This window comes from Eulemur rufifrons, chromosome 16, assembly GCF_041146395.1.
Source record: "Eulemur rufifrons isolate Redbay chromosome 16, OSU_ERuf_1, whole genome shotgun sequence".
NCBI classification, from domain to species: Eukaryota; Metazoa; Chordata; class Mammalia; order Primates; family Lemuridae; genus Eulemur; species Eulemur rufifrons.
The window spans coordinates 6,469,554-6,757,911 of NC_090998.1; the positions used below are offsets into that span (position 1 = coordinate 6,469,554).

Here is a 288,358-nt window from a genome sequence, read left to right on the forward strand (position 1 = left end):
CAACCAGGAAGAAATAGAGTACCTGAACAGACCAATATCAAGAACTGAAATCGAAACAGCAATAAAAAGCCTTCCCAAAAAGAAAAGCCCTGGTCCAGATGGGTTGACACCTGAATTTTACCATACATACAAAGAAGAACTGTTGCCCATCCTACATAAACTATTCTCCAATATTGAGAAGGATGGAGTTCTCCCCAACACGTTCTACCAAGCCAATATAACATTAATACCAAAACCTGGAAAGGACACAATAAAAATAGAGAACTACAGACCAATTTCCCTCATGAATATAGATGCAAAAATTTTCAATAAAATACTAGCAAATCGAATCCAAGTACTTATCAAAAAAGTAATCCACCACGACCAAGTGGGCTTCATCCCAGAGATGCAGGGGTGGTTCAACATACGTAAATCTATAAATGTAATTCACCACATAAATAGAAGCAAAAACAAAAACCATATGATACTCTCATTAGATGCAGAAAAAGCATTTGACAAAATTCAACACCCTTTTATGATAAAAACGCTTAACAAAATAGGCATTGATGGAACCTACCTAAAAATGATACGAGCCATATATGACAAACCCACAGCCAACATCATACTGAATGGGGAAAAACTGAAAGCACTCCCACTTAGAACTGGAACCAGACAGGGCTGCCCATTGTCTCCATTACTTTTCAACATAGTATTGGAAGTCCTTGCGAGAGCTATCAGGCAAGAGAGCAGAATCAAGGGAGTCCAAATAGGGAAGGAAGAGATCAAACTCTCACTTTTTGCTGATGATATGATGTTATATCTGGAAAACCCCCAGGATTCAACCATGAGACTCCTGGAATTAATTAACGAATATAGCAAAGTCTCAGGCTACAAAATTAATATACACAAATCAGAGGCATTTATATATGCCAATAACAGTCAATCGGAAAACCAAATTAAAGACTCAATACCCTTCAAAATAGCAACAAAGAAAATAAAATATCTAGGCATATATCTAACTAAAGAGGTAAAGGACCTCTATAAGGAAAACTATGAAACACTGAGAAAAGAAATAGCAGAACTTGCAAATAGATGGAAAAATATACCATGCTCGTGGATCGGAAGAATCAACATTGTTAAAATGTCTATACTACCCAAAGTGATCTACAGATTCAATGCAATCCCTATTAAATTACCAACATCATTCTTTACAGACATAGAGAAAATAATTATACACTTTGTATGGAATCAAAGAAGACCCCGTATAGCAAAAGCAATTTTAAGCAACAAAAACAAAATGGGAGGTATTAATTTGCCAGACCTCAAACTATACTACAAGGCCGTGGTTCTTAAAACAGCCTGGTATTGGCACAAGTGCAGGGACACAGACCAGTGGAACACAACAGAAAATTCAAATATAGAACCATCCTCATATAGTCACCTAATTTTCGACAAAGCGGGAAAGAATATACTCTGGGGACAAGAATCCCTATTCAACAAATGGTGCTGGGAGAATTGGTTAGCCACTTGTAGAAGACTGAAACAGGACCCACAGCTTTCACCTCTCACAAAAATCAAATCACGGTGGATAACAGACTTAAACCTTAGGCGTGATACAATCAGAATTCTAGAAGAAAATGTAGGAAAGACTCTTACAGACATTGGCCTAGGCAAAGAATTTATGAAGAAGACCCCCAAGGCAATCACAGCAGCAACAAAAATAAATGAATGGGACATGATTAAATTAAAAAGCTTCTGCACAGCCAAAGAAACAGTCCAGAGAATAAACAGACCACCTACAGAATGGGAAAAAATTTTTGCATACTACACATCAGATAAAGGACTGATAACAAGAATCTATTTAGAACTCAGGAAAATCAGCAAGAAAAAATCAAGCAACCCTATCAAAAAGTGGGCAAAGGACATGAATAGAAATTTTTCAAAAGAAGATATAAAAATGGCTAACAAACATATGAAAAAGTGTTCAACATCTCTAATCATCAGGGAAATGCAAATCAAAACCACAATGAGATATCACTTAACCCCAGTGAGAATGGCCTTTATCAAAAAAACCCAAAACAACACATGTTGGCGTGGGTGTGGAGAGACAGGAACACTAATACACTGCTGGTGGGACTGCAAACTAGTGCAACCCCTGTGGAAAGCATTATGGAGGTATCTTAAACAGATTCAAGTAGACCTGCCATTTGACCCAGCAATCCCATTACTGGGCATATACTCAAAGGAAAAAAGGTCATTCTGTAACAAAGGCACGTGTACCCAAATGTTTATAGCAGCACAATTCACAATAGCAAAGATGTGGAAACAACCCAAATGCCCATCAATACATGATTGGATTAGTAAACTGTGGTATATGTATACCATGGAATATTACTCAGCTATAAGGAATGATGAAGATACGACATCTCTATGGTTCTCCTGGAGAGAGTTGGAATCCATTATATTAAGTGAAGTATCCCAAGAATGGAAAAACAAGCATCACATGTACTCACCAGAAAATTGGTTTCCCTGATCATCACCTAAATACAAATTTGGAAACGACACCAATTGGACATCAGACTGAGGTGGGGGGTGGGGGAGGGGATGGGGGTATGCCTACACAATGAGTGCATTGCGCACCGTTTGGGGAGTGGTAACACTTGAAGGTGCTGACTCGGGAAAGGGGGGGTGGGGAAAAAAATATGAAACCATTGTTTTTAACTTGCACTGTTCACTTAATAATTTATCATGAATATTTCCCATATTATTTCATATCATTGTACAAGAAATAATGTATACATTATGAGGACATACTGTATCAAAAAAAAAAAAAAAAAAAAGAAAATTAGCCAGGCATGGTGGCACATGCATATAGTCCCGGCTACTCACAAGGCTGAGGCAGGAGGATTGCTTGAGCCCAGGAGTTTGAGGTTGCTGTGAGCTAGGCTGATGCCATGGCTCTCTAGCCTGGGCAACAAAGTGAGACTCTTGTCTCAAAAAAAAAAAATCCCCAATATGATGTTTTGGTATACATATACGTAGTGAAGTGATTACTACAGTCAAGTAAACTAACATATCCATCACCTCACATAATGACCTTTCTTTTCATGTAATAGTACCTAAAATCCACTCTCTTAGCAAATTTCCAGTATACGATACAAGGTTATTAACTATAGTCCTCATGCTGTGCATTAGATCTCTAGACTTATTCATTCCAGATAATTTATCTTTGCACCCTTTGATCTGTACCTATTCATTTCTCCCACCCCATTCCCACCTGTGGTAACCACCTTTCTACTCTCTATTTATATGTATTCAATTTCGTTTTTTTAAATTCTACATAGAAGTGAGATCACGCAGTATTTTTTTCTCTGTCTGGCTTATTCAATTAGCATAATGTCCTCTAGGATCATCCATAATATGGCAAATGGTAGGATCTCCGTGTTTTCTAACACCGAATAATATTTCAGTGTATGTGTGTATATATACATATGCACACACGCATATATATACATGTATATACACACCACAACTTATTTATTCATTCATCCAGCTCAACAATACTTGAATTTGACATAATCAAAGGTCCAGAATTCTATACCACAAAGCAATGAACACCTGGATTGTTTCCATATCTTGGCTATTGTGAATAATGCTGCAATGAACATGGGAGTTCAGGTATCTTTATCAGGTCATGATTTTATTCCTTCAGTATATACCCAGAAGAGGGACAGGTGGGCCACATATTAGTTCTTTTTTTAATTTATCAACCTCCTTACTGTTTTTCATAATGGCTGTACCAATCTACAGTCCCACCAGCAGTGTACAAGGGTTCCCCTTCCTCCAAACCCTTGCCATAGCCATCCTAACAGAGGTGAGATGACATCTCATTGTAGTTTTGATTTGCATTTCCCTGATGATTAGTGATTGCCCTTTTCATATACCTGTTGGCCATTTTTATGTCTTCTTTGGAGAAATATCTATTTTAGGTCATTTGCCCACACTTGTTAATTGGGGTATGTGGTTTTATTGCTATTGAGTTGTATGAGTTCCTTACATACTTTGGATAGTAATCCCTTCTCTGATGCATGGTTCACAAATATTTTCCCCCACCTCATTGGCTGCTTTTTCACTTTGTTGGTTGTTTCCTTTGTCTCTTTTCATGGGTCACTTACTATTTCTTTATATGTCTAGTAAGTGTATGGTACGCTAGACATTGTGAGTGATACATTACCTTCCTATCAAGAGGATAAAAATTTATTTTTATTTGTAGTAGGAAGTTAAATTACGGACTGATCACTTTGAGCTTATTTAGGTTTGACTTGGTTTTTGGGAGGGCTTTTTATTTGTTTTGGTTTGGTTTTTTGGCCAGGGTATTTTATGGAAAATCCAAGGTATTTCCCAAGACTCTCTAATTTGGTAGTATTGAATCTCTAAACTCTGTCTTCCATATTGATCTTTTTAGGGCCTGGTGTTTTTAGGGTCTGTCTACAGTAAGTTTTTCTCTAGTGCATGATTCTTATTCCTAAAACGTCTCAGTTGCATGCCTGGAGTGTTAGGACATGTTAATGAGGACTTGCGACTCCGCCTGGGATGGAACTTCAGCATTTCCCAGCACTGCCTGGTCTCCAGCGTTTCTGTTCTGATCTCAGGGTTGTAGAAGCTTTTCTCTCTGGCAAACTTCCTATGTCTCGCACTGTGCGTGTGAAGCCTCGCTCTTAGCCAAGGACTCAGGAAGGACCCTCAAGGAGACCTCTGGGCACTTCCCTTCACACAGATTCCTCCTCTCCTGTGCTCTGCTCCATAATTTCCAACCATTTTAGCTGCTCCAAACTTTTATCTCTGCCTCCTCAGTTCAGTGGGATCTCTTTCCTCCACTTGGACTCCAGATCCCTGAACCCCAGGCACTAACCTGTACCCACAGAGCTAATCTGTGAGTATCTGCTCTAACAGGGATTGCACTTCTGTGCTGGTGGTGGTTTGGTGCCTGAAAATGATTGACTGACGTATTTTTCCCAGTTTTATACTTTATGGCAGAATGTCTACTCCAGTACCAGTTATTCTACCACTACTGGAAGCAGAAGTTCATGCCAGTCAGGTTTTTAATCAAAAGGTACTTTGTTAGCAAATAGTTTCAGATGTAGATTATTGGCAAGGGCCAAAAATGACAGGAGACTCTTGTATTAATTCAAAAGTTATCCTCATACTTTAGAAAAGAAGGAAATTAGTTTATTTGCTTATTTTTAAAGAGAGCTAAGATCCTAACCTTAATTCTTGTGCTGAGAGATAGGTATACTGTGGGAGTAGCTGCAGCCAAAGCCAAACTTTTCTTTAAAAACAACTTTGTGGGCCGGGCGCGGTGGCTCACGCCTGTAATTCTAGCACTCTGGGAGGCCGAGGCGGGTGGATTGTTTGAGCTCAGGAGTTCGAGACCAGCCCGAGCAAGAGCGAGACCCTGTCTCTACTAAAAAAAATACAAAGAAATTAGCTGGACAACTAAAATATATACAAAAAAAAAAAAATTAGCCGGGCCTGGTGGCGCATGCCTGTAGTCCCAGCTACTCAGGAGGCTGAGGCAGTAGGATTGCTTGAGCCCAGGAGTTTGAGGTTGCTGTGAGCTAGGCTGATGCCACGGCACTCTAGCCTGGGCAACAGAGTGAGACTCTGTCTCAAAAAAAAATAAAAATAAAAATAAAAAATAAAAAAATAATAATAAATAAAAATAAAAACAACTTTGTGTTTGCTCAAGAATACTTGAATTCAACATAATCGAAGCTCCAAAATTCTATACCAGAAAGAATAGAAGAGATGACTTTGCCCAGAAATCTCTCTGTTCCTCTTTTCATCATTTCAATTTTTCATCCACCCATTAATTGAGCACCTATTATGTGTCAGGTTGTGGTAAGGGTCAAAGATGAGTGATATCCAGTTCCTGCTTTTCAGTATCTCTCCTCACCTGTGGCATGCAAAAGTGTGAAAGGATTGTTAAATCTGTCAGGTTGGAAGAAATTTGGGACAGGCTGTTAAGCAGGGCTTTGAAGTACGGGTATTTGACATGGATAGAATTCTCAGTGGACTGAGTTATTGCACTTGCCTGTAGAGTTATTTATTATTATCCACACTGATAGTGAAGAATACTGTATGAGTTAGCGTAATGCTCTGCTAGCCGATGTAACAAATAGACTAAAAAATAAATAATGAGTAAGACGTAACAACAGTTCACTTCTTGCTAGAGTAATAGTTCTCTGGGTGGATAAACAAGTCAGTGTGGTGGCTCTTATCCACGTAGTGTTTCAGGAACCCAGGGTGACAGAGGCTCTGCCAACTTCAACCAAGACTTCCAAGGTGGCCCTGAGAGTTGCCATTTCTGCTATCTCAAGGGGGAAAGAGCACAGAGAAGCAGGCACAAAAGCTTTCCAAGGGCCAGGGTCAGAAGTAGCACAGCACTCTGTTCAGATTCCTCTGGCTAGAATTCAGTCTCATGGCCATAACCAATTGCAAGGGAGGCTAGGAAATAACTGTGTGTTCAGGAAGAAAAAGAGAACAGGGATTTTTGGTAAGCAGCCAGTAGTCTCTGTCATTAGGAGCCTACCAAAAATGGTAAGTTTGGTGTGGCATAGTCACACTTACTATACTGTATTAAAGTTACGGATCTACACACTTGTCTCCCCAAGTAGGCTCTGAGAGCTTCAAATTTCAGCATCCAGGATAAGGCAGGGTGTGTGGTAAATGTTTATCAAATGGTTTTTGAACGAATGAATGAACGGTGAGCTAGCGTGACAGTAGTTGACCAACACATTCAGTTGCCTTTTGAGGCTCCTCCTGGAATGTCACTTATCTATATTGTCAAGCGAGAGGAAGATGCATGCCTTCCTGTTTGTTACAGCAGGTGAGCATGTCTCCAATACATCCATAAACTGTATCAAATCATTGTAGCCACAAGTTAACTACATTTAGTGGCATTTAGCATTTGAATTTACTTGGGTTGTGTAGACTCATTCCTACCCCCTCTGATTCTTAAGCTGGTATTATGATCAATGCTCTAAAGTATGTTTTAGAAGTCAGGGAGCCAAACAGAAGGCATGCAAGTGGAGGGTCCCGCCCCTGGCTGAGGCACACACCGCTTCTATAGCCAGGGGGCCAAAGCACGCACATGGGCTACCAGGCATAGTAGCTTTTCCGTCTTCTCCAGTGACAAGCTTCTCTTGCTCCTGTGTTCATTCAAAACCACACTAACATATTACTTAACACCCATGAGGATGACTATTATAAAAAAAAGAGGAATAATAAGTATTGGTGAGTTTATGGATAAATTGGAACAATCATAAATTGTTAGCGGGACTGCAACTGGTACAGCCACTTTGGAAAATAGTCTGCCAGTTTCTAAAACAGCTTAACATATTACCCAGCAATTCCTCTCTTAGGTATGTACCCAAGAGAAATAAAAAACATATACACACAGAAACTTACACATGAAAGTTCACATCATTTGTGGTAGCCAAAAAGAGAACACCCAAATGTCTGCCAGCTGACAAACGGATAAACACAATGTAGTATATCCACACAAGGGGATACCATTCAGCCACAAAAAGGAATGAAGTACTGATACAGGTAGCAGTGTGGCTGAACAGTGAAGGCACTATGCCAAGTGACAGAACCCAGGGACAAAATGCCACATATTGTATGATTCCACTTCTATATTAATCAAATGTTTAGAATAGGCAAATCCATAAAGACAGAAAGTAGATTAGTCACTGCCAGAGGCTGGGGGCAGGGAGGAAAGGAGAGTGACTGCATTAAATATGAAGTTTCTTTTTAGGACAATGCAAATGTTCTAAAATTAGACTGTGGCAATGGTTGCACAACTTTCAATATACTAAAAACCACTGAAGTGTACACTTTTAAAGGGTGAATTTTACGATATGTGAGTTCTCTCTCAATAAAGCTGTTTTTAATGGAATTTCTAGAACTGAAAACCACAATTACTAAAAAAAAAATAAAAATAAAAAAAAAATAATGCATTGGATGGGCTGACCAGCAAACTGGAGAAGGTAGAGAAAGGATCAGTGAAGTTAAAGACAGATCAATAGAAAGTATATAATCTAGAGAACAGAGAACTAAAGACTAGAAAAAATTTAACCACACCTCAGGAACTGTGGGGCAATACCAAACAATCTAACATACATGTCATTGGAGTTCCAGAAAAAGAAGAGAATGAAAATAGATTTAAAAAAATGGTTAAAGAAATAGTAGTTAACACTCATATACACTGCTGATGGGACTGAAAACTAGTGTAACCTCTGTGGAAAGCAATATGGAGATACCTTAAACAAATACAAGTAGACCTACCATTTGATCCAGCAATCCCATTATTGGGCATCTACCCAAAAGAACACAAAAGATATTCTATAATAAAGACATCTGCACTCGAATGTTTATAGCAGCACAATTCACAATTGCGAAGATGTGGAAAGAACCCAAGTGCCCATCAATACATGAGTGGATTAATAAAATGTGGTCTATGTATACCATGGAGTACTACTCAGCTATAAGAAACAATGGTGATCTAGCACCTCTTGTATTTTCCTGGATAGAGCTGGAACCCATTCTACTAAGTGAAGTATCCCAAGAATGGAAAAATAAGCACCACATGTACTCACCATCAAACTAGTTTCACTGATCATCACCTAAGAGCACATTTAGGAATAACATTAATCGGGTGTCGGGCAGATGTGGTGGGGGAAGGGGATGGGTGTATACATACATAATGAGTGCGATGCGCACTGTCTAGGGGATGGACACGCTTGAAGCTCTGATTTGGGGGGGGGGCAAGGGCAATATATGTAACCTAAACTTTTGTACCCCTATAATATGCTGAAATTAAAAAAAAAGAAGAAGAAGAAAAAATTGCAGATAATTTTTTTTAAAAAGTCAATGGAAGGCTGGGCGTGGTGGCTCATGTCTGTAATCCTAACACTCTGGGAGGCCGAGGCGGGAGGATAGTTTGAGCTCAGGAGTTCGAGACCAGCCTGAGCAAGAGCGAGACCCCCGTCTCTACTATAAATAGAAAGAAATTAGCAAAAAAAAAGAAAGAAAGAAAGAAAGAAATAGTGGTTGGGCCTGCACAGTGGCTCACGCCTGTAATCCCAGCACTCTGGGGGGCCGAGGCAGGAGGATCGCTGGAGGTCAGGAGTTTGAGAGGAGCATGAGCAAGACTTACATCCCATCCCTACTAAAAAAATAGAAAGAAATTAGCTGGGCAACGAAAAATATATAGAAAATATTAGCCGGGCATGGTGGCACATGCCTGTAGTCCCAGCTACTCGGGAGGCTGAGGCAGGAGGATCGCTTGAGCCCAGGAGTTTGAGGTTGCTGTGAGCTAGGCTGACGTCACGGCACTCTAGCCAGGGCAACAAAGCAAGACTCTGTCTCAAAAAAAAAAAAAAGAAAAGAAAGAAATGGTGGTTGAAATCATGTCAAAATTTCATAAAATACAATAACTTTGAGATTTAAGAATTCCAACAAACTCAAGTAAAAAAAAAAAAAATACAAAGAAAACCATACCTAGCTATATCACAGTCAAAGTACGGAAAACTAAAACTGAAAATAGAATTTTGAATGCTACCAGATTAAAAAGAGATTATACATGAATAAAATAATGAATAGAATAACAATATGGAAAGGCTAGCTTCTCATGAAAACAATGGAAAGACACCCCAGGTGCTGGGGAAAGAAAAAAAACCTGTCAAATCATTACATCCAACGAAATATCCTTCAAATATGAGAGTGAAATAAAGACATTTTTCTGGAAAGCACAAAATAAGAAGAGGACGTCACCACCAGCAGAACCGTACCTCAAGAAACGCTAAAGGATGTTCTCCAGTCTGAAGGGAGATGACAAGGGACAGAAACCTGATTAAGACCTGCTGCTGATGGAAGTGTCGTGTCCCCTTCTCTCATAAAGGGGAGGAAAAGGAGACCGAGAGCCGCTGCTCCAAATGGACTATTAGTCATGGAGTTTTCTATGTGCCATAAGCCACGACTTTTCGAATTAGAGGTTTAACCCACTGTTGGTTATAATATAAATCTCACTGCTTGCAAATAGCATTTTTTAAAATGTAATATGGCAGAATGTGCCAGAAAAGAATAAAACAGAAACATCCCTTTTTAAAATTAGAAACAATACGATGAATAATACACATTTTAAAAACCTACTAATGAAACCACAGCTCATTATGTTGGGCAATGTCTTACGTAAATATCACCATGACGTTCTTCTTAAAGCTTAAGGTTGACGAACTGGTCTCCTTTCATTAGGCAATGAGAGCCATGTAACTTATTGTTTCCTTCCTGACCTGGCTGTCAGGAAGATGATAAATAAGTTTTTTGCTCAATTAGAGCAGCTATTCTTTGTCCAGGTTTTCTGATATAACAGTATATTCCCAAGCCTTCCTGGGCTTGATCCCACTAAATAAACTAACCATGATGATTCCGGGTGGAAATAGTGTCAAAGCCCAGCCTTACCTGGAATACGACCACAGCATTTACCTAACAGCCTTGCAAAATCACTATCTCCCTTAAATCCTTGGTTCCGCCCACATGTCCCAGCCCCAATCGCTGGCATCTATACTCCCTTCTATAACTTCTTATAAATGAACCAAAGCAACAATTGAGGTAGTGGGGGCAAATATGAGCTCGAGAGTGGGACGCACGTTTGAATTCTGGATTCATCCTTAAGTGATCATTCAGTGGTTAACACGCTGTAACAGGGATGTTTCCTAACCTATCCGAACCTCAGGTTTTCTTCTTTGAAAGGTGCTTAATACTGACTCCCAAAGTTGTTGTGAGGCAAAACACTTAGCACAGTGTCTGGTGCAGAAGCTTGATAAATGTTAGTTACCTTTCCCTTTGAATGCCAAGAACACATGGTCTGAGCCTCAAGGCCCTGCGAAATCTGGCTGGCTCTGTCCCCTCTCCCTGCACCGGTCACTCTGATCCTGCCACTTGGCCTCTTCACTATTTCTCGATCGCCCAAGCACTTCCCTGCCATGCACTCTTTCGCCTATGCTTTCTTTGCTAGATAATTTTCCGGATACCTGCATGGCTTATTCCTTCATTTAATGCAATCTCTGCTCAAACTCATCTCCTTAGAGAGGCCTTCCCTAACCACCTGCTTACAAACAGAGGTGGACTCCATTGTGTGCTAGGGGCAAGATCAGCATCTCTACCAGTCAATTTTCTGTTCTCCATGTGCTCTAGCAACAACAGGCACAGGGTGTGACAGGCTTCTCTCAGCCAGCAGAAAGGGCTCACAGCATGGGCGCATCTCCAGAAAATCAAGTCCTCATTAGAGAAAATGATAGACATGCCTCACCTTAGGTCCCTGGGCCTCTCACACTCTAGCCTTGCCCTACAATGGAAGATGAAGAGAAAGCACTCATAGGAACTGGACTAGAACCCAAGGTCTGTGTTTAGAACCCACCCCTACCCTTCACACAGCCTCCATAATCAGTAAAGTGGCCCTGGTACCCACGTAGAAGCAATTCAGAGAGCAGAAGAGGTTGCTGGAAAGGACTTTATCGGGCCCTCGGCTCCAAAATGACAGGTGCACAGCAAGACACATTGAGAAGAGCAAAGGCCCAGTAGCTGGGCTAGAGTGACAGAAAGTCTGGGCAAGGGCTCTGATGTCAGGACCCAAAGATAAAATCCAGGCAGGTGGATGGGGCCTCTGGAAGAGCCCTCACCTTGTCTAAGATCCTCCCTCTACTTGCTACTTGCCTTTGGGTTGAGATTTGACCTTGCCCGATGGGACCCTCTGCCCCAGACCAGGGTCCACATGGTCCCTGGGTGCATCTCTCCACATCTGCTCACAAAGCCTCAGGACTATGGCTGACACCTCCCTTGCAGTGGCTTCAGCTCATTGCTCTTGCCAAAGGAGTGGGCCCCTCCCCACCTCATGCCTCCCTCAAGAACTACTAGAAACAAGACATCCACCAAAGTCCCTGTCAACCCTGCCGAAACACAGTAGAATAATGTCCTCCTCCCCCAAACTCCACCTCAACTTGCTTTTCTTCTAAGAGAAGGCCTGGGGAAGGCGTACCTGTGTGTCCCTGCACCCGTTCAGTCATTTACCCCTGAACGTGGTTTGGGGTAAAGACTGGAAGGGACTTTCCGAAAGTGTGAGGCCAGTCCGGGGATGCCAAAGTCAAATTTGCTCTGTCCTCAGCAGGCTGTTACTGAATTAAACCCGGCTAGTTGTTTACTTACCCTCAGATACTCCAAGCTGAACATCCCAAAGACTTTTTACAAGAGGCAAAATCGCAGCAGCGGTAGGAATTGGTCCCCAAGCACCACCAAGAAGCCACCGCACCAATCCTCTGCCTCTTGTCCTCCCTTTCTGAGACAAGTGTCTCAGAAATTGCCCGGGCGTCCCTCGGCTTCCCTACCCTGGGAAAAGGGGTCAGCCTCTCGCACCACCCTGTCCAGGTTCACTTGGGGTCACCGGTCCCGAAGGGCAGGAGTTAGGCTGCCTTCCCCTTCACCCCTCCCTCCTACGACCTGCGGGACGCCGAGGACCAGGGTCGGCAGGGCAGACTCACCGCGCAGCGCGGGGGCAGCCATGGCGCGGGCGCACGGGACGCGAAACCCTGGCGGCCGCGCGGCCGCGCGCGCTTCTGGACAGGCTTACGCCGCCGCGGGCTAATTCCATGGCGGCTCAGCTCCTCTGGGCGCGCCCGCCCCTGCCTGCTGCCGCCGCCTCCTCCCCCCGCTGTCCCCGCCGCCCGGCCCGCGCCGCCGGGCAGAGCCCGCGCTCTCCCTCCGTGCCCCGGGCGCACCCGCGCCGGAGCTGCGCGTCGGGGAAGGAGCGCGGTCCGCGGCCGGTGAGTCCAGGATACGCGCGGGTCCGCGGAGCTGGGGGCGGGACAGTCAGTGCCGCCTGCTCCCCTCGGCCCGGGAGGCCCCTCACAACCTGGTTCCAGCGTAAAAATTCAGCCGGATTATCTCATGAACCGTCTGGCTGATTAGTTTCCAATCCTGCCAGCAAAGCCTCCTTCCCGCCGCCCCACAGGGTCACCCTCTGTCTAGGGGACAGCCCAGCTGCTAGCCTCTGGACAGACCCCCTCGCACCTGCCTGCACTCTACCTCGCCACCAGTTGTCCTCACCTTGCCCTAGATTAAGAGGGACAAGAAGGAGCAGGACTCGGGGAATAGGTGCGTGAGGCACAGTAGGACGAGAAGAGGGGCTGGAGAGGCAGGAGAAGGGGCAGGTTTCATGAGAGCGTCCCCATGACACGCCAGGACAGGGTAAGGAGGGCTGCGGAGGTAGACTACGGAAGCTCCATCCCCAGAGAACAAGGAGCGCCTCTCCTGGGATGGTCTAGGTACCTGGCCACAGGCAGGAGGGTGGAAGAGAACACAAGCAAAGGGCCATTTTAGATGATGATATCCACAACGCCAAGATGCCCCGAAGCAAAACAAAGTCACTATTGCCAAGGCCCCCGGAATGAACAAGTGTTGCGTTAAGGTCCAGCACACTATGGCGATCGCCCACCGTTAGGTGTGAAGACTTTTCTCCCCAACACTGATGTAAGCTGGTGGTCACTGCTCCGCATTCTACAGACGAGGAAGCTGAGGCAGTGAGGGGAGTGGGTGTACAGTCAAGGGCAGAATAGAAGGAAAACCAGAAAGTATGATGCCCCAACCTAGGGCTTTATTTTGGCATTGCAAGTAACAATGGCTAACGTTTCCACTGGACTTCCTCTTTGTCAGATACCCTTCTCAGCGCTTTACCTATGGTATTATTTTACTCCTAACAATAATTCTATGAGGTGATTACTGCATTGTACCCATTTTACAGACGAGGAGACTGAAGTGCTAAAGTCAAGTAACTCACCTCTAGGAGGATCCCAGGATCCCAAAGCAGGCAGCCCGCCCTATTATTATGTATTACTAATGTAATATAATACTTAGTAATAGGATGTAATACTAATGAAGTATTAGGACAGGCAGTATGTCATAATACTTTGCTATTCAGCTGCTTTCCCTAACAACACCCTTCTCCTCGTTCACTTCTAGGGATGCTTCTCCATGTCTTTTCCATCTCAAAGGATTGAGAACACTTTCCCATTGCGCCTTCATCCACACCCTTTCTCCTCTCCCTCCGGCACTTTCTTCCTGCCTGTGTACTCCTTCCATGAGACTCCCCTAAAACACTCACTTAGGGGGATTCTGCCTCATCTAGTGTGAGGGTGAGCAAATGAGAGGGTCCCTGAGGTCAGGTGCAGACCCTGCCTTTGGAGTATCTGTAACTAAAGGAAGACTGTTGAGACACTTCGTGCACAGAAACGCTACTTCCACCAGTTTCTCTTTCTGCGTCCTTTTTACCCAGCTCCCTAACATTGTTTTTATTTTTCTTAATCAAAACGTGCAGTTTTCCTGAGTCAGCTTTTTTATGGATGGTAAAATGTCATATCAGCAAGTATGAGAGGTGCAGGCTGTCAAGGCACAGGCCGTAGGAAAACTGACAACTTATGCAGAAGAGGCAGCCTCCCTGCTGAGTTTCTCTGTGGCTGATGCCTCCAATAGCACCTTGTCCCCAGCTAGAGTGTTAGGTGATCAGTCAGAAGAGTGACAATTAATTCCCTGTCCCTGGATCTGGTTTCCCACGAAGAGAGACCTTAGAGGCTACTCAAAGTTGGGGGTGGGGTGATAGATGCAGAGATGACAACCTTTGAATTATTGAGTAGTTATACAAAACTTCTATCCATTCTTTCTTCCCTCTATCCCACCAATCTCCCCCCTAAACCTACTCAACATAATCTATGCCATTTTCCTGTGATGCAGCTTCTTTTGAGGTTAATCCTAGACGATAACGGAAGTGGTGGAGACTTAGAAATGCAGTGGCCACTGGTTGCCATTGTGGCAAGGAAAGAAGCTGTAAACAGCAGACCCTGTGGCTCTGGTAGAGTGGCCTGGGGGTTCTTGTCTAGGTGTCAAAGCACCTGGGTTCTGAAGCTGGCCCTACCACTCAGCATCCATGTGACTTTCAGCAAGTCACTTGAGTTGTCTGAGCTGCTTTCAACATTTGTAAAGGGATGGGGCAGGGACAGTGGATTAGATGATGTCTAAACCCTGCCCAGCTCCATCGACCAGTATTTTCAATGAGTGAGTCTCTCCCGTGTCATAAGAGAATCAATTCTCCATTGAATTCCTAGCACATCTAGGACATCTCCTTCATTCTCGTGGCTGTTCTCTCCCCAACTAGAGTCTCTACCTTCTTGCCAGTGTGCATGTAAATTTTTTTCGTAAATTTTAAGGAAGGGCAATCTCTGAGAGTGACAATACTGGTTAGTGATGTGGGGACCAAGTGATGTTTGGTGTTATCTACACCTCTCCCTCTTCTTCTTCCTCTTCCACTGAAAGACGTCAGGAGCAGGTGGGGCCTTGACATCCAAAAGGAACTCAGCCCTTTCGGCCCTCAGGATGAAAGGAATCCTCGATGCTCTGCCGTCGGCATCAGAGTCACATTCCCCACTTGAGCCTTGATTTCCCCTTTTCTATTCTTGTCACTTCTGACAGTATTATAGAACAATTTTACAGTTACGTAAGCACTTGCAGGCTTTATTTTAGACTGAAGTTCTTTATCCTTAGCATGTCATGAGTGAGACTAACATTCCTGTTTTCAAGGAAAACTGAGTCTGAAAACCATGAAGGGGCTTATCTGAGGCCATGCGGTTGAGCAAGGGCCACAGGTGGAGCCCGCGTCTGCCTCCAAGCCTGGGGCCCACCCCGACGGCCGAGCCAGGGATGGAACCACGCTGCCGCACCCCCCAGCACCTGTTTCCAGGTCCCCCTCAGTCCTCAGCACCTCTCCACCTCTCCCTCCCACAGAGGCCACTGAGGGGACAGGGGATATTGTCAGCTATGGGCTCAGAGAAATCCCTGCACACCTGGTCAAACGGCTTCTCCACACTGTCAGCCGCACTGACAACCGCCATATCTACCTCAGCAGGACCCTGGCCCCCGGGCCCAACCTCTGCTATGGTCAAAGCTCCTTAATTTGCAGCTTGGAGAACCCAATGTTCCTGAGCAAATCCCTTTCACTTGGGGCCACTGGGCTGAGTTTCTGAAGAAGCCTGCCCCGTGCTATGCCCTCCCCACCCCGTGGGTGCAAAGACACCACTCTTTCCCCAAGGGCTGGCGGGCCCTCCCACAGACACTGGGGCTGGAGTGCGTTCGGATGGGGCCTCAGAACCAGTCTCAGGACTCAGCCGCAGCCCACGGTTCCTGTCTTAGCCTAAAGACACAGAGCACCAGCAGCCTTTTGCGAGAGGAGCGCTTGGCCTTTATTGCGGGCCAGGCGGGCACTAGAGCAGAACATGCAGAGGATGACTCCGGCTGGTGGGGTGAGGTGGGCGGCAGCTGCAGCGGCCTCACTTGCTGCACTTTCTGGGGGAGCACCTGCACCCCATGGCGTTGAGGACCTCGTGGTACACCACGGAGCCGTTGGTACAGCGCAGGGGCACTCGCAGGGGCTCCGTGCGCGTCGGGGAGCAGCAGGAGCACTGGTCCTGCACGTCGTTGGTGTCGATGGAGTACAAGGCTTTGCTGGCACATTTGCCCTGCAAGGGGGCAGAGGGGCAGGGCAGCGTGCTGGTGAGTAACCCTGGGTGGGCGGGACTCTGGGGCAGCCCGCCTCCTCCCCCACCCCTCCAAGCAAGGCAGGCCTCGCCTCACCCACAGACACCCAGGACAGCTAGGCAATTTGTAAAGGCAGATCTCAGGGAAGTCTGACATTTCCTCTATTCTGGGGTAATATCACACCCAGATCCCTCTAGCTGCGATTCTTACGCGTGTTTGATTGATCTACAGGAAACGCAGCCCCCATCATCCATAAATAACTCTCCATCCTCATTAAGGACTCATTGAGTCTTTCCTCAGTATTTTTTTCCTCCTGGGATCAAAAGTTCCCAGTTATTTCAATAAAACATTTACTTAGGAAAAAACACTTCCAGTTTCTTTCCCTTCTCCTCTCTGTGAATTTTCCACTTCTTTCTAGAATGTAATTAAAGAGATGTGTCCAAACAAAGAGACTCAGCCCTCCCCACTCAGGCCTTAGGGAAGGCAGAGACCCTTACCTGGCAGTAGTGAATGTCCACTGCCTCTTCAGACCGACAGCTTCCCACCGTGACAGACTGCAACCTGGCAGTGACGTCCCTGCATTCGGGCTCCTCACCTGCAGGACAGGTGAGAGGTGGAACTTGGGGACTGGCTGGGGTTCTACAGAACACCCTTCAGCCCCAGTGCCCTCACTGTGCTGGAAACAGGTCCATTTCACAATAAACAAATGACAAAATCCAGCCATAGGGAGGGAATTAAGTTATCCTGGTTCATCATGGCTGCTTCTAGCCCTTCGAAGTCAGAGATGTCGTTACTGCTGGATTTAACTCACTTAATGGTACAGTTTTAATTGCAGGAAGAGCCTAGATTCACTGCGCTTTGGTGATGTCAATGAATGCGACTTGCGTTTATATAACTGTAGACTCTAAAAGCCATAACGGCTGGAACAAGCCTCTGTACTTATAACTATATCCAGAAGATAACAGGCAACGAAGTAGCTAATGAATGTAATTATTATCCATCTCACCCTGCCTTGGGATAAGAGGAAAGGCCAATGTCATGACCACAGAGAGGCACTTGCTGTCTCTACTGGGGCCGAGAAGATCCCTAAGAGCCTCCAAAGTCCCCTTTTTGGGTACTGCTGTCTCTAGGTCTCTGGCATGGGTTTCTTTATGTACAGGAGCTAGTGACATTCAGATCTAAATCTCCACCTGGCCCACTGAGAATTCAAAGATTTAATTCCAGCTCAGCATTCCCATCTGAACACTCAGAGTCTTCCATTCTTGGATGGCTCCAAATCTAAATCAACCCTAATGACATATTTAGTCTGCCTCTCAATTTCCCAATAATTTCATTTTAAAGGTAAAGCCTGCCAACTACTACATTTACAGGATGAATAAGAAAAGCATATTTAGGCCAACATACTATATTATTTTGCTGTAGATTTAAATCCCTGGGCCTGGCTTATTTTCCCTATTCAGAGTCTCAAAGGCCCCTTACTGGTGCTTTTGTAGATAACAGTCTCTCAACCAAATTCCACGTGCAGTGTGCCGAGAGAGAATCCATCTTCTCTGACGGCTTCCTGACTTCACATTCTTAAACCATTCAGATGGGAATCATAGAAAGAAATGTTTTCAGAGTGTTTCCTCAATCTGTGATTTGGTTACAACAATTACAGAGGCTGTCAGAGTAAGCCATCAAGAAAAGAACGAATTACCAAGCAATGAACTCACTAAGAAAGGGAAGGGAAGGAGAGGAGAAGGGAGGGGAGGGGAGTGGAGGGGGGAAGAAAGGAAGAAAAGAATGAATGATTGAACACTGAAGATATTCATGTGTTCACTCTTCCTTTTTCTACCTGAAAATAAGCATGGGACTGTAAACCCAACGTCAAAATTTAAAACACACGCACACATACAAACAAAAAAATATTAGTCCAGACAAGTAATTCTGTTTTCAGAAAATACAGCATTAGCATTGGGATCCTGAAAGTCACTTGTGTTCACGAACACAAGGATGTGTGGGAAGAGAACTGTCTGATGGGTAGACTGGTGAGCCCGTCACCAAAGCTACTGCTGAGTGATTAGAACCAACTGCCATGATATAATCACAAGGTCAAAGGCTCTGAGAGTGAAGACGGGGAGGTAATAAACCCAGACCACCCTTATGAAGCCTTGAGAGGGCATTCTGTCTTCCTTGCAGCCCCCACAGCACACATCGTTGGCCAGCTGGTGTCTTCCCTTTGTCTTCAAGATAGCTGGACCACGTTCATAAACAGGCACGTATTGAGTACCTGCTCTGTCAAGATCATGGATCAAGGGTCCCTGTCTTCAAGGAGCCCTGGTTGGAGAGGGAAGATATTCTCCCATAATAGGGCTATGAGCAACCAAAGACTCTGTAGTTTTGGTGAAAGGCACATAAGAGTCTCGAGGCAGTCAGGAGCTTGAAGAAACAGGGGAAAGAGACTGTCCCATAGGCATTTAAGAGGGGATTTGAGCAGAGGGCAGTCTAGAGACATCCAGGAGGGGAGGCTGTTCCCTGCAAGATTAAATATAGTGAATGGCCAGTGATCAAGAAATATGGCTGATCTAACGGGCTTCAAGGGATAAGATATTAGTAATATACTCACATGTGTCACAACAGGTGCCTGGAATTTTCATAACTTTCCCCTAAAAAACAGCAAAGGCTCAGGTTAGGCACAAATAGTACACAGTGGACACCTTCCAGGTTACTCCAGGCCTATTTCTAGTTCTGAACTCACAGCCCTGAGCATAAGTCCCAGCTGTAAACCATGCCCTCCCGTCACAAGTGTGAGCAGAAGGGCCACCCCACCTGACCAGGCTGAAACAATTGTGACCATTCTGAATTCCCTTCTGATGGCGTCATCGGGACCATCATTCCCAGGCAGACCGGAAATCAGTTTGGTCTCTCACCTTCCTATTCAAGGATCACAGAGGCAGCCTCCCTGGACAGAAAGGTTTTCATAAAGCATCCTTATGCTGTAGAGAACTTTGTCTCTCCAATAGGCTTTGATCTCGTCAATTCATCAGTTCTTAAAACTAGTCAGAGATCTGCCTTGGACACTGGGAATCACGTCCGAGAGTGGACCCCACTCTCAGAGTCAAGGACGGAGACAGTCAAAAGGAAAGCAGAGTCCAAGCTCGGCTACTCACTCCCTGAGCCAGACAAGTGTGTTCATCAAAGGGTGGGCAGCTGGTGATGCTCTTCTCCCAGATGTACTCTCCCCTCTCGTTGACCTTGCAGAAGTGACTATCGCAGCCATCCTGCAGCGTCTCATCACGCTGGAAGGAAAGGGAGGAGTGAGCAGAGCAAACTCACAGACAGGGTTTGGGTTACAAAGACACTGCAAACCATGGCCTCGGGGTTGCTGAAGCAACGTGGAGAACTATGGAACAACGAGACAGTGCACAAAGTCCCCACGCCCAGAACACAAAAGTGGGTTTCCAGCTTTATGACTTCTTTACTGTGTAAATGCAGAGAATCCTCCGACTATGGTATCCACTTAGATGCTTAGAGGATTGAGACACAGCAATGGTGAACTGGCTGATCGAGAACCAAACTAGAGATGAACCAGGGGCTCCACCTCCCAGTCCCCCCAGCTAGCTCTGGCCGTCGGAGATCAGAGTTTGTTTCACGCTGGTGTCCTGTCCGGTCTCACAGAATCTCAAAGCTAGAGAAAACCTTACAGGTCAACCAAGTCTAAATCACAAGACCATACACCAAGTACACTCCTGTCAACCAGAGCAACAAAATAACTAAATTAAAGAGAAAATTCCGTGCCTTCCATGAGTCATCCATCTTTTCTTTACAAAATCAGAAAGAGGTGGAAAAAGAAGCCAACATCGAACCAAACTTAGTCCCTCTTTCTTGAAGAGAAGATTTCAAAACAGGACACAAGACGGTGCCACGAGAAGGAACCCTGAGCCCAGCTTGCTCCTACCTTCAGCGTCATGATCTGTCCTCCTCTTAGCTGAATGGTGCAGGCCACAGGCAAACACCTCCCACAGCATTCACCTGGATTCTTCTCTTCCTTATAACCCTAAATAAGGGTGGGGGGAAACAGTAGTTAGTTAACTTCTCCAGAACATCCCAACTCTAGGTAGGCTTACCTTGAGGGTCTCTCATCTTTCCTATCTAGCAGTTTCACCTGGAATTTGGAAAGTCAACATCTAGCTCTAACTAGCTTTTGTCAGTTCTTAGTCCCCTAGACAGCATTCCTGCCCTCCACATACGTGCATTTGACTCCAGTTGGAACAGCCAGATCTATTAAATCAGACCTCTCTCCTGAGTTCCAGACTTAAAAATTCAATTGTTTACTATGCAATTATTTCCTTTATGGTCATCTTGAGACTTATATCCAAAATGAAGCTTGATTTTTACCCCAAATCTCATCCTTCTCCAGTCTTCCCTATTTGGTAAATGGTATCATCAACTAGTTGCTCAAACTGGAAATCTGAGGGTTATCTCTGACTCCTCCCTTTTTCTCGTCAACCCCCATCACCAAATCTTGCTGAGAATGTATCTCGAACTCATCACTGCTTATCATAATCAGCACCCTCTGTCATCATCTAGTCTAAGCAATCATGTACCATGGACTCTGCTAATAATCTTGTTTTGTTTTCTGACTTCCATTCTTTCCCCCATACTATAGGTTACTACACATCTGCCAGAATGACCTTCTTAAAACAGAAGCCTAGACATGCCTCTTCTCTGCCTAAAAACCTGTGATGAAGTTCTGGTTCTAGTAATTGCACAGTGGCCTGTACTGGACTAATCCCCATGCAGACAACAATCACAAACTAGTGACAAAATATCCAAAACATTATTTAAAGGCATTGGACGGTGACCCAAATCAAGGATAAACTGTAGGTTCTTTGATCCTTGAAAGAAAGAGGCACAGTGGACAAGACTCATGTTTAAACAGCATTTCTTGTGAAGGCAGTCTGCAGGGCACTGGACATCTGGAACTCTGGCAGAAAATTGAGGTTGTATTTGCCTGAGGACTCAGACAGAGTTTGGAACTGCCAGAATAGCTGGAAACTACATGGAAAACCCTCAGAAAGGAGGAAGTCAGAAAATCTCCATATAAACTCAAATCTTTGGTTGATCTCTTAATTATATACGCACAGGGGAGTCTACAAGGAGCCCAGGGACCAAACAACAGCTGCACGGCTAAAAGACCTGAGGAGAAATCTCAGGTGCCACACACCACAGGGGAGACTGAGTTTGGAGTTTGAATCCTATCAAGTTGAAGGCATGAAACACCGCAGGTTTCCATTGAAATTTGCACAGGAGTAAAGACTATGTCTCAGGACCGAAATATTCAACCTACGGCTAAGAGAAATGCTGAAATAACCTGCCCTGATGCAGTTTTAAAATTAAGCCTCCTTTAGTTCAAAGTGAACCACCAATAATCTAGCCACCTGCTAGAACCAAACTTAACCTTTATTACAGAAAAAAAAAAAAGAGTCTCTTCAACATATCTTTCACCAATGTCTAATATATAGTAAAAAAAAGTTCATGCAAAGAAACAGAAAAATTTGATCCACACCAAGAGAATAACCTTTCAATAGAAATAAACACACAAATGATCTTGACATTGCAACTAGCAGGCAGGAATTTTAAAATAACTATGATAAATATGTTAAAAAGTGTAGAGGGAATGATAAATATAATGGGAAAAGAGATGGGGAATTTCAGGAACAAACTGGAAACTTTAAGAAAAACAATCAATTGGAAATCCTAGAAGTAGAAAATACAATACTCTAAATCAAAAATCCACTGGGTTGGATTAACTGCAGATAGGACACAAGAAAAGAAAGGATCAGAGAATTTTAAGACTGACCTGTGCTATCCAAACTGAAACACAGAGAGGAAACAAAAATAGGAAAAAATATACAGAGCCCCAGTGACCAGTGGAATAGTGGGGCTGGAGTGGTTGACTGTGCAGTCATGAGCTATTTAACAATGTTTTGGTCAACAACAGACCATATATATAACTGCAGTCCCGTACGATTATACTGGAGCTGAAAAATTCCTGTCACCCTAGTGATGTCATGGAACAACATGTTACTCACATGCGTGGGGTGATATCAGTGTAAACAAAGCTACTGTGTCAGAACAGCATTATTATGTACAGTACATAATACTTGATAATGATAATAAACAACTATGTCACTGGTTTATGTATTTTACTATGCTATGCCTTTTCTGTTATTTTACAGGTACTCCTTCTACCTATTAAACCAAAAGTTAATTATAAAACAGCCTGAGGCAGGTCCTTCAGGAGATGTTACAGAAGAAGGCATTTTTATCATAGGAGATGACAGCTCCCCACATTATTGTCCCTGAAGACCTTCAGGTGGGACAAGATATGAAGGTGAAAGACAGTGATATTGATGATCTTGACCCTGTGTAGACCTAGTGTGTGTGTTTTGTGTCTTAATTTTTTAATTAAAAAAAATTTCTTAAGGTAAAAAAAAATAAAATTTTTTAAAATAGAAAGAGTTTAAGAATAGGAAGAAAGAAAATATTTTCTACAGTTGTACAATGGTGTTTGTGTTTTAAGCTCAGAGTTATTACAGGAATCAAAAGGTTTTAAACTTTTTTTAAGTTTACAAAGTACCAGCCTGAGCAAGAGCGAGACCCCACCTCTACTAAAAATAGAAAGAAATTATATGGACAGCTAAAAATATATATAGAAAAAATTAGCCGGGCATGGTGGCGCATGCCTGTAGTCCCAGCTACTCGGGAGGCTGAGACAGGAGGATCGCTTGAGCTCAGGAGTTTGAGGTTGCTGTGAGCTAGGCTGACGCCACGGCACTCACTCTAGCCTGGGCAACAGAGTGAGACTCTGTCTCAAAAAAAAAATAAAAAATAAATAAAAAATAAAAAAAAAAAAAAGTTTACAAAGTAAAAAAGTTACAGTAAAGTAAGGTTATTTTATTATCAAAGAAAGAAAACTATGAGTTTAGTATAGTGTTTATAAAGTCTACAGTAGGGTACAGTAATGTCCTAGGTCTTCACATTCACTCACCACTCACCTACTGACTCACACAGATCAACTACAGTCCTGAAAGCTCCGTTCATGGTAAGTGTGCTATACAGGTCTATCTTTTTTATGTTTTATACTATATTTATATTGTACCTTTTCTGTTCTTAGACATGTTTAGATACATAGTAGCTATCATTATGTTACAATGCCTACAGTATTCAGTGCAGTCACATGCTGTACAGGTTTGTAGCCTCGGAGGGTCGTAGGCTATACTATCAAGGTTTATGTAAGTACACTCTATCGTGTTCACACAATGACAAAATCACCTAACGATGCATTTCTCAGAACATATCCCCATCATTAAACAACACATAACTGTATGCATAATTAGAGTTTTAGAAAAACAGGGGAGACAAAATGGAGCAGAAAAAAATTAAAGAAATAATAACTGAAAAATTTCCCAATTTAATTAAAAATCAACTCTCAGATGCAGGAAGCTCTCTGAATCCAAAGTAGGAAAAGTATAAAGAAAACTACTCATAAGCATAGACTTAAACTTCTGAAAGCCAAAGGTAAAGAAAAATGGTTAAAGGCAGCCAATGGAGGAGAGAAAATGCATACAGGAGGATAACAAAAATGACAGCTGACTTGTTATCAGAAACAATACAAGCCAGAAGACAATGGAAATACTGAAAGTGATGAAATAAAACTGTGAACTTAAAATTATATATTCAGTAAATGAAGATAAAATAAAGACATTTTCAGATAAATTAAGTCTGAGTAACATGTTGCCATTTGGCCCATGCTAAAAGTTCTTCTTTAGGACGAAGGGAAATATATAACATGGAAATTCAGATATACAGGAAGGAAGAGCTCTGGAAATTATAAATATATAGATAAATATAAAATACTGTATTAAGTTCTCTTTTTCAATTCTACATATAAGACAATTGACTATTCAAAGTAAAAATGATAATGGTGCTTTGTGGAATTTATCTCTTATATAGAAGTAAGCTATATGACAATAAAAACACAGAGTATAGGAAAAACAGTACATATTGGTAAATCCAGGTAGACTGTGGTAAGTCAAGGATGTATACTGCAATCTCTAGAGTAACGACTAAAATAGCTATATGAAGAAATAGAGCTAAAAAGGCTAATAGAGTAGATAATACTAAAAAAAAAAAAAAAAAAACTCAGTTAACCAAAAAAGGACAGAAGAGAATTAACAATAGAGCAAGTAACAGAGAAGACAGTAGATAAAATAAATAACAAAATGGCAGTTTTAAATCCAATCATATCAATATTACATTAAATAAAGATTGTCAGACTTGGATAAAAAAGCAAAGTCCAATTAGTATATTATTCACAAGAACTGCACTTTTAATTTAAATAGATAGAAAGGTTGAAAATAAAAGTAAGAATAAAGATATACCAGGCCAATTACTAAGAATAAGAAAGCTGAGATGTGTGTATTAATACCAAACAAAGTGGACTGTAAGATGAAGTACATTACCAAAAATAAAGCAGGTTACTGCATAGTGATAAAAGAATAGATTCATCAAGACATAAGAATCCTAAATATGTATGTATCTAATAGCAGAGCTTCACAACATAGCAAACTTGACAGAACTAAAAGGAAAAATAAGCTAATTCACAATCTTAGTCAGTGATTTTAATGTTCTCTCAGTAACTGATAGAACAAGTAGGAAAAAATCAAAAAAGATATAGAGTATTTGGAAAACTATATCAACCAACATGATCTAATTGAAAATAATAGACTATACACCCAAAAACTGCAGAGTACATATTCTTCTCAAATGCACATGGAACTTTCACCAAGATAGAAGAAATTCTGGGCCATAAAAAACATAAATATATGTCAAAATTTTAAAATCAGAGAGACTGTGTTCTATTACCACAATTAAATTAAATTTAAATTAGTACCAATAAGATATTTAGAAACCTTCCCCAAATACTTGAAAATTAAATAAAATACTTTTAAATAATCCATGAATCAAAGAATAAATCACAAGTGAAAAGAGAAAATATTTTGAACCAGAGATAATATAAAATGTATATATTAAAATCTAAGGTGTACAGCAAAAGCAATCCTTGCAGAGAAATTTATTTTTAAAATGCTTATATTAGAAAGTCATGATCTAAGCTTCCACCTTAAGAAGGTAGTAAAAGAAAGTAAACCCAAAATCATTAGAAGACAGGAAATAACAAAAAAATAAGAGCAGAAATCAATAAAATAGAAAAGGAACATATAAAAGGAAAATAGAAAGGTAAACATTGGCTCTTTGAAAAATTAATAAACATGACACATCTCTAGCTAGACTAATCAAGAAAATTAAAAAAACACAAATTATGAATATCAGGAATGACAGAAGGCACACAGCTACAGATCCTGCAAATATTAAAAATATAGTAAGAAAATGTTAAAAAAATTTATGTAAATAAATATAACAACTTAGATGACATGGAAAAAATTTCATGAAAAATCAATTTACCAAAACTAATTCAAGAAGAACAGAAAACCTAGGAAGCCCTTTTCTATTTAAAAAGTTAAATTTTATTTATAAAACTTTCCCACTTAAAAACTTCAGGTCTGGAAAGCTTCATTGGTGAAGTCTACCAAAAATTTTGTGAAGAAATAATATGAATTTTACACAAACTCTCTTAGAAAATGGAGAGGAAAAAAACACTGCCCACTATATTTTATTGGATCCAGCATAACCCTGATATCAAAACCTTAAAAAAGCATTATAAGTGAAGAAAATTTAGACACCTGTCACTCTTGATCATAGACATAAAAATCTTTAACAAAATATTAGCAAATGGATCTAGCAGTAGATATAAAACAGGTTAACATATCACAGTCAAATGGGAGTTATCAAAAGGATGAAAGGTTGGCTCACCATTTGAAACCACTCAGTGCAATTCGTCATGTTAATAGAATTAAGGGGAAAACCGTATGGTCACCTTAATACATACAGTAAAACTACCTGACAAAATTCAAAAACCACTCATGATAAAAACTCTTGGCACAAAAAGAATAGAAGGGAACCTCTTCAATCTGATAAAGGACATACAACTATATTATACTTAATGAATTGATTCCCTCTAAGGTCAGAAACACAATATTCTTATCACTTCTATTCATTCTTCTGCTGGAGGGATAGCCAGCAGGATAAGCCAGAAAAATAAATCAAAGGCATAAAGATTGCAAAAGAAGAAGTAAAAACTCTCTGTATTTGAAGGTGTCATAATTGCTTATGTAGAATATCCTTAGAAATCTGCCCCCTCAGAGAAAAAAAAAAAAAAAAAAAACACTACTACAACTAATAAGTGAATTTAGCAAAACTGCAGAATACAAGAGCAACATATAAAAATTAATTGTATAAAAGCAACAATTAAAACATAAAATTTTTTAGAATTTCCATTTACAATATCATCAAAAAACTTAAAATACTAGGGAATAAGTATAATAAAATATGTGTAACACATATACATTAAAAACCACAAATCATTGCAGAGAACAATTAAAGAAGATTGCTATGGTTTGAATGTACATGTCCCTCCAAAATTTATATGTTAGAATTTAAACCCTAAGGTGATGATATTAAGAGGCGAGGCCTTTTGGGAAATGACCAAGTCATGAATAAATTGTACTCTCTTATTAAGAGGTTGAAGGGCAGGCCCTACCACCTTCTGTCCTGCGAGGACGCCCTAAGAAAGTGCTGTCTATGAGGGACGGGCCTTCACCAGACACCAAATCTGCTGGCACTTTAATCTTGGACTTCCCAGGCTCCCGAACTGTGAAAAAATAAATTTCTGCTCTTTGTAAATTATGCAGTCTTGGATATCTTGTTATAGTAGCACAAAAAGACTGAGACAAAGACCTAAATAAATAGACACACTATGTTCATGGGTTGAAAATACTGTCAAGATATTATCAAGATGTCCATCCTCTTCAGATTAACCTATGGATTCCATACAATCCAGCACACTTTAAACATTTTTTTATAAAAATTAATAAGTTGACCCTAAATTTATATGGAAATTGTGAGGACATAAAATAGCCAAAATCATCTTAACAAAGCACAAAGTTGAAGGATTTGTACTAATTTCAAGACTTAACCACAAAGCTACGGTAATCAAGTCAGTGGTGTGACCAGAAGGATGGACAAATTAATCAAAGGATCAGGAAAAAAGAGTCCAGCAATAGATCCACACACATACAGGCCATTTGTCTTTTACAAAAGCACCAACATAATTCAATGAGGGAAAAGACATTCTTTCAACAAATGGTCCTAGAACCACTGGGTACCCACATAGGAGAAAAAAAATGATCCTCAACCCCTACTTTAAACCATATATAAAAATTCCTGCTGTATCATAGACATAATTATAAAACTAAACTATAAATCTTCTAAAAGAACACACAGAAGAGTATCTTCATTACCTTGAAACAAAGATTTCTTTAACAAGATTCAAAAAGCACTAACCATACAAGTAAACATTGATAAACTAGACTTTATCAAAATTTAAACTTCTGATCTTCAAAATACACAATTAAGAAAAATAAAGCCAAGCCACTAAGAGAAAATATTGCAATAGATTTCTAAAGGACTAGCATCTACCATATAGAAAAAAACTCATAACTCAATAATAAAAGGGCAAACAACCTGATTTCAAAATGGCAAAAATCTCAAACAACACTTCACAAAAGAAGATATGGCCAATAAGTACATAAGATGTTCTACATCATTAGCCAACAGAGAAATGCAAATGGAAAATATTAGAAGATATCACTTCACAATGGCTAAAATTAAAAAGCCTGACAATACCAAGGGCTGGTGAGGAAGAAACTGGAACTCCCATACAATGCTGGAGAAAGCTTCTCCCTGTTCTCCACTGCACGCCAACACCTGGCACTTAGCGGGCCCTCCCACAATAACTAGGGAAATGAGTCAGCTGGCAGCTTGGGTCCTTCCTGCACATCTGCGCTGGAAAAAAGTAGCAGCTTCCAGCAGCAGGATTTCAATAATTTGCAAAAATGCCCCCAAATCTGGGAGACGATATAAGATTGCAAACTTTTTATTTTGTAAAGTAAGAGTATTATAAAGAATTTTAGCAAAATAAAAACTAAAAAGCTATCATCTGCTGTCTCACCATTGCATAAAAATTAAAGCTCTTTTAACTCTTCCCAACTCCCTCCCTAAAAAAGAGAGAAAGAATCACAAAATTTGTTAAAGAATTAACTTAGTAATGTGAGAAACCAGCTCTGTTGTCATTCTTTCTCTCATTTTGCCACATTTAGCAGTCATTACTTAGAGATTCACTCATTGGGGTCCTTAGGTTTTTCTAATATGAATCTCTAACAGGTCAGTTTGGAGCAACCAGACAGAAGACCTGCCCCAAGACCAAGAGTAGAAGTCAGTTAGCTTGCTCAGAAGGGAACTTAAACAATTTGCTACTCACAAGTCAAGCTATGAACTTGATGTGTCTCAGGGAGTCGGCGCAGAGAAGCTAGTGAGGACGGAACGCAGGGAGACTGCGCCCGGCCAGAAACACCACCTTGAAAGGCCCGCTGCTGGCCTTTGAGGGCCACAGGCAGCGTGGCAGTTGGGAGCTTTAAACTGTGTTTTTAAAAATGCACAATTCCGGCGAGGTGCGTGACCGAGGTCAGTGGAAGAGAAGGAGAAGAGATGGGGAAACGCCGTGAGCCAGAGAGAGGGCAAATAAATGGGGCTTACACCAGGCAGGCTTTCCCAGGAGGCTGGACAGTGGCAGCTTCTATCGAGTGTCAGGAATGCCCCCCCTTGGCAGGCCGGAGGACAGGAAAATGGACAGACGGAGGAGGGGGCTGCAGAGGGGGGACAAAACGCACACAGGGGCGAGGCAGAGGGCAAAGCTAAGCCAGACATAACTGGAGGGCAGTTATGGGAAAAGGATCAGGAAGAAAAGGGAAACGGTGGAAAGTTAGGAGGGGGCCACGGTTCCCAGGGTGCAGCAGGGCCTTGGGGCCAGGAAGGGAGGCAGGAGGGGGCCCAGAAGTGAGCAGAGGAAACGGCCCCTCCCTGCAGCATGTTGGCTGCCCTGCAAGGCCAGGGGCAGCTGCACATGACACAAGAATGTGTCGGGCGCTGCAGACTTCTCCACGGCGGCGGCGACAGAGGCTGTGTCCAATGCTGCGTACACAGAGAGGGGAGTGCGCAGCTCCCACCAGAACTTGGTTCACCGCAGGAAACATCCTCAGGAACAGCCTCTTCCTGAGCCGAGCTCCCAGCCGGCCCCCGCTGAGCAGCCAGTGGTCCTGCCTTCCCTGCACAGTCGTCCCCCGAAGCTCTGCAGTGGGAGCCCCTCACCGCCCCTTTCCCTGCCCTGCTTCCCTTTCTAACCCGCTCCTGACTGCCAGCTGTCCGCCTGGAGAGTCCTCCACTCAACATCCAGCCCATCGCTCCAGGGGACGCCTTCTCCATGTTCCACGATGGGGTCACCTCTCTGCCTCACACCTCCCCGGCATGCTCAGCTGCCAAGCCGCATGTCCACCACTCATCAGCACAAACCACCATCTGCCGGTCTCCCTTAGCTGTGAGCGTTGCCTCCCCTGGGGGGTAATGAAGGACTCACATCTCCGTGGGCAGCTCAAGCAGACCTGCCTAGACTGAGCTCTCCCGCTCCCTGCGCCCAGGAGGCCCCCAGCCCCTTCTGACCAGTAGAGGGTGCCAAGCTAGCACAGGCCAACTGAGGCAGGCCTGAGCAAGGCTGAGGGACGCACACAGGGCGGGCCAAGCTAAGGGCTGCCCTGTCCTGGGAGATACTGGAATTTTGGAAGAAAAGAGGAAGAATACACAGACCAAAAGTGGCCATGGATTTTAAACATTTAGAAACCTACATCTAAGACTAGGTTCTAAAGCTGGATTTCTCCAGACACAGAGGAAGTCACCGTGGCTCCCTGGGAACAGCAGAGGACACTGCTGGAGAGTTAGCAGGCTCACCCCTAGAGTGCAAGCCACGGCCTCCCCTCCTATGGAGCAGCACCAGGGTGGCCTCTTGCTGTCTCTGCTGCCTTGGCTGCACTGCAATGGACGGTCGAGGTAAAAGGGATGCCACGTGATTGCAGGCGACATTATTTCATTCCACATCAAAGCCCAGATGTATTCTAGACGGGTTGTTACACACACACACACACACAAATGAGCCCCAAATCCTAAAGCATCAGCTGCGATTTTAAAAAAGCAAAAACATATACCTAGCTTCTTTTTAATCGAGGCAGGACTGTTCACTCTGAGCCAATCTATCAGAAATGGCTGTCTCCTGTGGACCATGCCCTCACTGTGGGCATGGCACTGTGCTGAGTGCCATGGAGAACGCAGGTGCTGGACACTTGCCCCCGGCCCTCAAGGGCGCAGGAAGCATCTGCACCACCTCCTGGCTCCCACCTGCTCCTCCGCTCGGGCCACTGCTGCCCAGCCTGTAAGTGGCCTCCTCCCGGCCTCGCTGCAGCCCTGCCTACGGCCTCACAGAGCAGAGGCAGAGTTTGTGCATCTAGCTCACAAGAAACTCATCTGACCAATGGTGTTTTCTAGAACAGCAAAAGCCCCAAACACAGAAGGGAGCTTGAGTGAGAAGCCAAGGCCTCCTCCTGACCCTCAGGTCCTGCCCTGCAACATGGACTCAAAGAATCCCAGGGAGGTGGCACTAAGAGTCCTAATTGAAACCATGAAATGCCAGTTTTCACCTATCGAACTAGAAATAATGATTCCACTTCTCAGAATCCACCTTCAGGAAGTATTCAGAACAAACACAGCATGATCTGGTAAAAACAGGGTGAAATATTTTAAACCACCTAAATGTCCAATAATAAAATTTGACCGCACGTGTTGAGGCCCATCCATTCAAAGGAAGAGTGTGTAGAGCCTTGCACGTGGTAACTGTCTAATAAATATCTGTTAACCAAATAGCGTTTTCAAAGAATAACGGTGATGTGTCTTACAATGTTGTGTAAAAAGGATGCAGAACTGTAAATACAGTATTATAAGGCTTGTAAATGTTGTGTTTATTTTAAAAACACAAGAAGAAAATGTTTAAAATTTACAAAACTAAAATTATAATTATTTCTGAGAGACACAATTTAGGTGACTTTTAGTCTCCTCTTCACAGTTGTCAAATATCGTCCATGATCAGAAAATAGTGAAAGATTTGTTTAAAGAGTCCAGTGAGGTCCCAGTGCCCGGCCCCCACAAGTGTCCAGTCCCTCCCTCCCCTCGGTCCCCATCGCCCCCTCTTACCACGGGGCAGGCCTTACAGGTGTTCCTCCTGCACTCCAGCGCGAACCCAGAGCTGGCCCCCGCCTGCACGCCGCAGCGGCACGTTGTACACACGTTGACCATCACACTCTTCCCGGGCTGGAACCAGAGGCACAGGGTCAGGCCTCCCTGACCCTCAGACCCCCGCCTCTCCCACTCACCCAGTCCCCATGAGCCATCACCGGCCCACCCACAGCTCCCACGAGCCATCACTCCGATGCTCCTCCTGTCTCAGGTGCTCCACTACCTCCCTGTCCTCCCGCCCCAGCTGGAGATGGTAAGAGAGAGAACTTTCATGCCAAAGAGGCAGCTGGGGCTGTGGGAGAGGGGACAGACTGGACGTGCACAACGCATACCACAACTGCAGAGCGCAGAAGCACTGGGTGTGCAGAAGAAATGCCCACGGGCCCAGGGAGGGGCCGAGCGGTGAGTGCAATGGGGCCGGGCCCTGGAGAGCTGGGCTGCAGGATGCCGGGAACTCCTGCAGCCGGGGTAGGTCTCCCTCGTTCCTCTCATTTCTGCTTTAGAAGGGCTTGGCTGCTACCCTTCCCAAGATGCCCCCTTCCCTGTCCCCACCACCTGCTCTGGAGAAGACGGCAGCAGCTCACCCCAATGATGGTGCCGTTGAGCATGCAGGCCTGCACGGGCTCTGGGGAGAGAGAAGGGCACGGTGAGAGGGGTAGACACACCCTGGCAAAACAGGTGCGAGCTGTTCCCTTTGGGCCTTCTCCACCTGTCCGGCCTCCCTCCCCCATCTGCTGGTCCTCCACCACCCTAGCCCACCCCCAGGGCACCCAGGGTCCTACTGCCAGAGCCCACGGCAGTCTCCCTTCCCCCAGACCGGACTCCTCCCACCCAGCAAGAAGAGCCCCATGTGTTCTCAGGGGGACAGCGCCTGTTTAAGTGAATTTACATTTAAGGAATGAGTGCGAGGATGTTTGGGTTTGTCAAAGAATGAAACTCTGTTCTTGAAACTTTGAGTCCAGAGAGAAAGTCGTGCAAAGAATTCAGAGCAGCGTGGTGGAGTGAACTGTTGTTCACGTGTTGTTGTTGGCCTTTGTTTGTCAGCAGGGTCGGGGTGGCAAGCTGGAATGCTGTCCCCTGGGTGAGGCATTGCAGCCTATAATTAGAAAGGTGATCTCTCTCCAGAATCAGAGAAGCCCAGCGTTGAACCCCCGTTTACCACTCACTGACACTGTGTGAGCAACAGAGGTGGCAATAGTGCCACCTCTCGCTGCCGTGAGGATCGCATGAGACAATGGTAAAAGCCGTCACGGAGCACGGTGCTGGGCACATAGGGACCTTCAGAAAGTGCTATGTTTCTCATTTTATTTGCTTTCTCACATAAGCATTAGGACAGACGGGAAGATTTGATCTACCTATTGCCCTGAGTTGCTAAAAAGCCAAAGAATCAGGAGCCAGAAGCGAGAGGAAGGCCTGAAGCGGGGGCCTTACCACAGCGACAGCTGGGGCAGCAGCCCGAGGCACCACAGCTCAGCTGGAAGCCCAGGGGGCAGACGGGGACGTCCAGCTGGGGGCAGGAGATGTTCCTGGTCTGCACGAAGACCTCCTCCTTCACCCGGACACACTCGTGGATGAGGCAGGGGTTCTTGGGGGACGCCCAGTGGGAGCCGACCTGCAGAGCACCCGCCTTAGTCCCGTGTGCTGGGCCAGGTTGGGCCCAGGGCCCCAGGGGAGGGCGCCGTTCCCATGGGGAGTTGGTCTGGGCCCTGGGGTGAGCCCCGGCTTAACGTCTAAGTCCCACCACAGGGCAGGGCCCGCAGCGGGAGTGGCAGGGCGCACGCAGAGAGTCTGGGCCAAAGTTGCCCTGCCCAGGATCCTAGCTCAGAGCCACGTGTTCTCCTACAGCCCCGTCTTCAGGTACCTGAGTAAGCAACTTGGGGAACCAGGGGACACACCTTCCATCCTCAGCACTGGCGTGAGCTGAGCCCAGACAGTCCGGGTGCTCTGTCCGGGAAGCAGCAGTGTGGGCTTCGGGGTGGGGTGCTTTGCGGGGGAGGGGTGCAAAGGGGAAACTCAACCCACTCCCAGCCTGGCGCTGCTGCCCACCCACGGGGAGACAGCAGGACACTGGGAAGGCAGGCCTTGGACCCCTACAGCCCCAATATCTGTCCCTGAAGCATCTGGGGCTGTGCACGGGTGGCTGGGCCTCCGGGGTTGGCTCCACAGGCAAAGGCCACTGAAAGGGCCCAAGACCCCAGTTCAGGAAAGTCACCAGGAGGACCCGCCCGGAGGATGTACAGGTGTGCCATCTGTGTGGCCAGCACCAGGTGCACAACCAGGTGCTTTCTGCCACCCATCTCAGGCCCCGACCACGTCTCCCAGCACCTGCTCACTTTCTTCCCCTTCCAGATGAGGAGCAGAAAGTGCCAGACACTTATACTGGGAGCTCTCCACCTCCCAGTGCCGGCTCGTGACAACCAAACCTTCCCACTGCAGGCCTCACTCCAACCCCTGGGCCCTCTCTCCTCTTAGTGGCTGAGCCCTGGCCACGGGCTCCAGTAAGAGGACCCACTGCCACCCGCCCACTGGCCCCTGGCGTGTTTCCAGCAGCAACACCATTGCTGGCACCCAAGTCTTTAGGTAAGACGGAGACGGGCGGGAGGAGAGAAGCCCCGCTCACCTACACTCTGCAAACACTGACAGGGGCCGGGCTAAGTGCGCCATCAAGGGAGATAAGAGATGGGGAGAGCGGCGAGGACACTGAGCCCCCAAGGAACTCTGGCTTTCAGCCCCACCAGGACGGGGTGGCCTCTGATCTGAGCTGGCCCCTGGCCCTGGGGAAGAGGGATAAGAGTTCAGGAGGGACAGGAGCAGAGGCATGAAAAGGTGAGGCGGGCACGGGGAAGGGACCCCCAAAGGCCACTCAGACTCTGAGGGGGAGGTGGAGAGCCATGTAGAGAAGCCCCGGGAGTCACTCTGCTGTCACTGCGGAGAGGAAGGGCAATGGGCTGGGGAGGAGATGGGCACGTTCAGGGGCCGTCGACCCTTCGCCTCTCTCTAAACAAAGTACATTTGGTTCTACAGGGAGGAGACAGAAGGAAGGCCCTTAGGGGCACCTCACATCCTTCCGGCACCTGCTCCCAAGGCTGCCAGGGCTCGGCACTGCCCGCTTCATCCTTCCATCAGAGTGCAGGACCGTGATTACCCTAGCATCTGGACCAAATTCCCTAGGAGGCCGCATCTGTGTTTAGGAAAATGGCTTGATAAGCATCAGAGCCAAAGAGCATGCCTGAGGGCCACAGCAGAGACAGCTCAGCTGCTCTGCGTTACAACAAGGGACATGGCGGGCTACGGGCAGGAGAGGAAAGGAGTGGGGAGATGGGGGCTGGCAACGTGGCGAGACGCTGCGGCTGGACCTGCAGAAGTGGCTGAGGGACAGTGGTAAGAGGAATACTGTTCACTTCTCTGGGTTGTAAATCTCTCCACCCCACAAAACCATCAGAGAGGTTTGAATGGAGATCAGTGAAAGGATTTGAGGACCCTGCCGGGGTCAAAGTGGTCTAGAACAGCACTTGCAGCTGTGTCGCTCTGGAGTGGTGGCAAGGCCACCCCCAAAGCAGCCACCCAGATTCGCAGGTGAACAGGAGAGCATGAATCCCCCTGGAAGGTCAGAGAACTCTCAGGGCGGGTGTTGGGCTTCTCCCCAAATCCCAAATGGGAAGTCTCAAGCAGCCCTAACTAGTTTCTAAGGGACGAGGTAATCCCAGCTGACACTTGGATAATCCTAACAGTTGGGTTAAACTCTCTGTGGGGAGAGCAAAGGGCAGGGAATGAGACGAAGCCGAGGTCTCCGCAGCCCATGGAATGGACTCCCAGGCTGGTAAGTCACTGCCCCTCCCCTCCCTCCCTGGGGCCCAGACCTACACTCCTCCAGGAAGACTGGGAGTCGCCCCGGGGTGAGCCAGTCACCACCTCACAGGCAGACGGCAGGCACCTCCCGCAGCACTCGCCTTCGCGCAGGACATAGCTGAAGCCCTGGGAGACGAGAAAGAGCGGAGAGTGAGGCCAGGCCAGCGGCAAGTACACAGGTGTTCTTACCTCCTCCCCACGGTTCTGAGTCCTGGGGTTCTCAGAGAGACAGCTGAACTGGACCTTTCACCTTTCTTAGCCAACCTCAGGACCATACCAGGAAGTGATTAGGAAGCATCCAGACTAGTGACCACTGAGTCTCACACCAGCTGCACAGACACAACCCTGCCCCCTGAAAGGTTCTTCCATGATACCAAGATCCAGTTCATGGGAATGCTGAAGACAGTCCAGAGCTCACTGAGCAGCAGCCAACTAACCTGACCTTTATCATGGCCAAATCCAGGCACTGGTTGACGGGGAGAACAATCAGGACGCCTGGGATCTGGCCTCCACCCTGACAGCGCTAGCCACCTGCACAAGATGCAAACGCCGATCCCAGCACCTCACACCAGCGTGCAGAGCTGGGCTTCCCCAGGTGGTTACGTGGCATTTGCCTAGTAGTTTATGGGCTACGGTATTCTTTGCAAAGGAAAGGTGAGCTGAGAGAGCAACAGAGAAAAACCTTCCCCAGAAAGCCTGCCAGGGAGACAGCATCCTGGGAGTCTGACAGCTCACCTTGCCTCTGTAAGGTCCCCCAACCTGGCCAGAGCACAAAACTTGGACTGAAACCCACCTCTGAAAAGTCTGAAGCCATGTACAAAGAATAGCAAAACAATGCCGGTGTGGTTTAAGAATGGAACTAAGAAGGTCTAACATCCACCCAACCTGAAGACACGAGCCACCGAAAAAACAAATCCCTAATTTATTTAGCAACATGACCCTTCAAGCACAATTGCTATCACTAAATGGAGGTGGGAGACATGAGCTCTGTCCCTTGTCCCCTGCTGTGACCTGAGGAGCACATTTTGAAGCCCTGGTCCCTGGGTCAAACTGGCCCTTACACACTGGAGCTGCCAGTTGTCCTAGCCTGACAAAACAAGTCCCAGGCTCGGAGTCAGGACGTTCTGAGCTGGAGAGCTCAGACCCGCTCCATTCCCGGCAGCAGTGTAAGCAGGAAGAACGGCGTCCCTCCTCTTCCCCCGAGTGTCGCAAGGCTGAACGGAACGGACCAGACTGCTCTCGGTTCCTCAGAACACAGTGCCCAAAGCCTGAGTCTGGTTCTGGGGTTGAGGGTGAGGAGTCAGGCGGCCTAGTCTTCAAAGAAAGACTCCTCAAAGGCGTCGAGGAGGTGCAGAATTCCTCTTGCCATGCACGTGGAAGCAAGGCCTGGGCACACAGGTACTTCTAGAACACTCTGGGGAGCCGGCAACGCCCTCTCCCGGTGACATCACATTTCTGACGAGAAGAACAGAGACCTAGAAAGGGGCTCGGGGACAGTGTATTTCTGCAGCCTGGTGTCCTTCTTTTTTTCCTGCCACAGCCTAGACAACAACCAGACTTGTGTGAGTGAGCTTGAACGTCTCCGAGGTCAGACCAGCGCTAGTGCGGTGCTGCCCCTTTGAAGAATGAAGTCTGAGACAGTCCGGAACTTACACAGCGCAGAGCAAGCCCGACCTCCTTCAGCCCCTCAGCTGCAGCCACAAGGCCTCCTCCTGCTCCCCGGAAGAGGTGGGCACTCAACCTCTAAAACAGGGCATGCGAGTCCCTGCAAGCACAGGGTCAAAAGTTCCAGAACTGCTTCCTCCTCCGCTCATCCCCTGGCCTCTGCACACAGCTTTCTGGAATTGCCCCCAGCACCACAGCCTCTGGACAGCGTGTGTCCAGGGCCTGCACCCTGCCTAGCAGTCAACCGGACCAGAGCAGGAACTGGACAGAGGACCCCTGGCCGAGCTGAGCCTGTCGACTCTCTCCTTAAGAAGTTAATCCACAAAACACAAAGATTGACTAAGTCAGAATGGACAGGGATGAGCTCTGTGCCTGAAAAACCCTGTGGTCTCGAAGCCAGATTCGATAAAGCTGTGTGCAAATGAAATGTATGAGAAAACAAAACTTTAGCATCGAGGACGCTGGCCTGCAGGGGGGCTGGAGTAGATGGACGGGGGGAAGATACAGGGTCTCCCGGGACAAACGGAGAGAAACGCTACAGGACCACAGCGTCCACCTACATATCCTGCACGTCATGTCTGGGAGATTCCCTGTATCTTTTCTATAAACTCCCTTTTTATTTCAGCTAGCTTGAGTGGACTCTAGTCTTTGCAATCAAAATTCCCCACTAAAACACAAAATATATTGGGTGCCAATTGTCTAAAACTGCCCTCTAAACAGCACTCGCTTTACTTGATATCATGTTATTTCCATGGCCTCCCATGGCTTGTGGGAGAAGATGAAGACCAAAGGGTTTCCGCAGCTCGATGTTCCCCAAAGGAACACCTGGATACCATGGCATCAACCTCTCCCAAAGGTCCCTAGCAATTCGGCTCATTCTCTGTACCAGCAACCCAGGCAGAACAGCAGAAGAGCAAAATGGACTCTCTCGTTTTCAGATTTGCTCTCATGCCCTCTCTGTCATCAAGCCATTTGCCTCTAAAATACCATCAGGAACGTTGTCTTCACTGCTGTTGGCATTTACAAAGCAACCACGAGATGTATGCACTTGCCTGCCCGGGAGCTCTTCTGTTCACAAAACTATCTACTGATAATGACGGGGCAATAATAATAGCATTAAACCAGCAAGCAGAATTGGACCCCCAGTTCTCCCTGCAGACCATTTCTCCCTTTTTCTAGGGTCTGATCAGTCTTTAATTTGCAAGAATAGGCTGCCCCAGAACACACAGGAGGCTCAGGGGCAAGGCCACCGGAAACTGAATTTGGGGAACAGGGATCGTGTTTTCCCTACCTCAAATTATAAACATGGCCTGAAAATCAACAATCTATGTGGAAACACTAAGTACATTGAAACCAGGACAATCCCAGAAATTTCAGAACATACGAGGTCTGTCCAGAAAGTCTGCAGCCATTATTAATACAATGAGAATGGTTACATGGCTGGGTACTTTCTGGACAGACCTCGTATGTCCGTTCCAGAGACAGGCCAAGGTGATATCTGACGGTGGAAGAAAGAGGAAAATGTCAAGTCCTCTTTTCTAGGCATTTAATCCTCTCTGTGACTCTGCTCAAACCAACTCCCCCTGGCGCCTCTGGACTTACCACCTTAGAACAGACCCGACTGCTAGCCGAGGACAGCGTCACAGAAGGATGACACGATGACACGGCCATCCTTTTCTCACACTCTTTTCTTTTTATCCAGCCCTATCCTCCTCCTTCCTCCTCACTCTGGCCTTGAGCCAGAGGTTACTAGGGGCCTTTCTTGCCCCTTCCAGAGGTGGCCTCCTCTGCTCCTCCCCCCTGACGGTTCCACACAGCGACCGGCCCTCCGCCCCACTCACCGGCCGACAGCTGTCCTCGCAGGGCTTCTGGGAGCACTGGGTCACGCGCAGGCCCATCACAGCATCCTCCATGTCCGTGCAGGTGCACACGTCGCAGCCCTCCTCCCAGAACTGGCCCACGGGGTAGACGGTGCCCCGGTGGACACACACCTGCAGACACGGGTTTCCATGAGTGGGCTCGTTCGGTCCCCTGATACAGGCGGTCAGTAAGCACCTGCTCTGCAGAAGCTGCTACGGGTGCTGAGAATGCGGCCACCGATAAAACCAGTGTGTCTCTGCCACACGTAGGGATGCTCATGAAGTAGACTTCGTCCTCTTCCCTTCCCTGCCCACCAGTCCTAGAAAAGCCAGCTCCAGTCTGCCCTGGCGTGGCCCTTTGTGAGGTCCACAGACCTGGATATGATACACTGGCCGCCTTGGTCTGGTTTCATCGCTGCCTTAACTGCATTCACCTCCTTTCCATGTCACACAGAGGCTGTACCCAAGTTCCCAAACACATTAATGTCCTTGGACTTGGAGCCCGTCCACAGCTAGCCCTTTGGTCCCTTAGGAGCAGACAGAAGGTGAAGGACGATTGAGCAGGGGCTATGACTATGTGTCCCCTCGAGGCCCACAAATGACAAGGAACATACAAGCAAAGACTCTAGGGTGCAGAGTATGGGACATGTTTAAAAGACAAGAGTCCTATTTGAAAGAACCCCAGCCTACAGCAGGAATGTGGGAAATGAGATTGCAAAGGATGGTTGAAATGGGAACATGGCCCACCTGGGCTGCAAGCCACATGCAATGCTCAGACACTGTTCCGCAGGAATGAGGTGCCAAGGAAGCTGTTTGATCAGGGCACTGAACGGCAGTTTTGAAATTAATCCCCAGCATGCCCTCCAAAGCTACACAAAACAAGTCTCCACCCTCCACCCACAAAACAGCAGTACAAATATTTTTAAAGATTATCATATATCTTCTCAGTCTTTCAGCTTCTGTATGATGAGCTTATTGAATGAGGCCTCTGGTTCCTCTAAGCAGACTGCTAGAAAAGTGTCATCATCCCTATGGAGAAGAACTTAGCAATATCTTGCAAGATCATGTGTATTTACCACGTGACCCAGAATCTCACTTCTAGGAATCTATCCCAAAGCACACTGGCACAAACACGAAATGTCAGAGGCACAAAGCTATTTGTTATGGAATTATCAGTAACAGCAAAAGACTGAAGCAACTCAAATGTCCCTCAGCAGTGGATGTGTTGAAAAGCTAAGGTGCACCCATGCAATGGGGGACTATGCGGCTACAAAATGCAGTGAGGCAGCTCTCTGCATACTGATATAGAATGATCACCACCATGTGTTGTTAAATGAAAAACGGAAAATTTAAATAGAATTTATAATATGGTACTTTTTGTGAGAAGTGGGAAGAAATATGAATATGTAAAATTTAGTTGTATTTTCAAAAATAAAAACTAATAAAAGTTATAAATTATTGGGGGGAGGAAGGAACAAGGTAAAGGAAACATGAATAGAAGTGAGACTCCTGGGAGTATGTCTTGATTTATAACTTGGGCTTTAAAATCATGTAAGTGCTTTATATCACAGTAGTATTAAATTTAAAAGGAAATAAAAAGCAACCCCTAAAAATGGAAAACAAATTGAAATATCTGATTACCTGGATATCAAGTCAGTGACAATCACACAGGGGAAATAATGACTTCAAAGGACATTAAAACCTAATTATTTTGACTATATATCACCAAAGAGTTTTTGTTTTAGGACAAGAACTGCAAAGAAATCTTAAACCACCTCCAGTAGTCATAAATTATTAGTAGTAATATTAGCACTGTTATGTTTGAAACTATTACAGATATATTATAGATGTATTATAAGATAAAGCAAATAAGTAATTATTTTAATTATGTTAGGAAACCAGAATTTTGGATTTAGAGGAGAAGTGACACAAGTATCAAATCAAAGAAGTTGAGTAAAACCCTATAATTAAATCTGAATCAGAAATACCACTATGAAATTATAAGCTTTTATCTTCTTTTAAAATATGTGTTTCTAATCTCTTTTCACCAAAAGGGTCTATAGGCAATGTTGACCCAGGAGCAATAAACATTCCTGGCACCCAGACTGTAGTGTCCAACTGCCACCTTCACTAACAGGTACAAGGACTTTTGGGGGCAATGGCTGACCCAAGGACCAGGCGGGAAACGCCAGGATGAGCCTGGCAGACCTCGCTGTCTCAGAAAGCAGGAAAGCTACAAAAGACAGACGAGGCCACATCAAGGGTTCCAGAGCCAACCTGGAGGGGTTCCTGTTTACCCCAGGCAGGACAACTTGGGCATCAAATGAGAATAAAGACTAAAATCAAAATGTTAACACATCAAATACATAAGCATCCATGAGTTCGTAATGATACTAAAAACAACAAACAGAAAATCTCTTTGGTCATCCATGATGGTCGCTGGGGCATCCACTCACGACACTGAAAACTGGTACAGGAAAAAAATCAGGCATTTATCCTGCTTTTCCTGGAGTAATTTCATTTCAGGGAAACCAAAAGGAGTTGGGGGAAAATTCTTTCTCATGGAAGAATTCTAGCTAATAAACACATAAGAATGATAGAAGTAGAGAAAAGTCACAGTTTTGCAACTCCTAAAGATACACTGAATCTTAGGCAACAAACACCAATGAATATCAAAACTTAAGGTAAAATGTTTATGGGGTGAACTTCATGACGCAGAAACAGGCTGACACCACCTGAACCCAGGATTCTGTCTAATGTTTAAAAGCGGGGCACTGGGCATTACGTGCCTCACGGTCTGCTGCAACAGGAAGCACACGGCATCCTCTAGTGTGCATTCTTGCCTCCCCCAAAACTGTACTTGAACGTAATTAATCCCCTGGGTCTAACTTCTAGTTTACTGGAAATGCAGGGGATGGAGGAACACTCTATGCAGCTCCATGAGGTAGCTGTTAGCCAAATCCAGAATTCATGACATTCTATAGGACAGATCACCCAGCTCCCCCAACACATCCAAGGCATAAAAGATGGGAATGGGGTTGCTATAGTTACAAAGACATAAGAAACATTAATAGAAGATGGGCAAGGTAGGAGGGGTGGGTGGGAAGAGGAAAAAGAACAGAGACACAGGAAGCAGCAGCAATCACAGCCTCCTAGACTTGCTCTGGCTTTTCTAGAAGCTACGTGCTTAGAAACCCTGAGCTAGAATCGCATCCAGAGGGGAACAGAGGTCTAGAGCATTCCAGGCAAATAATGGTCTGTTCTAGCCCTAACAGGCTCCAGGGAAGACAACTGTGGCTTCTGTGTCACTCATGTCAGAACTCCCCTCAATCCAGCAGCTGCGGCTACGCTCAGGTCTTGCTGCTGCAGTTCCAGTTCATCTCAAGCCCATTCTAACATTTCCCCACCCTGCACCCACCATCACTCCCACCCCACCAATTAAATCTCTCATGATAGCTCATCTTGGTAGCCCTCTCCCCTATAAGACTGCCATTGGCATTTAATATCATTTAGTACCATCTGTTGACACTTTCTTACATTCACTTTATATGCTATTGTCGTACATACTAACAAGACCGTTAGTAGGGACAGCCTCTTGCATTTCTTCCAAAGCACCTCACACAGCACCAATTCTGTTATAGCACAGAAGTTGTTCAGTAAATACTGGATGGCTGAATGAATGAACTGATAGCCATTAACCAAGGAATAAACTATTAACTGATCTCTAAATAATCCATGCAATCACATTACTTCCTTAGCTAATCTACACATAGACTCTATAAACAGGGACAATGTCTCATTCATTGTTTGTAACCTCAGCACCCAGCCATGCGTAGTACACAGTAGGTTCACTATAGGTATTGGTAGCTCAGTGGTAGAGCATGTGCTTTGCATAGTAGGTTCACTATAAATACCTCCAGAGTTAACTAAATCTCCCCTTGGGCTGAGGTGAAATGCTGACTGCTGTCCCATCAGGCCTTGCAGCGCTTGGTTTGGGCAGGAGGGAAGGTTGGGTAGGTGCAGAGCTTCCGTGAGGAGCAGGTGTTTGGCCACTGTCCCAGCCAGAGCTGAGCAGCCCCTACCTTGTCAGGAAGGCAGGTGGTTGTGGTGCAGCCACAGTCGTTGGTGGTGGCTGAGGCCAGGTACCCGAGGGGACAGCTCACCGTGGAGTTGACACAGTTGCAAGCACACTCATACTCATCACAGCACTGGGTCTCCCGAAGGGTGGGCGTCCGGTGCGGGAGGCAGGAGGGTGGGGACTCCCTTTTGCACTCCTCCTTCCTGCAGGCTGAGGGGCAGCGCAAGGTGAGCCCTGCACTCTGCCGGGGCCGCAAGCATTCGGCTATGCCGTAGGGTCCCAGGGAACTCTAGACTCAGAATACTACATCAGAAATGCACGTGAGCCCAGCTCAGGGCTGGGGACTACTCACACCAAAAAGCAGTTTGTCTACAGAAAAATAGCAACATTAGTCTAAAGGAAAAACGTGAAGCTCAGAACGCTAATGCAGGAGAAGTGAAGGCTGCTCGATCCTGCCCTATCACGTTGCCATACAAGGGCCAGGGCCCTCCCAAGAACTGACTCTCGGAGGGAACAGAGGCAGAACCTCTAAGACCCAGCTGGGCCTGGGTGCACCAGGTCCTGGAAAGCTCTCTTACATGCTGCTGGCTTTTGTGATTCTACCCCCGCCTCGGGACCTAGAAACACACCCTACAGTCTTAGGCCCTCCAACAATGTGGAATGAAAGACTGCAGCAATCTCATCAAATCCACAACGTCCTTTCATAAACGCCAGATCCCACCCCTGTGTCCTTTGCCTATTCCCAACTTCCTTCAAATACAGTGTGCCCTCCTCCACCCTTCAGACCTCACATCTAGGAAGCCAAGTGAGATTCCAAAGCAACAGGACAAGAACTCCACTTGACCTGCAGTGGTGTTCTCAGTAGCTGAACACAGAATTCGGTTTCTTGCCATGTCTTACCTTAGTCCAACCCTGTGCTTACATGATAGTACTTAGTGATTAAATATATGCACCCACAGAGGGAAGAAAACCTATAAATTTGTTTGGGAGTAAGATCCAGTGATAAGGACAAGCCAAGGGGACATTCCCTCCCCTCGGTGGCACATGGGAGGGTGGCGGTAAATAAAGATCAGACCTGGGGCTTCCACATCTCAGCCCCAACCGCTTCTGAACATGACCCAGGAAGGAAGTGCCTGTAGCTGTGCCCACACCTGGCACACCCTCGGCAGTATGCGGCTGGAAGGATTCTTTCTGCTCAGGTGTGACCTTAACCCCTCTGTTCCAGATGTGCCAAACCCAGATTCAACTAACTAGAAAGCAGGAAATGACATGATCTTGGAACAGGTCCCTAAGAAAGAGGACAGCCTCCCCAGGCCAGGAGAAGAGGCCAAACATCCACAGAAAGCTTACCGCAGGTGAAGTTGGGTCTGCACTCGCCAGGATTGGTCAGCGTTGGCTGGAGGCCACCTTCGCAGTGAGGCACTGGGGGCGGGTCACAGCTCACCAGGTCACACACTGAGGGCCAGGAAAGAGAGACATCCACACAGAATTCAGAGAGGTTACCCTTATATCACCTGTGAGTGTGACCCTACATTCCTATTCATGCAAACTTCTGCTGTAGGTAGATGGTGATACAGAGATGTAGATCGAGCCAGAGATAGAGTTAAAGGGGGAATAACAGGTGAGAGAGAGAGGAGAGAGAGACTAGACAGATACAGGATGACAGACAGATAAATATGGAATGATAGCTAGACAGACAGACAGACAGACAGATCCAAGACACACACTGAGTATTTTTATCATCTTCCCAGATCTCAGACAACTCACTTGAATCTTCTAGACCTCAGTTTCCTCTCCTGCAAGGTGGGAACTCTACCTTATCGAGTTAGGCTGAGGATTTCATGAAATAAATAAGGCAAAGTGCCTGGCATATTGTGGGAATTGAACAATATCTGTAAAACAAGGGGCTTGAACTAAATGATCCTCCGGCTCTCTCCACTGCTACCATTCTAAGACCTACTTGACACGAATTATTCTCAACTCAGATCTCCCTCCCCTACGGGACTTCCATTTATTGCTGATAAATTTCATCAGCAAAAGCAAATTTCTCGGATTATTTAATTCTCTTTCAGATCCTTGGAATATCCCTTGATCGATATGCTCTCCCTGGAAGATCTGCACCACTACAAATTTTGCAAGCCTGTGCTTTATGTCTTCATCTGAACAATTAATAAACACATCGGACAGGACAGGGACAAGGACACTAGTGATTTCCTGCCATGCCGACCATAATTCCATCAGCTCTGAATTCATTGAATTATCATCATTCAGACCATTATTCACCTTGTAGTTTGCAAGCCTATCATGGAAGCCTCTGACAAATCACCCTCTGAACTCAAAGTGCCCCGTGCGTGGCCTTCTCTACAGCCAGTGGCCTCAAAATCTTACTGAAAAGGACGATGTGCTCCTTTGGCATGCCTCTGTCTTCAGTGAATCTCTGTTGCCCCCGGTGACCACGTCACTATTTTATTAATGCTCTCAACCCTTGCATTTAAAAATGTATGGTAGGATTTTTCTAGGAGCCTAATCCTATTCTCCAGGGATAACTCTTCCCATTTATTCGGAAAACCTAGTCAGCCTTACCACCTCCTTTTGCACACCTGTGCCTGAGAACACATCCACCTTCAGCACCAGGGCACGGTTCACCTGGGGCTGGCGCTGGGGCCTGGAGAAACCTGCGGGGGGGTGGGGGACATACCGCACTCATAGTCGGGGCAGCACTGCTCTGCGTCCTGGCGGAGACGGGCCACCTCACACGGGCCACACGTGGGAGCTGGAGGACAACGGCCACAAAAGTCAGAGAAGTGAGTAACGTGCAGCCGGAGAAGGACCGAAAGTGTTGGATTTGGAACACGCTCTCGTGCGCTGACACCCAGTACAGGCTCTGCACGGTCGTCCCCCAAAGATCCAGGCCCTGGGACCTCTGACAAATGAGCCTCCCGCCGTGTCCTGATGACATCTCACATTTCCCTCCCAGGGGACCCTGAGTCTGAGCGCCAAGGTCAGACAGGCGGGCAGGGTTCACTCTGAGAGTGGCGGTGCCCAGCGCCCCAAGAGGGGAATGCAGGCCAGGCTGGTCGGGGAATCAGCGCTCGGTGCCGGCGCTTGGATCTGCTCTGCCAGGCCTGACGACGGGCGCTGGGGGCCTCCAGGGGGCCGTCTCCCTCCCAGAGCACAGGGAGGGGTGGACTCGCTCACCTCTGGCGGTGGGGCAGGGCGGTGATGTGCAGTTGACCTTGCGCCCGCTGAGGCAGGTGCAGAGCTGGCAGGGCTGGTGGTCCGGGACCCAGGCTTCCAGGAACTGCGGGGAAGGCAGGCTCAGCAAGGGCACAGGGCGCTGGGCCCAAAGGCCCGGAGCTCGCGGAAGCCAGCTCTCCCCCACCTGTGGCGCGGCCGCCTCTCGCCAGGGCCAGTACCATGGCCCTCCCTCCACGAGGGCCTCACAGGTGAACAAAGGCACGTTGAGAAGAGGCTGTAAGGTTCTGAGAGGGAAGAGGCGGCACCATGCCCGGGGCCTTGTATCACACTGCTAGTCATTGCTCAGGCCAAAGGAAAAATTAAGATGTAGCTTGGGGGAAAGAAATTTCACTTGTTTCTGGACTTAAGACAGTAGGGTAGGAAGAGCTGGGGGACAGCAAAGCTCCTCGAATGGCCGCACCGTTGATGCCGGAAGTGATGTTAGACGCCCAGGGCAGTTCTCTGGCTTTTCAGATGAGGGGCCACCCGGGATATAAAGCAACTTCCTCAACGTCGCACACAGCCCCACGGCACAGGCTTTGAAGTCAGGAACACCTGAAGCCCAATATGGGGTTCCTCCATGCCTCAGTTTCCTCACCTGGAAAATGGGGTACTCAGGCCTGCCTCACAGGAGGGCTGTGGGCAGCAGGAACCCGGGCCCGGCACACAGCAAGAGGGGTGCAGAGCTGGGACTCCGTCTCCCTCCACACTCAGCCACCAGATTAAATTTAAACAAAATCAGATTCAGGTTAAATTGCCCCTGAATAAATACGTCTTTATCCAGTAGCTCAAAGGCCTCTAAAAAGTTCCCAGGTCAAGAAGGTCTTGCTTATTCCCTCTCCCTCAGCAATCAGTCTGCCAAGAGGGAAGATCAAAGATGCCCAAGTAAACCCCGTGCACAGCAGCAGCCAGCACCTCAGTAGCACTGCTGTGCGCCGCTGTGTTAGGGGCTGTATGTAAACGACTCGTGCAGTCCCCACTGCAATCCCACGGTGGGGACGTGTCTGTTCTTCATCCCACCTTTCAGACGAGACGCGGAGGCACTGGCTCGGGCTGCACCGTCATCGTCATCGCAACAGAGCTAGGATTGGACCCAGGACCCGTGTTTTTAACCCCTAGGCTCGGCTGCCTCTCAGTGGTAACTAACATTAAATACGTTCAAGGTAGTTTTCTAAGGGCTTTACGTTTGTTTACTTTATTTCCCTTATAACAACCCCATCTGGTAAGTTCTATTATTATCTGTATTTACAAACGATGAAACTGAGGTGCCAAGAAGTCAAGTAATGTGACCAGCTGGCACATCCAGGACTTGAGCCAGCATTCGGCTTGGCCTCTGTGCCACGACTGCCCCTCGTCAGTGGGCACGGTGCCCACACGGGCAGGCCCGAATATACTGTCCCCGCCCTCCATGGGCTGATGGTCAGGCTGGGAAAATAAGACTCACCCACGAAAATCTGAATGAGATAAATCGAGACACATGCTTACCACGGAACGCTACTCAGCAATAAAAAGGAACAAACCACCAAAACAGGCAGCACGGACGAACCTCAAAGGCATCATGCGGAGCGAAGGAAGCCCGGCAAAACAGGGGTGCCGACCGCGCGATTCCATTTATACGAAATCCCAGAAGGACCCACAGTGACAGAAAGCAACCCAGTGGCTGTCGGGATCAGGGGACAGATTAGAAAGGGGCACAAGTAAACTTGGGAGCGACTGAAATTCACTATCAATGACGGTTTTATGTGTATATGTAGGCCCAAAACTCACCAAACTGTACACTTTAAATATGTACTGTTTGTTGCATATAAATCATACCTCAATAAAGCTTTTTTTAAAAATGAAAAATAAAGGAGCCACAGGAGTGCAAAGAAGAAGTCACTAGGGCCGTGTGCTCCAGAGATGTCTAAGGACACCACCCCATGACGCAGGAGAAGGACTTGGGCAAAGGGGAAGGCGGAGGAATCCCAGGTGGGAACGGAGGGAACGAAGGCACAGAGGAAGGAATATTCCTGTGGGCAGGTGGGGACGGGGTGACCTGGGCACCGTGGGGCCAGGCAGGCAGGTTGGAGGCCGCGGTGGAGGCCGTGGTGTCCCCTTTAGGAGTTTGCCTCCACCCGGCAGACAAGCTGCAGCCCTGACAGTCTGCGAGCAGGAGCCGCCTCCGAGAGCAGAGGCTAACAGAGACAACCTGGTAACAGCGCGCAGGGTGGGGAAGGGAAGGACCAGGAATAGAGAACCAAAAAAGAGGCTGTAGCAGTGCCATTCCGGGGTCTCTCCAGGGACTGGGAGACCCGGGGAGGAACACAGGGCACTGGCCTCAAGGGCTGGGGCAGGTGGAAGTGGTGAAATAAGAGTGGAGAGGGTTATGTTTTGTATACGTTTTGGGTTTTTTTTTTTCCTCTCTCTTTTTAAATGTGGACCTCAGACATCTAAACTCAATAATAAATCAGGCTGGGTGCAGTGGGCCACACCTGTAATCCTAGCAGTCTGGGAGGTGGAGGTGGGAGGATTGCTTGAGCTCAGGAGTTCAAGACCAGCCTGAGCAAGAGTGAGACCTCATCTCTACTAAAAATAGAAAAATTAGCTGGGCGTTGTGGTGCGTGCCTGTAGTCCCAGCTACTCAGGAGGCTGAGGCAGGAGGATTGCTTGAGCCCAGGAGTCTGAGGTTGCTGTGAACTATGAGGATGCCACTGTACTCTAGCTGGGGGGACAGGGTGAGACTCTGTCTCAAAAAAAAAAATGAATAAATCATACAACCTTCCAACTATCCTGAAAGTGGGCAACACCACCAGAGATGACCAAAAGCAGGCATTCAACCTGCTTCTCCAGGGATTTTCATTTTCCCAGGAAGCTTAAACGAGGCCCGCCCAAGGCAGGGGACAGAATCAACGACCCCGAAAAAGCGAAGGCTGAGCTTCCAGAAGCTATGGTGGCGGCTCTCTAGGCCTGGCCAGGCTATGCAGCAAAGTGGCCAGCAGGTGGCACTCCCGCACAGGCGCAGGCCAACTGCAGGCAGGCCTGTGGCACCTGCCAGGTTCCAGGGCCGGGGCGTGACTGCCACTGGGACAAAACAGGTATGAGAGCCAGCAGAAGTCAAAGATTAAATAAAGGCGACAAAAGAACGGCCTACGGAGAATATGGTGGGGGGGAAAACTGAAGTCTTCAAAGCCCAAGGTCAGAGAAGGGCCACAAGCGAGTCATCATGCACCACCCACCGGCAGCCAGGGGACTTCATGGAGGATGAAAATGAACTGCAAGCCCTGAGCCCGGCTACGCAGGGGCTGAGGGAGGGGGAGGCGGCTCCAGGCTCCTGGGCGGTGGACACAGTTCTGGCTGAGCTTGTGCCTGTCGGTACAGCCCCAGCAGCAGCAGCACGGAGCAAGGGACAGCCTGTGCGTGGCTCTGGGTCCCTTCTGAGCCTGCTACAAAGGCTCACATCTTTACACTCCATTTTGTCAAATAAGCAAAAGCTATGGAAACTAGTAAATATTTTGCCCTTCTGAAGTTACTACAATAGATTTATACCCTGGTTTATTTCCCTGAAGAAAGGTTTTCTGGGCTTTATTTTTCAGTTTTAAAAAAAGTTCATTTAATGGAAATGATCTTCATATTGGATTTTTATTCTTTTTCTGCTTTAAAAGTAAAAGCTGGAAAGGCAGGTGGCTGGATATTTGTCTTCATCCATTGAATCTATATTTTCTGAAACAACTAAAACTGGCTGTGTTCCCAAAATTGGTTTTTTATTGACTGATTTTATGTTACTTGATTGTTAAAAAGATATTTATAAGACAGTTTCTGTGTCAAATATTTCACCATTCGGAAGGATTCTTGACTCAACTCAAGTGCGTACTCTGAGTGCTGGACCGAAGGTGAGGGGAGCAGCGAGGGGAGGTGGCATCAGAGGAGCGTGCAGGGAAAGGGGCCAGAGACACCAAGATGACACCCACGAGCTTCCTGCTCTCGGGACCCTGCAGGCGTCTGACACTCATGGAGACAGAGCCACAGCACCCTGGAGCTTACTTCTCATCACAGAATGCCAGGGAACAGGGTGGAGGCCACTCTGCCTCCCTCGGAGACCAAGCACTTTGCCACTCCCAGGAACCCCAGTCTGAAATTGCCACTGGGCGCTGGCCCCACATGTACATGGCACCCATCATTCGAGCCCCCTGGGAGCCCAGGAGCTATGCACATCAGGGAGAGGAATGTAAGGTGTTGCCAGCTCATTTGGGGAACACCATAGAACAGGCAACTACTTAACTCGGCAGGTTGACGTGTGGTGACAGAGCAGGACTGGGCCTCTCTCCTAGCTCGTCTATTCTACAGTGAGAACAAATTGGATCCACTAGGATCCACTGGAGCAGATGAGACCCATCCAAGCAACATCCCTGATGGGAGCCCACGCTCACGTGGACACCAGCTAGCTCAGAGTTCTCGTGAGATCAATGGCAGGGCTAGGACACCATGGGGTGACAAGTGAACAGGAATCCCAGCTTTATGGCCCCATGTCATCTGAGCCTCAGGCTACTCAGCCATTCCATAGGACTTGTGATAATGACCCTACAGAGATTTGGGAGGAATCAAATAAAATGGTCCATTTTCCAGCTTGCAATATCAGAGACAAAATAGTGTTGTTATTGGAATACCATTTTCATCACTGTCCAGGCTGGTTAGCTATCTCTACCATGAATTCCCCTAGCTGTGATTAAATAGAGTGGTAAGTCACCCAGCTGGTCCACTTAGTGATGATGGTCCTCCTTGGTGATGATGAAGGTGTTAGTCTTGAATAATATAGAACACATTCTCCTTTGTTAGCGGCCAGATATGCTCCTGCCTCTACCACGCTCTGTAGTTGCACTGTCACAGATGAAGGATGGGGACATTGCACACATTCACATGTGCACAGACACACAGATCCTACAAATATTGCTGGTGTCAACTTTGAAGAGATATGACTGCCATTTTAGGCCAAGATGTGGGAATTTGGTAAATATCCTTTCAAAATGCACTCAATTACTCCTAAGGAGCTAAAGGAATTGATATCTCAATGTCTACCAAGCAAATCAGTCCAAAAAAGATGTAGCAAAAGGGTAATTTCATACAGTGGGAAGAGCCACATCTTTAGAGTCCAACTCCCAACTCCATCACTTACAAACTGTGTCCATGGGCAAGTTATTAAGCTCCTTAAGTCTTAGTTTTCGCATAGGCTTTTTGTGAGTATTTAGGAGTAACGGAGGATATCCGATCGCATGGAGCCCTAGTCCAAAGGGATGTTACACACACACACACACACACACACACGTGCATGCACACACACACCGACACACTCCACCACACACAGACAAGCGCTATGGTCAAATTAGTCTGAGACGCAAGAACTCTCTTAAATATCTGCAGTGTACAACAGTACATTAAAAGCTCTAAAGTGTCCTGAAAAAAGGAAGCCTGTTTAACTATGTTTAGCTAGATTTCTTTAAGCTGGGCACGGTGGCTCATACTTGTAATCCCAGCACTTTGGGAGGCCAAGGTGGGAGGATCACTTGAGCCCAGGAGTTTGAGACCAGCCGGGCAACAAAGTGAGACCTCATCTTTATAAAAAGGCTTTTTTTTTTTAATTTTAAACAAATAAATAATAGAGTTCTTTAAACTCACTTGACCACAAGAAACTGTTAACACCCTGCAAAACACACCTTTGAAAAACATTGAGATAATGAATATATAGTGTTTGGCACAATCAAGGTACACAACGTTTCTTAATAATGGCAGACATTACCACATAAAGTATTCTTTTCCCTTTCCCTCCTGGGTTTCTATATTGTTCTACTTACATGAATATAATAATACAAATGATAATAATAATGTGGTAACAACACTGCAGTGTTTGGTCCCACAGATAATACATGACAGACCCAGGATTTGAACCCAGTCTATCTGAGTTCAAAGCCGTTATGCAATACTGCCTCCCTATTGCTCAGTGATCCCCTTAAGGGCCACAGTTGGAAGGGGACAGTCCCTGGTGAGCACTGCTCCCGCCCCACCCCAGAGGGACGAGGCCCCACGGTGAGAGGCCAGGGCTCCTACCTGGCGCCGTACTCCGTCCTCACCGACACACTGCGTGCAGGCCTCCTCGGGGACACAGCTGCCTTCCAGCAGGACTTGGCCCGGGGGGCAGAAGCAGCCTTCTGAGGGATGGTCCCCACAGGAGCTCGTGTTGCCATCACAGTGCCGGGGACAGCCGCGCTCGCAGTGGCTGTACACCAGGGACGGTGGGCAGGACATAGCTGCAGACGGAGGAGGAGGAGGTCAGTCCCAAAGGCCCACGCCAGCCAGAGGGCAACAGAGGCACAGCTGACCAGACATGCTCAATCACCCAACAAACCGCTGGGGCAGAGAAGGCTGCTTTCCACCCATTTCCATCCTCATCTTCCGTAGAAACAGAACTTTTACCTGGACACATAACCATCCAGAGTAAGGACTGCATTTCCCAGCCCCACCTGCAACTAAGGGTGACCAGGTGCTGCCAGTGAACTGAAAGAGGAAGTGCAGTATCGTATGGCAGCTCCCAGGAACCTTAAAAAAGACAGCTGTGCATGTTCTTTGTGGCTTTCCCCTCCTGCTAACCATCCTGCTGCGTGGAACGTGAGTGCGGAGCTAGAGCTCCGTCAGAAAAAGACCACACCCAGGTGAGGGCCGAGCAAACAGCCTGGATCCAACCTGAGCCCAGAATCAGCAGAGCCCCCTGCCTCTGACCAGCAGTATGACAGAGAACTCTATTCCCCTGCTTCTTGCCGCCAAATCTAATCCTAACCATGTGAACCTGTGTGTTCTTAGGAGGTTTTGTGGTTCTTTTTTTAAATACAGATGTATCTGATACTTCAAAATCTTCTTAAAATTAAATAAGGAGAACACAGCTATGAAGAGCTGCCTTAGGAAAGAAGCCACCAGGTGATTCACTTCTCCCGTTCTGACCTACTCAATGACTTTCTCACATGCTCATGATGCCACGGCCCAGGTGGTGAAGGTCACCAAGGATTTGGAGTGCCAAGTGTTTTTCTCTGTATGCACAGCAAGTAGCCGGGAAGTACACAAGGAAATCAGTAGGCACAGGTGCTTCTGGTAACTTAGAAGCTAACATTTGCCCCTGATCTGCAGGCAGGTTGAGAGGAGGCAGTATCATCCACATAGACTCCGAAAATCAGACCTCAAAGGAACCTAGGGGTTGCCCAGTCCAACTGTCTCATCCTAAGACGCAGAAGCTCAGGTCCAGAAAGACTAAGAGAACAGCCAATGGCCAGGTGAGCTGGGACTAGGATGCCCCAGGTTAGAGCTGCTGACAGCTCTGTGATGGGAAAGCCCGAGACTCCAACATGCTTGTAGTAGTGATTTCCCTCAAAAAACAGTCAGGAACCATGTGTGATAATTGAGGATTTCAAGTTCATTGTTCTTTTCACTCCAGCACCCCTGGAGGGCAGGATCCATATCTGATTCATTTTGGTATCCCCTACATTTTAAATAATAAATAAATGCCAAGTGCAAGTCCAGAAGCTGGCCTTAGGGGGAAGACATCTGTACTAGTAATCCTGTGGCATTTGCAATTAAGAAGGTTTTTGGTCACCAAATGGCAAGATTCTACTCAAACTTCAAAATCCTGCTCATAAAAGGCATTATATCTAACCAAAAGGTTTGTACCCCCATAATATTCTGAAATTACAAAAAAATCCTGCTCATAGTGGTCTACGCTGTGAGCATTTGCTAAAGCTCGGTGGAATTTCAAATTCAATGTGACTGGTTATGCAGTTCTTTGCTGATGCCTGAATGTGTCTTATACATTAAAATCATATTTGAACTATAGAAATATTAATGGAAAGGATCATTCTTTAATTTACGTACAAGGTCTACATTCAGAGTACTTATATATCTACCATCTTGTTGGATCCCAATCGGATCCTAGGTAATAGGAAATGCAGCGATTTTCGTCTTTATTAGCCAGATAAAGAACCAGGGGCCCAGTTCGTTGGTCTCAGGGTTTTCAGAGGTGCACAGGGAGACCCACCACAGAAATCAGTTGTCCTCCAGTCGACACAGACCCCACTGGTCCGACAGAGGTGGGCGTAAGAGGAGATCACGTCACACACTCGCTCCTGGTGGCAACTGTCCTGCTGGCAGATGGCATAGAACGTGGCTGGAGCCAGAACCGTGTGGCACTCAGCGAACAGGGCTGAGAGCAGGACCTGGCAGTGGGAGCTGTCGAGGACAGGACACTGCTCCTCGGGAACGGGCTGGCACGTCTGCCCCGGCCGCTGCACGGTCCACTCCTGGACAAGTGCTTTCCAGTCTGAGGTGACCGTGCCATCCCTCAGCATGAAGTCATTGGCCCCATTCTCATCACAGATCCCTAGAGAAACAAGAAAAGATGAAGCTGGCGGCCCTGGGTACCAAATCCCTGATGCCAGAAACTGGCCATTCTCCATCCCCACCAGGGTCTGACCCTTGCTTCTGGGGCCTTGACAATGGACCCAGAAATAATAGCATCCAAGAGCCTTCTGAGTACAGCAAGTGAGGTTTGGGTGCTACGAAAATGTTCTTACCACAGAGACCGTACATCTTTGAAGCAAAGGTCTTGGGGCTGAGCTGCAGCTGAAACTCATTGTTTTGCGGAGTGAATGTGAGGATGTGGCCGAGGCGGCTGAATCTGAGCTCGTGCATGACGGCACCGTAGATGCTGACTTCCATGTTCCCGCCCACGTAAGGGACAGAGACCAGTCTCCCATCCACCGTCACCTGCCCAAAAAAGAAAAGGCTCATTGGTAGTCCTAGCAAAGTCCCCCCTGGCTTCTCGCTGCGGTTACTGAAAGTCACGGCACGGTCATCACACTGAGCTGCAGCGTTGGCCACAAACGCTGACGGTGCCAGCAGGGCTACTGAGATAAGGGGCTTTACAGAGTCCACCAGCGAACCGGCTGTTATTAATGTCATACCGTACAGACAGCCGTGCCCCTGGAACCCGAAAGCCCAGGGACTGAAGTCTATGTGACTCAACAGGGAAGCGTGACCCCTTCAAGATGGGCTGGGAAAGTTGCCATTTTGCCAACTCGGCGGGGCAGTGTCTCCAGGAGCATCCACGGGGACGACTTTAAGTCTTTACTGTGTGTAAGTATGTCACCAGGAGTTCTTCCTTTGGTGGCCCCACCATATATCATAACAAACATATTAAACTGTACTCATGTCCTGTGATGAATATAGTTTCTGCTGTAAAAATTTTGGAAGGGTTTTCTTTTAAATCATTTTGACTTTAGAATTTTGGGCTATGAATTACTCACTTAATATATGACTAGCTATGATTTTTCAGCAATCATTGTTCCTACTCAGCAATTCTTACAAAATGAGACAATCTAGCCTACAAATTGTTTCCACACAATGAAATATTTATGATTTCTACAGGCACAAGCAAAGAGGTTGGCATAATGTAACCTTTTATAAACATTTTATCAAACATTTATTTATAGCAGTTTTGCAGTTTTCTTTTCAAATTGTGGAGCCATACATTTTGTTTAGGCCTGAAATATTTTCAAAGGCCCTAATTCAGGCCCTAAATATCTCCCTTTGGAAAGCACACAGGGCTCAGGCACTGGGCTCCTAACGCACCCTGGGTAAGCAGTCCTGGTACCAATCCCAATTCTCTACCAGTGCCAGAAACTGGCACTAATGTCACAATCTCACACTATCTGAAACTGATTCTCTCTTCCAAATCTGTGCCCAGAACACCCTGAAATCACGCCAAGACACAGGAGATGGCAATAAACCCCTCATAAGAAGATGGTGTTCCTCTAGTTAAGTAGAAGGCTGAGTCCCCAACAAGGGCTCCAGCTAAAGCAAACTGCACCGGGTCCAGGCAGCTTCCCTGCGGTTCAGCTGCTGCCTTGCCAGGGGGCCCACAGAAAGCACCGCTCACCTCCATGTCGCCATGGAGCTCGACGGAGAGGCCGCTGTGCTTCACCTCAATGGACTTCATGCAGCTCTGCCCCTCCCCAGGGCCGCAGGCACCTTTATGGAGAATCACCTCCAGATCCTGCTCCTTGTTTTGAAATAGGACGTACGAACAGCTGCCAGTCAGCTTGAAATTCTGCCCATCAAAGGTCACAATGTGCCGAGTGGAGCTGCCTGTGCACACACCTGGACAGAGGAGAGCCGAGGGCGGGTGTGACATAGCCAAACCCCACACCTGCTACATACAGAGAGGCAGGGGTGACCACGCTGCACACACATAAATACAGTTGAGAGCTGAACAGGCCTTTTGAGGTCATGCAGACCAATTACCTCCTTTTACAGGTGGGGAAACTGAAGCTCTGAGAGGTAGGGAGGCTTAGGTAAGTAACACTCGGCCATTAAATATGTTCCTGGAGAACATTTGGAAGGACAAATATTACATAAAGACATGGCAAATTATGGAACCACACTTCTAAAAAACTGTAAATGTGCAATGTGAATGATCCACTCTGCAGGGAGGGACACCCTGGCCCAGGAAACAAAGTTAAGTTCCAGGGGTGTTATGACTCGTTGAAATCAAGAGAAGTTAAGCAAGCTATGAGCTCATGATCTCATTGTAAAGAAAATTCACCTAAAGATACACGTGTCCTTTCAGCTGCCAAGTGACTAATGGTACAAGTGGCCGTGTTGACTTAATTCCTTCAGAGATCATGCAGGAGAAATATTTCCACAGCCAAAACAAATGAGTGGGTCTCAGAGCTCCCTCATTTGACCCTGATTCATTCACATAATCAGCAAATTCTCAAGGTTCCCATTAAGATACCATTTGTGAATATTAATCACTTTGCATCTACATAAGATAATTGGGTAAAAATCCCCACATTGAAGGCACCACTACCATAAATAATTCAAAAGCTGATCTTGGACCTAAATGAAGTTGGAGATGAGCTTTCCAAACAAACCATGACCACATCTACAGTGGAGAATGAATAAAAGTCAAGAACTGAGAGGCAGATTCCGTGGAGTGGTGAGGCCTCACTAATGTCCCTCACTCACAGCCAGGCCCAAGGACTCCCCACCTGCGTGGGGGACTGTCACGCAGAACATCTACTGATAAACGGTGGGTCTGGATGTGCCATCTGCCAGAGCCGAGCAGCCTCCCAGAAGTTCTTCCACTCAGAATCCCCCAAGCCCTCGAGCAGCCCGTCATTTCCAAGTGGCCGCACTGAACCCTCTTGGCCTGCGAGCATCCAAGCTCCAAGTGACCCCAAACGCCAGCTGTTACTATCGTCATGCCAAGGAGCCGGCCCCACTGCCATGAGAACGTAATGGATCGCAAGGCAAAGAAATGGCTTTGGCTCACACGTGGCAACCCAGTGAGAGTGGCCCTCCCCCCACGAGATGACGTGACAGTGGAATAGGCACTTCAGGGCCGGAGGAACTCGGGCTGAATCCCGTCCTACCACTCGCTTGCACGGTGATCTCGGGTAAGAGAACGAAAAGGAGTTAATGAAGGAAGTAAAAAGGTCACAGAGAAAGTCATGAGTATGTAAGACAAGAAAAAATGGAGTCTTGAAAGAGAAAAATAAAACAATGGAACAGAACTAATATTTAAAGACTATAACCCATGAAAAGATTCTGGAAATCAAAAAAGAACCAAATCGATATACTGAAAGCATGTGCCAGATGTCTGGAAAAATTAAGCCAGAACAGTCAACTCTGAGACATATTACAGTAAAACTACTAGACTTCAAGATAAAGGAAAAATTTTCCAGGCCTTGAGTCAAAAAAGATCAAATAATTTATAAGGGCAAAAGAATGACATTGGTATCAGAATTCTCAATAACAGCATACAAAGCAAGGCAGCAATGGAGCAGCATTTCAGAAATTCAATGAAAGAAAGTGTGAATCACGAATTTTATATTTAGCCAGGGTGCCCTGCCAGCATCAATGCTACAGAAAAACAGTTCTAAATATATAAGAACTTGTGGAATTCTTTACTCACATCCCTTCTTGAGAAATCGGCTAGAAAACAAGCTTCCTCCAACTAAGAGATGACTAGGAAATGTTATCAAAACAACTGAAATGACTGTTTTTATCTATGTAATCATCTTTGCAACTATCTATGAAGCAAAAACTACAGGAGAGGCAAGGAGACATTGATAGACAAACTAATAGTAGTCTATCAGTTATACTGATAGACTACTATTAGTAGTCTCAGTATAAGATAAATAAATGGGCAAAAGATATCCAAGTCCTAAACAACAAAATCTTATGAGAGAGAGAAGGGGAGAGAGAAAGAGAGAGAAGGATCTCTACACCCTGATAATAAAGAATACACCTTCACAAAAATTGATCATGTATTAGGTCTTGTAGAAAATAACAGTAACTTCCATAAAGTAGAACTATTACAAACACCACTCTGATCAGAGTGTGATAAAATTAGAGATAATATCCTTATATTTTTAAAGACCTTATACTTGGAAATTTTTTAATTTATTATGTAAATCTAGGGAGAAAGGGGAAATACAAACTGACATTATAGAATTTCTAAAATAAATAATGATAATGAAAATACTATATGTCAGACTCACGGAGATTCATTTAAAGTGATGATAAGAAAATTAATAGCACCAAACACTTCCATCAATAAAAATGAAAGAATGAAAATAAATGAAATTCCCAATTCCAACAAAATAGAAAAGCACAAAAATAGTAAACGAAAAGAAAATTCAAGGGAAAAAATAATAAAAGAATAAAGATAAAAGCAAAAAATAATGAGGTAAAAGAAACAGAAAACATAATTAATAAATTGAAATCCTGATTTTTTAAAAAAATTCACAAAGACAAACTATGAGTTAACTTGATCAAGAAAAAAGATAACATGCATATATTTATAAATTAAGAAATGACCAAGGAAAATTACTACTGAAAGAGAATTTTTCAAAATATTATAAAAGACTACTTTAAAGACCTCTATACAATAAATTTGAAAATCTAGATGAAATGGATAAATTTCTAGGAAGATAAAGATTACTGAAATTAACTCTAATAGATAAAAAGAAAGGCTCAAGTATGCCAATTTTCACAAAAATGTTATTAGAACTAATAAATTCAGCAAAGTTGCAGGATACAAAATCAACTGTATTTCTATACACTAACAACGACATGCACGTGCAGAAGAATGAAACCGGACCCTTATACTATACACCAAAATCAACCCCAAATCAAACTTAAACACTTAAATGTAAGACCAAAAACTATAAAACTTTAAAAAGAAAACACAGGAGGAAAACTTCATTGGTCTTGGTGATGATTTCTTATATACGACACCAAAAGCAAGGCAAGAAAAGCAAACATACACAAATGGGACTGTAACAAACTAACAAGCTCTGTGCAGTAAAAGAGATAATCAACACAGTGAGAAGACAACCTGTGGAATGGGAAGAAATATTTCCAAACCATACATTTGATACGGGATTAATATCCATAATAGATAAGCTTCTCCTGCAACTCAGCAAAGAAAATAAATAAATAAATAAAATACAAATAACCCAACTTTAAAGGGGGCAAAGGACTTGAATAGACATTTCTCCAAAAAGACACACAAAAAGCCAACAAGTATATGAAAAAACATCCAATGTCACTGATCATCAGGGAAATGCAAATCAAAACCACAATGAAGTATCACCTCACACATGTGAGGACAGCCATTATGAACACACACACACACACACACACACACACACTCCAAAGCAGGAAATACCAAGGGTTAATGGCAATGTGGAGAAACTGGAACCCTTGTGCATGATTGGTGGGAATGTAAAATGGTGTAGCCACTACGGAAAACACTAAAAAGGTTTCTTAAAAAAATGAAAAGTAGTACTACCATATGATCCAGCAATCCCACCTGTGGGTATGTATCCGAAAGCACTGAAATCGGGATCCCAGAGAGAGATCCGCCCTTCCATGTTCTCTGCAGCGTTATTCACAATAGCCAAGAGGTGGGAACAACCTCAGTGTGTGTTGGACAAACGGATAGGGAAACCACAGGATACACACACACTGGAAGATTCTTCAGTCTTTAAAAAGAAGGAAATCCTTACATATGCTACAACACAGATAAACTTTGAGGACGTTATACTAAGCGAAATAAGCCAGTCACAGAAGGACAAACACTCCATTTATATGAGGTATGTAAAATCGTCAAACTCATAGAAGGAAAGAGTAGAACGGTGGCTGGAGGGGCCGGAGTGGGTTAACACGGGGAGTTGCTGTTCAGTGGGTGCAGAGTCTCACTCACAGAAGATGAAAAAGCTCTAGAGATCTGCTGTACAACAGTGTGCAAATAGCTAACAATACTATATTGTATACTTGAAAATTTATTGAATAGATGTCATGTTATGTGTTTTTGCCATAATTTTTAAATGGGAAAATGGGGAGGAAACATGAATAGATATTTCACAAAAATAGATATAAAATGGCATTGAAACATATGAAAAGATGTTTAACCTCACTCGTCATTAGAGAAATGAGTTTCAAGTACATTGAGATACCATTTCTTACCTGAAGAGTAAGAAACTGGCAAAAAAATAAACACTTTTGCCGACTCTGTTGGCAAAGCTGGGGGAAAACACACGCTCTCATGCATTGCTGACAGAAAAGCAAACTGGTAGAAATTCCAGTTTTGCACAACCAAGTCTTCCCTTTTGGAGAAGAATCTGTCAATATCTTAAAAATAACTTCATAAGCACTTATATTTTGACCCATGAACCTCACTCCTAGGAATCTACCCTGAAGACATACCACCAACTATTTGAAAATTCATACACTCAAGATTATTCATTGCAACATTGTTTGTAATTGCAAAATATTGGAAATAACCTAAATGTACATACATAGAACAGTTGAGTAAACTGTGGTACCCGATAGGGTATTAGGGAGCTTTCTTTGAACTGGTATTGGATGATTTCCAGGATACACTTTTAATCAAAAAAGGCAAAGCCCATTTGTACAGGAAGGATAAACCCGAAACGAATGGGACTGGACACCTCCAGAGAGCGCATGGGCTTGGCTGGAGGATGGAAAGGGAAGGAGAGAGGGACACCCGGTGCCCCTTCCTGCAGGGTGCTGACCTTCAGAACCACGGCAACGCTTCACATGACAGAAACAAGTGAGTATGTAAGTAAAGTCACAGGCTGGGGATGAGGGGAGCCCAAAACGGAACACAAACAGAAATTAAACTTACAATATTAGTAACATGACTACACGGAAGGGGTCGAGGGGAACTAACCGAAATAACTTTGGAAAACAAAATTTTACTCTAAGACTAAAGACAAAAAGAATTGTACCCAAATATTGTACTCTGGCTAGTAGATTTGTTTTCATAAAGGAATAGGTTAGCAATCCGGAAACTACTTTACATGTATTTTGGGATTAAGCAAATATATAAACACATTGTGGAAGAGAGCACAGCTTCTTACTGTCTGAGAAAGGAAGGGATGTGGACATGTCAAAAGGACAAAAGAGCCAAAATCAAAAAGACTCCCAATGGCCAAATCTGGGATCCTTTGAACAAGAAAACAATTAATGCCATAATCGATTATGCCACATAGAATAAATAAAAATCCATGAGCTCTTACTGATACAAATAATTGAATAAACAAATTAATAAATGAGAGAGAAGAAAGAGCTCTTCTTTTCACAGAATTCCAACTAAGAAATTTGGCAGGGATGATGAAAATCAAAAATCCCTATTTGGCAAACACCACGGTAAAAATCGTTTTAGCCAAGAAGCATCAATGAATTGCTAAGCTTGGTGGGTGAAAGTACATTTCCACAGTTTCAAAGTATCTCTGCACATGACAATTATTAAATGCAAAGAGGAAAATTGTAACTCTACAGTGGAAAATCCTGCTGAACATCACCTAAACCAAGTGATCAAACTTACACGGGGCAAACTGATATCACCTGCCTCTTTATACAATGCAGTGACGAAGGGCACAGTATGTCTTCTGTGGTATTGTCGACCAAAGCTCTAATCTGCATTTAATACAAAATGACAGATGTTTTAAAAAATTACCGGCCAGTACTCTTCAACAACATCAAGGTCACAATCAAAGACTAAGCTATTGTTCCAGATTTAAGGAGATTAAAGAGACATGACAACTAAATGTAATATGTGACCTGGATTGACTCCTAGACCAGAAGAAAGGACATTAACAGGACAGTTGGCAAAATTTGAATAAGATAACAGTTTTCATGGATGTTGATTTCTGATTTTGATCACTATACTGTGATTATGTCCCAATCTAGGTGAAGGTATGTAGGAATTCCTTGCACTATTTTTGAAATTTTTTAAGTCTGAAATTATTCAAGATAAAAACTTCTAACAAATTTTTTATTTTAAGATGTTTTTGAAAATAGTATCCACAATCTGGTTTTATCACTCCTGAAAGGCCTTCATGCATTTTAAGTGTATAAAAAGACTTAAGAAGGGTGTTGATGAACTGGACTTAAAAAGAGATTTCTTTGCAAAGAGCAGCTACAGTGTTGTGAGTCCCACATCCTCACTTGCCCCCAGAGGGACACGAGGGAGGCCCAAGCCCAGTGAGCGGGACTTTCAGGAGGCCACTCCAAGAGATGGGTTTGTGATCCATGCAGTTATGGGGGCACTGGAGCAGTGCCGCACACACGTCCTAAGAATCTAAAGGAGAGAAGCTGTGGCTATTGGCCAGAGGTGGCCAGCCAACAGGAGAGAGATCTGCTGCTGTTTTGGGAAACAAGTACATCCCCCTCCAATGGTAGGACAAAGGCGCATAAATCCTAGGGACCATACACAGGACCTACAGAAGGAATGATGGCCTGGGATTGTTTTAAATGTGATCCTGGTCAGGCACGATGGCTCACACCTATAATCCTAGCACTCTGGGAGGCTGAGGCAGGAGGATTGCCTGAGCTCAGGAGTTCAAGACCAGCCTGAGCAAGAGTGAGAACCTGTCTCTACCAAAAAATAGAAAAATTAGCCAGGCCTGGTGGTGCATGCCTATAGTCCCAGCTACTCAGGAGGCTGAGGCAGGAGGATGGCTTGAGCCCAAGAGTTTGAGGTTGCTGTGAGCTATAATGATGCCACTGCACTCTACCCAGGGCAAAAGAGTGAGACTCTGTCTCCAAAAAAAAAAATAAGTGATCATGTCTAAGAGAACTTCTGCTATAGAGTAAGGAGGACCACAAAAGAAAGACAGTCTATGAAGAGTTGAATGCAGAAAAACCAGAAGCTGAGCAGGAGAAGCAGCAGTCAGGCCAAGGATATAGGCTGCTGCTTGCCACCTAGGATCGAGTATTGGAGGAGCACAGTAAGGAAATCCTCAAGAGATCTGGCAAGAGAAAGGCTGCCACAAACACCTGCCAGGCCAGAGCACAGCTGCGTTGGCCACATGGAACCTTCTGGTCCACTGTTCAACTTCCTACTCTCCATGCTCCAGGCTGGGAGAGAAGCTGACCACACTCCCTTTTCCAGGGGCAGGAAGCCCAGACTAGGACTGGGGAGGTGTTTTAACTCTAATCAAGTTCAAAGTTTTAATTATTACACAACAGTGGGTATCCAATTAACAATTGAGACTGTTATAGGACTTCAGGTGACCACTGAATTCTTCATGAATGAACAGAAATAATATGAGGTCTGGTAGAGCTTTCATCTAGGCCAGGAGGGAAATTCGTCCCACTAAATAAAATTCCAAAGGAAGACTGAGATATAAAATCCAACTTTGATTGCGTCCCATAAGCTACATGAGTCCAACGTTATGGTTAAGCCACTACTGAGTAGGGGGCAACGTGGGCAGCCGTGTCTCCCAGACACAGGCAGAGGGCTGTGCCACCCCCATGGCTGAACGCTCTCCATGTTTACACGAGACAGACTTAAACCAGGCTGCTCACCGCCAGACCCCCACTGCTGTACCCCAAATGTTAACACGTAGATTCCTAAAGCTTGACTTGCCAACAGCCAAGCTGAGCACTGATCTCGGAAAAGCAATTCTTCCTTCTGGTGATAGGTGATCTGGGGAAATGCCTTCCAAAGACAGAGGAAGAGAGCGGTGATCCCTGAGACTGGACGAAAACTCGTCCAGGCACCATGTGAGGGAGGGAACCAGGCACAGGTGGCACTGTGCACACAGTGGGGAGGGAAGGGCTGCTCCAGGCTGGCTTCTGCTCCGCCTTTCTGCACAGCGAGCTAAAAGCCCTGCCCTTGACACTGTCAAGGCTGGTGACAAGAAAGACTCACAGGGGCAGGTCCAGCGGCAGCCACACGTCTCTTCCACCCGAACAGGGGACTGGCTGTTGGGACATGAAGGCCTCGGCCCCCGGTCACAGTTGACCCGATGACTCTGCAGCAAGGTCTGGCCATCTGGCTGGCAAGTCACAGTGTGGCACTGATCTGGCAGGGTCCAGACGTCCCCAGGCTGCAGAAGAAAACACCAGGTTCGGGCAGGGAGTAGGATGAGGTATTCCAACTCTGACCCCAGCTACCAGGCAACCGACCACTGGAACTGGACACAGGCCTACACGGCAAGGAGCTTACTAATGAGACAGGAAGCAGAACACGAGGGGTACAGGTAGATCTGCAAAACTAGGATCACGGTAAGAGGGAAAACTGGACTAAGATCGAAGGAGGAAAAATTAACCATTGGGAACAAGGGCCCCAAACCTACCTTTCTGATCTTTCTTTCAAAGCCAACAGAAAGGAACTTACCCTCTTTTCATTTCCATCCTCATCCATGCAAATTCTTACAAACCCTGAAACAGACACAGGCGAGACCTCAGTTCCCAGGTATCACCCAGGAATTCTAAACAATTCACAATGTCTGCTTGGGTGACCTGGGCTAGTCTTTGAAGTCAACTCAACTCTGAAAAGAATCAGAACAATTTCACAGCAGGGACACAGGCTAGGAGGTGGTCATCCTGGGCTTCCGCAGACAGCTTTGTGGTTGTTAATAATTATGATGACAACAACAATAATGACAATATGGCAAGAACTACAGCTCTGAAGCCTTCTCAGTCATCCCGTCGTGATCGCCTTCCATGTGCAGATCGCTGCCAGGGATGGGGAGGGCAGGAAGATGAAGCAGGGCCCTGGAAACTTGAAAGAGATCTACTTGAAGATTCCTTCCAGGGGAGGTATCATCTAGCAGGAAAGGCAACAACTCTGCAGCAGGTTTGGACTTACAGCTAATAACACTAGGAAAATATTCAAAACCAAGCAAAAAAAAAAATCATTTTTTTTTTTAAGTTTCTAACCTAAAATCAACTTAAACTATGGTACTGGCCAGACGCGGTGGCTCACACCTATAATCCTAGCACTCTGGGAGGCCAAGGTGGGAGGGTCGCTCGAGGTCAGGAGTTCAAGACCAGCCTGAGCAAGAGTGAGACCCTGTCTCTACTAAAAATAGAAAGAAATTAGCTGGACAACTAAAAATACATAGAAAAAATTAGCCAGGCATGGTGGCGCATGCCTGTAGTCCCAGCTACTCTGGAGGCTGAGGCAGGAGGATCCCTTGAGCCCAGGAGTTTGAGGTTGCTGTGAGCTAGGCTGATGCCACGGCACTCTAGCCCGGGGAACAGAGTGAGACTCTGTCTCAAAAAAAAAAAGAAAGAAACTATGGTACTTTGATGTGAGATTCCATGTTATCTTATTGCTAAGGCCCTTTTTACCCATGCTAACGATGAATATGGGCCCTGGGGACGATGCAGCTGACCTATCTTTTGATATTTTTGTCCAAGATCCCTCTGCATGAATAAGCACAGGCTTTTTCTGCTCAAGTTCAGATGGGCAGCAGAGTGGAAAGACAACCATACACAGAAAACTCTCTGCTGCCCCTTGGACATGTGTAGTGAGTGTACACCTTCCAGGAGCATAAACTTAAAGGTCCTGGTCCATATGACAATCTTCATTCAACACCAAATCTTATGCATCAACACCCTTGGGTCTCTAGAATGGTATTTTCATTGTCATGGTTTTTTGTGGGTTTTTTTCCTAGGAAAGGAGTAAGAAAATATTATAAGACCCACCAGAGCACAGTTTGTGGAAGAAGGAATTGCCCAAGGTGACCATGGTGGGGAGGTCTTCGATCCGCTGGAGCTTCACCACGTTGGAGCTGGCCCCTGGGCCTGCCAAGACCCTCAGCTGGGCTGCATCGTAGCGATCTCCAATACCAATGGGGAACACTGTCACTCCTAGAGTGAGCAAAGGAACAAGAAATGGTCTGTGGGCAGGTGGGCTCCAAATGGACTGGCCTGATGCTATAGCCAGCATCTGTATAAAGACTCGTGTTTCCTGGACTGGTCACATACACCAACCCTGTGAGGACAATATTCAGTCAGCCAGCACGCATTAATGAACGCCAACTGTGTGTCAGGTACTGTTCTAAGCAGTGGGGATACAGCAGTAAGCCAAGCAGATAAATTCCCCATCCCTGTTCTCAGGGAGCTTCCACTGGGGAAAGACAGAAAAGAAACACACAAAAAAGTAAATGCATAGTATTTCAGATGTGGACAAGTGCTTAGGAAAAAACAAAATGGGATCGGGAGGATGGGACGGGCAGAGACCTGAGTAAGGATGGAAGGAGCCAAGGGACATCTGCGGGAGGAACACCCCACGCAGAGAGAACAGGGAGTGCAAAAGCCCCCCCGAGCAGAAGTCCGGCTGCATGGTCCAGGGGGGCTGCAGCCAAACAAGCCAGACAGGGAGCGGGCACAGACCCTGCAAAGCCCCGCCAGCCACAGTGGCTATGGAGCAGACCACTGCAGCCGCCATGCTGAGAATGAGCTGCAGGGGATGGGGGTGGGGGCGGGGAAGCTGGGCTTCCCACTGGCAAGCTACGTCAATAATCCAGAGAGGTGATGGGGCTTGGACAGGGTGACTTGGGTGCAGGTGTCGTGCAGTGCTGCAACTCTCAGCATATCCTGTTGATGGATTGCATAGAGGTGTGAGAGAAAGAGGAATCAAGGATGCTGAGTTTTTTGACCTGAACAAGTGGAAGGTCAGAATGGCCATTTTCTAAGATGAAAAAGACTGCAGGAGGAGATTTGGGTGTGAAAGTCAGGAGTTCAGCTTATACTGAATTGCCTTAGAACATCATCTAGGCTTGAGTTGAGATGAGAGGTCAAGGCTGGAGATGAGAATTTCCAAGACAGTGGTGTACAAATGTATTTAGACCCACAGCACTGAACGAGACCACCAAAGGGGGTGTGCGGAAGAGAAGAGAAAGTACCGCGGGGCTGAGCCGGGGGTGCGTGCATGCCCACCTGCAGGTGAGACACAGGCTTTGAATGATTAAATGACTTTCCCTGGATCGTGTCTCTTTCCTCTAGACCACAGCTGCTTCCTTTCCTGATGAAAGTCCTTCTTTGGAGTCTTAATAATAAAGGAGAAAAATCTCCACCCTGAAATTCCCCAATTCACTTCTCCAGAACGTTCTAGGTATTTGCAATTTGCCTACGGTTAGAGTTGATTTTCTACTAGCAACTTTTCAGCTCTTGAAAGCTCATTGTGCCATCCAAATACATATCCTTTACCTTTTAGCATTCTTTTCTTAAAATATTATAATAGATTTCATAAACATGTTGCATTCATTCAACAAACATTGAATTGTACCCTATTTTATGCATCATACACAGATGATGCAAAAATAAGCAAGATTTTTCCCTTGCCTTCAAAGAACTCCCAGTTTGTGCAAGAAACAGATATGTAACAAACAACACAATATGATTCGCACACTTTGAGCAGGTTGCTGTGGTACAGAGAGCAGAGTGAATACCTCAGCAGAGGAAAGACAACTCCCAGACAGGGGATTGAAAGATGAACGGTGCTCCAGGTGGCCATTAGAGACTTAATGTCCACTTCCAGACCTCCCTCAGCTAGGAGATCGTCCCTCAGACCACACCTCCTGTCCTGGCTCACATTCTGTTGCTACTCGCAGCACAAGTTCTCATGGGGCACCAAGGCGGGGTCCCATCTGCATCCTTCCCCTCCTAAAGCATCATCTTTGTCTCCTCTGCACCCAGCCCCACAAGCCCACCAGCCTGGTACTGGGAAAGGGCTCTGAATACATGAAGGTCCTGGGTGGTTCTCAAGGCCCTACAATAAGTCACTCTGGCCTCAGGGCATTTGGGTGAGAGACCAAGGATACTACTCTATAAAGGAAAGGTATAGAGGTGTGATCATTCCTGGACACAAAGGGAAAATGTAGAGAAATTAAAGGTTACAATCTAAAGCATGCAGTCAGGTATAAGATCAACACACATTCATTACTGTTTGATTTCCAGATAACACAATAACTGGACAATTTCCTGCTGTTTAAAACCAGGCCACATGCGGGTATTGAGCATATGTAACACCAACCAGAATATCCAAAAGTAACCCCACCCACTTCCAGTCCTCTGTCATTTCAGAAGAGTCTTAGGATTGATCGTACACCGGCCACTTACGGTTGGATCTGGCAGCGTCAGCTGCTGCGTGCACTGGATCCGTGGAGACCCCCATGACCAGGATGACGACAGCCTTAGAGACTCCGGGCCTGGCACCATGGACTTCTGAAGTGATGTAGCGCACAGCAACGTCCAAACCATTCCCTGAGAATGGAGGAGCACACCGTGCCCAGTCAGTACTGGCTGCCAGGGCACCCTCTCTCATCATGGGTCCTTAAATTGTTCAAAAGTTGTTCAGGGACTCAGAGGAACACATAACTAAGATCTGGAAGAGACCTGGAAGAGCATCTAGCCCCTCACTCTACAGGAAAGGCATCTAGGACCAAGAAGCAAAGTGAGTGGCCAAGGTCACTCAGTCACTTATGCCAAGAACTAGGACCAGAACACAGGTTCTGCACCCAGCCTGTGGCACCAACGTTACCGATTTGGCTGTGGCCTCCCAGCGGCTGCATGATGTCCACGAGGCTCAGTAGATGGGCTTTGTCCTGGGCCACATTCCACGGCACGTCAGGGGTAGCGATGTTTCCGTACTGGAGCACGGCCACCTGAGTGAGATGAGGCCCTAACAGGAAGAACAGAATGGGAATCATTCCGAGTCAAGCAGAGCCCCAGCAGGAGCCCCTTCCTCACCTGCTGCTCCAGGTGCATCACTCACCTATATTGGCTTTTGAAATGAAAGCCTTGGCAAAACTCTTCATCTCATCAAAGTAGGAAGCTGGAAAGCCAGAGGAGCCATCCAGGAGAAGGACCACATCCAGGGGCTGGCTGCAGTCTGCAAAGGGGACCGGGGGTGAGCACACAGGCGCCGGCAGGGAGACCACAGCCTGACACCACATCCAACAGGCTCTGCAGGGCATGCAGACCACGCAGCACCACCAAGGGAAGGGGATCTCATTAGTGTGAGGGCCACGTGGGCCAGGGAAGAGGGGAACGAGGAGAAGGAGTTCCTGAGCCCGTGAGGACCTCAAGTCTGGGGACATTGAGGAGACTCCAGCTCCATCCAAAGGAAGTTTAAATCCCCACAAATGAAAGCAGCAGGCGCCCCCTCCCTCAGTAACAGGAGGCTGCCACGCTTCTAGAACTGAGTGGGAGAAGGAGACAGAGCAGCATCTCCCTGGAAAATGAGCTGGTGCGTGCTCAAGTCCTGCAGGGTTGGGGAAGGTACTCTGGGTGTTAAGGTCTCCACAGATGAGGAGGCTGTTGTACGAAGAGGTTAGGTACTTGCCCAAAATGACCCAGCTAGCAAATGGAAGAGGTGAGACCGAAACCAGGGCAGTCGCTGCAGAATCTGAGGACCTTCCCTGCCTCCTGTCACTTGACTTCCTGGCCTTGCCCCAAAGAATGTCAGGTACTTAGAATAATTCCACCCACCCAGTGCAGTCAAAGGGGAGCTTATAGTCGCCAAATTTAACAGAGGTCACCTTAAGGCAGAGAGTGGGCCTAGGTGGGATGGGGCTGAGGGATAAAGTAAGACTTGCACTTTTTACTCCATAGCCTTGGTGTCATTTAGATTTTAACAACAGGCTTGTAGTACCTTTGAATTTGCAAACACACACAATAAGAAAAGATCCTCCCCCCAAAACAGGGTCACAAGGTCTCTCCCTGCCTGGGCGGGAGGGAGCACAGGCACTCCGCAAGCAGGGGCCTGGCCACGGGCACAGAGCGGGGAAGCCAGGCTGAGAGCCCAGGAGTCACGCAGTGCCGAGGCACCCACAGCCCTCACCCAGCCCTCCCGCCTGCACACAGCGCCAGCATACCGGAGACAGGGGACAGGGTGGGGAGCTGCAGCCCCTCTCCGGAGCAGCAGCCCTGCAGGACCAGCTCAGGAGCCTCTCGGGGAAGCAACTCAAAGTCCCGGATGAGGATGGGGGCGTTGGGCCAGCTGATCCTCTCCAGCTCCTGCACGTTGGCATGAGGGCCCACTCCGATGGGCACCACCTGGATGTCTCCCGGCAAGCGCCGGATCTCGTCAGAGGCAGGATTTCCCGTGACCATGTAGACCAGGTTGGGCGCCTGCTCCCGGTCCCCCTGGCTGGCAGAGAAGCTGTGCTCGGAGAGGTACTGCAGGGCCAGCCCCGTGTTGGTCCTGTTGCCGCCCTGGTAGCGGATCTCTCGCACCCGCTGCAGGACGTCCCCCTTGGACTGCGCCTCGCTGAACGGGTACTCCACGGTCACCATGTACGAGTACTGCAACACCGCCACGTGGATGCCATCCTGGCCCACGTCCATCCGCTGAATCACCTCCTCCATGAACTCCTTGCTCCTGTTGAAGTCAGCCTCTCCGATTTTGTCCGAGCCTTCCAGGACGAATGCCACATCCAGAACCATGGAGTTTCTCTTGGGTCCCAATGGCGAAGGACCCACGGTGACTTTTGCCATGTCAGGGGGCTTGGTGGGGGGGGAGGCTGCAGGGGCAAGGTCGCAGAGGTAGCTGATAATCTCGTCCCTCCACTGCTCCAGCTCGTCCACGCTGCTGAGCACAAACGCCTTGTTCTCGGGGGCCTGCTTCTCGATGAGGTGGATCTGCTTGAGGCTGGCGTGGGGCCCAATGCCCACGGGGATCACGATGACCTTCTTCTTCTTCAGGCCCTGGACGTAGCGGACCAAGTTCCGGGCCATCCGTGGGGGCTCCTGGCTGGCCGTGAGGAGCAGGATGATGCGGGAGGCTTCTGGGCGGTCGATCTTGCTAAAGATTTGGAATAGCGTGAACTTCAGGACCTCGCTGGTGGAGGCCACCTGGCTGCCCGCGTACTTCACCTGGCTGGCGATGCGCCGCAGTTCCGATGGCCGCTTCCGGTCCGTGAGCCCAATGTAGGAGTGGGAGCCGTCATGGTATTCCACCACGGCCACGCGGACCCGCTTCTGGGAGATGTGCAGCCGCTCCATCATGCCCACCACGAAGGCCTTCAGCACTCCAAACTCAGCCTCGGACAGCTTGGAAGAGCCGTCCAGCAGGAAGACCAGATCCAGCAGCTTGCTGCAGTAGAAGTCGTGCAGGGGCGGCTCCGGGGTGTCCTCCACATACGGGGTGGTGGCGCTCACAGGGGCTTCCGTTGGGGGCACGTCCAGGCCTCCCGGTTCCTGGCAGGCTTCGCAGGTGAGGTTGACACCATCACAGTGGCTGTGGCAGAGGGAAGAAACCGAAATGGTTCAGGAATAACCTAAGGGCACTTCTCAGCCCTGCAGTATAGGACCACGACACAAACTCCCACAGATGGCCCACCTGGCCCACCTGAACCTGAGATCCCACAGACTATTCTCCACCCAAGCGAGATGTCATTGTTTCACATCTGTCCCCAAATAGCACCCACTCACCCACACACACACACATATAGCACAGGCTTCCCTTGATTCTAGAACCCAAGCTTTAGCCCGTCCTAGGACAGGCAAAAGAATCTTTGTTGTTCTAGGCCATCCACACAGCCATTCAAAGTTTATTTCTTTTCAGCCGAGATCTCTAGCAACATAAATAGTTCATCATAATCCAAGCCTTCCTACAAGTATCTCCAAGAACAAATGCTGCACTAAAACGTTGACACTGACCTATGCTTGTAAATGCTCTGCTGAAGATAAATGCTTTACAGTGTTTGTTTATTATAATAGAACTTAAATTGTATGAATTTGAAACATGTTTAATATGTTAGGCTTAAGGAAGATAAAAAACAGAACTGGAGTAAAAACATTTTGGAAAGACAAATAAAGATTCAGAAAGCCCCAGGTTCATCTAGCAGAACAAACTATCTGGGAGTCACAGATGGGGGTCTCCAGGTCTCAGGCTTGGGGAAAGACAGCAGCTCATCCGTTCTTCCCCCAACAGACATGGGGCGAGCACCTACTCCGTGCCAGGAACTGGCTCAGCCCCGTGCCCAGGCCCAGGTACACACCCTAAGTGCACAGCAGAGCAGTGGCCCCACGCACAAATCCTACACTGCCACGCCGAGTTTCCAGGCTCTCTGGTCACATCACCCTTTGCCAGCATCCCAGAAAGTGGCAAGGCATGCCCCAGTACAGGTGAAATCCGGTGGCCCTCTGGTGGAGACCGATACGGCCTCGGACCTTCTCCTCTTTGTCCCCTCAGCCTTTGAGGCAACCTGCCTTCAGCACACCCAGTACAGCCGAGAAGGCAGCAGTGCCCTGAGCCCTTGGGAGTGCCCGCTTGGGTGCCAGGCGATGTCACCAGCCCGCTGTGGGATGCTTGTGCATACCCCGTCCGAAGGCTCAGCGTGCACACGGCCGCTGCAGCGAAGGTGGGGAGGGCTCTAAGCTCTCCTGCCCTCTGGGCTCAGAACCCCAAGCCAGCGCCAGTCTCGCCACATCCTTCATTCCTCACAGTCCCGTTTCAGGACGGGGCAGACGGGCAGGCCGGTCTCACCGGGAAGTTAACTCCTACTTCCTCGTAATCCACACGATTTATTGCTTCAATCCTTGGTTAACGGTGCGTGAGCGACATACTCTCTGGTTTCCTGTGTTTGCTAGAAAACTCACCCCAGGCAGTGTTCACTCTTGTTTGCACAGATGGTGGCGGCACGTTCTGACTCTGGCAGCTGTGGCCACAGCCCCCTCCCCAGCGAATGTAAGTTCTCAAGTTTAAGTTCCCAGAAGGCTTGATTGGTGTCAGGGAGCGGTGTTGAACAGATCAACATTTTAATGAATGTTCCCTACTTAGGAGCAGGGCTTCGGAAAGCTCAGCGCTCACCCTGAGGCCTCCCCACCTCCCCAGCGGCCAGTTTCCCAGAGGCAGTTCCAGTGACAGCCCAGGTGACAGCTTGTCTCCTCTCCGCATTACGAAAGCTGCGCCCTGGACCTCGACTGTGGCCCCCAAGATGGCCATGTTCTACTTTGGGGCAGGGGGCTCCATCTCACTTTCCTCCCTGCACCCCCCCCTAATAAAAAAGAAACCTGGCTTTCATAGACTCCTGTCCTCGGACTAGCCGAGACTGACAGGGACAATAAGAGATCATACCCTGCCTTCAGTGAGAAGGATAAAAACCTCTTAATAGATGGAAACCTCTTAGGAGGTGTGCCTGAGCTTTGTCTGGAAAGAGGAAAAAAGGAAAACCTCTTAGGAGGTAAAAACCTCTTTAGAAATATTTTTGGGGGGAAGCAATCTCTGTCCTTAAAGAATAAAGAAGCAAACTCTAGAAAGAAACTGAACAATAAACTGCACTAAATCATCCCTTTATTCATTAATAAACTAAACAAATAAATGAACTCGATCTCTCAACTCACGCAGCGAGGAAGCTGTGCCCAAAGCCTAGTCTCTGCGCAGGCCCTCAGGGACGGCAGTGAGACTCTGTCTTACCAAATCTGGCAGTGCTCAGGGTCACCGGGACTCAACGTGACTGTTTTCCCTGAGGCTAAGCGCCGACCAGCCACCTCGCACACTGGGCAGTCTTCGGGGTTGATGCAGGTCTGTAGAAGCTCGTCCAGGACCTTCCCTGCAGGACAAAGCTCTCGCTAGGAGCTGAAACCCTCCCCTCTCCCAGAAGGAAGACGCAGCTTTAACTGAAGGGGCCTGTCTCTCCGCCTGTCCCCCACCCCCCCAGGGTAGCCCACCACTCAGGGAGCTGCCTTCCTCCTTTGTGCCTGGATTTGTCCCTCTGCAAAACTGGGAGAGAGACTCCTTCACCCTGCTCACCTCCCCCAAGCCTCAGGATGCACGAAATCTCACCTCCAAGGACCCGCTCACTCTCCCAAACGATGTACCCAGTAACTCTACAGCTGTGCTGTGCAGTATAACAGCCATGAACCACTGTGGCTATTCAAGTTTAAATTAAGTAAAATTCAATAAAATTCAATTCCTTAGACACGCTAGCCACCACTGCATTCAATCGAACATTGCCACCAGTGCAGAAAGTTCTAGCAGAAAGTGCTGCTCTAGATGATAAAACTGTAAACAGGCACACGAAAGCATTTTATCGGAGTTCAACCTGACAAAAAGCACAGCTGGCCTGGCTGTGGGAAAGGACCCACGAAACAGAACCTGGCATGGGGTGGCACCGGGCAGAGGCTGAGATGCAGGACAGAGAAGCGCCTTTCCGCCCACCCCTGTCCCCACCCCGGGACGGGGGCCTCACCTGGAGGGCAGTGTGCGTGGCAGCCCTCCACACACTGCACGGGGCACGCCAGCGGCTCGGGGTGCTGGCACGTGACGGGACAGGCGGGCGCGCAGCTGTTGTAGCGCCACTCGCACTCATACCCGTTCTCCCGGAGATTCCTCTCCTCGCAGCTCTGGGCTGTGTGGACAGGAGACAAGGCCACGTGACCACGGAAGCCACAAGCGGTCAGTCCTCTGCAACCCGAGACGCCGGGACTGCCCACCCGACCCACGTGGTGATGGCCCGGGGGGAGCTGGAGATCGTGTGGGAAACGAACGGCTCCCAGAATCACCAATGTTAGAGACTCTGGATTACTCAGGCAGCTTTACCAGGAATCTAGTGGTTCTGAATCAGTTTTCTATATAGAAAAATTAAGTCACTTACACCCAAGGAAGGAAGACTCCACACAAATGTGTAAGTCCCTCACTCACGTTGGCAAATATGATAGTGTCTAGCCAAGGACGTATATTGACTTCCTTCTCTTCAACAATGGTCCCTCTCGTTCTTCCAGAATGTCTCCAGAAAGGCAGTCTCCACGTATCCATGTCTTGAATCCACAGCCCTCCTCACTGAGCCGGTGTCCTAACTCTCTGCCCGCTGCCCCATGGCCGTCCACCCGCTACGCGCGCTCTCCCCGCTCTCTCCTGAGTGTCCTCCTGCACCCAGCAGGGTCTCAAGGTCTAGACACACGTGGAGGGCGGGGAGGGTGTCTGAGACCACGAGGAACACCAGGACTCACGGCACAACGTGGCCGTCCTCCAGGTCACCACCTTGCCGTGCTGGGCACACACGTGGGCGTAGGCAGCAATGGTGTCGCAGAAGCAGGCACAGTCCCCGATGGACTCACAGGAGCAGGTGTCGTAAATGCAGACATCCAGGTACGGCTCGGGGTCCACCTGCAAAGCGAGCCTCAGTGGCCTAGGCCTAGGGCCGGGAGTCAGGAGCTCTGGCTCTTGGTCTGGGTGGGAATGTTCTGGAGGTCAGTTTAAGGTCAAGGGGGCGCCAGGGTAGAAGGGGAAATGTAGGTCAATGGTCCCAAAGAGGGAATGGGCACAAAGGCAAGATTCCTTGTTTCCAATCCAGACTCCAGCAAAAACCGAGGAATCAAGCAGTGCCGCTGCCTTTCACAGAATAAGATATGCTGAAGGACTTTTCAAAAGAACAGTCCCTCTGCCCATCGGCCCACCCCCTGCTCGGCCATCTGCCCACCCCCACAGCCCACTGCTAGCCTCGTGGGTGTCTGGCTGTTTCGCATGAACACAAACACACAGCCGTGCAGCTCTCTTTCCTTGCCTCAGTGCACCAAAGAAAATGGGAAACACACCAGGGACCCACAGCAGCCCCCCGCCACGGCGCCACGGAGCAACTATGCTGAACGGTAGAACCACCTAGATCCTGACCCCAAGTCCACCATCCACGTTCAACCACACTAACCACTTCCCACTCTCCTTGCTCCCAAAACATGCTACTACACACACTGGCCTTTTTCGGGGTGGTTGTGATGGAAATGAATTCAGACACTAAGCGAGTCGTCATTTCTGAGACATTCAACAGTCCTGATGCCCCTGACTCCCGTCCCTGCCTTCCCTCGTCCCACTGGAATGCCCAGCCTTTCCACAAACCAGGAATCCTGAGTAGCCACTGGAGCCCCCAAACTGGGACTCATCGGACAGACAGTGAGATGTACGTGTTCCCCCCATGTCCCCCACGCTGGTGGCGCCACATAGCAGCGTGGATGCATGCACGGCTGTGCGTGTACACCTGCACATGTACACATGTCCACCCACGTGCACGCCCACATCCACGTGTGTGTACACACACACACACACACACACACAGAGAACTACACTGAATGTCGGAGAATTCCTCACCGCTATTTAAGATCAAGATACAAAATGGGGTCATAAAATGAGGACTCAAAACCACTGGAGTTAAGGCCAGAGAAGAGTTTCTGTGAGACAAGAAGTGGGCACCAAAGGGTTTTGGGCGGAGGCTGGGGACGGTTCACAGGTCGGGAGACCCAGGGCAACGGCAGGCTCTGGTGCTGGTGACACGACACTGCATTGGGGAATGAACCCTAAGACCGGGCCAGGAGAGAAGCGCTGGCACACGTCAAGAGAAGGTACTTGTGCGTAGAAGGAAAAGGTTCTGCCAGGCATTGCTTCCCTGGAAACTGCCGGTTTTCCTTTTTGTTCCCCAGCCCAAACCCAAGAAAAGACTGCGTGGTGTCCTGATGCCAGTCATTTCAAGATGCCAGGGGAGCGTCCGCCTTGGGAGGTCATGCCCCAGTGTCCACGCCACGGGGCCAAGCCTCAGAACCACTCTGCCCCCGTTACCCTGGCGGCCCTCACCAGCTTGTTGCAGTCCCGGAAAACGTCACTGGTAAGGATTCTACAGGAGGAATCCACCATTGTCTGCTTCATGAGGTTGTTGTGGCAGGTGGCAAGGGACAAGTCCAGCGGCACCTGGGCACAGGGCGAGAGTGCACAGAGAGACCAACTGTCAGCCAGTCAGACAGGGTTACTCAACCCAGAAGGATCCAGGGACCCTCCCACCCAGCCCTGCTGCAGTTCACACCCCCCACCCCCCACCTTCCAACCCCCACGAGAATGGGGACAGGGCACAGGCCTGCCGGGAAGCAGGCCCTCCGGCTCCATCCACACAGAGACCCCAGACGCACCTTCCCGGTGTCAGCACACTGCGCGCTCACTTTCCAGGAATTCCCGAAGTCCACGGGGTCTTCCTCCACTTGGAGGCTGCTGCTGGTGAGGTCATTGTTCTGGATGCCATCAAAGTTCCCACACAGGCCACACACCTGCTCCTTGATAGACAGATTGGGAGGATGGGCAGCTGAACCTCGGGGCGCTCTCCGGTGCAGGGGAGGAGGAAGTTCCAGGGAGCAGAGGAAGATCAGCAGACCCTGCCCCTGCCACGGCCTTTTCCTGGGCTTCCTCGCTGACCCCACTTTAAAGTTAAGGAAACAAAGAGAGGCAGCCTGCCCTTGTCACACAGCCAGCCAAAGGCGGAGGCGGGAATCAGGCGGCCTCGGCCCTGGCCTCCCTACAGGGAGCCATCACCCTGCGCGATAAGGGTGCGGGCAGAGAGGGGCTGCTTCGCTCGCTGCATCGGCGCGAGTGCAGGCGTCTGAGGAGGGGGCGTTACGGTCCCCCTCCTGTGGGCAGGTGAGTCCCCTTACCTGGAGAACTGCAGCCTGCCCAGAGCAGGCTGGTCAGACTCTGCTGTGTGAGAAACGTGACCAGGGAAGGTGTATCTTACCCGCCCCCACGTCGGCCTACCCTGGCACACAACACGCAGCAAGTCCCGAGTAAGTAGCTACTGGAGTGAAAACCAGCAAGTGAAAACTACAGGAAGCGGAGGCGTGAGTTCTAGCGTCCTGCAGCACTGCAGGGTGACGTAATTAACTACGATTTATCGTGTATCTTCAGATAGACAGAAGGGCGGATTTCGAATGTTCCCAGCACAAAGAAATGATAAACGTTTGAGGTGACGGATACGCTAATGGCCCTGATTCGATCACCACACGTTGTATGCATGTATCAAAACGTCACAGTGTACGCCATAAATATGTACAATTACGTGTCAACAAAAAATAATACAAGCAAAAACCAAACTGTGGAAGGAAATGGAGATATTTGGGGAAGAAAAGGTGCTATACTTTCACAACATAGAACTCTGTCTTGGGACAAAAAGCAACGGTCTATTCTATTTTGCTTCAGTGAGCAGGATTTGGCCTGGTACAACGGGTGTTACTGGGAAACATAAAAGAAGAATGTTCTCACAGTTGGGTAAAAAGCCAACTTTGCGTAGCCTAACAGCCCCCACGGCACAGCCACCACCCTCCCTGCCCTCGTGCACCTCCATTCACCCAGGTCCCTCCTCTGCAGCCAGGCCGGCCCCCGTGTGGAAACGCTCCACACCCCGGCCACCCGCCTAAACTCTCCCCCACCCAGATGCTTGTGTGGCTCATCCCTCCTTCCCTGAGACTCTGCTCGGACGCCCCCTCTTCAACAGGTCTCATCAGCCCAGCCCAGCTGGGAGAATATCCCCATAGAACATGAGCCCCACCAGCGTTTGGGAAGGCAAAACAGCGAACACCTGAAAGATGTCCACATCCTAATCCCCAGGACGGGGAATATGTTGCCTTACATGGCAAAAGGAACTCTTTGACATGATCAGGTTAAGACCTTGAGGTGGGGACATTGTCCGGATTATCTGGTGGGCCCAGTGTCATCGCGGTCTTCTAAGAGTGCGGCAGGAGGGTCAGAGTGTGAAAGGAGACGTGACAGGTAGAAGCAACGAGAAGGACTGAAAGGTGCTATGCTGCTGGCTGTGAACACAAGGATGGGGCCACAAGCCAAGGAATGCAGGTGGCCTCCGGAATCTGGAAGAGGCTAGGACAGGGATCCTCTCTCAGAGCCTCTGGGAGGAACGAAGCTCTGCCACTGGCTTTAGGGTTCTAACCGCCAGAACTGTAAGATGATAACTTTGTGTTCTTGTGTGAGCCACTAAATTTGTGACAATTTGTTACAGCAGCCACAGAAAACTAACACAAGGGGCAAGGGAGGCATGTATGTACGTACACACACAGGCATATATATGTCTGACTTCCCCTCTGCTGTATCCACAGTGGCTAGCACAGTGCTCGGCACATAATAGGAACTTGGTAAGTATTTGCTGAAGAAACGAATGAGTGAATCGTTAATGCTTTCCAGAAATGCAGTGGGCTGCCACAGAGAAGTGAGGGCGCACCCCTTGCTGGCATTCCCCACCTGCAAATGATGGCCCTGTCAGGCCATTCCTGCCAAGACTAAGTCAGCCACCACAGTGGACAGAGCCGCTGGTCACATACACGCCACTTAGCGAAATCATTAAAGTCCCAGCAAACTGGATATCAAAACGTGCTGGGCTATGGCTCCACGGCAAAGAAACACCCCAGAACACCTCGCAGTATCATAATAATACTGTACATGATTAGCTCACCTCTTTAGATTAAGAAACCTAAAGAAAGCTAGTACTGCCTGCTCTTTTACTTCCCTCTTTTGTGGAAACAAGCTGTGTGCCTCGCAAGGCCAGTCACTCCTTCCCACACGCAGGCCGCTCAGGTCTCCAGGCTAACTCTCAGCCTTGAGTTGCGGCTCTACGTGCAGGGGGGAGGCTGGACCAAAGGACTGACTTCCCCCGAGACAGCAGGGAGAGGCCACAGGGTGCTACTCGGGGAGCTGAAGAAGGTCCAAACAAGTCCCAGGCAAGAGGAAGCAGAGGCAGGAAAGCCACCGACCTGGTATGTCTGCTTCAGGACCACAGAGATGGCCCGGTGGCGGTCCCAGACCACGGAGAGTGCTTTGCCCAGCAGCAGAATGACGTACCGGCCGGACTCCACCACCTCAAAGTGAGCCTCGTCCTTCATGGGCCTCTTCACGTTCACCTGCAGGGAGACAGAGCAGCAAGGCGGGTGCTGAAGGACGGACTCGACCACCAGAGTGTCCCCACGCCACACCTGCCCGCCTGTCTCCATGGCCCACAAGTGCAGGCGCCGCCCCTCCGACGGCTTGCGCCATTGCCTCTGCAGGGCCAGCGCCACATCTGGACATTTCTGTGTCCACCTCCCCTTCTGCACTCTGGGAACACGTGACCAAGGGATGATAAGAGAGGCAGCAGTGAAATTGCAACTATGAGATTAAAATACAACCATGCCAATAAGCAGAAAACCAGCCCTCACTTCACAAAAAGTGTTTTGACACTCGGTCATTAAATACAGTGGTCCCCTAGACAGGTGTTCAACGTGGCAATGATTTTGAGCATCTCCAGGCCACTGTTTCTCAAATCTATTCCTTTACAGAAACGAGTACTAGACTCTCCCTCCCCTGCGTCCCGCCGCCTCCCCACCCCACGCTGCTGCCACAGGAGTCCGGCTGAAGGGAACAGAGACAGGAGTGGGGCGCCAGACGCAGCAGGCACGAGTTTCGGCTCAGCAGGACTGACTGTGACCTGAGCCCTGATCGGCCAGTCACTGCCTGTGCTGCGCCCTCCAGGCCCATCTCGGTGCTCAGCTGACTCTAATTTGTCACACTGAGGCTGAGGCTAAGAACCGCTGTCACCTCTTTGCAGAGGTCCTTCTGTTAGCAACACGCCACATGCAGCACGAGTCACACGTGCGAACCTATCGCTCCCCATCTGCACACCTCCAGCTCAACGCCGCCACTGTCCTCTGCCTTGAGCACAGCTGTCCTCTGACGTGGAGCTGACACCGCTGGCTCACAGTCGACAGGCCACCCTTGCTAACAGTTCTCTTCCACCGTGGTGAGGGCTTCGCCCTCCGTGCCCGGACGTCAGCGGTGGGTGTGTGCGAGAAGGCAGGGGTGCAGGCCCAGGCGCGGGAGAAAATGAAGACGCCAGGGCAGGTGTCAGCCACACGCTGGGTCCCCCTAGCACTATGCGTAGACAGAGCAGCTGAGCCCACACTGCGGCCTAGGGATGACCTGCCGCTTCCAATGCAGCTTCCCGGGCCCCACCCAGACCTACTGAGTCAGAATCTCAGGGCGGAGCCCTGGATCAGCATTCTGAATCCTAGAAGAGTCTCGCGGACCCCTCTGAGAACCACTTCCTAAGCTCTCGGTGCACAAGGACTGAATCTGTTCACTCCTCTTTTGAGCTCCTTTAGAAATATCTCTCCAAAAACAACTGAAAAAACATAAAGAAGGTAAAAATCTCCCATAACACCATCACTTCAACACATATGTACGTCCTGCCCTCCCCTCCTGGCCAGCTCCAGAGGTCAGCGCCGAGACCCCCGACATGCATGCAGACACGTGTGCACACCCTTCTCCACGCACCCTCTACACCTTCACTAAGGGGGGCTGGTCGTCCCTATGGCTCTGCCACTTGTTCTCATACAATGGCACGTCCAGGTCATTCTCTAATGTCTGCACAGCATCCCGTCCACACGAGCTCTAAATAGGCGCCTGATGAACACTCCTAGTAAGCAGGCACAAGCACAGGGGACAGGAGGGCAGAGGGTGAGGCTGGCACTTACCTCCCCATCGAACAGCTCGATCTCTCCTCCCTCCACCAGGACGGTGACCCGCTTCTTGCATTTCACTGAGGGGGAGCCACACCCCTCATTCCCCACCAGGATCCGAAAGGTCCCAGGGTTACTGCCGCAGTAATCCTGGAGAAAGAGGGGTGCCGAGACAAAAATATCACCCCTGCTGCCTCACCCGACCAGAAGATCGGCATCTCGTCATCACAGGCCTTTGAATATGTGTTACAGGATGTTGCCATGTGCATGGGTGTGTAGGTGTGCCTGCGTGTGTGGGGGGGGCGGAGAAGGAGGGACACGCCCAGGTGAACGCCCTCAGGTGTGTCGTCCTGGGCCATGACCCGTGAACCAGGTGCCCACAGTGAGTGGGGCAGGGTGGTAATGAGCACAAGGCGGGGAGCAGGAGAGGGCCAGGGAGAGAGAGAGTGACATGTGGCCTGCTTGGACGGACACATCAGGCCCAGAGTCCCTGCCTAGAGCCCATTAGTTCCTGGTCCCACCCAGGTAACCAGTCTGACCAGGACACACAGCATCTTGTGGCTCTAAATTCTAGCTGAATCCCCCTGGACTGCTGGCCCAGAAATATAACCAAAGATGGTTGGACACAGCTCCGCGAGTCCTGAGCTACCAGCTCAAGCTGAGCAGAAAGGATAAGGGAACTCTGGTCCTTGCTCGTCAATTGCATAGAAAATTAAGCAAAAGCGGACACTTCCTGGCAAATACCGCCCCCATGGTGGCTATCACTGTGGTATCGTGGGAAAACATGCAACCGGGTGTGAATCTTGCTTCTGCCACTTACTGGGTAACTTTGAGTAAATCACTTACCTTTCTGATGCACACACACCCCCATACACACACCCATATACACACACCCATACACACCCACACACACCCATACACACCCACCCACACCCCCACACACACCCACACACCCATACACACACCTACACACACACAGACCCCCCCCATACACACACACACCCACACACACCCACACACACGTACACCCACACACACCTATACACATATACACACACACCCACACACCCCCACACACACCCATACACACACCCATACACACACCCATACTCATACATCCACACACACCCATATACACACCCATACACATACACCCCCCACACACACACACCCATACACACCCACCTCCACACACATCCATACCCATACACACACCCACACACCTATACACACACAGCCACACACACCCACACACACCCATACACACCCACCTCCACACACATTCATACCCATATACACACCCACACACACCTATACATACACCCACACACACCCATACCCACACACACCCATATACACATACCCATACACACACACAACCATCCACACACACCCATACACACAGAGATACACATACTCCCACACACCCATACACATAAACCCATACACACACACCCATACACATGCACACCCATATACACACACACCCATACACACACCCACATACACACACCCACACACACCTATAAACACACACACAACCACACACACCCACACACACACCCATACATTCACACACCCATACACACACCCACACACTCCCATACACACACCCATACACACACACCCATACCCATACACACACACATACACCCATACAAACACACCTATACACACACCCACACACACCCATACACATGCACACCCATAAACACACACACACACCCACACACACCTCCCCCCCACACACACTCATACACACACACACCCATACACACACACACACATACACACACCCACACCCCCATACACACACACATACACACAGAGATACACACCCATGCACATACAGAGATACACACACATACACACCCCAGCACACTCCGCAGGGTGGCCCAAAGGCACCTGCACCACCTCACTGACTCTGTGGCTAGGCCCGGGGCTGAGGCTGCTCTGGTCCTCCCTTCAGGCCACACCAAGCCCCCCGCCCCGCTGCTGCCCTCGGGAATGGAGACAGAAAGACCACATTTGTTTAAAGCTTCTCAGGGCACAGCGCCTCGTCTCTGGTGAGGAAAGCACTCCTGCGTCCTTGCTTACCCATTTGCTGTCAACCGGAAACAGAAGTTTCCAGGAAGCTGGGCAGCAGGGGCGGGAAGCAGAGGGCTAGCGCCCCCACAGTGGCCAGGACGTCCTGGGTTCTTTCACATCATGCCTGGCAGGTTTGTGCCCCCTCCTTGGCCCTCCCCATTCTGAATTGTACCAGGATAGAAATGAGAGCGGTGGAGAATCCAAGAGGACGCAGGCTCAGGCGGGACGCACACTCCAGGGCCACTTCAACCCTGCCCGGAGCAAGGCCGCTGTAGGAGCCTGCAGACTGTTCACTGCACAGGTGCTAGCGGGGAAGGTGAGCGGGGGCTCCCTAGCCCAGCCCCCTCCCCACGCCGTGCAGCCTGACTGCGCTGTGTCCACCAAAAGGAGCAAATGCCTGTTTCTAATTCCAGGTCGGTGCTAACTGGGACTGATGGTGGCTTTTCTCCCTGAACAAGCCTAAGCAAAAACGAGCTTCTGTCTCGTTCCCACAAGTCTCCAGGTGAGCAGAAGGAAAACAGACAACCACTTTGAGTTCGGAAGCCCCTCCCTCTTTAGGCATTTCTATGAGGGGCGGAAAATTACTCCAGGAGAAACCAGACCCCAGGGTCCTTTCTGCAGACATAATGGCAGAATCCAACCTGGAAACCACCAACTACAGTCAGCCCCTCCCACGCCCTCCAGACAGACACACCCTCCCCAGCCTCCTCCATGCTCACCTGAGCCAGAACGTACTGGCACTCCCCGGGGAACATGTATTTGAGCCCGTCGAAGGTGAGGTAGTGGGCCATGCCAATGGCGGAGCACGTGCCGTCACACACGTGGTCTGTGCAGTTCCACTTCCGGTCCCGACAGACACTGGGAACAGCAATGGCAAGGATGACTGGCTGTGCGCCTTGGGTCTGAGGGGCTTGTCTGGGCAGTGGAGACAATGAAGGAACACAGAATGCTCTGGGTGCCTCCCAACCCTCCAGGGAGCCTCAAGAAGTTGAGGATTTGCAGCCTCAGGAGCACGGACCTCACAGGCCCAGCACAGAGCCCAGCAGGACAGAGAGGAGCCACGGTGCTCTCCAGTTACAAGGGGGAAACTGAGGCAAGGAAGGGACGGGGTTGTCCAAAGTGATCCAGGCAGCCAGGGAGGAGGCCCAGATCCTTGTAAAGCTCAGCCTCACCCTGGAAGCCACGAGTCTACCTGAGACAGGCCACGGAGTCTCTAGGAAACAGGCACACTGAGGTTGAACCCCCCAAGGCTAACAGGAAAAACAAGACAGAACAGCAGGAAAATTCTGTGTCTGGAAAACAGTGGCAAACCATGAACTTCTGCCAGGAGAGGTTTTGTGTGCCACAACATGTTTAAATCTACAGTGATTTCCCAACTGCCACAGGCCTGTCCCCCACCACCACCCGGGGCCAGAGCTGACATCAGGAAGCCCACGTGTGCGTCAGAGGTGGTGAGCTCAGACCTCAGGCCCACGAGACAGCCCTCCTGCCACTGTCCCTGGGCCCCTGTCCAAGGCTGTGCACAGCCCAGAAGTCACAGGCAGGCTGAGTGGGCAGGCGGAGGGTGATGTGAAGGGTGGCAGGGAGAAGGGAGAGGGGAACCAGCCACCCCCACCAAGCCCCTCCTCGAACCTCGCCACCACGGCACACGCCAGCGTGCACGGCCTGTAAGGAAAGGACCTCCAGACCCACGCCCACTGGCAGCTTGGTGACATATGCAATGACTGACATGGGGCGAGGTCCTTACCTTCCCCAGGGCCTATCTCCCTGAACAGAAATACCAGATGAGTATTCCTAATCCAAAAATCCAAAATCTGAAACTTTTTAAGCACCAACATAATGCCACATGCATGGCTGAGACAGTGACACCTTTGCTTTCTAACGGCTGAACATACACAAACTTTGTCTCATGCACAAAATTATTAAAAATATTGTATAAAATTATCTTCAGGCTATGAGTACAAGGTATATACGAAATACAAATAAATTTCATGTTTAGACTTGAGTCCCATCCCCCAGATAATGCATTATGGATATACAAATATTCCACAATACAAAAAAATTCAAAACTTGAAATACTTGTGGTCCCAAGCATTCCGGATAAGGGATGCTCCACCTTACTAACCTTCAGGATAGTGTCTACACAGGATGAGCACAGATGATGATAAAGATTCTCCCCATTTTACAGATAGAGAAACAAAGGCGCAGAGGAAATGAAAACAGTAATCAGGTTCCCACAGGGTGCCGGGGGCAAGCAGGGAAGGTTCTGTGCCACGTCTGCCCCTCGCTCCTCCCACAGGGAAGCCCCTGGCGGAGCCTCACCAGGTGTTGCAGTCGATCTTCACCGTTTCTCCCGGGGCGTACTCTTTGCCCTGATGGAAGCAGGGACACCTTTCCAGGGCCACACACCTATTTTCATGCCGGACCTAAGAGAAAAGAATCCACAGGTCTTGAGGGCCCCCCTGGGGAAGCCACCTGGGGCTGGAGCCTCCCAGCAATCCCTGCACAGGACCTAGTAGGGGGCAGGTTCTGCCACAAGCCAGGCCGGGACAGGGAGCCCATGCCCAGGCCAGGGCTTGGCAGACACGAACACCCGTCTACGCAGCTCCTGCCTGTCAGCGGAGGACACTGCTGCCCTCTGCCTCTCGCACCCCTCTGGGGCCCTGAAATGTGCATATCCTTAAATCCAGCCATTTCTCACAAAGGATATCTCCAAAGGAAATAGAGTTATGGACAAAGATTAATGGAGAGTTTTTTATCATCGCAAAAAGAAAGAATGGAAATAATCAAGTGCTCAACGATGAGAAAATGATCCAACCCACCAAGGAATCCCCAGTTGCCACTGTCCCATGGTGCGGTTAGAGTGGCCCTTCGTAAGTATCCTAAATGATGTGGGAAATAATTATGCTGTTAGTTTTTAAAATAAGAAAGAAAACTATATATAATATGGTTCCAAATTTGTATATATTTCAAAAGAGACTAGAAGGAAACACACAACTTGCCTCCAGGTGGTGGGCTGGGAGAGGGGAGTGGGAGGATTTTATTTTCTTTTTTGATTTTTAAATGTTTTTCCAAATGTTCCTTAGTGAGCATGTATTATGGTTATAATTAAACAAAATGGACACTATATTGAATAAAATTAATATGCACTTACTGCTCTGGAGGAGGGAGCTGAGTGCTGGACATAAGTAGAGTCTGGGGGCTTGTCCGAGCCACACGAGCCCCTCCTCCCCAGTCCCCTGGTATTCTGATACACTCTCCCTGGGGTATGCTCTACTTCCCTGTCCTCCAGCCCTCAGGAAGTCACATATGTGAGCACATCACACTCCTCAGGTCTGCTGGGACCAGGGGGAAGGAAAGAACTAGGAGCCACTGGCCACAGTTAGCCAAACCACTGTGAGAACTCAGGGGTGGCCTTGGGTGTCTGTTCTGGCATGGCCCAGCCTCGGGTGTTCTCAAAGAGGCCTGGGTCACCCCCAGGTGACACGATCATGGCACTCTGGTTCCAGAGCTACCTGAGGGGTGAGAAGCCCCTGGTCTGGATGGCTTAGGCTCCATGTGACGTAGCCACTCCCACATAAGCCTGAGCTCCCAGGGCTTGGAGCCAGACAGAGCAAAACCTGGGAACAGGGCAATCCTCGGGCTTTCGGGCCAAGGACCCAGGCTAAAATTGTGTGTGAGCATGCGTGTGCATGTGTGTGTGTGCATGAGTGTGTGTTTATGCGTGCGTGTGCATGTGTTGCGGGGGGTGGGGGGGGAGAAGCCTCCACTACTTAACCTAACACCACCTCAAAGCCAGGGCAGAAGGAGCGTGCAGAGCAAGGCAGATGCAGCCAGCCACATTCTTGGTAGCGCTTTCCTCCTAGAACTGCTATTCTTAGAAGACAATGAGCTTAGCCACCCAGTAGGGGAGGTGGCAGCTCGGTAGGAGCAGGAAAGGGCTGGAAACCTCTCCCTGCTGGAACCTTCAAGAAGGCTCTGTCACCCTTGGGGTCCATCCCCACATTCCCCCAGCCCCCACCATCAGCTCTGAGGTCCCAGGCCTGCCACCTAGTGGCTGCTATAGGAATGACAGACACATCGCCTGGGGAGCACTGTTCTGCCATCCAAGCTCACCCTACAGTGGACAGAGACCAGATGAGAAGCCTCGTTACCGAAAAGTTACGGGAGACAGAAGTGAGGCAGGATGATAGGGTGGAATCCAGGAAACAGAGTCCGGCTCGCCTCACCTCAGCAGAACACACCCGAGCTGCCCCTCACCTGCAGGCAGGCTGGCTTGAGGGCTCCGGGCCTGTTGGTCTTCAAGCTGCATGTTTTTACCTCTTCAACTTATTGACAAAAATCTCCCACACCTCGGTGGCGCAAGGAGTCCCTCCCTCCGCCCAGGTGTGGGTCTACAGAAACCTCTTCCAAGGGACACGACGCTCAGATCCCAGCTGGGCCGTGGGAGAACACTGCCGCCATCGCAGCCGCGCCTTCCCGGGCACTCACGGGCAAACCACACGGCTGCTCTCTGCCCGGACTGGCGCTAGCAAAAGGAGACTGTTCATTGATGGTTTACAATATTAAAATAGGACCTGGATATTAAATGAGGGCTGCTATGAAGACAGCAGTGGCGCAGGGTTAGATCCGTAAGTTAGAACTGGAAAGGAGACAACAGACAACCTCAGAGGAGAGGAAAGTGTTTCCAGGCCACAGCGTGAGCTGACTGGGGAGAAGACCAAGTAACAACAGCCCAGCTAAAAACACCCAGGGAACCCCAAAGCATTAAAGAAATTCGCAGAGACAGAAATACATGGGGGTGAAGGCAGATGTGGGCGCGAACCGGCTGCAGACGAGGGCGGCCCAGGTCGGTGGGGCAGGCCAGCTCAGCAGCCCCTAGGAGGAAGTTGCGCCAAGCCCCTGAAACCTCATGGTAAAAAGGAAGAGAACCATCTCCGCCTAGTGTCTGTCCCTTGGACACCAGAAGGATACTACGATAAAGTTCATGAATGTGCTTTGAAGACTTCGGAAGAAAACGTGGCAGAAATAGCCATCAAGTTGTTCATCAACTCAAGACACCTTGAGCAAGAAAGGCTCCAGCCCAGAACAGGGTGCCCGGTCTTGGTCAGCTCCAAGAAAAATTACAAAGTAGAAAAAAGTTGCTTTTGTTACCCTTCTCTGAAGAGGCCCCATCCTCCCCCTGCCCCACGCATGGACACCAAACTCATTCTCCAAACCTTTCTGCCTTCCGACTGCCCCTGTTTATTCTCCTGCTCCACTAACACTCCCAGCCCAACACAGCTGATTCCAACCAGAGGTTTGCGGGGAGGAAAGCAGTCTGAGCAAGCAACTCACACGAAGGTGCAAATGACTCTTCCTGTGAGCATTGATGAGGTTGGAAGGCTTTTGTAAGCTCTTGCTCCTTAACCAAAGTGAATCTACGCTTGTTATAGTTCAGTAAGCCTGATTAGGTGACAAGTTCTGGAACCTGTAGGAGATAGTTCTGAGACAGGAGGGCTTCCTTGGGCCTTTTAAAATGACATCTCACGGGATTTATGATGCCCACGCGTGAGGCCCTGCAGGCTGGGCCCAGAACCCAGGCCCTGGGTTTCAAGGAGCAGTGCCGAAGTCGTTCAGTCTTCATATGGGGCATGAGAAACCCAGGCACCCAAGGACCAGGGACCTGAACACATCTCTCAGCGGCCAAGAGGTTCCTGATGCCAGCAGAGCCGGGAGCCAGTTTAGGAAGTACAGGTTTCAGAGGCCAAGTCAGCATCCCCCAGACAGGGACCTCACTTTCATCAGAGGCCTGGCTGTGAGTACCCAGTGGCCTGGCCTCCCAGAGGCTGCCCTGGTCTGGGAGTCAGGGGACCAGAATTTCCACTACACAACTTCATAGCCTTGAACTGGTTGTGTCTCGGTCACCCGTGAGAGAGAAGGGGTTGAAACAGTGCGTCCCAAGGGTCTGCAGGGCCCCTTCTCCTCCGCCGGGCTTCGGCGCCTGGGAGTTGGGCAGGGCGGCCAGCTGTGCTTTTCTGCCACCCAGTGGTGGAAGCCGGTAATATTCTCACTTAAAGGAGTGGATGCTTCAGGCAGAAAGTTCACTCAAGAATTTCCAAACTAGAGAAAAAGACTTAGGAAGTCTTCCAGTGCAACTCCCTCATTTTATTGGTCCCATGGGTCTCAGAATGTGAATGCTGGGCTCTCACAAGTGTCTCCCAGGCGGTGCTAACTATTCCCTGCAGTGTCTCTGTTCATGCTAGGATTCACGGGTTCCCTCCATGAACTATTATAACAGTGGTCATTAAACCGCCACTTACTGAGCACCTCCCAATCTCCAGTCTTCCCAACAGCCCTTCTAACCCAATTTTACAGGTGAGAAAATTAAGACATCAAGATTTTAAGTGACTTGCCACTCAGTTAAGTAGCTGTCAGGAGCCAGGATTCACACCCGAAAGTGTGGGATTCCAACACTATGCCTTTTTCCCATGGCTTCTCCACCAACAATGTCCCATGGTGTTGACCACTTAGCAAAAGGACCCCTCCCCTCCTTGTTCCCGTGCCAGGAGACCTTTGCACAGTGGCCGGAACAGAGTCTGCAGCTTGTGGAATGGACCAGAAAACCTCTGCTGTAAGCAGGCGCCAGGCCTGGGACAAGTCAGAAACAGAGGGGCTCCTTCCCTGTCCCCCAACATTTTCAAACAGGTACTTCTGGACATGCAGCGGACTCTGAGGGACACCTTAAAGGAGGAGAGGCGATCTTCAGCTGAGGGCACAGCTCCTCAAAGAACAGTCCCCAGGCCAGGGCCAGTCTGTGATGACGTAAGTACAGAAACTGAGAGAACGTGTTTAGAAAATCTCACGGCAATCTGACAAATACGGTCATGTCTGTTGCACGTAATAAAAATGGGGCGGGGCTCATATTTTGATCGCATTGCTTTTTTGTTTCATTTCTCTGATAATTCGTAGTTATTGTATTTACAAAAGAATTGGTTTACAATAGATTAGAAATGTAAGAAAAAGGGTCCTTTTAGCACCTCTCCTGCGGACAGGAGGAGCTGACAGTGCAGCCTCTGAGACAGCCTCAGTTATTACAAAGCAACAATTAAGGCTATTCCTACAATTCTACAGCACCCTCTGGTTTTAAAAGGCATTCATGGCTGGGCGCGGTGGCTCACGCCTGTAATCCTAGCACTCTGGGAGGCCGAGGTGGGTGGATCGTTTGAGCTCAGGAGTTCGAGACCAGCCTGAGCAAGAGCGAGACCCCACCTCTACTAAAAATAGAAAGAAATTATATGGACAGCTAAAAATATATATAGAAAAAATTAGCCGGGCATGGTGGCGCATGCCTGTAGTCCCAGCTACTCGGGAGGCTGAGACAGGAGGATCGCTTGAGCTCAGGAGTTTGAGGTTGCTGTGAGCTAGGCTGACGCCATGGCACTCACTCTAGCCTGGGCAACAGAGTGAGACTCTGTCTCAAAAAAAAAAAAAAAAAAAAGGCATTCACATACATCTCCTCTGAGCCCACGGCCAACGCGTCACGAAGGCAGAACAGGAAGTCAGTGTCCACGCAGCGGCCGAGGCAGCTGAGCTCCAGACAAGGTGGACAATGGTGCCCGCGGAGCCAGGAGGCGGCGAAGCCTGGCCTGGCAGCCCTCTGCCCGGAGCCCTGCCCCTGCTCGGCACTCGCTGCCCTCGGTAGGTCTGCCCCAGGAGAAAGCTACTTCCCTCTCCCCTCTCAAGTCCTCAGAATGCAGAATCCGTGACCCTCTTCCCAAACCCCTGGTGACAGCCCACAACCCTACCATCTCCCACAAGGGATAGGGCGGACAGAGAAACACCCCTGGGGGCAATGTCTGCCCCATCAGATGGGCCCAAGCACAGTGTTTCCAGCCCCATTTTCTTTGCGTTGTGGCCAAGAGCACATGTCCCGTCACGCAGCCAGCACCCTGCGCACACTTAATAAATCACACACACTCCTCTGCTCTCCGGAATCTGGCCTCAGCAGTTTGCACATCTGTCAGCGTCGTAACGAAGCAGTTGTGAAAATAACCTAAACTCTTTTGAGTTTATAATCCCTGGCAGCTGAGGTGACAGGTATCCAAATGCTGTCCTCAGCATGCGTGCCAGATGCTTTGGGATGGCAAGTAAGCTCCCAGTGGTACGTCCACGTCCTACGCATGAGTCCTCACTCTCCACTGGGCATTTGGGATCATAATGAAATTATTGTGCTTATTAATATTTATGAATATCTGTATTGTTTCCTACATGACCAAAAAAATGCATTTAAAAGAGTTCCTGAAGCTGACATAATCCTGAGTGAGGTCCCTTTTCTTGCTGAGACTTCGCTGACATCAGGAGAATTTCTCCTCCAGGCATGATGAAGAGACAATGATCTATGTCCCCCTCCAAAGCTCTGAGACACTCAAAATAAAAGTCCCTAGGGATAAAAGGAGCGATAAGGAAGATTCCCCTGCCCTCCCCTATTCTATGCCCCTACCCAGGTCTGAGGTTCCCCCCATAGACCCTCCACGAACATCCAATAACACCTTCCAGTTTGAAGGTGCTCACTGGCCAATCTCTAGTTCCCACATCTGGAAAAGATGGTTCCAGAATCTTCAGAGGCGAAGACAGAGGCGAACAAAGAGGGGAGAATTAATAAGAGCTGGTCACTCTGTTTGGGAGAAGAAAGGGTTGGAGGGTCAGTAGAAAAGCACACTCTGATCCCAGCCTTCCTGAGGAACACTGGGGATGGGCCTGGGTTCCCTCGACAGAACCCTGGCAGCTCCCACGGTCCAGGCCACTGGCCCTCAGTCGGGGTCCGGGCATCACTAATGCCCCTCCACGGCCATAGGAGAGCCGTCCTGCCTCTCCCATCCTGGTTCCACAGCCCCACAGACCCCTCACCACTCACTTTGGGTATGAGGAATTGGAGTCAGGGAAGGAAGAAGACAGGATGTATTTGAAAGAGAAAAATCCAGAAGCTGCATCCTTCAGGATGGCAAAAGTAATACACATATAATCTATTTACTACGCCAAATCTATTTACTGGCCAAAGATAGACTTGGGAGTGAGGTCAGAGGCCTGGGCACGCTCAGGTCACCTCCACCAGCAGGAGCTCTGGAAGATGCGCTCGGGAGCCGGGCAGGCGCAAAGCGGCACAGCCTCGGGCCACACGTGGCCTCCGTGCACGACGGCAGCCCCCGCGCCAGGATCCCGGAATGTGAGGAGCTGGCCAAGACCTCAGACTCACTTTACAGATGAAGAAGACAAGCTTCAGTGCTGGGCGCAGGGCTTGCTGGTGGCGTGACAGGGCATCAGTGTCCTCTCTTGAAATGGAAAGTTACACGCACAGATGCAAATCATATGCAGATACATGTGTCCCTGCATCTCATACCATGGAATGTGGCCCTAGGGAAAATTCTAGTGGAAATGCCTGTTTTCACTTGTAAGTATTTTTTGGAAATACCTTCTTTGCTTCCTATGGCACTCCTGTGAGCTAAGTTCTATTTTTCTCAGATCCCATCAGGGTCAACCCCAAACATTTTCCCACCAACTCCCTCCCTGACTTTGGGGCTGACCTGGCCACTGTCTCCCCCACCCCTGTTCCCAATTCCACCACCCCCATCACCACCCCCGTCTAGCATTGCTCTCACCGGCTGCACAGCCCCTCACTCAACCCTGCCCGCGGGAAGACGGGAGGGAAGGCGCCAGCCCTGTGCGGCGGGGCTCACCATGCCCGGGGGGCAGAGGCAGCCAGACACGCAGCCCATGCTCATGCACTCCAGGTCGTAGTTCTGGCACGTCTTGGCACACTCCAGCCCTTCAGCCCGGGGGTTGTCGGCGGGGCACACCAGCTTGACCATGGGGGGCCGACAGGACAGGCTCCTTTTGCCTTGAAGGTAGGAAAATCAAAGGGGGGATTAGTGAAGGAGTGAATGGATCTACCTTCTGCACCATCCTTTGGTCCCTAGGTGCTTTCACTCAATTCAAGAAACTCAGAGCTGCCCACTCCCTGGGACTAGATGCTGCCCAGCCTCTGAGCCAGCTTCCCACTGCGGGACTGGGAGGGCAGCCTCACCTGCCCATCTGAGCTCCTGACCGCCGGCCTACAGTGGCGGTGGCTCTCCCATCCTGCACTCACCTGAGGGCCCACACCTCCCAGCACCTTCAGTCCTGCTGTGGCAGGCTGCATGGAATCAGGATGCACTGCAGAAACTTCCAGACTCAGGCTTTAAAAGACTTGGGTTTGGGTGCTAAAAAAGGAGCTTCAGTGGGGCCCAACAGAACCATTCCTGAAGGGTGACAACTAACGTAGGAAGGGAAGGTCGTTCAACCACAAAGACTTTAAGGGGGCCTTTGCTGAAATGCCAGCCCCTGCCCAGCCACTCTGTTTAAATTTGTGACACTCCGTCCCTGACGCTCCCCCTCTCCTCCCTGCCTCGTTGATCTCCATCTGTATCCTGCATACGCCCTTCTCACCATGTGACATACTACATACACATGTCACAGACCGGCCGACGCCTGCGCACTGGGCCCACTAGAATGCATGCTCCGTGAAGGCAGGGACTGCCGTCCACTCTGCTCATGGACAGCTCCTAGTTCCTGACAATTAGTAGGTATCAACGGCTGATTGGATAATGATGACAGCAGATAACTGATACAGCATCTTTCTTTCCAAAGTCCCAGGGCACTTTGGCATTTGTCACTGACTGTCTCCTGTGGGCAATAAAGCCAGAATTTCCAGCCTTGTTTTTATATGGAAGCTTTTGCTAGGAAACAGAAACTCCACAAGGTTAAATGGCTTTTCCCAATCTGCACAGAATTCTAGGAGCTTTCTGACTTTGAAAGAGGTAATACCTTCCAGGGACTAGCCTAGAAGGCTCTGAGCAAGAGGAGCATTAAGGACAGGTCAAAGAGGCAGGAGGCAGCAGAAGGGGTGGGAGTGTGGGGAATGCTGAGAGTGAGAGAAAGAAACAGGCAGAAAGATTGAGGGACCTTGAGGTCACAAGTTCTGATTTCAACTTTTGAGCCATCCGCGCTCTGGGGATCTTGCCCCAGCTCTAGGCTGAGAGACGCTGCCCAGCCAGTCCCGCAGGGAGTCAGACCTGTCACCCAGGGCAGCCGGGACGCCAGCGGCCTGGCACAGAACCGGGCACCTGGGGAATAGGGGTCTATGGAAAGTGAGAGGCAGAGACAGAAGTGGTCGCTCGCCTCTCTCCCTCCCCCGGAAGCATCCTTCCTAAGCAAGCATGATCCTTATGGAAGCAAATAAGGCCCCTGTGACCCACAAACGTGAATGTGGCCCCAGCAGTATCAGGCCAGCCCCTTCTCCCTTCTTTGCTTGGTCCTTTTACGGCACAGCAACTATCCAGACCTCCAAACTGAGAGCAACTGGCCCCAACCTGCCTCTTTCAAACCCATCTGAGAAGCTTTCTAAACAAAGAGGTGTCCTCGTCAGCATGTCCATGGGGGGCCACCAAAGAAGAGTGATTGTCACCACAATCAAGGCAACCAACTCACTCAGCTCTTTTCTCAGCTAAGGTCACTGCGGGCAGAACACAGGTCTCACTGAACCCATCTTGCAGGTAATTCAGTTTTCCCCTTCTACACAACAAAATAGTCCTGCCTCGGTGATTTGGATTTACACATGCAAAGGCATGTCACAACCTGAAAGTCACTCACACAGACCCAGAAATCGTGGCAATCCTGGGCAAAGCCAGGGCCGTGCCCGAATGCACGGGACAGAGCCACCCAGCTCTCCCGACCCCACGCGTGAGCATCTGGGCAAAAGGGAGGTGAGAGGCCCCCCAGGGGCACGGTACTCACTGCGGCGAGACAGGGGACCGCGGAGCACGGCGTCGGGCAGCAGGCCTCCCGGGGCTCCACTCATGGTGCAGCGCATGACGCCGTCCTCGCAGTAGCTGCGGAGAGAGGGAGCCACGCCCAGCTTTCTCAGCAGGGTCTGCACCTGCCGCCAGCGTGGCACCGCCTCCGCTCACCCTCTGCCCCTCCAACCGGGCTCTCAGTCCCCAATTCCCCTGAAGCACAGCTTGCTAAGGTCACCAGTGACCTCTGTGTCACTGGACCCCATGGAATTTTTTTAGTTCTTTTGTTACATGATCCCCTTCAACATGATTCATCACTGTTGACGAGTCCAATCTTCTAAGGGGGAAAAAAATCTGTCCTGGTTCTTCGCCTGCTTCCCTGGTTGCCCCTCCTCAGCCTCAGCAGTCGCTCACCCCCGCCCGCTGTCCCCCGCCTGGCCTGCACTGTCGGCCTTCCCCAGGCTCTGCGCTCTCTCCTGACACTGTGCTGTCATCCACGGCACCCGCTGCAATCATAGGTGACTCACAAACTGACATCAGCAGCTCGGACCGCTCCTCTGAAGCCCATATGCTCAAGTGTCTACACGGTAGCTCCCTTGCGTGTCTCTGGGCACTTCGAACTCAGCGTGTCCAAAACGAAATGATCGGCCCCCCAAAGCCAGTCCTCTTCCAGGGCTGATTCACCGAATGGTACCACCATCCATCGGGTTTCACAACCAGAAACCCAGGATCGCCCCTAACACGGCCTCCCGCCTCATCCTCTGTCTGATCCACCACCAGGCCCTTGGACGTGGCCTCCCACATATCACTGGAATTCATATCCTCTTCCTTATCCCCACCGCCATGAGATGAGAGATCCTTCTTGCCCGGCTATGCGAAAACCCCCTGACTGGCTGTCAAGCACATTTCTATGAGTTGTGTGTGACTGTTTTGCAGGTATGTATGTTTCATTCACACAAACAGTATTAGACATCACACTGCGTTTTGCTTTTTCCACTGAGCCAGTGTTCGTCAGATGCATCCCTGTTAATCCATGTACTCCACGTCTGTTGCTCCTAACTGCGGCACGACACCCTGCAATGTGCACCCGCTGCCTGTCACCCACTCGGTCTCCCAGTCCCAGACACAGGTTGTCACCTGCTCCTCGCCACTACCAACAAAGCTGTGATGAGCATCTCCAGACACGCGCCCTTATGAGCCTGTGTGAGGATCTCGTTAGTAAACCTGCCCAGGAGCACACGTGTGGGGACAGCAGTGTAGACACCCAATTTGCACGTGCTGTGCCAAGCGCCCTCCTACATGGCCACACCCGGCTGTGCCCCACAGTAGCAGGTGAGGGGCCCATGCCCACTGGTCGTTATCCAGACTTCTAACTTTTCCAGTATAGTATGAAGTCATAGTCATTGTTTTAATTTACATTTCTCTAATGGTAATAATTTTAAATACTTTTAATGTGGCTGCTGATCAATAAATATTCACTGACTGAACAAGAGAATCAGCCCTTCCCTCTCGTGGCACACGGAGAAACTGTGCCTTCTAGTTTTTAACTAATACGTAGTTAAAAAAGAAAAAAAAAAATCCTCCCTCAAATGTCAAGCTCTGACATTTGGACATGACCCAAAAGGTTAATTTTATCAAAATCTTTGCAGATAGGTTAAAAATCAACTCCTGGCCCCAAGCCTGGCCTCAGCTGTGCTGCTGCTGAGATCCAAGCACGTGCTGAAGCCCCTCCTGGCCACCTGCGCTGCGCCTGCCTACACGGCCGCGGTCAGCACTCATGCGCCAGTGTGTTCTCTACAGAATAAACATAAACAGCCATGGACAAGCCCTGAGTTCCTTCTGGCACACCTTCTCCATGAAATCCAATTTTCTAAGTGAAGCGAAGACAGGATGCCCAGGAGCTTTCAGCCCTGGTGCCGGAAGGGGAGACACAGGAAGAGAAAGCAGTCTCGGAGACGTCACTGATGCCAAACCCTGAAAAGAGCCAGTCCCCAGCCCTGTTCACCCAGGGGCTGCTGTACACCATCTCCCACCTTCCCTATCACGGTGAGACAGCAGGCCACAGTCGCTGACCTCCAAGTCATCCCAGCGTCCTGTAGTCTGGCCTTTTTCTTCACCGTACTACTGAAACATGGGGGCCACCATGACCTTCTGATCACCAAATTCAACAGCCTATTCTCAGTGTAATATGAAGAGTTCAAGAGTACCTGGGTTCTAGTTACCTGTTGGATGATTTGGGAAAGTGATGTTCTCTCCAAGCCTCAAATTCTTTACTAAAAATGCAAGCTCTGCCTGCCCTACAATGGTGTTTTAAGGTCACAGAGAGAAACGTCTTGAAAACTATAGCCAGGCAACTGTAGTAAAACAGCCACCGGGCTAAGGCCAAGATCAAACCAACAGAGGATTTTACCAGTCCCTTCTGCCCTCATCTCCATGATATGGCGCCATTCTGGTTCTACCCTTTCGCTGGCCTGTCATCCTTGGCCTCTCTCAGGCAATCCTCCTTTTCCTCCTCTTGCCCTCTGCACCTTCCCCCAAGTTCTGACTCAGCCTCTTCTCTGCCCCTTGGCCCGCTCCCCCTGGTGAGCCTCTCAACCCTCCTGGCTACAACTGTCACCTCCACACAAGCCTTTCTCTCACTCACATTCCAAACCCATAATTCAAGCTCAACAGCATTCCATTCATTCACCAAGGTGTCCTCTTGCTAACTCAAAGTCATTAAGTCCAAAACTGAACTCACTACCTGCCCTCCACCTCCAGAGAGTCCTTTGCTGTTCTCACTGGTACTTTCCTCCCAGGGGTTCAAGTTCAGGACCCTGGGGCCAACTTCCACAGCACCTCCTCCTCCCAGACATCCTAGGAGCCCCCCGGCTTCCCTGGCATCTCTGGCTTCCAGCCTCACTCTTCCCTTCCACTGCGATCCCTGGGTCCAGGGCCTTACTGCCCCTCCAGCAGTCTGTGTCAACATGTCCCTGCCTGCAAACCTCATGTAGCTTCTAGAACCCACACCCGAAAAGCTACTCTTGATCCTATTTTCTCCCTGTTCAGAACTTCCCGGGGGCCTACTGCTTACTGCTCAAGCCTCAGTCTTCTCCTACCTTCCAAAGACCCCTGAACCTCCAGTCTCATATGTCCTTCACATAACATCTGTTCCTAGCAGAGGACCTGCCTTGGGGATTGTGGAATATTCCTTGTGCGCTTTAGTCCCTAGACCTCTGCCCCACCAAAAACAACCCCCTCCCATCATTGCAGCCCAACCTGTGCTGTTGGAATCCTCCTCGAGCTCAAAATCTACTTGTGGCATGGAATTTTCCCTAATGCCTCCCAAATGAAAATTATCCTTCCCCTTCCTGAATGAGTAGGGCTTTTCATGTCTCTCCTATGGCCAGCCTACCAAATGTTACAGTTATTTCACCTCAGTAAATACTTATGGTGTACCTACTTTGTGGATCAGGGCCTATGATACGGTCTCTACTCTTTGGGCAGTCATAGCCTACGGGAAGATGCAACACGTTTTACTGAAATCCAAGCCCAATAGCAATAATTGTTTTAACAGAAGTATAAACAACCTGCTTTGCATACATGAGGTTAGAGGGGCTGTAAATTATCTCACTGGAGTAGTGAAAAAAAAGCTTCATGCCAAATGCAGTGTGCAGACCTTGTTTGGATCTTGCTTTGAACAAACCAATTATAAAAAGACATTTTTAGACAATCGGGAAACATAGGTTGACTACTGGATGTTATTAAGGAATTATGGTTAATGTTTAGGTCAATAATGGTATTATGGTTACGTTTTTAAGTGCTTATCTATTTGGAAATATATGCTGAAGTTATTTGTAGGTGACGTGATATATCTGAAGTTTTCTTTTTTTTTTTTTTTTTTTTTTTTTTTGAGACAGAGTCTCACTTTGTTGCCCAGGCTAGAGTGAGTGCCGTGGCGTCAGCTTAGCTCACAGCAACCTCAGACTCCTGGGCTTAAGCGATCCTACTGCCTCAGCCTCCCGAGTAGCTGGGACTACAGGCATGCGCCACTATGCCCGGCTAATTTTTTCTATATAGATTTTTAGTTGTCCATATAATTTCTTTCTATTTTTAGTAGAGACGGGGTCTCGCTCTTGCTCAGGCTGGTCTCGAACTCCTGACCTTGAGCGATCCACCCGCCTCGGCCTCCCAGAGTGCTAGGATTACAGGCGTGAGCCACCACGCCCGGCCCCTGAAGTTTTCTTTAAACTATTTCAGCCAAAAAGGGGAGTAGTCAATAGATAAAATAAGAGTGGCAAAGAGCTGGGAATGGACACATTAGGGCTCCTTATACTATTTTCTCTATTTTTATGTCTGTCTGAAATTTTCCATAATCAGGACATTTTAACTGGACTCCCTAGTAGACTGTCAGCTCTTTGGGGACCACACTGTGTCTGGTTTATCTTGAGATCACCAGTTCTTTGCCAGAACCTGAGACAGAACAGGTGACAGGTAAGTGTTTGCCCAGCAAATGTTCTGTTGCAAATTTCTCCTGAGGTGATGGCAGCCCTGTTGAAACCAACCATCACAGGGGCCTGGGCAAGGAGCTGCAAGACGCAAGTATAATTCAGGGTTGAGAAATGGGGCCCAACTCGTGACAGCTGGCAATAAAGCTCAGGAACTCCTACTGCCAATCTGGAGTTCTATTTCCCTGCACGGTAGGGAAGTCAGAAGACCTGGGCCAAATGCCAGCTGCGCTTGTGATGTGCTACACAATTCTGGGCAAGCTGCGTCCTTTCTTGGGGCTCAGTTTACCCATCCATGAAGTGAAGGACTTGAAAGACCATCTTCCTCTCCAGCTCTGCCATTCCAAAGGACCCTGGCCCTGCTGCCTGCGCTTACCACGTGGTGTGATGGTCTGAGAAGATGTCTTCGGGCTGGAAGATCTCGCCATCGTAGTAACAGGGGCACTCAGCCTTGGGCACGCAGTCTCCCCTCTCATCCAGGTAGAGCCCTGGGGGGCAGAAGCAGCCCTCCAGGCAGACCTCGTTGCACTCCTCATCCGGGTAAGAGAGGGAGCGGCAGGTCAGGTTGCAGGGAGTCCCACACTGCAGGTACACCTGGCCCTGCGGGCAGCTCAGCGCTAGAGAGAGGGCAGAGGGAGGAAGGCCTCAGTGGAAACACCGGACAACAAGGACTGTGCTTCTAGGACTTGGGGTGCCATCCTTGCTGCTAGGACCCCAGCTGCATCCGTACGGCCATCACCTTCATTCCCTACTCTGAGCAAAGGTGCATTTCTCAGCACACAAATGTATATTCTAATTATGGAGGCACACTCTCCTCCCCTCAGCCAGGGATCATGCTCTAGTCACCTCTGAATAGGACATAAGAGAAATCCCCGTGGGTTCTGAAGCTATGAATATTAAAAAGAACTGGGAATGACAGGCAAGGGTATCCCCATGATGATAATGACAATGGCTACCATTTATTGAGCACCTACTGAATGCCCTGCTCTTCACACGAGCTTCACGCCTCACCCAGTGAGTGAGCTCCCCTCGTACCCTTCCTACCAGTAAGAAAACTGAAACTTAAGCTGAGTGACTTGTCAGTGGCATGCCTCTCAGGAAGAAGCAGAGGCAGGATTTGAACCCAGCTCTCTGTGACCCTAAATCTCATGCTCATAACCATTATACTCTAAAAAGAAAACAGTCCCTTGGGGGACATGCTAGTCACAAAGATCAGGGACACTCTTGTACCTGATGTGGGCAGCGCCCACCTACCCACAACCCTCACCCTCCCTGGCTCCCACAGGGAAATCCCACAGGAGACCAAAGCCAGGAGGAAGTGTAGCAGTGCACTAAGCAGCTAAGAGAATGGGCTCTGTATCCCAGATACCTGGGTTCAAGCCCCAGGTCCACCATTAGCCAGCCATGTGACCCTAAGCAGCATCCTCACTGGGAAGTACCCATAATATCCACCTGGGTCCCTGTGGAGGTTAAATGGGCAGGCACGCTTAGAGGATGCCTGGCATGTGATAACGCTCACTGCTCTTATTGTCATTACCAATGCCGGGGAAACACAGCCCCAGCCCCGGCCCCAGTGCAGCAGCCCACGATGGAACGGGCATTCCAGAGAAAGGTCTAGGTCCCAGGAGGCCTGGCATTCTGATGGTGACATTCTTTCCTGGTAGGGGAGGAAGGACAGGGAGGTGTGGGGAGCCACCGCACCCTTTCAAAACGCTTTCCCACTGCTGACCAGCAGTGCTATCTAAGAAGTGAGAACTTTGCTCTGGGCACGCTCCTCCTGCAACCATTAGGGTCCTTCCCTCTCTGACACAATCGTTTCCACAGCAGAAACCCCCGCAAAGCACTTCCCAGGCACTGCAAAAGTAGCTCTGGCCATGAACCTCACTGTGGGGGCAGAACCTCTGGAGCACCCTGCAGCCTCCCCCGCCTGCAACCACCTTGGACGTGGTGTTCGAAGGCAGCTGGGAAGAGAGGGGGCTCTCCAGTCATAGTGGACATTGATTTTTCTCTGAAAAAGTGGAGAGGTTGGGTCACTGGATGAATATTGAGAGGGAGGGTAAGTTAAGATGGGGCGTGTTGGGCAATACAGATGGAGATCCCTTTCAACACTCTGAGTCTACGATGACAGGGGCACATTTCGTCCATTAAAGAGCTGCTAGACTGGAGAGCTTCTTTTGTTCTGGTAGACTATCTCCAGCTTGGAGCTTCATTAAATTTCTCCTTTAGCCTTCTTCCCCAGAAGAAATAATGCAAGTGTCAGTTTCATTTATTGTGTGTCACCAGGTGCCACAGGCTCCGTGTGCTAGGCCCAGGAGAACAGAGACGACACCGTGGCTCCTTGCTTTCAAGACAGGACACAGGCAAGAACCCAGGAGTCCTGTGCAGCCTCTCTGGGCTCACAGGGAGAGCCCAAGGCCAACCGTCAGCCTTGTCTCTTGTCCCATAAACCCACAGAGACAGATCCCTCTTGTCCCCAGCCCGGCACTGCCTGCCCTATCACACAGCCTCAGGAGTCAGGACATTCTTTGATGGAGTCTCAGTCCCTCCACAGTGTCGCCCGTTTCCCTTGTTCTGTTCAGTGGAGGCTACGAACAGCTGCTCGTGAGAGATTAAAGAATATTTTGGTGGGCCCTTAGCAGCCCAGGAGAATGTCCTAAATTAGGAAACCCACCGGATGCTGCAGCATCTAATACTGGTGGACAACCAAACGATGTTCGTTAACAGCACTTCATTCACTCCTCATCACTTTCTCCAGTTTCTACACAGCAAACACGAGGAAACCGAAGTTCAGAGGGGTCAGCTGCAGGGCTCAAGGTCACATAGCTAGTAGTCACAGGCAGGCTGCCAGCGAGGACCCAGACTCTGCTGTCCCAGCCACTAGCCCGTCACTCCCTGAGACATCCCAGAGCCAGAGGGACAGGGAAGGCACAACCCCTGCATTTACGCACTTGTCCCCTTTCATTCTTATTCTTGCCTCTGTTCCTCTTTTGTATGAGATCGCTTTGACTCAAAAGATGAGCTGGCACATTAGACCTAAACTTCTCCTCAGATACACATTGTTAACTCCTTTCCCCATTTCTCACAGCTCCTCTTCTGCTGCTTCCATCAGCACCAGCTATGTTTTAATAGGAATGCACCTACTTCATCCTAAAAGTCAAAATATCCACTATCTTATCCTTCCGGCACATTCTCCTCACTTCTATGCCTAACTACTGCTACTCTACCGTTGGAAACAACTCTTCTCTGCCAAGACAGCAGCATTTTAAAACCATGGTCAAGTACACCTCCTCCAGAAAGCCTTCCTTGGTTGTCCCCGGCCTTACTCTAATCATCCTTTTACTCAGCATGATAGGTGCCTAGTAGGGGGACAGTTTCCATTTGTGCCTCAAAAAGGAAGCTTGGACTTCTACATCATCATTATTGCCTGACACGCTGGGCACTCAGCAAACGTCCCCAGAGCAAAACCAACAACAGAAAAGTGAGCACAATCTAGCCACTCAAGGGACCAGAGTGTAGGAGCAGACACCAACTCTGGTGGCAGGAATCTAACGGTGCAGAGTGAGAATCTAAAGTCAGCTGGGGACAGTGATGTAATTGAGCTTCATGTAACTTTATATAAATACAATGCCAGAGACTTAGGTGAGGGATCCCCCGATGGCTTACCCGGAGCTATAAACAAAGGATGTGCATGCGCACGTCCCCGTTGCCTTCGTCAGACTCAAGGGACGCCAGGACCCACTGGGATCTGGGACCCTCTCACTCTACAACCTGACCGTGCATGTATCAGACACTAGGTGGCAGCAGCCACAGGACTTCTCTGCTTCCAGGGACCCCCAAGGTTCCAAGCCCCCAGGCGGGGGGTTCCACCACGTGCCCCTGGAGCAGGCCCGTGTTGTGGGAGAGCCAGGCCCCACCGCAGCGTCCCGCCGCGAGGTGAAGGGGGAAAATGGGCGCAAATGAGCCGTCCCCACAAGCCCTGCTTGTCAAAATGCCCCGGGGCCCCTTTCCAAAGAAACAATGCAAGGAAATTAGTTGAAAAGGACACGCGGAGCCGGCAGGGCGCCCCGGCGATGGGGTGGCAGCCCGAGGGGCGGCGGCGCGCAGGACACGCACCACAGAAACCCGGCTCCCGCCAGGCGACGCGCACGCCCCTCCGGGCGCAGGCCGCGGCGTAGCTGGCCACAGCGTCGCACAGGCATTCCCTGCCGTCGGAGCAGGCGCACACGTCGTAGCGGCAGTTGCGCAGGTAGGGCAGCGGGCCGACGGCGCGGTGGCAGGCGGCGAACGCGGGGGACGTCAGCACGGCGCACGCCTCCTCGGCGAATTTGGCTGCGGGGAGAGGAGCGAGTGGGCGTGGGCGGCCTGGGGGGGAGGCTGCAGCAGGGGACGGGCTGCAGCAGGGGACGGGCTGCCGCGGGGGAGGGGGCGCTGCCGGGGCGGGGGCGCCCTCCGCGGGGGCCACGCCTTTCCTGGGGCCGCCTGGGAACGCCCACACGTGCTACCGCGGACTGGACGTTCCCAGCGGAGCACCCGCAGCCCGCCCAGCCCGCGAAGCTTTCGGTATCGTAACTGAGGTGGCGCGGCTGCTGCAGTCCAGTGACAGCGCCCAAGGGCGGGGACTGCGCGCTATTCTTTCCTTCCCGGGCTTTGGCCCTCAGTAGAAGGACTTTGAAGAGCAACTGACCCAGATGCAGACTGTCAAATGTTGATAGTAAACCAAAGGCCCACCCAAAGTCCCTCGCACCCCGCCCCCCCACCCACGGTGGGTGCACTGTCCCGTGGAACGCGCTGGGACGTGGGGACCTCCGGCCCCGCGGAGTCCCCGTCTTGCCCCCGGCTCACGCACTCAGGCGCGGGTTGAGGGCACAGGGGTCGCTGTGCTGCTTCTGCAGGTCCTGGCAGTCCCCGTGCAGTTTCCAGGCGTTCCCGAAGTCCTCCACCAGGGGCTCTGCCAGGCCCGCGGGCGTGCGGAAGTCGTCGCCCTGGTCGCCGTTGTAATTCCCGCACAGGCCGCAGGTCTTCCCGGCGTAGACTGGGGACAGCTGCGGGAGAAGACAGACCACCTTGGAGCCGCTGCCGCCAAAGCAGCCATACTGTCGTTTCGCTAACGAGGTGGTTTTAATCAAAAGAGTTCCCCGGGTGAAAAATAAATATTAACTTAATAAAAGGCAGCTAAACCCGGGTCTGCAGAAGAAAAACGTAAAAAGCTGAATGCAGTGTGCGCTCACCAGCTCCATCCCTGCTCCTAAATGTTAGTGACCTGTCCTGCTGGAAGGGATTTCAGAGATTAGTCATTGAAAGATGGAGAACCTGAGGCCCGGAGAGGAAAAGTGACTTGCCGAAGGTCACAGAGGCAGTGGCGGGGCCGGGAAGGGTAGGCAGGCTGAGCCCAGTCGGGCCCTCTGCTCTCCCTGCCTGTCTGGAGAGTGGCTAAGTCAGTGGGCCTGTCACCCACGGAGTCACGTGCAAACTCAGCCCCCTCTAAAGAACACTCGTGCTGGTCACACATGTGGACTCCACACGCAGGTGGAGTCGGTGTGGTCTGAGCCTCTCAGAGCTCACATTTGATGACAAGGAACACCACCTTCCTCCTAACCTCCTCATTTAACTCCACTGAGCATCACTGAAGAGAAAAGGCCACACCCAAAGAGGCCTCTGGGGGCTTTGATCCCAGGAAACCCGAGTCAGCGAGGACTCTGGGGCAGACTGCTGTGGGGTGAGCAAGAGGGGTCCAGGGTTCAAACTCCAGGCCATCGGCATGCGGCTCATTGTCCGTGCCCAGTGCAAAGTGCACATTCAGGGGCCTCTAGCGGGTGGAACGTGCCTTTCACTCAAGGCAGCTGGGAGCCCAACACGGCTGGGAGCACCTGCTGGTTTCTATTGCGAGGACCCCAATTCAGAGATGAAGCAGGGCTGGGACCCAGGAGCCCTGACTCCTGCTCTGCACAGCATTACGGAGGCCGGCTGACCTGCCCATGTTCTGAAACTCTCAGGGGCTAGGCCTGGGCCCCCTAGGGTCATCTCCTGGAGCCCCTTTCAGCTTCCAGCTCTGACTTAGGAAGATGCCAGGTGAACAATCTAGTGGAAAGTTCCAGACCCATATAAAATGCAACCAAGTGAATACTGTTAATAAGAAAGGGAACAGAGTAATGTTTCCTTATGAGCTCTACCAATTTCAACTGTTGTCACATTAGGCACCAAGGCACTCCCTGACCTCCCTGACTAACATTGAATCCCCCAATCCTGGCACTTCCTGCCCCCTTCTCTGCTTTAGTCTTCTGCCCAGGATTTATCACCTTCCAATATATAATATAATTTACTTGTTTGCTTTGTTTTTTGTCTGTCTCCCCCCATTAGAATTTAAACTAAATGAGACAAGGATTTGTCTGTTTTGTTTCACTGCTGTAACCTCAGCATCTAGAATGGTGCCTGTCTTGGTCCATTCAGGCTGCTGTAACAAAATACCACAGACTGGGCAGCTTATAAACAACAGAAACTTATTTCTTATAGTTCTGGAATCTGAGAAGTCCAGGATCAAGGCACCAGCAGATTCGGTGTCTGGTTCATAGATGGCGCCTTCTAGCTGTATCCTCCCACGGTGGAAGGGGCCACCTAGCTCTCTGGGGTCTTTTATGAGGGCACAAATCCCATTCTTAGTCACCTCCTAAAGGCCCCACCTCCTAATACCACGCCTTGGGGGTTAGGATTTCAACATGTGAATTTGGGGAGGACACAAACATCCAGACCACAGCAGTGCCAGTAAGCACTCGTAAATACTTGCTGAATGAATGAACCATTGAACAAATGAATGAACCAATAGATTCTCCTCCTGACACTGGCTGGAGTGCAGTGCCAGCAGTCAGGGCCGCCTGGGCAAAGTGGCACGACTGGTGAAGAGCCCTCCTCCCCGCCCCCCCCATGGCTCAGTATCTCCCTCTCCTCTTTCTCAGACACTCATGCTCCCCAGAGGCCCTCTTGTTCACCCCCACTTTCTAAAACTATATCTTCTTCGCCCGCTCAGCTTGTCTCAGAGGTCAGCGTGGCCGGGGTCAGAAGAGTGGGTGTGTCCACGGACGCCAGGCTGTGGCTGGCAAGAGCCCTGCAGAGTCTGAGATGGGGATGCTTAGAGGAGACACTTGCTGTTTGAAATAAGCCTCTGCCCAGCGACAGTTCTCACAAAGTAAAGACTGCCAGGGTCTTTCCACAGCATGTTGGCTAAGGCTGAGCTGGGCCCTGCATGTGGCTGGTTGAGCGCCCGGCCCGCCAGCCCCAAGGGAACAGAGCACACCCAGGAGGGCACAATCAGAGGGCCCCTGGCAACACCTCTTCTGGCGACCCCTCTCCCCCAGCCGGCCTGCCTCCAGCTATCTCCCCCACACCACAGCCCCCCCAAACCCAAGATTAGCATTCTGAGGCACCCCCGCCCCATCTCTGAGACCCCCTTTCCTGCCTCATACCCAAACCCACAGGACAGCCCCACAGGCCACGGGGGCCTCTCATCCTGTCCTGGATCTTGACCAAGGACATCTTCTTCTTGTTAGCTAAACTGACCAAAACCCAGCCCCAGAAATAATCCTACATCCCTTCCCACAGAAAGAAGTCGGCCTCCTGCTCCCTCAGGGGAGAAGAAGGCAGGTGCCAGGATGAGAAGCCATGGCCCTGGGGACTGAGGGCAGAATTGCGTGGAGGGAGAGCAGCTCTCCGTGGCCGGGAGGGTGCGGAGAAAGTGCTGTGACTGCCGTGGAGCCCTGCCTTGAAGACCCAGGTGCAGGAGGAAAGACTGGGCAGGGGCCAGGAGACCCCAGTTCTGATCCTCACCCTGTCGCCAAACAACCATGAGAACCAGGAAAGTTTCTCTTGCTAGAAATGATGGCTCTTATTTCCAGCTGGAAAAGAGGAGTGGACAAGAGGATCTCCCACCTTCCTACTGTGTGCTCTGTGGTCAGAGGTGTATGTTTTATAAAGGAAAAAGAAGGAGGGTGGGGGAGTTGGTCTGGAGCTCCCTCGGGGGCTCAAGACAAGAGAAGCAGCACGGCCTCACGGGAAGGGAGAAAGCGGGATCTCGCCGCGATGCTGGCGCCCTCCCCGGACTCTCCAACGACTCTGAGGAGCGCGGAGGCCCAGCGTGCAGGGGACTCCCCAGGGACCCTGGGACTATCGAGGACAGCTGCTCTCAAGTGTGGTCTTGGGGCTCATGGAGGTCCCTGATACCCTTTCAAGGGGTCTGTGAGGCCAAAAGTATTTTCATAATAATATGAAGACATTATTTGCCTTCTCCTTTCTCATTCTTTTACAAGCCTACAGTGGAATTTTCCAGAGGCTACATGACACGAAATATTGCAAAAGATTGAACGCAGAAGGAGATACGAGAATCCAGCTGTCTTCTATTACGCCAGCCATTAAAGAGATTGGCTGAGATGTACAACAGTGGTATTATTCCCATTACTTATTTTTGTTTTGGAAAACAGTTATTTTTCAAGAAAAAAAAGTGCTTATATTAATGTGTAGTGGGTTTACTGTCATTTTTTGAATGAGTTAATAAATACATATTTTAAATGTCTCTGATTTAATTTCTAATGTGGCCCAAATATCAGTATATATAATCCTCACAAAAGATCTTGGTTCCTCAATAATTTCTAAGAGTGTAGAGGCATCCTGAGCCCAAAAAGCCCACGGGTCTGGCGGGAAAGGCAAAGCGCAGAGAGCTAATCCTCGCCCTGCCACGCCTGGGTGGCAGTGGGGGTCAGAGCAGGAGATCGGACCGGAGGATTAGATTCAGGCCATGAAAGTTTGGGAGTGCGGGACTTCCCTGTGCCTTGGTTGCCTCGATTATAAAATGGCAGTAACAGCACCCACGCTGCCTACCTGCCAGGGACAGTTCATGAGAAACCACGTGGAGGGAAGCCTGGCGAAGGTGTGGATTGCTAGCCGTGTGGTTCGAGGGCCACAGAGAGCAAGAGGACGCTGCCCACCAGTGCAGAGTCCTGGTGTCCAGGGGAGGAACTTGGTAGCTCCCTGTGCAACCTCTCCCAGGCAGAGGGGCGGCTTCCTCCTGGCTGTGGGTTCCAGTGGGGCTCTTCCTGTCCCACCCACAGCAGGCACCCAGGGAGACGGCCCTGCTTCCAGGCCCCGTTACAGTGGGAGACTGGACAGCAAACCTGCCCCTGCCCCGCAAGAGCCCGCCCCCGTCTGGGAGCCCTTGGCATACCCGAGCCCCAGAGGGGAGAATCCCCAGGGCGCCCAGAAAACAAACACCAGCTTCTCATACACAAGAGAGGCCTGTTCCCCGCCTGGGGGTGTAGGGCAGAGGAGAAAGGAATTCTTCTCCCACCACACAAAGCCGCTCTGCCCAGAGCACAAGGGGTACTTTGTAAGGGTCGGGCTGTGGGGAGGCTGTGCCTCTGGAGGGGACCCACCTTGACCAGCAGCCTCCCACGGCCGTCCCAGTCCATCTCCAGGTCCTCCCCATAGCTGAGGCGCACGGAGGCCATCACCGTGTGCTGGATGCGGAGGTCACCTGGAACCCAGCAGGACAGGATTTAGGCCGAGGTGGGGGGAGGACAGGACAGGGCAATGGCAGGCAGACGTATTGTAGGAGGAGATGGGATGTCTCAAAAGGACGGTAGCAAAGAACAGCAATGAGTTAGCGGCAGATGGGCTGTCCATGAGGCTTACAAGGGTCTCGGGAAGGGTGATCGATCGGGTGTTGGAGGGCAAATAGGGTTCCCCCAAAAGGAGCCTCTGTGCCCTGGCTGTAACCTGCCATTGCCCCTGCTGCCACTGGAGGGCGGCAGAGGTTCCTGCAGAGCTTCAGGCTCTGCGTACCCTTGAACCCATGAGGCTGAGCGTGCCTGAGACCCTGGCCGTTGCACACTGTCCAGGCGGAGTTAGTCCTCATGGCTGAGTGATGCTGTGTGCAAGGCTGAATGCAGCAGTTCTCGCTGCTGCGGGGAGGGAGAGACAGATGGGAGCATAGCCTTGCCCTGGAGGAACAAACATACCATGTGTACCCACTAGCCCACGTTCCTCCACTGTGTGCAACGCTAGGATACTGGGCCACAGGGTGGCCAGTGGTCACGGAGAAGGAGAAGGAGTCTGAGAGCCCTTTGAGGGTGAAGCTTGGGGGTTACGCTGTGCAAAGCAGTTTTGCTGCGACAGGCACAGTGCAACCTGGACCAGACACTGGACAGGCAGGTTTTTCCCACAGGACAGAGGGTCACCTGGCCTTGCCCCAAGTGGCATCCTCTGGTGTGACATCACCAGCCACCCCTGCCCTCTCGGCATCAGCCTCTGCTCCCGTCCCACCTCAAAGCAAAACCACAACCACCTGCACGAGACTCAACTCGCCCCTTTGGCCCAAGTCAAGTGAGAATCCTCTTGGCTCCTTTTCCCATCTGCACTCTCTCCCCGGCCTGGAGCAGCCTCCTCATCTACAGGTGTTCAGCCAGCTTCCTCCTCTAGGCGCCTCCTCCAGGAAGCCTTCCTTTCGTGCAGAGATGCATCCCCACCCTGCCCTCCATAGGTGACTCCATCACACTCCCAGGAAGAGGTGTCCATGGGCGATGGCCCATGTTGAGAAGAAGGGGCACTCTGGGGCAAGCCTGGCCAGCCCCAGGCCTGGTGGAGCAGGAGGAAGCCCACCTTGCAGGAGAGGGACCTGGACGTCCTGGCCATCCATGGCGACTCCTCCCCCGTGCTTCAGCTTCACGAGGCTGTTGTGCAGGGCCGGCAGCCGGACAGTGACCGAGCGGGTGCAGACGGCATCAGGGTCATCAGCACACTGCCAAGAGGGGATGTGGGGTGATCCCACTGTACCCCTCGCCAGTCCAGCACCCCAGCCCAGGACCCACTGAGTCAGAGAAAGACCGCAGCCCCAGAGAGCCTCTGGCCTTCTTTCTCACAGGACACCTGTGTGGACGGGGCCCCCAGAGTGGTACAAGGTGCCCAACCTCTCCCACACCAGTTGCCATCCTGGCTTGGTCTTTCTAGAGAACCGTGGGCCTCTGCCTCAGCTTGTTCCTTGGGCCTGTGGTTCCAAAGAGAATCAGGGGCTTCAGCGCTCTTATTTGTCCTCATCTCTGATTCATTCTCTAGAGAAAATAAGTCTACACAGGGACCATAGCAGCTCAGAATGGGAGACAGGCCCTCCTTGCCCCCACCTGTCACCCCAGCTTCGCACAGCAGAGACTGGCCGTGGAGGCAACAGGCAGGACCAGCAGCACCCGCTGAAGCCGCTCCTGGAGCTGGGCCGGCCCTGAGTACCGTGGTCAGCAGGGCCTTCTCCCTACCTCTAGGGGCAGAGAGATGGGCTGGGTTTCCGGAAGAATGAGGGGCTAACTGAAGCCCAGAAGAAGGGTCCTCCATCCTGCACAGAAAACAATTGCTCACCCTTCCCAGGGGGCTGCCCTGCTGGCCGAGCAGCTATGCAGCCACCTTGAGCAGCCTTCCCGCAAGCTCACCTGCACGGTCTCAATGACAATGGAGAAGGAGTGGTCCTCACAGTCCCGGGCCAGCAGGTACTGGCAGATCCCACTGAAGGTGAAGTGCCTGTTGTCAAAGCTCTTAAAGTGGGATTGACCTGTGACGAGACACTCTCCTGGAGGGACACAGGAGGGGAAGAATGGCAGGTGAGGGGAGGTGTCCTCGGGGCAGAGGTAGAACGCTTGTGCAAGCAGGGTGCCCTCTCCCTAAAGCTCCACAGACATCCTTTCCCCACGCCAGGCTAAAAATGAGTTTTTCAAGGGGACTCTAAGTCAGTCGTGCTCTTAAAACCGTAAGATGTCAGAGCCGGGCCATTCAGTTTCAGGCCTCACTTTACAGACGGGGCCACTGGGAAGGTGGCGAGCCTGGCCAGAACCCACGCTCCTGACTGCCCGCTCCTGCCACCTCCACTCCTCCCTCACCCGCTGCCCAGGGCCCCGTGCTTCCCCGGCTCAGGGCCAGCCTCAGAGAGCAGCGTGGGAGCCCGCAGAGCGCCTGGCCAGAGGGAGGCTGTCCGGCAGCATGGCTGGCTCTGAACTGGCATGTGGGGGCCCCAGGACACAGCCTCGCCCTAGGAGAGTCCCCGGAAGCCAGCGGGCAGAGCTGGCAGCGCAGCGGCAGGGTGAGGTGGGAGGGCAAGACAGGGACAGTCTCAGAGCTCAGCAGTAGAAAGTCAGGGACTCCCTCCTCCGCCCCAGCTGAGGGGCGGCTCTAGGGCCTCCTCAGAGGCAAGTTTCTGCTGTGACTCCCTTTGGGGCCAATGGGGGACCGGGAGGCCATCTGCCCATGATCTCACCACCGCCTGGGCAGCGCTGAGCACTGCAGGGCCAGCTCCTCAGACCAGGCTGGCACGTCTGTGTGTGGGGACCAGGGGACCACGACTCCCCTTTGTCACCTGCAACTCAGAGCCCACAACTTGCCCCTACCCAGACACCACTCCGCCTCCCCCAGGCTGCAGCCCAGGTCCCATACTTCTGGCCCAGTGCGCTTCCAGCTGGAGATGACACATGCTGGAAGGTGTCGGCGCCGAGAGGCCTCCATCAACGTCTCCAGAGACTCCCCTTTGACCCTTCCAGCCTGGGGCAACCCCATCTTCAGGGCCTACAATGGACCCATCGAAGCTGACATGGGCATCTGGGTCTCCTCCCAAGCTCCCCTTGCGTGTTCCTCTATCTCTTCTCATCTTTGCCATCTGCTCTGCAGAAAAAGGCATGTGTGCACATGCCACGGCCGTTCCACAAAGGAGGCCTCCCTCCCACCCTGCCTCCCCGACCTCCAAACCACAGAGGCGGCCCAAACCTGGAGTTCCCCCTAGGAGTGTCCTACAACCAATACCCCCACCTGGTCCCTCTCCAGGGACTGAGGCTGGGCCCTGTCACATAGCCAGGGGTCCCCAGAGGCCACAGTAAGAGTCCAGCGGCCCATCTGCCAAGGACAAACTGCGCAGGTGCCCCCTGCCTGTCACCTCATGCCCATGTGTGCACAGACAGGCGCGGCAGGACCAGGCGAGGCTGCACAGCTGGACCCTGGTGTGGTCCTGCTCTTGGTGTGTGTTTGAAGGCAGGGATGGGGGTGAGTAGCCCCAGGCGACCGGTGCATGTCCCTCTGCCTGGTCCCAGGGCAGCTGGCCCTTTCCGGGATGGCATGGGCCAGGAGGGCACATCCAGCCCAGATGAAATTAGGTTCTCAGCAGCATCACCCTCCCCTCCACTGCCCCTCCAGGAGGGCAGGGGTGAGGGCGCCTGTGCATGGAAGTCCGAGCAGAACAGGCAGTGAGAGGGGGCCAGGGTCACCCCAGCTCACGGTGCACGTACTGGAATGTCAGAGCCAGCGAGGCCACAGGAAAGCCTTTTTAAACTATTTTTCAGAAATCGCCATCATTCTACTACACACAGAGCAATGCGGTCCTTTGTGTCAAATGTCGTGACCCTGTTGCAGCAAAATGGGTGGGGATGCTTCCCCCAACCTTTCTCTGTTTTCTCAAGAGCGCTCTTACCAGAGTAAGTCATTGGACCTCTATTATCTTTGACAATTCCCAGGAAAAGAGGGGTCAGCGAGAAAACATGCAAATATCCGAAAGCAAAACTTTCAGGGCTAGAATCTAATCCTCTGATCTGATTTCCTGCTCTGACCCACACTGACTTGTGTTCCCGAGTTTCTCGGGAATCAGAAGTCTAAATATTATACTTAGCTTATCTCCTTGGTACAATTGAGGGACGGAGCTGCAAACACAGGAAACCCGGGAAAACGGATGGGTGAGCTGCCGGGTAGCGGTTAGGCACAGGCGCTGGAACACCCAACAGGCCACGTGGCCGGGCCCACCCGCCCCCTGCCCAGGACCGGACATCTAGAATATTCCCCGTCAGTCAGTCAGTCCACAACAGGCAGCCCCCTACAAACAGCGGGCCCACCACCAGGCAGACAGGTGGGTGCTAAACGTTTGGTGAATGAAATAAAAGGCGAGTGATTCTTAAAGTAGCATAAAAATTAGAACATCCAGAAGCCAGAGCAGATCCACTCCTACAGGAATAAAGATCCTCCCTTATGGAAAAACAAAAAGAAATCTCTCATCTGCTGGAGGCACATTACCTCTGCTAAACAAACCCCCTGGTCTGCAGTGAGGGAGCCCTGGACGGGGCTGCTCTGCTGGGGACATCTGCACCCCCTCCCCCCCACCGCCACAGCCTGCCCCAAAGAAACGCCAGCCCGCAGGCCCTTAGCAAAGCCACTCAGACTTCCTCCAGACACAAATGTTCGCCAAGCCCGCCTCTAAGTCACAATAATATAATCTCGACCAAAAGTGCAAGATGCATTTCTAAGTGCGTGGTGGGACCTCCTCATTTATTGCTCCTGTGAAGTAGTCATCATTATTGGCAGTTTACAGGTGAGGAAACTAAACACAGAGAAGTGAAACTCGCCCAGGGTCCCACAGTGGTCAAACGGGTTTGCATACGGGCAGTCTGGCCAGCTCCTGCGCCCGCAGCACTCGGCACCACCCAGTACTGCCCCATGCGCTGGCTCCCGCAGTTTCTCATGAGCCCGATTTCCTTAGGGCCAAGCCTGATGTCCTGCTGACCCTGGGCACAAGTGAGCACGTGTATGGGACGTAGGGACAGCTGGGTCTGAATACAGAGACTGGGTGGAGGGAGGCCTGGGCTATGAAACACAGTACATCAGCCTGGCCTGAAGCAGGTCTGACCCCAGAGACCCAGGACAGGCTGGGACAGTAAGCCGGGGCCTTCCTGTGAACTCAGAGTCAGAAACCCCAGGCAGGCCCAGGCACCTAGGAACACATCCCCCTGTGCGAGAGGCATCTGCCCTGGTTTACTCGTCACTGTCTCTGTTAGCCAACAACGTGGGGTTTATCTTCCTTCACGGAGACTTCATAACAGACTGACCTTGAATCCCAAGGTCAGATTATAGGGCCATGTTAGAATCCGTCAGGAGTTCCCATGAACCAAGTAACAGGTTACACCAAGGCCTCCCCTCCTGACCCGGCAGGTCCCACCCTCCTGTGCCACCTGCCCCAGCCATACCCCCCACACCACCCTCCCCATGCCGGGCCCCTGGGTCTCAGTCCTTCTCTGACCCTGCTTAATGAAACAGCTGCCTCTGCGCTCTCTGAAGATGAAGACAGCTCACGTTTATTGAGTGTTTGCTGTGTGTTGAGTGGTAACAGCCTCACATGAGCCATGGGATGAAGATGCTGTTATTATCCCTGTTTTACAGATCAGGAAACTAAGGCTGCAAATCATTGAGCAGCTTTCCAAAAGCCACCCAGCTAGGATGTGGTGGGGCTGGAATTCCAACCAGGCTGCCTGAGTCCAGAGCCCGTGCTCCCAGCCCTCATTCTCCACCACCTTGACAGGCTCATGGGATTTGGGACACAAATGAAAAGCCTTCCACTCACCCCTTCCCACCTCTAGAAAAGAACCTTCTGCATGCTTCCACTAGGAGACTCTATAACAAGAGCTTTATTCATCTGAGGACTAGGCTCTATTAACAGGCATGCTGCCTTTGACACTATCTAACCAAATATTTATAGTTCAATGGGAACTACACTGGCAGGGCTTCCCTGGGTAAAGCGTCTTGCAGAGGAAGAGAAGAGAAGCTCAAGGTTACAGAAAGGAAAGTCCTGCAGGCTGTGGGGAAGCCACAGTTTTGCCCCAGGCTGCCCTAACTCTTATCCAGTAGGTAGAGATGGGCAGGGAGCAATGAAGGCCTAGGAGTGTCACAGGAAGCCCAGCCCCGCCCAGTACAGACCACTGCTCTTCTGGGCTCTTTCTCCCCCTGCCACTGCCCATACACAGCATTCTGTGCTAGGACTCCAAGACGGCCCCCAGGGTCCCCACCTCCTGTATTTGTGTCTTTGTGTGACCACTCACCCCTTGAGAGTAGACTGGGCATGTTGACTTATTTCTAGGGAATATAAGACAGCAGAAGTGGGGGGATGTCACTCCAGAGATTGGCCGAGCTCTTACTCACTCTGCAGTCACTCACCCCAGGAAAGCCAGCTGTCATGTCACAAGGCAGCCCCAGGGAGAGGTCCACATGGTGAGGCAGCAATGCCTGCCACCAGCACATGAGTGAGCTCCAGAGCCATCCCCTGTACTCACCCAGCAAGCCTTCAGATGAGATCACAGCCCCAGGCAATAGCTTGACCGCAACTTCACGAGAGCTCCTGGGCCAGAGGCACCCAGCTAAGCCATACCCTAATTCTTGATGTACAGAGCCCATGAGACAATGTTTGCTGTTTTAAGCTGCTTGGTTTGGGGAATTGCGACCTAGCCATAAATTACTAATACACTCTCACCTGATTCCAGAGACTCAAAACCCACTACTCTATTTCTGAGATTCACAACATCCACTCCTCTGGGGTCTGCAGAGAAGCCCCAGCCTGCTCTTTGCTTTACAAGCAGAACCAAACATATCCTCTTCCAGAACCTTCCTCTACCTGCAATCACCACACTGGGAGCACAAGACAGCCCCACTGCCTGCTGAGTCAGGAGGCAAGGGGTAGAAATATGCCGTATGCCCTGGATGGGAACGTACCAGGAGGCAACGATCAACTAAACTGCCGGACTAGAGAAAGAAGGCCGGTGCTGGGACTTGGAAAGTGCAGAGGAGAGCTTAGTGGTTTGTTTGCAAAAGATCAAACCACTCGGGAGACAGAATTACAACTGGTTATCTTCCATCACGGTGTCAAGAGAACATCATGCATCCCCAACAAAGTTATCTTCTAGATTTTGAATTAAAGGCCAGGGAATTGTCCTATATGCCCCAGACCAAGCAGTCCGTCCTGTACACAGTGGATGCTCAACTAGTGTCGGAAGAATGGATGGTTGGAACTTCCTAATCTGACAGTCAATCTGAAAAAACACAATAAACTGAATTCTTAATTCCATCCACTGTGGCTCACAGATCTTATACAATAAACGCTTATTATTTTGATATTAAAAGTTTTTTCACATGTTAATTGCAACAACTCATATGTCTTTCACACGGTGTGATTATGTTAAAATGCAGCATAGACATCACTTTCACAAACAATCTTTTGTCCTTCTTGCTTTCCTCGAGAATTGCACAAAAGATAACCTGGCTAGTTGGCCATCCCGGGGCGAGAGTAATTGACCTCTCTGTAGTGCCCACTTTCCACCTAGTTCCAGAATTTTCCCAGTGCAAGGGGCACTGGATAAGGTGCCAAGTGACCCTAAAGCCTTTAAACCACAGACCTTCAATCTAATCCTGGGTATCCAAGCTCAACCCTCTCCCAGCCCACCAAAGGCTAGGACTAGAAAGGAGAGAAAAGGGAAGGGAAAAGGTAGAAATTCAGCAGTTGTGGGTTTGAGCCCTGGCTCTGCCTCATAGCAGCTGTGCGACTTTAGGCAAGTGATTTAACCTCTCTGGGTGTGTTTCCTCTTTTGTAAAATGAGAATAAATTATACGTGCGTCATAGGTCGTAACAGTGAGGTAACACGTGTAAACTGCTCGGCGCAGTGCCCAGCACAGAGAAAACATCATGTGAGTGACCACAGAGGGAAAGGTATAGGGTCACTGGGGGGTGAGGCAGAGGGAGCTTTGAATGGGCACAGTTTGCAGTAAACAGAGCAGAGTTGGGGCCAAACAGAGAGGAAAGCAAAGAGCAGAGATTGTAGAACAACTTTTCCTAAACAGATTTTCCAAGGCAGAGTCATTCGGTGACCTGGTTCTCCTAGCTCTCGGACCTCGCCACAATCTTCATATCAAGCATTCCAGAAAATTCCATTAAAACTCTCCCTTCAAGCCTAAAGAATTACCAAGCCAGCCCTTCTTCCTCTTATTTTTCCAAAGAACTCGTATCTCTTTGTTTAGTCGGTCATGACTGTGCAGGTCGTACTTAATCCTTTCAACAAACAGGTGATGAGAAAAAGGTAATAACCCTGAGCCCAGGTGCACCGTGCCCTCTCAGCCGCAGCAGGGCTCTCCGCCTCCGGCCCACGGGTGTGTTAGCACAGCTGGTATCTGAAACCAGAGCAGTGGTCAGGGGGTTGTGTCCAACCTGGGCAGAGGGGGCAGCTTCCTGCTGCCTTGAGGTGTGGCCTCCCGGTCTGGTAAGAGAGGAGAAGCCTCTTCACTCAGAGAGGGGAGGAAGAGCAGGAGCAGGAGGTCACCTACCCGGGCATTCTTCATTGCTGCAGATCCACTGGCTATTTCGGCAAATGCTGTTGGGGGAAGAAGCACAGGTCATGGGTAGCTCTGCAAACACACAGGACACGGAGGGATTTAGGGCTCACCACGGTTATCGCAGCTGCCAAAGGAAGGGATCTGGGAGAAGAAAGGAGCTGATGGAGAGGAATCTTTATGAGGTTAAAGTTGTACAGGACAGGGCTTTGGCCACAAAGGAATCTTGGAGGCACTGCCAAGGGGAAGAAACCCTGACAGAGAAAAGGAAGAAAGAAAAACTAGAGTATCTGACGTCCCTGAAAATTTACTCAGGTGCCAGGAAATCAAATTCCTGCCCGCAGACACAGATGGTGGCAGAGAGCAAGACGGTGCCATCGAAAGGGCAATTCCCAGCCCATGACATGTCCAACAGCTGACTGAGACCCCGGGGGCTCAGCCAGCGCCAAAGGCTGCCACACAGGGAAAGACAGCAAAGTGGTGGGGGCTGGAGACCAAAGGGGAGTCATTGCTTCTGCTGTGCAGGGGACAGGCAAAGCCAGCCAGAGGTGACACCCAGAGGAGCTCCCCGAGATGACTTGAGCTAAGGAGAGCCAGGAGACAGGCTGGGCCTGGCCGACTGCAGGGAGCCACGGACGAGTTCCCACAGGGCACTGCCGCTTCCTACCACCTAGTAGGTAAGAGATGGAAGGAGACAAGGACCTGTGCGCTGCTTGCTGATGGTTATACAGTCCCTCTTCAGGGAGACAGGGTCATTTATCAAAGCACAGTCTGCAGGGACAGCTAGAGATGTGTGCGTGTACAGGACCCTGCCCTCCCTGAACCCCCCTCTTCCAGGCTTATCTGTCATGTAATCCTTGGCCCCCTCGGTCCCTGCCCCATGCATCCCCCATCCCCACCCCGACCCCAACCTCGGTCTCTTCTCCCTCGGCCCAGGCTAGACGCTGTGCCACCTGCTGCGGCCCTGCGGCCCCAGCTCCACTCACCCACCCCGGGGCAGCTCCCCCCACCCGCACAATGTGGCCCAATTACCAGGTGTTGCAGTCTCTCGAGAGGGAGGCGCCGGGAGGGTAATGCTTCCCGGAATGCGCGCAGGAGCACTCCGCACTCTCCACGCAGCGGCCTTCATCCAGGAGCTTCCCCTCTGGGTGCAAAGACAGCAAAGCAGAGACCTCAACATTGTCATCATCATTCATCACCTCACCCCTATAGACTCGCCGTGGCTGATCATCAGCTTCAGGCTTCCTCCAGCGAGCTCAAAGCACCTGTCCTGCGATGTTTACCTTTCACACTGAGAGCGCAACTGAAGCGCTGTGATCACTAGTCTCCATTCTCCAGGTGAAGAAATGGAGTCAAGAGATTTGCTCAGGGTCTTCTAGTGCAGCAGTTATGAGTCAAGACACACAGAACTCACTCCCAATAACTAAACAGTTTTTTACCCGAGCTCACAAAGTCTGCCTTGAGAAAGACTTTCTAGTGCAAAGCCCTTTTTCAGCTGAGCTCACGTGGCAAATCCAGGGAACTTTTTTTTTTTTTTTTTTGAGGCAGAGTCCTGCTCTGTCACCCTGGCTAGAGTGCCTAGCTCACAGCAACTTCAAACTTCTGGGCTCAAGCAATCCTTCTGCCTCAGCCTCCTGAGTAGCTGGGACTACAGGCATGTGCCACCATGCCCGGCTGATTTTTTCTATATATTTTTAGTTGTCCAGCTAATTTCTTTCTATTTTTTTTAGCAGAGACGGGGTCTTGCTCTTGCTCAGGCTAGTTTCGAACTCCTGAGCTCAAACGATCCACCCGCCTCAGCCTGCCAAGTGCTAGGATTACAGGCGTGAGCCACCGTGCCCAGCCTCCAGGGAACTTTTTAAAGATCTTTCTCCCAGACCAGTGCCCTGACACCTAACTGAGAAAACCAAACTGCAGTTCAGATCAGGCCACGAGCTCCCAAACAAAGTCACTGTTGGGGCCCAGACCCTCCTCCTGTTTCTCTGGACACAAGTGCTTTCATGGATACAGTACAACAGGAAAACATAAATTAAAAATAACGACCAGCTCAATCCTGATCACATTGTACAAAGACTTTTAAAAACTAAATAAAAGGCCTCTCATTTCAGCAATGGGGAACAAACACAAGTGGCCTTCATCTGGCTTCCCAAAGCCAAGGGCACTGGCAGGGTCTGGGATTTGTAAATAAAGTGGGAAGTTTATTACCAGGGCAGCTGCAGCCATCCACGCATTGCTCCTGACACACTTCATTGATGTGCAGGCTCTGGCAGGTCCTGGTGCAAGGGGACACGCACTCCTTATACTCCATGCCAGCAGGGCATGCCGGGCCTGAAAGGGAAAACCAAAGGCGTCTCCCAGAGCGGTTCCCCACCAGGGCGGCATCCTACAAGCCACGCCATACTCACAGCCTCCTTTGCCCCTCTGCCTGCCCCCCCCCACCCCCCGTCTTCAGGGTTCCAGGGGCCATCTCAGCCCCAGCGTCCCATGTGCTCCTCCAAGACCCCTCCCCAGAAGGAACTTCTTCTGTCTCGTGAGGCCCTTATGATCCATCGGGGCACCTGGACCACCACCACTTCCCCTCCGTCACCTGTTCTGATTCTTTTGCACCCTTTCACCTAAAAGCCTTTCAGGGTGACGCTAAATTCCCCTAGGCTGAAAAGGGATGACCTCCTGGGACCAAGCAAGGAGTCAATGATGTCCTCCCACACATCCCTCCTCTGAAGGCTCCTCCTGCCCTTGAAATTGGCCCCAGTCAAATGCCCCGCCCAGCACAAGGCACTCTCGGTTCGTGCCCCACCCCCCGCCCCCCCAGCCTGCGTGGCGATGCTCTCGTTTACTCCCCCTGCTGCAGGGCTCTCTTCACAGCCTCACACCCTGAGACTTCCCCATGCTCCCACCAGACCCAGCTCCTCCGGGCAAGGACTGGCCCTCCTCCTCTCTCTCTCTCTCTCTCTCTCTCTCTCTGCCCTGGGGCTAGCTGACACACAGGCAGACTAAAGGACCAGGACATACAGCACACTTTTCTGGGCTTCCCGTCACCAAACAGTTGCCCCAAACCCCTTCTCCAAGGTACGTCAGGTATCTGCCCCACCCCACCTTCAAAGACTAAAAACACAGCCTTCGCCTTACAGAGGAGAGACAGCTGCTGACACCCTCCTTCCTCACACCCCACGGCAAGGCGGAAAGTGGGGACCGAGAAGCTGTCTGCCACACACTGAAACACACGTGCGGGCAAAGGTGTCGGCAGCTGCTCTGTCCCTACCCGTCTGCGTGATCTGCGTGATTGTCACAGGCCCTCTGCACGGCTTTCACTCACGGGGAGGTCTGGGGAGAGAGGAGGCTTCTTGCGAGGTGACTGGAGAAACCTCTACTAATCACGGTAATCTGGGGACAGTGACAATGACTTAGGAACCCAAGGAGATTAGAAGGTGAAATACATGGCCCACGAGGCAAGGCAGAAAGGATGGTGAGCCTCGAGCCTGGGGAGAGGAGGCTGATTGAATAAGAGGGAGGAACTTAATAAAAGCCTTCTGGTCCCTCAGAGATGGCCGCCTGCGCAGCCGGGCCAACTCCCTGCTCTTCGTCAGTTCAGACAGGCAGGCAGTGAAGACAGAAGCTGAAACAGCAACTGCGGAGACTGGAGTCGGCAGCGGAGAACATCCTGTGAGCCCAGGAGATGGGGGATGGATTTCCCCAAGGGAGCCCGGGCGCCGAGGGAGGTGCGGCGTGAGGACAGAGGCAGGACACGGGGCCTTGAGGCCTGTTCAGGGAGGAGACTCCTAGGACCAGGTGGCCGGGGACAGAAGCCACTCCGGAAGTGGGCCCAGGGACCTGGCGGCTTTGCGGCACTGCTGCGGTGCAGTAAAGGTGCATGCTCGTGACACAGCCCCACAGCACCCTGAGCGACACCACGCAGACACTGCTCGTCCCCAGCGTGGAGGTGACTTACGGCACGCGCTGTGGTCAGTCCAGCCGTACAGCACCATCCCCTCCTGGGCACAGGCCCGGGCGTACTCCAGGAAGGCGGGGCACACACACTCCGGCCCCTGAGAACACGTGCACAGAGTCTTCTCACACAGGGCCACGAAGGGCTCGGGGTCCACCACAGGGTGGCAGCGGGCAAACGCCGAGGTGCTCTTCAGGAGCTGGCACTGCTCCCACAGGCCCTGCAGGGAAAGGGGCTGCCTCAGTGGGGGCTGCAGGAGGGGGGCCTGGGCCCTGCGGTGCGTCCCTGGAGGGTCTCCCTGAGACTGGTGCTGAGGAGGCTCAGCCCTGCTGGGGAAACCAAGGAAGCTCCCTCAGGACCTGGGACAGTGCCTAGCACCTAGTAGGTGCTTATCAGCATGTGTTAAAGTCATCAATCCATCCAGCAAAGGGAAGGCCCTGGACTCACGCTGTGTGACGTAGGCCAAGGCTAAGGGTACATTCGCGACCGAGCCCTGGAAACGCAGTCTCAGGCCTTGGACCCGCTGTCGCGGGCAGCGCACCATGAAAGCAAGAGGACAGAGAGGAGCAGAAAGACCTTGGTGTCGGCCTGGTGGCTGCAGGGTCCAATAATGCTGGTCAGCAACAGTGTTTGCCCTGACGTGGTCACCTCCCCTCCGTGACCCGGGTCTTCCTCGCTAGAAATGAGGAGGGGCAGGGTGCTGGGTTCTATAAAGTATGGGCTCCTGGACCCGACCCCCAGAGATCTGAACTCAGTAGGCCGGGGAAGGGGTTCAGCATGGCATTTTCTCGAACAGTCCCCGACGTGGTTGCTGGGACCAGACCTGTCCCCGTCAGCGACAACATGCTAGGATTCTATGAATATCCCATGCAGGGACTGTTCTTGGGTTTTGCCACTTTGTTGATACCCTCAACCTAACAGCACAAGACAGGTTTGGAATTATCGTCACTTATTACTTCTGCGACCTCATTAATATAAACACTCTTCCATGTTTTACTTATAAACAGCTCCACATTCTGACTGTTAATGAGTCTAAACGCACAATTTTCACAGTTTAATATCCCTGAAGTTGGGGTGCATATTTCAATTGGCAGCTTTTTCTTTCTAAGCAATACAAGGAACATTGGTGTTTCCTAGAATCAATGACGTCTCAGCTTGGACACAATATGGCATTGTCGATATAAACCATCCCCACAATTTCATTCACACGTAACTTCTTTCACGCACATGCATGCTGTCCGCTGAAAGCTGGTAGTTGGTGAAAGGACTTATAATCTTCCACTAAAGAGAGCAAAGGACAAGAGTACCTAAATGGAAAGGCTGAGTCCTAAAGGATAAGCTGGAGCCGGTGTTTGGAAAGGGGACAGTAAAAAAGAGGAAAGAAGTTACCCATTTTGAGGAGAGACAAATGGAATCTGCTCAAATTGTACAAAGAAACGCCAGAGCACGCCATGTAAACCAACAGCCAGGAGCTGGGAGCCAGGCCCGTGGCTGCGTCTTTTGTGGCACCATGGAAAACCCAAAGGAATAGAAATCTGACCCTATCTGCTCACTGTCCTCAGGATCCAGCCTGGCAGCATCAGGGACGTGTGTGGCCCTGGGGAAATCAGGGTCCTGCCCCCGCCCCCCCCCCATGCTGGGCTCTGCCCCCAACCTGGCCTGCAGAGCCAGGCAAGCAGAGCAGTGTCACAGCCAGCCGCACCCTGGTCACAGAGCCCCTGGGGTGCCCAGTGGGGAGGTCCAGGGCCCAGCTGGCCCAAACAGAGCTGGGCGTGGCCGGTTCTCTTTGCACCTTAGAAAAGCAGCCGCCCACAAGGGCTGCCACCCTGCGGAGCCACAGCAGGCAGCCTCGTGGGGAGGGTCACCAGCCCCTCTGCATCAGGGGGCCACGGCCCACAGCAGCCCCCACACGGCCCCGCTTGCCGAATTCCCTCCCGTCAGGCCCCACGGGGTGGCTGTGGAAAGCCCAGGCCTAAAGCCCAGCTCTGCCACTGACTGGTGGGGACTTGGGCAAGTCAGCTCACCTGGTCAGAGAAGGGTGTCCTCGCGTAAAACGGGAAGGACAGCGACCTCACACTACCTCGTGGGGCCGGTGCGAAGACACCACGGTGCCGGCACCGAGTGGGCTGCCAGTGAATGAAGACGGGTCTGGGACCACTTACGTCTCGGGCGGTTACGAATGGCCTTTCATTGGCCACCCTGAGCATTTAACACAAGGGGAAACTGAGGCTTCTGAAGACGAAGAGCAGGAGGAGCAGCAGGGGTGGGCAGGCCTGCCTTGGCCTCATTAGGACAGTCTAGCCTCTTCCGCGCGCCAGCTGTGTGAGCTCGGGCTGTTTCCTCCGCCCTCCTCCTCCGTAGGACAGCGAGAACAATCACAGCCGCATCCGGTAGGACCGCAGTAAGACTGAATAGATTAATGCCTGTAAAGGGTTTATCCTAATAAATGGTGACCCCATACCATCATCACCATCCATCTCCTGGCCACCAGAGATCCCTGCCACCATCCCTCCTGCCACAAGGCTTCCTCACCAGAATGGTAAGCAGGCCCCAGCAGGATGGAAGACACTCTGTCCCTTTCCCCTGGTCTCTGTCTCCCTGGGCTGTACCAGGACGAACGGTGGCTGGGGCGACATTATCACTTCCCTAGCATTCTTGGGCGGCACTTGGGGGAGAGAGGGGCTGCTTTTGTGACTCTTTTATTTGGGAGGCTCACGCTCCTCCAGAACAAAGTGGGTTTCTTTCTAGTAGTGGGAAGGGAAACTCTCTTCTTCGTAACAGGTAAGTCTAAGAACTTCCACCTTTACTGGCAAGTGGAGGCTCAGGGAAGTAGGCTGAGGCCTGTGTCTATTTCTGTCATTTAGCCACCCCACCTACCCCACCAGAAATGCTACTCAGGAAAGGGAGTCGCTGACCTCTTGGAGGGCAGCTGAGGGTGTCCCAGCCAGGGCCAGATGCCCAGGCCCCTGTCTGCCTCTTTCCCCACCCACAATTTGAAACTAGAGAAAAACTCAAAGAGACGACTCCCTGGGGTTTTTCTGGTGACTGCTGTCATCACCTGGGCTGCAGGACGGTGGCTCTGAGCAGTCCCTGCTGCCCAGGACCAGCTCCTGCAGGCACGGGGCCCAAGAACTAGGGATTCTCACTAGGCAGGACACAGCACCCGCCAGGAGGAAGGAGAGACCCAGGAGTGCAGGCACCCTTCCCATTCGGAGCCACGGTGAGATGCAGCCCAGCGTGGCCCGTCTCCCGTGGGCCACAGCAGACTTTTCCCTGCCCAAAGGAAAAATAAGAATGGTACCCCAGCTCATTTCCTGGGAGCTCCCTTAGGGTATTAAATGGTTTATAGAAAGCCTTAGCCAGCGTGTTTTCTGATATTTGCCTGCGGGAGGGGAGTGGATTCTGCCGAAACAGCCACCTCCCTTCTTAGAACAATTCCTTTGGCCTCCGCCATACACACCTGAAATCTGGCTCGAGTTTCTTCCTCAGAAGAAACAAAAGGAAAAATCTGTCCTCCTATCTTGTCCTTCAGTCCTCCTGTGGTCAGCCCTGACATGAAGTTGGTCTACTAGAGTGACCACAGTCTGGGAGCTGGGCGAGACTTCTGCACATCCACCCGGCACCCACAGCCGGACCCACCCTCACCCGCAGCTGTACCAGAGTGGTATGTTCAGCGTGCTGTCCCTGCTGCTCCCAGCTTCTCTGTTCCACCACAGCTAGCCCTGCCATGCCAGGGCAGGCCCTGAGACAGGACACAGAAATATGTCCAAGATGGAGTTGACATCTCGTATTCTCAGACTCATGGCAGAGACATTGGCAGGCAGGTGGTGACCAAAACTCTCACTAACGAGCACTGGCTGTGTGGCCTGTCGGTCTCCAGCAGGGTGTCCTAGTCCATATAAAATGCACATCTGACTATGGATGTCCCAGCCCTGCTTACAAGGCAATGTCCTAGCTCCTTGGGAAGGCAGCGAGGCCAGGCCCTCCACGATCTGACCCCAGCCTACATCTCGAGTCTCATCCCTCCCTGCTCCCCATCTCACGCACTATCAATGGTTTCCTGAACATAGTTTGTATGTTGATGTTCTGTTCCATTTGCTGCACGCTACTATGTCTAGGCGCTGTGCCAGGCATGAGGAATACGATAAAAAGCAAACCCGCTCCCAGCCCTCATGAACCTAACAGGGGAACCTGCCCCACCCCATCCCCTCTTCTGGCCCTGCTGCCTCCTGCTCCACACCTCAGCTCAGGAGCCACCTTTTCCAGGAAGGCTTCTCTGACCAGCTCCCTTCTCCCCACTCTGCAGGGTTAGGAGCTCCCATAGCCCTCCGGGAGCCTCTACTCTTGTACTGAAATTATCCGTTTCTGTGGCCTCCTCCTCCATTTCCCTGCAAGCTTTTCAAAGACAGGAGCTGTATTCCCAGGGTGCACATAGCAGGCAGTGAGGCTGGACCAAACCCAACAGTAACGCACACAACCATGAGTCAGTCATACTCTCCAGTTCCAAAGTGGCATCCAGCCCACCTGAACCAGGTGTTTCCATGGGAATGTTTACATTGCAGCCTGAAGACTCGGTCCCCATTTACAGGGGACTTCCCAATGGAACAGCCAGTGGCAGCTGGAAGAAACCTGCAGCTGCAATGCCAGGAAACACTTTCCGAAAGGGGGCAGTCTGAACCGGGCCCTGCACGCTGTGTGGGACTTAGGTTGCAGGACAGGAGGGAGGCCACACTAGGTAAAGCTGATGGCATAAGCCCAGGTAGGAGGAGAAAGAGAGTCATTATGGCGGGGCCAGACCCTAAGACTCCAGCCCAGTGCTGCCAACAGACGCCCCAGGAAAGCCACAGCTGCCCTCTGGGACCTTGTTCTACTAGGTTGGTGGCCTCAGCTTCTCTTAGCAGGTAGGTACGGCCCCCGTCAAACCTAACTAAGCTCTGCTTGAATAAGTTCCTGTTTTCTGCCTGAGCCCTCAGACCCTTCCTTGGGTGAAATTCCCCTTCCTCCCACTCCTCCCACTCCTCCCGGGTCACTCTGTCCACTGCAGGAGCTGGCGAGTGGAACTGGGCACAGCCATGTGCAGCAGTGGCCGGGGAGACAGCAGGAGACGGGCCTCTCACGGCCCACCAGTCGCGTGAGGCTGCTGGCGCGCAGGACCCCAGAAGGCCCTTTACGGATTCCCGCCCCGCTCCCGGCTCCAAGGAAAGGCTGACACCAGCCCCGCCTCCTTGTCCACAGTGGCCCTCTTTCCCGCCCCACCTAAATAAAGAGACCACCTCGGCGCTCACTACCACAGACTGGCCCTTCGAGGTCTGAAGACACCTTCAAAGAACACAAATATCCTCAGAGAAAGGCTACATAAATACAGCCTTTCAGATTTGGAAATTGAGGCATGGAGAAAGAATTTACCAGGACAGCAGTTCTCAAAGTGTAGTCTAGGGATTCCCTAGGATGCCCAAGATCCTTTCAGGGGTCCTTGACAACAAAAGTGTTTCCTAACAACACTAACATGTTGTTTGCACTTTTTTCTCTCATTCTTTCACGAGTGTGCAGTGGAGTTTTCCAGAAGCTACCTGGCATGTGATGTCACAAGAGACTGAACGCAGAAGCAGAGACAGGAGTCCCTGAAACCAGACATCGAAGGGATTTGCAAAACCGTGAAACAATGTCCTTCTTCTCTCTAAATTTTTTGCTTGAAATTTATAGTTATTTTTATTTTAAAAATATGTTATTTGCAAAAAAAAAAAAAATATAATGGGTTTATTATTTTTAAACGAATTAATAAATGTTTTAAGTATCTTAGTTTTAATATCTAATATGGTAAGTATCAAGAGATATAACCCACATAAACAAAATCATATAAAGTCATTAATATGCATTTACAAGTGCAAAGGGGTCCCTGAGACTGAACAGTTTGAGAACCACTGTCTTAGTGATGGAGTGACCAAGCAGGGCCACACACCCCGAGTCCACGCCAAACCACAAATTACACGGCTTCCTGCTCCACCTTCCTCACCCCGTTCCCTAACGATGGGATTAGAAGGCAGTGTATGTAGCGGATATCACTCCAGTTTTTAGATGCATGATTGGGCTAGAATCCCAACCTATTGCTTCCAAAGTGTGTGACTTTAAGGAAACCATCTCAGCCGGGCACGGTGACTCACACCTGTAATCCTAGCACTCTGGGAGGCCGAGGTGAGAGGATCACTTGAGCTGCAATGACACCACGGCACTCTACTCAGGGTGACAGAGTGAGACTCTGCCTCAACAACAACAAAAAGTAAAGAAACTGCACACCCCTCTTCACGATCCCCTCCTCCAAAAAAGAAAATTATCTCTTCTCTCTACAAACAAGCTTCCTCGCCTGTGCAAAGGGATAGTGCAGGAGAGACTGAAAGTTGTTCAGTGTCTATTCTTCCCTTCTTTCTTGGTGACAGAACCTCAGTGTTCAGCTTTCACCCGCTCACATAGCCACTGGGAATAAGATTCCATTTCTCAGTCTCCCTTGCAGCTAGGAGCAGTCATGTGACTCAGCATTGGCTATAAGCAGAAGGGTCTTGTGCAACATCCAGGAAGTGTCCTGAAGAGGCGGGGCTGCTTCTTCCTTAGTCCCTTCTCTTTCTACTGCAGGAACATGGTTGTGCTGCCTGAAGCTTGAGATGCCCTCTTGGAGCATATGTGGGAATCCACACAGAGGAACCTGGATCCCAACATCATGAGATCCTGCACAGACCCGGGACATCCTACCCCGAGCTTCTTTACACGAGAGAGGAAAATAAACTTCCACGTTGTGTAAGCCGTTGTTACTTTAGGTGTCCCGCCTCTCACAGCTGCACCTACTCGATCTAACACAGACAGTAGTACCCGGACTACCCTGGCCGCTGCTGCACAGTAAAACTGAACAAGATGATGCCAGGAAGGCAATTAAGTGCTTGTAACCACCATCATTTGCCTGCTGTCCATACTGACTCCTCCTTGGCTCTCTGCTAAGCCATTCTGGCAGGGGCACAGATGAATGCCAGCTAATTTGCACACTTCCAGCATCTCCTTGGCTCCAGGGCCCGGCATCAACTACTTCTGTCTTCTTTCAACTCCTGTCGGCGCTGCCAGAGCTGGCGAGAGAGCAGCAGCCCCAGCCCCGGCACCCATGACCTCACCATGCCGGGGTGGCTGTGCAGACCCAGTGGCAGCCCATCTTAATCACATTTTCAGTTCATTAAGGAGGACCAGGCCTCTTCCCCGGAGACACAAGGCCGGTGCAAGGGAGGGGAGAGAAAACAAGCACATCTCCCCAGTGGCAGCAGGGGGAGGAGAGAGCAGCAGCCAGAGGTCTGAGCTCAGCCATTGTGTTTGCTCCCAGGCAGCTGACAAAGGAGAAGGGAGGGGCACTCCTAGGACCCAAGTGAACAAAGAGAGGAGAGTCCCCTGTATGAAGTGCAAGATTGTTCAGCAGGCCCTGATCTTTCCAGCCCTGGGGTGGGTGCCCTACGGCAGCCCCTGGAGGAGGTGTGGAGGCGCCTGGAGCCTGAACTGCTCCAAAGTAGTGGGTTCAAGAATTCACCCCTGTGGCAAGAAAGGGTTCCCATTGGTCAGCCTGCAAGGTCGGATGGGGAGAGTTGCTGCTTCTATTTATAACTTCTGGCTGGCCTGAGATTCCCACCCACATTCCAAGATTCTGACTCACAAAGACCCCGTGAAACTGGTTGATAGATTGCCACCAGACGACTGGCTTTTGCAGAGTTGGGCATTCCTCTCTGTAAGAGAGTTGGGGTACAGCACTCATGAGAAGCACCGTAAGTAGATATGTCACCGCAGCGTTGGCCAAGGAGCTTTCCAAAGGCCCCTCCTCACCCCTGCCTCGGGCTCCTGGGAGGCCTCTGAGCAGGCTCTGCTAGCTGGAAGGACAAGGGCCCGGAGTCACTCCCTGGCTCCCAGTGTGGGGCGTGCCAAGCTCTGGGGATGAGAAACAGTCCAGTCTGAAGCGCCCCACCCACCCTGCTCCCAGCAAGGAAAGACAGCTCTGAGACAGGCGCTGAGTCCCCTGAGCTTCCTATCACTTAGCTTTCATTTGGTGATTTGTCACTTACTGGCCTTAGACAGATCCATGCTGTTCTCTTTCATGGTTTAATTGATCTTACGCAATGATGGGCGCCATCAGGATCTTGCTGGTGCTGGTCCTCACCAGGGAGAAAGAAAACGGAAAGAAACCACCTAAGAGATATTTGTTAGGGATTTTGAGCTTGTTATGTCAGGGAGGCATTTGAACTGACAGCTTGGGTACTAGGACCTCATCCAACCCTCCTCAACAGTCTGTCAAATAAGTGACCTAAAAGGCCAAGTTCTCCTTAACTCAAGGGCAGCCTGTGAGGCCCCATGGCAGTCGCTGATGTCTGCCACTAGGCTAGACCCCCAAAGGAGCAGTGGCTGAGTCACTGCGCTTCCACCAAGCAGCTCCCTGCCCCTGCTCCTGCCTTGTCCTCGGGTGAGCAAATTTGCTGTAAAGGAGAAGGGTACATACCCATGTGGGTGTTCGGCAGAGCTCTGTTTACCTTAGAGAGAGAAGACTGAGATACAAGGCAGGAAAGGAACTTACACAAGGACACGCAGAGAATTGAGCCAAACCAGGAACTGCCGCCTGGATTCCTGAACCTCAGGAAAGCACGTGGAGTAAGTCCTCATTCCTCAGCCTATCCATGGCTCAGGAAAGAGACACTCGAGAGACAGTTCTCACTCTGCGAAAGGGAAAAAGCTACGTGTGTGCTTGTGTTCAAACCCCAGCTCTGAGGCGAGCATTCCCCAGGCATTGTGGTGGGCGCTCTGCCCGTAAAACCAGGTCGCGGTGCCACATCGATAACCAGCTCCTCTGGGATCCTACACTACGAGGGTCTTTTCTTGAGATTTACTGACCTCCCCTGGGCCAGACTCTCCCCCGACAACTGGTCTCTATGAATCACTATTCTACCAAGCAATGAGTGTAACAAAATTCTTCCCAATCGCCAAGAAAAGTCTATTCCAGGCCAAATCTGCCAATGCAGTGAATAGAGAGGCAGGAAGAAGCAGGGATGGTACCAATGGGCCCGGACAGCTAGCCCCAGCTTGGCCAGTGCACTCAGCACCTGGGCCAGGCCATCTGAGCTTAACTGTCCCCTCCAGGCCTGTGACCTCCCCTTCCAGCAAGACCGTGAGCAGAAATAGCAGAAAGGGCTTTGCAAATAAAAGGCTTGGGCAATATTTAATGAGGACATGAAGAGTGAATTGCTTTGTTTCCAACAGCACGGGTGTTTTATGTGCCTCTTTGGGCTCTTGAAGAGACATGTTATGATTATTCAAAGTCAATGCAACTGTTTGCAAATGTTAGCTCGTGAGGGACAGGAGATCTCCTGGGAGGAAGAGGAGTCATAGGTGAACAGCATGCTGTTTCAGAGGACGTGGGAGAGTTCTGCAGGATAACTGGGGAGATGAGAAAATGTGAAGACATGTAGAGCAAAAGAAAATAAGGATTGTGTTCACCTAATAAACACCAAATTCAGAGACCTGTGGAAAGTAGAAAATCTGGGGCAGCTTAGCGACCAATGGGAGGACAACTGGATGTGAGCTCCTGACTCAGACCTGGAGAAACTAGGCAGAAAGGACGCTGTTTCTCCAGTATTCAGGGACACCAAGGGATAGGGCTTCAGCTTCAAATGGGCAAGAAAAGAAAGGAGGGATTTACCAGGGAGCCAAGGAGGGCAGCCTAGGGCTTAGCTCCACAAGGTGGCCGGAAAGATCCAGCAAGGGTGTCTCAAAGACTTGACTCTTAAAGTCAAGGTCACTGCATAACCTGTCTGTCTGGGCATTGTGTATGGAAACATTCATGCTGTGGGTAGGGGTTGGAACTAGATACCTACTAGAGTCTCATCCAACTCTGAGCTTTTATGAGCCTAAGATCCCTAACATGGACGAAAAGAAATTTCTTCTGCTCCAGAGACCTGAGGCCGATGCTGCTGATGGCTGATTTGCCGCGGGTGGAGTGATAGCTGGACACTCAGCTTTCTCAGTAAAGACTGGTCACCTTGGGGATCAAATCTGAGGAGGCATCTGGAGAGAACTCTTGGGGCCAGAAGCAAGGAGGTGAGCCGACATTCTCACAGCAGCAGCGAAAGCAGGAATCAGGCCCCCTACTCCGGGGGAGGTGGTGCTGAGGACGGTGATCATGGTGCAGCAACCGTATCTCCCAGAGGGAGCCAGGCCAAAGCCATCGCATGTCATGCTGGAGGCCACACAGCAACACGCCAAGTGACTCCCATGCACACGGTAGACAGCATACATGTGTATAAATGTCCATTACATGTACTGCTATAATGTCTATCCCAGCAGGTGGTGGGGAAGTGCTTGGAGGAAGAGGTGCCTTTTTCTAATTGGCTGCAGCCCAGTCCAGCCTCCTGGAGCCTCGGGCTTCACGTTGAAGACAGGACCGCAGGGCAAAGCCAAGAGCCCTTTACAAGGTACAGCCCTTGCAGACATTCCCCAAACTGGCCAGATTTTTCTTTAAGTGACCTAAGGATCTTTCTTTCTAAAATGTATTTTGTGTAGCAGAATTTCCTGCAAACAGACATCAATTATTTGAGTATTCATGGCATGGGGCTCCAGACTCCAGCAGTCCTGCCCTTGGTTTAAAAAGCTGGAAAAACTGCAGATTTGCATGCAATCAAACAAGCCATTATCAGTCCCAGTAGAGAGAGGCATTGGGTTTTGTTGGCATAACAAGGAAACATTCATCCCCGAGGTATAAGTAATAAGTAATATGACCTAGCTCTCAGAATGAGCTGACTCCTTGCTACGCCTTAAAAAGATGGAAAGCACCAGAGAAGTGGGGAAATAAATAGATTCTGGCTGGTATCAAGGAAAGTTCTGAGGTCCATGTGGTCCCCTCCACAGAACACTCTGCCACTCCAAATGTGCCCTTGGAGCCACAGTGGCAAACACTTGTAACCAATGCCCCATTTACCAGACCTGACTTCTGAACCTGGGGGCCCAGTGGGACTCCACAGGCTGTGAACAATCCCAAGGACCACATTAATCACCTCCCTGGAGATGAGTCATTGTCCTTTCCGGCCAATGAGGGCGCTCCAGGCTGGGGCAAACACAATCCGATTGGCTGAGGACAAAGCCGGCCTCTCTTCTCAGGTAAACAACCCGACACCAGGAGTTCTGGGCTGGAAGGAGCTTGTGCCTCTGGGAGGTGTGGGGGGTTGGGGGCCTCAGCCCAACACTAAGAAACTGGTACCCGATCTCTTAAGCTGCTCCCAGGACACTGGTTAGTAAGGCCTTCAATGCACCCAGGAGACAAAGAGAGTGGCAAGCGCACAGCCCGAGCCTCAGAAAGGTGCCCGGGAGGCAAACAAGGCATCTCTTGGACTCCCCCCCCCTCCCTCCCCCTGTCTCTCTCCTCCCCCACCTCCGTATCAGGTTCTCCACTTGAGAACCCTGTCTTCACCTCCCACTACGTGTGGGTAAATGAGCTTGTTCCTTTGTACTCTGAGGGAGGGGGAACACTTGTCAAGTATTTACTCTGCACTGAAATATGTCTGCAAAATAAAGTAAGCTCTCAAGGATGTGTTTCAGTATTGGAGGTGCAACCATGGCCACCCCCACCCCACCTCCCCAGCTGAGGCGCCCACCCCCTTAATCTCACCGCTGCCCGGAGAACACTGAAGCGCAGCAGAGAGGGAACCACCAGCCAACAACAGAGCTGTATGTTTGGAAATAAAGGACAGAAAGGAATCGTGACAATCCTTCCTGCTTACTGCACACCATACGGCGAGTGCACTTCGTCTGAAATTCATCTGGGCTAATAAGCAGCTCTAGAAGAAAAGCTGGCTCCTGTCACTCACCCACTTGGATGTGTGGATATGTCTGGGCACCTGACCTTCTTTCTAACCTCACGCTGTGCTCAGCTACTCAAAGGAACGGGTTATAGTTGGGAGAAGGGGAAGAGAAAAAAATGAATTTTGGAACTTATGCTTAAATTACAGAGCTTGGCCTGCTTCTCCCTGCCCCCACTCTCAGGCATGAGCACCGTGGGGAACACAGGACGGCAGGAGAATGCCGGGGTCAGCTAATAATAGTGATAATACTAAGGGCAATAATAATGGCTCATAGAGCTGAGCTCCTCTGGGCTAAACTCTCTACACGTGTTCTCTCTCTCTCACCCTCTCAACGGCCCCAGCAGCTACTATTCCCAGGCCTGTTTTACATATGTGGAAACTGAGGCATGGAGAAGGGGCACGTCTTGCCCAGAGTTGCAAAGGCAGGAATGGCCTGCCCCAAAGCCACACCCTTAGCACAATGCCAAGGCCCAGGGGTGAGAGAAAGTCAAGGGCTATCAAGGGCAGCCTTCAGACATTTCAAACTTTTACTGGAAAGAAGAGGAAACTCCTCCCTTCCCCACGACAGCACCGGTGTCGTGGTGCTAGAGCTCCACGCCTTTGTCAGTGCTCGTCCTGGGCTACGATCCAGGTGACACAGATGTGCACAGACCAGCCAGAGGAACCAGCGCCACTGAAACCCTGGAAACCCAGGGAAAAAAGGCTTTTGGAATGTGCTTGTTTATAAGGTGGAAATTGTCTGTGTTCACAATTTAGGCAGCTGGATTTAGCATCAACCCAGAATATTTTCCTGGGCCTGACATGCTCCTTGGTCAGAGGTCAAATTGTTCCATGAAAATGAAGACGGCTCATTGAATTCGTAACTAGCTAATAATGAAGCTTTCTCATGCTAAGGTAGGGAGGTTTTATTTTGTTTCTGGAATAGGAGAGGGCTGGATTTCTCTATTTATGTGCACATTTGGTAAATCATATTTCTGCAAGTGAAGGAACCTGAATTATTATTGCAGAGGTCACAATCCCTAGATAAATAACGCCACCCAACTTGCATTCATCCGCCCATCAAATATTTACTGAGACCTATTGTATACTGTCTGCCTAGCCCAATCCACAGACACACACAATAAAAGGTTTTAGAACTGAAAGAAACCTTAAGAGTCTATGGGGCCCAACTCCTGAAGAGGAGCGTGTTTAGAAATACCCCGCATGGCCTGCGGCAGTGCGGCCAGAACACCCGGGGGAGGGCCTGACTCTGCAACCCACCGGCTAATGACGCTGAGTAGCTCCATAACCTCTTGCGGCTCTGGTTTCCTCACCAGACGGACAAAATCATGGACGGATGTCTGCCCTGCCACCCACTGATGGCTGCGCCTTCAGGTGCCTGCTGCTTCTGCCTGTGCCCCGCAGAGCTGTGCCTGCCCAGACAAAGGTGACTGCAGCCTGTCAAGCCTGGTCCTGGGAGTGGTCCTAGGAGTAGCCAGGGGCCACCCTCTTCATGTGTGGTTGTGGGTTTTAAGAAACAAAAATCCTAAGCCCCGCAAACAACTAGACGAACCCCTCTTAGCTAAAGAGACTCCAAAGAAACCTTAAAGACTGAGCTCCCGGCCGTGACCAGACGAAAGGCTGAACATGCCTCGTTATACCCCATCCTTCACCAACCACCACTAGGCTTTCTTTCCTAAGAGTTAAACAGAAACCAGCCCAGCAGGACTCCTCTCCCTTTTTGTGGTTTTGACACAGTAACGGACCAGCATTCCTTCCTGATAAGAGACCACCAGCCATGGCTGGTTCTGGCCGGTTTATAGAGGCTACACAGGATGCCTCTGTGTCCTGCTGGTTCACCTTTTGACACATAGAGCCTAAGTTTAATGCATTTAAATGTTAAGTTCCCACCCCAAAGTGAACACAGGATGTATGTAACACGCATGTTTGCTTACTACACTTGCACGCGTCCCCCACTTTGTGACTATTCATAGTTCCTCCTGTAAAGTGTTAAATACGTATACTTAGCCAACCCATTTGGCATAAATTCTTGTCCCACCCTTCCCCCTCTAAGTGTCTGCTTCCAGTTTCTACCAAAGGCTACGGTCCCCAGCCTGTGGGGCGACCAGTCTGCAGGCTGCAACCCTTCCTAGGAACTAAAGCTCTCCTCTCCAAATTTATGAACCTCAGGATTCCTCAGTTGACAGTTTCAATGGTGTGGTTGCTCACTGGATGGGGACAGGGAGGTGGTACTGTCAAGCAGAGCTACTGTGCAAGGACGTCCTGGTGCAGTGTAGGTTCCCATTCAGAGCCGAGGACTCATCCACCAGCTGCCAGGAGTGTTGGCTGCGAGGGCTCACAGCTGAGTCACTCCCCAGGCACGGGAAGGAGTCTCCCCTCCTCGCCCAAGGCAGCCCACATCCAATGACCTGCTGGTCGCTGTGGGCCCTTGCCCCAGCTCTCAGAGCTCCCTGAAGGATCAGCTGAGGCCCCCCTGGAACCATCAACTCTGTTGCACACAGTCCAGCTTGTCCCACTGCGCAACCCTGCTCCTCTCACTGCCCTGCAGAGCTGCCCTTGAGAGCCTCCCCGGTAAGCCCTGTGCACACGCCTCCCTCCCAGGGAACCTGACTCCAGCACCTGCAAGGAACCTTCTCCCCAGACAGTGAGTCTCTGAGCACAGTCTCAAAAGGGCGATGCCTGTGCCCGCCAGGGTCCAACTCCATCTGAACCATGCTGCTCCCTCCCCCTTCAGCCCAGGACAGCCTGACTCTGAGGGGGAGCGGGAATGTCCACTGAGGGAGGTCTTTGCCCACCTGAAGTGTCATTGCTCCCAACACCCACACGGAGAGGCACAAGGGCCATCTTTACCTGCAACAGCAGGAGGCAGAGTGCAGTCCCCCCCGCTTCCCACACCCGCCCCCTCTCTCCAAGCGGAGGTCCCGGTAGGTGAGCAGCCGAGGCAGCTCTGCAGGGGAAAGAGCTGCTCCCAGAACTGCCTTTAAGTAGCAAGAGGGCCGCGTGGAGGGAGCGGGGAATCTTCCCAGCCGCGCCAGGGTCAGCGGGCAGTAGCACACACAGGAGAGGAGGAGGCCACGTGACACACAGGCAGAGACTGGAGCTATGTGACCACAAGCCACGGCATGCTGGCTGCCACCTGAACCCGTGAGAAGCAAGGAACGGATTTCCCCTAGAGCCTCTGGGGGCAGCACAGCCCTGCCCACCCCTCCATCTCGGCCAGGGAAACTGAATTTGGACCCCCGGCCTCCAGAACCGGGAGAAAATAAACGTCTGCTGTTTTAAGCCACCAAGTTTGAGGTAATTTAGTACAGCAGCCCCGGGATGCCATCATGACATCCATGCGCGTCACCTCAGGCACAGACTCAGGCCCGGACTCCACTCACTTTTCTCAACTGCAGAGTAACCTCCCTTCCTGCTGAAACGATAGGGTGGGGTAGGACAGGATAGGACAGGGCAGGATAGAAGGCTTTGCCCTCCTATTTCTAATTTACAACAGCCACTTTAAGAAAAAAGAAGTGGTTTTCTATTGGTAGAATTTCAAACACCTGGCAGGTGATGATGGAGGTATTTGGGGACGAGAGAGGACACTGGAGCCAAAACAGAAAAGTGCAGTTACTCGCCGCTGTGGTTTGAATGCTTGTGTTCCTCCACAATCCGTATGTTGGAACTTAAACGCCGAGTTGGTGGTGGTGTTAGGAGGCAGAGCCTCTGGGGATGTGATTAGGTCCCGAGGGCTGTGCCTCACCACCCCTACACTCGAGTCCAGACCCGTTCTTAGAGTTCCAGGCCCAGAGAAGTATCACCATGGGAGTTGACTCCAGCCACGGTTGGTTTTCAGGGGGAGAGGCGCTGGGGGACCCACGGAGGTAGGTCCGTTCCTCCCCAGATGGAAGGCCTGAGACTGAGACCTTCTGCTTCTTAGACCCAGAAGTCACTCGCCACCCAGACCACACCCGGCCAGGCCAGACCCACCTGCTGCATCTCCCCAGAGGACACGTTGCACAGGCTGCTGGGAGGGGGCGCCCGTTTGCACCGCTGTTCCCCATTGCTCAGGGCCCACGAGTTGGCAAAGTCATAGGGGTCCGAGGTCAAGGTCCCTGTGGAGCAAAATTTCAGGAAAATGACTCTTCAGTGACCCCTGTCCCAGGACTTCTGAGTGAAAACTCTAGGTCTGTTGTTATGCAAATGAAACCTCTATTAGATTAGACAATTGGCATTTGGGGTTGTGAGTACCTTTTGTGCAGTGCTCAGCCTAACACACAGGGCACAGCATCGGAGTCAGCATGGTTTCAAGCGAGAGGGCGGATGCAGGGAGGGAGGTTACAGTGAGGGAGATGAGGTGAAAGATGATGAGGAGATACCCCCCTCGCACCCCTCCATGCCTGTGCTGCCCTCCTCCTCCTGTGTGGAACGTGCTCCCCCACCCCCTCTCTCTACTCATTCCTCAAGGTGCAGCTCAGGAACCACGGCCCCCGGGAGCCTTTCTGACCCAGCCGCTCCTCACCTAGCCTGGTTGGGTGTGCCCCTTCCCTGTGCCCGCAGCACCTTGGGCATCCTGCTCCCAGAACTCTTATCACCTCTGGGTTAGTATTCCTTTTGCTTCTATTCATCTCGCATTCAACCGTGAGTTCCCTAATTAAGGATATGGGCTGTGCCTCCTACCTCTACATCCTTATCTGATGGATTGTAGATACCGAAAATATTTTTGCACAATGAAGGTGAGGACGTGATGTGGAACCTAAGCCCCCTGGTCACTGCACCCTCCAGGTTCTCACAGCGTCTATGCTGTAGTGCTTACAGCCTGCAATAGTCTGTGAGGGGACAACTGGCCCAGTGCAAAGTAATTGCCTGATGACACTGCTGAATCTTTGCCATGAAGGCAGTGTGGGACTGCCACCTTCACAGTAGTGGGGTGAGCGGTTCTTTGCATACCCAGGCCTGGAAGAGTGAAGCATGTTTCAAGGTCAAGTAATGCACTTGGGAATGAGAAATAAACTATCCCTGGGGAAAGAAAACAAAAGTGAAGACTTAGAATATGGTCATTTGGCATCTAGCATTTGACAGGCAGAAAAGAAAATGCTCCCCCAAAGATACATTCACTTCTTCATCCCTGGAACCTGTAAATATTATCTTATATGGCAAAAGGTGTGCTAAGTTAAGAATCTTGGGAGGAAATGCTTCTCTTGGGTTACCTGGGTGGGCCCTAAATGCAATCACATGTATCCTTATAAGAGATAGGTAGAGGGAAATCAGACAAAGACACGTGCAGAAGAGGAGCTGGAGGCAGAGACTAGAATGATGCAGCCACAGCCAAGGCAAACTTGCAGAAGCTGGACGACACTGGGAACAGATTCTCCCCTAGAGCATCTGGAGGGCGCACGGCTCTGCCAGCACCTCGATTCAGACTCCTGACCTCCAGAACCATGAGAGAATACATTTCCACTGTATCAAGCCACCAAGTTGGTGGTAATTTGATGGCAACCATAAGAAACTGATACAGGAGAGAAGCCAAAGGGAAGAGAGTTTAAATTTGTGGGGTGTCTACTGTGTGCGAGGCATTGTGATAGGTGGTCTCTGGGCACTCAGTCACTCTGTACCATACAGGCTTGGACACTTTCTAATAGGCCATGTTAAGGAAGAGGCAGAGAAGAGACTTCGTGTTTCCTGGGGAAAGCTCCTACTATGACCCTGGTATCTGAGCTGATCCCATCATTCCAATGAGCCCAATTCCTCATGTGTAAATAAGGGATCAGACTAGATGGCTTCTTTTCAGCACTGACCTTCTTTGAAGTGAAATTTTATGGGCTAAATCTGGAATGATGCATAAGGCTGTCCAATATCTAGAATTACAAATATTCTTGTTTAGAGAAAACTCTGAGACCCAGAGTTAAAGCCAAGCTGGGAAGACTCCCAGAAGTCAGGAAGCAAGGTTATCTGTTTAGTGACAAATATTGTTGAGTCTTTAACAACAAAAGGGAACTAAACTCCCAGTCCTCCGAGGATGATTTCCAAAATATCACCAGAGTCCTGACTTCTTGCCAAAAAACACCATCTTCTTTCTCATAGCATAGATCCCATTTTTAGTTTTTAAACCTTAGAGCCTGGAATAAGAAAGAAAGATATTCTAGGACTGAGATTTCCATTCTAGCAATATGGCAGATTAGAGAAACCTGAAAACTGTGCCACTACAATGGACAAATGTTCTATGGGATCCATGGCTAATCTCACAAAAAAAAAAAAAAAAAGTAGAGGGAATTTCAAGAGAAAAAAAGAAGGAAGAGAAAAAGGACAAGAAGAAAAAATTGAAAAACAGAACCGGCAAGTGTGATGATGTTCTGGTTACAGAGTAACCAGAGTGAAGGTGGCAATCTTGCCAACCAAGGGGTTTGGGATTAACAGCTCCATGGAGATGGAAATGAGTCTTGGATCTGCATGTTGTAGGGAGGTGGACCTGAGATCCCATTGTGAAGCTGGGACCCTTGAAGGACTACAACACCCTCCATGAGAAAGCTGACAAAAAAATAAATCCACTCTGAGAAATAGGGATACAAAGAAGTTTGTTACCTTGGTCTGGGCTCTGCATAGAAGTGGAAAAACAGTCTTCCCTGAAAATTTGTAGTTGTGGGAAATCCCTCATATAGATTTGAATTCCAGTTTATACTTCTCATAAGATTTAGTAAGTTCATATTGAAAAATTAACATAAAACCCTTCAAAGATGAGCTCACAATCCAAAATTATGAAACATAGGAAGCAATTCACTACAAGCAAGAGTCAACAGACATAAAAATAGCAGGATTAGCACTACAAAAACTTCAGATAATAAAATTTTTATATAGAGGTTATAAAACAAATATTTTTAAAATTATTGTTATAAAGAAGAAATTTAACTTTTACCAAGAATAAGAAAAATAAGAGAATAGAAAAAAAGCCATATTTAGCTTCTACAATTACAAATATAGTCAATGAAATAAGAATTCTCAGTTGACAGGTTAGACATCATCTGCAGGTTAGACAGAGTTGAGAATTAGTGAACTAGAAGATAGATCCAAGTAGTGATGTGCTGATAAGTCAGCTCTCCAGGAAAAAAAAAAGTTCTGATTTGTAGCATTTGCTGATTTCCATGGTGTAAATATTCCTACCATGAGCAATTTCAAGCCACCAACATGACACTGCTAAATGTGGAGCTGGGAAGAGATGCACACAACTGGTTCTCAGCAACCAGCACGAGCACACCACTTAATCTAAGCAAACCACCGGGAAAGCAACACAGCAGGATAAAAAGACAGAAAAATGGAAGTAAGGTAAAGGGGAAAAAAAAGATGAAATAAAAATATCCAACATAAATCAAATAGTTCCTGAAGGAGAAAAACAAAAGCTGAAATTTTTCTAAATCTGATGAAGGATATCACAATAAGTCCCAAGCTAGACAGTAAAAATAAAACTCACACTTAGACACATTCCAAAGTACCAAAAACAAAGAGATTACTTATACACAGAGATAAAAGACGTAATATCTGCAGAAAAATAACAATTAGACTGACGGCATACTTCTCAACAGCAACAATGGAATTCCTCAAAGTACTGTGAGGAATAACTGTGACTCCAGAGTTCTGAACCCAGCTAAAGTGTCACACAAGAATGAGGGAGTATTGCTTCCCATGTTCACTGCCAAGCCCTGAATGAAGGAACTACTAAAGGATGTTTTTTTAGGAAAATAAGAATTGAACACAGATGAAAGGAGAAATTATGAGCAAAGAATCTGTTAAACATGAAGGCATATCTAAACAAGCACTGATGGTGTAAAACTATAATAATGATGCCAAATTTAATAATAATAATGCCAATAAGCTCGGGGAAGGAGTGAGGGTAGTAGGGAAAGAAGTAGATAGAAAAAGTAGTAACAGTAGAAAGCACAAAATAAGGTAGTAAATATAAATCTAAATGTATTAATATAAACAGTATATTTAATATAAAATGAATGAAAAGAGACAAAACTTCACAATAAGAAGACAGAAAAGATTATGTTACATTAAAATAATAATAATGAGATATCACTATGCATTTATCAAAATTGCTAAAATAAGAAAATAAGCTGACAATACCAGATGCCGGCAAGGATTCAGAGCAACTGGAACTCATGCATTGCTGGTAGAAATGCAAATGGCATAGCTACTATAGCTACTTTGGAAACAGTTTGGCAGTTTCTTATGAAGTTAAACATATACTTGTCATACCAACTCCTAGATATTTACCTGGAGAAATTTAAAACATATGTTTACACAAAAACCTATATATGAATATCATCTCACACCTGTTAGGACAGCAACTATTAATATTAAAAAAATAAAACAGAAAAGTGTAGGCAAGGGTATAGAAAAATTGGAACCCTTTGTGCACTACTAGGAATGTAAAACGATACAGCTGCTATGGAAAACAATAGGGTGGTTCCTCAAAAAATTAAAAATAGAATCGCCTTATGATTCAGCAATTCCATCTCTGGGTGTACACTCAAAAGAATTGAAAGCAGGGTCTTGAAGAGATATTTGTGCACCCACGTTCATAACAGCATTATTCACTACAGCTAAAATATGGAAGCAACCTAAGTGTCCATTGATGGATAAATGGATAAGCAAAGTGTGGTACATACATACAAAATATTATTCAGCCTTTTAAAAAGAAGGAAATTCTGACATATGTTACAATGTAAATGAACATAATGCAAAGTGAAATCAACCAATCACAAAAAGACAAATACTGTATAATTGCACTTCTACGATGTCCTTAGAGTAGTCAAAGTTGTAGAGACAGAAAGTAGAATGGTGGTTTCCAGGGGCTATGAGGAGAGGATGGGGAGTTATTGTTTACTGAGCATACAGTTTCAGTTTTGCAAGATGAAAAGGGTTCTAGAGGTGGATGGTAGTGATGGTTGCACATCATAAATGTACTTACTACTACTGAACTATATACATAAAAATGGTTAAGCTAGTGAAGTTTATGTTGTGTGTATTATAGCACAATTAAAATGGGGGGGCAGGAGGGGGAAATCTATACATGAATGTTTACAGTGGGTTTATTCATAATTTCCCAAAACTGGAAACAACAAAGTTTCCTTCAGCTGGTGAATGGATGACAAATTATGGCACTACTCAGCAATAAACAGGCACAAATTATTGATACCTGCAACGACATGGATGAATCTCTAATATGTTACGTTAAATGAAAGAAGCTGGACTTAGAAGACTCTACTCTATGGTTATATTTATATGAGTTTTGGAAAAATCAAAATTATATAAACAGAGAAAAAAATCACTGGCTACCAGGGGCTAGGAATTAAGGGAGAGTTTGACTACAAAGGGGCATGAGGAATTTGGAGGGTGTTGAAACTGTTCTGTAGTTTGATTGTGGTGGTTATATCACACTACACTTTCATGAAAACTCATAGAACTGTACATGAAAGTATGAATTTTACTGTATGTAAGTTATACCTCAATAAATATGACTTTTAAAAGAACAATAATAAAATCCAGCTATCTGCTCCTTTCCTGAGACACATCTAAAAATCACTCAGAAAGGTTGAAAGAATGAAAAAGATATATCAAGCAAATACTAACCAAAAGAAAGGTAGAGTACCTGTATTAATATCAGACAGATTTTAAGGCAAAAGGCATTGTTAAAAATGATGAAAGTCATTACATAAAAGAAACAATTCACTAGAAAAATTCAACACTTCTAAAAACTAATAACAAAAATGTCTCAAAATATACAAAGCAAAACTTGACGAATTACATGAAGAAACTGACAAATTCACCACCATCATAGAAAAAGTTAACATAGCTCTCTTAGTATGGGGTAAATGAAGCAGATAAAAAGTAGTAAACATAGAGAAGATTTTAATAACACAATTAACAAACTTAATTCAAGTATATATAGAATCCTGGGCCAATCAGAAAATATATTCTTTTTGAACATACATAGAACAATTGCAAAAAAAAAAAAAATTATGTACTAGGCTACAAACGAATCTCCAAAATTTTTTAACTTAATTTAGAAATAAATTTAGTTACAAAGAGGTAACTTTAAAATCAAACAACCTTATCAAAAAGTGGGCAAACAAATATATGAAAAAATGCTTAATATCTCTAATCATCAGGAAAATGCAAATCAAAACCACAAGGAGATATCACTTATCTCCAGTGAGAATGGCCTTTATCAAAAAGTCCCAAAACAATAAATGTTGGTGTGGATGCAGAGAGATAGGAACACTCCTACACTACTGGTGGGACTGCAAACTAGTGCAACCTCTGTGGAAAGCAATATGGAGATACCTCAAAGAGATACAAGTAGAACTACCATTTGATTCAGCAATCCCATTACTGGGCATCTACCCAAAAGAACAAAAGACATCTGCACTCGAATGTTTATAGCAGCACAATTCACAATTGCAAAGATGTGAAAACAACCAAAGTGCCCATCAATACATGAGTGGATTAATAAAATGTGGTATGTGTATGCCATGGAGTTCTACTCAGCCACAAAACACAATGGTAATATAGCACTTCTTATATTATCCTGGATAGAGCTGGAACCCATTCTACTAACTGAAGTATCACAAGAATGGAAAAACAAGCACCACATGTACTCACCATCAAATTGGTATTAATTGATCAACACTTAAGTGTATATATGTAATAACATTCATCGAGTTTCGGGCACATGGGAGGGGGAGGAGGGGATAGGTATATACACATGTAATGGGTGCAGTACGCACCATCTGGGGGATGGACATACTTGAGGCTCTGACTCTGGTGGGACAAAGGAAATATATGTAACCTACACATTTGTACCCCCAGAATATGCTGAAATTTAAAAAATTTTTTAAAAATTCTAAACATTTGGAAATTTTAAAAACACTAGACATTATAAAAGAACTTAAAATGGAAATTAGAAAATTCATAGAACTAAATGAAAATATGCTACATATCCAAATTGGTATGGTGCTGCTAAAGGGGCATTTAGAGGAAAATTTATAGCCCTAAGTGTACATATTAGATAATAAAATATTGAGAAATCAGCATTGGAGAAGACAAAAACAAATGATCTTACTATCTTACAATATGGTGCAGCACAATGAAAGGAACAATCGACTGTTTCTCTGTACCTCTTAATTAGAGGGCAGTTAGCTGGGTCATAAAGAAGAAAGATAACTTATATACAAATATTCAGCTTTTGCAAGGGAACATCACTAACTGGATGTTTATGTAATTGAAATTATCAAAGAAAGATTTAATATTAGTAGTGGTTTTCACATTATCCGTATTACCTTCTATTGCTTGTGAACCCACACATGCACACACGTATAAACTGGTCTTTTTGGACAGTGTGGCGGACCCTCTTTGTAGATTTTATCCACTCCACTGGAGTGGGCTCAGGAGGATGTACTCAAACCATCCAGCGTTTGCCAGCCAACTACCATGTGTAAGTTGCTATGGAGAATTCAAAGATGAACAAAGTCAGGTTTGAGGAGCTCCAAGATCTGGTTTGACTGGAGGTCTAGGCATGGAGGGGAATGCTTAGAGATAAGACTGGCAAGATAAATTGAGGTGTGGTCATGGTGATTCTTTAATGCCAGGGCAGGTGTGTTAGGGAAGGTTTGCGAGCAGGGAAATAAAACGCATGACCACCGTTTAGGGAAGTGGTATCCCAGAAAAATCTTACCTTCTTGGGTCCTAAAGTCATCTTCAGCGAAGATGTTAAAGTTGCCACACAGCCCACAGGTCTTGTTGAAGTATCTATCCGACAGCAGGACTTGAAAGTTCCCGCTGCCATCGATCCTGGCCACAAAGCCATGGGCCTCACTGGACAGCTTGTAGTATCCAGCCTCCTTCTCCAGATACAGCCCTTTGGAGGCATAGGGCATGGCGACACTGGAGGACAAAGGATGGGTTCGGAAGTGGGCTTCCCACGCATGTTCCGATGTCCTCCCACCTTCCAGCCCCAACCCCACGTCACAAGGTCAAGGCCGTGGTGCAAAGCAGCTGAGGGCCTGGCCCGGCCGTCGGGAGACCTGACTCTCACCCAGCCCTGCTACTCACTTCCCCTGGGCACATTTCCTTCGTCTCTCTGTACCCCAGCTTCTTCATTTGAACAATGAGGGGGTGTGCAAGGGGATCCCCAGGGTCCTTTCTGACTTGGGCATTCGGGGCTCCTGACTTACCTTTGGTCCCCCTGCATCACGGTACCATTGACAAACAAACGGATGTCAAAAAATTCCCCAAGATACACAGAGAGGCCCACTCTCTTGCCGTTTTGGAAGTCCCCTGAAAGAGAAAAGAGTCCATAGTGTGATTTTTACCCCCCAAAAAGTTAATAATCTTTATAGTCTTATCTCAGTGGAAAACTCCCCAAAAAGACTTAACAGAGGGGCAAGAAAAATCCCCCTAAAAATCTCATCGGCTCACTCGTTTTTCCATTCATCTAAAAATATTTATTGAGTGCCTTCTCTTCTGTTTCACAAAAGAAAACTGTAAAGGCATGATCTCTTGCTTCCATACAATCTTACAATCTAGCTACGAAGGCAAGCAGGCAGCGTTTGAACGTGCCGTGGGGCAGCAAGCGAAAGCAACGGTGTCGAGCTGTGGCACTGTAGGTTAGTGGGCTTTAGAACGGTATCTGCAGACTGCCCGCATCAGAATATCTGCGCTATTTGTTTAAAATGAACGTCCATGAATCTCCCCTCAGTTTAGTGAATTGGATTCTCTGGGAGTTTAGAGACTTAAGTCAAGTGTCTCACACAGCACTTGGAACTTAATGAGGACACAATAAATGGTATTGCCACTGGAGATGTTTGAATGGCCAAACGCACGATGAAGTCGTCTCTGCCAGCTGCTGACTGAGGGCTGAACAGGGAGGCGGGCTGATGGCACTCGGCCTGAAAGAGGGAACACAGGCGGGAGGCAATTTCCACAGCATTATCGAAGTTTCCCGAGCCACAGCCAGCCTCTGAGGACGGCTGCTTGTGCTGGCCCTTGCTATTCAAAGATAACTGATCAGCCATAGAAGACGAAGGAACCAGAAGGGACAATACAGAGTCTGGTCTTGAGCCTTGGAGATGGAGAAACTGATGGAAACAGGGAAGACAGAGAGCTCACATGCGGCACAGGGCCTTGGGGCCCTGAAGGACGGGGCGTGGGACCCAGGTGGAAAGGTTAGCCTTGACAACGAGCAGATACATCCTCTCCTAAGAGGCGTGGGAGACTGCGGGCTCCAGGTTCTCGGCAAAAGAGGAGGCAAAGATGTCTGTGGAACCAGGAAACCTTGGCAAGCTCTGCTGACTCGAGGTGTTGCTATGCGGCCAGGGCCTCGGGTGCAGGGCAGTAAGGAAGGGGCCTTCTCACTGCCAACGGGGAGAGGAGGAGCCCCCCAGCAGGGGTCTGGGCTGGACCAAGGCTGCAGGAGGACCATGACCTCCTGGTACACACACACACACACACACACACATAATCACAAACAAACCAGAATGAGCCAGAAAATAGACTTGTTCCTGGTGAGATTTCAGTGAGGGCTGCCCCAGTAAATAAACGAGCCCATTCTAAGAATAGAGTCCTAAATGATATGCCATTAGCGGGTCAGTGCCACCAGCAAGAGCCCACAGACCTCCCACAGTCCACAAACCACACTCTGCAGCTCCAGACCAACGCTGCTGGGAGACAAAGGAGGCGCCCACCCCCAAAGTTGAAGGGGTTCTGTCCTGTTTGAGCCAAGGGGCCTTGCCCACCATACATTTGCACTTAGAACAGTTTTGGCAACAAGCAAAACTTTAGAAGTCGCAACAAACTTTCTGATAGCAGGAAATTAACCAAAGAAAAACAAACAGAACCGAAGAACAAAGAGTAAACAGAGTAATTATTTTTCATTTTAATTTATTTATCAGTAATGGTAGACTCTAAGTGATGGGTTTATGGATGTCATATTCTTTCAACTTTTCTGTGTTTGAAAATTTCCATAATAGAATGTTGAAAAAGCAAACAAATAGGGCAGCCTGGCAACGACCTCTGATTTGCAGTCCCTCCCAGGGGCCTTCCGGGACCCCGAGTCATCTGCAGTGGGCCCAAGGCCAAGTCCCTCCCTCGGCGGCTTCTGGGGCTGACACTGGGAACACTGCACAGCCGCTGCGGTGGGATGCGACAGGGCCCGTTGGCACCTCCTCACTGCGACCTGCAGAGCAGGAGACCGTCTGCTGGGGGTGGGCAAAGGAGCCCACGAGGCCTGGGGCTCTGTGTTATTAGGACCACTGAGACTGTCTCCCGGTCAGTAGAATCCTCCCCACTCCCGCCTCACAGGGCAGATAGACAGGGAGTTCTGCCCCTGCTTCGTGGTCACTCGGCCAGTGTGTCACCACTGAGCGAGGAAGGATCCCTGTGCACCTCTCCTTGCGGGCTCTCCTCGTGGGGACGCAGAAAGGGTGGATGGAAACACGCTGGCCAGGGACTCTGCGGCTGGAGGAGGGGCAGGGAACGCTTCGGAGGTGACCAGGCAGCTTGGGGTGCGGCCTGGCCCCACAGCTGCTGAGCCTGTGCTGCAGGAAAGCCCGGAGGTCACCACCGCCGTACGATTGAAAAGTAGGGCCTGCGAGGCTGAACAAGCCGGGAATTCCTCGGGAGCAAACAGTCAAATAAGACCCAGGAGAAGTGTGTGGGAGGGTGTGGGAGCCCCAGCCCTTCTCAAGTCACTGGCGGAGCAAGCCTGCCCGCACCGGCTGCCAAGCGGGGGTAACACGCCCGTGACCACAGAGCTAGTAAGTGATGACAGGGCTGGGACTCCGACCGGGGGCTGTTGGAAGGGGGCTGTTGAAGGGCTTGCTCCTTGAGGCCCCAGGACAGATCAGCGTTAGGAAGGCCAGGAGGCAGCGGGAGCGGAGCTCAGGGCTAAGCACTGGGGGCAGCACCGTGGACAAAGAGAGGGGGGATTGGCCACCCCAGGACCTTCACCTGCTGCAGGAATTTTACAGGACAATAAAAGGATTTGCTCTGTAAAGTTTGGACTCAGTCAAAAGGCCACATTTAAGGACCTAGAAGGCCACATGTGGCTTAAGGCCACAGGTTCCCCACCCCTGGCCCCCACACACCCACCCAGAGACAAACCCAAAATAGTCTAGGGCGGGTGGGGCTGGCGTTCAGGCCTTCAGTGAGGACCACACTGCATGGAGCCCGTGCACTCCCGGCCCCGGACGGCCCAGGGGCTGGAAGAGCAGTCAGCCCACACCTGAGCTGGCAGGGGATTTTTGAAGTGTGACCTGGAGGAGCCTACAATTCAGAGAAACATACTGTGGCAGAGGAAAGATCTTGGACATCATCTAAACAAGTGGTTCTTAAACTCTTTTGCCCAGAAAGCATAGTAAAAACAATTCACTTCGTGACCCAGTACACACAAACACACAGACACACACACTTACCCTTACCATGTATCACGTGCTTTGATATTTTCTGACATTTTCTATTTTACTCTATTTAATCTTTTTAAATCCCAGTTACAACCACTAAATTAATTTTAGGACCCATAGCTCGTGACTCAGTTTGTAAAACACTGGTCTAGACTTACTCCAATTTGCAGATGTAGAAACGGAGGCCTAAGTTTACAACAGGATTTCTCCCCCTCACCACCACGGAATTCGGGGCCAGATACTTCTTTGTGGCAGGGCCCATCCCGTGCATGGCGGGACAATTGGCAGCATCCTGGCCTCTACCCACTAGATGCCAGTAGCACCCACCCCTGAGTTGTGACAACCGAAAATGTCTCCAGAAGCCGCCAGGTGGTCCTCTAGGGGAAACGTCACCCCGACTGAGAACTGGTTCACGCTGTCAGCATGGAGCAGAGCCCACACCCCGGCTCTCTGACTCCAAGTCCAAATCTCCGTTTGCAGCACAAAGCTGCCTAACAGGGCATCCGCGCTGGGGATCCAGCTCACCACTACCAGGGGAGAACTCCACATCGGCTTTGTCCCCTCGCTAAAGAACCCAGCATCAGATGACATGCAGCCATTAGGAAAATGAGCCATGAGAAATGGGCACACCCCGCAGACCTCCAGGTTAGTACTTCCTGTGACTGCTAGGAAGAGGGGCTGGATGTCACCCACCCCAAGAGACAAGACAAACCAGCGAAGCTCTCCCCAGGCTCCCACCGGGCTGCGGGACTCAGCGACTGAGGCAGTGAGCGAGGGACTAAGCCCCTGCCCCCATGTTGGGCGAGGACATGGGACCTTCGGGAAGCTGGCGGGTAGCTGGAGCCAGAGTCAGACACCAGGCGCTAGTGCGGAGCTCACTGATCTGCATTTGCAAGGAACACCCTCCTCTGGCCTGCGACTTTGATGGTGGTGACCCTCTCTGTCCAAACTCTGAGGAGCCAGATCTGGTCTGACCAGCCATTTACTGGCTCAGAAACAAAGGCTCCACTGGGGAAGTGACTCAGCAGACTGTGGGTTGTTTGTGTCTCTCACTTGGCTGGTTTGGGAGCGAGACCTGCAGCAGCGGCCTTGGGAGCGCAGTCTCTACTAAGTGGGAGCAACCAGGCCCCCCGAGGTCTCTCTCTGGCCCCCATGCTGACTGCAGGAGCCGTGCAGCTTGGCCTCGGAGCCTGGAGCCTGCCTGGGGCTAGGGTCAAGGCAAAGGGCCTCCCCTTGCACCAGGTGGTCCTTCATGTACAGACATAAACACTTTGCCCAGGATGTGAACACCGTCCACAGGCACTCGAGAGGAATGTGAATTTGCAATTTAGGATCAAGGAAACAGGATGTCATTGGAGAACAATGGAACAGAGGGTGTCCTTCGGCGTGTACACGGCATGCACACTAAAGCCCAGGGTCCCAGGTCTGGGCTCCCTTCCCTGACCCCGGAGCCCCAGCTCCTCTGAAGCACCAGTGCCAGCCCTCAAATCATTCCTCTCCTCCCGCACACCCCACCACCACCACCGCCACCCACAGGAAAAGTAGCCACCCATTCTCTATGATTTAGCAACATGCTTTTCAGTGGAAATGAGTTCAATCTATTAAATAAATTAAAGTATGTTTGAACCGTAGCCTGATTTAGGCCAACAACCTCCCGGAAAATTGACGCTTAAGAAGAGCAAATTATTTATAAGAAAAAAATAATGACCCAGTGCGGAAAACCGCTGAGATGTTTTCAAGTAGAGAGTCCTTCCACAGCCCTTCGAACTCCCCCTGGGCCACCGAAACCCCCTTGTCTCTGCGAAGTGCACGTCCAGCAAACAAGGGAACATCCTGTGTTATTTGGCTGCTTTCAATAACCCAGGTTTGGGTAACACGCGATGCTTTCGAATAACTTGTCTCACTTGATCCTCACCATTTCAAATGGTATCTCCATTGCAAAGATGAGAAAACGGAGGCTGAGACTACGCAACTGCTCTGAGGACGCCCCGTGGGGAGGGAAAGCGCAGGCGAGACACAGGTTGTCCCCTCCATGCTGTTTCCCGCTGGGGGCAGAGCCACCAGCCCTGCCAGGTTGGAAACCAACCGGTGAGCACAGCTTCATGCGCCCAGTGCTGGACAGGAATGGTCCAGGGCTTCCTGGAGGAGGTGACAGTGACAGCCACGAGGCACCAGCAGAGGCTGCACTTCCCTGACTGTGAGGGTCACCCTGAAGCCGGGAGGGGTCTGGAATTGGGCTTCAATAGGGGGCTTTTCCAACATGCTGGCTTGGCTCCCTGCGCCCAGAGTATGAACTCTGCCTGGGACTAAGATATCGCCATGTATTCTTTACAAACCTGTCTCCAGGGCAGGGAGTCCCAGCCAGAGTGTATTAAAGCAGACCATGGAGTCAAGACATGTAGAGTCAAGCCACTACAGTGCTGCCACGGGGTCCCCCTCCCTGGAACCTCCACTGAAGCCCAAAGCCATAGAGTGCAGAGCGTGTTGCTATTTCTTCTTTCAGAATCTTCCTCCCGTCACTTCTAACCCTCCAGCCCACTGACACCCCAGAGCCACCTCAGGCAGGGCATCTGTATCATCCACTGTGATTGTTAAGATGGAGAACTTAACTTAAACATTGGGGCCACCTGCGGGAGGAGGGCCTCAGTCCTCAGCTTCCTGGGGAGAAGGAGGGTTCTCCCCAGCTGCAAGGTGGGACCCCCACAGACGCCCTGGGGTGTCTCTGGCTTTTTTCACCTCCTGCTTGGTTACTACGGCCAAGGCCACCCTGCTTCTGCCTCCCTCCTTCTTAGGACCACCTTGGCAAAGCACCAGCTCCCTCCCGACCCTTCTCTGCAGCACAAGACTCTACACGAGCTCCTCACAGCCTGCGGAACCGGGACAAACTCCGTCAGCCCTCACGGCCCTGAGCACAGCCTCCCAGATGGCCCAGCCTTTCCCCCCTCTGTGCTCCGGTCCTGGGCTTCTCAAAGTTTGGTCCCCAGTCTACGAGCAGCAGCAGCTGGGAAATTATTAGAAACGAACATTTTGGGCCCCCTTCCAGATCTACTGAGTCAGAACCCTGGGGTGGGGCCCGCCCCCTGTCTGTAACAGCCCTGCAGGCGGTCCTGATGCGTGCTGGGGTTTGGGGACCACTGCTCCAGCCACGCTGACCTCCCTACTTGCTCCCTGCCAGGAGCACACCTGCCCCCCAGCCTCCTCCCCTTGCTCGTGCCGTCCCCACCTCGTGGGACACCCTCCCCCGTCTCTCTGCCCAACCACGGCCCGCTCACCCCGGGCTCCTTCAGTACAACAGAGATCGCCGTGCTTCGGGCTCCCTGTCCCATTCAGTGTTGACAGAGACCCCAGGGAGCTAAGGGCCAGGAAACTGAGATGAACCAGACATAGCCCTTGCCCTTGAGAAGTGCACAGAGGAGTGCGGAGAATGGCAGCTCCCAAAGTCACCCTGTGAGAGGTTTTCCGACAGAGTCCAGGCAGGGGGCAAAGACAGCCTAGGGTAGGGGCCAAGGGGCAGGGCAAGCTGTGGCCAACCGTCAGTTCACAGGGCTCCCACCCAGAGCCGAGCCCGGTGCTGGGCACAGAGGGCACTCTGCGTGCACCCTGTTGGCTGACGGAGCAACAAGCCCAGAGCCCCACGGCCTGTACCCCTGCAAATGTCTGGGTGTGGCCAGAGACGCCCTGCTTGACCCAGCTTGATCCAGGCTCCTCTGAGCCCTCCTCTAGACTATGAACTGGCCTTGGCCTGTGTAGTTGAGTTTTTGCAAGAATCCCACTGGGTCAGCTTAGGAAAGACCACCCACCCTCAACATCTGCCCACCTGGCCTGCCTTCAGCAAGAATCCCGTCAGCGTGGTTTAACCAGAATGCCCTGGCCCCTGATGTTGCCTCTTAATAATTTTCCACCACTGACCCCCACCCTGCCGTTTGCTCTAAATCCCCACTTTTCCTTGTGCACTCGGAGTTGAGCCCTATCTCTCTTCCCCGACCGCAAAACCCCCTTTGCAGCAGTCCCTCTTGAATAAGGTCTGCCGCTTTAACAGGTGTCACGAAAATTTCTTTAACGGTGTGAGTCTGCTCATTGCTGTCCCTGCTCCCCCAGGCTGAGGCCCCACCTTGTTTAGGTTTCGTAGCACCCCCACGTCACACACATCTGTCAAATTCTTAGTGTGCAGAGGTCACCAGAGCATAATGCTCCATCACTGCCTCCAGCCCCGCCCCCAGCCTTGGCAGCTGCCCTCTGTCCTTAGGGCACAGGAAGGTTCCTCCGACTCGAGAGGCTGGGACCAAAACCCCGCTCCTCCACACATTATCTGTCAGGCCTCGGAAGGACACCCAACCTCCTTGGGCCGTGGCTCTTCATTTATAAGAGAGCGGTAACCACATCTCCATCCCAGAGCTGTTGTGAGGATGCAGAGACACACAGGGACAGTGCCAGCACTGTCATAGGAACACAAAAAATGCTCAACACAAGCAAGGTATTCTGAATTCCAAAGGCCACCAAGAAAACAGCGACAAGTCTTCCCTTTCGTGAGAAGCTTTACACGTTCTACAGCACCTTGTAGCTCATCGTTTCCCTTGATGCGTGGGAGCCCCCAGAGCCTTGCCTGGAGCCAGAGCAATGGCGACAGCCACTGGGGCAGCACAGAGACGCGCTCCGTCCCACCAGGCTCCCGTGGGGAGAGGCCCGGGAAAAGCCAAGGGAAGCCACCTATCACGGCAGGGCCATTCCCCCCACGTTCCTAGCAGCAACCTTCCAGCTTGAGCACTGACCTGAGAGTAGGAGTCCTCCCCCCACTCCTGGCTGAGCTCAGCGACCTCCCCCCCCCCCCCCCCCGGCTGATTCCTCCCTGCAGTGCCCGGGACTCACCAAGAAGTGAGAAGGAGTGTTCCTCGCAGTCCCCTGCCAGGAAGTAACTGCAGTGTCCCGCAAAGCTGTACATGTTCCCATCAAAGGTGTTGATGAAGTCATCTCCGAAGAGGCTGCACCGGGCCATCGACGACTTGCCACGAGTCCCTCCCGCACAAAGGGTCCCTAGAGCAGAGGTTATGGGTGAGCACAGCTGAGACCACCTGCCCAAACCTCTCTGGCCTCACAGAAACAAGGCTGCCTCTGACAGCAATCGGGCTACGGGAAGGTACTTCACATCCTAAATGAGACTAAAGCTGTTGCTTTCAGCCCCGAGATAGGACCCAGGATTCACAGCAATAACAAAGGAACAGTTTTTCAGGAAATCTACTGATTTTAATGATATTTAGTTACTGATTTAAAATGTAATCATGCTCATAAAAAACTTGCAGGATACAGAAAAAACATGAAGAAGAAGTTAAAATCATCTGTAACACATCACTGAGTGATAACTAGAGTCAATATTTCAGTGTTTTTTTTAATTATTATTTCAGCATATTGTGGGGGTACAAAAGTTTAGGTTACGTATGTTGCCCTTGCCCCCCCTCAATATTTCAATGTTTTACAGCATATGTACAGTTGTAGAGTTTTTACAAATTTGTGACCATCCTGTGTAAACTATTTGTAACCTCCGGTTTTTTCTCGGTACGTCGTAAAGAATTTGTCATGCCATTGTGTATGCTTACAATACGTGATTTTTAGTCGCTGTGCTATATTTTGCATCCAAATGTATGTAGTATAACCCCCTATTATTTCTAAGTTTTTATTTGTTTGTTGGTTTATTTATTTATTTATTGAGAGAGGGTCTCACTCTGTTGCCAGGTCTAGAGTGCAGTGGCGCCATCATATCCCTCTCTAGCCTTGAACTCTTGGCCTCAAACGATCCTCCTGCCTCAGCCTCCCAAATAGCTAGGACTATAGGCATACACTACCATGCCTGGCTAACTTTAAAAAAAAATTGTCATAGAGAAGGGGTCTCAATAGGTTGTCCAGGCTGATTTCAAACCTCTGGCCTCAAGCAATCCTCCCACCTCGGCCTTTCAAGGTGCTGGGATTACAGGCATGAACCACCCCACCTGGCCCAAATTTTTTAATATTATAAGTAGATTGCAATGAGCATCTTTGTACATAAATCTACTAGTATATTTTGAGAGGATTAAATTTTAAACAGATCAGACTGTGTGCCTGCTATATAGAATCCATGAAGGGTTGACTCTTCCAGGGTCATGTGCTAACTCCCTCTGCAACTATGTGCGTGCATCCGTGTGTGTGTGTGTGTGTGTGTGTGTGTGGTCAGGTGGGGAACCACAGCGGTAAATCTCTAAGTGTTCTGGGTTCCCTGGCACAAGACCCACCTGGTAGGAAGACGCAGAGAGTGTGACAAATGTATACTTCTTCCCAGACTAACCTGTGAGCAGCAGGCTGAGTGCTGTTGACCTACTGGGTCTAAATGGAGACAGTTCAAGGTCAAAAGGCCCCTTCTGCTATGCACAGACTCAGAATCTCAGTGAGGGAAGGAAGGCAGTACAGTGCGGGGCAGTGGAAAGAGTGCTGGTCTGGGCCCGAGGAGAACTGAGCTCCGATCTTGGCTCTGTGAGAATTTGGAGCAGTCATTTCTCCTCCTTGACCCTCAGTCTCTTCATTTGTACCATGGTAGGTTCAACTAGATGACCTCTACAATCCTTCCTAAAACTAATAATCTATCCAGGTCTTGGATTCCTTCTTCCCCACCTGTGTCCCCATCATATAGGACAATTCTTTGCCACTCTTGTGCTTCTTAATTTCCCAATAGAGGAAGGCTTTTGCAGGCACCTGCTTTCTGGGAACACAAGTCAGGGGCAGGGGGCTCTGCAGACCCTTCACAGGAGGCAGCCAGCATGAGCCTAGCATGGGGCTGGGCACACAGGCGACTCCAGACACACCTGCTCATTCCTGGAATGGGGTTACTCCCATTGGCCCTGGGGCAGGAGGAAGGAATGGAAGCCCTTTGGCACCTACCTGGCAAAGTGAGCGCCAGAGCAAGCAGCACCCTCGCAAGCCTGGCAGGAACCATCTGCAGAGAAGCCAGAGAGATGATGGTTATCACCACGCAGGGAGATGGCCGCTGGTATGTGCCACCGTCAGTGCATGAAGTGGGGGGAAACTCGCCTTTAAAGCAGGAGAAAAGATGGATCTTCACTGACCCCCATCTCCCCTTTGAACATGGGCTTCTAGCCACCCCCCAAAAAAATCCCTGGCCGGTGCCAGGCCCAAGAGTAACAATGGCTGTGAGCCAGGAGCCCGGGGCATCCTTCCCCAGAGCACAGCCCCAGGCCAGGATGGAGGAGGAAAGCCCTGCCTTCTCCTGCTGCTCCTCTCTCAGGTCCCTGCCCTCCTGCAGCCCCTGCCCTCCTGCAGCGGCGTTCCTTCCTGCCCCCGCATCCTTCCACATTTGGCAGCGACCGGGTGAGTAGAAACTGTCTTTCACTTGTGTTCCTTCCACGGGCACCCAGACTTATAGAATGCTCAGGAACCCCCGACCGACTATTTGCTTCTTGGTCCGCTGCCCTGTACCCTGAGAGCCCCCAGATCGGGGGTCTCTACCTCATCTCTATCCCCAGCCCCTGACACAGTGCCCAGCACCCAGGAGATGCCCAGTAAATGTTTGCTGAGTTGACCTGCTAAATGGACAGGAGCCCAGCACCCTGGGGCCCTGGCAAGATTCCCCACTGTGCACCCACCTCCCAGAGAAGAACAATTGATCCCGGCTGCAGAGAACACTCCAAGTCCCTTAGAGCCCCTGCCACAGCCCCTCTCTTCTGGAAAAGTTTGTTAAATGAAGTGCTTAATCTGTCACCTGAGATTCACTGGGGGTGACTTCTTTCCTACCTAATGCCCCATCCAGCCAAACAAAGGAGAGATACACGCAATCTATTATATATGTGTGGAAGTAACACTTCGCTATCACCTATGGCCAAGTCTCAGTCTCAGAGCAGGTGTCCCTCTCCCACTCCCAACACACAGGTGCTTTAGGTGCTCCCAGAAGTTTCCCAGCGGTGACGGCAAAGTTCGTTCCAACTCCCTGGCATCAAGCACTACCACGCAGTACAACCCCCTGCATGAAGAAAAGCAGTCACAGGACCCCAGGTGCAAGTGGAGGAGGGGGCAGTAGGATTGTCCCTGGCTGAGTAGAGTCACCCCTCCAAACAAAGCCCTTCTGGTCCAGGGATGGAGAAGCCCAGCTCCCCAGGGGAGGGATCAGTCCTGCATCGTCCTCCCACGAGTGAGCCAGCTCTCTTTCCAAATCACCGTACCTTCCCCTGCAAATGGGGCTGCAGGTATCTCCAAGGTCCCTTAGGAAACTCAGCCACTGCCCGAGGTGTGGCCACACCTAGGCCATGCTCCCAGCAGCTGCCGAGGCTGAATCAGGCCTGCTACAGCTCCGGACTGGCCTGCTGTAAGTGGCCCAGGGGCTGCAGAGTCCCCACAGCTGGGGGAGATAAAGCCCAAGTCGTGACGTCCATCAACCTCCCTCCCTTCCCCACCACAATAGCCGTGAGCTGCCATTGGCCTTCCCCTAATTACCAAAAGGAAACAATGAAAGGAAATGCTATTGGGAATACCTCCAAGCTGATAAGGCTTTGAACAGTTTGGAGGGAGACCTCCTGGCAGCTGCCTTAATGAACGGCCTTGCCCTCCGCCAAACACCCCGCTCTCCTGCATCCTCACACTGGGTCCCTGGTCCTCCCCGAGTGCCCCACACAGACAGGGGATGACCAGGAATGCTGGCTGTCCCAGGGAAAGCTGATCCAGGCCAGGCACGAATCAGACTGGATCAACAGAGCTTCCTGATCTGGCTTCCAGGGCTGGACTCCAGGAACTTTGGGAAAAACACCTCAGCCTGAGCCAATTTAGCTGCCACGTTTGGAGGCAAGAGAGCACTGACGCTGCCTATGCACCCTGGTATGAGCGATCCGGTCGTGGCCCCTGACAAAAACAATCAGTCTGGGTCCTGGCCACAGTTTAACGGACAGGTTAAAGATGAAGGTCCTAGCCACACGTGCAGGCCTTTGTAAAACGATGAGGGGGGCGGGTTTGATTCCAGTACTTCTATTATTATTAGATTCTGATAATTCGAATTCTCAAAGACCCTCCCACCCCATTTCTGGTACCCTAAGTCCTCCCCTAACCTTACACACACACACACACACACACACACACACACACACCACAATCCTTCTTCCCAGCCTCCCATTCCCAAAGCCTAATTCTCAACATTATCTGCTAAACTAATTCCTGCTAAAAGGGGTGGCTGAGGAAATGGGCGGGGTGGGGGAAGTGGCTCTCTCATGGTGGGATTCCGGGCACTAGGACAAGCAGCCTGAGCCATCCTGAGGTGTGGAATCCCACCTCCCCCTCCTCCATGACACCACCTGCCCTCAGACTTCGAGAAACCACGATGTCCCCAACCTCTGCCCTACACACATACCTCACAGCCACCACTCCCTGTGCCACCCCAGGAGGGGAAGATGAACACTCCCGAGGAAGAAAAAAGGCACGAGGCAGAATTAGTATGATATAGTAGAAGAGGCACTAAAGGATTCCCATTTTCAGCTTTTTTAAAAATTAAAGAACCTGAAAATCTTACTGTTACAAAATATCTTGAAATGTTGTGTTAAATATAATAAATGTTCTTTAAAGGCACAGCTGAGCCTCAGACTATCTCCAAGGGTCCACGAGGAAGAAGAACCAAATGAGCACGAGGTGGTGCAGGCCCGTGGGGTCAGCCAGCCGGGCACCCTCCAGGCTTAAGGCCCAACGTGGCCAGGACAGGACAGCAGGCTGTGCCCTGACCCGGGAGGGTGCCAGAACTGAGCCCTGCATAAAGCTGAAGCCTTGAAGGGAAACATCTTCCAATCACCAACATAGAAGATACAGAAGCTTGTCTGTCTCCATCTATTTTGGAGGTGGGAAAATTAAGTCTTTCTTTAGAATGTGTAGCCCTGGGCCTGCACTCATGCAAGTCTGAGGTTCAAATTTACATCACCACATGGTCCAAGAGCTCCCAAGCTAAGAAACTGACACAGGTATTAGTCTCAGTAGCTGGGGTTTCTGGCAGAAACAAGCACAAATCTACCAAAAACGTCATGTGTGATCTTCTTCCAGGGCAGATATGAAACTCACAAATAAAGCTTTCTTGAGGAGGAATTCAAAGTTGTAAATTTTAAAACACTCGAGGAAACAATCTACCATGAGCAAGAATAAGCAGTCACAACCAAAAGCAGCATTAGATTCCTAAGAACTTCATCTCATACAATGATCAGAGAGAGATGAAAAATAAATGAGTGTTGAAAACTATAATAGACTAAAAAGTAGAAATTGGAAACATTTTTAAAAGAGCATAATGAGAAAAGAATTGAAAAAGAACTTTTAGAAATGAAAATATATACTAAATTAATTGAAAAATTCAAATAAAAACACCAGATATTTCCAAAGCAAATTTTGCTGGAAAATAAATCTGAGGAAATTACCCAAAGAAATAGAGATGAAAACGTGAGGGAAGTGCTAAGAAACACGATAGAATTAGAAGATACAAAGACAAGTGCTGGGAGAAAACGTGCACCAGGGCAGAATCCCACACACAATGTCTCAGTTTGATGTCCCCAGAAGCCGACCGAGTGCTTTAGCGCAGATAATGTATTTGGGAGGGCAGGAAACACCGGCAGGGAAGTGGGAATGTGATATGGGGAAGAGAAACAGCCAATGAAAGATGTTTGTTAAGCCAGCCACCAAGTGGGCAACTGAAGCTCAGTCCTGTGAGGAAAGTCTGGGGAAAGTGAATTCTCCCGCTGTGGGCCAGAGAGCGGGCCTGTTCCTGCACCTACTCCTTCCCTCAGTTATTGTCAGGCTGCTCCTGGGAGCATTAACTCCTCAACATGTCTGGCCCTTGGGCACAGAGGAGCAGACACTGGCAGTCTAGAAGAAACACGTGAGGAGTTGAGGTCAGAGGCCTGTGGGAGGGGGACTGTGGCATCTGGTCTACCTAGTTAAAACATCATTCAGAGTTAGGAGAACACAGAGATATTTTTCCCTCAGAAAAACAAACAGTGGGTTTAACACTGACAGTCCTTTCTGAAAGAACTACTAAAGAAGGTGCTTCAGGAAGAAGGAAGTTAAACCCCAAAAAAAGATGCTAGAAGAAAAGGTAAACAAAGAAATTGGTAAATATGGGAGGAAATATTAGCAGGCAGTGCTATATAAAACAAAAACAATAATAATCATAAATTGGAGAGTTAAAAAAATAAGATGGAACCAAAATACCAGACAGCAACAGCACTAAGATGGGACCAAAGGTGTAATAAGGCCGTCACATTGCTCAGAAGAAAGAAAGAGGTAATCATGACTTTAGACTCGCTAAGGCTAGTCTGCATAGTGAAATTTTAAGGAGGGCTACTAAAAGAGTAGAATTGAATGTATGTTTTCCAAACCCCTGGGGAAGAAAAACAGGAAATAAAGAAAACTAGACTGATCTAGAAGAAAAACAGAAAAAGTGGGACAAGCAATATAAAATAGGACAGTACAAAAAAATCTAAATAGATCAATAATCAACAGTAAAAAGACATATTACGAAATTGGATTTTGATAAAAAAGACACACAATTCAGCAATGTTCAAGAGCCAGGCCTAAAATATAAAGACTGCAAGGCAAAGAAAGGAAACCGCAAATGATGACCAAGGGAAAACTTATCGTATCACTGTCAGACAAAACGGACTTATGGTAAAAGTCATCATTAGCAATAAAGAGGATAAAAAGTAATGTGATCAATGTACTAGGAAGATATAATTATAGATTTATGTGCATTTAATAATATAAGCTTAAAATTTATAAAGAAAAAATGATTGAATTATAAAGCAAAGCAGAAAAGTTTTCGGTTTTATAAAAGTCAACAACATGCATTTAGGGAAAACAATTAAACAAAAACACCTTAGTAACCTACATAAACAAGGGATCGTCCTTAGCCTGCGAAACAGAGCACACTTCACACTTATAGTAAAATGCAAGCCACTTTCCCTTTAGAAACCAGAACAAGACAAGGATGCCGATATCGTCACTGCTGGTCAACATTGGATCAGAAGCCCAGGCCAGCACAATAAGAGAAGAGGAAATATAAGATACATGACTTGGAAAGGGAAAAGCAAATAGTTACTATTTGAAGATATGAATGTTTGCATAGAAAAATTCAAGAGAATCTACATAAGAGAACCTAGTTAAAAGTTTAGCAGTTTGCTACAACAAGGTTCTTTCAAAAATCCATTATGTTCATATATAATCATAAAATGTAATCTTTAAAGAGATACTATTAGTAAAACAACAATAGTGGAGGCACTTAAGAATAAAGTCTATACAATAATATTATGCAGAAAATTATAAATTTTGTTGCAAGATACAAAAGAAAACCCACTGATGAGACACACTATGTTCATCCTTACTAAGTCACAGTATTATAAAAATGCCAAATATTCTCAAATCAATTCATAAATGAAATGCAATTCCAATCAAAATCTAATCGTGTTTTCATGAACTTAGACAAGCTATTCCTAAAATCCGTATGGAAAGCAAAAGATCAAGAATAGTTAAGGCAATTTCAAATTTAGAATTGTCTATAGCAAATGGGCAAACAACCCAGTGGCAACAGATAGTGATATAGAAAGGTATTTCACAGAGAAGAAAGAAACCAAATTGGCCAGCAAACACATGAAAAACCACCCAACCCCACAGGTCATCAAGGAAATCTAAAGTAAAACCACAATTAGTTATCCACTCTCCCAAATGGCAAGGATATGGGGCTCCTGTAATTCCTATGCGCTGCTGTTAGGAGGATGAATGGTTATTACTTTGGAGAAAATGTAGAAACATCTACAGGTGTTCCAAAAGTCTCCATACAAAGCAGAAATTTTGTAATGAATATTTTATAAATAAAGTTACATTTAGCTACAATTTCCCATTTTCCCTACGTATGGCAACGTTTGGGACACCCTGCATTAAATTTGCAGATGCTCATCCGCATACCCTCCAACTGCATCCTGGGCAAATTCCCTAGAGAAACCTTCATGTACGTGCACAAACCAACATGCACAGAATGTTTACCGCAGTGGTATCTGTGGTCACGAAGATGTGAAAACAACCGACCTAAATATACTTCAGCAGAAGGATAAATAAATCATTGTACATTCATCCTACGAAATACCAGACAGCAGTAAAAAGTAATTTAGGCTAAGTGTACCAACATGAAGAAAATCCCCAAAATAATGGTAAGCAAAAAATAAAAGCAAGTATCAGAGGATACGTACAGCATGATACCATTTATGTAAAGTTAAAGACCATGTAAAATAAAATGATGTATTATTGCTTATAAATATATTAATTGCAGTAAAAGTAAATATGCATGGTGTGATAACCACTATATTCGGGACACTGGTTACCTCTTGGAAGGAAGAAAGAAGATAGGCTCCGGAGCGTGGTACCTAAGGGATTGTATCTCTCTGTATGTATGTTATTTATTTAATCATTTCAAAAGTACAAAGCAGATAGGGCAAAATGTTAAGATGGGACCACACTGGCTGGAACAAGGGTATTTTTATATCATCCTCTCTAGTTTTCTATGTGGTTGAGATTTTAATTTCAAAGATAAAACCTTGACGCCAAGCGACCTGGGAGTGCTGGCTTTGCCTTACAAATAGCTGGGCGACCAACATCCTGTGCATAAAGCTTCACACGCACAGCCGATTTCCTTAAAGCAAATTCCTAGAAGTAAAAGAAATGACTGGGTCAAAGGGCACAACAATTGCTAAGACTTTTATACGTTCTTCCAAGAATTATACCAATTTGCCCTTCCATGGCATTTCATTATTTTTTATTCCATATTTGGTAATGTAACTGGCAAAAAGTGTTGTGAGACTATTGTTTTAACATTCATCCCTTTGATTGTCAGGGCAACGCTTTCTAATATTGTCCACGTGCATTTCTTCTTTTGTGAATTTCTTGTTCATATCTTTAGCTCGTTTCCAAATGAGATGTTTACCTCTTCCTATTGGTTTGTAAAAGCTCTTTAAAGATGAGGAAGATTATTCTTTTCTCTCTCTCTTTTTTTTTTTTTTTTTTTTTTTTTGAGACAGAGTCTCGCTCTGTTGCCCGGGCTACAGTGCCATGGCATCAGCCTAGCTCACAGCAACCTCAAACTCCTGGGTTCAAGCAATCCTCCTGCCTCAGCCTCCCAAGTCACTGGGACTACAGGCATGTGCTACCATGCCCAACTAATTTTTTTCTATATATTTTTAGTTGTCCAGCTAATTTAGTTCTATTTTTTTAGTAGAGACAGGGTCTCACTCTTGCTCAGGCTGGTCGGGAACTCCTGAGCTCAAACAATCCACCCACCTCAGCCTCCCAGAGTGCTAGGATTACAGGCGTGAGCCACCGCGCCCGGCCCTCTTTTTTCTGTTATTAACATGTGAATGTTTTTCTGAGTTTTTCATTAGCCTTTAATATTTGTTTATGAGGGGTCTTGTTTTTCTTTGTTTTTTGTTGTGTAGGAGTTTGGAGAATTGTTTAATGTTCTTTTTTTAGGGAACTAGGTAACACAGGTGCAAGGTAAAAGCACAAAACACAAGGTGTGCAAAAATACACACAGCGAAATTCAACTGTCCCTTCTCCCGGTTGGATAATCCACCGTCCCAGTTTGCCCTGGACCAAGGGAGTTCGTGACTACAACTGGGACAGTTCTCGGCACGGTGGGACAGTAGTCACCCTACTGGCTAGTTCCCTTCTCAGAGGCAGCACTGTCACCACCTTCTTGGATAGCCTTCCGAAGATATTACAGAAGTTTTAAACATTTATCGTCAAATCTCTTGTGGGGAATATGAATCTCAGTCCACAAACTTGCATTCGCAAGATACGTCTATCACTTCATTTTCTTTAAGTCAATTAAATCGAACCTTCTTCATAGTCAGGTTGATACAAGAATCCAGGAATTACTGGGTGCCCAGTGCACAAGGTCAAGGACCTCAGATCTTCACTCTACCCACTTGCTGCTTCCTCCTTCCCGAGCCCATGTGACTCCTTTCCAGACCAACAGTCTGGCGACTTCCCTCCTGGCATGGCCTCTGGGTCCTGCAGCCTCTGGCTCCCTAGGCCACAGCTTCCGCTCTGCCAGGAGCACCAAGGAAGTGGAGGCCAAGCAGGAGCCACCAGAAGTGCAGAGACACTGCGGGAGGAAGCCTCGGGGAGAGGCGGGAAGCCCCTCCAGCCTGCCTCCTTCCCTTGCTGTGGGGCTCTCCTTCCTCCGGGCCTGCCTGTCAGTCAAGGCACTTAACTTCCTCCTGCGCCCCGTGTGCACATCCCCCACCCCCCACCGCACACCCCAGAATGTCTGCTTGTGGCCCAGACACCGCCTGTGCTCAGCTCGCTATGTTCCACCATCCAGAATGTCCTGCCTCTGCCCCTACTCCTCTCTCCTATTTGTCCCCCATCCCCCTCTCCTGTAGAGAAAGGGCTTGTCATTTGGTGAACACAACAAGGACCAGGCACTCTGCTAGCTGCTTCCTATGCATCACTTCACTTAACCCTCCTGCATGCGTTTCCCAGGGTACCGTAACAACCACAAACGGAGTAGCCTACAAGGACACAACTTTAGTGTCTCACAGTTTTGAAGAAAAGGAGTCTGAAATCAAGGTGTCGGCAGGGCCATGCTCCTGCCAAAGGCTCTAGGGGGGAGAATTGCCTTGCCTCTCCCAGCTTCCGTGGCTCCAGACATTCCTTGGCTTGTGGCTGCGTCGCTCCAATCTCTGCCTCCGTCTTCACTTGGATTTCTCCTCTTGTCCCTGTGTGTCTCTCCTCTGTGCCTCCTCTCTGTGTGTCTCTTAGAAGGACATTGTTATTGAAGCGCAGTAACCTAGAATGAGCTGGTAATCTAGGATGCCAGGTTCCGGGGGGTTAGGACTCGGACATATGTTCTGGGCATCACCATTTGATGTACTTACACCTTCTAACAACCACTGGAGGTAAATAGAGCATCTCTCTCCCTTTACAGGTGAGGACACTGAGGCTCAGACTGGCTGAGTTCCTTATATAGGGTCACACTGCTAACAGAAAGGCAGCCAGAGTCTGAATCCACTTGTCTGATTGCAAAGTCCATGTTTTTGCAACTGCACCAGCCTTTCCTCCTTCCCCCTTCCCTTCATCCCCCACTTTCCCGCCTTTGAACCACCTCTGGATGCCTCTAGCAAGGCTCCCATCTTTTCTTGTATTTTCCTGTTTAAGTCTTCTCTCCTCTCGCCTGAGCTCTCCTAGAACAAGGGCCGTGCCTTACTCGTCTCTGTGTCTTCCAAAGTGGAAGCACGGGGCGTGGCACATGGTAAGTGCTCCATCAACGCCTGCTGAACGCTCTGCTAATATAACAATAGCATGGATTCATGAGCATATAATACTAAAATGTAGCAGCAGGGCTGACACTCCAGAGAAAGAATTGCTCAACACCCGAGGAAGCTGTCAGCTGCTCCCCAGTTCATCAGCACAGACGTAAAGAGAGCACTTGTCACTGTGGTCAGGGAAATTGCAGAGGGCAAGTCACAGGATGGCCCTGCCGGGGGCAGGACCGTCAGACGGAGGTCACATTCCCAAGTGGCCTTCTGTGGCTGTAACTGGTATGACACTCTGGCACTAAGTTACACTTGAATTTCTATTTTAGCAGAGTATAGCACACTTGGCTGGAATATTAAGATTATTTTCCCTACATACAGGGGAACAGAGATGAATACAGCTAGGATCCTGTCCTCCAAGGACTCCTGATCGGCTAGGAAGAGAGCTGCATACACTCACCCTGGCTGTGCAGTGGGCAGCCGCTGCGGGGAGGCACAGAGGGGACAGGCGCTGGTGACGGGCTCTCCAGCCCCTCACGCCACTCAGCATGCCCAGAATCATGCTGTCGTCACCAGTACCGTTTTCTTAGGGAAGTGGGAGGTCAGAGGCCAAGCCATCAAGTTGTACGTTTGACAGTTTAAGCCTGGTGATTTTACGTTATACAGTTGATCGATTAGTAAATATGAAAATCACCCAGAGAGACTTCTCTGAGAATATTTCCATGGAAGTTGCTGGTTTCCCTGGGATTACATAAAGTTTTTTATATATAAAAGTTTGCTATTTGAAATGAAAGCTAGAGCCATCAGCCGACAGCGCTGAGCTACGTGAGACCATCTGAGCTCCATTTGTGTATAGTCTAGAAGCCCGAACTCTGCCCGATGCTCCAAGTGCCCAGAGCACATCAACTCTCCTGTGACCCGTGGTGACCTCTTCCCTCCTCTGACCTCATACCACTCATTTGGCGAGGACTCACAAGATATCTTTTGGCAATTTTTGTATGTTTTTATAAACATGGCATGTGCTGATGTCTTATCTCTCTAATCAGACCACCAGTTCTGTGAGAACAGGAATGGAATTTCGAAAGCACACTGCTTCCCCAGACTGCGCCCTCACCAGACTCAGACACAGGACCCATAGCAAAAGGGAACCTCCACATCAGCACGCCTGGCTCCAAGCTGGAACCCTGGCAGACCCTCACTCAGCCACTGGTCACCCTGCCCGGCACTCCAGCTTCCTAGTGCAGGGGTGGTGTGGGACGGAGTGCTCACACTCTGGTGAGCGTCCCTGGGGCAGAGGGGAGCCCTGGGCCCTTACACCACAGAGGTAGAGCCCTACGCCTAGCAGTCTACTAATAACAACATAGGAGGTGCATCAAGACCTGGCCAAACAGTGCTAGAAGGTTAGAGGAGAGTGAACTCAATTCATCCAGGATGGTGGATAGGGAAGGCTTCAGGAAGGGGAACATTTGATTTGGCCTGGGTAGGGTGGCTAGAATTTTTTTTTTAATAATCTTAGTTACTTTTCATTATTATAAAAGTAATGAGATTATTGCAAGAAAACAGAAAGTATGCACAAATAAAAATAAGAAAATAAAAATCACCCAAAATCCCACTACACAGAGACAACCACCAACAGTTAAGCATATTACTTTTCGTTTTAAAAAAATGTATATGCATTATAAATTTTAAATAAAATCTTCCTTTCCAGAGGGTTTTGTAATCTTTTTTATTTTCAAACATATCATAAATATCTTTCAATTCATTTATACTTTTTTATTTTGTTGCTTTTGTCCACTGTATAATAGTTCATTTATGGATATTCCACAATTTATGTAAGCAGTTCCATATTACGGGATATTTATTCAGGTTGGTTCTACTATTTCTTTTTATTAACAATGCCACAACGAACATCTTTGAAGCTGTACCAATGCACAACCCACAGGATTATTTCTATAGCATGGAATTCCGACGTGGAGTTTTGGGGTCGGCTGTCATCCACATTTTAAGGCCTTTGATGATAAGGCCAAGTAGCCCTCCCAAAAAATTATAATGGTCTACACTTTTACTATGCATTTGCTGAGTAGGATTTTGACAGGTGGAAATGATGGCAAAGGGCATGTCGGCTGAAAGGAAAGGCGTAAAAGCTTAGAAGCAGGAATGTTAAATCAACAAGTAAATAAACGAGCCAGTCGCTACAGCCCAGACAGGAGACTCACTGGAGAGAAGACAAGAGAGAGCGGAAAGACGCGAGTCCTCAAGGACCCGACCAAGGTGGGGCTTGTGCGCATCCTGTGGACGCCGGGCGAGACACTGGCAGCAGCTCCAGGGCTGTAGAGAGGTCAGACAGAGAAAGAGAAAGCCACCAGTCAGTGGCTGAAGGACCCCTCCGGGAGAGGGACATCAAGTCCTGGAGGGGGCCGGGGCCTTGAAAAGAGAAGACAGACACAGCCGGCCACATAATGAACGCCTTTGTGGTATAGAATAATGGCCAACGGTGTCTGCGTTCCATCCCCAAACCTGTGACTGCTGCCTTACGTGGCAGAAAGGACTTCGCAGATGTGGCCGGGTTAAGGGTGTTGAGATGGGGGATGATCTTGGATTACCCCGGTGGCCCCACCGAAGTCACAAGCGTCTTTATGAGGGGAGCAGGAAGGCCAGAGCCAGGGAAGGAGATGTGACAACACGAGCAGAGGTCGCGGTGTGGGGCCACGAGCCAAGGGATGCCGGCAGCCTCTGCAAGCTGGAAAGGGCAAGGAGCGGATTCTCCCCTAGAACCTGCGGAAGGAGCTCAGCTTTGCCGACACCTCAATTTTGAGCCATTTTGAACGTCTGATGCCGAGGGCTGTAAGACAAGTTTGTGTTGTTTTAGGGCATGAAGTTGGTGGTAATCTGTTACCGCAGCAACAGCAGACATATACAGGCAGAGACCGCCAGCCATGCAGCCTTGCTCTCGTGGAGGGTGCCCCAAGGCGGCTTTGCTAAGTTGTTGTTGAGGGGACAGTAGGTGCTTTGAGGCTCAAGGAAGAGGGGTCCCTGGGGGCCATGGATGAGGCCTTTAGGACTCTAGATCGGAGGATGCAAACAGGAAAGGACGTGTGACTGTCGGGCGCCCTTGGGGCAACGCGGCACAGAGACAGGGGAATGAACGAGTTGACCTCTGCCTGTTTGAGGAGTGAGTTCTCCAAGGAGCAACTACTACGAAAGCAAGAGAACCTTGGGGAAGAAAAGATTTTCAAGAAGGACCCATGTTTGCCTTTTCCTTACGTATTTGTAGCATCTCTTCTCCTGTGTAAACTTCTCAGGGAAGAGAACTTTCTTAGCAGTTCACCCCAAGTAAATAAACACACCAGTATTCCTCAGGCCAGACTACCGGCTCCCAGCGAGTAACACCAGCCCCTTAGCTGAGGGGAAGCTGTCCTGCTCCGCATCCACTCTCCTAGAGACACAGACATCTTGGTCAAAAATAGCCTGCTTGCTTCCTTCCTTGACAACCGCCAACACGGTGACGGCGTCCCGCAGCGCAGTGTCGAAAGAGTGACACAACTTCAGACTAATCTTCTCATGTTCCGGGTAACTACGACACCACATTATTGCTGCCATAGGCAGAGAGGGCTCGGCCCGAACGACGGTGGAGTTTCTGGTCCTAGCAGCGCAGTGCGATTCCTGGCCCACGACCACCCTCGCAGGACCTGGGGTTCTAATTTTACGGACAAAAAGCCTAACAATCCACATTTGTATGCACCTTACAAAATAGCTTCAAAATCTATAAATCAACACTGGACTTCAACGTCTTTCTCAATTATCCATAGGTCAAGCAGATAAAAATCAGTAAATGTAGATACTTTAAAAACAATTGTTAAACCCTGTCATTGTACTTTTGGGCATTTATCGCAGAGAAATGGAAACTTAGGTTCACACTAAATCCCGTACAGCTTTATTTGTAATAGCAAGAACTAGAAGCAACGCAAATGTCCTTTATTGTGCGAAGAGTTAAACAGCTGTTACAGCCATGCCATGAAACGCCACTCATCAATAAAAAAAAAAAAAAAAAACTACTGAGACATACAGCTTGGATGAATCCCCAGGGAATGATGCTGAGTGAAAAAAAGCCAATCCCCAAAGGCCATGTACCGTATGAGCCCCGGTATATAACATTCTTGAAATGACGAAACTATAGAAATGGGGAACATAGTAGTAGTTGCCAGGGTGAGGATGGGGAGGGACTAGGAGGGGGATGTGGTCATGGTTATCAGTGGGCAACAGGATGGTCTTGTCGGGACGGCCGTATCTTGACTGTGGTTGTGGATACACAAACCTACACCTGCAATAAAGTACACACACAAACACACACACACACACACAAATGTGTACAAGTAAAACTGGTGACATCTACATTTCCTGGTTATGATATTCTACTATAGTTTTGCAAGATGTTACCATTGGGAGAAACTGTATAAAGGATCTAATGGATCTCTCTATATTGTTTTTTACAATTGCATGTGAGTCTATAGTTTTCTCCAAGTAAAAATTTTACTCTAAAATTGTTTTTTTTAAAAACAATAAATGATGGCCAGTCACGGTGGCTCATGCCTGCAATCCTAGCACTCTGGGAGGCCGAGGCAGGAGGATTGCTCGAGGTCAGGAGTTCAAGACCAGCCTGAGCAAGAGCGAGACCCCGTCTCCACTAAAAATAGAAAGAAATTATATGGACAACTAAAAATATATATAGAAAAAATTAGCCGGGCATGGTGGTACATGCCTGTAGTCCCAGCTACTCGGGAGGCTGAGGCAGAAGGATCGCTTAAGCCCAGGAGCTTGAGGTTGCTGTGAGCTAGGCTGACGCCACAGCACTCTAGACGGGGCAACAGAGCGAGACTCTGTCTCAGAAACAAAAAACAAAAAACAAAAAAAACCAATAAATTAGCTTGATCTCATGTGTGTATTTAGAACTCTTTACTCAACAATCAGAGAATCCACATTATGTTTAGGTGCACATAAGGTAACCAACTCATCCCAGTCTGCCCAGAACTTTCCTGACTTTAGTACTTTTAGTCCTTCATCAAAACCTTCTGTGCCTAACAAACTGGGATGCTTATTTGCCCCTAACATTTACAAAAATTGATTATGCACATTTCCCAACATAAAACAATTCTCAACACATTTCAAAGAATAGGTAACATACACACCATAATCTCTCATCATAATACAATTAAATTGAAAAGCCAATTTAAAAGATTAAAAAAATCCCCACACATTTGGAAACTTTAAAAGTCATGTCTAAATAACTCATGGGTTATTTATTAAAAATAAATCATAAGAGAAATTTTTAGATACCTCAAACCAAGCAATATGAAGATGCTCCATATTAAACAATATTCAAAGTGTGTGAAGAGGCAGTGAAATGCGTTCTCCCACTAGCTCGGTTCTGAAAGCTGAAGGAAGTATAAAAACAGCACCTTTTTGTAAAGCGACTTGGCAGCATGTAATGGCCTACACTCCTTTAAAGCATGCACACTCTCGAGCCAGTAAATTCCACCTCTAGGAATCTATCTTAAGGAAATCGTCCTTCAAGTAGGACAAAGACCTACACACAAGACAGAGATTGCAGCATTGTTTCTAACTGTCGAAACAAAAGCGTAAGCATCTTAAATGTGCCCGTTTAAGAGATTAGTGAAATAACTTTTGGCACACACGGGACGGATTAGCACGTAGCCGTGAAAAACAACGTTGCAGAACAGCTCTTAGCGACATGAGGAAATTGCTGTTATATGATCTTAAGTGAAAAGAGATGTGAATGTGTCTACACAGCACGATCTCAACTGTGTAAAATACATCTAGAAGAAAACCCTGGAAAGACAGATGCTAACATATTTGCACTGTCATCTCTACAGGGCAGGAGACTGTCGTGTTCTCATTTAAATTTCTTGTATATTCCAATTTTTTCACAATGTGCTTGTAAGAGTACTTAATGTAGTTAAATGTTTACTTTTTTAATGTACAGACAAAGAGTCGGGGGGGGGGGAATTAAAACTGAAAGTTTTCCAGAACTCGGCTCTACAAGGGAAGGTCACAGGTGAGAGAAGGAGGGAGAGGCTGCTTGTGAATTCTAAGGAAAAAAGATGGGCTCTTTCTAGACCCAGCTGGCTTCTAGCTTCCCTGGGAAAAAAATCTTAAACAACAAAAGAAAGAAAGGAAAAAAAGCTTGATTTACTTTTTAATACCTCTTTAAGATAAACCAAATTTAGTGGTGCTTCTAATGGCAATAACCAAAACCTGGGAACCACCCAAATGTCCTTCAACAGTAGAATGGGTAAATAAATCGTAGTATGTTCACCATTAGCTTATTGCATGGCACTGAGGGTGAGGTGTTGCTCTCCACATGCAACAGTATGAATAAATCTCACCTGTAACGTCAAGTGGAAAAAGCCAGACTCGAGAAAGGTGTTTACTGTGTCACTGCATTTACAGAGAACACTGGAACCGGCAGAACTGACCCGTGCTGTTCGAAGTCAGGAGAGCGGTTCCGCCTGGGGGGTGGCGGTGGGAAGGGGGCGTGAGGGGAGTTCTGGGTGCTGCAACGCACCGTCTCTTAGCCTGCATGCTGGCAACGCCAGGGGTGTTCAGCTTGTGGAAATGTTCTGAACCGCACGCTCATGGGCTGTGTACTTTCCCTATGAATATTATATTATACATCCATATAAAGTTTTCAAAAAGAAAAAAATTAATAGTGTTTGAAAGCACACTTGGAATTTATTTTCCCTTAATGGGATAAAGGTTCCTGAAAAGCTGATGGGTTTCCTAGAATTTTTATTAATAATTCAAGTCTCCCAAGCTACGTTCCAGACAGAGCAGCATCTACCAACACATCACTTGCACCTTGCTCCGACGCCCGCTTTGCTCTCTGGCTGCTGGTCTCCAGGCCCGGAGCCATTTGCCTCTCCCGACGGACGGGGAGGCATCCCCGCTTGCCACTAAGAATTAGCGGCTGTAACTGGAGATACACCATATATACAGGCATCAGCACGGCATCACACAGTGCGGCACAGCTTGTCTTAAAGGGAGGAAAAGAAAAGGTGCAAACATTGAGCTAATTCAGAGAGGAGACCTGTCTCACTGGATTTCCTAGTTCTGAGGACCCTAACCCAGCCCCTGAATTCAGAATCCCTGCCACCTAACTCCTGGACCTACTCTGCAATTGCTAGTATTTATTTGTTGTCAGGGCTAGGCTCTGGGGAGAAAAATGTGAGTAAAAACGCATCATTATCTGCCCACATGGAGCTTACTGTCTGTTGATGAGGACTGACATAAATCCAAACAATTGTGACTGCGGACAGTGGTGAGAGTAAGATACATGGTGCTAGGGGAGCGTGCGTGTCGCAGAGGATCCCGACCTAAACTGAGGGGTGGGGGGCTGTGGTCAGAGAAGGTCTCCCTAAGAGGTGCAGCTGAACTGAGTTCCACGTGATGAGGAAGAGTAAAACCAAGTAAAGGATGGAGGAGCCCTTCAGGCTATGGGAATAGCACGTGCAAAGGCCCAGTGGCAGAAGGGAGCCACCCACCAACAAACTGATAGACAGTCTATGTGGCTGGAACACGGAAGAAACACAGGCGGAAGCACAGGGACAATAGGACTGGAGAGGCAGGGAGGTGTCAGACGAAATGTGACTCCTTTCCGCGGTGCTTTTCAGTTTTCAAGGCAATCTCCCAGGCGTGACGCCATCAGAGCCTTACACCACCACCATGAGATAGCAAGAGCAGGTGGTACTGTTCCCTAATTTGCAGATGAAGAAGGAAATGCTCAGTAAAGTGACTCACCAGGGGCCACCCAGCCGGGGAGTCCTCTGACTCCTGGCCCAGTGCTCTCTGCTACCACTGCCCCCCAATCCAGTCCAAGCTGAGTCTTCCTATGGCTCAGCCCAAAGTGGAGGCCTCAGGTCTCACAGCGGGAGGGACTTTAGGGAAGGACACCTCCTCTAGGGCTCTCCCAATCTGCGTCTTGGCAGAACTGGAGGCCCCAGAAACTCTGGCCGAGCGCGTCCTGGTTTACTCTGAAACACAGCAGAATCCTTTTAGCTCAGACTGCGTTGGTGGGGAAAGGCTTTGGGGTGATGTGAGTTGGACCAAGCAATCCCTACTTTTAATTCAGTCAGTCCACAGTCGCATGCATCTGTTTTGAAATGCAGAAAGTGCCTCTGTAGACCGGGCTACATCCCCCATAGGAGACTTTTGCCTGAACATTCAAGAACCATGAGAACTTTTCCTTATCTCTGTGCCTTCCTGAAACACAAAGATTGTTATCTATTTAAAATGGCCTCTCCCATACTACAAATTGTTCATTGATTTAGGAAAAGAAAACACTTATCTTGTTCTTCTTCCGCCAATACTCCAGGACAAATTCTTCTGTTGTCCTAAATATTTGGTCTCTCTGTGCAGAACTGAATTATCTGCTGTAACTTGCACAGAAAACAGAATGCGTTCTCAGCTACGGGCCTCGGGCAAGCTTACACCCTCAGGTCATTCACCAAGGACGGAGCCTCTTGCTTGAAGAAGAAAGCCACAGACATTTAAGATACTGCCCTTGTACCAAGCAAACAGTGGGATGTAACTGCACGCTTGATTTGAATTACCAGCTGTATATACTTCATGATACAATCTCAGACATGAAGGAAGCCTCTGCATCAGAGTCCTGAAGGTCAGAAACTCTCCCTGGAGGAAGTGACTAAAATGCTCTGGCTGCCTCTTCTTCAAAGTAGCCAGATGTGCGTGCTTGTGTGGTGTGTGCGTGTGTGTTTAATTTTTGTCTATCTTTTTAAATTTGAGCCAATATTAAAAACTCAGGATCTTATACATTAAAGAGTAGATTTTTTGGCTTTGCTTGGAAGCCCGCCAGATCCTACATCACCGGGCCCCATCCCCAAGAGTAAACAATCAGGTGGAGATGAGGGTCTGCCCCCGCCCCCCGGATGGGCACGTTCCCTCCAACTTGCTAGTCCTTTACACACCCCAGTGTGTCTCCAACAGTGAGGTCCAAACCGGTTACCGTTTATGACCCCACTTACTTTGTCATTTTTTTAGAGTATGGAAGCATTTCTTTGTAGCCACTTCTCTATCAAATTGGAAAAATAAGACACAGCAAGAGAGCTGCAAGTTTCAAGAAAAATGCGAGATCATATTTCTTTGCAGAAACTGAAAAATAATCCTCTGCATTTGATTAGCTTCCCTCAGTGGTTCAAGTTCAGGGTCCCTCCCAGGTTAGCTGGGGCCCCAGTTGTCTGAAGGCCTAGCATGACTCGGGCTGGAGGACCCACCTCCAGTCGGTGCTGTTTGTTGGCAGGAGGCCTCAGTTCCTTGCTGCGTGGACCTCCCCATAGTGCTGCTTGAATGTCCGCATGACCTGCCAACTGGCTCCCCCCAGAGCAAGTGATGCAAGAGGGAGCAAAACGAGAGACACAGCGCCTTTTATGACCTGGCTTCAGGAATCCAACCGTTATTCCCGCAGTATCCCATTGGCTACACAGGTCGGCCCTATTCAGCGTCAGACTACACAAGGGTGTGAATGCTGGGAGACAAGACTCACTGGAGAGCTTTCTTGGAAGTTGGATACCACATAATTCCACCATGTTTGCAAGAGATATACCTAAAATACAAGGACATGGAAATGTTTGAAGCAAAGCTGGGGTAGCTGTTACTAACAGACAAAATAGACTTTAGGAAAAAACATTATTATGGCTGGAGAATGAGATTAAATACTGATAAGTTTAATTTACTAAGAAGATTTCATTATTATAAATCCAATAAATTAAACTTAATAAAAATAGGTTCAAAATATATAAACCATATGAATTAATAGAACTCAGGGAAAAATTGACACCATTACAGTGGGAGATGTCAACACACCTCTCTCTATTATTGTTAGATCAAGGAGACAAAAAAAAAAGAAAAGACAAAAAATTTGAACAATACAATTAACCAGCTTGAGTTACTGGGCATACATAGAATTCTCTACCCAATGGTTAGTGATGACACATTTGGAACATATAATATAAAAATTGACCAAGTACTAAGCCACAAAGCAAGTCTCAACAGATTTCAAAGAATCAATATTAATGTGTTTCCCCACTTAATGCAATTAATTAGAAGTAAATAACAAAATGTACTCATTTTTTAATTTCCACATGCTTGGAAAAATTTACACTACCAATCCATGGGTCAAAGAAAAATCGCTACAGAAAATGTAAAATTCAGTCTATTCTGCTGTAATGCATGTAGAATTCAGAATATTATCAGTTTAATATGAAGGTCTCATTGGTTCATATGCTTAGGAGCAAGCTTTCTTATAACTGAGGAAGTCTTTAAATATCTTTTGACTTCCCTTCTTTCATGCAAATAGGGGCTGGTTTAGTGACCTCATGAACTGCCCCCCTTTTCATTATGTTAAGGTATCTAGAGAAGCTTCAAATATAGATCAGGAAGCAATGGATTCAAAAGGATCAATCTCTACTGAAAAGAAAAATTTAAAATATTTAAAAAATAAAATTTTTAAAAGGAAGCAATGAAGATATTTCTCCAAACTTACCTCAATGTATGAAAAAGATTAAGAAATCTATATACTGGATCATATTTTTAGTTTTAATGAAACTAGGCACTATTAGAAACAAATGCCCTCAAGGACCTACTTCTCAAAGCCGGAATCAGAAACCTCAGGCTCCAAAGCTACAGAGAACTGACTGACCACGGTGCTGACTATGATACCAGCCAAAACTCAGCCCCACGTCACAGCCACCTGTGAGAGAGGCTGGGAAATACAATCCTCAGCTTTGTATCCAGCTAAAAACTGGATTCTGTTGTTAAAGTTAGGCGGCCAGAATAACTATTGGAGAAACACCAGCAGAATCTGCCACAAAGAACATGATCTCTGATTCACACTATGAATCCAGTATAACTTTGACTCCAAAACCAGATGTGAACAGTGTGAAACAAACAAAAAAAATCCCTGGCAAGACATACTCTTAAACATAGGTGCAAAAATCCTAAACAAAATATTAGCAACTGAATCCAACAAAATATAAAAAAGAGAGTGCATTATTACCAAGTTTTATTTATTCCATAAATGTAAGGGTGGTTTGACATTTAAAAATTTATCAGCTGGGCACAGTGGCTCACGCCTGTAATACTAGCACCCTGGGAGGCCGAGGCAGGAGGATCACTTGAGGTCAGGTGTTCAAAACCAGCCTGAGCAAGAGCAAGACCCCGTCTCTACTAAAAATAGAAAAAATTAGCCAGGTGTGGTGGTGCATGCCTATAGTCCCAGCTACTGGGGAGGCTGAGGCAGGAGAATTTCTTGAGCCCAGGAGTTTGAGATTGCTGTGAGCTAGGTTGACCCCACAGCACTCTAGCCTGGGCAACAGAGCAAGACTCTATCTCACCTAAAAAAAAAAAAAAAATTGTCATTATCACATGCCACATTAACAAATTAAAGGATAAAAATATGTGTCTCAGTAGATGCAGAAAGAGCATTAGACAAATTTACTCATTCGCCATAAAAACTCTTAGCAAACTGGGAATAAAAGAAAATATTTTAATCTAATTAAGATTAACTAACAAAAATCTACAGGACACATCATTCAATGAGGCAATGTAAGAAATGGAAGATCAGTTCTCTTAAAAATAAAAACCAAGACAAGGATGCCTTCTCTTACCACTTCTGTTCAAATTACATTGGAATTATTCTAAGTGAAGTAGCTTAGGAACAGAAAAGGGAGTGCTCATATTCTCACTTATGAGTGGGAGCTAAACCATGGCTACTCAAGGGAACAGAGTGGTATAATGGATATTGGAGACTCATAAGGGGGAAGGTGGGGGGAAGGGACAAAAATTACCTATGAGGTACAAGGTACGCTACTCAGGTGATGGGACACCAAAAGCCTTCACCATTATACAATATATACATGTAACAGAATTCAAATTGTACCCCCTAAATCTATTAAAATTAAAATTAAAATTAACAAACTACATTGGAAATCCTGGCCAATGCAACAAGACAAGAAAAATAAAAGTCATAAAGATCAGAAATAAATAAACAAACCTCTCATTAATCACATACAATATGATTGCCTCAAAAGAATCTACAGACAAAATATTGGAAAGCTATAGAAATTTTGGCAAGGTCAAATATAAGATTGACATTTGAAAATCTGCTACATTTGTATACACCAGCAACAGTTAGAAAATATAAATGTAAAAAAAGAAACTCATTTAACATGACTCAAAACTACAAGGTACATAGTAATAGCTCTAACAAAATATGCGCAGACATGTAAGGAAAAAATAATAAATTATTATTAGAAGGAATTAACTAAAACCTAATTTGAGAGTTAGATCATGGATATTTACACTCAATATCATAACAATGTCAGTATTCCCCAAATTGAGATATATTAATAGACTCAATACAGTGTCAATCAAAATCCCAACAAGCTTTTGAAGACTTTAGCAAGCTTATCCTGCTATGTAAAAGCAATGGGCCAAAATTAGCCAATATATACTCCTCAAGAAAAAGAATGAGCTGAGAGGACTTACCCTACAAGATATCAAGACTTATTATAAATCTATAGCATTTTAGACTGAATGGTATTGGTGTAGGTATACACAAATTGATCATTAGACTTGGATAAAAAGCCAAAAATCAGAACCACAGATACACAGAAATTTTATATATGACAGAGGTGATATTGTAGATCAATTGGTAAAAGTTGGACTGTTCAATGAATGATGGGGGAATAATCAGTTATGCATATGGGGAAGAAAATGAAATTGGATTCCTACCTCTCATCATACTTGAAAATCAATTCCCAATGGATTCAGAAGTTAGGCCAGGTGTGGTGACTAAGGCCTATAATCCCAGCACTTTGGAAGGCCTCGGCAGGAGGATCACTTGAGGCCAGGAGTTTGAGACCAGCATGAGCAACATAGCAAGATCTCATCCCTACAGAAAATTAAAAAATTAGCCAGGTAGCGTGTGCCTGTAATCCAGCTACTCAGGAGGCTGAGGCATGAGGATCGCTTGAGCCCAGGAGTTTGAGGTTACAATGAGCCATGATGACAACACTATATTCTAACCTGGGCAACAGAGCAACACCCTATCTCAAAAAATATAGATATAGATATATGAAAGGCAAAACTTTAAAACTTTTACAATAAAATATCTTTGTGACCTCAGAATAAATTAGTTAAATAACTCTAAAAATACTAATCATAAGATGATTGCTGTATTTAACTACATTAAAATTTAAAAATCTTGTTTATCAAAAAACAATATACAAACTGGAAGATATCTGTAAAATACCCCTATAGAACCAGTATCTGGAATATATAAATAGCTTCTATAGATCATTAAGAATAAGGCAAAAAGCCCACTTGGAAACTGGCCAAAGATAAAAATAGGTGTTTTAGAGAAAAGAAAACTCAACTGATGAATAAACATATGACAAGATATACAACCCTATTAATAATTAGGAAAATGAACTAAGTCTGCAATAAGATGCCATCTTACACTAACTAGTTTGGCAAAGATTTTAAAATCTGCTATCACCAAGTGTTATCCATGTGCACTCACATACTGCTGGTGGACTTGGCACGATAACTTGTGAACTTGCACATTTACATGGCCTACGACCCACCAGTTCCACCCTTCCCTAGGAGAAAGTCTGGTACGTGGGCCCGGAGATGTACCCAAGAACGCTCACTGCATCATTGTTTATACTAACATAATACTACACACAGTATGACCCCATTTTATAAGCTCAAAAACAAGCAAAAATAAAGAAGCGAAGTTTGTGGATATACACATATGTGACGAAGCTACCTTTTTAAAGCAAGGAAACAATAAACACGAAATTGAGGATAATGGCTATCTGCTCAGGAGAGGCAGGCGTATGGAACAGGGAAGGGCCCGTGGGCACGTGCAACCGTGTGGATAACGTTCTGGTTCTTAGATGGAGCAGTGTATTCACAGACGCTCATTTTGTTAGTATGTTTCATAATATATATTTTGCATTTCTTCTTTTAAAAGTCCAATGTGCTATCCATGGTGCCACAGAGCCTGCATTTGTTGTTTTATACATAAAATTTTAAAAGCAAAAAAATCTACCTCAAAGAAAACAGCCCCCACTTAGCAACACTTAGGAACCGTAAGTCCTTAGTTACAGAAGGTGAGAGACTCAGCTACTGAAGCAGCGATTTCCAGCCAAATGGGACCTGAGGTGCCAGACTCGGCTGGAGGTGTGGGCTGGCAAGATGTGCACGTGAATCAGGCCAAAGGGTGGAAGGTCACTCTGCACCCTGGGAAGCAGAGAAGGCCAGCGCCCTGCCCAGCGCCACACGGCTCACGGACGGAGAAGCAGGGTTTGTGGACCGACCCGCCACACGCGAGGAGCCGGAAGAGGCGACGTGAGGGGTGACGTGTCGCACGGAGGCCAGGCGGGTGAGGCGCTGGGCTGCAGCCAGCCCTGGAATGCATCCCAGCACTGATCGCAATCACAGTCCCACCGGGGCAGAGGAGCAGGGACCAGCCAGAGTCTCCCAGGCCCAGCCTGCAGCCTCGGCAGGAGCCAGGCAGAACTGCTATACTCCACAACAATCAGGGTTCCTAGAGATGAGGGAGCCGGAGGCTAGGGCAGGAGGAAAAAAAGATGGAGGAAAAAATCTCACTTTAGGGTTGTTGTGAAGGAAAGGGTCCCTGCTCCACCAAGTAGAAAGATTCCCTGGCCTCCAGGGCTCTCTTCTGATCCTGCCCACACCTCCACCAGCCACGTGCCTCAGGCTGACAGTGTTACCCTAACCTGCGTCACATCACGTGTGGTCTGAGGCCAGCGGTCAAGCCGGCACCTCCCCCTTGCCCGTTAGTGCGTCCCACACCACAGGTAGCTCCCACTTGCTTAGTTACGGTTTTGCTCCCCTCCCTTCGCCTATATTCTTACAACACTAAAGCTGCACCTAACTGTCCTGCATCTATATGTTCTGCCTCATTTTATGATTATTTGTCCACAGAGCGCATTCCCTTTGGGGGCTATCTGCATTTTAAGGTCGGGCTTACATCCAACTTCTTTATATTCCCTCTCAGCTTCCACAGAAATCTATGCAAAAATACCTTAATAAATATTAATAAAATCTAAGCTTTTTAAATTTGGAGAAGAAGGAAGACGCTGTAAAACTATTATTGTCAGTCATTAACCCTTTAGTATAAACTAGTTTTCAGAAGTTTTTTAACGGTAGATTTTGATAAGGGAGGTAAGAAAACGTTTAAGGAAACTGTTTTCTAATTATGAGGTTTCCTGAAGTAAAAGGAGAAAATAATATGTGTCCATTCAGAGACACTGAGTTTTTTAAAAATCATGGTTTACTTGTGCCCTAAAATACTATGGAGACGTTTAAAATAACTAGATCTCTATAGGCTGGCATGGAAAGATATCAGACATATTATTAAGTTAAAAACAAAACAAACCTTGCAAAACATTTACAGTGTGACCTTATTTTTGTTAAAAACAAAATTTAAAAATATGTTTGTGTTGTGGAAAGTTCTAAAAGAATATAAGCAAAATCATTAACAGTAATTACGTCTAGGGCCATGCTTCTTAAACCGTAATGTATAATGTATATGAATTACCCAAAGGTATTGTTAAAGTGTTACAATTCAGATTCTGACTCAGTAGGTCTGGTGGGGCCTAAGAGTCTGCATTCCTGACAAGCTCCCAGGCAGTGATGAGCTAGAGTCAGCTCATCCTAGCTCGCAAGAGCTAATTGTTATATTTTCAGGAATTTTGTGAGTCTTTTGTTAAATATTTTCATTATTAAATATTAAAGTATGTATACTCACAATTAAATAAGTTATACTTAAAACAGGGGTAATAAGTACTCAAAACTTATTACTTCCTAATTATTTTACATTGTACTATTATCTATACTTTTGAGGTTATACAAACACACACCTGTATCTGTATGATGGAAATAACATATAATAGTGTGCTACTGTGAAACTCTTCCCAATTTTGCATTCAGTGACCTCATGATGGTAGCATGAAATCTGCCAAGGTGGAGTATTTACACCACAGAAATTGGCAAACATTACAGATCAGGGCTTTTGTCCCAGAGAGAGCCACTTGTTAAACATTTACCAGCACACCACTGCTCCCAGCCATATAGCACTGGTTTAGGGCATTGGATTGACGTGAGGAAACGTTTTGGGGAGGTTTTTTATAATTTTATTTTTAGTTGACACTCAATAATTGTCCATATTTATGGGGTTCAAAGTGATATTTTGATACACACATACAATATGTAATGATCAAATCAGGATAATTAGCATATCCATCACCTCGAATACCCACCATTTCTTTGTACTATGAATACTCAAAATCCTACCTTCTAGCTTTTTAAAAATACACATCAAATTATTTGAAAATATACACCAAATCATTGTTAACAGTGTTCACCCTACAGCAGTGCAGAACACTAGAACTCATTCCTCCCATCCACCTGTAACTTTGTATTCCTTAGCCCACCTCTCCCTAATGTAGGGGGAGGTTTTAAGAGTGGAAGGGGGGAAGGGCGCAGAAAGGGAGGTTGTGAACGTTGACTACGAGTTTTGCCACATTAAGTTCGTCTGTATTCCTAGCTCTTTGGTGGCTTGTCGTACTTAACAAATATTTGCCAACTGTGTGATTGAAGGTATGCCATGAAGAACCAAGAAGAGTTTCCATGGGAAAGCATGGGCAGGCCACGTGCTCCCCCCACTGCGCCCCGGGAGCTGGGAACAAGGAAAGAGCTGGGCGCACTCCTGGGCCCCTGACAGGGAAGCCCAGGACTGGCTCTCTCACCATCTCCCACCCCATACCTGGGAACCAGTATTTTTAGCTCCCCCTCTGGAGTTCTGCAAAAGCTATTCAGCAAGCAAAGCCCAGGGCTGCCAGAACCACTGGCCAAGTAAACAAACAGCCCGGCCTAGGAGCGCACAGCAGAGGCCCCAGCAGACTCTGGGACTGCAGCAGCAGCCACAAAGTCTGGACAAGACCGGGCCGGAACACACACTCCCACCCCTTCCCTCCCCACCCCCAACCCTGCCACCAGAATCTCCTCTAATTCTGTCTCTGCCTCTAACCCTCTGACCTCTGACCTCCCTGGGCAAAGTTCCATGATTGATGGACCCATCCATGGCTCCAGCTCCTGCCTTCCTGCTCCCTGGCCATCGATCCGAGCTCTCCAGACCTGAGGTCAGGGCGCTGGCCTGGCTGGCGTGGTGGCCCTCTGAGCAGACCCAGCCACACACTCCCTCCCTGACACCCTCCGAGTCTCAGGTCCAGCCGTCCCTCCTCTGAACCGCAGGCAGCTGTGCTCCCGACTCTGCCCAGCAGTCCGCCCAGCACTGCCCACTCAGCATCCTGCAGACGCCCCCAGAGCCCGCTGCACGCACACGGCGCCACTGCAGGAATGCAGGTCCGGGCCGCCAGGCCATCCACCCGAAGAGCTCACACTCGGTGGAGGGAGAAAGTCAACAAGCAAGAGAGCAACTGTAGGTCAGGTGGGGACAAGTGCTAGGAGAGTGAAGTCAGTCAAAGAGCGGCGGTGTCTGCAGGGGTAGCCGGGCAGGGTCTCTCTGAGAAGGCCACCCCTGAGAAGAGACCTGACGTGAGGGACAGGCCACACAGTCACAGAGCCACGCAGGCAGAGGGCTGCGCACAAACGCCGAGGCAGGAGGCGGGGTGCTGTGCTCAAGGCACCCCCAAGTGAAGTGCGGGGGGCTTGCGGCCAGCGAAAGGAATTTGGAATCCATTCTGAAGAGCAGGGGAACCACTGGAAAGTTCTGAGCAGAGAAGTGCCGGTCTGGTTCACGTTTTAAGGGGACCATTCGGGGTGCTGTGCTGAGAGCAGACCATGGGCTGGCTGGGGTGGTGAGGGTGGGAGCGTGGAGACCAGTTAGGGGGCAAAAGCGAGAGTTTAGGCAAGAGGTGACGGTGGCTTGGGCAGGACAGAAGGGGTGGAAAGGGGCATCCTGATTATGTTTCAAAGCAGCTCTGACGGTGTGTGACGGGGTGTGCTGATGAATTCTCCGGGGTCGGGGGAGAGAGAAGGGTCAAGGGTGACTCCGAGGCGCGGACCTGAGTGGCGCAGGCCATGTGGCAGTGTGCCTTCAAGGCAGGATTGGTCTCGTCCTTCGGTGCCGTATCCCCAGTGGGTACGGGTCCTGGCCGAGGGTCATGAGAGAGGAAGGGACAAGACGGAGACGTGGGGAACGGGCAGGTGGAAGAAGGAACACGTAGGCCACGGGTGTTCCTGAAGTCCTGCCTCCCCCACGAAGTCTCTGCCACTGACCGGCGAGGCCTGGTGCCTTGCCTGGCCTTCTCAAGGTATTCTCGTGCCCACTGCCCTCCCCACGTCCCAGCTGCAGCTCGCATCCTTGAACGGAAGCAGCGCGTCAGTAGCCAGCCCGTGGAGAAGTGGTTTCCCGCCTTTGGTTCACCTCGGGTTCACCCTCACGTGCTTAGGCTACAGACGTGGCTGCCGCAACAGGCCCCGAGAACCTTGACGAAACGAGAGAGGACGCATTTCTCCCTCATGGAATTCTCTGGACTGGGCAGCCCAGGGCCGCTGCAGCAGCTCCACGTGGCAGAGCCGCGGCCCGTCTGTTCCGCCCTGCCACCCCTGGGGGGCTGGCGCATCGCAGGGGCTCAGACAGCCTGTCACCACGTCTGCGCCCTGGCTGGCCAGAAGGAGGATGGAGGGGGTCGCGGGAGGAGGGAGGAGGCCCTTGCCCTTCAAGGACACGCCCAGAATGGCCCCACCGCTTCTGCTTGCATCCACTGGCCAGAGCTTGGCTTGTGGCCACCCTGACTATAGAGAAGCCTGGGAAATAGGGACTTTATTCTGGGCAGTCATGTCCCCAGAAAATTCAATGACTACAGAAGAAGGGAACGAGAATTTGCAGAGGCAGCTAGCAGCTCTGCCCAGGGGGATCCAACGCAACCCGTCTGACCTGACTGTCACGTCCTGGTCCCGGTGTGAGCCCCTGGGGACAGGGCCCAGCGTAACCCCCTTCAGTTTACGCAGAGTTTTCGCATACGAAGCATGTTCACCCCATAATTGTACTTGGTCTTCGCAATGCCCCATGAGGTATGGAGTTGAATCAGATTTTACCTGTGAGAAAACCAGGGCTTCGCAAGGTGGGAGGAGTGGTGCAGGGACAGGCTGACACACTCAGATCCTCTCCGAAGATCCTTTGCTCTCGCCCCTCACTAGCAGGCCACGTGACGGAGGATTATTGTGCTGTGCAGGCGAGGTGACCCCTACCACTTATACCACCCCCAGGTGCTTTCAGGAAAGACAGCAGCAAAAGACAGATGTGACTTAATAGAGCACAGACAATCCCATCATTCCTGTTGGGTACAAAGGCCACCCCACCCCTGCACGTCAGCATGTGGGACATGGAGGCAGGGGAGGCGGGACCAGGCCTGGCTCAGCCACACCCCAGGTCTCACAGCCTCCCGGCTTGCAGCAGCGCCTGTGGCGATGGGTTTGTGACTGTGCCACACGGCTGTTAAATATTTTTAATATCATCCCTCGTGAGATCTGTTCTGGGTCGGTCCCAAAGTGCCCTGTCATCTTGAGAAAGCTCCCTGAGCTTCAGTTCCACATCTACAAAAAAGAACAAGCCAATCCTTCCCCTCCAGCCACCCCAGCTGGTGAGGACACAGCTCCAAGCACGTTGGCACAACCAAGAGAGCCAAGTTCTTCCATGAGCTTCTCCTGGACACTCCCTGAGCCCTTGGCATCCTCCACCCCAACAGCCTCTGTCCCATACCCACAGCTCATCCATCGAGTTTCACACCCTCCCGGCCCGCAGACCCAGCCCACTCCGACATGCTGAGCGGGCTTGGAAGAGCAGCAGAACTCACAGGGCCTTAGAATATCCAAGAGACCATCCAATCCCATGGCCACAGGGACCCTGCATGGCAAAGCCTACCTGAGTGCTCACAATGGGCCAAGGGCCACCCTAAGGTCTTCTGCACATGGCTCTCTCTAATCTGACAGCAGCATGGCGCTAAGGAAGCCCTTGGAGGCCCCACTGCCTGGCTTTGGTCCCAGCTCTGCTGCCTGGAGCTTACAGCCTCAGACAATAAGGCAGCCTCTCTGTGTCCCAGTGTCCCCATCAGTGAAATGCAGACAGGGAGAGCAGAACACCTGCCTCGTTTGGTTGTTGTGATGATAAAATGAGCTAATACAGTTGATTCTCATTATTTACAGTGTTTGTGTTCTATCGAGTGGGTGCAAACACTGCATTAGTGAATACTGAACAATTGCTCCTAGGGGAAACACAAAGTTAGGTTCCTGCAAGCCGCTGGTCATAACGTTTTCATTGACTAATCAATACGTAACCTTGTTTTCTGTGTGCTTCTGTTTAAAGGCACCTTATTTAATATATGCTGTTGATTCAGTCATATCGAACCCACAGCCAGTAGCACCGTAACTCATGCTTGCTTGCGAGAAGCGGATCTAACACATATTTTCTCCGGAAGGCACATCACAGCTTTGTTAGGCTTAGGAATTCTAGACAGCACTTCAGCACTATGCTTGGGGCCATTTTAAACAGCAAAATCACCAAGAAAAAGCACAAAAATGCAAGACACGTGGTACCAAATAGACCTTGAAAAGGACACTTGCTCACAGTATGAGCTGAAACGAGAAGGCAGAGCATCCCCTTGTTGGGCCTTGGTGGGAAATGCATGCGTCCCGCAACTCAAATTGTTCTCTGCTCTGCACGTGTTCATGGACGATCGTGAAAGCACTGTGTTGATCTGAGCATTACAGGTAAGTTTTATCGAGTAGGCAGATTTGCACATACAGAACCCATGAATACTAAGGATCAACCGTGCATAGAAAGCCCTAAGAACAGTACCTGGTGTGTGGAAAGCATTGAGAAATAGTGCTACTTTGTAAGCTTTACGACAGCCTGCTGAGATAGATACTGCTATTCCCATTCTATAGCTGAGGAGAGTAGGTGTTACAGAGGTTACACACCTGGACCCAGGTCCCATGGCTGGTCAGGGGTGATGTTGGGACTTGATCCCAGGTTCAGGCCTGGCTAAACTCATTTTTACATTGCCTAGAACCCGGGTCCCTGCGCCTTCCACGCTGCCTCTGCAGGGGAGCACAGGCGCGGGCTGTATGTGACATGCACAGGCAGACCCCACACACAGGCAGAATCCCAGTGTTTACCAAGAGCTTCCTCTCCCAAACCTCCCGAACTCTCGGGCACCTTCAGAACAAAGGGGTTTCCCAGCCTCGGGCCCAGGCGGCGGAAGTCCCCCCCTGGCTGCAGAGCTCCCATCCCTCCTGCCGCCTGCCTCCGCACCCCTCCCCACTCAGGCCACGCGGCCTGGCCCCGAGGAGCTGACCGTGGGTCCTCTCGGCTTCCTCGCTGCTCAGCCAGGGCAAGTGAGGCCAGGACGGCGAGGGGTGGAGAAGCTGAGTCCCCAGAGGACACCCACAGAGGTGGGCGCAGAGGGCGGCTGTGAGGGGCAGTGACTCCCTGGGAACAGTGCTGAGAGGCCGGGGGCACCCACATACCATGAGGTCCTCGGTATAACCAGCATCCACCCGGAACACACCTGCCACCCTGCGGTGCGTTGAGTTTTAGATCCCCTCTGAGATCGGGGGAGGTACGCCAGCCTGCAGCCATTTGAATTTTTTGTTTTGTTCACCTATTGCCAGGAGTCGGTAAACCCTGGTCTGAAGGCCACTCCAGCCAGCAGCCTGCTCTGGACAGCACTAGCTAAGAATGGCTTTTACATTTTTAAAGGGTTAAAGAACAAAAGGAGGAGGCAGAAGTAAATAGGGAGGAGGAGGTAGAGGAGGAGGGGGGGCAGGAAGGGAGACAATATGTGACCCACAGAGCCTAAAATATTAACCTTTTGCAGAAAAAGTTGCCAACCCCTGCCCCAGATGGATCTAGCAGGGAAAGCCCTGGCCAACCAAGTATGGGGCGGAGTAGCCCGCATCCGTCCACCCGGCGTGTGGCAGCAGGCGTGGTGTTTAACCTCTGCGAGGCTCAGTTTGCCCATCGGCGAAGTAGAGGCAACAACAGCACCTGCCACCCAGGCCGTGAGAATGACATTAGGTGTGATCCACGTCAGGCCTTCAGCCCAGAGCTGCCAGGGCTACGGCATGTGGGTGGCGTGTGGGTAGCATGTGGGGGCTAGTGACAGAGGTGGTGGCAGTGGAAAAGCACAGAGATGAGGGGAAGGGTCCCTTCCTGAACGGCAGACAGTCACACCATCTCTCCATGTCACAGAGAAACGGGGAAACTGAATCATGACGGGTGACTCATCTGAGGTCCCTGGCTATAAATAGGATGTCACCAAAACAGCCTTCCGTGACAGCTCACGAGCACGTCCCTGCACCCTCCGTTCCGCTGCCCCTTTCAGTGTCCACCCCCCACACAGCTGTCCCCAGACTTCTGTCGTGGGCCCCTGCTCTTTCCAAGAAGCCGCTGGTTGACCCCTGCTATTGTGTCAGTCACCAATAGCCAAAGTTGTTTCCTATCCCAGGAGTATTTTCATTGTAACAGGTAACCCCTAGACCCCCAAATACTCACAGATACTTATTTGATTGTTTGTTCTGTTTTGTTTTTTTGAGACAGGGTCTCGCTCTGTTGCCAGGGCTAGAGTGCAGCGGCATCAGTGTAGCTCACAGCAACCGCAAACTCCCGAGCTCAAGCGACCCTCCCGCCTCGGCCTCCCAGAGTGCTGGGATTACAGGTGTGAGCCACCGTGCCTGGCCCAGATATTTATTTCTAAGTATGTGTCAGGCTCAGTGACAGGAGATAGGAGCTGCACTGAACAGCACAGGTGCCACTTCAAACCAAAGTGTCCCTTGATTGTCCCAACATTGGGACCAAAGTCTGGCCCTGGCCAGAGCCTCTCCTCTCAAATCAACCATCCAAATTCTCACAGTCTCACATGTTCGGTTAGTTCACACTCTGGAACAGACAGACATAATACAAGCACAGGGCTGGGCCAGGGGTTGGATTCAGCTCTGATCCAGTTTCTAGGCCCCCGTCCTCACCTCTCACCAGCCTCTTGGTGCTTGGAGAGGCAGGTCCCTCAGAGGGGATGCAAGGGGGCCCAGGCCACTTCCATTCTTTGAGACTACCTGCTCATACATTTTTATAAAATAAATGTCAAATAGGGTTGCAGGAGTTGAAATGGCCACATTGCAAAGTTAACACTTGAACCCCATGGCATAATGCAATCTAATGGTGCCAATTCACAAAATTATTTCAGGATGCTTCACAAACATTCATTTCTCCTGAACTCTTAGGCAAAGTCGTGCAGTAGCGAGATGGGCGTTTAAAGCTGAACAGCCTGCGTCTTCCTCCGTTCTGCTGGGGTGCTTCTGCGTCTGATCACGGCATCGCGTTAGTGGGAGATGAAGTCCTTGAAAACGAGACCTGAGCAGAGAGGCGATGCTCCTCCTGCGGGGGCTCTCCGGGCATACCTAGACGGCCCCCACGCACACACACCCTGCTGGGGCTCAGGTGCCTCACAGGCCACCAGCTTCTCTCCCTCGTCAGATGCAAGTTCTTTTTCTGTCCCAGGACACCTGCCACATGCTGCTCTGCCCTCTCTCCCCTCTCCCTCCTTCCAGGAGAGTGGCCAGTTCCTTCTCTCAGTGCTCAAAAAGTAATTCTTGAGTACAACAAGGAAAGGGGGAAGAAAAGAGTGACTTTACAGTGGAGAAACCTCAGCGGCGGATGAAGTCAACATCAGCACAGTCACGTGGACAGCATGTGCCCTGGTCATGTGACGAGAAGGGCACTTCGCCCCTGTGGTCTCCCTCCCCAAGACACATTACCCCAGTCTAATCGGGACGAAAACATCAGACCCCTCCCAGCTGAAGGACATTCTACAAAATTCCTAACCAGGATTCCTCAAAATTGTCAAGGTCACCAAAAACAAGGAAAGTCTGAGAAACAGTCACAACCAGGAGGAGCCTACGGGGACGACGAAATGCATCACAGTGTCCTGGAGGGGGTCCTGGAACAGAAAAGGGACATTAGGTAAAAAAAAAAAAGAAAGAAAGAAAGAAAGAAATCTCAATAAAGTATGGAACTCAGTTAATAATGTTGGTTCATTAATAGTCACATATGTACCACACTAACGTAAGACGTCAACAGTAGGGGAAACTGGGCATGGGGTATTACAAGAATTCTCTGGGCCATCTCTGTACTATAATTCTATAAATCTAAATTTTTTTCTAAGATAAGAAAGTTATTATTTACAACAAAAAAAGACTCTCGAACGGAAGACTCTGTTCCATCCTTACCCAGCACCAAAGCACAAAGCGCCAGGCTGCCGCGGGCGGTGTGGCCGAGCGGTTAAGAACACAGACTCCAGCCTCAGCGGCATGAGGGCTGAGACTCGGCTCTGCCACTCACTGCTGCTGTGTCCTCGGGTGGGTCCCTGGAGCCCTCTAACCTCCAGTTTCCTTTATACTAATGGGGAGGGGGTGGAAGCAATAGCATCTGTGTCATGGAACTATCGAGAAAATAAGTATGTAAAGCTCTTACTGCTGTGCCTAAGTCAGAAAATATTAGTCATGGGGAGAGATGTGTGGTCAGAGGCCTTCCCACCCGCCACGCGTCGCGCCGTGGAGATGGCCGGCTCCGCGGAAGAGGATGCAGCGGGAGGAGCGGGAGGAAAGGGCGTCTGGGAGGCCTCCTTGGAAAGCCGGGGAAGTACAGGGTGTCGCTGTGATGACCGCGAGGGCATCCCGGTCTCTGTGTTCATGACCGGGGCACGCTGGTGTGCACAATGCCCGGAAGAGCCACGCACGGGCGTGTCTGCCCGCCTCCCCTCGCCGCTCCCACCAAATCTTGCTGAAGCGTCCCCACCTCCGCCAGGAACGCTGGCAAACCACCCCCCAAATAAAGTGCTGGGTAACCCGGCCTCCAGCGCCCCCACCAGCCAGGCGGCAGCAAGGCCATCCCAGAGTGGCCCTGGGACAACCGGCTTGCTCAGAGCCCGTGCCCTCATCATTTGTGGAGCCGCCGCTGTGAGCAGGTCCCTGGGGGGCAGCTTGCTCTCCTGAAAGGGGGAGCGGAGCCTGTGAGGGGCCTAAACTGGAAGTCATAAAACTGGGTGTGAGATCTGCCCCAGTGTCTAATGAGCTGATGGCTTTGAGCAAGTCACTGGGCTTCTCAAGGCCTCAGCTTCCTCCTCTGTCACCGGGAGAAATAGCATCGTCTGAAAGGTCTCCTGGCCTGGGGAAATGAAAGCAACCCACACGGATGAAGGCGTCTGGTGAGCCCTAAAGCACCACAGCTTATTCCTCCCCCAGTGCCCCCCAAGCAGGACCTGCAAGGCAGCCCGAGGCTTTGCCTCTGTGATGCAGCGAGTGCTCTCGTAAGGCAGGTTGTACTCTTCAAATTCCCTGTGCATGGAACCCCCGACACTTACCTGGAGAGGACCAACCCAATGTCAAGGAGGAGGAAACTGATGCCTGGGCCCAGAGGGCTGAGTGATTTGCCTGAAGCCGCCCAGCAGGTGAGCGACAAAGCTGGCCGGGGACCAGCTCTCCTCTCACCTTTCAGCCTCACAGAGGGAGAGCTTAACTGCTGGGTTGAGGCTGGGGATGGGATCCCTGAGTTTGCCCTGGCCAGTGGCTCCATTTCTTCCCCTGGAGTGTGGGAGGGTGTGCATGAAAAGCATTCAGCTTGGTTCAGACTGAAGTGCTATTAACACAGGCTTCACCGAGCAGTTGCTTTGTGTGAGACGCCTTAGCGGTCTCTGGGGTACACACACACAAAACCAAAAAATCCCACAGTCTCTGCCCTCAAGGAGCATAAAATATAATAATAATAACGAAAATCTGAAGAGGGTTTTGGTTCTCCTTTCCTTCTCTCAACCAATATCACAGAGAATGGGTCATTGTCCCCAACATTAAAGGACTTACAAAAATAGAGAAAAGAACCAACAACCCTATAGAAAAATGGGCTGGCAAAATGAACAATTTACAGAAAAAGAAACACAAATTGTTCCCAATTTTATGAAAAAAAATGCTCAACCTTGCTCATAATAGGAGAAATACAAATTAAAACTACACTAAAATAACTTTTAGCTCGTCAAAAATCCAGAAGTTTAACAACTCTTTCAGCTACAGGGAAATGGGCCCTCCCATACACTGCTAAAGGAAATACAAGAAAGCACAGGAATTTGGCAGTGTTTAGCAAAATGACATATGCATTTAACCTTTGACCCAAATTTTACCTAGGATTTATCTCACAGATACTGCGTACAAAAAAAAATAGAAAAACATACACACAAGGCAGAACAATTTGCTTGTAACAACAAACGAAAGGAAAGAAGACAAAGATTCATTGGTGGAGGACTGACTGAATAAAGTAAGCAATAGATCCTATGCTACTGAATAAAGAAATGAGGGCCATCTTTATAAACTAGGTAGGAAACGCAAGACGGAGAAGAGCATGCACAGAATGTTTCATTTATCTAAGAAAAGGGGGATAAAAAGGATGTGGACACTTTATGTTTAGTAAAACAGATAATAAAATAATAAACCATGAAATAAATTTACTGGTGACCTATAAGGGGATGGAGGAACTAAGGTGGAGGGACACCAAGATAGAAGCTATTATTTCAACAAGTGTATCCTTGCTTTATTTGGTAGATGTGACTTTGGAAACATTAAATATCTGATATCATTATGAGATAGTTTTTGTTTAATCAGAAGCTCTGAAAATTGAAAATAAAGTAAAACGAACGAACCTGTGTATCCAGTCGGTGGCATGATCCCCCAGAGAAGAGCTACTCCCAGCGATTGTCAAGTACAAAATTCGACGGCACATCTCCAGCGGGGGGTTATCGTTTTTGTTCTTGTTTCTTCTCCGCAGTAAGATGGGTCCCTCCTAGGGAACAAAAGACATGGGGAGAATTTGAAATGTGTTCAGCAGTCGTATCCTTGCAGATAATGGCGGCAGTGCCATCCTGGAACCACCCTGCGTGGCCCGCGGGGCGGAGCAGACGAGGACGTGTGCTCTAATTCTGTCATCCCCAGCGTACTTGAGATTGCAATTCGTGACATGGGGACATGGATGTTAAGTAAAATTTCATAGTCCTGAAGCGGAACTGGAAATAGTGGATTTTATGGCTTGTTATGAAGAGTTACGGACCAATCCTGCCTGTCTTCCAAGCAGGGCACTGTGGGGTTCATCTTCCCTCCTGCTCGCCTCCCCATCTACCCACCAAGTCACCAAAGCTCGACGGCTCTCAGAACTGCCTCCCAGCTCTGGCCTCTCTCCATCCCAGTTGCCTCGGCCTTGACTAGGCCTGTCATCCCGTGGCTTCTACCAGAACAGTGACCTAACAGCATCGCTGCCTCTGTTCCTCCCCCACGCCAGTCTACACCGTCACTGGGATTGTCTCCCCCACAGATGCTGACCAAGCCACACCCTACTGCATCAAGCAGGATTCCAGAGAGAAACAGAGGGAACACCTTTCAAAAGAGAGTTTAACTCGGCATGATTGACAGGGCCGAGTGAACTCAAGGGGCGAGGAAGCTGGAAGCCTCCACCACCTAGGCCTGCTGGTGGTATTACCAGAACCAAAGTGAGCTGGAGCCACGGGAGAGGGTGCCCGGCAGGAGCTGTGGCCACAGAGGAAGGCAGCTGAGGCCACAAATTGTATCGAGTGCCCCAAAGTGCCAAGGACTGAGGACGCAGGGGTGAATGAGCCCAGCAGGTCTCTGGCCCTGGACGGACGGTGTGGTGGGGGAGACAGATGTTGAACAAGTGATAACGAGCGCAGTGAGACAGGAGGGCAGAGGGGAGGGCACGGGGCCAGGGAGGAGGGAAGCCCAGAGCAGAAAGAGCCATCACAAGCCAGCTCCTCCTCACTCTCCCTGCTCTCCCCAAGCCACAGGGCCTGGACAGGAAGCGCTCCCGAGCACAGTGGGGTGCTGCGTCAGTTTTCTGGGGCCTCAGAAGCAGCAGGCCACAGGCTGGGGGTTACACGGCACAAAGGTGTTGTCCCACAGCTGTGGAGGCCAGAAGGCTCCAGACTTGGCTCCTTCGGAGGGGCATGGGGGGCTCAGTGGCGTCACAGATGTTCACAGTGTTTCTCACCATTATCTCCGGAACGTCTGCATCTCAGCTGAGTGTCTGCGTCCAGCACTGTCTCCCTGCTACCGCCCTGCCCCAGCCCTGGTAACCTCTGTTCTACTCTCCGTCTCCGTGAATGTCGCCATCCCAGGCACCCCGCGCAGGACCCTGCAGTATCCGTCCTACGCGACTGGCTTACTCCACTTGGCACCACGCCTCTGCTTTGCATCCGCACTCACACGGCATCCCTGCCGCCGGGGACACCAGCCCTGTGGGCTCAGGGGCACCTACTCCAGGAGAGCCTTCTTTTAACTCAACTAACTGCATCGGCAGCAGCCCTGTTTCCAGTTGAGTTCATGTGCTGAGAACGCCGGGGTCAGGACCTCAGCACAGGAATTTGGACCAGGACAGAGACGGGAGAAACAGCAAAGGCCGCTGTGACAAGCAGAGCGGAAGGGTGGATGAGGGAGCTCTTGTTGTGCTGACCCTTGACCCCCTGTACTCCCCGGCCACTTCCCCAGCCGGGCTGACTCACTGGGCGGGAAGGCAAGGGAAGGAACCGCTGCCCCACGATCCTGGGACCCTGGACTGGGGAGCCCCACACGCCGGCCCTCCAGGCAACCCCTGGGGCAGCCTCAGCCCTCAGAGGGACACCGAGTGGGCCCCGCGCCCCCCTGACAATGCTCTGATCCAGGCCCCGCTGTCCTGGCTGGGAGGCTTCTGCTGCTAGTCACTCACCCCCCCACACGGACAGGCACTCACACCCACGCCCCTCGCCCCCAAGTACGTGTTCACATACGCTATGGTGCAGGTCAGTTCTAGGCCCTGCAGATCCCGCAGCAAACAAAAGGAGAGCCCTGCCCCGCGGAGTGTATATTCAAGTGGAAGGAGACAGACAAAAGACCAAAAAAATCACATGTGCCCTGTGCCGGGTGGTGAAAGGGGCTGGGGGATCACAGAAGGGAAGGGGATCAGGAGGCAGGTGGCTGGGCTGTGTCAGCCTCTCTGACGAGGGCACCGTGGCCCAGAGGGAGGGGCCTGCCGTGTGGCTCCCGGGGAAGGGGATCCAGGCTGAGGGAGCGGCAGGCCCAGGCCACGCAGGGAGTGAGCCTGTCGTTTTCAAGGAGCATCCAAGAGCCCAGGGTGTGTGTGCTGGGGACCGGGGAGGGGAAGATGTGCCACGTGGTGGAGGCCCTGGTCTGCTGGTCTGTGGGTTTCACCCCGAGAAAACGAGTAAGAATGAAATGTCCCGTGCCCTCAAGGAACTTCCAGTCCGGGATTAGAAGCGGAGAAATCCCTGGAATGAGCTCTCCTGACAGCGGAATTCATGCCGATGACACGTGGAACCCAGCTGGCCCCGAGACAGCCGCGTTCATCCATGTTCATATGGCATTGTTTTCCTAAGGACACCAATTATGTGGGATTGGTCGCAGTTTAAAAACCTGGTTTTCTGTGTCCGTTTTGGTTTAGGACTCTTTGTCCCAAAAGGGATTGCTTGTTTGCTTGTTCATCTGAGGTTTAAATTGAGAGGGAAACTGCAGTAATCTCTGGATTAACCACTTTTGCCTCAGAAAGTAGGCTGACCCTGCCGTGGCCACCCCGTGCCGTGAAAGGCAGCACACGGAGGGTGTTGGGGGCAGCACGCACACGCCTTCCCCGGCTCTCCCACCCAGGCCCAGGTAACGTCTCCTCCACTCCCTTCCCTTGTCCCGCTCAGCTTGGTCTTCCTGGGACACTTCCTCTCTGCTGGAGGGAGGGATGGGGTGGGGTACAGGAGATGGGGGAGCAGTTGGGGAGACACTTCGGAGTGTTTGCGGCAGGAACAGTTGTGCAGAGGCTGGTCACTCGAGTCACAGGGGCAGCAGGGTGACTCGGGGAGAAGCAGAGAAATGGAGAGCTCTGAGCGCATTCCTGTGGCTCTGAGGACTTGCTTGGGAAAACAACTTGCAGATCTGGACAAGTTTGTGCGCAGAGGGGTGCAGCATGGTGGACCAGAGCCAGAGCTAAAAATAAGGCGGTGCTTCTGTGCCCAGCAAGGGCACTCTCGTCTGTGGGGTTTGGGCCAGAGAAGCAGGCGGAGAAGGCCAGGCTTGTGGGGGAGGCCTGGGGTGGGGCAGGAAAGGACTGAGGGCGGAGGCTGTCCTGCAGCAGAAGAGATTCCAGGCCCTGGACAGGCTGTGCAAGGCTGGGCTGGGCCTGTGTCCTGCATTTCTGAAGCCACAGAGAGGTGGCGGGCAGCTCCAAACCTCCTCCCCAAGGAGCAGTTAAGGGAGCCAGCCTAGGGAGTGGCCTTGGGCAGGCCAGGGAAGCAGCCGCTGCAGCTGCAGGGCACTCACTGAGTGTGGGGTGCTTTCCCCGGGGTCCCACAGTGATCCTAGAGGGTAGGTGTTTTCTTTCCTTTCTTAGAGCTTACGAAAACAGGGTTCAAAAAAGACTCTGGTAACCCTGGGGCCACCCAGCCAGGACGTGGCAGAGTTGGGACAGGCCCCTGCATCTCTGCCTCCCAAGTCTATCCCTCTCCTGCCACCCCACACTCATCTAGAAGGCAGAAGACTCTTGCCATGTGTCCCTGGAGGGCAGGACTTGGATGGGTTTTAAGGGAGGGATTCTACCCAACAGTAGAGGGACCTGCCTCAGGCAGGGGGAGCCCACACTAAAGCGGGCTGCTGGGGACATTGGGAGGGGCCCTGAAGGTCTCCTCCACTCTGAGTCTAGGCCCGTGTGAGAGCCTGGCAGGGTCCAGCTGTGCCCATGACATGCCCTTAGAGTGGGAAGGAGGGAAGCTCAACCTCGGAAAGAGTGAGAGCACAGTCACATCCCGGCCTCCAGCCCTCCCAGAAGGTGCCTATTAATAGAGCAATCCCTCAGGCCTGCACGCAAAGGAAATCGAGCTCACAGGACAGGAGGGGCGTTTGCTGCAGAACCAAAGGCTGGTCTGGGCGCCGCCTCCTAGGTCTACAAGGAGTCAGAAGAGAGGACGAAGAGAACTGGAGAACTCAGGGAAAGCTCCTTATTATAATAATTACAATCTCACTAATAATATTATTAACAGCTACCCTTGTTTGAGCCTTTCCCAAGTGCCAGGCACAGTGCTAAATGTTTTGTATGCATGATATGATGTGATCCTCAGAGCAACCCTGTGAAGCAGGAACTCTTACCATTCCCCTTTTACAGATGAGGAGACAGGCTCAGAGGCATGATATAACTTGCCCGAAATTGCACAATCAGTGTGTGGCAGAGCCTGGACTCAAGCCCAGATCTGTCAGACTGCAAACCGCATGTAGAACCATGAGGAACTATTGCTTCTGCAATCTCCGTACCGATATGGAAAATATCTCCAAGATATAATGTAGTAGTTTTCTATTGTTGCTGTAACAAAGTACCGCAAAGTCAACACCCATATTTATTATATTATGACTACACTTCTGTGGGTCAGCAGTCTGACACCTGGGTCTCGCGGGGCTAAAATCAAGATGTCCGCAGGGCCGTGTTGCCTCCTGGAGACTCCAGGGGAGACCCCCTCTCCTTGCATTTCCGAGCTTCTCGAGGCTGCGCACGTTCCTTGGCTGGTGGCCCCCCCTCCATCTGCAAAGCCAGCAGTGTCGTATCTTTCTGGCCCTTTGGCACATCTCCCTCTGCCCATAGCCAGGAAAGATCATCTGATTTCAAGGACCCAGGGGCTTAGACTATCCAGGACAATCCAGGATCATCTCCCACCTCAAGGTCCTCAACCTTACCCGCATCTGCAAAGTCCTTTTGCCATGAAAGTGGTTTATGCACAGGTTGCAGGGACTAGGGTGTGGACACCTTTGGGGAGGGCATTATTCTGCCCACCATATGTAATGAAGAGGGGAAAGCAAGGTGCAAAACAGCAGCAAGATGCTTCTTCTGGGGTTAAAAAAAAAAGTGGGTACAGGGGATAAATAATATATATTATTAATAGTATTTGCTTGTATTTGCATAAAGAAGGGTACATAAAAACAGTGTTGGTTATGGGGGAAGGGCTAGACTGATAGGGGACAAGGTTGGATGGAGATTTATTTTTGTTATTATGGAAGTGTTCAAACACACACGAAAGTAAAGAGAACAGTATAATGAACCCCACAGGCCCATCACACAGCATCCTCGATTTTGCCATCCTTAACTCATTTTATCTCCCTGCCTTTTAGGAACAGGGCTGAAAAGTGTAGAGCAAACCCCAAACATCGTATCATTCTACCCGAAAAAACTTCTGTGTGTATCTCTAAAAGATGGGGTTTTTCTCAAAAACGTAACCACAATGCCATCATACATAAGAAGATTAATAATATTTCTTTAACATCTAGTGCTTAGCCCATATTCAAATTTCCCTAATTACCTGCAAACTTTTTTTTTAATAATTGGTCTGTCTGAGTCAGGATTCAGATTAGGCCCACACATTGGATTTGGTGGATATAACTACTAAATCTCGCTCATAGATTGACAGTTTCCAGGAGGAATGCATTTCCCTCTGCTCTTATATCTTTATTTTTTCATAGATTGTAAATGAGCAATCTATTTTAAAATTAAATTTAATGTCCCCAAAGGTGGTGGGTGAGGGAGGCTTCAGTGGGAACTCGGGGGCAGGGCAGAAGGCCCCAGCAAAGCCCCAGGTGGGCACAGTCAGGGAGCCCAGGGGTCTGGCATTCTGGTTTCCTGCCCTGCTCGGCAGAGGTGGGTGAGGAAGTGGCGGGAATGCCAGCAACACAATCTAGCTGGGAGCCGCCTAAGGAAAGTCCCCAAGGCCAAGGATGCTGCAATTGTTCTAAATGTGTAGGGTGGGGAGAAACCACAGGAAACCCACCGCCTACCAGACTGAGCTGTACACACTCCTAGATCCAGGTGTTAAAACAAAGCACAGCCAGACTGGACAACAGAGGACACTGGAGACAGGCACAGCATGCAGGACAGAGGGTGAGGACTAAACTGGAAGTCAGGAGGCCTAAGTCCTGCTTCTAGCTCTGCCACCACCGCCTGCTAGGGCCTGTTAGAGCCCTATAAACACACTCTCCAAGTAACCACGGCTGGGACGGCGGATCGAGGAATCATACATATTAGTATTTGCTTGTGTTTGCATAAAGAAGGGTACGTAGAAACCAAATGAGAGTCAAACGAGATCCTGGGTGTGGAAGAGGTGTCCATTGATACTGCTAACTGCCAGATCCCAAAACCCAAACCCTACTAAGTTCCCAACAGCATCTCTGTTCTAAGAGAGGGGTTTCTGCAGAATGAGTAGGAGTTTTCTGGAAACAGAAAAGTTATTGCAGACATAGAGAATGGCAGGATCAAAGGCAGAGAGACAGGAAATGAGCCCAGTGAGTTCAGAGAATTAAAAGGGATGCAAAATACTAAGTGCAATGTGGAAACCTGGATTGGCCTCTGGAACAGAAAAAGGACATTAGCGGACAAACTGGTGAAATCTGAATGAAGTCTGCGGTCTAGTTAATAGCATTGTACCAATGTGAATTTCTCGGTTTTGACAAATACGCCATGCTTATGTAAGATGTTAACATTAGGGGAAAGCAGTACTATCTTTGCAACTTTTCTGTAAACCTGAAATTATTCCAAAATAAAAAGTTTATTAAGAAAGAGGTGGGGTGGGAGGGGGAGCCATTAATGGCCAGAGTGGGGGACTCAGGTGACAGACACCAGCAGAGGCTGGATTCCAGGGGCATGTGCCACACAATGAGGTTCAGACTTTGTCTTCAGCAATAACTCCACAGCAATAATCCTCCCTCTCTTTGAACCCTTCCCAGGGGCCCCGGGTGGACTAGTGACAGCTTCTTATCGTCAAGTTCATCTTAACTATATTTCACTGCCACCATCTGCCTGAACCCACGCTCTAAGGTCCCAGGTCTCATGCACACACGCACGCTGCCCCCCTAGTAGGAGCCTGTGTCCAGCCCACCCCAGACACGGATCGGGGAGACAGAGGCCCTGCCTCAAGCAACATCAGGCAAATGTCACATGAGGCATAAAGAAGTCATCAGCAGGCCGGGCGCGGTGGCTCACGCCTGTAATCCCAGCACTCTGGGAGGCCAAGGCAGGAGGATCGCTTGAGGTCAGGAGTTCGAGACCAGCCTGAGCAAGACCGAGACCCCGTCTCTACTAAAAATAGAAAGAAATTAGCTGGACAACTAAAAAAAACATATACAAAAAATTAGCCGGGCATGGTGGTGCATGCCTGTAGTCCCAGCTACTCGGGAGGCTGAGGCAGGAGGATCCCTTGAGCCCAGGAGTTTGAGGTTGCTGTGAGCTAGGCTGACGCCACAGCACTCTAGCCTGGGCAACAGAGTGAGACTCTGTCTCAAAAAAAAAAAAAAAAAGAAGTCATCAGCAGGACAGATGTAGTGACCTCACTTGCCCTCTGATAGAACCTTCTCAGGGCCAGCTCGGCTAAGCTGTGTGGAAATGGGAAGTAGGAAAAGGGCTGAACTCGACGGCCGCCAGCACTGCCCCATCCCCACCCTGTGGCCGCTGCTCTGAGGTCAGCCCCACTGTGTGCTCTCAGGTCCCTGGACCCCTGCAGCCCTCCACTCCCCAGTTCTTCCCTCCCTATTCCGCAGTCCAGTGGCTGGCGCCCACAGTGTCACACACCCCCGGTTAGGAGGTGCGCTCCTGGCAAGCAGGGCCAGGTTCCGCCTTAGCCCGGGACCCCCAGGGCCCAGCACTCAGTAGGTGTTGAGTAAATGTGTGAACAGGACCCAACACGCTGGGCAAACATGCTCAGAAAACCAAGAACTGGCTCTTCAAAGAGCAAAAAATGCTCATCTTGCCAAAATTCTCCAAGACTCCGCGACTTGGGGCCACGTGGCATTTTATAACCATCCAGCTCACTGACCTATTCTCTGAGATTAAAAAAAAATCAAGTTTGTAAGCATGCTTACAGTTTGCAAAGCACTTCCACATCCAGAATCTCATTTGACTCCCTTACAACAGGGAGGTACAGGTCTGTATTAAGCCCATTTTATGGGTAAGGAAATGGAGTCTCAGCAAAGCAGAGACTTACCTGGGTTGTCATGGCTCCCAGGTGAGTATGCGTTAGGGCTTGGCCTGTGACTCCTAGTTTCAAGCCCCTTGCTGTTTTCCTATAGCTTCTCTGCCCTCCTACGCAGGAAGCACCACACACAAACACACACACACACACACACACAGAGTCCCTGATTCTCCTCCTGAATCCAGAACCACCACCCAGAACAGAAGTCAGCCTCCACGGAGTGGAGAGAAGCTGCAGCTGCCACAGAGCCAAGGGCAGGCGGGCCAGCGCACGCACCCGCCGATCCCCACCCCGCATGGTGGAGAGAGAGCAATAATCCCCCGTACTCCACAGCTTGGAAAGGGAGGCTCACAAGGGACAGACAGACCCTAGCAGAGGAAGCACTGAAGTGCAAACTCCCCACCTGCCATCAGCCCCTAAGACTCAGAGGGCCAGCTTGCTGGGAGACACCTTCAAGATGGCACAATGGGGTTGGGAGGGGGTCCCCTAAAGCCCCTTCACTCACCTCTATAATCGAAGGGCAAAAAATGGCAAAGAGTGGTGCCAATCCACATCCACTTACCACGTGAAGAGGCGGTTTAGCACCTGGGCTCTGGAGCCAGACCACCTGGGTTCGAATCCTGGCTCTGCTGCTTCCTATCAAGTTAATGAACTGCCTTGTGACTCAGTTCCCCCACTTGTAAAAGGGAAATAAGACTATCAGCCTCACACAGTCATTTGAGGATTAAATGAGTTTATACATAGCAGTTACAACAGCACCTGGCACATCACCTGTGCCCACGCAAATGTTAGTTCTTTGGACTTACTGTTTCACTAAGTGTCTAGAAGGTGCTACTCGGGGCACAACCAGAGCTGGTCATCTAGCTGGGGAGAATTTTTTTAAGATGTGTAAAACATGAAACTACCACCCAGGACAAATCTTATTAGAATCTAGCAGATGATTCAGAAAGAAATCACGACAGGAGTGAGCTGAGTGGGAGGATCAGAGCAAACTGGGGCAGCTGAGGATGCGGAAGAGGCTGAGCCGGCCTCAGAGACCGGCAGGCTGCGCACAGCGGGGAAGAGAGGAGGAAGGGCCGGGAGCTGGGGCTGAGGACTGGGGAAGCGGAACCCGGTGCAGACGTGGGAATGCATGTGGTTCATCCCGAAAGAGTGAACAGGATTGCAAATAGAGGTTGAGAAAGAGAGCAGAGGGCCTGCATGATGATCTTAGAATCGAGACATGAGCTTTTCATACAGTCAATAAATTGCGCACCGACTGTGTGCCTTGGGATACACCAGAGAACAAAACCATCCCTCAGCGTTTACTTACGTTCTAGCTGGAGGGGCAGGTAAATTAACAACGCACATACTAAGAAAACACTCCACTCCATGAGAAAATCGTTCAGAAGTAGAACTGGGTAAAGGGGAGCTGCGAGGTCTTTGAGCAGGAACAATGAGCAGGAAGAGAAAAGATGGTATTAAATACAGGTTACTTACAACTGCTCCCAGGCCACCCCGTACCCACAATCTTCTAAGGAGGACGGATCCGAGAGCCATGACTTGTCTTGCTGAGTAGGGCGTGTTGGGGATACAAACTGGAAATGCCAAGCCAGAGCTAAACTGCTCCACATGGACGTGTGCAGAAGACATCCTCAGGGACCCGGAGTGCACTGGCCAAGGCTGGGCTGGGGGCAGGGGACAAGGGGTGGCCACCACAGATTGGAAGTTTGAGGAAAGAGATATCCAAAAAAGATTTTTAGAATAGTGTCCTCTGGCACGCGAGATGGAACCCCTCACCTATCCATGAAACCTTCACAAAAGATTTCAAGAGGGTCGGTCCAATGGCGTGTTCACACTGGACAGGTGAACAGCAGGGAGACAGCAGGGAGGGGAGGGCAGTTGTTTAGGCCGTGAATGAGCTTCCAGGATGTGCCCCCATTGTGGGTGGTGGCAGGAGGAATGAAAGATGAGGCACCAAGGCCAGGCTGAAATCAGAAGACCCGACTCTGCCACTAAGTCATCGTATCCTGCCTCAGCCCTGGTTTCTTATCTTTAAAGGGGACAGCATCCCAGCAAGGACATGAGAGCCACTAGCAAACATGAATACTTTCACCAAGCAGGTGTGAGGTGAGGAGGAGGAGGAGGCCCCAGGTGACGTGAAGTTTGGATGTGACTGGCAGGAGAGGAGCAGGGCTGAAGACAAGCTTTGCACGTAGGAAGCCTGCAAAGATTATGAATTCTGAGCTTGATGTTTATTTCCAGATTACTACATTCATTTTCTATTGTTTCAGTAACTCAAAATCACACACATTTATTATTTTGCAGTTCTAGAGGTCAGAAGGCTGCAATGAGTCTGGCAGCAATAGGGAGAATTCGCTTCTTCGACTTTTCCAGCTTCTGGAGGCTGCCCTGGCTCTGCACGTGGCCTCGCTCCTGTCCTCACGTCTCCTTCTCCGGCTCTGACCCTCCTGCCGCTTTCCTGTAGGAATCCTTCTGATGACATGGGGCCCGCCAGGACAGCCCAGGGTAATCTCCCACCTCAAGATCCTTTAACTCATCACATCTGCAGAGTCCCTCACGCCATGTGAAGTAACACATCCATGGGCTTCAGGGACTGGGACATGGGAAGTGCCTGAAGGATCTCCGATGCCAGGACTGGAATTTCTGGAGAGGGGAGCTAAACGGAGAAAACGGTGGGAGGCGCCAGAGGGAAGAGTGCTCAAGGAGAGAGCTGAGAGACAAGGGCAGAGCCCTGAGGATGAAGGCAGAGGAAGACCACGCCCTGCAGTTATTCCACAGATGTTTGCAGAGGGCCTGCCCCGGGCCAGCAAGCGGCTGGGAGCTGTGGAGAACACGGACATTAATCAAATGCCGGTGTGCGTCGGAGGAGCTCACCACCAAAACATGTGCACATAAAAGAAGATGATGACAGTCAATGAGTTATCCATGAGGGCGATTCAAGCACATGGAAGAAAAGACAGGCATCATGAGGGGGTGCGGTTAAACGTAGCAAGAGGAATAGCACAGAAGCTTCTAGAGTGGAGGAGGCGAAAGAACCAAGACAGACACTGGTAGGGTGGCTGGGAGGGCCCTGGTGGCCCGTGAGAGTAGGGGGACTGCCCGTTGCCTCACAAAGCCATTGCCTCACAAAGCCATTGTCAGCAGCTGGAAGGATGAGGAAGGCGGGCGTGACCGACCCTCCGCTCGCCCCGCCCCTGCGTGTTCAAATCCCACCAGCAGGGGGAGCACCAGAGTCGAAGTGGACCCTGAGCCCCAGCCAGGGTTTTTTTCCCTGAAACAGGATTCCCTGAGGGAAGGGAGGAAAAGTTTTCCCACTGGAGCGCCACAAAGCTTGGAAGGCTGGCTGCCTCTGTGTGATCTCTGACTCAGGGGTTTACCCAGACTTTCCTCTTCCAGTTAAAGCAAACCACATTTTTTTCCATCTCTTCCTTTCCTGCTTGCCTGTAGCACTAACTGCCCCTAACAACAACACACTTTGACCCAGAGGCTGATTGCGCCATAGAATGTCAGAGCGAAGGGGACTTGGACATCTAACCCAAAATGCTCTTTGTACAGGTGAGGAGACTCAGGCCCGTGTCCAAAATAAACCAACAGGTGGGAACCAAGAACAGAATTCAGACGTCGTCAGGCCAGAGCCAAGGCTCTTGCCACATTGCGAGGACCCCCGATAATAGGTGACGTGGCACTTAACACTTAGGCTGCCCGTTTCTTGAGTGTAAATAAAATAATAATAACAATAGGAACAGTAGGCAACATTTCTCGAGCACTTCTGTGGCTGGCACTATTCTAAAGCCTCCACGTGAATTAGCTCATTCCGTATTCACTATTCCCCTAAAAAGTAGTTTCTATTATAAGCTTAAATATTTACTGAACTCCTCCCACCAGCCCTTGTTAACTCGGGGGAGGGGGGAGATACAAAGAGACAAAATCTTTCTTTTCCTTAGACCTGTTCTCCCAACGTGGATGGACCCAGGCCGAGAGCAGCACAACCGGACATTGTCTGTGTCTCTACCTCCCCCCTCACGCCCCACGGTGCTTCACACCCTGCCATGCGGAACCATCCTCCAGGGACACGGTCAGGAGGAGTAGCTGGAGTACAGCGTTACCAAAATTCCTCTGCTGGCCCCTCTGGCATCAGGCTCAGTTCAGGCTCTGCTTCTCCATCCTCTTCCTCCCCCATCTCGCCCACTCCTGGTAGTTTCCAGCACTGCCAAGTGCCTGTGGTTTCCTGTTTCTGTGACTTTGCACATATAGTTCCCTCTGCGTGGAATTCTCTCCTCCACCCTGGCTATTGACCCCTCCTTCCAAAGTCAGCTGCTGCGGGGGTCCCCTGCTCTGGGAAGCCTCCCACACTCAGGCTTACTTGGGGACACGCCCTGTGCCCCTGCCGGGTTTCTAGGCCACTTTTCCTCCTAGCAAAGATTCTATGTGCTTGCAATTATCTGTTAATGGGTCTCTTTGCCCTGCACTGAGATTCTAACATGCTATGTATCCATGGATAGAGGTTGTTTCACCTCAGTACCCTCAGCATCCAGGAAGCTCTCAAGAAAAGTTAGAACAAATGAATACAGCCCTCCATAAATTGGCTTCTGCTGCTCTTGCCTCCGATCTCTCCTCCCCTTCCCAACCCATCCCCTCCTGGGGTTTTGCCTGCCCTCTCCGGCCTCCACTCCATTGCCCGGTCATCATTCACTTTTCTTGTCTCTCACCTGAACTAGTCAACAGCCTCCTAACAGATCTGCACCTGGTCCTCAGCTCACCTTTCATGTCTCACTGCTCCCCTCACATCACTCAACTGCACCTCCTCAAATACATCTCAATTTTCCATCCAATTCCCTTAAGCCTCTCTCTATAACTCCAAATGTCACCCTCATCCCATTGTCTGGCTGCCTGTCTCCCCCTTGCACTGGACTCTCAGCTCCTGGAGGGCAGAAGTGGGGTCTAATCATTTTTGTTCAGCTCTTGTCCTTATTAAAATACCCTCATAAAGTAGATACTGAAAAATGTTTTTGAATGGATCAATCAATCAACGAGACAAGTCTAATGGTAACAACGCAAAATAATAGTTACAATGTGCTAACAGTGGCTGTTCCTGGTGGGTGAAATTTCGAGTTATGTTGTTTATGCTTATTGGTATTTGTTGTTTCTGTAATGACTATGTTTTGCTTTCCTAATAAAGAACACTAAAGGAAACTTCGTTTGGAAAAAAAGACAAAGGGGTTTGGGAGCTTCAAAGGAGGGGGAATCTCCTCATCCAGTTGAGAGAATCTCTAAGGAGCGTTTAAGGAGCCACGGAATTCCTACACGTGAAGGGGGAAGGGCTGGCCACCAGCCAGCAGGGGCACACACCGTGTGCAGAGCTGGGCATTGTGACCATGGCATAGGGGTGGGATGCCAGGTCGGGCAGAAGGTCCAATGAGTGTTCCCTATAGGGCCTCGAAAGCAAGATGAGGAATTTTAACTTAGGTCATTGAATGTGGGGAGCTCCAGAAAGTTCTTGAGCTGAGGAGAAACACTCAGACATTCCAGAGGCACAGGAATGAGGGTGGCGTGGAGGAGTAGAAGCCTGGGCTACAAACCCCAAGTCCAGGAAGCGCTTAGGGACTGTCCAACCCTCAGTCATATTACGGATTCGGTGATCAGTATTTGATAATTACTTTCAAAAGCCTTCGATCTGTTTTCCCACGCAGACTGCAAGCTTCCCCCTACTCCACACCATGTGCCAACTGAGAGTGTTCAATGAGTCAAGGTCCGCCAGGAGACGCCCACGGGAGAAATAAAGCCAGGCAGCTTCCCTTCGAATCCGGGTCAAGGCAGAAGGAGCCCCCATTCTGGCAGCTGGCCTTGGGTGAGGGGCCTTTAGCCTGACGACCCGGGGAGGGTCTCCCAAACTGAAGGGCCTGGGCCGGACGCCCAGATTCAACAAGGGAGAACCGGAAGGTAAAAGTGGCAAGAGGTGAGGCCTGGAAAGCCCCCAGGACGGCTGGAGAGAAAAAGGGAGGAAGGAGGAGGATGGCGGTTAGGGGGTAGGGGCAACTCGGTGGGGACTGGGCTGAGCGGGAGGAAGGAGGGGACAGAAGCAGGAGAGGCTCCGCGGGGCGCCTGCGGCCGGAGGCGCTCGGAACCTGGGCGGGGGCGGGGCAGGTGGGGCCGGGAGGCGTGGTCGGCGGGGGTCGGCTTTTCTCGGCACATGCGCACCGCGGCCGGCCGCGCACCGTAAGGAGTGGCACTTTTAAAAGTGCAGCCGGAGGCCAGCCCGCAGCCACCAGCACGTCTGTCCTGCGCCGGGTCCCGCCCGTCCCAGCCGCGCGCCCCGGTCCTGCACCAGTCCGGCCCAGGCCAGTCTAGCCCGCACCATGCCGGTCAAAGGAGGCACCAAGTGCATCAAATACTTGCTCTTTGGATTTAACTTCATCTTCTGGGTGAGTGAGCGCGCGACTCCCACGCGCTCTTCTCCGGGGCCACCTGTTCCCAGACCCCAGCGGCTGTCCGCGGCCCAGGGTGCCACGGCGCCCCGGGGGTGCCGGCAGCTGGCACTGCCCGCACCGGGCAGGCTCTGGGCGGGAAGAGAAAGGGCGCTGCGGCTGCCAGCTGGCTCCTCGGCTGGGTCCGGAGTCGGGCGGGACAGGCACATTCGGGTGGAGACTCATCCGAAGCCAAGCCAGCGGGGGAGGCGGGGCCCTAGTGAATTTGGGCATACAGACTGGTCCCCGCCCGCTCCCTCCCTGAGGATTCGAGGTGGGCTTTGTGTCTGCTCCCACCCCATGCCGCTCCGAGTGCCAGAGGGGCAGGCAACAGGGAGAAGTGGAGCACCCCTCTTCTGGGAACGCAAGGCCCCGGCCAGGGAGGATCGTGGCAGGCAACGCAGTTCGTGACGGGGGGGGGGGGGTCTCCCAAGTGGTAGGGGGCGTTATGGGGGAGGATGCGGGTGCTCTAAAGGACTCGGTGGCTCAGGGAGAGCCCAGCCAAGAGCCGTTCTCAGTTTTAAACTGGAGAGGAAGGGGTGCGCAGCCGGCCAGCGTGGGCCCCGGGAACCCAGTCCCTGAGTGAGAGTGGGGGACCCCTCCACCCTGGAGGAGGAACCTTGCAGGCCCCCATAGCCTCAGACTTTGATTCTGAGCCACTGTGAGAAAATGTGAGCTCCCTCAAAGCTACCTGAAAGACTAGCTTGTCTTGATTTTTTTCCAAAGGGCGATAAATATCTCACTGGAGAGAACTCTGGGAGAGCTGGGGAGGGAAGGAGGGGCAGATGCCTATCTGTGCCTCTCGTGGGATGGGTACTGTGTTGTGCACTTCCGGGAGAGATTAGGTGCGGGGCGGGCCCAGGAGGGCCTCCAGCATTGCTCCCTCCCTGCCAGGCCCCCCAACTGCAAGCAAGGTGGGGCGCAGAGAGTGGACACTAACCTGGAGAGATCAGTAGGTCCCAGAGCACCAGGGACACCTGCTGCTGGCCACACTTAGCCTCTCTTCCAATGGGAAGGCCCATTGCCAGAGAGGCAACAGAAAGGCAGTGTCCACTCTACACCTTCCCTTGAGGGATTAAGGGACCACCCAGGGGCAGAAGCAAGGAATAAGGGACCTTTATGTCCTGGTTCTAAGGGCCACATTCCCTGCACACAGATGACAATATTTGCCCCTCTGCAGACAGGAAAGGGTTTGGAAAGGCAGTCCCTGTGCCACTCTCAAGAGAGATGGCAGTATAAACAGCTGTGTGCCACCAGGGGCTTGTAACCAAAAAATGCATTTATTCCCTTGGAGCTGGTCACTGAGGTCCCTGTGAACCTTGGGGCAAATCTGAGATTTACTACTCTCCCTGGAGCTGAAGGGGTGGTAGAACAGTTCTTGCAGCCTACAGAGACTGACCTGCCCTTGCATGAGTCATCGTACCCAGCACACACCCTAGTGAGGACAGCACAAGATGTGCCCCTGCCCAACCCTTGATCTGCTTTAGGAAGACCCTGCCTGCAGTGGGCACCCCCTCCTCCTGCTGTGCCCACCAACCCCAACAGCCTGCCAGCTGCCAGGCTGAGCTTCCTCCTCTCTCCAATCCCTGGCACCAGAAAGGAATGTTGGAAGGCAGCTGGCCCCGCCCCACCCCACCCTTGTCCTTTGGGGAGTTCTCCTCTCCCGTCTCTAGCACACTCTCTCTCCTGCCAGTCTGTTGGTTAGTCTTCAGCTGTCTGCTAGAGTGCGTCAAGGTTTGGGGCTGGAGTTAACCGCAGACTGCCACAGTGTGCCCCCATCTGTCCTGTGGCATATGCAGGAGGGTAATGGGAGGCTCCCAGAGTCTCCCAGTATCTCCTCAGTCTCTTGCCTGCTGGCCTGCAATCTGTCCACACTATCTTCAGCCTGCTGCCCCACTGGGATTCAGAGCTCCCGTGCCTGGGTTAGGTGCTGCTGGTTAGCTCTGTGGTCTGAAATAGAAATCACTTACTCTGGAAGTGTTTGGGTTGGAGTTGGACATGACTTTAGAGATCACGCAGTCCAGCCCTCTTATTCACAGGCAGCAGAGAAGTGGACAGGGGGTGATTGGCCCAGGATCACAGAGACCGAGCCAATACTATAACCAGTGGATCCCTTACTTTTCATTGTGTCCTCGTCCATCTCTATGACGGGCAGTAGCTATGTTTTCCTGAACTAATAATTACTGTTCATCTGTCCTGTGTTGGGGTCCCTGTGGAGACGAAGCTCTCATCCCCTCGGAGATGATGTAATGGAGGAATATTGCGGTCGGTCCGTCGTGCAGTCTGCAGAGCCCTTTCTTTTCCAACTCCCATCATACAGTCAGGAGGAAGCATTGTCCCCGCTTTACTGATGGTCGGGAAGCTTGTCCCCAGAGAGGTTAAGTGACTTACCCAGGGCTGTGGGGCAGGGTAGTCTCAGAAGTAAGTTACCCAGGTGGGTTTGGCTGGCCGGGTGGGAATGGAAGATGGCTGGGATGAAGCTCCTAAAAACACTCTCTCAAGGGGACTGCTTGGATTATGTTGTCACCACTTTCCTTTCTGTCTCGAGGCCAGGAGTTTATAAACTTGGCATTTGGGACCTGATGTGGGGCTTGTAAAGCAGGAGCTGTGAGGCCAGGGCCGCCAGCGCCTCGTGTACACAGGGTGCTGAGAGGGGGCGTGTGGCAGGGATCCAGAGAGGCCAGCCTCAGTGGCAGTGGGACAGCTGTGGGGGACAGGGAGGGGCTGTGCCTCCTGCTTGGCCTGCTCCCATCCCTGTGGGACACGTGTGACAACTGAGCCTGCGCGGCCTGCCCTTCCCAAGTCGGGCGTCCAATGCCACAGCCAAACCAGCAATCAGTCTGTTCTTCCAACGCCCCCGGAACCAAACCTCCCAGCTCTATTTCGGTTGTTTCTGCATTTCCTTCAGACCTCCCTGCCCACCCATCACCCAAAAAACTACTGAGAGGGAAAACATCTTCCGGGATGTCAGGGTGGCAAACAACACAAGTATTTCCAGCTGTAACGTGGGGAACCAAGGCTAGGGCCAGGTCAGGAATGTAACTTTCCCATCCGATCTTCCCAAATCCTAAGCCTGCCTGTAGGGGCTTTCTGCCCTCTTCACGGTCAGACAAGGGGACGAGCTCCTCAGGGCAAAGGGAGGAGAAATTCGGCTCTACTGAGAGAGCCCAGCCACCACCGCCCCTCCCTCGGCCCCTTGCTCGCTGCCTGTCACCCCATACCCTCCCACGCTGATGGAAATAGCAGGGGATTTCTCTGTCCCAAGAAACAGTGTTGCCTGGACCTAAGGGTGACTGCTGGGAAGCATGGACAGGGACGTGGACTGGAATTTAGAGACCTGTGAGTCCAGGTCTGTCCCCAACTGACTTTGAAGCCTTAGGCCAGGTCACTTTTGTGCTCCAGACCTCAGTTTCCTCATCTGTAGAACCAGTGGGTTGGAGCAAATGGACTCGAGGCGTCCTTTCAAGCTGAGTCTATGAAAACAACCCCACTCCACCTCCTATAGCAGTAGGACCTGCCCACACAGCCCAGAACAGGACTCAGGGATTGGAAATGTGTGGCGGATTCCAAGGCCTGTCCTCAGAGCCTGGCTTCTCTTAACCGTTACCTCTGGAGCAAGAACCTGGTTCTCTTTCCTGTCACCTCCATGTTCCCTCTGCTCACCCTGGGTGGAATCTCTCTGCCTGGGGTTCCGTTTTCATTGCCCCTGTACCTTGGCTCTTCGTGGTGGTACAGCTTAGTGGTCAGAGCGCCAGCTCTGGATTCGGTGCCCCCATCACCAGGTGGGCCCGGTGACTACCCCGAGGGGTTGCAGTGAGAGTTCAATGACAGTGCTCTTGGCATAGTAGATGGCACTAGCCGCATTGTTATTCACTAGCGGAAAGTAGATTGAGGCTGTGGGGAGGGTGGGTGCAATTCCCCGAGAAGTGTGGCAGTTTAAACGGATTGGCCGGAGCACACCCCAATCCGCACGTCTGCCTCCCTCCTTTCCACCTCCTCCGTGCCAGTGCCGGCCTCACTCTGCATCAAGACAGTGCCTCCATTGCATGGGTTGCTCCTCGTTAGACTGTAGGGAGGCCCCACTTCTGAAAATAAAACTGCATAGCAGACAAACCCTAAGACATCAGGATTCCGGGTCTGGGCAGGGCGTGTACAAGTTAAATGGCTCCACATCTGGTGCCCAGACTGCAAGTTTGGGGAGAGGTGAGTTGAGGCCAGGTGTCTGCATCTGCTAAGGAAAATGGGATATCACCCAGAATCTTCCTAGTCTCTCCCCAACCCCTCAAGGGTTGTCAGCAACAAAGACCCGACTCCTGATCACACACAAACACTCTGCCTCTTTCTTCTGCTCTTTTGTGCTCAAAGGAAGCTGGGGCTGTTTCAGGCCCGAATTTGGCAGTGTTTTGATAAGCAGCCGTATCGAGGGCCGGCCTGGCCAGAGCGCTGCGTCTAAGTGAGCCTTCTGCGGCCTTGGCTCAGAAACTAGCCTCTCGCACCTACTTTTGGGAGGAGTGGTGGGTAGGCTTCTCCCCTCCCCCCCACACAGCTGTGTGTCCTGGGTTTGTTTTGTCTGTCTGGTCTCCTGTTCTGTTCAATTTGACGAGGAGGCATGGCTTTTGGAATTGGTCGCACGGTTTGGATTGGAACTTAATAATACCTTGGAGTTACAAAAGCACCTTTTTGTCTAAAGAATACGAACCTGGATGGTTCCCGCCTGGGCACGTCTGGCTGTGAGGGCAGGGCCCGAGCTCTCCAGGTTGCCGCGGCTTTGGCTTCTGTAGTCCTGTCGCTGCCTCGCGGGCAGCGTGTGCAAGTGGACCTGCGTAGTGTTGCGTGGGGAAAGGAGAGCGAGAAGGAGCTGCGTGTGTGTGTTCTGTGTTCCTCCCTCCCCCAGGCTGGGGTCAGGGGACCACAGCCTGGCAGACACGGGCTTTACCTCTTACATACGGACCAGCAGTGACTTCGTTGTACCAGGTTGGAGATCTGGGTAAGGGCCGGTCAGACCCAGGCCCTCAACTAGCAGGAGAAATGTTTTGCAACTAGGAAATTCAGGAGACAAAAAGAGCTAATTTTTATACTTTTCTTAAATTTATGTTTTCGAGGTCTGACTGCAGATCACTTGCCTGTTTTATTCCATGGAAAAAGTCATGCTGGTCCAAGGGACATTTTCATTTTCCATCAAGCGATGGCATGCAGCTGTAGAAAGCAACATCCTGTCCCCAGATGAGATAATTTTATAATAATTACATCCATCTGGTAATTCCCTCCCACCACCGCCAAATTATACTTAGTTATGGATAGTTTTTAAGTACCGTATGTTGTCATCCTTGACTAGTAGATCTTAACGTTTTTAGGGAATTCCATGAAATCAGTGGGACCTGCCTCCAGAGAAACACTATGTCTGTTTTTTGGCTTTTCCTCTGGAGGTCCATAGACCTTAGGTTATGAGTGCCCATATGGGTTTTTCTCCCTCAGCGTCTAGGCACCCCATGCCCTGTCCTGAGCCCCGTGCTCCTGCCGTAAGAAACAGGTTGACTCACTGCTTTCCAGGAGTTGCGTGGAGGAATCACGGGGACTTTGCGAAAGACGTTAGAAACCCTGAGTTCCCGTGATGACCATGTGCAGCCCAGGCTGGAGAGCTGGCCTCCCTCCCATCCCCACTCTGACTCCCGGCTTAATCATTGCCCAAGGAGTGGTTTTGAGTCTCAATTAATTTAATAAGTGTTCTGTATTTCTAGTCCACATAAAAGATTCAACCTTATGAGCTTCCAGCCGAGTTTGGCCTCCTGGGCTAGGGCTCCCATAGCTTGGGTGATCTTTGTTGAGGAAGAGCAGAGCTCTTTCTTCTTCTCCTTCTTCCCACCAAGTAGAGGCCAGAAGGCTCAGCCCAGCCTTCTCTCATCTTGCCTCTGAAGACTTTCAGAAAGGAGGACCGTCTCCTGAGGGATCGTTTGGGGGTCTGGGCTCCTGAAGAGGGAATAAGCAGCCTGGTTAAATAACAGGCGAAGACAAAGCAGTCCGACTTGGAAAGAGGCCCAGCTTAATTTGATTCCAGAAAAGGGCCCTGAGTAGAGAGGTCTGGGGACTACTGACTTGGAGGAACATCAGAAACCTGGGTTTTAAGAGACCTTCTTGTCGAATCCTCTTGCCACACACGGTGCAGGAGAGCAGACGTGGTGGCTCTTGCCGGCTGTGTTAGGAAGTAACCCTTCTGCTTACCCAGTGCACATCCAAGGTTCCGGGGAACACCTCTGGGACCTGGGCAGGCCTGTGGCCCGTGACTCCTGCCAAGCACCCACTCCACACTGAGCTGCCAGCCTCAGGAAGCGGTCCCTTGCTTGCACTCCCAGTCTAAGCTGCCCGTTAACGTCCGAATGCAGAAACCACACAACACAGGGATCACAGGAGAAAATCCTTGACTGGGGTTTAAAATACCATAAAGTTAACTGGACAGTTTTATTAAATTCAAAACAGATTTCTATAACATTTTTGTTTTAATTTCCTTTAAACCTACATTGATTGAATCTATAGCATGATAATACAGTGTTTTTTGTTTTTTTGGTTTTTTTTTTTTTGAGACAGAGTCTTGCTCTGTTGCCCGGGCTAGAGTGCTGTGGCATCAGCCTAGCTCACAGCAACCTCAAACTCCTGGGCTTAAGCAATCCTTCTGCCTCAGCCTCCCGAGTAGCTGGGACTACAGGCATGCACCACCATGCCTGGCTAATTTTTTCTATATATTTTTAGTTGTCCAGATAATTTCTTTCTATTTTTTAGTAGAGACGGGGTCTCACTCTTGCTCAGGCTGGTGTCAAACTCCTGACCTCGAGCGATCCTCCCGCCTCGGCCTCCTAGAGTGCTAGAATTACAGGCGTGAGCCACCGTGCCCAGCCGATAATACAGTGTTATTAAAACTCTAAAAGATCAGCAAAATCATGCTTATTTGTGAGCTCATTATTGCTTTTCAAGTCAATAAAAGTTTGGTCGTTGAATCCACATCACCTCTCCCCGTCCAGGTGAGCAGGTGCATTGTGCCAGTTTGCGTGCATACCTCAGATCCACCCCCCAGCGCTGCTGAGCGTTTGTGGGAGCCATCCGCACCTTCCTCAGTGGCCCCAGTCCAGAGGCATGTGCACCCCAGAGACAGGAGGCCCTTCCCACTAAGACGTGTTCCCCCCGCTCTCCCTGGTGCAGTGTGAACACCTTCTGTCTTGTGACGTGGGGCTGTAGATTTAAATCTATCACTATTAAGCTCAAATGTTTTAAAGCTTCCTTTCTACAAGCCTGGGAAAATCTCTCCATACTCTACTTTCCTCTGCTCAAATCAGATTGTAGTCCTGACTTCCTAAGACAGACAACCCTTTACAGACCAAGAAAACTCACTTCAAATAAAAATTAGATTCTCCTCCGGTGCTGGGGAGGGGCACGCAGGCCTTCGTTGTAGCAGGAAGCTGGCGTCATCCTCACAGTGCAGGTGCCCCCAGGAACCCAGGGTGTGTCTCGAGAGCTCGTGCCCAGGGCTGTAACCCAGAGGCCTGTGCCGATGCCGCCTTGTTCCCCCTGCCCGTGCTGACAGGATGGCGCCGTGGGGAAAGGGCAGAGGCTCCGAGTCTCACTCTGGGGCCCTTTCTGTAGGGGATGCAAGGACAATGGCCACTTGATGGGCTGCAGACGCAGTGGCCAGTGGGCAGCTGCGGTGGTAGCTAAGCCCGAGTGAGAAGAGAGCCTGCTAAGTGGCCCTGGAGGGCCTGCTTGCCACCTTCCTTCCCCTGCGGGTGGGCTCTGCTGGGGACTTTGAGGATAGAAGATACCACTTTGGAAATGGGATCAGCTATGTCTAGGAGGGAGCAAGGGCAAAAGGGAGAAATTCGGGCTCTGAAATAAAAGAAACGATCGAAAAGACAAGCAATTTAACAAAATGATTGAGAATTTGGGCTTTGCAGTCAGATGGGTCTGGGTTCCAGTTCTAGCCCTGCCACTTATTTGCTGTGTGGTCTCAGACACGCAACTTAACTTCTGTGCCCTAGTTTTCTCATCTAAAAAATGGAAGATAATATGACTTACCTGCCGGGCCTACTGTGAAAATTAAATACGGGTGAAGTGCTTGGCATGGGCTTTGGGGCATAGATAGCAAATATTTGAGTGCTTGCTTCTAATACTTAAGGGACCTAAAATGAAGGCAGAGATCCTGGCAGAGGGGTAGGACAGGTGACAGGTTAGATGCAGGAGTTTAGGGACCTTGGCCCCCCACCCCTTTCTGGCTTGGGGCTCGGAATGTCCCATGCTAGGGGAGGAAGGCCACCAAGCCGCCAATGCTGGGAGTGCCTTTTTCCAGCGCTGCCAGTCCACATTCCACATGGCATTGCTTAAACTCTGTAAAAGAAGGGGCATCTCCCACCACCCAGGGCCATGCCACACGTGGTAACCAGCTGCACAGATGGGAGAGAGCCAGCTGGTCCAAGTGGCTAAAGTGTGTAAGCAGGAGTTGTGTGCATCGTCGCCAGACATCTCAGTGAGGCAAACACAATGGAAAACAAATGGGTGGTAGTCTGGAATTTAAAGCAAAACATCCCCAAAACAATCCCCCACATCAGATGATTTTGGTTAAGATCAGAATGCCTGCTTTCAGCGGAAAAGGGATTTATGGGCTGGCTGGTGTACGCTCCGCGTCTGGCAAGCAGGCAGTGGAAACTTGAAATGAGATTTCTTGTTTAGAAAGAGGTTACCTCGGGCAGGGGCCCTCCCTCCCAGTCAGCCCCGACGTCCTAACAGCAGCACACCATGGTAGCTGAAGCGTTTCTCCTAAGGCAGAGCAAGGGCTCTGGGTTTTAAAGGATGCTGACTTGTCCTTGGGTGGGAGGGTTGCACAACTCCTGAACTTGTCCAGACCGGGTAGCCACCTAATTTCTGTAAAGGTATGCTGACAAAAAGCCTACGTGGCCCTTCATTGGCTGCCACACCCCAGAGAGGAAACCAAGCTACCTCCCTTCTACCAGGGATGAGACAGGCAGTGGAGTAAATGACCTCTGTGTGGCACGGGCTGTGCTGTGCACGTTACAGAGAGAGAATCCTGACAGCTGGGTCGCTCGATCCTGCTCTGTGACCACGGGCAAGTCGCATTACCTCTCTGAGCCTGTTTCCTCACCACTCTCTGGGGTGGTCCTAACCAGCTCGCAGAGTATAAGGCAACTCTCTAAGAAGCAAAGGGGGCGGCAGGGCCTCACGGCATAGCTCCAGTCTCCCCTGCTGTTCCCCTACTCCCGTGCATTGCACTGCTGTTGCTCTTGCAGGGGGAGTGGCGCCCGTAAAGTAACGCCCCACACCCGCCTGAGGCCAGGCTCAACATTTACACACAGTGGCCCAGAAGTGCCAGGCCTAGCAAGGTCATGGCACCCACAGGCTCTAGCTGTGTTGGGCACCTTCGCTGGTCCACCCAGGAGCCCCCCAGGGGCACTAGAACCCCAGAAAGGGAGGCCACGAGGTCAGCAGGGGGCTAAGCATGTGCTTAGGGCACCAGCGACGCAGGTAAGCCTGAGGAGTCAGGGGGAAAAAGTACTTTTCTCAGTTTCTTTATGTTTATTTTACAATTATGATTTTTTTTTTATATTGAATGACATGGGTGGAAAGGTGGGTGCCATGATCTTCTCAGCGTCTAGGGCACTAAATGGCCACAAGAGGCCGAAGTCGGCTTCCTCAAGGACCTGGCTTCCCTGGGTGGTTGGGGTTTGCGGCGGACCAGGCTCCCCCCACCACACCCGCCCCCCCCACACACAGCTGCCCCTGTTGCTGTAAAGGGCAGTGTTAGTAGTGGGGCCCACTTACGACCCAGGGCCGTTGGGGGGGGTGGGGAGGGCCGGACTTGGCTGGATGGAAACACAGGCTCCTGGGGAGTGGCAGCTTCACTTTCCTTATCTGCGTCATGAAGGCACAATACAACCAACGTCTGAGGTTGTTCTGAGGAGCAATGGGATGTTTAATGTAAAGCTATTACCATGGGCCTGACTCACAGTAAGAGCTCACGTGTTAGCTCCTGCGGCTGTTGCTGTAGTTACTACTTCTGTTGAAAGTTTTTCAGATACCGAGGTTGTGTAAACACTTGTATTCATCCGTATCTTATTGCTTCAGTTCTGTGAAACCACGTCATACCGGCTCACTCAAAGTTGAAATTTTACCTCTAGCCTTCCTCGTTCTCAGAACATGAATTGCAGGACTTATCTTTCTACTGTCTACAGAATGCTCGTTTCTGAGACCTCCCCAGTTTGGGGAAGGGGACAGGGAGAGCTTTGCAGTTTTGCACTTTACTGGAAAGGCCCCGTGAGGATACCCCCGCTGGCAGAGGGTCCCCTTGTGGAGCTTAACTGGAAATTTAATTTACAATGAAAATGGAAGGAAAAGTCTACTTTGCATGCAGAACAAGAAGGTGGTCTCAGCACCTCTCCTTCAGTTCACTCCTGAGCCTCCCACGAGGGACTGATTCCTCTAACCTAGAACTTTCTGGACACCTAGAGCACCCAGAACCAGGTCCCAGAGAGGGGCAGAGCCAAAGTCACGTTGCTTGTGTGGACACTGGGGTAGACAATGAGCGGAAGTAGAGCTGGCCCTGAGGGTGCATTTTCCTTGGGACCACCACCGCTCCAGCCTCACCAGAGGGAAAGAGAGAGAGAACAAACCCAAGGGGGAAGTTAGTGGTCAGTGCCCTCCCTCTGGGCCCTCATCGGGGCTGGGGTTGACACCCTGAATCTGAAGCATCAGTCGTCAAGCCACGGCAGGCAGGGGAATCCTTGTCACCAGGGTAAGGTTTAAGTCAGAGCATTTTGCCAAATTCAGCATGTCCAAGGCACCCTCCTGTCCCCCAGGAAAAGTTCTTAGGGGTCCCCATCCTGCCCGTTCACCAGCTGGGCAGTGAGGAAGCACAGTGCGTGGAGAAGCGTAGCTACAAGCTGTCTATGGGACCGGGTTCTGTTTGAGCTGCCTCTTGCTGGCTGTGTCTTTTTGAGTCAGTTGCTTAACATCTCTGAGCCTGATTTATCTATAAAATAAGGGCGATGGAAGGATTCAATGTGAGACTGTACATAAACCACCCCGTGTAACGTGTGGGGTGCTCGGGTCTTCAGAGCCAGTAACTGCTACTACGCGTGTTGCTAAAGTACGGTCGTGGGTGTTCTTTCTTTTCCCTTCCCCAGCCTCTGGAGGGGTGGCTGACGGACAGGAAAGCCTGCCAGAAGTCAAGTCAGCACTAAGCTAGATAACCTACAACCTGACCATCAGCCTCTGAATGTATTTTTTTAGTTGTTTTTTTCTAGAGTTAGGGCGGTTTAGGGAAAAGGTCCACCCTCAGGCGTAAGAGCCTGGCCTGGGAGCACAGCAGGCTGCTGCAGTGGGGGTGGGGGCAGTTTTTGTCCAGAGTGCCTGCTACAGGCGGTGGGAGCCTGTCATGTGGGGGCCCCACTGAGTCACGAGGGCCTGTTGCCGGAGGAAGGCTCAGGGGCAGGGCCCGGGTGATGGATGCGCCTTTGGGAGCCAAATGCAGGTTCCAACTTGAGCTGTTTACTACGACTTCCTGGCTCAGCGGGTTCACAGGGAATTGTCCAGCCAGCGTCTCTCCCCTCTTACCTCTTGCTCCCTTCCCGCTTAACCTCTCCCTGCGTCCTCGCCCTTAGCTGTCACCATGCAGCAGTTCCAAGGGGGTCCCCGGTGCACAGCACATGGCTTCACAGTGCCGGTCAGAGCATTTGAGCCCCAGCTCTGCAAGCCGTAGCGTAAAATGGGAGGGCCAGACTCTGCCCCCTCGCCGGGCTGTGGCTGTGCGCTCTGCCTTACCTGGACAGGGAACCTCAGGTCCAGAGAAAGCTCACACCTCCCGTCCAAGCTGATCTCTGGGTTCAGAACCCCCAGAGAGAGCTTTTCCCTGTCCTTCCTGATTGTTCAGAGTTTAAACAAAGACCCAGAATAGTGGTTCTTAAGGTCTAGACTGGGACTGCAAATTTGCATGTCTGACAGGTTCCCAGTGCTGCCACTGCTGGTGGTGGGTGCCGGGGGTTGGGGGGGCTGGTGCTCAGTGTCACACTTTGAGAACCTCTGGCCTGGGGAAGGGTTACAGGGGTTGCCTTTGATGAAACAAATTTCTGAAGATTCCAGCACTGCCTTAGGACAGTAGCTGGGTAGAAGCCCCAAGGGCAGAAGTTGTCTGGATAGGAAATAGCCCCAGGCTGTGCCTGCCCAGGTCCCCAGCATGCTTTTACCCCAAGGAGGGACTTCTGTTCTCTAGGGCTGTGATCTCTGGGGCTTTCCACCTGGACCCTAGTAAAACTGAAGTTAGTAATATGCCCTTGTTGCTATCTTGAAATTCTGCCATGAGCTAGTAGTGTACTTGTGGTCCTTAAGGAGAGCAAGTCATGGCAGTTTTTTTCTGCTGATTAGAATGGAGTTTGCTTTTCTTGTTGATGTTGCGCTAGTCTGCCCAAGTGGCTTTGCCCTTCCAAAGACAACGGCTCCAGCCCTAATTTGGAGGTGGGGGAGGAGGACGCAGGGACAGGGCTGGAGAAGGCTGCGGGCACCGGATCCTGTCTGTTCTTGCTGGCGCTGGCCGGCCCAGCCTCCTGACAGTGAATCAGCCCGTCCAGGCTTGGCATGCAGTGGTGAGCCGAGGTTGCCATGGAGATGGGTGAGGCCCGGAGCCCACAGGTCTGGGTGGCCTGACTTGTTTTTCAATGTTGAGGCCTGTGTGAACATAGAGGGCCTCCCTCCACTCCTGGCTTTCTGGAAGTGTGACTGAGGTGCTGGGGTCTGGGAAAAGGTTGGCGGGGGAACCCTGCGCCCACAGCTTCTGTCTGTTGCTGACTTCCTGGGTGTGGTGGACAATTATGCCTAATGGTCTCCCAAGGCTAGTACAAAACAAAAACAAAAACAAAAACCAGCGCTGATAAGCATCTTACGGAGGAAGGGACTTACAGAGGTCAAAGATTCCTTTCCTGCCCAACCCAGGGAGTCTCTCCCTCTGTGTTATCTGCTCCTGTGGTGGCTCCTTTCTGCAGGGTCACCTGTCCTGGGCCTGCCATCCAAGGGAGGACAGCGCCCAAAGGGAGCACACAGGCTCCCTTCAACCCTCCTTCCCGCTTGCTGTGGCCGTTCCCACGGGTCGTGGTGAAGCACCGTGAGGCAGTTTGTGGGTATGAGGAAGGTGAATTTATCCATCTTCCTCCACCACACAACCTTTACAGACTCTCGGAGGCTAGAAAACAGAGCTCCAGTGTCCTAAATTACCCTTTTGTCGCCTGGCCACCTTCTCAGATCACAGAACACACAACCAACGTCCACAGAATTCCCCACTGTCACCTCACGTCTCTCTCAAGGGTATTGTTATTATTGTTTTTGTTATTGTCCATCCTTTGTTCCCTACAGAATCTGGCTGGTTCTAGCACTACGATTTCAGGGTGTTTTCAATGCATCACCTCGGTCAATCCTCAGCTTGAGTCTGGATCGAAGGCAGCGCAGGTGTCAGACTATGTTTGCTGTACATGAGGAGGCTAAGGGTCAGAGAAGCTGGGGAAAGTGCGCAGTGTCATAGACGACTAAGTGGCAGTGCAGAATTAGCACCCGGAGTCTACACCGTCGCTAGCCCAGTCCTCGACAGAGGCGTGCACTGAAACTCCCGGGAGCACGCAGACTCCCCTGCCGTGGAACTGGGGCAGGTGCGTGTCTAGAATTCTCCCCCAGGCAATTCTGATGCCCACCCCATGTAGAACCAGGCCCTGGGTAGCACAGCCGGGCAGGTGACAGGAGGCGGCACCGAGGCCTCTTCCTCCTTGCTCACTATTCTGTCTCCTGCTGAAATTTTTGCAGCATCTTTTGGCCGTGGGTTCAGCAGAGTAACCAAATGCTTTTCAGAAGGACAATGGGAAGGAGGGAAGAAAACCATCCCTTCTTCCGGGCCTGGTGCAGTCACCGCCCTCCTCCAGCCCCTCCCAAAGTGACAGGTGTGGCCGCCTCACAGAGAAACCGCGGTGGGGAGTGACCTGCTGTCCACTTACTAGGCTTTCTAAGACGGGTAGGAGAAGCGTTACAAACATTTTGTCCTTTTAAAAAACTGTATGGCCAGTTGGGTCCTATTACAGAGGAGGGGGTTTGGGGGAAAAGGCTGCCTAGCCCAGTCCGACCACCCAGTTTGTTTGCTGTGAAAGGATTTTTCCTTGCAGTGGGATTTGTCCCATAGGCAAATGTGGTTCCTCCCGCCTGAGGGGTGGCATGCGGTGCCCCTGCCCCACACGCCGAAACCTCCTTCTTCATTCAGCCGGTTGCTCTTTCCCCGTCCCCTCCTAACGCCTGCCCGGAGAGTTCCTGTCGGTAGGCCCCGTGCACTCGCACCTGCTCAGCCTCTGACTGGGGCCCGTTCTGCAAACTGGGCACAGGGTCCTCAGAGCAGCCAAGTGCCCCTAAGCTCCATTACACGTAGGTTTTTTGTTGTTTTTTTTTTTTTTTTTAATCTTCTCTTGGAATTGGAAATGTTTCCTTAAACTGCAGGTGTGTGTTTCAAGTGTGAGATTTCTGAACCTGTCCCTGCCACAGGGTTTGCAGCGTGAGTCACTGAAGCCCTGCCTTTGTGTGGGTGCCTCTGGCGCACTGTGCTCCCAGGGGTGGGAGGTGTGGGAAGAGAGAGGTGACCAGGACACCATTCACCCTGGGCCGGAATTTGGGACAGGGCAGGGCTCTCGTGTCTCCTGAGGCTGGCATCAGCCCCAGGTGACCAGCTTACCTGTGTGTTGATCCACAATTCGAATGTCTAACTGGACTTCTTTGAGGGATGGGGTGTTGGTAGAGTTCAAATTAAGAGTGAGGACAGGCTGGGCGCAGTGGCTCACGCCTGTAATCCTAGCACTCTGGGAGGCCGAGGCGAGAGGATCGCTCGAGGTCAGGAGTTCGAGACCAGCCTGAGCAAGAGCGAGACCCTGTCTCTATTAAAAAATAGAAAGAAATGATTTGGACAGCTAAAACATATATAGAGAGAGAGAAAAAAAAAATTAGCCGGGCAGGGTGGCACATGCCTGTAGTCCCAGCTACTCGGGAGGCTGAGGCAGGAGGATTGCTTGAGCCCAGGAGTTTGAGGTTGCTGTGAGCTAGGCTGACACCACGGCACTCTAGCCCGGGCAACAGAGTGAGACTCTGTCTCACAAAATGAATTAATTAAATAAATAAATAAATAAATAAAAAGAGTGAGGACAACAAGGTATGGACTTTTCATAAACATTGTTTTTCAAAAGACTGTATAAGGATTTGCCCCTAAATCATGCATTGTGACATTCATCACATACAGGAAAGGGACATCTTTGTCATCTACCAGATACACCCTAACCAGCCCTCGTGGCAAGTAACTGTTCTCTGTGGTTTCTGACTCTGGTGAGATGCTGGGAGATGGAGCCTGAGGAAAAGCCGGCAGGAAAGGAGGCTCGTCCGCAGGGAGAGGACCAGGAGAGGAAGTCCAGGGGCTTTCAGAGGTTCTCTTTCATTGAAGTAGTCGTTCATTCATTGAAAAGTTCTTTACTAACGACTGCTCTGTCCAGAGTGTGGATGGGGCAGGGGAGATACAAGAATGACTCAGAAGTCACCCTGACCACAAGGAGCTTTTGCCCTGGTGAGACGTGACACAAGCCCAGCGTAGAGGGAGGCAGAGTGCGAGCACTTTGAGAAGGCCGGTGCAGGGCAGGGGGGAATCTGGGTGGGAGGCAGCGTCTGTGGGGAGGGACCTTGCCGGAACAGAGGCGGCGTGCGTGAGGCTTGTTTGGGAAACCGAGAGGTTTTATCTGAGGAGCAGACGAGGAAGAGGCAGGGTTCCATGGCGTCGCTGCTGCGAGATCCAAACAACATGAGGACTGAGCAGAAGCCTGGGAGTTGGCGAGGCCTCTGTGCTGGCGAGAGACGGCTGCGTGTCTGCAGAGTCGGGGCAGGGACTTGAGCAGTGACTGGGTAGTGAGGATGCAGGTGGTTAAGAGAAAGTGCAGAGACACTTGAAGGCGCTACGAGTTGACAAAAGAGAGAGTTTTGTTTCTGGTTTTGTTCTGTTGGGTTTTTTAGGAGAGCGAGACCTGCTCATGTGTTGTTGGCAAAGGGCAAAAAGGTGGCAGAGACAGGAAAGAGGTCAGTTAACGGAGAGAGGCCCCGGCTGCTTTGTTGTTTTTATATACACTTAGTTTTAGACCTGCGGAAAGGTTGCAAAGATAGTTTAGAGCGTCTCTCATCGTTCTCCCCAGCTTCCCGCGTTAACATCTTGTGCTACCACGTTGCACTTGCCTCACCAGGAAACCAACACTGCTACGCTCTGCTAGCCCAGCTCCAGACTGACTTGGATTGCACTAGTTTTCCCACTAATGTCCTCTTTCTGTTCCGGGATCCCTTCCAGGACACCACATGACAGTTGTCATGTCTCCTTGATCTCCTCTGGTCTGTGGCAGTTTCTGTCTTTCCTTGTTTTCCATGACAGTTTTGAGAAGTACTGGTCAAGTGTTTTGTAGACTGTCCTCGATTTAGGTTTGTCTCATGTTTTTCTCATGGCCCGTCATCTTCTGAGAAAGTGACACGAGTAAAGAGAGGAAGAAATGTCCGACAGAACAATGGGGAGAACTCTGCTTTGCTTGCTGCGCTATCAAAGGAATAGAGCAGAGCCATTTCTGGCCAGATGGCAAAGGAGCTTTTCCCAGCAAAACTAGAATGTTTCCATTTGGCTTTTGTTGGAGACAAAAGAGGAAACTAGGCAGACTGTGCAGGGCCTCAGGCTGGGAGTAGGGGCTCTGGACTTCTCCTCCCCACCCCCACCGAGCCCCCGTCCCTCACCTCCCTCCGCACCCCACCCCCACCAGACCAGTTAGGGACCGGCAGGAGGAGAGCAGGTATTGTGCAACTGGGCATCAGCATCAAACCTGCTTGGGCCCCTGCACTGCTGGGCCACAGAGAGACAGCCAGTTAATTAATTAATTAGCCTGGGGGGTCGCCATCAGCTCTGTGGCTTCCCAGACCCCATATTCTTATTTTATGGAGTCCCCTGATGATTCACCTGGCGCCCTGTTTTAAAGGCTAGAGCTGTTTTTGGTTCTTGCTGCTGGTCCCTCTCCATTTAGTTTCTCCTGTTACTAATGTAGCTGGGGGTGAGAGCCGGGTGAGGCAGGGGAGCCCCTCTCTGCCACACAGAGAGTGAATTCTCCTAGGAAGCACTCTGGAGCTCCTCCGATAGTGTTGCCTGAACAACCGGGCAGGTACCAGTTATATAGTTTTGTGACCCTGTGACCCCAAGCTGTTGTGACTCAGCCAACTGGAGCAATTTCTCCAATAGCATTACAGAAAATAGGGCCACTAATGGCTTACATTGCATCCCCTCCGGCCAGTTAACTCAGTAACTTGATCGAAAAAGACAGCATGGTTCACTTCTCTGTGATTTTTATAAACCAAGTGTTTCCAGTCCTGGCTCTGGCCCTCCCCTCCCTCTGGTTTTCTTGAATCTTCTTTTATTTATTTATTTATTTATTTTGAGACACAGTCTCACTCTGTCACCCAGGCTGGAGTGCCATGGCATCGTCATAGGTCACCGCAACCTCAAACTCCTGGGCTCAGGTGATCGTCCTGCCTCGGCCTCCCGAGTAGCTAGGACTACAGTTGTGCACCACCACGCCCAGCTAATTTTTTTTATTTTTGTACAGTTTGGGTTTTGCTATGTTGCCCAGGCCGGTCTAAAAATCCTGGCCTCAAGTGATCTCCCAGGGTACCGGGATTGCAGATGTGAGCCACCACTCCCGGCCCCTTCCTCCTCTCACACAGTGAGTTTGGGGGCATAAGAGACTGAGACTTACTACAGATTTTTCCACAGCCAGCTGCTTTTTCTGCCTCATTGTAGCAAAGTGTTGTGGCTTTGACAACCAGTGAGCATGATGTTATTTTGGGGTGGGATCCAAACACACGGGACTTCCGACTCCTGCATCTGGCCTCGTCCTTGGCCGAGTTCAGACCTGAAATGCCTCCTTTCCTTTCTGGTTGCAACTCTCCAGCGCAGTGTGCCTCTGACCACCTGTACGCGCGGACCAGATAAAGGACTGGACTTCTACAAATTGGCTCTGGGTCCTTGAAATTAAGGCTCTCTATAAAACGGAAACCTCCTACCACTGGAGGTTTCACCTGGGTGCCCGTCATTATCCGAGCGTGGAATCGTTCCCAAAGGGACCCAGCTCCTGCCCGTGAGACGCTTCTGTGCAGAGTGTAGCTTTACGTCATCTCTTGGAGCAGAGTTCCTTTGCTGGCCTGGACTGTTTTCCTTCTTTCCTGGTGACTTGTTGAGTTTTCCTGGCAGATGAGGGGTGAGAGAGTAACTTCAGTCATCAGGAGATAAGATGACTTGGAGATAATTCCCGGATAAGCACAAGCCTAGAGCAAAAAGGACAGCAATGAGCACTGCTGCTGTCACGTCCCAGGTGCTCACAACAGCATCACCGAGACCAGGACGAGAGGGAGGACCAGGCTGAAAAACAGGCTGTGGCTAAGTGGTGACCAAAACTGGGCTCCCGCCTGCAGTTTTCAGGTTCACGCGTTTATGTCTGAAAGGAGACCGCAGCCTCTGGCTTCCAATTCCCAGGGGCCTCGTGGGGCCTCCCGTGTTGGGGTGGGGGGAGGGGAAGTATTAACCTTGTTCCTTTAGCTCCCCAGGGCCCTGGGGACCTAGGCCAGGGCCTGCCACCAGCAGAGTCAAGACCCCCGAGTGTGCACTGTCCAGTCCCGAGTGTGTGCGGGTTTAAGCCACACCCCTGTTCCAGCCGGAATGCTCCCAGTGGGGCCCACCACTGGCGAGCCGCCTGGGTGCTCCCGGTGGTCGGGAGGGGCTCACTTCCCCCCTACAAAGCAATGCTCTGCTGTCTGGATTAGGCCAGGAGACCCTCACTCACCCGCATGTCTTTTATTAATAAGAAGGAAATCTGACCCATGTTTGAACTCAAAGCACTCAGGTTCATTTTAACTTTAAAATTCCTACAGCTTCGTGAGTTTTTCTCTTCTCCATTGTCCAGCCATGGGGCATTTGGCGTTGTGCAATTGTAACTATGTTTGGGGTCGCCTTACCTAAGGTGAGGTCTGAAAGATTTGGGAGGACGCTGAGTGACTGTCCGCAGGGCTGGCAGTGCCGCGCTGGTGGGCCTTTGTGCTGATGAAGTGAAGTTATTCTCCCAAAGCCCATTTGACACCTCCTTCTTCAGAAGCACTTCTAATATAATCTCCTATATTCTTTGGCCGTACTGAGGCAAGGAGGGGCTACATCTCACCATTCCCGTTTTACAGATGGGAACTGAAGCAGTAGAACTCTAGGCCGAGAGTTGCAGCCCCCATGGAAACACACATGATAGGAGCAAAGCCACCTGCACCCCTGGGGCTGTGGGCAGGTTGTGCAGGCTGAGGTCTGGGGTGGCCCCTCCTGCTGTTGCCATCTCCACCCAACACGTCCACACCCACTGTCAGGCCATGGGGAAAGGGAAAGAGAAGCAGCCATCACCGGCTTCTGGAGCCAAGAATCAAGGTCCCCGGCGAGCAGGGCCCTGACATAAGAGTGCCTCTGTTGAGGGGGTGGACCAGCAAAACCTGGGGCCCACCCACTGCTGTGTCCAGCCGGCCATGACACTAGAGGCCTGTGAGTCACCCCCCAGCGAGCCCTGGTACGGGCGACGACAAGGGTGCTCAGCTGGCGCCAGGATGGGGGAGGAGGCCTCCTGCCCAGCATCCAGTTCAGCAGTGCCAGGCCAGGACTGGGCCTTGTGAAGAGGTTAGGGACCAGGGTGGGCAAGCGAGGGGAGGCCCTAATGTCGTTTACTGTGCAGAGGGTCTCTAAGGGCACTGCAGCTGCCCTGCCTGGTGCATGTGTGTCCGTGTCTATGAGCCATCACTGAAGTTCAAAGTTCGAATATTGCCAGCACCCTAGGCACCCCTACTGTGTGCTCCTCCCTGAGCATAAATCCTTCCCTCCACCTAGAGGTCATCACTCACTTGAGGACAATCACTTTTTATTCTTTTATTATTTATAGGCACATACAAACATATACATCTATGTGCATCCCTAACCAGTTTACTCATTTTTGACTGTATGGAACCTTATTATACGTGTTCTTGTGTTTCTTGCTGTATTTGTTTAGCATCATGAGATGCACTCATGGTGTTGCATGTAGCTGGAGTTACCCATTTCCATGCTGTGTAGTATTCCCTTGCCTATAAAAGTACCCGTGCGACTGCTGTGCTGCCGGAGGGCAGTGTTTATTCCCAGCTCGCTGATATTTCTAGCACACGGATCGATCACACACGCTCCCACTGGCTTCTGTGACTGCCAGGTGTGTGTGAGGGGCAGAGACCGAGGGTGGTCCCAGAGTCCTTTGCAAGTCTCAAGTCGTGCCCTTCGGCACTCGGGGACTGAGTTGTCTGTCCCTGGCAGCCGGGATTAATGCTGATGTCCTGTGTGTCTTGCAGCTTGCGGGGATTGCAGTCCTTGCCATTGGACTATGGCTCCGATTCGACTCGCAGACCAAGAGCATCTTCGAGCAAGAAACTAACAATAATAATTCCAGCTTCTACACAGGTGAGGGGGAAGACTGGGTATGTCCTCCAACTTTGGAGACTCTGTGTTGACCCAGGGACTTGGGCTTGGGAAGGAAATGCTCTGGCCTCATTGGCCACTTATGTCCCTTTCAAGCTATGTCGTTTTTGTTTGTAGTTGTGCCCGTGCATTTGCATTTGACTGATGTGGTTTCTTTTCATGCTGGCTAAGTCAGGCATTTTGACTGTTCTCTACTGTGAAGTTGGCTCTGTCAAAGTTGCACCCACTCTCGAGGGTTTAAGAACCTCTGTTCTCATCCCTCCTTTTCTCTCCTAATGACGTGTCTGCTTTGGCTTCATCATTCCCTGAATTCAGAAACCTTTGACCTAGGGACCCGCAGTGCCAGGCAGAGGCTAGATGGCTGTTCTCCCCGCTGTGCAGATAGGGACTCTGAGGCCCAGAGGAAGGCAGCCTCCCAGAAAACACAGAAACAGCAGGGGAGACTGCAGGGGCCTCTGTCCAGCCCTTTGGATGCCTGGTGCTGGGGTAAATGCCTGGTGTTTAGTTCTATCTGTTTTCTAACCCGCTTTTCCTTTAGGGAAAAGGTTTCCGGTTTGAACCTGCCTGGGAACCTCTGAACATGAGCAGACTCGGCAGGTTTCTTTGTACACCCAGGCCCCTTGGCATCTTTTCTAGCATCGTTCTGTGCCTCTGGCTGCTGTAGCACCACGTAAAAGCTGCTCTCGGAGGAGTGGGAGCCTGAGGTCTGCCAAGCACAGTCTCTCAGTGTCTGGGGGAATTCAGACTCGGTGACTGTACTTTCAGCCTAGCTTGGCGGTGGGAAACATTTCATTTGGGAGAAACAGAGGAAGCACCCTATTTTTAGGATGATGCTGCTGTCATACCATCAGGCTGAAAGTGTAACTTTGGTCACTTCCCTCCCACCCACCAAAGAAGTTATTTTTACAGTAATTTGCAGGAAGGGAGAAAGCAGTTACCTCTCCAGACTCTGGGGACAAGCAAGGCCAGGCAGCCATGCGGACCTTCCCTTGCACCTCTCGAGCCAGGCTGGGAGGGTCTTTAGAAACAGCCTGTCCGGCTGTGTAACACCTGAGCCCTGTGGATAGTGTTGCTGGTTTCACTGCTTTTTGTTGTTGTTAGTTGGAATTTTTTTGGGTGTGTCTCCCTATTGTCAGAAAGAAATTGAGGAAAAGAAAAGCATAATGTGTTTGTGTTAAAAAAAAAAAAAAAAGGCTACACACAGAGTTTTTAGGCAGCAGGTTTCTATAGCGCCCTGACTTGTTTTAGCAACAGAGCATTTCTGTGCGTCCGCAGCAGGCTTGCGGCGCCGTCCCGCAGGGCAGGGGGCAGGAGCGGGGGCTGAGGCAGACCCTCCACACTCCGCCACGCTGCGTGGCGCGCTGTGACCCTGCGTGGGGAGAACAGAACTACCCGCAGGAATGGGCACCGTTTCCAGCCAACTTTCCTGAACAGGAGCCCCGTGGCCTCCTTCTGGGTCTCTCGGGAGAAAGGCTCCGTCCTCCCATTGTTCTGGCTGCTTCCAACAACTCAGTTTTTCTTTTTTTTGTTATCCGGGGTCTTTGGCTAGTTCTATATATTTTTAGATGTGGGAGGTAAGAATCTCGTTGGTAAGTGGACGGAACGGGAGGAAGACACGAACATTTTTTAACCTCTTCGTTTTCCTGCCAGTCACTGTCTTGCAGATCTTGTTACTTAATGCCCTTAACTCTGCAAGGAGTGTAGAATGACTCCTGTCTCACAGTGAAGGAACTGAGGCCCAGAGAGGTTAAATAACTTGTCCAAGCTCTCGTTCTTAAGAGGCAGGACCAGAATTTGAACCCAGGCCTAAGAAAGCCGCTTCCTGGACTGCCTGTGCCAGGTTGTGAGGGTCTCTCTGTGTAGGAACTGACTGAACGCTCCCCACTGGTGGGGATGGAGTGAGGCTCTCCTGGACTTTCGACTTCGCCCAAGGTGTAGTCAGGGAGAGAAGCCCCCGCAGCCACGGTCCTAACCAGCAAATGGCAGGTGGGGAAGCCATGGAGGGGGCAGGAGAGTGACCAGGACCGGTAGGAGAGCTGGGGCCCGCCTCGGGGAACGTCATAGGATTCAGACCCCGAAGGTCATTGCAGGCCCCTCCCTGGTCAGTAGTCCTCCCTGAAGTGACCAGGAAAGTGATTTGAAGGCACAAACCCAAAGAGACACAGTAACTCCTAGTTGGAGGCGGGGGCCGCTGCCCCCTTAGCTCTGCAGGGAAATACGGGTCCTTTGCAGCTGGACTCCCTTCCTGGGAAAAAGATCTGAGCTGTGAAGGCTTCGTTCTGCTTGCAGAAGCCCAGGGCACAAGGGATGATGCAAGTGACACCAGAACATCAGCACCCTGGGTGGCTGCTTGGGTCTGGCTGGACCCTGCACTTCACTAACCGCTTTGGAAAACTGAATAATTGTCGTCCAAGGGCAAAGGGCCAAGGAGGCTTCGCTCGCTGTGTCCCCCTCCCCCACTGGGCTGTGACACCAGCCTTTTGTGTTGGCCCAGAGCCCTTCTCCCAGATGAGCTTGGAGTGCCAGCTGCACCCTGGCTGCTGCTCTGACATCATGGGGTGACCATCCCTTGCACTGGGCCACTAGCTGTCTGCAGGGCAGCCCGCAGGCCAGGCCGGCCATGCCGCTGACTCCCGAGGAAACCTGAACAGCCCCTGGCTGTCTTTACGCCAGGGGGCCACAGAAAGAGTATATACCCAGGCAGAGACGCAAGTGCAAAAAGAACTTCCCAGCGTGCAGAACAGTTTATGGTGAGTCCAGAACAGCGGACAACCTTATATGGGCCTTCTCTCCGATTCAGGCCCTGGGAGATTCAGCCCGTCAGCACTATCCATAATCCTAGCTGCAAACATGTTGGGGAACTTCGTTTTCTTGGTCCCAGGCCAGCAGCCCTTCTTAACTCCTTGGTGTCCTCCCAGAACCATGGCCCCTGAGGGAGGGGACCCAGGGGGCTCTAACCAGAGGCCGTGAATGTCCACCCTTCCCTAGGACTGTCCCCCCATGCACAACCAGGTGTCTGGTCCAGCTTGTGGCCTGGGGCCATTTGTTCTGTCGCTCTGTGCCGCCTTTTCCCATCCTGAAACCGGCACAGATCACACGCCAGCTCCTCTCTGAGGCGCAGAAGTGGGGCAAAGGAGTCCCATTTTGGTGCTTATTAATGAGGATGACCACCCAGGGGAGGGAGGGCAACCAAGAGGGAGCCCGTAGAGGCAGAGTTAGGGTTCCTTCGAACCCCTGGTCAAGTTATTTGGAGATAAACTTTTAAGCAAGCAGAGGCCAGAAGCTCGGCCAGGTTTTGTTCTCTTCTGCTCAAACAGGTGTGGTCAGTGCTATTTGCAAGATGTAGCTGGGGTGGGGAGCGGAGGTTGCTGTGTCCTCTCCCTAGCCTGAGCTGAGAGGCCTGATAAACAGTGAAAAACACTGTTCCATTTCTTGTGTAAAGGACACCCTGGCATATGCCACTGCTGCCTGTAATGGCAGCCTGAGAAAAGCAGAATAAACAGCCCTTAAGCAAATTAATACTGTAATCCCCGAGAAGAGAAGGCTCTGTGATGGGTAACTTTTTCCATGAGTCAGATAGAAAGCTAACATTCACTTGTTTTATAAAGGGGAACACTTTGTCATTTGTCATCGCCGGCCTTTGCTAACAAGCCTGGGGTGTCGGCTATGAGGAGCCAGTCCAAAGGGAGGCACTGGGCGGCTCCTGCAAGAAGCAGCCCGAGCCCTGAGTGGTTCCGTGATGCCAGGGGAGCCACCCACCCCCAGAGAGGGCTCAGTCGAGGCACGGCAGGTCTGCAGCTGTCCAAGCAAGATTTAAAGCCAACAAGACCCTTTATCTTAAAATCTTCCTCTGCAGAGCCCTGGAATGAATATTTAATATTAACCGAGGCCCATTAAGAGAATATTCTCTCTTTCTGCATGGGAAATGCTTTCTCCTTTACTAGCTCACTTGCTGCCGATCCAGCTCCCCTGGCCTCTGCCAGGGTCGCCAGGCTTAGGAACTGGGATGTGGACTTAGAGAAAACACGTCTGTCTGTTCACTCCCACTCGGCTGTATTCCATGTGCTTGTAAATCCTTGTGATCTCTTAATACCCCCTATTTATTCGGCCCCTGCTATGGAGCTTAAAGGAGTGACCTCATCCTTCACTGTCTTGCCCCGATGAGATGGGGGGAAAGGGGGGCCATTCACTGCCTCGGCTCACTGGTATCCCCAAGTTAGAGCCGAGAACTGGGGGAGACTGCCCCTCTTCCCCAGAGCCCGATGTAGGGGCTGCTCTGCCTCACTGAGTCCAGCCCATGGCCCCACAGCATTGGCCTGCCTAGGAGGATGGGACTTGACTCGAGGACAAGCTCCATTTGTGCCCTTGCCCAGTCTGGGCCGGGCATGCACAGGAACAATACCCATATTCATAGAACATGGGGTTTGCCAGGGAGGCCACGTGACCTGACCTCACGACAGATGTGGGGGAGGGGGGGAGGCACAGATGCTCCCTGTGTGCATTCTGCTCTGTGCCGCCCGTGCACCTCAGCTGCGGGCAGATTGCACACTCTGTTGCCTGCAAAGCCTCAGCCCTGCACTCAGGGTATAGATGTGGGACACCGAGGTCCCTGTGTCACCTGCCGTGAGTTCTCACCGCGTATGCTGCTGTGTATTCTGGGGAAACATCCCAGGCTCTTTCTCCCTCTCTCATTTTGAGCCCCTACTGTAAGAAAATCTCTAGTCCCCGTTAAAGGACAGTAAGGAAAGAGCAGCAAGTATATGAAATTCACCACTGTGGTTACTAATAGTTGTTGCCCATCCTTTGTATTATCGAGATGAGCAGCCGCTAGCATTCGTTGTGCACGCACGGATCACTGCGTCGTCACAGCAGTCCTGGAGGTAGGCATTGTTACTGGCCCCATTTTGCAGATAGAAAACTGTTGCACAGAGAGGTTAAGGGGCTTCCCCATCTGGGGACAGCCCAGGCCCTCTAGGCTTTGGGGCTGGTGCTCTCGACATGTGACAACAGCCCCTCCCAAGGTTGGATAGAGCATACCTGTAAGCCGGGAGGCACTGGGCCTTCTCTGCTGGTTTTCTCATGGGGCTTGCATGTGGGGGTGGGGGGCTGAGTAAGGAGGTGTCCCTGCAGGACAGCTGTGGCTCCTCAAGAATGTAACTGTAGGATGGGCCCCTCTGGGAGTTCCCTTGGTGGGTTGTGGAATGAATGAGACCAGGGATGCTCTCCTGTGTTCCCCTGTCCCCGGAGTTTGCATTGTTTTGGGTGTGGCAAGAGTTATAGAAGTCACGCCCTTGCTCCCACCCCATCCACATTCAACTCACCCACCCCTTAGCAAGCAGGACCCTTTTCACCCTGAACCTGGAATGACTGAGTTGCAATTGTAAGATCTCTCTGGTGTGCCATAGGGATCTTTTGAAATCTTCTAGCAACCTACTTTTTTAATTGTACTGGTAAGAAAATTGAGGCCCAGAGAGGGAAAGTGTCTTACCCAAGGTGACAGAGCAGTTAGTAGCAGTGTGGGTACCAAAACAAGGGTCTTCTGACACCCAGCCCTGTGTCCTTTGTGCTAGAGCAAATACACCTTTGCCAACACGTGGCCTTGGGCGTCACTGACGGTGCAGCCCGACTCTACTGGCAGCAGGGCGGGGAGGTGTCCCTGTGGGAAGGAGGCGCGTGGCTGTCTGGGCGTGCAAAGCCCCTTCCTTCTGGAAGCTGGCGCTCACGGCGCCCTCTGTGAGACAGAGACCCACGTGGGAACTGTCAGAGCCCCCAGAGTTAGCCCGGGTCTGGAGGGTCTCCGTTAACTGGCGCACGTGGATTCGTCTTGCTGGAAACAGCTGAGGGCCTAGGCCGGTTTGCACCCTGAGGAGAAAGGGGGTTCCCGCGACTATGCTCCGTCCTAGCTTCGGGGCTAAGGCGCACCGTCCAGAAGGGCTGAGGGTAAAGCAGGAGTGGACGTGAGGAGGCAGGGTCCTGGAAGGCAGCTGGCAGGAAGGAGGTGGGCGAAGGGGTGGAGGCGGCTGTGTTTTAGGGGAAGCGTCTTCCCTGAGATGAGGGCAGTAGGGATGGGGAGGCGGAGCATGCAGAGGGCACAGGCGCCGCAGGTGAGGCCTGGGCCTCCGCACAGACGTCCCCACCGCGGTCCTCTCCTCCGTCCCTCTGCAGGAGTTTACATTCTGATCGGAGCCGGCGCCCTCATGATGCTGGTGGGCTTCCTGGGCTGCTGCGGCGCGGTGCAGGAGTCCCAGTGCATGCTGGGCTTGGTGAGTCCCCTTGTCCCCGCAGCCACCCCTGGACCTCAGCAGCACCAGACCCACAGATCAGGCGGAAGGGGAGGGGGTGAGAAGGTGCCCAGAGGGCTGGGCCTGAGCTGCCCTCCGCCGCCCCGTTGCCCCTCCCCAGCCCTGCCCCAGCCTCGCCCCTGCTGCCCTCACCCTCCCCCCGCAGCGTGGGGCGGCCCTTCCCTCCTGGAGCCTGTCTTATCACTTCCCTTAGGCAGCTAAGTGCCAGGACTTTGTTTCCCCCTTTCTCGAGGACCACGTTTGCTTTTTTTCCCTGAACCCACAGGTACCTTCGCCTTCTCTCCTGCTTGTCCTAGAATTTCTCACAATCGCCCGCAACTCCAGCGTATTCACTTCCTTCCTCTCCCCACATCTCTGGGTTTCGTTGCTCGCTGACTCTTAACACCTTACAATGCCAGTTTGGGGCTGGGCCGTGGGCACCTGTTCCTGCTGCCGCTTCCGTCCTTGCCTTGGCTTAGCTCTCCGTGTTCCGTGAACTTTTCCCTCCCCTCCTAGGCTGCTCCCCGGAGAGGAGAGCTGTCGTTCTCCGTGTTCCAAGATGCCTTTTGACGCTGCCGTCTGGTTGGCTGCAGTGTCCCTCACACTGTCTCCTCTTTTCCTCCTAGTTCTTCGGCTTCCTCCTGGTGATATTTGCCATTGAGATAGCTGCGGCCATCTGGGGATATTCCCACAAAGATGAGGTAGGTGTGTCCCGTGAGAGCTCGTGGGTCCCGCACTGGCCTGGGTTGGGAGCTGGGGGATGGGCGTGGTGAGGGGGAGGGGTCCTTGGTCAGCTCCCAGCCACTGAGCAGGCCTCTCGTCTTCACCACGTTGCCACACGCCTTCAGAACACGCGTCCTCGAGGGCAGGGCACGTGAATGCTTACTCTACCCCGTGCAGGGTGGCGCCAGCCACCGTGCCGGCTCCTAGGTGTTCAGGAACTCCCCGTTGGGTCTGTGTCTGTCTGTCACACACCACAGTAGCCCCTTCCCCAGCTCCTGGAAAGATTGCTCGGGAAAACCTGGCTTTCTGTGGCTGGACCCACTGGCCGCCTCCTCTCATGTGTTCAGCTGCTGCCCCCATGAGCCAAGTGCTGTGCCCAGCCCTACGCAGGGTCCACAGGGGCACGAGCTCTGGGCCCCACTTCCAGGGACTTGGCCATCTAGTGTGAGAGAAAGACACACGTTTGACAAGTGTCATAGAAGTGATTTCTATCCAACGCACTGTGGGATTTGAAAAGGTCAGGTAGGGACGGGCAGTCCTCTGGCTTCATGGAGAAGGGTGCACTGACCTAAACCTTGAATGAGGGGTGGGATTTCAGGAGGAAAGTCACGGAGCCAGAAGGGCTGGTCCCAGACAAAGGGTCTGAGCATAGCTGAGCTTGGACTTCCGAGGGGAGCCCTGAAGAGTTTACCGGGATGGGCCATATCAGAGCAGTGTTTTAGGAAGACCTACCTTGACATGATCAGCAGGAAGAGAGGAGGCAGGGGCCCTGTCTTAACAGCTGCAGCCATAGAAATAGGAAGGGATAATTGTAGAAGATGTCAGAAAAGTGCTAAAGGAAAAATGCTGAACGGTGGTTGTTCATTGGATGTGGGTAAGAGTCCGGGGGACAGGCATGCGTTAAACTGGGATGCACCCAGGTGCAAGAGGATAGTGATCTAGCCAACACCTCTTCCACGTTTACTCTGTACCAGACATAATGGTAAAGGCGTAACGTGCAAAACCTCATTTCAATCCTCACCGTCACCTATGAGACTAGGGACTAGTATAAGCTCCTATCCTACATATGCAGAAACTGATGTAGAGAGGGTTCATAATTTGCCAAAAGTCACACCTGAGTGAAGAAACAAAGAAGATGGAAGCCTGAGGAAACAGGTCAGGGGTAGGACTTTGAATTTTTATTAGTTATTATTTTTTAATTTAATTTAATATTTTTTTAGAGATGAAGTCTCACTTTGTCGCCCAGGCTGGAGTGCAGCGGTACGATCATAGCTCGCTGCGGCCTCCAACTCCGGGGCTCAGCCTCTCGAGTAGCTGGGACTACAGGCATGTGCCACCCGGCTAATTTTTCTGTTTTTTGTAGAGACGGGGCTCGCTGTGTTGCCCAGGCTGGTCTTAAACTCCTGGCCTCAAGCGATCCTCTGCCTGGGCACCCCCGAGTGCTGGGATCACAGGCGTGAGCCACCGTTACGCTTTAGATTGAGCAGATTCCATTTAAGAGCCAAATGGGGCTGAAGAGACCAACGAAAAGTGCAGGAGACCAGGACAAGTGGCAGGAGCTGGTTCGTGGAGGATGCGGGAGGAGCTGGGAGGCCCAGAGGCCCTGAGACGGCGGGACTAGAGGCTTTTGTCTGCCCAGTGACGTTTGCCAACACGCATGTTTGCTGGCTGGGAACCCGCAGGGAGCGAACGGGGTGGGACAGGTAGCACTTGCTCATGAAGAAGTCTGTGAAAAAGCTGTCTCTGCCCCCTCTCGTGTGTGTCCCTCGTAGGTGATTAAGGACATCCAGGAATTGTACGAGGACACCTACAACAAGCTGAAAACCAAGGAAGGGCCTCAGCGGGAGACGCTGAAAGCCATCCACTACGCGGTACGTCGTCTCGGCAGAGACCCCCTTTTCTGAAGACCCCCATGTCTTCACGATGCGTCTGCACAATACTCGGGGTGCCCGTGAGACCCGCCCAGTGCATTTCTACTGCAGTCGTCTGTCTTTGTTCCCTGCTCTCACCCCCCTCCCTGCCTTCTCTGTGCAGTTGGACTGCTGTGGTTTGGCCGGGGGCGTGGAGCAATTTATCTCGGACATCTGCCCCAAAAAGGACATACTCGACAGCCTCACCGTGAAGGTAAACTTAGGAGCAAGACCCCGGCTGCCCCCGGCCCGTTGCGCTGGGCAAAGCCGGCGAGCGCTTCATAAATACCCGCTTCTACCTGTGAAAGGGTTCCCTGGGGACCATCTCTGTTCTCCCTCCTTTGGGCCCTCTGTTCCCTCAAGGGCAACAAAGCAAAGCCCAGACAAGGGGAGTAACAGTGTTTCGCTCCCCGCGCCCACTGCCGCCCCCGCCCTAAAGCCGTCTAGACAGGTGTGCTTCTGAGTCTTGGACTCCTTTTATTTTTAGACTTCCTAAATGGCTCATGATTGTAAGCTAATGTCCAAACTCCAGAATAATAAAAAGTGACTCTACCGCCATATCAGAAATAGAGCCCAGAGCAGGGCCCATCCCTCTTCGTTCCCTGACGTCCTTCCCAGATTTTAGGGAGCCACGCGCATAGCCACCTCTCGGTTCCCCTCCCGCCCACTAGCCAGGGCATCTCTTTTCCTGGACACTCCTGTCTCCAGCCTGTCCTCTCCCCCGCCCCAGAGCTCCTGGGGGCCGTGGGAGGGAGGGGTGCCCCTGGAGAGGGGACAGTGTGTGACCTGGGTCTCGGTTTGCCTCCCTAAGTCCTGCCCGGCGGCCATCAAAGATGTCTTCGAGAACAAATTCCACATCATCGGCGCAGTAGGCATCGGCATTGCTGTGGTCATGGTGAGTGGCAGGGTGTCTGGGCAGGGGTGGCCTTCTCAGTGGTGACATTTATTCAGCACACACTCCCTCCAGACACTGTTTGAAGTGCTGTGCATTTATCAACTGACTCCATCCTCACCATACCTGCGAGGTAGGTGCTGTTGGTGTTTCGGTGTTACAGCTAGGAGACGTGGGGGACAGAGAGGTCGATAAGGCGATCAGAGCCGCTCAGCGCACGAGTGAAGGACCCGAGGTTCGACCTCAGGGTGTCCCCAGAATCGACTCTCTTAGCCTTAAGGGTTGGGGGCACATGGACGGTGATGCCAGCACTGCTGGTCCTCAGAGCATGTCACTTCACACACCTGGTTTTCTCTTCCTCAAGAAGGTAGTTCCCTAGGAGCTACCTGGGTGGAGATTGTTCCATTTCCTCCCGTAGGCTGCAGGGCGTCCACAGGTGGCAGCCAGGCGGAAGACTAAAACTTCAGCTGATCCAGTCTCCTGCTAATCAGCTTCTAGAAACCAAGGGCCAGCCAGGCTCCCTGGGGCCAGCCCCTCTCCCTGTGAGAACCCCACCCATCCTCCTCTGCACCAAAAGAGAGAATTGCCTCCTTTCTTAGTGGTCATTTGTACCCCTCGTGTGCACCTAAGAAAGGCTTGAAGCAGCTCTCAGTAAAAGACCTTTTAAAATAGACTATTAGATACACACACGAAGATGAAAGCGTAAGTACTAACCTGTGTGGACTGTTGGAACATCTGGAATTTGAGCATGAAATTTAGCTCTGAACTTATTTCTCACTCTGAAAGTTTTCCAGGGAAGGGTGCTTGTGCAGCTTGCATTAGCTACTGACTGCAGAACCTTAGAGTCCCACCAGTCCAGCGGTCCCACCTGTTATCTGGCCCACATCTCTCCTGCTTCAGTGCTTTTTAATTCATGTGGCCTCATGGAGGCCATTCTCCTTGTCATGTGTCACGGACTGAAGGACTCCTGTCTTTCCCTTGCCCTCAGCCTTCCTTCAGACACTACCCTGTTCCTGACGCTGCTTCCTGTCTTGCAGATCTTTGGCATGATCTTCAGTATGATCCTGTGCTGTGCCATCCGCAGAAGCCGAGAGATGGTCTAGAGTCAGCTTCCGTCCCTGAGCAGGAAAGTTTACCCCAGGAGACTGTTGGGTTTTTTTGGATTTTTGCCACTAACTTTAGTATTCATTCTGCATTTCTAAACCAAAAAAGTTATTGTATGTTTGTCTTTTAATGCTTTATTCGATATTGATATTTGTAGCTGAAGGGGCTCAGGTTTGCTTTCGGTTCATATTTTTTTGGTTGTTTGTTTTTGCTTGTTATGTTAAGCAGAAGTCCTGCAATGAAAGGTACTATATTTGCTAGACTCTAGACAAAAGATACTGTACATAAAGAGAATTGTTTTTCTTTAAATAGATAAAAATGTCTATCCAATTTAATCAGGTTGTAACTTATATTGAAGACAATTTGATACATAATAAAAGATACGACCATATCCTAGACTGGTTTCTGGTTTTTGTTTTCTTTAAATTTTTTTAGAGCTATTTAGTTTTCAGATGTCTTTCAGCTGCTCTTTATTCTAACTGCATTTATAGGAGAGGTAGGTGGGAAGGTCGGTCTCCCTGCTTCCCTGAGGAAGGAATTGAGCCGCAGACAGGTGAAAGGATTTGGACCCAGCGCCACACGCTTGTTCACAGAAGAGTCAGCACTGGCACCTCAGCCCCAGCTGTTCATTCGGCAGCGTGTGGTGTCCGGGGCTGCAGTCGTGCCCATGTGCACCATGGTGGCAGGGACTTTGCTTTACTCACTGCCAAGAACCTCATGTCTGGTGTACAGTAGGTGCTCACTTTTTCTTTTTTCTTTCTTTTTTTTTTTTTTTTTTTTTTTTGTGACAGAGTCTCACTCTGTTGCCCTGAGTAGAGTGCCGTGGCATCAGTCTGGCTCCCAGCAACCTCCAACACCTGGACTCAAGTGATCCTTCTGCCTCAGCCTCCTGAGTAGCTGGGACTACAAGCATGCACCATGATGCCTGGCTAATTTTTCTATTTTTAGTAGAGATGGGGTCTTGCTCTTGCTCAGGCTGCTCTTGAACTCCTGAGCTCAAGCGATCCTCCCGCCTCAGCCTCCCAGAGAGCTAGGATTACAGGCGTGAGCCACCGTGCCCGGCCTCACTTTTTCTTATCAATTAATATTTGTTGGTTGAATGAATAAATGAGTATATACCCAGCAGGGTTTAATCAGAGAAGCAGAACCACTAAGAGATACGTGTGTGAAGGGACTGTTGCAGGAATTTGACCTCACACGATCTTTGGGGCTGGTTAAGCAGGCCCTGCTGACAGTTGGGAAGGACAGATCGTGTGAGGTGAGGGACGTGGGCCACGGCCCATGAAGACAGACACGTCCGTGTCCACTCTCGTTGCCCCTGATGGTGGTGGTGGGGGTCCTGCAGAGGCCGGGCCCTGCGTGGCAGAGCTCAACACTCATGGTGCTGAGGCAGAGCCCTCCGAGAAGCAAGATTGTGTGAGCTACGAAGTGACTGCGGCTTCATCTCCCACCTCCAGCCTCCCACAGGGGTCTGCTTTGGGCCCCTCGCTAATCGGAAACCCAGGAAGGGGAATTTCGGGAAGTTCGGCTTAAGCAGGAGGCCAGGTGATGCAGTCGTGGCAATTCGGAGTGGGCAGGCAGAGTGGGGTAAACACCAGGAAAAGGGAACTACAGAGGCATAGGAAACCAATTTTTATTTTCCACTCCTCGATTTAGTTTGGCTTTGTTCTTAACATTAAAAAAAGAAAAAATGGAAAAAAAGAGTCAATGTCTCTGATGCCATTACATTAAAAAAATCAAAACACCAATGTTCATAGCAGCGTTATTCACAATAGCCAAAAGGTAGAAACAACCCAAACGTCCATCAACAGACGAATGGACAAGCAAAATGTGTTCTATCCATACAAGGGAATATTGCACAGCCTTGAAAAGGAATGAAATTCTGACCCATGCTGCGATCTTGAACACATTGTGATCAGTGAAATAAACCAGACACCAAAGAGCAAATATTCTATAATTCCTGTTACATTCGGGACCTAGAACAGGTAAATTCACCAAAACAAAGTGGATTAGAGCTGACCAGAGGCTGGTGGGGAAGGCAGAATAATAGGCAAACACTGGTTTTATCTAAGGGTGATGAAGACTCCTAGCTCAGGGCGTTGTAATCCCTGATGGGCTCCAACGTGAGCCCTGCGTGTACTCCAGGCTGCCCCAGGAGAGGCAAGGCCCGTGCTCTGGACACACTTTCTACTTTGCTGCTTTGCCGAAGGCTGGGCTTAGTGTATGATACATTGCTAGCACTTAAATCAGGAACGACTCGGGGTTATACCCTGTCTGCCTGTTGGTTGTAAATGGTGGACAAATGGGCTAGCTTAAGCAAAAGTAAGGAATTGATTAAGAACACGGAACCCAAGAATGGGAGGAAACACAGTTGAGCCTTAGGAAGATTCTGGAGCCATGGACTAGGATATCCTACAGCTCCCCATTTCTGTGTGCTATTTTTTGCTCTCCAAAGAGACCAGCTTTTCTGCTACTCAGTCCTCATGGGGTAGTGTAAGGGCTGCCCCTCAACTCCACAACCTCCATTAGCCCCACTTGAAGTTTTAGGAGAGAAGAAGTTGACCCAGTTTCAGTGAAATATCAACCCCTGTCCAATCAGGTGGCGGGGAGGGTGAGTGGAGTAAAGAATTGGCCACCCTCTGTAACTTGTAGACTGGGCCCAGTGCCAGAAGAGGCGGGATCAGTGAGAGCTGGCAGACACCCCAAACGGAGCTAGCTGTCCACACTGCCTCAGTCAGGCCAAAATGAGCTTCCCCTACTGCAGACAGAGCCAGGTGTAGCTCTGCAGTGAGGGGAAAGCCAGGATGGGCCGCAGCTCTTGGGAGCTGAAGGTCATGGGGAGCAATGGACTGTGCCAAAAACAGCAGCTTCGGGTCCAGAAAGAATCTTGAGCATAAGAGGAAGAGCAGCTAGATGTGTTGGCCTCTCGGCCCAGCTGTGATGAGCAGTCCAGGGGCAACAAATTTGGATAGAAATGGCTGGATTTAGTAAAAGGTTATTACTTCACCCAGTGCCCTTCAAGGACTCAAAGTGCTTAAAAATTCATAAAACTCCTGGACTCCCCTCGAAGGCCCAACTCTCCAAACCCACACCCTCCGGATGGAGTTGAGTGGTGCAAGGGTGGGCCAGGTCCCCACGTGTGTCCCATCGTGCTGTCATTTCCCCAGGGTATCTCATGAGCTGCTCAGGCACAAGGTGGAGAGGTATGGGTGAACTTACAACACAGTTGGGCATATCCATGGTGAGTGAACAACCATGCAGGGGAGAGGTCTCTATCAATGGGCTTTGGGGCCCTGCTTTGCCCTACCCTGGTTAATGTTTTAAATGACAACTTGGAATACTATCAAATACTGTAGACTTCACAAAGCTTTGACGAATATCCAGTAATTTGGATAACAGTTCAAAGAGATCTTAAGAGACTAGAATAATCAACTGACACCCAAGGGATGTATCTCAACAGGAATAAGTAAGTAAATGAAATCAAGCAATCCATATAATACGCTTAGCACAATCTCTGGTCTTTACCACACTTTAAGTTAGCAGAGTAAGTTAAACGTATATTTGGCTGATTTATTAACAGGTTTTTTCCCTTACATGTTAAGTCTGGAAGCAACGAGAGGTGTTGATTTAGCAGCTCTATCTGCCAAAGATGGCATCTCAGTGATCCTCTTGGCTTGTCCCCCATGGTCATAAGGTGGCTGCTGCAGCTCCAGCCATTTCACAGCAAGGAGTAAGGAAGGACAAATGCTAGCCACACTTATTCCTATTATCCAAAATACAAAAGCTTCCCCCTCGTCTCCTTCACAGACTGGAAGTCAACTTCCATTTGTGCATCGGTGGCCAGGAATCTGTCACGTGGCTACTCATAGTTAGAAGGGAGGCTGAGAACATGAGCATTTAGTCTTTTTCAGTCTATAATGAAGATTGGAAGAGAACAAGTGAGTTATATGTCTTTTATTCCATTATACATTTTGAGAACTTGGGGTTCAGAGAAAGAAGTTAAATGTTTGCCCCAAGATCACACAATTAATATACTGGATCTATATCTGAATCCAGGTCTATCTTTCTCCAAACTTTATTGCATGTTTCACACGGTGCTGCCTTCCAGAATTCATAGCATAGGAGGAAGTTTGACAGGAACATACTGGAACATCTTTTGGTTGGAAGAACCCATTACATAAATGCAGGATGCAGAAACAATTTTCATTTGAAGAATTTAAGGCCAGGTGCTGTGGCTCATGCCTGTAATCCTAGCACTCTGCAGGCCGAGGCGGAAGGATTGCTTGAGCTCGGGAGTTCAAGACCAGCTTGAGCAATAGTGAGACCCCCCCCCCCCCGTGTTTAAAACAAAAAGAAAAAAAAAAAAAGAAAAATTAGCTTACCACAAACATAATAGAATCCCAAACTGTGAGGAGAGGATGTCTCGGGCCACATACAGAGAGGAGGACATGCAGATGGACAGGGGCTATGGTGCTCCCTCCTGGGCCACCCCTCAAGAAGGAAGGAGACCAACTACAGAGACTTGGAGGGGGCAGACTTGGGGGGGAGGGGCCTAAAGACTTTGTCATCCAAGGGGAGAGTGAAGGACCAGGGGATTCCAACCTGGGAGAGGGCGAATCCAACAGCACAGCAGCCTTGGTTCTCAAACATCTGAAGGGCTATAAGGTGGACCAGGGGTGTGTGTTTTCCCCGAGGCCAGAATGAGGACTGATGGGCAGAACGCCCAGGGAACAGACTTTGGCTGCTCATAAAGAAAGCCCCTTGAAACCAGGGCTGTCCCACAGAGGAGGGGCTGCCCAGGGGTAGCGGCCCCAGACCTGAAGGGGGCTCCAGCGGAAGCTGGAGATAAGGTGTTGCTGCGCTGATGCGGACGTGACGCCTTCCATCTCTAAGAGCTTTTTGTAAAAAACACAGGTCTCCAAGTGAACACTCAAAAAACCAGCTCTCTCCCTCTATGTTCAATTATGGGACAGGGGTGAGGGAAGGACCTCTAGTAAAGGTTAAGGAACAGTGACATTTGTACGAGCAACCCCAAAATATTTTGAAACAATATTTCATCTCTGAAATGGTTGCATTTTTTCCCCACTCAGTGCCATTAAATAATGAGGTTTGTTGGAAGGCTATTTGGCATCTCAGCAGGCACACAACCACTGGGAGTTTCTGCACTTTCTAGCCTGGACTCTGCAGAGGCCTGGGATAGTGGCATCTGCCCCCAAGGTCTCCGCTTCTGTCTGCATCTCACACTGAAGCCCCCTCAGCAGAACAGGTTGTTTGGTACCATCCAACAGGAAGTGTCCCTACTGGCACCTCTTGGCGGAGCACCGATCTCTGGTCAATTTCATGAAGCCAAGAAAGAGTATTGATGTCCAGGGTGCTCCATGATCTTCCAAGCACAAAAATTTAGCCAGAAAGAACATCCTGGGACACCTGTCTGGTTAGGGCTGACTGGCTCAAGGACCGCCTGGGACAGCCACCCTGGATGAGCCCACACCACAGGTCCTTACACCCCAAGGAGCTCTGCAGTGGAATTCCTGGAGTAAACGTGCCTGACACTTTGTGCAACGTGGCACCTGTGAGGGGTGTTTTTCTTAAGTGTTCTCCTTAAATAAATGTGACCACACTCCAAAAGAGGTAAGATTGTGCATGTGGATCTTTGAGAAAGGGGAGTTACAGAAAGGCTCTGTGAGCCACGGGAGGGCAAGTGGCGGAGTGAGCTGCAGGTTCGCGGGTCCCACGCCAGGGATCATCAGAGTCTAAGGACTGTATGCCACCAAGCTAAATTCTCTCCTCTCCCCCTCAGTCATGACTGGAAGCCACCCAGGGCTAAGGGACCCCAGGGTACCTTCCCCTCCCCCAGGTCTTCCGGCTGGCTGGGTGAGGCCAGAGCATCTAATGTAATTGTCTTCACTCTAGCCTTGGCCATCAGACCCCTAGAAGGCTAATTCGATTTCATTCTTTTTAAATTGGATTTCCCCAAACCATCTGCTTCCCCTGTGGAAGTGCAGGCAGGATCAGATCTTATCCCAGGGCAGAATCTCCCCTGCTCTGCAAGGCTCTGAGAGCCAGAGCTGACCTTCAGGCCAGGCAAGGCAGGGAGTGACCCAGCGGGGCTGCTCTAACACACCCTGCAAGGACAGGCACCGGTGCCCACAGATCTCGGCGTGGTTTGGGCGTCCCACTGACCTTCAGCTGACCTGGGAGCTGGGGAGACATGTGGTTTATTCTCTACCCTTAATACACGGAAGGACAGAGGGCCAAAGAAAAGGGTCACTGACGTGCCCTGGACCACAAAACTCAAGCGTGCCTGGAGAAGAGCGTCACAGTGGGGGACGGCACAGAGACACTGCAGCTAGGTCGACATTCAGTTTATGTCTCTGACACTGGCTAGCAGGATCTTGGGCCTCAGTTGCCTCCTATGTAAATTGGAGCTAATGAAACATACCTTACAGAGTGGTTTTTAAAATTATAAGTGTTTATAAAAAATCATATACGTATGAAGCGCAGATGTGTATGAAAACTATATGTCTATGTAACAGAAGGGCAACAAGGAAGATGCAATGGATACGATATTCTCAAGTGGGGTGCCAAGGTTCATCTGAAGACCAGTCGCACAGCTCTTGGACCTTCCTGCCTGGCGGTGCTAGAACCTCCGTGAACTTCCATGAGGAGTCGGGGTTGCTCAGCGGGATGCAGTCCAGGGTCACAGTTCTGACATGGGAGATGGTACAGCTTTGATTAAGGTTTACGGTCAAGTCATAGCTTTGTTTAAGACCGTACTACACATGGTGAAATTTCTGAAGCTGCTGACCACAATGTGGTCAGAAAGAAAGTGACAAAAGAATGACTGTTAAGAAGCATTAGAGAAAAAAAATGAGGAAGAGGAGGAGGACACAACTCCAGCGGAGGCAACAACAGACAATCTCCTGTCATTTGGGCAGAAGGCGGCAACATTTGCCTAGCTACCGTTGTCATGGTTAGGAAATAAAGAGGAGCAAATTTTGTCTGATCCACTTTTCCTAATCTTTGAAGGAGTTATCAGTGAGGAAGGAAAGGAACAGGAGAATGAAGATGAAATGCAAAGATGGTATTCAGCAAATTGAAGTTAGGAATCCTCTGAATCTCATGGAAACAAACACAGTCCCGTGATATCAAAAGAGACTCAGGGGAAATTCTGTCTCTTCCGCCACGCCCCCTGCCCCAGCTGGACCTAGAATCACGCAGACTCAAACCCGGTGGCCACCAGCCTTTTTCATCATGCTGCCCCTCCTCTCCTTCTGGGCTGGCATGCAGTCCCCACCCCTCCCACAGACCGTGCCAAAGCATTGGAAGGTGCAGTAGTTTGGCCCATGAATGACATGTTGGCCGCCCTCTGGGCTGGAAGCAAAGGCAGAGAAGGAAAGTACTAGCCTTTCAGCTAAGCACAAATCCCTCTCTCAGGGAGAGTAGTGTTTTATCAGGCCCTGGCTGACATGAGCAAATGTTTCATCATTTTCCCCATAAACAGTTAGCTATTAAATTTAATTTATATCTCCTTTCAACTGTAGTGGTTGGAAATTGTTAAACAACCAATGCATAATCAGGGTCTAGCCAAGAAAACAGAATCCAAAATAGGTAATTCATCAGAGAGAATTTAATATAGGAAATTGGTTAAACAAGTGTTGGAGGACTGAAAAATCACTAAGGGAACAACAAGGTAATGCAGAAATAATAGCGGGAGGAAACAGCTGCCAGATTAGGGTTGGGGGAACAGAGGGAAGAGGTGGGATTATCAGGGCCTAGGAGCTCCGAGCAGGGGCCCTGCCGCTGGGACTCAGACCTTGAGGAGGGGGCTGTGGAGAGGCTGATTCTGAGAGAACTGGATTCTACGCCTCTGAATCCTTGGCCCGAGATTCCCCGAACCCTTCCAACTGAGGGCTCAGCACTGCAGTTGGTTGAGCAGGGGTGAGTGAAGGTGAGCGGAGGTGAGCAGAGGTGAGCAGGGGTGAGTGGAGGTGAGTGGAGGTGAGCAGGGGTGAGTGGAGGTGAGTGGAGGTGAGCATGGGTGAGTGGAGGTGAGCAGGGGTGAGTGGAGGTGAGCAGAGGTGAGCAGGGGTGAGCGGAGGTGAGCAGGGGTGAGCAGGGGTGAGTGGAGGTGAGCAGAGGTGAGCAGGGGTGAGCGGAGGTGAGCGGAGGCGAGTGGAGGTGAGCAGAGGTAAGCGGAGGTGAGCAGGGGTGAGTGGAGGTGAGCAGGGGTGAGTGGAGGTGAGTGGAGGTAAGCAGGGGTGAGTGGAGGTGAGCAGGGATGAGTGGAGGTGAGCGGAGGTGAGCAGAGGTGAGCTAGCGAGAAAGGAAAGGCTGGCCACACTCCCTCCCCAGAGGCCAGCTCCCCGGCAGAGGAAAACAGTCCTATTAATAACTTTGAATATAAGTGGAAACTTACAACTGCTTGTCACTGAACATTATAATTCTGGAATTACGACTATGTTTTGCAACTTCAAGTCACCGTAGGACTTCACTCTCAAAGTGATCAGAAAATTCTGGAACTGCCACATATCCCTCCTGTGCAAGGGAAGAACTGCCCCCCACTGACCACAATGCAGGAGTAGCGTGAGACGAAAGATTGTAGCCCAGAGCCCTGCTGGTCAGCCTACTCCGTGCAAACGCAGAGCTCCTGGCACACAGCCAACACGCGAGGCCTGGCATTTTTGCTATTGATTCCCAGGGTTCTGACCCCTGCCTCGGTACTACACTGGCTGTGACATAAAAACGTTGAACTCCACCTTGGCGAAAGACCACAAAATCCTCAGGTTCCAGCCGTGCCAGGGCCAGGGCTGTGGAAAGTGGCTCTGGGTCGCACCCAGGAGGGCTCTTTGGGATTCCCCTTCCATAAGCGGGAGGGGCTGCCCCAAGCCAGCGTCCCACAGCCAGTGGCTTAACGGGGAACTGCAACATCCCAAGGGCCCTGGGGGGGCTTCTCCAGACCGCCTGGCCCCAAGCAGTCTGTGGGCCCTTTCTTTAATGAAATGACTTTCGTATTTGCCCCACAAAAAAGGCCAGGGTCACTTCCCTGGAGCATGCCAGCTCCATCTTGCTGACCCGGCTGGACTTATAAATTTTCTCTCCCCTCACACGGCTTGCTCTTTTACCCCAGCCCTGGGACATTGCGGGGTTCGTTCTGAAGCCCGGGGCTTAACAGGTGGTGACCCAGATAGAGCCCACCTCGCACAACTGTTCCCAATCAACTCCGGGGAACACACAACAAAGGTAGATGGACACAGACGTTCCAGGTCCTCTATATTCTGGTCTCTTTCTACCCAAATTTATGACCTTTCTGCCCCCCACGCAGGCCCCACCCCAGCTGGTCTCCTTCGAACGGGCCCTTTAGCTCAGCGCCCGCGGAGCCCACCTCGCCCGCTGACGTCCTCCCTCTCTTCCTCGCCAGCCCCTCCTTGCCCCACGGCCAGCTCGGACCTGCCCCAGCTCGTGGTGGAGCTTGCAGGGGAGACGTCCTGCTGCCCGTGTGCAGTCCCTGTGCCCTTTCTGGGGGCTGCAGTTGGTGCTGGAAGCGGCCACCCAGACAGCCTCCTTGCACCTGTGAGGGACTGTGTGACCACCTCTGGCCAGTGGCGAGAAAGTGGAAGTGCGGACGGTGCGCTGAAGAAGCCGGTGTGTCTGCCTTCGCCACCCCCGCTTTGCCACCCACCGCTCCGGGAGGAAGGAAGACAGGATCTCGGATCCCCGAACGGCCAGCGGAAAGGTACCCCGGCAGTACTGCCTGTGCACCGGTGGGGACGCGGTGAGAAATGCCTCGCATTGTATTAACTCAACTCCTGGGCTTGTCCGTGGCGGCAGCTGGCATTGACCTTCCACAGCACTGACCAGCAGGGCCATCTGAGGCTGCACGTTACCGTAATCAGCTGGGACCTTTGGGCTACAGGCAGCAGAAGCCCAAAGTCAAAATTTTTTAAGCAATGAGGAACTTAAACCACATACAGGGAGTTCGGAGGGAGGGAGTTCCATGGCTGACTGTCCCAGCACATTGGCTTTGCCCTCGAGTTTGTCCCGTCATGGTCACAAGGTGGCTGCAGCAACTCAAGGCTTCATCTTGTCCCACGATGTCTATCTTAAAGCGGGAAGAGAAAATGTTCCCTCACTGTGTCTCTTTTTTAAGAATATGACAGTCACCCCCAGAATTCCCTCAGAGACATCCCCTCACATCCCATTGGCCTAAATTGATCAGACACCCGTTCCTAAACCACGGCAGTGCAGCGGAAGGAATGACCGTGACTGGGTCAGACCAAGCAGGACTCAGCCCCCAGGCCCAGGGCGGGGAGGGTCCCGCCTCACCCGGAGCACGTGGCCTCCAGACACCCAGGGCGGGGTGGGATGTGGCAACGGGGTAGTCCGTGACAATGGCAGCCAGATTCCTATATGCCCCATGTTGTCGTTTTATCATCTCAACCTGAGAAACTTGTAAACTGCTGGGCAGGACACCTGTATTCTGAAGTCACCAAGATTTTATAGCAGTGATAGAGATAGAGATATTTTACTAGGTACTGAAACTTCAAGAAATGACAGGGAGTGACCTAAGAGTCAATAAATGATTACAGCAAGGTGACCCTTCCTCCGTGCTGCAAGACTTCTATTCTTTCCTCGTTGTGACACAGGCCTTGGTTTTGTCTTTGTTAAATACAGATCACCTGTCTAATCTCTAAGGTCTCCAGTCCTCTGGTTGTCATCGCCTGAGCCCAAGAGCCGGGTCTTTGGGACTCCACCTATTCTTGTACCCCCAGCACAGCTCCTGGTGAAGGACTGACATTCAGTGGGGACAGTAGCCATTCGAGAATTGTAGCATCTACTCTCCAGCTCTGTGAGGCAAGCCACCACCCCTGACACGTAATGATTTGCACTTGTATGGGAGCATGAACTCTGAGCTTCATGCCGTGAGGACAGTCCGTAGGAGTGAAGCAACCAGCTGGTGAGAGAGGCTGTGGGGTGCACTGCCAGGGCCTCACTGGGGAGTGAGATAGACTTGAGTTCAAATCCTGGCTCTGCTGCTCAGTGAGTGACTGACCTTGGGCAAGTCATTTAACCTCCGGATTCCTGGCTTTTCCCTCTAAAATGAGGGGTAATTTCTACTTTGCAGAGTAACAACCTAATAGAGCATACAGAGGAATTCAGTAAATGATGGCTGGCCTTGTCGCTACGTTGCTATTATCACTAATACCCACTACCTCTTGCAGGGAGCGGGAGGTACGGCTGTACCAGCTGGACCCAGGGGGCTGGAGGTGGGTTGCCAGGGCTCCTAAGGCAGGTGGGGATGTGCTGGGGAGGAAGAAGCTGGCAGGTGGCTCAGATCCGGGGAAGGGTAGGACAGGGTGAGAATTCAAAGTCCTGCAACAAGGACTAAGGACCACTTTGTTGCAATCATCCACAAACTCCTGGGACATTTCTTGAAAATTTTTGACCTTAGTAAAATATCTTTCTCTCCAGCACTACCCCTATTAATAAAGTCTTGGTGACCTCAGGATTGACAATAAAATCTCTCCCATGACCTGGCCTCTCTGTTTTTTGACCTCCTCGCTCACTCTCATGGCCAGTGACTTTCAAACTAGCTTGTTCATGACCCAACCGTACATGTGTTCAGACACACACTCACCATATATAAATACCCACATCTACATAGACATACGTGAAACGAAAGCTTTATGAGATGACACTCATCCTTGCTACATGCTCTGCCATTTTCTACTCTATTCTATTTCATTTTTACAGATGCTGGTTGCAACCCACTAACTTAATTGTATGATCCACTAATAGGCTGTGTCTCTCAATTTGTAAAACACTGTCCTAGACTTCTTCGTTACTTCACTGCAGTTTTAGAGATCAAAATGTTGAGGAGAGCTAGGCGTGGTGGCACTTGCCGATAGTTCCAGCTACTCGGGAAGCTGTGGTGGGAGGATTGCTGAGCCCAGGAGTTCGAGGCCTGCCTGGGAAACATAACAAGACCCCCATCTCTAAACAAGAAGAAAAAAAGTTTAATTTGTTTTTTAAATGTTGGGGAGAAACCAGCAATGGAGACTGAGACAAAGTAGCCCATAAGGTAGAAGAACGAAGAGACCCTTCATTATTAGCTCAATCCAAGTATCACACTCTCTAATCCTTCCTGTCTGTCACACTCATTCCTTCTCGCACTCCAAATACAGCCACTCTCCACCCTGTCCAGACCTCGCCATCCATTGAACTCACGACTTTCTCCTTGTCTCTCCCATCCTTGTGACGTCACTTCCTCTTTATCTGGTTTAGATTAAATAGCTCATAGTAATTAATAATCCATTAAAGGCCGGGCACGGTGGATCACACCTGTAATCATAGCACTCTGGGAGGCCGAGGCAGGAGGATCACTCAAGGTCAGGAGTTTCAGACCAGCCTGAGCAAGAGCGAGACCCTGTCTCTACTAAAAATAGAAAGAAATTATAGGGACAGCTAAAATATATATAGAAAAAATTAGCCGGGCATGGTGGTGCATGCCTGTAGTCCCAGCTACTCGGGAAGCTGAGGCAGAAGGATTGCTTGAGCCCAGGAGTTTGAGGTTGCTGTGAGCTAGGCTGACGCCACGGCACTCTAGCCCGGGCACCAGAGCGAGACTCTGTCTCAAAAAAATAAATAAATAATAATCCATTAACTGATTCATTCAGTAGTTACTGAGGGCCCACTCTGTGCCAAGCACTGTTCAGGCGCTGGGGACACAGGATTGAACAAAACAAAGGAAACCTGTGGAGGTCTTTTTACTGGAGCAAAAGACAATAAAAAATAAACAAGAGCATTTAAGCTGTCTCAGTACGCAGGGATACCCCAGAGATACTGTAGGTTCAGTTCCAGATCACCACAAGAAAGCCAATATTGCAATAAAATGAGTTACACAAATTTTTGGTTTCCTGATGCATACAAAAGTTATGTTTGCACTATACTGTGGTCTATTTAATGTGCAATGGCACTATCTCTTAAAAAAAAAAAAAAAAAAAGTACAGACCTTAATTTAAAAACACTTTATTGTGCTCGCTTCGGCAGCACATACACTAAAATTGGAACGATACAGAGAAGATTAGCATGGCCCCTGTTTTTAAATTTAAAAAAAATAAAAACACTTTATTGCTAAAAAGTGCTAACGGTCATCTGAGCCTTCCGGGAGTCATGGTATCTTTCTGATGGAGGGTCTTGCCTCAGTACTGATGGCTGCTGACCACCAGGGTGGCTGTGGCAATTTCTTAAAGCAAGACAGCAACGAAGTTTGCCACAGCGACTCTTCCTTTCACACAAGAGTTCTCTGTAACATGTGATGGCGTTTGATAGCATTTCACCCGTAGTAGACTGCTTTCAAAGCTGGAGTCAGTCCTCTCAAGCCCTGCCACTGCTTTGCCAACTCAGTTTATGTAGCGTTCTACATCCTTTGCTGTCATTTTAACAATGTTCACAGCGTCTTCGCCAGGAATAAATTCCATCTCAAGAAACCACTTACTTTGCTCACCCATAAGCAGCAACTCCTCATCCATTATATTAAAGTTTTATCATGAGATTGTAGCCATTCAGCCACATTTTCAGGCTCCACCTTTAATTCCAGTTCTCCTGCTATTTCCACCACATCTGCGGCTCCTTCCTCCACTGAATTCTTGAACTCCTCAAAGTCATACCCGAGGATTGGAATCAACTTCTTCCAAACCCCTGCTAATGTTGAGATTTTGACCTCCTCCCATGAATCACAAATGTTCTTAAAGGCATCTAGAATGGTGGATCCTTTCTAGAAGATTTTCAATTTACTTTGCTCAGATACATCAGAGGAATCACTATCTACGTCAGCTATAGCTTTACAAAATGTATTTCTTAAATAATAAGGCTTGAAAGTCAAAATTACCCCCTCAACCTTGGGCTACAGAATGGATGTTGTGTTCGCAGGCATGAAAACAACATTTACCCCTTTGTGCATCTCCGTCAGAGCTCTTGAGTGATGAGGTGCATTGTCAATGAGCAGTAATATGTACAAAGGAATCTTTGAGCCAGGTGCGGTGGCTCACACCTATAATCCCAGTAACTCAGGAGGTTGAGGTGGGAGTCTGAGACCAGTCTGGGCAACGTAGTGAGACCCCATTTCTAAAAAATTATCCAAGTGTGGTGACATGCACCTTTAGTCCCAGCTACTCACCCAGGATTCAAGGCTGCAGTGAGCTATGATTATGCCACTGAACTCCAGCCTGGATGACAGAGTGAGGCCCCATCTCTAAAAAAAATAAATAATATTTTTTTCTGAGCAGGAGGTCTCAAAAGTAAGCTTAAAATATTCAGTAAACCATACTATAAACAGATGTGCTATCATTCAGGCTTTGGTGTTTCATTTATAGATCACAGGCAGGGTAGATTTAGCATAATTCTTAAGGGCCCTAGAATTTTAGGAATGGTAAATGAGCACTGGCTTCAACTTAAAGTCACCAGCTACATTAGCCCCTAACCAGAGAGACGGCGTTTAAAGCTTTCTAGCCAGGCATTGACTTCTCCTCTCTAGGCTATAAAAGTCCTATATGGCATCTTCTTCCACTAGAAGAATGTTCAATTACATAGAAAATTTGTTGCTTAGTGTAGCCGCCTTCAGTACTGATCTTAGCTAGATTTCCCAGAGAACCTGCTGCACCTTCTCCATCGGCACTTGCGGCTTCACCTTGCACTTTTGTGTAATGGAGACGGCTTCCTTCCTTCAACCTCATGACCCAGCCTCTGCCAGCTTCTGCAGCTTCCTCGCCTCTTTCAGCCTAGAATTGAAGAGGGTTAGTGCCTTGCTCTGGATTAGGCTTTGGCTTAAGGGAATGTCATGGTTGGTTTGATGCTTTATCCAGACCACTAAAACTTTCTCCATAGCAGAACTAAGGCTGTTTCACTTTCTTATCATACATGTGTTCACTGGAGTAGCACTTTTAATTTCCTTCAAGAGCTTTTCCTTTGCATTCATAACTTGTCTAACTGTTAGCGCAATAAAGTGAAGTGCAATTAAAATGAGGTGTGGCTGTAACAGCCCGGTGCAAAGGCCTGAGGCAGGAGGTGCCTCCAGGTCTCTGGAGCAGCGCGGAGGCCCTAAGGCTAGAGAGGAGTGGGCGAGAGGGAGAACAGTGGAAGAGGATTGAGAAAGGAGGCGAAAGGCCAAGTGGTCTTGCAAGCCATTCCCAGTACATTGAGCTGTGCTCTGACCCAGATGGGCAGTCATTGCAGGGCTGAGCAGAGGGAGTGTCCTGACCTGGTTTGTGTCGTGAAGGCTCTCTCTGTCTGGAGAGTGCATTGTCGAGTCACAGAGGAGGACGCAGGTTAAGATACTATTGGAATAATTTAGGTGAGAGATGATAATGATAGTGCCTTGGACCAAGATAGCAGGGGAGGAGGTAGTGAGAAATGGTATAATTCTGCATATAATTTTGGTTTGGTTTGGTTTGGTTGTTCAGAGACGAGGTCTCACTCTGTCACTCAGGCTAGAGTGCAATGGCACGATCATAGCTCACTGCAGACTCCAACTCCCGAGCTCAAGTCATCCTCCCACCTTGGCCTCCCAAGTAGCTGGGACTACAGGTGCGCACCAGCACACCTGGCCTCTGGATATAATACTGAAGGTAAAGCGAGTAGGACCTGCCACTGGGATAGATTCAAGGATGACTTCCTTTTTAGCCTGAGCAGCAGAAAGTATGGAGTTGCCTTTCACTGACATGGAGAGACTTCAGGAAGAGGTTTGGGGGTGAGGGAATCGGGAGTTGAACTCTAGAGCTATCAAGTTAGGTATCCAAGGAGGGAGATATGGAATCAGAGATCAATATATGGAGTTCAGGCGGGGGTCCGTGAAGGAGCGACAGATACAGTGAGAGACATTAGCACACACGGCTATTAAAGCCACGACACTAGACGAGAGGGGACAAGTGAAACAGGAGCGAGGAGAGGCCACGTGAATGACGAAAATGATAAAGGAGACCAAGAAGGAAGCGGCAGTGGGAAGAGGGGAGAACTAAGAGTGTAGGATCCAGGCACACAAGTAAAGAAAGTGTTTCCCAAAGTGGGGTGAGGATCCATGCCGAATGCTACAGGTGGCGTCAAGTCAACTGAGGCTGGAGATGCTCGATCTTATTAGTTATCGGGGACATGCAAATCAGGGCCACAAGGAGACACCATTTGACACCATCCTACTGGTAATAATTATTCTTAGTGGGTTCAGCCACCGTAACGAAGCACCCTGGAGGGTTTTGAGCCCAGGAGTACACGATCTGACTTCTGTTTTATTTTATTTTTTTTATTTTTTTGAGACAGAGTCTCACTCTGTTGCCTGGGCTAGAGTGCCGTGGCGTCTGCCTAGCTCACAGCAACCTCAGACTCCTGGGCTCAGGCGATCCTACTGCCTCAGCCTCCCGAGTAGCTGGGACTACAGGCATGTGCCACCATGCCTGGCTAATTTTTTATATATGTATTTTTAGTTGTCCAGCTAATTTCTTTCTATTTTTTTAGTAGAGACAGGGTCTCACTCTTGCTCAGGCTGGCCTTGAACTCCTGAGCTCAAACGATCCGCCCGCCTCGGCCTCCCAGAGTGCTAGGATTACAGGCATGAGCCACCGCGCCCGGCTCTGACTTCTGTTTTAAAAGCGTGACTCTGAGATTCACTTCTGTTCAATGCTGTGTGACATTTTATCATGTGAAGAAAACAATGGATTTATCCACCCTCCTGTCCATGGGCTCTTGGGCTGTTCCAGCTCTTTGCAACAGCAAACCGCACTGTTAGGAACATCATCGTACTCGTCTCCTGGTGGCCACGTGCAGGCATTTCTGTTAGGTAGATACCTACGAGAAGAATCGCTGGGTTGTATGACATTGTCTTTTATCATCATAAAAAAAAAATGCCAAGTTCTTTTCCAAAATAGCTGTACTGCTACCTATTCACACTTCTACTAGCCATATCCGAGAAAGCCTATCGGTGTATCTAAACAAGCCTCTTCCAACAGATGGTCTTATTAGGCTTGGTAATTGCAACGGACTGAATGTTTGTGTCCCCCTCCCCAAAGTGTATATGTTGAAATCCTGACGGCCAAGGCGATGGCATTAGGAGGCAGGGCCTTCGGGGAGTAACTAGGTCATGAAGGTGGAACCCTCATAAGTGGGATTAGTGCCCTCATAAAAGGGGGCCCAGGGAGCTCTCCCACCCTTTTTCTGCCACATAGCGACACACGAGAGTGTGCAGTCGCAATCAGGACGATAGTCCTGGCCAGAACCCAACCATGCTGGTGCCCTGACCCCAGTCTTCCCGTCTGCAGGACCGTGAGAGAGAAACATCTGTTGTTTTCCAGCCCCGTCTATATAAACAAACAAGCACATCAGCACCACCCGGCGACTCCTATGTCGTGTGGTCCCACACCAGCCAGCGCAGCGAGTGGCTCTGCAGGCTGCTCTTCTGGAACGGAAGCCTGGACGTGAGTCTCGGGGCTCTGCGGGTCAAGTCCACACGTGGGCAGAGGGTCGGAGAGCTCGCTGGAGTGGGAGTCTGGGAGTGAGGGGTGCGGGAGTGGGGAGTGGGGCCCAGGACCCAAGTCTCATGGTGGCACCGCCTAGCACCTGGCAGGTACTCATCGAAAATTACGGAATGGATACACTGAGCTGGATTTTTTTTCTCTTCCTCCCTCCCCTCCTATCCAAACTCTGACTAAAAGACCAGGAACATTCGCCTAAGCAAAAGCTCCCCGCCACTGGGTGTGGACTGCCGGCTCTCGGGCGGAGGCACAGAGCAGCAGAGGGCGCCTGCCGTGCCCAGGGCCGGGTTATTTGAGGGCATCCTTCAGGGAAGTGGAGAACTTGACTTCCATGATCGGCTTCCTGGACCCCCAGGGCTCAGGTTGTCAACCTAAAACTGCTTACCTACAACTGAGACTGTCCCCACTGCCTTCGTCAGTGATGCCGGCTGGAACCACAGCTCACATCTACCGTGGCACTGCAGGGGTGCTTTCCAAGCCGGGCTGGAGATGGTGGTGGCACCAGGTGAGACCCGCCCCCTCCTCTTGGAGGCCGCAGGCTACAGGAGGCAAGGCCAAGCTCTCTGCTCCTGGGCTTGGAGCTGAGCGGGCAGGGCTTCTGCTAGGCACCGTTGTACCTCATAAGGGAAGTGTTAGGCTGCCCACTTGTGCAAGTGAAGAAACTAGGGCTCAGAGAGGTTAAATTACTTGCCCAAAGTCCCGCAATAAGTGCCGGAGTCAGGATTTAAGCCTTGTCTGTTTGCCAGCCTCCTGCACCACGGAACTCTCAGGAGCCCAAAGGCTTCTGGAGCCTGGGGGTCTAAACTCCGGGGTGCTCACTTTCCGGCCTTCAGCATCCCCAACAAGGAAAGATCAGACACCTGAGAGGTATAGGAGGGGCTCAGAATCCCATAGCTCAGAGTGTCCCGAGGGGGTGCCAGAGCTCACCTGAGCAAAGCTTGGCAGGCACCACAGTGTCAGGTGCAACTTCCAGACCAGACCCTCCCAGCCCCAGCCACGGTGCCCCCTCCCTGTGGACAGACACAGACGAAGATGAGTCGCAACGCTGTTTGGAATCAGAGCCTGGAGTCTGCAGCTGAGGTGACTGGGGACCTGTCCTCACAACAGAGTCACCTGCCGCATGCCAGACCGGTGGAGGTGGCCTCACCTGGCGGGTGCTGGGAGGGGCAGTGCCTGAATTGGTCTCGGACGGACACTGCCTCCTTCCTGCTTCTGTGGGAGAAGGAACCAGATTCCACGCTCGAAAGGCCACCTGGGCAGGAGGCGGCGTGTAAAGAACTCTCGTAAAATGTCCGCCCACTCCCGGGATTCCCGGGGAGGCCTGGAGCCAAGATGAAGACTCCAGACAGAGGCGGTGGAACCTCACTGAAAAAGAAAATGGGAGGATTGTGATTTTCATTTCTGATGAGAGAGGAGGAAAAGGAAGAAAAAAGAAGAAGGCGGTGGAACACCAAGTAATGGGAGCGGGAGCTGGAGCCACAGAACTGGCCGACAGGTCTGTCTGTAAGAGCGCTGTCTAATGCCCAGTTTGGAGGTGTCTTTGTCAACTCCCCCCCGTCTCGCCGGAGCATCAACAAAGCCCACCACAAACACAGATGCCTCAAGGTGGGGCAGGAGGGGGTGGATGTTGAAATAGAGGACGAAGGTGTTGGATGACAAACTGGAAGGGCAAAGGCAGTGCTGACAAGAAGGCTGCGGGGCAGAGGCGGGAACGCAGGGCCCGGCTGACCATGGGAAGCACCGGGCAACCTCCGGCACCCTGGGGAAGACGCTGGACTTGCGACAATGGGGGCACTTGGGGCATGGAGATTCGAGCCAGTCTTGTTCGGATCTTGAGGGGTGGTAACCCCAGCTGTCCACCATTCTCGTTTCTGTGTGCAGTGCGCTAGCCCCTTCCACCAGGTTCTGGTCAGTGACATCACCTATCTCTGCTCTGGCCACCCAGGCATTGGTTTTCCAGTGTGACACCCAGAGAGCACCCTCATGTCCTCCTGTGACTGCAAGCCACCATAGCCTGTGGCCTGGGGCTAACCTCTTCCTTTCTCTGAGCCTCAGTTTCCTCCTCACAAGCGGGGACCCCAGCACCTACCTCCTACGTGGTAGGGACTAAACAGAAAGCCCACTTGATGGTTACTGTTATGTGTCAACTTGGCTGGGCCCCGTTGCCCAGATATTTGGTCAAACATTGTTCTGGATGTTTCTGTGAGGGTGTTTTTGGGTAAGATTAACACATAAATCATGGACTTTGAGTTAAACAGATCGCCTCCATAATATGAGTGGGTCTCATCCAATCACCTGAAGGCCTGAACAAAAGACTGACCTCCCGAGAGCAAGAGGAACGCTGCCATAGACTGCGATGTGGGCTGTCCCCCGGTCTCCAGCCTGCCAGCCCACTCTGTAGAGCTGGGACTCCCCAGGACTCCATAATCACATGCGCTAAGCCCTTGAAATAAGTCCCTGTACATATACATACATATGTATTATATATATGTATATATATACCCATGTACACATATATACATACCTACACACATACACACACACACACACACACATGCACGCACATCCTACTGGTTCTCTTTCCCTGGAGAATCCTAACTCCCCTAACTCTGTCCAGCTCATGATTAGTCAAGGTCACTGCCCCCACAGATGCTGTGAAGCCGAAAGGAACTTCTCAGAAAACACCCGTGAGGTCTTATAGGCCCTTCCAGCCTCCCTGCTATTGGGAGGTGACAGTCGGTCTGATTCCCAAGCGGCTTTTGGGGAACAGTGGCAGACTCTGCGGTGGGGCTGTTCCACCTCCACAAACGGCTTCTAGGTTGCTCTCCCGCTGCTCAGGGGCCTGCCTTCCTGAAGGTGCGGGATTGCTAGGTGCAGCATCACCCTCTGCATCCTCCGGCAGAGATGTTTCCTGCTGTGTCCAAACGCTCCAGAGTGTTAAAAGAAAAACTTTGGACAAATTAAATTTAAAAGAGTGTAATTGAGCAAAGAAGGATTCATGAATCGGACAGCCCCCTAAACCAGAATAGGTTCAAAGAGACCTCAGCACTGTGGTCAGAGAGGCCTTATTAACACAAAAAAGGAAGGTGATGTGCAGGGGACGGAAGTGAGGTACAGAAATAGCCGGATTGGGCACAGTTTGGCATTTGCCTTATTTGAACAGGTTTGAACAGTTGGCCACCTGTGATTGGCTGATTGGTGCAGAATAGGTTCCAGTCTGTTTACACTCTAGGTAGGGTGGAGTTCAATAGGTACATAGAAGCCTTTAAGCCAAACTGAAAATATGTAAGGAGGCAGCTTTAGGCCAAACCTACTTTAACAAGAACATAAAATCTGAGAAGTGTCATTGAGCTAAAGTGGCTTAAACAAGGAGATGCCCTTGGAAATGCCAAGGCTGCCAGTTTGCAGATGGGGAACAGAGGTGCAGAGAGGGGAGGCCTTTGCACAAGGACAGGTGGCCTCAGGAGCAGAGCCCTGACCCACTGGCATCGCGCCGAGTTGTTTCAGGTAACTTAGATCAATGAGAAACAGACAAGTTCCGGAACTTGCTCCAGGTCACACTGCAGCAAGTAGTGGAGCCAGGATTTGAACCAGGTCCGCCACACTCCAACGTCTGTGCTATATTCCCCGCCCCCTGACAGGGAGGTAAGAGATGCTGGACACAGACACACACCAGCATGGCTACGTCCACTCCCCTGTTCTATTTAATATTTTCACATTCCTCCCTTTGACTGCTCTTAAACCAAACCACCACCTGGAATTCATTCCCTCCTACAGTTCCAGACAGCTCTGCACCATGGAAAAGTCACTCAGCTCACATTTATGGTGTGCTTTCTGTGTGCACAGCAGATCGGATCTGAAGGGAAACAAACCATGGGGGGAGGGCGAGCACAGAGGAGTAAATAGGCAATTACAGCACAGAACAAGAAGCCACAGGCGCAGAAGGGGCCCGAGGGCACACCGGGAGGGCTCTCACACTGTAGGAGGGGCCTTAGGAAACACTTCCCTGAGAAAGTGACATTGAAGCTGAGACCCAAGGTATCAAAAGGAGTCACCTAAGGAAGGAAGGGCAGGGGGCTGAGGGAGGCCCCGGGGGCAGGTGGCCTGGTTTTGTAACCAGCACTACCACCTACTGCCTGCGCGGCTGTACTCAGCACAGCGGCGCCGAACCTCTCTGGCCTGCCTCCTCGTCTGTAAAGTGGCTAGTAACCACCTACCTCTGCGGGTTGTAGCTGTGAGGATTAGAGTTAATACGTACAAGTGCTTAGAAAAGCACCTGACACACAGAGTTCCTTAGATGTCCAGTTAAAACACCCGATGGGCTGCCGAGTGAATGGAGCGGGACAAGGAGGAGGGACCAAGCCTAAGCACATCTTTCTAGAAGTTTGACTCTGCAGTGGAAGAGAAAAACAGTAGCTAAAGGCGATGTGAAGTCAAAGGAGGGTTTACTCTTTTTGTTAGAGATAAAGTCTTGCTCTGTCACCCAGTCCAGAGTGCAGTGGCATCATCACAGCTCACTGTAACCTTGAACTCCTGGACCCGAGCAACCCTCCTGCCTCAGCCTCCCGAGTAACAGGGACTGCAGGCTCATGCCAGCACGCTCCTCTAGTTTTTCTAGTTTTTGTAGAGATGGGGTCTTGCTATGTTGCTCAGGCTGGTCTTGAACTACTGGCCTCAAGTGATCCATCCTCCTGTCCCGGCCTCCCAAAGTGCTGGGATTACAGGTATGAGCCACCTCACCCAATTGATCTACTCTTTAATACAGGAAAAATCTGAGCATGTCTAGATGCTGGCTGGAAGGAGCCAGTAAAGAGAGAGAGGCTGAAGATGTGGGGAAGCGGGGCGGGGGATGAGTAAACAGACCAGGGTCCCCGAGGAAGCAGGAGTCCGTTTCGGGCACCCAGGAGAAGGCGGCAGAAGGAGGTGAGGTGGCGCAGACAGGTAAACAGGTAGGCAGACGCAGGTGGGCAGCCGGGGAAGCACCTCCACTGACTCAGGAGGGAGAGAGGAGCCGTCAGCAGAGGATGGGGTTGGGGGTAAGCAAGGAGCTCAGACCCGTCCTCGAGAGGGAACGGATGAGAACGACCCCACACCCAGCAGAGTCAGACGGGTAATGACCTTTCACTGCCCAGAACTTGACAATTCGCAAGACAGTTTCTCAGTGTCCTCGTTCCATCCTCAGCAACCCAGGAAATATCCTTGTCATTCCTTTTGTGGGGAGGACACTGAACCAGAGGGGTTAAGGCCCAGGGCTTGTTAGCGGGACCCAGACCTAGAACCAGGTCTTCCGAGTGGGGCTCCTGCGGGTCTTCCCGGGAGCACACACGTGTGCACGTTCGCGTGCCCGCACACACACACCCTCCCCCAGCCTCGCAGAAAGCAGCCCTGGAAGGCAAGTGAGCGAGTGTGACCTTGACACAGGGATGATCTCAAATCTGCACTCACTGGGGGACAGTTAATTATTCACAGTGAAAAAGAACAAGGTGCAGGACAGTGAAAACAGCATGCCAACGTTTGTGTACTCAATGGGAAGAAAACAAAAAGAATGTGTACAAGAGGATGTTTGCTTATATATTCATAAAACATTTCTGGAAGGATGCCCCAAAACCGGGTAACAACGGGCCTCTGGGGAGGGCCACTGCCTGACGGGAAGGAGGAAGACTTCAGTGTGTGCCCTTCTGGGCCCTTTGAAATTTGACATGGCTCCAGAAGTAAAGGTGTACTTAAAATACACACCAGGGGCCGGACGCGGTGGCTCACGCCAGTAATCCTACACTCTGGGAGGCCGAGGGGGGAGGATTGATTGAGGTCAGGAGTTCGAGACCAGCCTGAACAAGAGCAAGACCCCATGTCTACTAAAAATAGAAAGAAATTAGCTGGACAACTAAAATATACATAGAAAAAATTAGCCAGGCATGGTGGCGCATGCCTGTAGTCCCAGCTACTCGGGAGGCTGAGGCAGGAGAATTGCTTGAGCCCAGGAGTTTGAGGTTGCTGTGAGCTAGGCGACGCCACGGCACTCTAGCCCGGGGAACAAAGCGAGACTCTGTCTCAACAACAACAACGACAAAAATACACACCAGGGCTCTGACTACTGGAGTAGCAAACTGCTTAAAACACACCCAGGCCTGAGATGTGTTCTGCCGTCATGACTGAAACAACTGTTCCTCCATGGCCCCTCTGGCCCAGCCTTTCCCTCCTCCAGGGCTTCTAGCCCAAACTCTTGTCCCACTTCAGGCACGGCCCAGTGGCCCCAGAACCAAGTGTGGGAGGCCACAGGCCCCCAAGCCACGACCCTGTGAATGAGACGGGGGCGACCACATCAGGCTCTGCAGTCCGGCCTGTCCTCCTCATTGGGTTGCCGCAGTCACTCTCACACCAGTCTGCAAATGCAGGGATTCCTATACAGAACTGACAGCACAAAGGGACCCCAGGAGCAGCCACCCAGTGGACCTCCTAATTCAGGAACAAGACAGCGGCCAGGAGCCCAGGGCAGGCCAGAGACGGCCATCTCCCCAGGGCTGCCTCTTCCTCTACTTTTTCTGTGTGTGCACCTTGCTGCTCCAGCCCCTCCGCCAGGGGCCCAGCTCATCACAGCGCTGTGACACCAAAGCCCCTCAGGGGCCCTGCCCAGCTCCGGCTGGGGCTGCTCTTGGGCTGGTGCTGACCCTGGGCCGATAGGCTGAGGCCAAGGTGAGCAGGGCCACTCGGGTCAGGACAGCAGCCGTGTGCCTTAGACATGGGTGGCAGGGCCTGTGAACAGCTCAGTTTCTCTCAGGAGGCGCCGCGGGTAGGGCGCTCATGTGGCATCCAAAAAGCCCCAGGACACCTTCAGCCAGGCAGCCTCAGTTCACCTCTCCAGGCCAGCCTGGCCTCACCTGACCTCCAAGAACTGCCTCTCCCAAACGTGTTCCCGTGAACAGAGGCAAGGATACCTTCCCCAGGTCTAAGAGCCAGAAGAAATATCTCCGATATTTATTACAAGGGAGAAAGCCCAGATTTATAAATACCTGAATACAAGGGGCCCACACAGACACACCCTCCCTCTCCTCCCCTCCTCTGCCCCAGCCGCTGGCAGCCACCCCACCTGTGGCCTTTGCCAGGACTCCAGCAGTGGGGAAAATATTTGGAGATTCTGGCCAATCCATGGGCACAAAAATAGAAAAAAATAAACCACAGAAAAAGCGTGGGGTTTTAAATCAGAAAGACCTGGGTTTTATTTCTCTCTCTGCCACTCACTAGCCATATGATCTTAGGCAAGTCACCTAACCTCACTGAGCCTCAGTTTCTTCATCTGTGAAATGGGAGTAATGATATCTAATTCACAAGCTTGTCCTGAGAGCTCAGAGCGATAATGTGCATGACAAAGCCGGCCCCTACTCTGCACACAGTGGAGGCTCCACAAATGGCTGTTCCCAGCCCTTTCCCCCCTCCCTGCATTTCCTTCCTGTCATCCTCCAGCGTCACAGTCACGGCATAGTCCTCCGTAATTCCACACATTACTCAAGACTCTTTGGTTGCACGTGACAGTGAGCCTTAACAAGAGTGACTCATGCATGAAAGGACTTTGTGGGACCAGACCGTCTCACACAGTTGGCTCCAAACATAAATGGCACCGCCAGGGGTTGGTCTGGCTTTGGGCATCCACCAGCTCTGCTTTCTTCAGTGTCAGCTTCATTTGCAGGTGTATCGTTCATGCACCAAGTATTTCTTGAGCACCTACTTCATTTGCAGGTGTATCGTTCATGCACCAAGTATTTCTTGAGCACCTACTATGTGTCAGGTACCATGTTAGGCCCTTGGGAGACATTAGTGAGCAAAACAGACAAGCTCCCTGTACCTGCACACCTTACCTTCTAGCAGCAGGAGATAGATCATAAACCAGATCAACAGTAATGACCATGACGGGTACGATGAACTCTGTCTGGGGGATGGGCACACTTACAACCCTGACTCAAGCATTAGCACAAAAGCAATCCATGCAACCTAAAACATCTGTACCCCTGTGATATTTTTTAAAATAAATAAATAATAATAATAATAATGATAATGAGACATAAGCATATTACACAGTTAGGTGATAAGTGCTATGAAAAAATAAAGTAGAGCCAGGGAAAGGGGCTCAAAAATGCCCGTGGTGGCAGCAAAGTATACTTTCAAATAGAATGGTGAATGTTGGTCTCATGGAGAAGGGAATAAACGAGGACAGGGGCCAGGCCTGGTGGCTCACACCTGTAATCCTAGCACTCTGGGAGGCTGAGGCAGCAGGATCACTTGAGGCCAGGAGTTCCAGACCAGCCTGAGCAAGAGTGAGACCCCGTATCTACTAAAAATAGGAAAATTAGCTGGGTGTGGCAGCATGTACCTGTAGTCCCAGCTACTTGGGAGGCTGAGGCAGGAGGATCACTGGAGCCCAGGAGTTTGAGGTGGCAGTGAGCTATGATGACACCACTGCGCTCCAGCCTGGGTGATGGAGCAAGACTCTGTCTCAAAAAAAGCAGAGGGGGAGGGGAGATTAACCCTGCAGATAACTTGGGGAGCATGTGATAGGCAGAGAGCAGCAGACACAAAAGCTTGGATTGGGGGGTGTTAGCGTGTTCAAGCAACAAGAGTGCCAGCCTGGCTAGAACAGAGTGAGTGAGGGGAGAGCAGGTACGGTGAGGTCAGAAAGCTACTGAGAGGAGTATGAGAATAAGGATAGAGATTGACTAGGTGTTTGGAGGCTGGTTTAGCTGTCTCTCACTGCCTAACTAATTACCCCAAGACATAGCAGCTCCAAACAACACAGTATTTATCATCCCATAGTTTCTATGGGTCAGGATTTGGGGCATAGCTTAGTTGAGTCCTCTGTTTTAGGGTCTCTCAGGGGCTGCAAGGTGCTGGCCGGGGCTGCAGACATCTCAAGGCTCAACTGGAAAAGGAAGGAGACACTTCCAAGCTCACTCCCAGGAGTGTGGACAAGTTCAGTTCCTCACCAGATGCAGGACCAAGGGTATCAGTTCCTTGCTGACCATTGGCCAGAGGCCACCCACAGTTCCTTGCCAAAAGGGCCTCTCCAACATGGCAGCTTGAGGCAGCAAAGTAAGCAAGCCAAGAAGTGGGGGGAAGGAGAAAGACAGAGCCTCCAAGACAATAGTCACAGTCTTTATTAACCTACTCTCAGAAGTGACGTCCCATTGCTTTTGCCACGTTCTGTGGTTAGAAGTAAGTCACTAGGTGCAGCCCACACCCAGGGGGAGGGGATTACTCAGGCCGTGCCTACCAGGAGGCGGCAACCATGGGGTCAGAAGCTGCCTACCAGAAGCCATCGCAAGAATTTGGGTTTTCACTCTGAGTGACATGGGAAGCCATTATTGGATCTGAACAAAGATACAGCATAATCTGACTTGGGTTTGTAAAGGGTTGTTCCGGCTAACGTGCTGAGGATGGACTGCGGGAGGTGGGAGGGTGGCGGAAGGAAAGTGGCGAGGAGGCTCAGCAGGACTCCGGGGAGAAGGTGGTGGTGCAGGTGTGAGGAGTGGCTGGATTCTGGATCTATCTTGCAGGATTTCCTAATGGACTGGACATTGGCGTGAGATAAAGAGTCCAAGGTAACTTGAAGAGCTTTGGACTTCGTCCGGGCGCGGTAGCTCACACCTGTAATCCTAGCACTCTGGGAGGCCAAGGTGGGCGGATCATTTGAGCTCAAGAGTTCCAGACCAGCTTGAGCAAGAGGGAAACTCCCTCTCAACTAAAAAAATAGAAAGAAATTAGCTGGACAGCTAAAAAATATGTAGAAAAAATTAGCTGGGCATGGTGGTGCATGCCTGTAGTCCCAGCTACTCGGGAGGCTGAGGCAGGAGCATTGCTTGAGCCCAGGAGTTTGAGGTTGCTGTGAGCTAGACTGACGCTATGGCACTCCAGCCCGGGCAACAGAGTGAGACTCTGTCTCAAAAAAAAAAAAAAAAAAAAAGAGCTTTGGATTTGAGCACCTGGAAAGGTGGGGTAGTGACAGGTGCAGCAACAGCTCCCACGTTCCCAAGCAACTCCGGCAGAGAGTGAAAACCCTGCTTCCCCAGTGGCTCCAGTGCAAGTCCCAGAATGTGGTGCCATCAGCCTGGCTGGGATCCCACGCCAGCCCTGAATCAGATGCTGAGATCAGGGATTCGATGTTCCAACTGCCTGGGCCACACAGGCACCCCGGAGCCAGGAGAGGGATCAATACTTCCTGAATCATGGGGTCCTGATAGGGGGAGATTGATTCCTCAAGAAGAATCCCAGTGCCATTTTCTAGAAGAAAAGGGAACGGATGTTTAGCAGGCCAAAACCACGGTGGACCGTCACAGTCTCAAACCACCTTTGCTCCTGTGCTATTGTCTCAGCCAGGAATGCCTTTATCTGCCTTCCCCAGCTATTAAACCCTCCTCATCCTCCAAAGCTTGGCTTGAGCTCTTTCCTCCATGAAGACCTTCCTGGTCTCTCTCCCAGCCACAGCTAAGCTCTCCTTCCTCTGGCCTCCCAGCGCCATCAGCCTCCCCCAGCAGATTGTTTCTGGGCAACACTGTATAGAAACTAGCCCCAAACCTCGTTGAATTGGACTGTAGTAAACTAAACCGAAAGCGAGGACATTCGCAGGGGATGGGGAGGGGACCCTGATGAGGACTGGCCTACTGCTGCTGTGGTGGTGGACATCGCCCTTCTGTGACTGCCCAGCTTCCCGTCCCTTTCCTCATGGCGCACTAGTTCCCCTTTCTGGAGGCCCCTCCTGGAGTGTGATCATGATGGAAGGTCGTGCCCACCTCTCCTCATAGCAGCCAAATAGCCTGCATCCTCCCACCCAGCCCTCATAGATCCTGGGGGACCCCGATACCCCTGCAACCCATTCCCTCTGCTTAAGTTGGCCGGAATCCGTCTGTGTTGGCTGCGCCCAAGAGCACAGACTGATGGAGCCTGTGACCCTGGGCTCACCCCCACAACACAGCCACAAGGGAGCTTCACAGGGCTAGGCACTTGTCATGTTTTCTTGCTGCCCAACACCTTTGAATACCCTTGCTACTTGGGGGAATTTCCAGTCCTAACGAGTCCTACTTTTCCAAGGTAGAAGGCAGAAAATACTGCCTTTCCAGCTGCCTTTCTGGCTGGGTAGCAGGCACACGCCCGGGGCTCCGCCCATCAGAGGCAACCAAACGAGGTTTAAAATTGTGAATGAAGAGCCGTGGAAGCAGGTGCCATGAGGACTGCACCTCCAAGGGGATGGAGAAAACAGGCATCAGCACTGTGGCCTGCTGGAGAGGAGGGGCCAGTATCTGGGGACAAGCACTGGCAGGACAAGACACACTGCCCGCGTCTAGGAGTGCTGGCGGCCTTCGCTGACACAGTCAGAGAGACCGTCCATGCAGCCCTCAAGCCAGGTTCTCTGGTCCCCCTGCAGGTTCCCTGGGAATCAAATATCCCAAAATAAATTCCTCTTCTGACCAAGCTAGCAAGAAAGTGTTCTATATTTTGCAACTAAGAACACTGACACACATGTCTATACAGTAGTATCTGGTTGTTTTAATGCAGCCTGTCAAAGCATATTAAGCCCCACCAGTGAGGGGCAGATTATAAATATCCACTTTAAGAACTCCTAGGAGTCACATTCATCTCGTTTATTAGGAGCCTTTGCTTTCCTCGCCAGCTGAGTCTGAGACCGGCTACACCAAGGAAGGAAATAGAGGACATTTAGTTGCTTAGAGCAGTGAGGACAGAGGCAGTCTGGAGGGGGTCCAGTGGGGTCCCCCAGAGCAAGTGGCAGGCCTGGGAGCCTATGGGCTGGGGGAGAGATCGCTAGAGGAAGGTCAGGCCCAGAAAAGGACCCACAGAGATATAGTGAACCGCTTCCCCTTTGCTCACCCGCTCCAAACACCTGGCGCTTTTGCTGTTCCTTATTGGTCCTTTGTTCTGACTGTTGCCTTGTGCATGTCCCTCTCCCTCCCCACCCCCTTCAGGCTGGTCAATGATCACTTTCCCAGTAAGGCCTCCCTGACCATCCTCCAACAACACCTGCCCAGCACCTGATCTCCTTCCCTGCCCTGTTTATTGTCTTTCGCCATCTTCCAACATTATATGCTACAGAGTGTGCTGCGGTCTCCCTGCCTAAGGCCATGGCCTTTTCTCTTCACTGGGTCTCCCTGCCTAAGGCCATAACCTTTCTCTTCACTCGTGTGCTCCAGGCACCTAGAAGAGTGCCTGGGACACAGCAGGCACTCAAGAAACATCTGTTGAGTGGTGAATAAATGTGTTCAATGGATGTTCTACACCAGGGCTCATGCCACCCATGTCTATGCAACGGGGACAGACAGTCCTTGCATTTACCAAGTCTACAGCCAAGCTTCTTAGTTGATGACACTGAGGCAGGCTGAGAACTGAGCGACCAGATAATACACTTGCCTTGCTGGGGAGTGTGGCATCTTTGCAGAGGAGGGTTTTGAGTCACAGAGATGGCCCTCTCAATGCAGGGCTTCAGCCTGGCTGTTCTGGGCACGGTGGCCTTCTGGGCACATCTCAGATTACACTGGCGAGGCCACCCCAGCCACACACCCAGCCTGCCTGAGCCTGCCCACAAAGAAAGGCGCCCCGAGGAAACCGCCTTCCTCCCTCGCTGTTGAGACTTTCTCCACAGCAGCAGGGAACGTACCTGAAGTGGGCGTCTGAGGAGAGCTGAAGCGAAGGCTGACCATGGAGGGGCGCAGGATTGCTGAAGCGCCTGGGGCTACAGGAGCGGGAAGCCTCGCCACTCTGTGGCTGGGGGCAAGGGGAGGGGCAGGGAGCAGAAGCAGGGAGACCTGGAGCTTTAGGGGTGCTGCCAGCGGGAACCATGGCCTTCAGGAGAGGGACGCAGCCACTGCCAGCCGGCAGCCCACACTGAGAGAACCAGGGGACGAGCGTCCCACCCCCTCCTCTCCCCTCCCCTCCACCCTCCAGTTCCTGCCAGTGCCTCCCACTGGCTGACCAGAAACTAGAGGGCAAGGGGGCCCGTAAGCGACAGTCCTCAAAGGTCAGCCCGCTGGGTCAGCAGAGACACACAGGGAGAAGTCGGCACGCCCTCTTCATCCCAGCGGCCCCACCTGCTTCTTTGATCAAGCTGGGAAACTGAGGAAAGGGCAGCTAAGGGGAATCTGTACTCCATACCAGGTGGGATTAATCCCAGGGGGATTAGAATTGGGAGGAAAAGGCACAACCACCATTATTTGGTGGGGCAGGGGAGGTAATGTGTTTGTCTGCCCATCGCCTTGGCAACCACTCTGAGCTGTCATCCAGGTCGAAGCCAGGGAACAGCTGTAAGTCACTTTTTCCATCATCTGCCTGTTCCAGTCCCAACGCTCTTTCCTTCCTCCTTGGCCCCAAACAGAGTGATTTCCCTTGTTGTGTCCATTCCCAAGTAGGAAAACAATGGGTGGCAGCGGGGGTGGAAGGTGACACACTTGAGCAGCCATGACCATGTGATGTTGGGACAGGAGGGAGTGGGCAGGAAGTAACAGAGGGGGTGTCCAGAGTGAAGGACAGAGCATTACGGGGGAGGACAGCTGTCCAGGAAGGGTGACCCGGCACCTAACACGCTTAGACTCTTGTCAACAAGTAGCTTTCACTGGTGTTAGTGATGTCGGGACCTATCAAACTTTGGTTGTCCGGCCTCTGCCCCTGCCAATAGGATGGGCGGAGAGGCCCAGGATGGAGGAGGCTTTTAGTCATCCTTCCTTGTAAATGCGCCAGAAGTCATCACCGGGGAGCTACAGATTCTAGAGGGGTCACCAGGTCTCCCTTAAGGAGGGACTACTGGAAGAAGGATGTTAAGGATATTCCTTTTCGCTTAGAAAAGCAAAGGCAGGAAGGGGAGAGGCCACAGGCTCATTCAGGGGATTGCGTCATGACACCACGTGTTGATGCTCGTCAGCCCTGCTGGGCCAGGTCCCTACAGGAAGGGGGTGGCCTGCCAACCCAACCTTCTGTCCTGCAGGCCTCCCCTCAGCCTACTCCACAGCCCCTGTTGGGCCACCTTTGCCCTCGTCCTCCCCGCACCCAACTCCCCCCTGTCCTGAGCCTGTCTGGTTGAGGCTCTTCCTCTGCATAAAGTCTTCATCCTCTGGCCACTTACGCCGCGCTCTCCCTCTGAAATGCCAAAGCATTCTCTGCTTACGGCAGGCCGAGTTCACCGGGCACAGCCCACGTGTTTTTCTCTGTGAATTACCCTACTTCCCAACAATCAGCCCAGAATTGCCTCACACCCAACTCCATGCTGGGCACACACAGTAGGCACTCAGTGAGTACACTCTGTTTTAATAACGAACAGAGGCAAGATTCAAGGGTCTACCATTGTCAGGGACTTTCATAGCAGCTGCCGATACCTTGGGGGTTCCCTAAGAAAGGGCAAATTACCCGTCACTCTGCCAACTAGGAAAGAGAGAGCTCCGTGTATCCAATTCAATGAGTACAGATAACATTGGTGTCATGACCAATCCCCAAAGCAAATCCCCAAATAAGATGGTCTTTGCAGACAGTCTTTGCAGACTATCTTATTTGCACCACACGGCAACCTCGTGAGGTGCCCATTTAACAGATGAGGAAATTGAAGGTCAAAGACGGTAAGAGGCATGCCCCAGGGCACAGAGTCCAGAAGACAGGTCCCCAGCCTCCCAGCTTAACACCCAGTACCCAGGAGAGCACCTGGAATCCAAAGGGGAGTAGAAACACCAAGCTGGGAAACACCAGATGACACCCTCCAGGGGTGCCGTACTGGAAGGGACGGCTGAGGAGGAGGAGGAGGAGGGGGGATCCCGCCCTCCCATTCAGTCGTGATAACACCCTGTCTACTGGGGAGCCGGGGAAGCCCTGGGCTACCAACACGGCTGCTCTGAACCCTCAGAGGTCCCAGGCCCAGGCAGAGCCCAGAGGTCCTACCCAGAACCTGTGAGAAATGACCCCACTGGGAGGGGAGAACAGTGGGGCCTGGGAAGGTGGGAAATCCAGCAACCAAGGCAGGGGCTGAGAGGGACAGGACTCCTTCAGCAGCAGCTCCCACATGTGACCCTGGAGGCACCGTGGAAGAATCCTGGACACTGTTCAAAGCCAGTTAGAAGAAAAGGAGCACCACAAATATGGCCGCACGTGAAAATCACACCAGAGGTTTCTTCAAAGTACAGATTCCTAGCACCACCTCAACCCACCGACTCAATCTTCAAAGCACTGGTTCTCACTTCGGCAGCTCGCTGGAGTCACCTGGAGGCTTATTGGAATCCTGACGCCCAGGCCGAACCCCAGGTCTATCAGGCAGAATCTCTGGGGGGTGGAGAGGGGAGGGCCAGGCATCAGCATTTTCTTTAGGTCCACTGTATCAAGGTACAGTAAAGGTTTGAGAATCACTGCTCTCCCACGGGCTGGGGAATCTGTCTGCTTAACACATCCCCCATCCCCCATCCCCAAGAGACAGTAACAACCCAAGTCAGCCCCACCCTGTTGACAGGCATTTGGGAAACCTCGCTAAAGACAACTCTCCCCAAAGCAGCAAGTGTGGTCTACAAAACCAGCAGGGGGGAATGGTGGGAGCCAGAGGCCAGGTCCTGGGGCCACTGGCATAGCTAGCAAGGAGACAGGAGTGGCACTTTGGCACTGGGAGACAACTAAAGGGCTTGGTCCTCCTGGGGAAGGACCACAGCCTACAGAGCAATGCATTTCTGTGAGGAAAATGGCTCCTGCTCCCAGGGCTGAGTTTAACACAGTGTTCTCCAGAAACCCCGCAGAGGCAAGCCATTTACAGTATGTTACTAGACTCCACCGACATTTGAAGTTTCAGTGAACACAGCAGCCTCCAAAGTCAGGGGGTCTGGGTTTAACTCCTACACCGTATTTCCTAGCTGTGTGCTCTTGTGAAAGTTACCTCACTTCTCTGAGCTTCTGTTTCCTCAGCTACCATATAGCGATAAATAATAGTTACGTTTTAGTTATGTTTAGTTTGTTTATGTTAGTTTTAGTTATGTTATATTTAATAATACTTAAGTTTTAGTGTAGTTCTGAAAATCAAATGAGATCGTTAATACCTGAAGAGCGCTTGGAACATCTGGCACACAGTAAGCGCTCTGTAAAGCTTAACTAGTTGGCATGTGTGTGTATATATATGCATATATATTTATATGTCTTTATGTATCAACATAACCATATATCTAAAATTATGCATATATAATGTTAATCCTTGAACAACATGAATGTTAGGGGCACCAACCCCCAAACAGTCAAAAATCAGACACCAACTTTTGACTCCCCCAAAACTTAACTTCTATAGCCTACTGTTGACTATTAGTATTCTTACCTGCTATCCCTATGCCTTATCGATGCTATCTGAAGCCTTATAAATAAAAAACAGTCAATTAACACACATTTTGCATGTTATATGTATTATAGACTGTATTCTTAGAAGTAAGCTAGAGAAAAGAAAATGTTTATTGAGAAAATCATGAGGAAGAGAAAATGAATTCGCTCTTTATTAAGCGGAAGTGGATCATCGGAAAGGTCTTCATCTTCCTAGGAGGAGGAGGAGGAGGAGGAGGAGGAGGAGGGAGAGGAGGGGTTGGGCTTGCTGTCTCCAGGGTGGCAGAGGTGGAAGAAAATCCTGGACTCAGTGGACCCACGCGGTTCAAATGTGTTCTTTCAAGAGTCAACTGTGTATACAATGTTTACCAGGCGCTGACTATGTGCCAGGCACTCTTGCAGGCACTATTGCAGGCACCCTGTCAGCGGGCGGCCCAGCCAGACCCAGCAGCTCTGGGGCCTTTGGACAAGTTCCTTCCTCCCTGGGCGGGCTCTCCGAGGGGAGGCCGGTGGCACAGGTTTTGCAAGGTCTCCTGCGGCTTCAACACACTCAGGTTCTGAGCCAGACCCTGACCGGGCACCTTCTTCAACCTGCAACTAGGACCCAGCTAGGGCTTTCTATTTTTTCTGACTTACTCTGAGAAGAGGCAAAAACACCCCGCCACACCCAAGGACCCGAGCAGGCTTTCCCCCCGCGTGGTTTGGCAGGCGGCATGTTTCCCTCTGTGGCCCGCCGCCCACAGCGCAGCCTTAGCTCGAAGATGTCCCGCCGATCGCAGCCAGGCCAGGGCGGGGCCCTGAAACCCGCTGGGGGCGGGGGAAGCAGTCCCCAGCCCGAGGGAAGGGCGCGACTGCAGGTTCCCGCAGAAGGCACCCGGCCCAGCCCCGGGAGCCGCCCCGCGGAGCAGCGCCCCGGCTCGCTGCGGGCCCGCACTCGCCGCGCTCCGATCCCAGCGCTCGGCGCGGCTCCCGGGCGGGGCGGAGCCCTGGAGTCCCGGGGGGCGCGCGCCTCTCCCGAAAGCCCGGCGAGACCCGGGAAACGCAAGCCGCCGCCGACGCGTGCAGGGAGGGCGTCGGGGGAGGCCGGGCGCCCCGGCTGGGCCGCAAAAGCGCGGGGCCGGGCGGGGGAGCTGGCCCCGGGCAGGGCGGCGCGCCTCGGCGCCCAGCCGCTCCCAAGGGTCAGCTTGTGCCGGCGCCCAGGGCGCGGCCGTGCGGAGGGAGGCGAGGGACAGAGGGGGCGCAGGAAGCCCGCGGAGGGCTGACTCATCCCCCGCCGCGGTGAGTCACCGCAGCCCCCGCAGCCCCGCGGAGCGTGCCGTCCTGCCGGCTGCGCCCCCTCGCGCCCACGCCCGCACTCGCAGCCGGGCCCTCGGCGGGGCCTCCCCCGCGCCAGCCCTCCGGCTCCTCGAGGCCTCGAGGCGCTGACGGTTAGGGAACCTAGGCGGACAGCAGGTGGGGTTCATTGGAGTACTTTCCCCATCTTGTAGATATGAACATTTTCAAAATTAAAAGTTCACACAATAGATGCACTTCAGTGCTTTTAAAAGATCAGAAAAAAATAGCTCAGAGCAGGCTGAGCTATATGAAGCATGCAAAATTTATCAGGCCCAGAGACACAGGAGTAGGGGACTTAAGCCACTACCCCTCCCCCAGGCCCGGGTGCAATTGTTTAAAGGCATTTTAGCCATGACTGGCTGCCTCACCCATTATCTTCGCGTTCCTGGAATTTGTGACACAAAGAACAATGGGTAGCCGATCAGTGGCTTATGTTATTTTAATGTTAATTCTTGGTAAACAGCTTAGGAACTGCCTCTTCTTTTTTCTTTTAACGCTGGTTACTGCTGCTAATGGGCAGGTAAACTGAGGGCGTCTTGAACTGTGCTCCTAGGTTGCAGTCCCCAAACCTGGAGGAAACAAACTCTCTGCTTAAATCAATTTTGCCTCAGTTTTTTCTTCAGGTCCAAAGATCAAGTTTCAGGGCCTTCTCCTGGGGACCCCAAGCCAAGGCTAAATTGGAGCTGGAAGCTGGGACGGCCTACCTGCCCACCGCAGCCCCAGAGAGACAGAGAGGTCCCTTGGCCTCCAGGGAGATGATGAGTGACCTGACTCCATGGCTGGCCGCCCCATCCACCTCTGCCGGCACCTGGTCTGTAGGCCCTGCAGGGGCCTCCTCTGTCCCGTTTGCCACCCCATCCCCACGATGAGCCGCGTGTTTTCACATAGTAGGCCCTCAATAAAAATGTACGGAATGAATGGAAGGATAAGAAACTTTGGGGTGCAGGGGAGAAGGAAGCAGGCAGAAAGACCTACTCATCAGTGGCTTCCTCCTCCTCCTTCACCCCAAAGATCTAAGGCAGTAACTGTGAGCACCCAGCCTGTGCTCCACGTCAGGCCTGGCAGATTCCTTGTCTGGCACCAAGCACCCCGACCCCCAGCTCTCTACCTGGGATAGTTACCCGGTTCCTCTTCCCCATGGAGCTGGGTCCTGAGACAGCAAAGAATTCGTTGGAGGTGAACAGGGGACTGGACAGATGATGGTGGCCAACATGTACCCAGTACCTTGCACTAGACACTGTGCTGAGCCTTTTACGCATATTATTTTGTTTAACTTTCACAACGATCTTGGGGAGGTAGGTGCTATTATTATGCCCCTGCTCAGAGGAGGAATTGAAGACTTAAATAATGGCCTAATGATCATTTGTATGGCACTTAGTTATCTGAGCAACACTTTCACTTAATTCCACAACAATTTGGGGAATGAGGGAGTCTCCCCCTGCTTTACAGGTCAGCTAACAGGAAAAACAAATGCTGTACTCAGGGTCACCCAGCCCCATCAAGTCCTGGCCTCTTTCCATTTCCCTCCACTGCCACCCCCCCTCTCCCCACCCCAAGCAACAAAAGGAACTCACTCTCTTAAGTCACTCCATGTCCAGATTCCAGCCCCATGCGTAACTCTCCCTTCAGATAGCTTTTGCATCAAGAACAAACCCAGACAAATCCCTCTGCTAGGAAGCAAGTTCCCTGGGGCAGGGATTTCCTCTCTGTTTTGTTCATGCTGTAGCTCCAGTTCCTAGAAATGGCAAGTGTCTTGGGGCTCAATAGCTTCCTGGAACAAATGAAACCTCTACACCAGAAGATGCTCTACATCTCCTAACAGGCCTCAAAAAGATTGGAAGATAGAGAAATGCAGGAATGGAGGGGGGTCAGTTCTGGTCCTGAACCTCTTTAGGAAGGAAAGAGACACTTCCTTGGGTCTCTTCAGTGGCCAGACTTCATGCCACATACCCTGTGGGGTCAGAAAATGCTTCCTCGTATCTAGCCCTTGCCTTCAGCTCAGTGGTGAATGAACAAAAAAAAAAAAAGATTTAATTTGGAAATCTAGACTTGCTCATTCTCACATTCTCTGCATACTTTAGGGGCAGGAAGTGAGCTTGGCATCCCCCTGGCTCCCCATGGCTGCTTCTGGAAGCTACGTCCCACCACTGCTGCGGCCACCTCCTTATGAGCATCCTTTGAGAATGAGGGAGTCCAGCTCCAGCGCCCTCTCCTCCTCTTCGCTGTCTTCCTCTGCCTCCTGGTCACCCCTCACTCCCGGGAGACCCAGCCCGGGCTCCCATCTTGCTCTGCACCCACTGCTCTTGTTGCTCTAGGCTAGGCACACCCGTCACCACGGCCTCCTTGTTCCTAGTCCTCTTCCTCTTACTGACCACGTCCTCCACCTCTGCCGCCCGCTCCCAGGGCCACATCCTGATCTTGTCATTTACCTAAAACTGCCCAACCTCCCAGGCACTGGCTCCATCCCCATCTCTGTCCTGTTCTCCTGTCCCCCGTGAACCACGTGAACCACTTGTGAAGCCGTGCTGTGGTGTCACTGAGACCTCAGCCAGCCAAGCCTCCTCGGGCTTCTCTTCTTGCTTTTCGTCCCCCAGAGCTGAGGGATCCTCAGTAGAATCAGTCCTTTGCAAACGAGCCCAATTCCCTCCCTCCATCACACCCTCCTAACAAAACCTCAGCCCCAGTAACTGCTCCAGGCTACACCAGCAGAGCCAAGCGTTGCTGGAGGAAACAACCAGCCGGGCAGATGAGGGCACTATAGTTGGTTTGCCACCCTCCAGTGGGCTCCCAGTAGCATCCCACAGTTCCAAGGTGTCCCTGAAGTAAGTTCTGTCCCCCACTCCTGCAAAGGCTACCACACACATTCCCCCCCAGCCTCCAAGTGCTCCGGCCCCTGCACTCCCCTCGGATTTCACCCCAGACTTCTCCCTGCACTGGGAACGCAGAGCCATCAGATAAGAACTTCCTCCACTTTATATGGCCAGATTCACATCAGCCCCTCCTTTTTCTCTGCTATTCCAGAGGAAGGGCCCTCTCCCACAGGTGCCTGGACCCTACCCTCACACCCGCCCCCAGTCACCCCCACTGTCCCATGCGTCTGTGCTCTTCCCCACCAGGCCATTCCCTTCAGCGTCCAAACATGCGTTTGGTGCCAGGCAGGTTTTAAGAAGCCAAAACAACCACCCTCGCTTTCCCCACCTGCCCCTCACTCGGCACTGCCCCCCATTTCTCTGCTGTCCTTCAGAGCCTACCTTCAGAGAGCCGTCTGCCTGAGCTGTCTGCACCCCCTCCCTCCATTCTCTCTTCTGCCCCCACCTCTCCGCAGGAACTGCTCTTGTCCAAGTCACCAACAGCCTCCACACTGCCCAGCCTGGTGGGCACTCGGGCCCCTTCCAGTGGTCTGGGGCCCATCCCCCTGCCTTTCCTCCCCCACTGCCTGGCTTCCACCGCCTGCACCCAACCTAAGCACCAGGGGCTGCTCAAGCCCTTCCTCTCCATTCCCACTCTGCCCAGGCTCTAGGCCATCCCAGGAGCTTGGGGATCCCGCCTCCAGCACTCAGACTCCTAAAGTTTCTGTCTGGCACAGCCGTCCTTTCTGAGCTCAAGACTCATATCCGACAGTCTACTTGACCTCACCACTGGAGTGCCTCGGGGGACCTTAGCAATGGAGCCGTGCCGCCCACCCTTCCCCATCAGCAGGCCCACCACCGTCCTTGCACTCTTCCCTGCACCCAGTCTCTCCTCCAACCCCAGCCAGAGTGATTTCAAAATGTATACCAAGTTCACGTATTTTACAGTTTCCAAAACAGTAATTAAAAAGAAAAACAATTGAAAGCAGAGTCTCAAAGACACATCCATACACCCATGTTCATAACAACATTATTCACGATAGCCACAGATGGAAGCTTCCCAGTGTCCATCCACAGACGAATGGATAAATAAAATGTGGTCTATATGTACAATGCAGTATCATTGAGTCTTAAAAAGCAAGGAAATTCTACCTGGTCATGGTGGCTCACACCTGTAATCCCAGCTACTTGGGAGGCCAAGGTGGGAGGATCACTTGAGCCCGGGAGTTTGATAACCTTGGCAACACAGTGAGACACTCATCTCAAAATATGTATATTAGTAATATCTGTAAAGAAAGTAAATTCTGACACATGCCACAACATGGATGAAGCTTAAGGGCTTTAAGCTAAATGAAATAAGCCAGTCACAAAGGACAAACACTAACTGATTCCACTTAGAATAGTCAAAATCATAGAGACAGGAGTAGAATGGTTGGCAGGGGCTGGGGGGAAGGAAGACAGGGAGTTAGTGTGAATGGGTACAGAGTTTCACTTTGGCGGATGAAAAGAGGCCTGGGGATGGGTTGCACAGTAATGTCAATGTAAACATGACTGATGTGTACACTTAAAAAATAGCTAAGATGGTAAATTTTATGTGATGTATTTTTTGCAACAATAAAAAGAAAAGAAAACTATAAATTAGCTCGAGTTTCTTTCTCCTCTGCTTTAAACCCCTCCTCATTGGCTTCCCATTTCCCTTAGAATAAAATCTGCATTCCTGCCCCGGCCTAGAAAGCCCTGCTGACCTGGGCTCCCCTGCCCAGCCAGGCCAGGGCCCGCCCCCCACCCCCCCTCTTCCCGGGCAGGCTCCTTCCTGCCCTGTCCTCTCAGCTAACATGCTGTTCCCCCAGGCAGGCCTCCTCTGGCCAACCTGCCTGTGGGTCTCCCTGCTGGTCTATGTTGCTGTTCCCCAGTTGCTTCCTCAATGTAGCTACACACTGGCTTGTGTAGTGTCTGGCCGTCACCACCACCTCTGGGCGCTAAGCTCCGTGAAGGCAGGGGCCACAGCTGTGTGGTCACCGCTCTGTCCCTAGCATCCAGCGCTGGACGTGTCCTCCGTACCTGCCACATTCTTGCTAATGAATGAATGAGTCTCTCGTGCCTTCTTACTCAGTATAGTAACAGCACAGAGAGAGTCGGGCACTCCTGGGACTGAGCCCCAGCCTCACGGCTTCCTAGCTGTGTGATCTGGGGCAAAGCCCTTTAACCTCTTAGAGTTTTGTGTTGTTTGGGGGGGGGTGTTTGTTTGTTTGTTTTGAGACAGGGTCTTGCTGTTACCCAGGCTAGAGGCCAATTGTGTCATCATAGCTCACTGCAACTTCAAACTTCTGGGCTCCAGCCATCCTCCTGCCTCAGCCTCCTGAGTAGCTGGGACTACAGGCATGTGCTACCAAGCCTGGCTAACTATTTTAATTTTTTTCAGAGATGAGATCTCACTATGTTGTCCAGGCTGGTCTTGAACTCCTGGCTTCAAGCGATCCTCCCACCCAGGCCTCCCAAAATGCTAGGATTCCAGGTGTGAGCCACCACGTCTGACCCCTTTAACCTCTTTCAACCTCAGGCTCTTTATCTGTAAAATGGGAATATCTTATATCCTGCAGGGTAGTTTGAGGATTATATTTATATTATATATAAAGTGCACTTGGTAGACAGTCAACAAAATGGTACCTCCCATCGTTGAATTCTACACTTTCAAGGGGATACTATGGCTCAGGCAACAGCTCTTGACTTTTGATAGGGGACAGAGGGGTTGCATACACCTTTCAGAGCTTAACTAAAACTATAAAACCTTCCTTGAGATAGAAAAATGCACCTACTCAAACATATTTTATATATAAGTTCCTAATGATTACTGACCGTCCATGGCCCAACCATGGTCACCAGGTGAAGAACCTTGAATATAAGGAGAGAAACAAAATTACTATGGTTAAAGAGCTGAGGGGCGGGTAGCAGTCAAGAACGCCCAGAGAGTAAGAACTCTACACCCAGGCCCACAAGGCTGGCATCCCCAGTGCCGCAGTGCTCTCTGGTGGTGAGCGATCATTTTGCACAGGCCTCCCAGGCCGGAGGAGGAAATGTAGGACTCCGTGGGAAAGTGCTCCTGCATCCCTGAGTCTCCCCTCAAGCCTCCAGATGGCCTCTGTCCACCTATGTGTCCTTCAGCCATCTTCCCCAAAGCCTTCTCCTAGCAATTTCAAACGTCTTGACTCGGTGAAATGTTTGTCAGAGTGAGGCCCAGGGACAGTTTCATCAACAGGTCCTCAGGTAGACTGGTAGTTTCAGGGGAAAAATTGATAAACAATTTTATTCCCCTACTTTTCACAAATTTTAAATATGGCATTGATTATGGCTATCACAGAAATATAGTTATGTCATTTATAATTATTATATTCTTAATAATTATTACAATCTTAATGGTTGCACATGGATTTCCAGAACTGTTTTAACGACCTTGACTGATCTCATTTTCCAGTCATATGCTTGTTTTTGTTTATATTTAAAAATGTGATGGCCAGGCATGGTGGCTCAGGCCTGTAATCTCAGCACTTTAGGAGAGGTTGAAGCAGGAGGATCGCTTGAGGCCAGGAGTTTGAGACCAGCCTGGGCAACATAGTAAGACCCTGTCTCTAAAAAAACAAAAAATGTTTAATTACCCAGGTGTGGTGACACATGCCTGTAGTCCCAGCTATGAAGGAGGCTGAAGCAGGAGGATCACTTGAGCCCAGGAGTTTGAGGTTGCTGTGAGCTGTGATGATGCAACCGTACTCTAGCCCAGGCGACAGAGAAAGACCCTGTCTCTACAAAAAAAAAAAAAAAATTAAAAATAAGATAAAATGTGCTTTATGCATTCATGTGGTTGTGTTATATCTCCAAATTATAAAAGTCATCAAATGATTCAAAAGTGCTTCATTGACTCATAAAAATAACAATGAAGACAGTAACATAGATCTGACAACTCAGAACAATGTTAACCGTATGAACAGGGTTCCAGTGGGAATATAAAGTATCTGTGTGTGCTGGGAAGAAGGAAAACATAAGAGCGATTATTTTGCACAAGCCCCAAAGAGAAACTGTAGGCAGGAACTACCTCAAAGGTTATCTGGAAACTTTTTTATTAACTATTCACTCTTTGTCCTCAATGTATTATCTGCTGTGAAATGTCAGACCGTGGCTCAAAGTCATCAAATCTTTTGTATCAGTCACAATCAGAGCCTGTGATTTTTCTTCCAGAATAAGCACAAGGTAATATTCCCCAGAATAAAATTTTAATTTTGTGCTTAAGAGGAAGAAAGACATGAAGAGTACAGAACGTTGCTCAAAGTTGCCCTCTCTCCTCAGGCTGCAAGTCACTGCGCCGCAAAGAAGCCAGACAAACCAGCCGGGAAGCTAATGACATAATACTCAGACAGAAACAGTTCCATCCAATGCCACTGTTGGATGTCACCTAAGAATGGCAAACAACTGGCAGAAGCAATCACCGTCACCTGTATGTGCACAGAGTCCTCTTTAGGGTTGACTAAAATCCCCATGTACAGACTGCAAAATAGCTTTCACATGACTCAAATGGCCGTCACTAAGGAAACATTGTTTTCGGTGTGTTCATATAGAATCAGGCAGCGCGTACAAGGAACTGCCACCCCACCCCAACACGCCATGAAGTGCCTTGACCCCAGGGGACAAAGGTACTCACATGAATTCTGTTTTGTTTCGTTTTAGCATTTTTATTGAGATGTAATTCACATAATATAAAATTCACCATTTTAAAATGTATTGCGTGGTCTTTAGTATATTCACTATGTTGTACCATCACCATTAACTAATTCTAGAACATTTCTATGACCCCAAGAAGAAACCCCATACGTATTAACAGCCTCACTTCCCTCCTTCCCCTCATCCCCTGGCAACTGCGAATCTATTTCCTGTCTTTATGGATTTGCCTATTCTGGACATTTTTTATAAATCGAATCATACGTGTAGCCTTTCATGGCTGGCCTCTTCACTCAGCAGAATGTTCCCAAGGCCTGTCTGTGCTGTAGCACGTAACAGTACTTCTGTCCCCTTTATGGCCGAGTGACATTCATTGCATGGCCACACGCATTTTGTTTACCCATTCATCACCTGATGGACATTTGGGTTCTTTCTACTTTTTGGTATTATGAATAATGCTGCTGTGGACATTTATGTGCAAGCTTTTGTGTGAACAACAACTTTCAGTTCTCTCAGATGTATACCAACAAGTAGAATTGCTGGGTCACATGGTGATTCTATATTTAACCTTTGCGGAACTGACAAACTGTTTTCTCCTGCGGCTGAACCATTTTACATTCCCACCACCAATGTCGGAGTGTTTTGATTTTTCTGCATTCATACCAATGCTTGTTTTCCTTTTCATTACTACGATGTAGCTGTCCTAGTAGTTGCGAAGTGATGTCCCTCTGTGGTTTTGATTTGCATTTCCCTAATAACTAATGATGTCCATCATCTTTTCATGTGTTTATTAGCCTTTTCTTTTTCTTTCTTTTTTTTTTCTTTTTTTTTTTTTTTTTTTTTTTTTGGCTCTTACATTTAGGTCTTTGGTCTATTTTGAGTTAAGTTTTGTGTGTGGTATGAGATAAGGGTCCAAGTTCATTCTTTTGCATATGGATATCTAGTCCCAGCATCAGTTGTTGAAGAGACTATTGTTTCCCCCACTGAACGGTTTGGACAACATTGTGGAAAGTCAGTTGACCATAGATGTATGGGCTGATTTCTGCACTGTCGAGTTTATTCCATTGGTCAATATGTCTATGTACAGTGCTGTCTTGATTACAGTAGCTTTGTAGTAACTTTTGAAAGGCAGGAAGTGTTCTTTTTCAAGATTGTTTTGGTTATTCTGGGTCCCTTCAATTCTATGTGAATTTTAGGATTAGCTTGTTCATTTTGGGGAGCGGAGATGGGGAGGAAGCACTTTTGACTGCGATTGCATTGATTCTGTAGATCAGTTTGGTATCATTATCTTAACAATATTAAGTTTCAGACAATAAACATAGAATATCGTTTGATTTTGCTTAGACCTTCTTTAATTTCTTTTTAACAATATTTTTCAGTATATAAGTCTTGCATTTTTGGGTTAAATTTATTCCTAACTATTTTATTAGTTTTCATACTATTCTAAATGGAACTGTTTTCTTAATTTCATTTTCAGATTGTTCATAGCTAGGATATAGAAATACAACTGATTTTTGTATATTGATCTTGTATCCTGCAACTTTGCTGAACTTCTTAGCTCTAATCATTTTTTGTAGATTCTTTAGAGTTTTCCATACATAAGATCCTGTCATTTGCAAAGAGAGATAATTTTACCTCTTTCTTTCCATCATGAGTTTTTTGAAAGCAAGGTGACACTTCATGACATTGATAATGCTAATAAAGAGCATCTGTCTAATTGCAAATGGTTTAAGTAGCGTACCTTAGTGATACATCAGAACCTATCACTTAGGACCAAATTTTCACAGTCTTAATGGTGGGGATAAAATATCAGGCTTTCTTTCTTTCTTTTTTATCCAGAATACACACTGGCGGGATTTCTTAACGTTAGAACTCTGGCACAGTTGCATCATCAAAGTTTTACTATTTCTCAACATTTGGGTTTTTTGTGAAAGAAATCAAAAACATTATTGGGTATATTTTAAAATTATTTTGATAAAAAAGGTAAACTTCATGTTGTATATATTTTACCACAATAAAAAAAAAAACACTTTGAAAATCTACATCAGACAGAAAAAGGTACTTTCTACTGATGCTAAAGGTTGGATAAGGAATCCATTTGCCACCAATTCCCAGGTTGATACAGCCACTTTCCCAACTTTTGAGTGTGATGTGCTTGCAGAGTTAGGTCCTCATAGTTTGGCAAACCATCTTCCCTGAGACTGTTCTTCACAGTCTGAGTTTCATCTGCTTATCAGGATTGTTTGATGGCCACAAAGCACATGATGCCATTCCCAAAGTCTTGTAACTAAAGATTAAATTTTCTTGATTTATTGGAAATGCCAAAAAAAAAAAAAGACTGGATATGGGACTTGAGCTATGGTACGAACTATCTGACATCAAACTAATTATAAATAACCTAGTGAAGATTACAGATAATATCCTTCTTATTGATTTAAAACAGCCATTGTTATATTTTTAATGTTTTAATACATTATTTAAAAATTTGTGACAATTTTTAAAGTTGACCAAAAATGTTGGCATTTGTGTGCTCTAGACACAAATGGTCCATGGATGCCAAAGTTTGAAAAACACTGATTTTTTTTTTAATTTTTTCTCTTTTTTCCCCGTTCTTCTGCAAAAAGAAAAGAAATAACTGATTTAATAGAAAGAGCACTGAACTTTGAGCCATGAGGTCTAGATTCTAGTCCTGTTTTTGACCAGAAATGTATGTTAAGCAATTTCTATAAGCCATAGTTTGCCCTTTTTAGAATGGATCGATATTTCTTGCCCTGGCTTCTTCACAGGGCTTCTGTGAAAAGCAGATGAGAAAATGGATGTACAAATGCTTCATAACCTATAGGACTTTGTGCAAACCTATGAAATGAGGTAATCTTTCAAAAATCCATCTGTCCCTTTGGCTTCCCTTTCTTTGGGTTCCTTTACGTATGTCTCCACCAGTTATCCAACAATCTGTTCCTTCCAGGTATGCATTTATCAATCTTGACCGCTTTGGGGAACAACCTGTGCTTGTCCCGGGTGAAGAAAGTGGTCAGGTCTCCTAAATCTTGCACTAACTCTTGTTGCTGGAGTTTCTCTGCCTCTCCCTCCGTCTCCTGGCTCCTTCCCTAATTATGTGGGGGGAGTGGGGCTTCTGATCAGCGTGGAGCTGCACAGTCCCCCCCATACACCGCACACAGCCCTAGTCCTGACTTCAGACCTCTGTCCCTTAACTCCTCTCAGCTCCTCGACTCCCAGGGAACCCACACCTGAGATTCCACAGACAAAGACACTCTCTCCCCCATCAGCCCTGCCGTAGCCTGGGAAGCTGTGCTGGGTTCCGAGCCAGAAAAGGGAGAGGACGGCCCTACCCTGCAGACCCCACCCTCTGTGGAGGGATTTATGCTTCACTGTTGACGGGAACCATGGGAACCATAGGAACCACAGGTGACGGTGAGTCAGAGGTGGTAAACAGGACTCTACAGAAGTTGCCTAGGGCAACCCGCAAGGGCAAGGCCCTGGATTTCTCGGTTTGGTCTCTGAGAACCTCCTTCCACCCTGGGGCTCCCACACGGGATGTTAGGTAATTCCAATGAGCACAGATGGATCGTTTACACAAGGAAATCCTTCTGGGTTCCTGCTCAAGACCGCCTGGAACTCTGAGCTCTTTCCCTCCCTCAAACTCACCATGCCATCTCCTGGCTCATGGTTTTCCTGCCCAAGCCTCGCACTCCCTGAAATTCTTTTCCCTCTTATTCAGAAAACACCTATTCAGCCTTTAGATTTCAGCTTAAATGTCAGGACCTTCCCTGACCCTTGGAAATGTCAGAAACCCCAGAAAAGATGAAGTTTTACTTTGCTCTCACGTAGTCTAGAGATCAGGACGCTCCCCATGGAGTGCTGAGGGTCCCGGGCTCCTTCCTGTTCTGCCAGCCCCTGGGGGCCCTCAGCCTCAAGGTCCAGTCCACATGGCAACATGGCCAGTCCAGACAGCAGCATGGAGATGGGAACAGGATGGAGACAGGAGCCACGCAGGAGAGGGGCGAGGGCTCGTGCTGGCTAGCGCCCCACCTGCCTTTGACAAGAATCACCCCTCCGCCACTGTATGAGACAGGTAGACCTCTCGTCAAAGGTGTGCAAGAACAGGGTGGCAGGAACTGGTTCCCCGTCACCACCCAGCGCAGGCAACAGAGCGTGCACCGTCTATAGAGAATTTTAAAGCACTCACCAGCCCCAACTTGGCTGCTCTTTGTTATCCTGTTGGCCAGCAATTCTGAACAACGGTAAGTGTTCCTCCCTGAAAACATATTCTGTTGGTCTAAGTCCTAAATCTAAGCAAATGCTGTAGTTACCATTAAGTTTTAACACTATGTGAGCTTCAAGTTAACCCAGGGAATTTTGTCTTTTAAAAACATCATATTCTACACAGAATTTAATGCTGGAAACTGTGTTACACTGTGGACCCTGACCCCTGTGGACTCAGCTACAATGTGTTCCTTTCCAGAGTGAGTTTCTAAGGGTTCCTTCCTGCCCAATCCCCCCAGCTCCTGCCGGGAGGTCAGCGCCTCCCACCTGCAGCTTCCAGCCCGCAGAACTGCCTACCTCCACCTCGCAACAGTGCATTCACAAGTAGCGATGGAGCACCGTGGTTATGAAGACAAAGGAATAACTTAGTTATTTTACTTCTGTCTACTCGGACGTTCTATATGTGGTCAAAGTTGTAAACAGTGAAAAGGAGGGCAAAGTACAAGTTGTAATATTTGTGTTCCATAAGGTCATCATGAAATACAATCATTCCAATGCATGATCATTGCTGAAAATAATTTTGTCTAACGGAAGAAGGGGGTGTCAAAAAATAATCCCTGCCATGTCAAACACTCTAGGTACACCACAGCCTCTCACACCCCCGAATTTGAAGACACAACGCTTACGGTATTAAAAAAAAACTTCTGGCCCTGAACAAAAAGATGCTTCAAAATATTGGTTTGAGTGAATCTTCTTTTAATGAAATCATCACAAACCTGTGGTAGGTCTTCTTTGTCGTATGTATATTTTGTTTTTGTTGCTTTTGTTAAGGGCAAAATGTGAAGTTGAGAAGATATGTTGATCTGAGTTGGCACATTCTGGATTCAGATATGGCGGGACAGCAGGAGTGAGGAGGACCATGTCAGTCTCCAAACCCCCAGCCTGTCCAGGAATGCCTGGGTGCTGAGGCAGAGCCCCTCCAGCACAAGGCAGTGAAATACTCAGGTGAGGGCACCAGCTCGAGGCAGGGCTCCATGTCTGACCTTAAAGATACTCGTGATTCTTAAAAAGCACAGAAGCACACTCCGTGCATCTAGGTTGGGGAAAAGCGCTTGGTCTGCACTGTGTGCCACCCTGGCTAGGCTGGGGCTGCTCTCCGCATATTTTGCATGACTTCAAGGAGGAGGAAGTGAAAAGTTTCGCATTTACTGTCAACAGATGAACGCTACATCTTCCAATAAAAGGAACATCTATCAGAGGCACTTTAGTGTTCTATTTTTTTTTTTTTTTTCTTTTTTGAGTCTCACTCTGTCGGCCCAGCTAGAGTGCAGTGGCATTGTGATAGCTCACAGCAACCTCAAACTCCTGAGCTCAGGTGATCCTCCTGCCTCAGCCTCCCAAGAAGCTGGGACTCCAGGCCACATGCCACCTGACCCAGCTAATTTTCCCATTTTTAGCAGAGATGGGGTCTCGCCCTTGCTCAGGCTGGTCTCAAACTCCTGACCTCAAGGGATCCTTCCTCCTCGGCCTCCCAAAGTGCAAGGATCATAGGCGTGAGCCACCGTGCCCGGCAGTGTTCTATATTTTTATAAACATTTATTGAGACTTGTAGAAAAAAAGTCTGCATTCATTTTGCCCCAAAATTATTGAATGATGGAAAGTCACATTCTGTTTTTTTTAATTTGGATACGTGTCTCCGACTTGCTATCATTTATCAGTCATTTCTCTGTTCATGTGTTTATTCCTGCCAAGTTCTTAGATTAACTTATCACTCTGATATGATTCTACTGTAAATAGTGCACTGAACAATAATCATTAATACATCTTTGGTAAGCCTCCAACTTACTAGTGACATAATATCTTCTCCTCTTGTTGTTAATTTGCTCTGAACCCTAATTATTCTAGAGTAAACAGTCATCCATT

The 288,358-nt window shown here is 50.0% G+C and overlaps 2 protein-coding genes and 1 pseudogene across 9 annotated transcripts; 2 read left to right on the forward strand and 1 right to left on the reverse strand.

Annotated features, from left to right (window-relative positions):
* Positions 1–15,627: 15,627 nt before the first annotated feature.
* VWF (von Willebrand factor) lies at positions 15,628–158,350 on the reverse strand. The gene is made up of 52 exons (XM_069491458.1): positions 158,223–158,350; positions 156,928–156,982; positions 154,891–155,055; positions 146,800–146,902; positions 146,301–146,509; positions 138,557–138,681; positions 122,724–122,940; positions 120,980–121,102; positions 119,807–119,918; positions 118,769–118,815; positions 112,093–112,229; positions 111,275–111,413; positions 110,050–110,150; positions 105,480–105,675; positions 104,747–104,962; positions 101,010–101,250; positions 96,148–96,242; positions 94,053–94,213; positions 86,659–86,762; positions 85,056–85,194; positions 82,264–82,398; positions 80,509–80,655; positions 77,890–78,030; positions 77,561–77,674; positions 75,949–76,105; positions 75,189–75,347; positions 74,414–74,549; positions 70,869–72,232; positions 69,767–69,883; positions 69,533–69,673; positions 69,112–69,255; positions 66,694–66,858; positions 65,378–65,421; positions 64,910–65,087; positions 56,594–56,814; positions 55,230–55,422; positions 54,695–55,036; positions 52,723–52,922; positions 46,606–46,708; positions 46,106–46,180; positions 44,758–44,862; positions 43,412–43,617; positions 39,312–39,461; positions 35,821–35,931; positions 33,388–33,568; positions 32,541–32,581; positions 31,915–32,031; positions 20,558–20,656; positions 19,770–19,898; positions 19,226–19,265; positions 17,118–17,215; positions 15,628–16,601 (listed from the first exon to the last, which is right to left on the reverse strand). The coding sequence occupies exons 2-52, from the start codon at positions 156,980–156,982 to the stop codon at positions 16,413–16,415; spliced, it is 8,427 nt and encodes a 2,808-aa protein (XP_069347559.1). The 5' UTR covers positions 158,223–158,350; the 3' UTR covers positions 15,628–16,412.
* A 49,377-nt stretch (positions 158,351–207,727) lies between these two features.
* On the forward strand, positions 207,728–239,538 carry CD9 (CD9 molecule). Of its 8 annotated transcripts, XM_069489429.1 has the most exons (10): positions 207,728–207,932; positions 208,272–208,357; positions 225,595–225,608; positions 228,445–228,553; positions 234,737–234,834; positions 235,479–235,553; positions 237,348–237,446; positions 237,610–237,699; positions 238,297–238,380; positions 239,415–239,538. In XM_069489429.1, the coding sequence occupies exons 1-10, from the start codon at positions 207,862–207,864 to the stop codon at positions 239,478–239,480; spliced, it is 792 nt and encodes a 263-aa protein (XP_069345530.1). In that variant the 5' UTR covers positions 207,728–207,861; the 3' UTR covers positions 239,481–239,538. The 8 variants fall into 8 exon arrangements, with proteins under 8 accessions (XP_069345530.1, XP_069345531.1, XP_069345534.1 ...); XM_069489430.1 differs by lacking the exons at positions 208,272–208,357; positions 225,595–225,608 and adding an exon at positions 235,071–235,138 and having other exon boundaries at positions 207,728–207,927; positions 234,737–234,838; XM_069489433.1 differs by lacking the exons at positions 208,272–208,357; positions 225,595–225,608 and having other exon boundaries at positions 207,728–207,927; positions 237,610–237,693.
* A 12,977-nt stretch (positions 239,539–252,515) lies between these two features.
* Positions 252,516–252,614, forward strand: LOC138397727 (U6 spliceosomal RNA; annotated as a pseudogene).
* Positions 252,615–288,358: the final 35,744 nt, after the last annotated feature.

Coding starts and splice junctions, on each gene's coding strand:
- VWF (XM_069491458.1), bottom strand. CDS start 156,982: ATGGTTCCTGCCAGGCTTGCGAGGGTGCTGCTTGCTCTGGCGCTCACT. Junction 80,656..82,263: donor TCGAGCTGTTCGATGGGGAG/GTAAGTGCCAGC, acceptor GTCTCCCTGCAG/GTGAACGTGAAGAGGCCCAT. Junction 74,550..75,188: donor CCACGCACACTGCCCTCCAG/GTGAGGCCCCCG, acceptor TTTGTCCTGCAG/GGAAGGTCCTGGACGAGCTT.
- CD9 (XM_069489429.1), top strand. CDS start 207,862: ATGCCGGTCAAAGGAGGCACCAAGTGCATCAAATACTTGCTCTTTGGA. Junction 207,933..208,271: donor AACTTCATCTTCTGGGTGAG/TGAGCGCGCGAC, acceptor CTCCCACCCCAT/GCCGCTCCGAGTGCCAGAGG. Junction 237,700..238,296: donor TCGACAGCCTCACCGTGAAG/GTAAACTTAGGA, acceptor TGCCTCCCTAAG/TCCTGCCCGGCGGCCATCAA.